Source organism: Condylostylus longicornis, unplaced genomic scaffold (genome assembly GCF_029603195.1).
Source record: "Condylostylus longicornis isolate FDR11 unplaced genomic scaffold, ASM2960319v2 ptg000135l, whole genome shotgun sequence".
NCBI lineage: Eukaryota > Metazoa > Arthropoda > Insecta > Diptera > Dolichopodidae > Condylostylus > Condylostylus longicornis.
Window position 1 is genome coordinate 12,883,382 of NW_026578103.1, and position 288,358 is coordinate 13,171,739.

The window sequence follows — 288,358 nt, forward strand, 5'->3', positions numbered from 1 at the left end:
AAATTACAAAACATTTAAAATTATAATAAACTTCAAACTACTTTAAAAAATATCCATAGCGCTCTTTATAAAATGGCAAAATTCGTTTTCTTCTTCTTCTTCAGTTTTGCAATCTTGTAAGTACTGGAGCATCCAAAACTTTAAATTTAAAAGGGATTCAAATGAAGTTTGAAGATTTCCTTTTTTTTAACAATAAAGAAGTCATATACTGTATGTATGTATATTCCTAAATAATGTAAGCAAAATAATTTTACAGCATTTCGTACCAGTTTCTGAAGCTATATAAAATATTATTATTTACTTTATACGTGGTACTTATGAACATATAGCTACTTTTGGCTTGAAGTCATATTACAAGAATTAATTTTTTTTTAATTTTGTGTTATGCAAATAATTTTATTAATTTAATCACATTTAAATTGAAATTATTTAATTATAATAAAAAAAAATGCATTAAAAGAAAGTTATTTAAGCGTTGATTACATTTTCTAAATAATTTACAATAAAAAATTTATTACTAAATTTATTTCTACCAATTTTTATAATTTTTTGATTTTAAGCGAGTTATTTAGAAAAAAAAATTAAAATGTTAAAAATAGTAAAATTACTTTAATACTATTTATAGTGCGATCATATATCTCCTTTTTTCAGTCACTATAATTTTTAATTTTTTTTTTGACAAGATTTTTTTGAGACTTTTTCGCGTCCGTGCATCTGTTTAGAAAAATTCTACGCACATTTTAAGAAGGGAATGACAAATTCCGGAAACGAATAGATTTTTACGAGAAACTTTATTCTGTAAAAGAAAAAAGTTTCAAGTAAAAATCACCAATCATTCACCCATCTGCCTTTCCTCTCTCCCCTTCCTCGTACAATTTTGGCTCTTAAAGCCCAAGAAATTCCATTTTTAAATTCCGCGAACGCAGAAAAGTAGCACTGGTTTCTTTTACGGCAAAACGATATAGTCAAACATTACAATGACAAAATGGTTGTTGAAATTAACCGTTATATGAAATGCGTTTTCTTTTAAATTTTTTGATACTGTTTCTTTCTTTATACGGTTTATTTGAGCTGCTCTTAGGCACTAATAAATTATTTATTTCATTAGAAGAACATTTTTTTCCATCTTCATCCACTCCCAACTTATCAACACCTAAAATTTTTAACACTTTACACGAATTTCAGTTGGTGAGTAAAATTGGAGATACGCAACCAGACAATTATTTTAAAAGCATTTTAAAATTTTTTGTCCAAAATATTTAATATAAGAGATTTGTGATTTTTTAAATAAAATATAATCTTCAAGCCCTGGTGGGATTTAGATTTATGTATTTGATGATGAATATATTTTTATCACTACAATCATCAAAAACATTAAACAAAATTAAACAATTATAGTGTGTATAAGAAAAATTCACTTCTAAACAACGTGCATACATATAAAAAAAATTCAATTTCTAATAATTATATTACGAGTATGCATTTTGCAAATGTTTAATCTAATTTTTAAAGTTTATTTTTGTTTTCTTATTTATTATATAAGCAATTAACATAAAAATTGCATCTCATCATATTTATTATGTATGTATGTATATAAAGTTTTTTTTCTCTTTATTTTTTTGTGTTTTTGTTTTGTATGTAAAACGTCAACTAATTATTAAATTTGTATATTTATATTTAAATTTTTTATAGTTAATTTTTATTATATAATTATGTATAAATGTAAATTTAATTTAAAACGTACAATTATATTATATTTAATCGTTAATTTTACATAAGAATAATTTTTTAATGTTTTTATCATATATAAAAAAAAATTGTTTTTATTTTTTCTCTTAATCCTTTTTATTTTATTTTTTTTTTTTTAATTAATTTAAATTTTATTTTTTTAATAGCTGATGTATATTATATATAATATATTTATACATACTCTAAATAGATATTTATATGTATAAGAAATATTAATTAATATACATATTAAATAATTATACAATGTATATAATGCGTAAATATAAATATTTTATAAATTTTTGTATCATATGATAAGCGTCTACAATGTTTTTGCTTTATCAAGGAGATCACTGATGAATTTCTGTAATAAAAACCAAAAAGAAAATTGTAATTTATTAAATACTTTATGTTAAAGTTATTAATTAAAATAAAATAAAAAAAAATTTATTTGATTTTAAGATTAAAAAAACAATTAAGATTACCGATATGTCTTGCTGTGGTTTTTTGCAGTCTGATAATAGCCTCTGTAAAACAAAGGAAAAATAAAATAAATTCATTAAAAATCTAGTAAAAATTAAATATAAATTTCAAGTAGTAGTTATATAAAGCTATAAAATTCCAATTTGAATAAAATTTATACGTTTCAAAATTCGATAATGTTTCAAAGACGAACTTGAAAACACAAATTTTTCTATTACAAAAAGTCAAACATTAGTTTGGAAAATTAGATATGGAATATCTGCCATATAAAAGCAGTACTATGCAAAATTATTGTTGTTTTGATCGATTGTAGTAACAATGAACCTATTTACATGTGCTTGTAGTAGATTATCACACTCTCTCTACAGATAAATTTTATTTTTATCGAAGAGAGGGTGTGAGAAGCATAAAAGGAAATTTGTGCATGCACAATTCAATAGAACGTTTTAGGCTAAATTGATGATTTTTTAAATATTATTTAATAGAACTCATATAGTTACAAGTTCAGTTCTAAGGACATAATCTCTATTTTTATAAGAAAGAATTTCAGTTTAGCGTGTGATGAATGGTTAGGAAATTTGTTTACAATTTTTTTTTTTCCAAAAGGAATTCAAAATTCTATGTTAACTACATACTTAAGTAATTTGTACAAAATAAAGCTATTTCGAGATTTTGATTTTATGAAATTTATAGCCTGATTTCATCTAAGTAAATTTTTTTTCAACAGTATTTGGGTTTATTTAGTGAAATATTATTGGTTTAAAGTTGCCACAAAATATCTTTTAAATTTCAAAGGCTTCATTTATTTCATTTTTTTTATCTTAAACTATTCATCTAATTAAAAAAAAGTTTTGACTATTTTGATTGTTTTTGACAACAAGGGACTATTAATTCGTCCGTTTTATTTTCGATCTATATAGCTGGACTCCTTAGATTGTTAGCATGCATGAAAAGTACTAATTATAAATTAGCTTTTGCAGATGATTTTACTCGGCAGGCCAGACAGTAAAAGAAATTGAAAATAGAGTTCAGAAAATGTTTAATCTAACAAGGGATTATAGCAAAGTATATGAGCTCTAAAGATTAATTTCAACAAGTGCGAAACAATTTTGTTTCGGAACACAACGGGTAAACAAGTAAATCTTAGTAAAAAGTAAATGTTGTTAATAGAAGCTAGATGTGTATTTAAGTTGCTTTAATTTATTTTAATTTTATATAAATAAAAAAAAGTTAAAAAACATAATTTATTTGTTAAATATTTCAGTGTATAGTCTAGTTTACCATCATTATTACCATTTTCCATTAATTTTTATTTAATTAATGTTAACACCGTCATTTTTGTCAGTTTTCATGTACTTACCTATAATGCATATATATACGTACACTATAGACCTATATGGCTATATGGATTACAAACCTATTAATCATTTCAATAATAAATTAACTTTAAACTTTTTAACGCCATATATTGTGGCAATTCATTCTTCTATACCAGTAATCAAATATTGGTGTACATAAAAGTATCTTGTGTATAAAATTAAGTTTAATTATTTCAATTCTCTACATGCATATGTATATGTACGTATATACAAATTGAACAATTCTACATTATTGTACATTGTGTACGAATTATGATGTGACGGTTTCTATTTCATTGGAAATTAATATTAATGTAAATTAATAATTACTTTATATACATTTATATAACAACCATATGATTGAAGGTATCAATAAATCAAATCACCATTAATATTGATATTAATCAATAAAATTTATCTATATATTATTAACCATAAAATTAAATTTTCAATTGAAAATTTTTGACATTCAAGATTAATATTTTAGAAAACACGTTGTCAAGAAAAGTGAAAGAAACAAAACAGTAAGTTCAATTTATGAAAAATTTCAATTAATAATAGCATTACAGATGTATGTATGCATGTACATAAAAGTATACGTTTTGTATAAGTAGGTATACTTAATTTTTATTTCATATTTCTTACATAATTATTGTTTAAAACAATTAACTGTCAATTTTTTCAATTACAGTTATTATAATTGTAAAAAATGAAAAAGAGTGTTACGAGTATATTATTAATTATTATTTAAGAAAGAAAAAAAATTTGGAAAAGACTTCACAATTTTAAATTCCAAATAAGGTTTCAAAATTAATGTTAAATAAAAATACGTTTTTTACGAAGTAAAAAATTAAAAATACGTTTTTTTTTATTAAATTACAAGAGTGATTCAAAAGCAATTGAATTTAACTCCCTCTATACACAATGCTAAAAGAAAAAAAACTCACAATTACAAGATAACAGTAAATTATACTTTTAATGATGGTTTAAGTTTAATTTTTTTTTTTATATTACGTGAACTAGGGGCGATCATAAGGAACGAAGTAAATATCAATTATTCGATATTAAGAGATTACAGATTGGAAAAATAACACGATAATTACAAAATGTAAAAATAATGTCACTGTTGAAATATGTGTGTGCGTTATTATAGTTTATTTAAAAAAAATATTTTATATTATAAATATCTTGTTTGTCTTTAGTTGTATAGTTGACATTAATTTGTTTAAATTAATAAGTTTAACATTAATTTTTGAAATTGACCTTCCTATACGATATAGCATTCATACTTTAAAGTGAGATTCGGGCTTTTGCAATGGAATGGTAAAAGCAAGTAATTCATATATTAAGAAACTTGTAGTGGTACAAAAAATCTTTGACATTTTTTGAAATTTCATATTCTTTAAATACTTGAGGTTCCCAATACATATATAATGAAAAGTCAAATGGAAAGCTAAGAGTTCGTTCTCCAAATGAGCCATTTTTTATTTTAATTTTTTTTTTGTTTTTAACTTTTTGAAATGGCGCCATTTTAGTTGGAAGAACTACTACTGATTACATAATATAGCGCTGCTCTCACAAAACATTTTCAAAATTAGAAGATTTGTGTATTTTCAAAAAAGGTACAGAAAAGTCGATTTAATGAGATAAGAGCACAAACAATGTTCTTTTTTAAGATTTGAAATAAAACTTATATTAAAAATCAATATTGCAGTAGTCTGTAAATTTAAAATATTTTATATTCATGTACAAGTGTGTATCTAGAAACTAAATTTATTTTATTTTGAAAATAAAATGCGAAATAAGTACACATACATGAAGAATACACGGATGTATATGCATAATTTTAATATGTTTGCTCATTAATATTTAAGTTTTATCGATTTTGGCAAAAATTCAAATGCATTTGAGATGATTTTATAGGATGTACAACAGTATAAGAGCACATATACATACATGTATGAAATTGAATTTTATAGTACATAAAGAAAATAATTTCTACCTTTTTTTTACATTATTAATTTTTATATTATGAAAAAAAAGGAATTGAATTGCCCTTAGTTGCGTGTAATGTTAAAAATTATTAGCCATAATATCCACTATAATACTGATTCAATCAAAAACGTGTAAAAATTTTGATTAAAAATTACTAATAATGGTTATGATGCTTTATATATCTAACTCAACATATAAAAATACTTTTTATTAAATATGTATGTACTTTTCTTAATAGTTTATCAGTTTTATGTTGAATCATATATATACAGGGTATTTCATTTAGAATAACAAACCTACAGCTAGTATAACTACATATATAAAATTATTATTTGCGGTTTATTTTGAAAATTTTATTTCGAACCGATCTAAATTACATATTATGTAATTTTGGTTTAGGTACTTTGGAAAACCTTTCTTATAGCAAAAAAAAATTTCTCCCTTAAAAATTGCATATTCTCCTCACAATAGCTTTTGTCCTAACTGACGTAAGAAAAGGTAAACACAGTCAGATTATTATTGTCGGAACATTTTGTATCTAAGAAATTAACTTATGCGGTTAATCATTTCCTAAGAAATTTTTGGTACTGGTTTGCTTCTATAAAATAAAAAAAAATTTGTATTGATTTATAATACAGAAAACTTCTTTTGTTAGATTTTTCCTTGCTCACAAAATATTAATAAAAATGATTTTAAATACTTTTAGCATTCACAGGTACGAGTATTAAAGTGATTTTCTCACCTTCATTGATGAAGATATTTTGAAAGTCATATCTAATTAATTCAAGATCATTTGAATTAGTCATATGCATTAATAAAAAGATCACTTAACTAGTGTTCTTGGGCATTTATAACATTTTTAAATTCATATGATATAAGAATGGCAATTGAGATTAAAAATTTTAATATTTGTGTACAAATTTTTATACATAATTTTGTTATATATAAGTATATATAATTACGGTCAATGTAGTTTTATTGAATTTAAATAAAAATTATAGTATGTTTGTATAATACTTACAATCAGATGAGATCGACGAATTTCATCTGTGTCCATGTCTAAAATTTCATCGATGTCTACATCTATAGCTTCACTCTGGGGATAACGATGATGAATTCAAGTTGAATACAAGATAAATATCATGTAAATAAAAAAGTAATAAAAATGTTCAAGTTATAAAAAACAAGTAAATGATTCATCGTCAGTAATTTTTGTGAATTAAGTAAAATATTTGCAATCAAATAAAGAAAATAAACACATATCTTTACATAAAATATACTAGAGTGTATACACAAAGCGAAAGTTCTTTTAAAAATTGAATGCCTATGGCAAGAAAATATTATTTTCAATCTCAATTATTGAATTCAATTAATAATATATAAAGGGATTATTTAAGCAAAACATTTTGCAAATTGACCAGTTGAGATGATCTCAGACTCTTATCTAGAGCACTTGCTTAAAATTCACACTTCTGATGAACTTTATTTTCTTTCGTGAAACAATTTTGCGGAACAAATCCAAAAAAAGCTCACCTAGGAGATTCTTTCTCCTATGAAGTAAGACTTTATAGTCTCCGGAATGAGTATTATTGCTTCCATTGTTTTGTTATGAAATTGTTGCTAAATGAAGAGCTTTTTTCTAAAAAAATTAAAATTTTAGTAATTTTGTTTACCATAGCCTGGCAATATGCAATTTTTGCTTACGTAATACCGCGTGTATAAGATTGAATTGAATATTTTATATACATACGTATGTATATATGTAAATATTGATTTTTATAGCAAATTTTTATTGATCGCTGAACCCGATAATTATCTCTTATACTTCTTTTTCTTAAAATATGACTATAAATTATGTATTTAATATTTAATGTTCTAAAATGTTTAAAGATAAATGCTTTATAATATTTATTATCTTTCAATTCAACAAACACATTATAATTAAGATGAATCATTAGATTCTTAAAAAACATACAAACACGTCATATATCTATAAATATTATTGATATGTATATACATATATAATTATATATAACTTATATAAAATATATTATGAAATTTTATTTTACTTACAGGTGGTTCAAACAGTTTTTGTATCTCATCATATAACCACATTTCTACAGCTAATCTTTTTCTTATTAAACTCATCTGATGCGAACCATATTTGGCTGTTAAAAATTTTTCTCTTCTTTCTTTAACCTCTGAACCTTTTTCACTAAAATTAACTCGCAAATTTGTACGATTCGGTGATCTTTCACAATCATTCATTGACTCTAAACCACACTGCATCTTTTTGGATTTCTTTTTTTGTTTTTTTTTTTTTAGTTATTATATGTAGTTGATAATTTATTGTGCGTTAGCTACTTCTGTAGCTCTTAATATTATACAAAGTTGTTCAACTTTGTATAATATTAAAAAATATATTTTGTATAAAAAAAACTATGATCAATTATTTATGAGATCTTTCAGTTTTGTAAGAAGCATATATAGAAGATACTCTCGAAATCATTAAAGAGGAAAAAAATTTATAAATTCTATGTGTATAGAGAATTGAGGAGATTATATTCAATTTAAGCTGCTTTTGATGTTAAGCCGAGTCCGAAATAATATTGTTGTTCTTTTATTTCCTTATGTTCTCTGTATGTACTTATGTTTTTATGCTTGAAGATTAAAAAGAGTATATTTCTTTTCGGACTTAAGTTGAATTTATAACTGCGTTGATGTTATGAACACGGAAAAATCTTTTATCATGCAAAAGTTCTAAACTTTGTTAAAAACCTGTGAAGAAAACAAATAAAATGAGAAGGTAATATTAATCTGAGTAAAAATAAAAATTCAAAATAAAGAAAATTAGCTATATAAAAAAGGGAGCATTGAAAAATTATTTAAAATACGTTTTGAAATTTGTCAAGATTACTTAAATTTAAGGTTGCCAAAGGGGCGAGATTGAAATAATTTGTTGTCTAGATGGGATTTTGCTAAACAAAAGTTTTTTAGTACTTTTCGGAAAATTTTCGTTTTTGTAAATACGAGTATATTACGTTGAATTTTTATGTGTTTATATGAGCCATACTTGTTCCAATAAGTCGATTTCGCTTATAGTTAATATTGAATTTTTCGTACAGAAAAATTTTCCATTTGTGCTAAGATTTATGTGTCTGGCTTAGTGTTATACTAAATATGGAAAATAGATAGATAAGCAGGTAGATTAACCGACTATAGCTTAATCGATTTATAGCTTGATCTTCTAATCCGGAACAAGTTGGAAATATCCTAAAATCTCAAATGTTTCCATTTAAGAATTTCTGTGAATTTCTATTAAGATCAATGCACAAGCCTAAACGAATGAGTTTGTAACTCCAAAATTTGTAACTAAAACAAGTTACGTGTATTTCATCGTTGTGCTTGTAAAAAAAATTTATTTTTCTAAATAAATTTGGTAACTTTGATTAAAAATGTAACTTAATTCCAAATTGAAAATGACAGTTTGTTTTTATGTTTTTATCATTAATTTTTTTATTTTTTTGCTTTAAAATTTTTCTTTTTGTCTTTGTTTTGTTAAACTTGTTCTCAACTGGATAAAAGTAATTTTTTAGTAACCTAAATCTTTAGGTGGTGAGTAATTTCTGAAGTGAATGTGTTAGAGTAACAAAAAAAAATAAGAGGAACACTTTAAATTTATCGCCTTGTTTAGTCACAGTATTCAAAAAATAAATTCAAAATAAGATTTACATATAATTTTATGATAGATTTTAATTACTGATTTTCATTTGTACATATTTAAAAAAAAAATTATTATTGTAATTTTATACATTTTTTTTGGTTATAAGTGCTTGAGTATAGTTTGGTTACATATAGAAGGACTCAAATTCTGAGAAATTTTAAATTTATTTAAGTACCTATACCTTAATGAGGATTCAATATTCCAGTGGCATAGGCATAATAATTCCATAGTTTATGATCATAAAGTGTGAAATTGGAAAAACAATAATTTATGATGGTAAAATGAAATTGTAAAAAAAATTATTGGTTTCTTTGGTTTGTTTTATTAATTTTTTTGTACTGACAGTGACTAATAACAGTAATTGTCTATTTACGATGACTAATTTCAAATGAAAAAATTTTGTTTTCAATAGAAAAGTAATGTCCCTTTTCATTATTTTATTGATGAGCAATTATGACTGACAGGAGAAGTTCACCACTACTTATTATGAAGTTTTCTGCCGCATATAATTAATCTTTTATAACATTTTGAATTTGAATTTTTGTCACAATTGAAGAAGTTGGAAGTAGTTTGCGAATTCTTAATGTATAAAATGGAATTATAGTTTCCAAACTGAAAGCTTTTTTGAATGAAAATTCTGTTATATGTTTATATATGTAAATGTATAAAATAATCTGTAAATAGTATAACAAAATTGATTTCTTACTTGACATGTCGAGTTATCATAAATTTAAGAAGTTAGAATACTTATGTGTACGAAAGTGCGGAACAAGTCTAATATCTTCCAGATACTCTTTTGTATAGGATGCGGTTAAGTTGAGGGTGTTTTTAACTTTGATTTATATTGTGTTGAAAATGACTATTAATAAAAATTTTCTTGTCATTTTCAACTTTCATAGAAAATTTTTCATAGATTATCAGCAATATTTCAAATAGATACCTACTTTTCATACAAGAGCGTACATAATTCTGATAAGTTGTTTTAACATATTTTCATATATATTTTTGACATGTTTATAAATAGTAATGAAATTTCGAGTATATACATATGCATATATTCAACGTTAAACCATAATGTTTGATTTTTATTATAACACATTTATTATACACACGAAATTTAGAGTAAATTTAATGTAAGACACTTAACTAAAATATGTACATTAATGTAGTTACTTGGAAAATTTTATAACTCTATCAAATTTCTATACTATTTTGAAGACTACTCAATTAACATGAACTATGTAGGCATTTATTTATTATATGAACTTTAATATTAAAGTCAATTTTAAACTGAAATTTGATATTAATTTCAACAACTTTAGACACTTTATTTGAGTATTTAACCCCCACATTGTAAATAACACCATCTCTGATTTAATATCATAAAGTATTACTTTAAGGTAACCTAATATTTGTGACAGTAATTATTATGATTGTATATTTGTATACGTGTTTTTATTTTTAAAGAATTACTTTTCGCGCGCCCTCACTATCTCAATTTTATTACTACTGAATCCATATGCATGCATAAATATTTTCGTATGTATGTTATTAATTGTATTTACATTTTAGGAGATTACTTCTTTATGTCAAAAGTGCATTGTACAAAACAGATATTGTAAAAAAAATATCAAATTACAGAAGGAAAAAATTAGCATTTTGTATACATTATTATATTTGTATATGGTAAAAGAAGACAAAAAAAAAGATTTCGGAAACTTAATCCTCTGTTGGGGACAGATGTTTCAACAGAAAACAAAAATTTTTTTTTATTTTTATATTCTCTCGATTTTATAATATTTTTGTGTTCTCTTTAATAAAAAAGCGAATAAAATATTGTTTGCTGCTTGAGTTCTGTTGATTCAATCAAAAATATTCTCATTCAATTAAATTGACAATACTTGTTGATTTAATGAACCAACAAGTAGTTAAGAACAAACAATTTTATTGATCTTTTTGTGTTTCGTGGATTTTGTTATGACACAGTAATGCAATAAATCTTCACGTTTGTTTAGTTATATAATTAGAGTTTAACAAAAAATTGAAGTTTAAAAGAGCTTATAGGGAAATTAAGTGTTTAACAGTAATTAGCAGTAGAAAACTATGTTTTTAGTTTATACAATTTCTTATCAGTGACAAATTGAAAATGAGTTAGAGTAGGAAAGAAGTTTTGGTTTAAATATTATATGATTTATGAGTAAACTCTTGTAAAACAAATAAATATCTGGTATCAACAGTAAATACTGCAACAGTTATGTCACATTGACGTGTTCAAGTACTAATTAGCGGATATATGCGCAGCTTCTAAATGGAACAATCTTTCTCGTTCACAATAGTAATTGCATAAATCATTTATTCATTTGTTTAAGCTACTTGCGTTTAGATTTGGCTATTCATGAATAATTTGCAGATATAAATCGAACGCAGGTAATGACATTTATATTTTTTACCAGTTTTTTAATTAAATTTTCATTTACAATACACAATTTTCAACAAATTTAAGACATTTGAATTAAAAATTTTATTTTTTGCTAAAATATTTAATAAAAATTATATTAAAATTAACAGCGTACTTATAAATTTGTACATAATTTAAGAATATCATTATTCAATTAATTTAAATTATTATTTGTAGTTATTCTTGTCATAAATTTTTATTCCATAAAATTAATTTTAACATTTATTTATTTCGGTACGTTCATATTTAATGATTGTTATAAAGGCAATGTACCACTGCACATCTTCTTTAAACCCTATATAAATATTTTATGATTACATTGATTCAAAAAAAAAAGAAAATTGAAAGTAGAATATCAATATTTCTTTTAAAAGAGTCTTCACAATCTTAAACATTTATTGTATGTGTATATAAATATATGCTATGTATATAGATATTATAATAAAAAGGTCATAAACTCATTCTGTAAAAAGACAATATAAAAATTATAAGAAAAATAAAATTAAAAACCAAATCAGACATAAATTGAAATCATCTTAATAATTTCATCGTCTTTCATATATTAATGTATATATGTATATATTACTAACATTTAAATGTATACAAGGCTGTGCATCTACTTTATCGTCTAAATTTTTTTTTGAATGTAAGTCTGAGTACGTTTGTAAGTACATAATTTCTAAAGATAATTTTATTTATATATTTTAACAATAGACTCTCTTGTCGACACTATTGCAGTGATGTTAAATGTACGTGGTCGGTGGTATGTAAATTAATTCTTAAAAATCAATTTCGATAAGAGAAAGATATTATTTACTTGCTTAACATTAACACATATATTTTGTTAACTACATAGAAGTGATGTTGTAAATGTAGGATTCTGCTAACAGTTTTTGAGTTGCAAAACTTTTTGGACTTACATTAAAAGCATAAATTATGATTCATGGCTTTTGTATGATGTTAAAATTTGATGTAAATGTTAAAAGTATTCGTGAAATCTTACTTGATTCGTGATCATACTTGAAATTATATTCTCAAGCATAATCCATGAACAATGTATGTAATGAAGGAAAAAGCAAGGATTGATATTTTAAACTTTACAACGACACTATATGAAAATTTTCTATTATCGTTTTAGGCCATTCTTCGGCAGTGGGAATTGCAAATAACATAGTTTCTTGAGTATATTCTGAAATCTTATTTAATACCGAATTAAATTTCTTTTGTTCAACATAAATCTCTTTATACCGAAAAAAATTGGTAAATTTATACACAGAATCAGCAAAATTTTATGAAATGGAAATTTTATTAGTTGCGAACACAAATAATTGAGTAATGATATTGGCGGGATAACAAATTTTTACTATATATAAAAATCAAATCTGAGGTATTTGCTATCACTACTTTACAACATTCAAAATTAATTTTCTCTTATATGTACGAGTATCTATGAACATCTGAACTTAACTAGAATTATTAGAGTAATTCTGGTATATGTATAATGTAAATATGATTGTTGTGGCTGTTGTCGGAAAATTATTATACTCTTGGCCTTTTTTTTGTTTTATTAAAAAAATAATCGTGTAAGAGAAGACAAAAAAGGTCAACATTTCATGATCCCACAATCACTACTTTTTTTTTTATTTTTGTTTTTCTTAGAGAATTTTTTTTTTCAACAAATTTTCCAGCAGATGAACAAAAAAATATGTTGAATTTATTGTAGTAACATTAATGTATATAAATTCAAGGTATGAGAGCGACCATATAAAAAAAGAAAAGAAAATTAAACCAATGAAATGAAAATTTTCAACCGTAGAAAATTTATCTTAGGACAAAGAACCTTCAAATCGCTTATGGGCATTTTAATTTTTCTTTTTTTATTTTGTTATTTTTTTGGTTCTTTTGTTAGGTTCTGCCAAAAGAACTCAATTGTGTGTTTTATTTTTTTTATGTTTTTCATCTTATTTTTACAAAGGAAAGGTAATAGACAAAAAAAAAAATCAAAAAAGAGAAGATGGGCTTAAAAAAAATTTCAAAAGTCTATAAAAATATAAAGATAATGAAAAGAGAAAACAATTCCGAGACGAAAAAAAAATATTTTATTTATTCTTATTTATTTTTTTTTGTCTAAAAAGTGAAAATCTAAAAAAAAAAGTTGTCAATTCAATATAGAAAGGAGGTGCTATGTGGTTTGCTATTTGGTTGCAATGTAGATATCTTTGTCGTTCTTAAAAATTTTGATGAAATTCCAATTTTCTTATGATTTTATACAAGTAAAATGCTTATTTGAAAAAATAATCTTCTTTAGTTCTTAGAGTTTCTGATGGAATAGTTTAATTTTCAAGTTATGTCTAATGTAAAATTTTACATACGAATTGAATAATATAAAATTAAAATTGTGTACGAACGTATTTCTAAATATTCATAATAGGTGTCGTTTTGTAGTACAATTGATTGTTTTGTTTTCGGAAATTATTAAATTGGCCTTGTAAATTTCATATCATTTAATGTCAAATAAATGTCATTCGTTAGGAATTTTATAAAGATTATATTGACTCAGCGCAAGTTATATTTTTTTATTTTTTTATTTCACAAAACAAGAAAAATATTTAGGTGTTAAGTATTTGAAAGTGTACCTAATTTATTCGAGTTTGTATTAAATTGCATTCGAAATCAAACAATATTATTTTTTATGCCTGTTAGTACACACATATATATATGTACATATTTATAATATTGATTGAATTTTTTAATAAAGATTTGTGAAATTTTCAGGTGTTTCAAAGGTGTCAGTTTAGAAGGGCTTTCAAATACATATGTAGAACTATGATAGCAGCCTTTTTAAAAACGCAAGTAGTGAAAGTAAGGTTTTTTTTCAATTTTAACATGACATCAAAATTTTAATTCTGCAACTGTAATAGATGAATTTGAGTGACGTTAGAGAAAAAATAACTTATGTAATTATTTTTTAAATAAATTCTTGAGTGAAGAATTTACTCCGACATTTCATATACGCAACCTGATTGAAGTATATTAGAAAGAACTACATTCTCAAAAGTTATAGATAAAGATTCGTACAATACTTTTTACTACTGTAAAACAAAGAATAAATTTTCACTGTTATTAATCAATGCGAAGCACATTAGCCTGGTTCAAATGTTCCAGATTTTTTTTTAACAATTGTAAAATAATATGTTCAGTATTCAATTTTTAAACTAACTATTAACGTTAAAAAAAATTTAATGAAAAGTCTTTAGTATTTAAAGAGCTTTTCTTAAGTATGAAATAGCACTAAGGCATGAAAACAAGAGTATAACGTAGTTCCACGAAAACAATACTATAATTACATTTAGCAACTTTATGAGCAGCACAGCGAAATATCTATAAAAATACCAGTTTTACAAAAAATATTGTTAAAATCACACAAAAACATAAAAATAGCCATTACTTTATGCTATCAGTTGAAAAATATCAGTAAATTTTTAGGCGTTCCTAAAAGTATATCTACATGCGGTTGTAAATATACTTGTATATATTAATCGTCAAGGATTTGTTATAACACAGAAAGGGTTTCATTTTGGTTTTTTTCCATTGTCTTAATTTGTTTTTATATTTTATTTATTTATTGTTTTTATTTTCTGGTTTGTAAAATGATTAGGATGACCACCGCTAAGAGTGATTCATTCCAGGTTATCATAATGTGATCTTTTCTTGTATGCGCTATTCTACATTACGTCTCATAATTTTTTGTGTATATAATCGCCTTTCCTTTTTGTCTCTGCATGTACTTATGTTAAACTATAACTTTTATAATTTAAATATTTAAGAACAAGTATACACTATTTGTTATTGTATAGTTTTTGTGTTTGGGAATAAAAGATAAAAAATGAAATTTTAATAAATAAAAAAAAAAATAAACTAATCGTGTATATTTCAAACTTTGATATTTTAATTTATGCTTCATTATTTTTGATATTTTAATTTGTATGCGTGTGTTCGTACGAGATGTGCTTATTTTGGAAAATATTTATTTGATTTTTTATTTATTTTTAAGCTAAAATTTATTGAATTATCAATTTGATAAAGGTTGGAGACTTTTTATTTATTTTAGTTTTATTATTATGAATTTGATTTGGTATGAGTGTAAATTGAGACACAGACTATATGTTATATTAAATTTATGCTTTTTTCAACATAAACATAAACACTGGATGCGAAACATAAACAGCATAGATGAAATGAAATTAATATTTTATTTGAAAATTTATGAAAACTGATTTCTCATGATGAAAAGTAAACAAAAATTTTTTTCAACAAATTAAGAAAAATATAATTTTTAGAATAAATTTATTAATTATGACTCGTATTACAACATATCTAGGCCGAATTTGCAGCCAAGGGAGATAAATGATAAAAAAAGGTTTTAGAAAATTACTATTAAAATTCAATTGGTTCGAAAGCTTTGGCTTGTAAAGAAGTAAATTTACTATAAACAATCTAAATTTTCAAGAAAACAATATTCTAAGTAGTATAATATTCTAAACTGTTATATTTTAAGACTTTTCCAAATTGTTGCAAAATACGGAAATTTTTCTAAAAAAAAAACAGGTCCCATATAAAGGTTATTTTAATGAGCATATTCAATTTTATGGCATTTATTTCTAATTTTTCTTGTTACTTGCGTATAAATTAATAAATGTACCCGTTTTTGTTTATATTTGTCGAATTTTCAAAGGCTTGTGGTTGAGAAAAAAAGCCAATAAAATAAAAGTATATGAGTTTAAATATATTTAATCAAAATTATCACATTAAAAATTTATTAAAAACAATGGAGTAGTAAAAGTTTTGGAGGAATTGAAAATACGACAAATTTTATTGCAAAGAAATATAAAGATATCATTTTGCATTTAACTATCAATTGTAATTAAAAACTGTTAAATTCTCATTCAGTGTGTTTAAAAAAATCTGTCATTCAAATATACATATGTTTACTGTATTTAAGAATGAAGTAAAAATTTTGCCTTATTATAGGGAAAAAAAAGCCAAAATACTTGAAGCGAAAAATTTTTATCTCATAGCCATTCGATTAATGTCATTCAAAAATTTAATTTTGATTCATCAATTTTGTGTCGATTTCATCTCAAAAATTTTAATTTTTTAAATTATTCTTTAACCTAAACACAAACAAGAAGCAAAGAGTATTAAAAATTTTTTCCTTCATAACCTTTGTTCATGAATTCACACAAAAAAAAGATAAGATGAACTTAAAATTTTTTCTCCATTCCAAAGCATTTTTCTTTTAATAATTTTGAATGGAATTTAATTTTTTTTTGTATAAAACAAACAAGCAACACCACTGTACATACATATAAATATTTTTGTGATTATGAAAAACCTTAAGGTAATTCACGTTCTTTTAATAATAATATTTTGCTTTTTTTTTCGAAAATTTTTAATAAAAATTTTTAAATCCCTAATCGCTTTTATCTTAATACAATAAAAATCTTTTGTCTTTAACATTGTGTAAAAAATTTAATCCTTCTTATATGGCTTGTTTGCTATTTTTTTTTTTTTTATAAAATTATGTCTTATATAAAATATACAAGCACACGTTACATAAGTAATTTATCATAAATCCTTAAGTGTAAATTTCGCACGTTTTTAATGTTAAAATAATATTTATCCAATTCATATTAAATTTATAAGGATACAAAAAAAAATTTTTTTTTCCTTTTAACACCGCATATAATATTTCCGTGAAATATTATAGCTATTATTTGTGTATGTGTGCAAATGAGAAAAGCTTAGCTAAGAGTAAGTAAATTATACCTTTGTGTACCATTATATTTTATAAATTATATTTATGTACTATAAATGTAATGTGTGCGTTTGTGTATGTAGAAAAAAAAATTAATAGAATTCTATGTAAGTTGCACTATAATATCGTTTTTTGTTTAATTTATAAAAAAAATAAATATGAATCATAATAACAATAAATTTGAGCTTGTACAAACTAGTGCTAACATTCAATTATACGTAAACCATGCAATATAATCTATAACTATGTACTCGCATTGTAGAACTATATAGAATTTTTTTATAGTTCTCATAAAATTCTTATAAACTATTTTTCGAATATTTTGGTTTTAGTGTGTAATTTATCTATGTATACATATTCTAGCTCCAAAAGTTTGTTTTTTTTGGATAAAATACTTGTGACCTATTTTAGGTTAATTAGCACCCCTAATAATAGAAAATATTTATAATAACAGAGGTATGAGTTCCATACAACAAGTTAATGAAATACTATCTACCTATCAACCTATTTTTCGGTTTAGTTAGATTATATAGACAGAAATATTTTACAAACTATGCATGAGCACAAAGCTTACGTATTAAATTTTTGATATGTTATACAATAACGCACAAAGAAAATCTATTAGAAAATTTATTAAAGCAGTAAAAGTATATTTCACTTAAATAACCAAGTATTTTTTATATTAAGTATTTAGTATGTGTGTCTTTTTACGAAACTGATAGCGGTTAAACTGAAGCTGAAATTTTATATATACAAAATGGATCTTTGCAGTAGAAACACTTCTCTTTTAGGCGTCTATAGAAGAAAATTTTTAACTCCTTTCCACCCCCTCTAATGTTAAAACTTCTCAAACTAACAAAGTCATAGAAAATTGCGTGTTATACAGGGTTACCCTGTATTTTACTTGACGAAGCAACTGTATGCCAAAAACAGCATGTTCCTTAATTAATTTTTCTCCAAATAATTTAGAATTAGTTGAATTAAATTTAGATAATTTAGGTGAATAAACTAGAAACTAAAGTAATTTTAAGCAAAACAAATATTTATTCCACTTTTTTTTTTTTTATGAATGAAAATATTGCGTGAGTTAAAAATATAGTTTTTATGCTTTTAAAAGAGTATTAAGTATTTTTCTAAAGAATATTATCGCTAAAACTATTCTAAAAACTATTTCATCACCATGAAAAAAATAAATACACACAATTTGCAATGTATACATAAGATATTTCATATTACATGTTCAGTACAAAATTTAAAGGATATACGAAAATAGTTAGAGGAACTGTTTTAGATATAGTATTCATTATTATTACAGCGGTTAGGTTTAATTAATGAAGGTTATGTAAATGTGAATTTTGAAGCAAAAGAAATATGTGGTATGAAATAAATAAATTAATTTCGTGGAAAATTGGGTGGTACCCATTATTACTGAATATTTATACATTTTAATTCGGTAACTTGAACGAATGAAACTATTTCTGTGATATAATATTTAAGGAAAAGACTATAAAATGTCTTTTACATGTTTGAACTTTTTTTGCTTTCGGGGAAGCTCATAGTTAAATATATCCGATCTCATGGTGTTGCTGCGAACGAAAACCTGTTGCTCTGCCAAGCTGTTGATCCTATCCTATTAATTCTCTGATAAGGTCTTATCTTACGAAACTCATAGAAGAGTAATGTCGTTACGAGAATACAATATCGTAAGATCATCATGAATTTGCCCCACCAGTCTAATATTATTCTGCATAGATATCAATATAGCAAACTGGGTATCCGTGATTATAGCGACTAGTTTTTATAGACATTACTAAATAATTTATTTTGCTAGAATAACATTTTTTTTCTCTCAAGGCCTAAATTTTAAATTTCAATTGACTTATTGTTTTTGGAACAGTAAATTTTAACAAATTTCCATTAGGAGAAAAGGTAACAGTAAATAGCTTGCTATTCTTTAACTGAATGTTAATGTTTATACTATTTTTTTTTTGTTTACCACCCAAAAGTATGCAGCAAAAATTCAAGGGAAATGTGCTAGTTTATAAACAAACTTGTTTATATTAAAAAATCTTGTGAATTTTTTGAAATTATTTATTATTTCAATTATTTCAATTTTTTGTTTTGAGTTAAAATTTTATTAATCAACCTTTACATACTTAAATAAAATACTAATTAAATTGCAATTTTCTATTTAAATTCGCACGAGTATAATTATGAACGTTTATTTCATTGGAAAATATTTAGCACATGTCTAAGTTTTGTACGTTGAAATAATAAGTAAAAGACATGTAAGTTGTAAAATGTAATCGATATTCTGAGAATTTTTTTTAAGAATTTTCATTTTAACTTTCATTACTACTAATATTTTTTCCTTTTACCATCATTTGTTTTTTTTTTTTTTTGCGAGTTACACATAATAATTTATGTTAACATGCACATAATATGAATGTATGTAAATATAAACCTCAAAATAAATTATAATATGAACAAATATATGGTATGTACAAATCTATAACGATGAAGACAGTAACATCGTGTCAGTAGTAGTCTATGTGTATATAAGAGAAAAACCAAAAAAAAAGTAAAAGTCTTATACTCTTATTGACTACTGCCTGTCTTAATGATAAATTCTCAGCATGTAAGTAAGCGAATGATAGAATATTAAATGAGTTTAAATACTAGAGTTAGTAATCATTGTTACTTGTATGTTGGTTAATGTTTTTGTTTTTTCATTGTTCATTTATTTTATTAGTTCTTTTTTTATGTTCTTCTGATGAACATTATTTTTATGTGTATTTCTTACATACAAATTTACATTTAAAGTTATGTAATTATAATGTTTTATAGGCCGTAAAAGTAACATAAATGATTTTTTTTTTCATATTATTTGTGAATTTTTTTTTAGGTAAATGTGCCACAAACAATGTAGCTATATATAATTTACATACATGTGGCGAATATACATTTATATAGTATATTTTTTGTATTACTATGCATAATATAATTGGAAATAAAAAAAATTAGTTCATGTATAGACAAATGTGTGATTTTATTTTTTTGGTTAATTTGCTTATTGAATGTACATATTGTATGTATATGGGTGTACAACTAGAGATAGGTATTATTTGTGTATATAATTGAAATATATTCCCTTCAATGTTACCTAACACATAAAGTACATTTTTTTTAAATTTAAAGAAATTCTAAGATTTGTTTTTATTCTTGCTTTATACATTTAATTCTTTATTTCTGTATTGCATTTCGACTAAAATTAAAGATTTTGAACTGAAATTTTTTAAATTCTAACAGTTGAATGAAACCCAAAATTTGATTTCGTTGACAGTTAAAAGCTAAAAGTCCTGTTAATTGAAATTTTAATCAAAAGGCGAACAAAATTTACAAAAAAAAGTGAAATCGAGTCGCAATCTGAAAGCGATATTAGTCAAAATTTTTAACTAATTATAAAAATTCTAGATTCAATTCACATAGAATAACACTATTAATTACTTAAAATAATTGAAATATTTTTATTTATTCCACTTATGTTAATAAACATTGCCATTATGGCATTATGTTGTACTTCAAACTGGTTGAATATTATGAGTCTATACCTTTTATTAGGCTTATAAAATTTAAAATAGGAACAAAAGCAATAATATTATATTTCATATATAGAAAATGCATAATTAATACTAATAATAAAATAATAACATAATATGCGTGTATGATTTTTAAAAAAATGCGTGTATACTTCAACATATGCATGTGTAACTATACAAATAAAATATTATTTGGTTAGAATTGCATTACGTAAAAAGATAACCACAAATTAACCGAACAGCCAAGTTGCATGTGAACTAATATTTTTATGATTACATTATAAATTTTAATATTTTGTTTAAAGTTTCAACATAGTTATGGAATTATATTAACATGCAGTTTTACTTATACAGATTGAGTAAGAAATAAATTACAGGAATGGAAAATACTCGTACAGCTTTCTTAGTTTTGTACTTAATTCGAGGTTCATTTGTATTCTTAAAATTAGATTTATTTGATTGCACATTTTACTACTGTAAGAATATTATTATAGTTATATATTTTAATATGGTGAATTAACTTCGTTATATGATGATATTTTCAATAATAATTTTTAAAACCTCTCATATAGAATTAAAATATCTCAACTTTTTAAATATATTTTCGTTAAATAAAATATAAAATTCCAAGAACATAAACACAAAATTTGTGACATTTTTAGCACACAATTTAACCTACATGCGATATATTAAGCTTTAATTCAAAACCAAATATATATATGTACTAGTTCTATATTCAGTCAAACAAAATATCTTCAATAAATTTCATTTCTTTCTTTTTACTCAATTTATTCTTCATTACCTTTTAAATATAAATCAGTAGCTATTTGTATCGGCCTCTTTAAAAGATCATCAAATTTATATAAGACTTATAAGACTACATAAAATAACTTATTATTATTTAAATTGTTTAAAAAATACACATTAATGATTGTGGGCATTTAATTCGATGATGACATTTTTATTTGAGAAAAAACTCAATAAATTATTAAGTTAAAAGCTTGTCAATTATCATTCAACTTTAATGAGAATATGGTAAGAAAAAATCTATTTGTATATTTATAGAAGATAAATTTGATAGGGGCTATTTAGTGGAATAATTTATTTATAATGTAGTGACTCATTTTTTATTTATATAAATATAAATATAGTATAATATCGGGTATGTGTTTGAGGATGTTTTTATTTGTGATCAACTCAAAATTTGGATAAAGAATTTACTATTAAATTATAAATAAAAATTACTTTTTCGAAATTTGGAGTATCCTGGTAAATTTAATTACTAATATTTTCCAAATTTTATGTTATTTAGGTCTGAATTTTTTAAATGGAAAATAATGTTCTAATAATGAAATTGTTTCGTTATTACTGCATAATATTGCATAGTTATAGGGGTAAGTGTAAAGTAGTAAATTTTAAAAGGTGTACAACAAAAAATTTAATTTGTCACCATCCACATATGTACAATAAGTTGTGAAAACTTACAACTTCACGACTTTGAACACCTATAGCTCGAAGATGAGGAAATATTAGAAAAAACTATAATCTATAAAACTTCAACCTTCTATTATAAGAAGATTTTGCACTCTTCTTCTGCAAAAGGATAGACAAACACAAAGAGCGAAACTAAAAAGCACCGTTTTTATAATGTGCTAAAAACAATTTGACTTATAAGACTGTCCAACATTTTTGTATAAACAGAAATAATTACTAAAATTTTTAAAATAATTTTATTAGATCGACAGCGAAACTAAGCCACTGGTGATTTTGTCAATTAATTTTTAATCTCTACAAAATGTTAGATCATAATCAAGTTCAGTAATATTTTATTACAAATTTTTTTTTGCAAATTTAATTGATGCATTAAAATTAAAAACTTAACAAATTTTATAATCTCTATCTAAATTTTATCTCAAGTATGTTCCAAGCTATCAATCACTTAAAGATAAGAGAATGATGAAAACAATCAACATTTGCACATACGCATACAAAAAGCAAAAACAAAATAAACCAGCAAATTATGTAAAAACATTTACTTTTGACAGGAAATTGTAACGGTTTCCTGTAGTGCTTTTTTTTTTGTATGCCAGTACACATAATAATTAAATCAGATTATTTAAGAAAATGATTGATCTAATGGGTTACAGAGAACAAATTTGAGTCCATTAAAATATAGGCAAAAAGTTCAAATATTTTTCTCTACTTTTTTTATATGATGATATTTCCATACCAACAAGTCTCTGATTTTAATATTAAATTTTTTTTCTACGAGTATTTTAAATTTGTTGTTTCACTTATAACTCGTTGTTAGCAGTCATGTAAATTGAATCTATAGCAAAAAAGCTAGCATCTGCTATGTGGAAATTTATTTACCTACAATTTTTTTCTGATTAAGTGCTTTGAGCGCAATATTTAAATATTTTTTGGGTAAGTAGAGAGATTAAAAATTTGTGCGAAAAAGTCAATTAATTGTGAATGCTTTGCGCAATTATTTTTCTTAAAATTGCTTTCAATGGTTCATGAACACAAATAAAGTTTTTTGATAATTTTTCTTAGTTTTGTACGTAGTCGTTTTTATTTCTACACAAAATTCATCACAAAAATGCGATGGACGTTAAAAGTGAAAAAATAGATCAATTAGAAATAAGATGAATTGTCTAAAAAATAGAAACATTGCGGCCAAAAATTGATTTTTCTTTATTAATTGACAAAATTTTTTGCTTCTGAAATGGAAATTCATAATTGGAGCAATTATTGTATTCGCTTCTAAAAACAAACTTTGGGCTTCTACGAATATGCTAAATCTAACTTCAATTGAAAGTGAGTGCAAATTTGCGTTGAATTGCGTTGGCAACATGTTGCTAACAATTCTTATTAAATTTATAATTGACAGATTTAAATCTTACATAATTTAAAAAAAAATAGAATGGAACCCTACAGTTTTCTTCTGTAATTTATTTTCAATTCCCACATACATTAATCACATTAAAATGATTTTCGCGTTGAGTCTACAACTAATTTGTATACAAACTTTAAATATGAATGTGTGTACATAATTTTGTTTGCTTAAACTAAATATTAAATAAAAATAAAAGCTCAAAAAGTAAATGGCAATTTATTTTTCTCTTATTTCATAAAATACTTTTAGAAAAAGTAATCATCCGTCAAAAATCTTAAGTCAGTTTCTATTTAGATCTTTTTGTTTATTTAGATGGTTTTTTTATTCCTAGCTCTGTTGTCTTCTTCGTAGTTATTTTTTTGTATTTTCTATCGCAAGTTTGCTTTTAGTTTTTTTTTTATTAAATTTGCATAATTTATTTACTCATATTGTTTTTTTTTTAAGAAAAAATATCTGTTTCATAAACGTCATTGATTTCAAGTGAAATCAATAATAGTTTTTCTTAGTGGAAATTTAAAATTCTGGGTTCTCGTTTATTTTATAAAGAAATTTTGTTATTTAGAACTGTTTGTTTCTTCATTTCAATTCCAATACCCCTAAATATGGAGTTCCTTTGTTCTATTATTTGGTTAACCATTTATGTTCGAAAAGTGTTCGATTAATTTTTTTTATTGTGTATAAATGATTTGTTTATTAGATTTTCTATTTTGCTGTTTTTTTTTGTTGTTTTTTTTTGGTAATTTGGGGCATGACGTGTCAAGGTTTATTATTTTTCTTTTAATGATAGAATAGTTGTACAGTTTTGATATTATACATACATACATTGATACGTACATAAATATTTAATATATAGGAAATAACAAAATAAGTTCGTTAAACTTTAATTGAATTTATAGGTTGACTGGGTTTTTGCTTTTTTTGTGTATAATTACATTCACAATGTATGTATGTATAAGAGAATGATGTGCATATCATTCATCGTTAAATTTATATGTAGATAATTTGGAACATCATGAAGCACTTCAATATTTAAAGCAACTAATTATTAAATTTAAAATGATCGTCTATGTATGTAGACGTCATGTAGTGCTATACATATGTATATGTATGTATGTATAAAAAATACAAATTTTAAAGTACAACTATTGTATTACTACTGTTGAAACATTTAGTTTAAAATTATGTAAAAATTTTCGAATTTGCTGTGCTTAATAAGTACACTAACAGAAGTGGTGGTAAATTCAAATTGGTATTTTGCTTGCATGCAGTTCGTATGATGGTGTTTTTCTTTAAAATTTTGTCAATTGATTATTTAATAGCTCTCCATGTTTGGGGTTATTAAAAATTTAATATATTTTTAAAATGTGTTGGATAACAAAAAGAACTAAAAAAAAAGAATCGCTCATTTTTATAAAAAAAAATTAAAAAGTATTTAGAATTCAAAAATGTATTCAAGTTCATAAAAAATTCATTAATCAATAATTGGAACTTATTTTCTTCGGCTACGAAAAATTTGATTAAATTTTCAGAAATTTTTTGAAATTTTAACAAGTTCGTGTGTGGTGGGATTATTTCAGTGAAAATTGGAGAAAAAGAGAATAAAAAGAGAAGAATGACAAGTCAAGTGAGATGAATCTGGCTTTTAAACAGATTTGAGGCACTAACAAACCCTTTATTTCGTTAAAAAAATTTGTTTTCCAGTTCGATCCACTCTCAAGTTCTTGCTTTTTGAAATTTGTAAAATTTGTATAAATCCAGAAAGCTATCTTCTAATTAATTACCTAATCTCTTACAAATTTCTATAAATCCAGAAAGCTATCGGTAAATGTCATGCCATAAAAAAATATAATTATTTACTTTGACTCACACAATTAACTCACGAATTCAAGCATCATGTTAACGGCTCCTTAAATTTTTTTTTGTCTCATTCTAAATGTATGCAATCTTTTGAAACATTCAGACAAAAATGAAAGTAATTTAAGTAATGTAAGAGACTGTTTTTAACAGGAGCATTTTCACTTGTTGAAGAGAAAACTACCACTTTACCAACCATTGGTTTGATCCATCTTTATTTAAATATTTTTTTGCGAGTGTAAAGGAAACAATAGATTTCTTTAATTAAATCTTTCAAAATTGCGTTAAGAAACGTTCGCGTACCATTAAAATAGGGTAGAAAACAATCTAAAATTATCATTTTCTTTCTTGCTACCACAAATTTAATTTCTTTTTAATACTTTTGCAAAAAATTTGAAAAAATGTTCTCATGTTTTTCCTAGAAACCAAAAATGATCAAAAACTTTAAAAGTTTACTTAATTGATTCTCATTTTAAATAAATAAAAAAAAAAATTAAAATATTCTTTTACCATATTAAAAACTTTACAAATCAATATAGTTAACCTAAAAATTATCAATTTTAAATATAATTTTTGTATTTAATCAGAAAGAACAAAAATAAAAATTAGGTTAACCATTTTTAAAACTTTTGATAAATTATAAAACAAAGGGATCAAAAAGAGTCAATCATAAATAATTTTTGTTTTAATTTTTTTCCCCTCATTTTGAATACCATATTAAGTATTAAGGTTTTAATAAAAAAAATAATATAAAATAAACGGCTATATAAGGAATGGTAATTCTCGTAGCATACTTGCCAATTCAACCATTACTGATTTATGATGAAAATGGGTTTAAGTTCTTTTCGAGTTGTTAGAATAAAGTATTTAGAAGACAAAAGAACCAATCAGCCAAAAAATTTTTGAAAAATTTTTTTAATTGGAATTTATGGTAAATTTGGTTAAATTATTGATAATTTTTATAATTCAAATTTATTGTTTTAATATAGAAACAAATGTACAAATCAGTTTTTCAGCAGTATTTCAATACAAAAAAAAAACAGAATTCATAAAAAATATTAGTTACTTAATGTGTAAAGAAAAGGTTTCAATTTTCAATTGTAAAAAATTTTATTAAAACTTGGAAAAGTTTTGAAATCCTATGTCATTGATTTTTTAAAAAATTCTTACATTCTAATATATTTTATAGATTTGGATTTAAAATAATAGTGCAACTCAATGAATAACATCTACACCAAATTAAATTTCACAATTCATATTGTTGAATAAAGAATCGTACAGCAGGTTTGGCGAATATCCCCGATAGCCCGAATTTTATATTTTCGAGAGCTACGACTAAAACTGTATTAAAAAGTTAACTTATCCAAAACTTCAGATTACAAATTATATCCGTATTAAGAGTAATACAAAATGCTTCCTATGAACCCTAATATCAGTTGCCAATATAGTCCCATTAGTGCAGTTTTTGATGAGCCATATCATCAAAAAATTTATTATAGTGTTGCGTTTACTCTTTTTAAATTTATTTTCAGTAATTAAGAAGACATTTTGAAATGGAAACATAATGATTTTTTACAATTTTTTTAACAAAACAAAAAATACTGAACAAAGAACTCGAGCGTATTTGGCAAGAACGACAAAAAATTCTTCAAAGAGCCAGCATGTGGCTCACGAGTTTGGTCACCATTATCGCAAATTAATCATCAATTCACATTTTGTAGTATTGTAAGTTTATTTAAGATACTCGTAATTTGAATTTTTCAATTTCACTATAATTTTGAAAATTGAATCAATTCCATTTCGATTAATTGATTTGAAACTTTATTTCAAATATAGTTCACCTAATATAGAAGAAAAACTTTAAAACCCTCTCCTGCAAAATTTTATTTCTTATGCTCATAATGTTTTAGTAACAGGATGTCAATACACGTTCTATTGGGTTGAACCTAGTGGAAGTCCAATTAATTTCTTTTAAATAAAATATTTTTAAATTTTTAAATGATCCATTACCCACATAAAATTATTTTTTATTATAATTCTTATACACATATACATATAGTGACCATAATTTCTATCCATCATGTTTGCAATAACAATTCTGGGTAGTAAACATTCATTATACATATAATATGCATATTTGTGTTTATATTTACATAAGTACTACGTACTTATACTTATCTCTTAAAGATTTTTAAAGTGGGAAGTGAAAATTCTCAAAAGAAAAACAAAAATAATCTTTTCATATATGACCTTTACACAATTAAAAATTTAAATTTAATATTATGTATAACTGCATTAACACTGGCATATAAGCAACATGTTTTTATATAAATTTTAAGAATACAATACCCCGGAAACTTTATAACTGTATAGGACAATAATTTCAGTTTGCATAACATTTAAAGAAAAAAAAACATATGCATATTTAGATAAAGTTATTCTCAAAGTCAAAGAGCAACAAAAAAAAGAAAATTTCTTAATTCTTGTAAAAAAAAACAAAAACAAAAAAATCATTATGCCATACTTTATATATGATAATTTTATTTTGCTTTTTTGCATATGCTACAGTACTCTTGCATTTGCATACATTTGATGTTCTCTGTTCTTATACATTTTAAATAATACTTGGTATCTTCGTATTTTAATACAGGGTTTGTCTTATCCAAGTATCCAATTATTATGAAGACTCTTATGACTAAGTATAACTTCATTTCTATTAATCAAGAAAAGAATGTTGAAATCAAGCCGTATCAAACCGTATGATATTTTTCAGGTTGTCAAAAGTTGCAAATGTTAAAGAAACTTGATGGATAAGTTGAAAATTTGCATAACACAAGAAAGAAACTATTAAATATTTTTTGAGGCATTGAACATAAAGCATTGATATTAGAAACATTTGTAGTACTTCCTTTATCCCAATAATATTTGAATTCTGGCAGGTAGAAGGGTGATTGAAATTAAAATTCAGTTAAAAGAGTTGTCAGCCGTGCTACAATTAGAGAAAATTATAATATTGCGTCACATAAATAAATTAACGTTTTTTTAAAAATTAAAAGTTAAAAATTCCATAAATTAATTTTGAAGTTGTATTTAATCATTCGCCTTTTCCACAAACACCCGAAATTATACTTAAAGTTTCAAAAAGTTTCGAAAACAGTTGAGACACTGAGTTTAACTGTTTGTAGCTCGAAATCTATTGAGCAATAAACATTTTCTTCATACAACAGTTTTACTTACTTATGAGGGCGTATATATAATGCAGACACGCTGTAAGTATTTATAAATATTGAATATAATAAGATTTTTGCAACATGAATTTTAAATCAGTCCTACTATATGTACAAGATAGATGAAGACGATGTAGTTTAAAAAATCATGAATTTTATGAAAACAAAATTTTGTATAAATAGCATGATAGAAGATGAGACAATGTTACAACTTGAATTGCTTAATAAGTGTTCAACACAATATTTTTATAAAAAATGTTTGTAATGAAAATATATAGACGAAATAAAATTATGTAAGTATGTATACATATATAAAAGCGGTAAATATGGGGAGTATACAATTGTATTTGTGTAGAAAATATTAAAGATTATTTTGCTATAAAAAATAAGAAAAATATTTGTATTAAATTTAATTTTATTGTAGATGCTATGCGTAGGTCCACTGAAAAGTTATGGAACAAATCTACGCGTACAAATTGATTTATCTTTGTCGATGCTATATAATATATACTCTGTTTATGTATTGGAAGTTCATCCGATAATTCAACATATCACCACTTAATTTTATTTAGTTTTGACTGGTTTTGATTTTATAAAAGTGTCAAATTTTTGTAAAAATTTAATTACTTATGTTTAACTTTTTGTTATATCTAGGTGTACTTTTTACAAATTTTCAATTTATATATAAATATTTCTGAATTACAAAATATTTCAGTGATAATTAATGATATTAAAGATGATAAAAATGCTGTTGTTAGATCAAATATGTTAATTATTATTAATAAACTAAAAAATGTTTTAATCAAAAGTTGAGAATTTTATATTTAAAAATTAGGAATTCTCACCTATTTATTTGAACTTATTTTATTTGAATTTGCTTAATTATTACGAAATTTCTATACGTGCGTGGTGATAGAAACTTCAATTATGCCAATAAAAAACTCCAGTACATTTAAAATTTATCTCCCCAGGTATATAGTTCTCAATTTTATTAAAAAATTATGACTGATAAGAACTTATATTGCCTCATAGCTATAAAGGGCGTTAACTTTTGAGAAATAGAAGACATTATTAATAAATATTTTATTTTACTAAACCAAAATTTTTTTACTTCATTATCTCACCTCTAATTTGCTAGTTCCATTCCTCAAAAATTATATAACAATTATTTCTTATTTTCTTTTTCTCAGAACCTATTAACTTTACTAAATTTCTTATTGCTAGAACTTGATGTAAATTTTTTTATTTAATAGCAAAATACCGTTTATTTTTTACATTTTATTTTCTTACAAAACTTTTTTTAGTCGATCTATACAGGTCGACTTAAATCTGCTTGTTTTGCTTTGCAGTTGATTAACATATCGTATTCAGATTTTATATATAATGTGCTATTATTGCAATCACCTAATAGCGTATATGAAGCTCAAATACGAGTATATCTGTTAAAAATAATTTAAATAACTTATTTTTGATTTCGCAAAAATTGTTATAATTATTTTTATTGTTAAATGTATACCAACAAAATATCATAATTAATTTCTATATTTAATTTGCCACAATATAACCATATTTATACTAATACACCATTAAAGTGTCTACTCGCATTACAAATTAATAAAGACGTTTATTAATTATTCAGTTTTAATATTTTACAATTAATAATTGAAATTAATTTTTGTCGTGATTGAAATATTAAATTATTTCAATGAGTAATTTTAAAATTGGTGGATAATTAGCCTAAATTAATAACTATGAATATTATTATTTTTTTAATTTGAATTTGCTGTGAATCAATTTATGTAACAATTGTGTAAAAATATTTTAAAACCGATAAAAATTGCATTTGTTTTTGACTAGAATGTTTAATTATAAAAGTTTTTTTCTATTAAATAAATATTTTATATTTTTAAATAATTTTTGCTTTAATTTAATATTGTATATCTACTTTTATGAAATTTAAATTTAATTTATAAAAATAATGATCGCCTTTCATGTAGAGAGTAGGTAACTTTGTGAATATGAAACTTTCCGTATTGAAATTCTCTTAAGTAGGATAGTAAAAATTAACCTACAAATTTGAATATTAAAGTTAATGTGACTTTTATGTCCTATATAAAAATAAATATGCGTATAATTGTTAATAAATTAAATAATACAATAATAAAACTTACAAAATTATAATTTGTTGCAGTTGAGATCTTAAACCTGAAATTAGAAAATAAAAATAATTATTTAAAATCTCAAAATTTTTCAAAAACTTCATGGAATAGAAACTTAATACTCATACTATGTATACGTGTAATTAGTAAAACTTAACTTTATTCAGTATAGCCGAAACTATTTTGAGTAAATATTTTGTGCTGTAAGTTGCACTCTTATTTTATAATTTATAAATGCTTTGAAAACTGTTTTCTGAAAAACAGCCCCAGAATTTAAAAACAAAAAATATTTTACTCAATTTCCAAATACTTAAACAGAACACAGTTGATTTTTTTTTCATTTAAAAATTCTTAAAATAATTTACCCTTCCTTATTTTCTTAAGTTTTTTATAATCTCGTTGACTATACAATTTATGTTAAAAACAATAATTTTTAAAACAACATCGACTCTTCATTGCTGTTGTGTATATTCTATGTGATTTTTCTATACCATTCAAGCATTTGGTTTTCTTTAACAAAAGATTATGTTGCAATTTATTATTATATAGTTTTTTCTAATTTTATTTTTTTCATTTTTTATTTGAATTTTGTTTAAATTGCAAAAAACTAAAAAAAACTTACAGTTAATAGTTATACTAAGGTTGTGATTAGAGCATCATCATTTTACCACAAAAATCAGAGAGAAAAAAAATTTTTTCCAAGATTTTAGTTTATTCAGCATTATCACGACAATAATTATCAACCATATTATGATCTTTGTCGTCATCATATCATAATATCATATACATAAACATACACACATCATGTGTTTTTGCATACATGAAAATTGTGTTTTACTATTATTATGTTCGAGTTCGTTAAGAATGAAGTATGAAATCAACAGTAAGGTAAAAACATTACCACTACTACTGTTTATGCAGCATGCCATCAATATATTAACGACAAAGAAATGAATGTATGTGCGACACTAACATAAATTAAGAGAAAAAATTATAGAGATTAAAATTTTTTTTTGTTTTCGAGAGCATGAGGAGCGGATTTTTTTTTTCAATAGAATTTTTCTTTCTTATTGTACGGATGAACATGAAATTGCTATAGAAAAATATCTAAAACAATGTCCGTATACTACTTTGTTATAGCTCAATTATTATACTCGATAGAAAATTTTTCATTCGTTAAACATTGTATTTTCAGGTTGTTAATAAAGGTGCTCATATATCAGTAAAATTTAAAAGGTTTGATAAATTGTTCAACTGCTGTTTACTTTGATATAGTTCACGATGATTTTTTTTTTTGTTTAGTAATTATGTATGCCTTAAGCTACTCTGGAAGAAAAGATATTTTTTTTTAAATTTTTGTTGCTGTTGTTGTGTTTTTGGTTAATTGTTATTAGGTTATAAAATTTCATGCAAATATTTCAAATACATATGTATATTTTAAACAATGAGATCAAAATGAAGTTATACAAGCTTGTCTAATGGGACTTCTTCTTTTGTTAATTGTTGTATTGTTGTTGTTATCATGGTTTTTGTTTTTGTTTTAAGTAATTATAACATTTTTGTTTTTTCCCGATATACATAACTTTTTTCAAAATTTTAATTCTATTGTGAATACCGTAAATTTTAAATATAATTTCGTTTATATTTATGTGGGATAAAATTGTTTTGATTAATTTTTCTTTTTTTGTTTTTTCTTATTATTTAAAGATAAATTATTAATGATTCTGTTGATGATGGCATAATTATTTTTGATTAAACATGCAATTTTAATTATAATGTGGATTGTGTACAATTTATAATATGAAGTACATAGAGTGAAGTTAAAGAAAATTTTTTTTTAAATAGGGGAGAATAGATAAAATTATTCCATTAATTTTATGTTGAAGATTAATTGAATTCTATACACATACATATACATATATAATTGTTTTCTTGTGAAGAATTTTATAAATATAGTCATATATTCAAACCATTATTTATAATTTCTACAGGTTGTTTATATTTTCTACAGGTGCTTTATAAAAACCTATAAATAATATGCTTAGTAAAAACTGAAAATATCGGGCAATCCTTATATTAATTCAAAGCAGGGCATGTGCAATCCTTACAATAATGTCGGAAGGATCAAAAATTATAGGAATTCAGATGTATATCGGAACCCATTTCATATGAAAAATTTTCTATTATGTCTTAAAATAGAAAGAGTTTAAAAGAAAATTTTAATGCAAAATAGATTTTAGTGCCTGTCAAATTATCAAAATTTTTTTTATTGGAAATTATTTATTATATAGGAATACCGAATTCAATGGTGCGTTATGAAAAAATTTTATTGGGCCACATAAAATCAGCCGAATCCGACAAATCTCTATTATGTGTGCTGTTTTGCATATAATTAACGGAATAATTAATAAGATTTATTTATAATGGTTGTCACGATTAATATTTACATAGTTTTCTTGACTTCTAGTACGGTTTCATATTTACAACTATTTCTTCTGCCTCAAAAATTTCTATAATTGTTAAGAAGTCAAGTAATTTACTAAAATTAAAATTAGAATTCAAAGTAGTAATTGTATCAGATGTAAATTATCCTGATTTCCAATAGCTGAGTTCTTTATAATTATACTTCCAAGTAAATTTTCTGGATATGACCAAAGAAAACTAAATTACAAAGCTAACTTTTCTTGTATTAATATTGTAATATTTCATACTCGTATTTTTGTACAACATACGAGCACATTATATTAAAAACTTGTTTTCAAGTCTCGTATACTTACATTGTGTTTTATGGTATCAAATTATTGTCAAGTAACACCTTTTTACCGGAGACTTAATTTATCATAAAATTAAAAGAAAATAAAAGATGAAAGATGCGTTTACATTATCACTTTTTTTATTTTATTTTTTTTTTTTTTATTTAATAAAAATAGTTGATTTAATTTCAAATCTTTTATGTTTATTTCAAGTTTGTTTTGAATGAAAATTGTATAATATGTTTATGTGAATGTAAACACTATACAGAATTTATGATAAATGACACATAATCATAGGAAAAGAATCATAGATCTTTTATTTTATGAATGCAATATACTTAGATTAAATGAAATAAAAAATAGAATTATGGGTTATGGGAAAAATTTCTATCATATTTTTATGAAAAATCTTTGAAATTGATTTATTATATTGTCTGAAAAACTGAACTAATAATATAAAAGTTTGGAATTAAATCATTTTTAATATTTTTATATGTTATGGAAGTATTTAAGAGGCTATGGTTTGTAACAACAATGTTGTATGATTAATTGATTCAAGCTATTTAATTGAGTTTAATAATTAAATAAATTATTTATTATAATTTTAATAAAATTATTGCTATTTCACTAACTTTTAATTGATAAGATCCAAATGAAAATTAAAGCAAATGCAGAATAGAATTGTTTAGTTAAAAATAAGAAGTTGCCCACTTTCTCAGTTCTAATTTCAAGAAGTGACATATTTGAATTTCACATAGCTCAACTTAAATTTTGTCAAAATTTGATTAATGTGGTGAAATTAATTTTTTAGTTAGATGAACAAATACTTATTTCAAAAATTAAATTCAAAATTGAAACTTGATTTTAAGCAGTGTTTTTTTTAAATTCACACAATTTTGAAATTTTTACAATTTTATCTATGTTTTTCAAAATTTTAATCAATTTCTTTTATTTAGAATCAGATATTATGGGTAAAAAGATAAAAATATTGTTTATTCGAGCTAAATTCAATGTTCAAATTTAATTTTTCCGAATTTTACCCTAAGAAAATATTTCAAATATCAGAGATGTAGCTTTTATTTTTTTTGTATGTTATATAGTAAATTCCTTATGAGAACAAAAATATCTAGTCTATGAGACTAATGGTGTCAATATTTTTTGCAAATTGATTGAATAGTATGATTGAATTCAATTAATTTCTATTGATCGAAAATTATTAAAGTCAAATTGTTAAAATTACATTAATGTAGATATTTATATAATGCTTATCAACTGTACATAATCCAATAAAACTATACTAGAAGTTTTATTTCAAAACAATTCCTCAGAAACCATACCAATTAATTTTTATTTAAGTACATATTTATTTCAAAAATTATTTTGATAATAATGATAGAATCACTAAAGAGTTTTTCAATTACTAGGATTTTTTTTGTGGCAACAATGTTGTACGGAATTTATAAAAATTTTAGTAAATTTGGGGTAAATTTATAATGAAGAAACATACAATTATACAAAACAAAATAGCTCCATTGTATGAAATATACGAAACAAAACCAATTTTAGAGCACAAATTGGTCGCATGGGCAAATTTAAAAGAGAGGGGCGGGATTTTGTCTAAAAAGTAGTTTTACTTTAGCTTTAATAGTTTTGAAGTTGTTACTCAGTCTTTTTATTAAACCCTATGAATATGACCTGATGTCCATCTCCTCTTTTCACCACCATGCACCGAAATAATTTGTTTCTTAAAAAAAGTCTAATCTCTCACCCCTCAAATAATATCAACTTCGAACCATCCTGTCTAATTGTGTCATTGCTTTATTATTAATATGTAGAATCAATAAATATTAATTGTCATTATTATTAATTGTATTTAACTTTCTAATTATTCAAAAGTTCTCGTAGCACAAATGTAATTCTTTGCTTTATTTAAATATACAATATGACCTTATAATGATCTCCTTAGCATGTAACCCTATGCCAGCTTTATTTTTAATCAAAAAAGTTATCTTTTAATACGAAAAAAAAATTTTTTTTTTTTTGGAAGATAAAAATAAGATATAAAAATTTAGTTCCTGTCACGCATTCCACGTTTCCTCTTTTCTAATCTAATTCAATTGAAAAATTATATTGGTAATTATTATAATCGACAAAAATTCAATTAAAAAAGTATTATCAAGCCAATTAGAATGGCTGACAAATTAATAAAATTTGATACAAGTGTTTGTAACAATATAGATATACATATAATAGCAGATGCAATAGATTTATTTCAAGTGTTGCGCTAATTTTAACAAAGAAATACGATAAAAAATTTATCATTAGCAAGACAGTAATTTTTATAGTTTTTAATTTATTTTTAAAAATATGTGAGTCAGCAAATGCTAGTATACTACAAAAAAAGCGTTTTCATTGTATAATGGAGATCATTCCCTTTGCTTTCTTGGAACCTATTGAACTTTTGACTCCAAGCTTGAAAAAAATTTCAAAGTTTTAAAAAATTTCTTACGAAATTACTTAGCTACAAAAAACTGAAAAAATGAAGGTAAAAATTTTATTTTGTTTAAAAATCAAATGCTTGGTATTCCGAAGGTACATAAAATACAGAATCAAACAGCATTTCTATTTTAATTCCTTTACTAAGCCTTTCTGAAACTGTTTGTTTGAAATTCCTATCTTTTTCAGCACCGAAGTTGTAATCAAAAAAATCTGGACAAGTAAAAATTTCGTGAAAATTTGTTAAAATTCCTGAAACTCGGAAACCCTTGAGATTTAGCACCCAGTCCTGAACAAAAGTGCAGTTAGTAATTTTAAGTACAGTTTTAGTGAACTGAAATAATAAATTGTAAACTGTATAATAAATTTGACATAGTTTGCTTGCTTTAAAATCGTATATTCCAAATTGAATCCGGCCACCTATATCAAAATCATAAAGTCTTTTTGGAAATTTTTTCAATGCCTTAGAATTATTAACAACAATCCTTTAATATAACGAGTTAAATGTAAAATAATATTGCCAAAAAAATAAAATAAATGGAAGTGAATAAAGCCACAGGTCATTAGTTTTCTGGTTATTTTTTTAAAGTACACCATAGATCAAAAGTACAATACCTTACATAATTAGGGTCGTATTTTTAATCAAATGAAAAACAATTAATATTTCGTCATTATTGCATTAAAAAATTTATTGAAATTTCAAATATAATTGAATTTGAATTGCAAAAAAAAAATTTATCGTAATACAAAATTAATTATTTGTAATAGTCTGTCGTCTACATACATAAATACACAGTCTAAAAAAGTAAAAGTTACATAATTAAAAAAAAGAAAACAATTCCAGTAAAAATAACTAATCAAATTTCTAAAGTTTTTAATTTGTTAACACGCCTAAGGGCAGATAACATTTTTGTAATTACAATTATTTTTTATGTTTTTGTTTTTTCTGTACCCATATACATTTATACATATGGACACAAATATGTATGTATATTCTCGTCCATACTATAATATTTCATTTATGTATGTGAGAGTGTAGAAAATTTATCGTTTATTCGATTATGCTTTGAAAAATAAATAAAATTCGATTAGATAATAGATTGTTGGACGATGGCAGATGTAAACACAATCAGTTTAAAACAACAATTGCAAACATTAACATTAATTCAATTAGAATTTAATATAGAATAAGGAAAGTCAAATATATATTAGCTTAAATTTTATATTTATTTACACTATCAATTTTTCCTCCATCGCATTTTACACAATTTGCCTTCATATTGCATATTTTTAGGGGAGCGAAGTACATTATATAATATTATGAAATTATATGGTTAATTAGTGCAGTTTTAATATAATATATTTACATTGCATTTTCTGATAAAATCATATTTGTAAAACAATGGAAAATGTTTTTACAAAAAATCAATAAAAATCTTAGTTTCAATTGCATCAGTTACCGAAAAATTAAATTTGACTAATTTTAATATCTTCTTCTGGAGTAACAGAGAGTACAGGAATTTTCGGACTCAAATATCTACATATTGTATGGTCAACGAAATAGGAATAATGTTAAAAATTTTAAAAGGTGGAATTTACGATAGCAATTAAATGCAATAGCCTTTTTTCAGCGATCTTCATTGGTGATGCATTCTTTATTTGACATGGACACTCCATGTATTTTTGGTACCAGCATTTACTGGTATTAATGTAAATTTTAGTTATCAGTCTTGCTATTTCGTTTTTAAAATCTAATTTTATTTTAATAAAATTAATTTTTAAATTTTATTTTCTAAATTTCCTAAAATTTTTAGGATTTTCAAAATTATTTTAGTTAAACAATGTTGTAAGGAACTAAAAATTAATTATATTTTTTTTTCGGATATAAAATTTTATTTTATTGAACATTGAATTTGTTTATATTGTCACTTTTTCATATATAATTCTTGAAATATTTTACAAATTTAGGCAGCGAATTGTAATTATTTCTAATTATTTCAAAGCTAAAATTCATTTTCAAAAATAATTCCTCATAATGTCATTTCACCATTTTGATCTCGTTAATCTTTTTTTTCCATTTAAAATTTAAACATTCAAAAAATTTATATTTCCAAATAATTCATCAACACTTTTGAAAAATAACCATGTATAAAAAATATAAATTATATTTCTATTATATATATATATGAGTTTTACGCCTAATTTTTTTTCTCAAACCATAATTTCTCATCACAATATGGAAACTACCTATATACATGGTGCAATAAATTATAATTATATGAATTTCGAAATTGGATTTGAATTCTCTAACAATCTGACTATTTTTTTTTTATTACAAGCGAACCATATTACATATATATAGATGAATGATTTATTATTATTCTTGGATAGTGGAAATGGTATATGTACGTATGTGTACGTGCATGCGAAATAATTTAAGTGATTTTTGAAATTTAAACAATAAATTTTAGGTTAAAAATTTCGAAAACTGTCGAGTATACATACACACAACAAAATTTTAAATTAAATAGTGAAAAAATTCAATAAAAGAAAAATATAACAACAAATTTTCATCAACTTCCGGATTAATTTAACTGACATGATTTTTTTTTTGTTGCTCTAATATTTGATATATTATATAGATAAAAAAATTCATTCACAATTGGAAATTTGTGTGTCTATTGTAATATAATACACCCAAAAAAATAATAGATTCCCACTGAATTTTACTTCGTGTTTGTGTATATATGCTAATTATATTATACTGTCCACTTATATATATATATGTAAGTATAGCAGAAAGTTTATACTATATACCCGATATTCACCTATAAGGTGGATTTCGTGGTAATTCAATTTATTTATTTTTTTTAATCCGCGAGCCGACGAGTCTATACTAATTTGTAGAATTTCTAATTTTTTACCATTTGGCTATCAAGAATGTTGCCGAAATTTTTTTATTCTAAATCGTGACATGGTCAATGTTGAAACTTCTGACCCGTATTTTTTCTTTTCAAAGCTTGTTGCATTGCAATTTCACTCTCTTGAAAGCTAAACCACAATATTGTTTCAACTGCCTTATATGAATTTAAACTTATAAATTTTGTGTTATTGCAAAAACAAAATAATTAATTCTTTATACAAATTTTTGTTATATTCATAGTAAAGGTTCAAACTTATAAATTTTCTCTACCTTTTTGCAATAATCAAAATTTTCCAAACAAATAATGAAAATACAATTGAAAATAAATTACAATTTTTATTTTTTAAGACAATTGAAAACATTTTTTTTTAAATAATTTTGGGGTGGATGCTCTTAATTACAGCACCACTGTTTAATTATTTTATTTATTTATATTTATAAGGGAATTTGTTTTAAGACTCAATTTACTTTCATTCAAATCAAATCTTGGTTTCAAACTATTATGAATATGTAAAAAAAATTATCTTAAAATTTTATGATTATTGTTTTATAACTGCGAATTACAAGATATGTTTCGTACTCCTCCATTGTGTGATTACGAAGAGCAAAACTTTTAAAATAATTTTTTCCAACTCTAAATAAACCTATTGTATGTCTATTACTCCGAGCTAGTTAATCAATCAAATTTTCGAAATTATTTTCAAATTTTTTTTCCAAGCATTGTTCATTTTTTTTTCATTGTCAGTTTTGCTAGGAAGAATAGGGTACTTATTATTATTATAAATCATAATATTATTTAACAATAAAAGAAAGTTATGCATTTTGAATATTTTCTTCAAAAAAATTTAACTTAACTCAATCATTTCCACCTTATCTCTTTGTGCACTCGTTTACTAAAGTTTTAAACTTTTAAAGTTAGAAGGCTGCGATTTTATGTAAATTAATAAATTTTCTTGAGGTTTTATCAATTTATGTGTCAGAGTTTGAAAACTCACAGAAAATTTCTAAATTGTTTTTTTTTTTAATATTTGAAGTTATTCCTCTTTTAACCATTGTGTTGGAGAATTCTTAAATTTTAACAGTTTGCAGATATCACTAAATTTAACATAATTTGCAAATTTTGTATAACCTTTTCTTTGAAATTCATCATTATGAGTTTCCTCCTAAACGTATGCAACAGTATATAGTAATATCGCAATTTTTTTGTTAGCTGAGCTTTGAACATCGCTCTTATTATTTAGACCGCAAATCATGAAATTTGATTAACTACATTTTACTATAATACTATAATTTTAATACCAGAATAATGAAATATTCTGGTAGTTGCAAGAGGCTTGCATGTGTTATAAGTAAAAATTATATACTCGTATATCTTTTGATTATGTTTCTCTATATTTACAATATACACAACATTTAAGATATAGTTTTGCTGTAACTAATGTAAATTTATCTAAAAAAATGTGTTTGTATAATTATTTTTGAAGCAAAATTATGATTTTTTTTATTAAAAATTGTGAAGAGCTTTTCCTGCACTGTAAAATTTTCCAAATTATTTTGTAAACCTTGGAATTATCAGTAAGGGTAGTAACCAGAAAATTAAATGTAAATGTAATTGAACGATGATGAGAAATAAAATAAAAATATAAAATAGATGCCTTCGTAGATTTCGTAGATTCTAAGGGAACCGAGTGGGACAGGAGCATAAATAGATGCCTTTGTTACTGTTGAATGGAAAATAAAACTTTTTGCAAATTGTGTGAAGGATTTAATTTCAAGTTTATAGTATAGATAGATTGTGAGTTTACTGGTGCCAAATAATTTTTAAAGAAATTTGTCCAGACGAAAATTCGAATGTTGGAAAATCTTTTTTTTTTGTATTAAATTTAATAAGTCAAATTAAAAATAATGATTCAAGTTGAATTATTTTCTACGTAATGTTGGGGTCAAATTGCTGATGAATCATTCTCGCATTTTCTATAATATACAGTGTTATGTAAATTATGGTAAAATAATAAAGGATAAAAGGCATGCGTTTTTGCCTTCAATATATGTAATTTAACATGCACGTTTCCTTAAAAATATAAATTTAAAAAACTAATTTTTTTCTACATAGCTACTTTTGCAATTCTTTTTTCTAATTATTTAAGCAAATTTATGTGTATACACACTTGTACGATATTAATAAATTTTAGATTCATGGCAATATTAAATAGAAAAGGATGAAAACAAAAATAATCCTTAAAGCAAATTCTACACGTGAACATTTTATAGAAATACAAATACAGTACATGCAAAATATGCAAAAACATTAAAGTATTTTCTTAAATATTAGGTAGAATTTAATTAAGGATAATAATGCACGGACATCTTGAAGAGAAGATACTATTGAATTATTTTCTTCAACAATTTAGCTAGCCTGTAGAAAAAATGACTCCTATAATTTAGAACGTACTTAGCTGCCTATTAATTTGTGATGTCATTACTGAAGTTTATGTATAAGCATTGAAAATGCGTTTTACGAAAGCGAATTATACTACTTTTAAATACGAAGACTTTACATACTTTGAAGTAAAAATTAACAAAAATACTACGCTTTTGACAAAAAGTTACATAAGTAGTAGTGTAAATTTTCAGTTTTGTATGAAAAAATATGTAAATTGCTTTAAAAAATTCAGATTTTTACCTTTGATACATTTCATAAAATGTTGAGGGTTTAAAATGCAGAGGTTTGAATGTATTTTTGGCTTATTATTTTTCTTCTTTTTGAAAACTACATATTTATATTGAATATTTTATAAGGCAAAAAAAAATAAACAGACAAAAAAAATCCTTTTAATAATAATTTTCTTGAATAAACAAATCCTGTACGAGTACTTATATATACACTTTCATATGCACATATACACAAAATATTATTGACTTTTTAATCACTTTATATGATTCATGACTTTAAATTCCTCGTATATTGTACTCGTATATTGTATTTTTGCAACCTTATAGGGAAGTGTAAATATTATATAAATTAGTATTTTACATGCAATACACTTGTACTTTTTATATAGGGAAAATTATTTTCAATGCTACTACAACAATAAATTTTACGGTTTTAGGCTCTATTTTTTTATTGAGTCTAACAATTCGAATTGAAAACTTTACATACATATATAAATTTTCATGTTTCGTATTTTATAAAAATATTTCATGTTTAGGAATATTTTATGTTTAAATTATATAGAAAATTTTTAAAACTAACCTAAATTATTAGCTTCTATTATTATTAATGTATTAAGAACAGATATATAGGTTAGGGGAGATCAAAATAATAAATTTAAATTATTTAATAGAAGTTTACTGTATATAGGAAGCAAGGATATTATGTATAAATTGTGTATGCGTGCAAAAAATATTTTCATTTTTTATTTTATTTGTTTTCGGAACCTTGAGACTTGAGTAATAATGTAACTGTTTTAAAATAAAACATGAAGAAAAAAATAAATCTGGAGGCTAAGGTAAAAATAATTTTTTTTTGTTTTGTATTTTTATTAATAAAAACGTAATTAAGTTTTACTAAATGAAAATATACACACAATTTGCATACAACTACATTTTCAAAGGTTTCATGAACGTTGTGAGCATTTCAAAGAAAAATAGGTTTTTTAACGTCATCAACGGAAAAGTTACACCATGTGTTATTTGGTTTGTAACTCCATTTTAATCGATTAGTTTGTTTGAGTGCTAATCGAATAATATTATCGATTAAAAAGAGAAATTTATTGAATCATGTCGAAATTTTGTGGGATTTTCTAGTACGTTTATGAAATACAATGACATAGTTAAAATACGATGAAAAATCGTTTAGGATTATGATGAAATATAATGAAGTAATAATTTAATAAATGTATGGACTTTTACCTTATGTTTAAGGGAAATTGAGCCATAATTCTTAGTCAATTATATGTCAAAATAAATTTTGTTGTTTGCATTTTCATAATAAAACTCAGCTAAAAAGAAATAATACCGCAATAATATTAAAATATTTCACTTTTTTAATCTCACTAAAGATGTCATTACTGAAGTTACAAAAAAATCTTTTAAACTTAAATTTGGATAAAAAAATAATTTACTTAATATAGATTATAGAATAATTGCCTTAATAAACTTAATAATAATGGATAATGGGAAGTAGAATATTAAGCAGCATTATTATCGTTTCTATAATACCACCCTTGTAATACTTACCACCGTTGTTTGTTATTTATTCAATAATTTTTAATATTAATTATAAATTTGGAAGTTTTATGAAACTAGTTAAAATTATAAAATAATATAAACTAAAAATAAGTACAAATTTGAAAAAAACACAAACTAACTTCATGATATCTAAAAATTATTTAAAAATTTCCAATTAAACTCTCATATTAAATACTAAAATTAGGGTAGCACAAATGTTATAAAATAAATATTAACCCCAATCTATTCTAAATAAATTTTGCATACACGCTATAAATCTTAAATACGTAACTATTGTTTTTTTAGCTCGTACACGTTTTTATATTAATAATAAATTTATTTTTATACGTAATAAAGAGAAAAGCTCAATATTGTGTTCCATTTTAGCCTTTTAGTGTGTTTATCGTTTTAACTTGTGTCAAAATTTTTTTCTATATTTACAAAGCATTCTATTATTATTCTAGTGATTGGAAAATATCCAAAAAATTTTTATCATATTTTAACTTCAAGCATATAGAAAATCGAGTAAATTTTTCTTGCGACATTTGGTATAAAAAAATTTTAATAAATCTATACAGAAGATATGTACAATATTTATCTTTATACATTTTAGTATTTTTGGAGACATTATCGTTGAACAACAAAAATGTATACGTTTAATATGTGCATATGTGTATGTTTAAGTAAGTAACTAACAGGATCTAATGTATAGGTATATGTAGAAAAACATTTTGGAGACATTTCAATTGGGTCATTAGAGTTCCCTTTTCAAAATATAATATCAAAATATAGTTGTGCACATAGAAATGAAGTTGAACGTACATTTATTTCTAAAAAAATACAATATGCAAATAAATTTAAAAAAAAATTTAAAGTTTATCAATATTTTTTAAAAACGATGCTATAATGGTGATGAGTGTGTTTTTCAAAAATTGTAGTTGTAAGTATAGGTTTTTCGAGCCTTGTCTAACCAACAATGGTTTAGTTGGTTAGATATGCGCGAAACGATTTTACAATCAGGCAGCAATTGCAAAACTAAGAGTTGCATCTCTACCAGAGCCATTACAAAAACCGTTCAAAACAGGAACCTTAAAATTTACAAAGTGCAAGAAGATTTAAGAGAAACTATTAATTTTTTAAACCAAATTTTTACTCTTTTCATTTCTTGTTAAATTATAGTTCTGTGAAGCCGAGGTTTTGCTAAGTTATAAAAATTTGGCAAATACAAAAAGATCATCCCACTATGCTAGTTTTATAGAAAACACTAAAAGCAAATTTCAGATTGTTGAATTTAAACATAATCTTATCCAATGACTAACTTAGATTAAAAACATTTAATCTTCGCAATATAAATTTACTTTGATATTTGCCTCCTATACACATTTAGAGAATTAACATCGTTAAGTAGAAAATTGAGAGATTTACTTTAATTGAAATTGCTCAACGGGAATGTTATTTCCCAAATCTTATGTATCTGTATGGACTGCAATTTTTTACTTTTCAATTCAGGAATCAGACATAATAAAATACCATAGTATAACACAATGCTATGTTACTCTTCAAAAATTTTGTCTTTGGAGTTTGTTAGTGATTAATCACAACATTGAAATATTTTCCAATTATTTTGTTTTGACACCGTTTAATTAAATAATGCTTTACTTCTGAATGCACTTTACGTGTTATAAATTAAAAAGCTAAAATTATTTTTATTACATTTTAATATCGTTATACTGATTACAGTTCTTTGTTTAAAAAATTTAACAAGGTCTTCTTTTATAGAATTTGGCATGTTAATTTTAATAAAAAGCAAAAAAGAATAAAAATTAATGACCGATGTTTATTTTTTCATGATTCTAAATTTTAAAGAAAATCACTAAGAGAATTGTATATTGAGTTCTTATAAAAATAAATGTCTACATTGTTTGTGGTTATAAGTGGAAATAATTAATTATATATGAAAATTGCAAATAATGAAAGTCATTTCGAGTTTCCATTCTATCATATTAACATGCACATTTCTATAAGTACATGTAAATATGTTAACAAATAAATTAGTATGATATAAGATTATATAAGTAACTAAGTAACTTTCGTGTTTACTCATAATAACCATATGTTTAAATAATGTAATGTGATGGTCTCCATTCTTGAATGATTTTTCCCTCTTATTCTTTAAATGTACAAAATATATATTTTCCTTTTACATTCCCGCTATTATGTAGAGCGAACAGCTAAATGCAAATCTAATGTCAATTTAACTTGAACATAAGAATTAAAATTTTATTGTGAACAAATGGAGTTGACGATAAATCTGCATTTTTTGATAAACGGTGAAATAAAGCAATCGTGTAATGGAGGGCATTATAATTTATGGCTCCGAATTTCAGGCATTCTGAAGTAGCAAATGCAAAAATTTGCCATAAATATTACATGCATATAGGCGGAAAATTAAGGCTTGTGGCGCTGCTTTCGTTCAAAAAATGCAAATCGATCGGAAATCTACAACATGCTCAATAGTTGAATTGACCGAACAACTCAAGCTGATTTTGGCGTTTTGGTAAATATAGGTACCCTTATTTATTCATCATAAATATAAAGTGGATGGATGCATAATTAATGGCAATGAGTCACAGAGGATCCTTATTAAAACTGGATTAGATTTAATCGGGAGAATTACGCATTTTTGTTACAATTATTTTTGTTTTTCAAAATATTTCACACTCTTTTTCACAATATGCTACTGAAAATTTTGTGCTTCCTTTCTAACTAATGTACATAGTCTTTAATTGCTTTGTTTTGTTTTTCTTTTTTAACAATTGAGTACACTTGGTTAATTCTTAACACCATTCACTCAATAAAAGTTATTTATAAATGTGTGGTTTGTTATTTGATACTTTTGTTTGCGGAAAATTGTTTTTATGTCACTATACTCTGCTTACATTACATACACTAATCACATGTTTTCTTGAGTAAATATGCAAAGTCTAACAATTTATATTTGATTTATATAATAAAAAAAAAACAATAGAAAAATAAAAAGAAAAATATTAAGAAAGGCTTGACCTATATTTTTTATGATATAATAAGTAATTATATTTAATTTTTGTTTACAACATTTTTAAGTCAATAATTTGTAGAATCGATATCAAGGATCAATTTCTTTAGTATGATGGGTATATTATGGGCTTGAAATTACAAGAAAAAAAATAATTTCTATTATTAAAAATTAGAAAAAATCAAAACTTTAATAAGTTCTTTTTATTAATTTTGAAAAATATTTTAACAGTAAAGGCAAAGTTTACAAAACTATTGAAAATTTTTTTAATAAAGAAAATTGTCAAGGAAATATTGAATTCAGAACTTGAAATATTTCCGAAAAAATTAGGTCTTACTTTCCTTCACAGTGTCACTATTATTTGTTATTGAAATTTACTTCAATTTAAAATGTGTTCCTTAAAATTTCAAGTGAAAATTTCAAGAGGGAGCTCTTGCTTATGAACCTATACAAAATTATTTACTGTTTTACAGTTCTTTTATTATAAATCTTTTTTTTGACTGAATGGATTTCTATAATAATAGTTTTTTCTTAAATAAAATTCGGAAAAATAAAAGCTGTCTACTGTAGGAAGGATGGTGCTTTATCTCTATTGATCATATCCGGTTTCGACAAGTAGCAAAATTCATGCCTTAAATCATATTTTTTTACGGCCAAAGGACCTGGGAATATAAATAACTAAAGCGGTTCCTATAACACTTGTTCCTGTTAGGGTGGAGGATTTCGTTGATTTATTGGTATAATGACGAGCCAATCTATTTTATGTGTATATTACGATCAACCTAACCCGATCTGGCATAGCATACCACATGCCTTGTGTCACACTCTTTTTGTAACAATAAATAATAATTTCTGGAAAATTATTGTTTTAATTGCCCTGGCAACTTTTCCACTTAATATTTTGGCTAAGATTGAAATGCAATGGTGAATATAATTAATAATTGTTCAAAATCCATATTCGATACGATTTTCAGATTTTTAATAAACATGATTTACTTTAGCAAAAGTTTTTTTTATAACATTTAAACGTAAAATACTATAAAATTTATGAAATAATCAAATTTCAAAGCTATGAAAATTAAAAATATATATTTTATAACATTAAATTATAAACTGTAGAGAATAAAGAGAAGAATGAATTACAGTAGAACAAAGAATGGCACAATTGAATTCAAGTTGTTTACAGCTCACTTTTTTTTCCAATATACGCAAATCATGTCATTTCGAAAGGCTGTAATTCTTTTCTTTATCAGTATTTTGGTTGACTTTTTACATTTAATTTTTTATATTAAATACGTTATTTATATTATGTGTTTTTATATGAATTATAAAATAAATTATAAATAGGACAATACATAACCTCATTTTATATAAATTTTGTATAATATAATTTTCGAATAAAATTGTGGAATGAAGGTTGTGTATAGATAATGAAGAAGAGTTTCATTTTCCGTTCATCAATTTCATTTTAATAAACAGAATTTTGTTATACAGGTGTAAATAGACAAATACTAGGTAAATGTAAATATATTGAGTTTCATAGAAAATTTGCAAAACAAAACAGAGGTATATCATATTATGAGGCTACATATCTGAAAAAATTTATAACATAATATCAGTGTTCTACATATAAGAATAATACATAATATAGTACAATAAAAAAAGGAGTAATGAATAGCAGAAAAATTAAAATTTAGGTCACGTTCTATAATCTACATATGCGTATATATACACGATATTTTTGTGTATATAAATAAATATGTATTGAAAATATTATAATATTTGGAGCGAATAAATTATTTTATTTTTAAATTGAAATATTAAAATTGCTCATAATTTTTATATAATTCCGCTTTTCATATACATTAATTGCGTCTGGAGGACTAAACTTTGTGTCATTATATCCCAAATGAAATTAAATTCTAGACTGAAAATACAATATAATTATATTTAAAATCATCAATTTAACTCAAAGTAGACTAACCCAAGTAGAGTAAAAAATTAATCCCATAGTTGAACATAATTTTGAGAGAAAATAGCCGATCAATTTCTAGTTTTCAACAGATTCAGAGCGCAGCCTGTATTATTATTACTCCAGCTGGATCTTAAACGGCTTAAAGATCCACAAAATTTTTTCACATAGTCATAAGTTTCACTAATTTCAACGACCACACTGCTTAACCTAAATTCAATACAATTTCCATTCAAACTTCAGAGATTTTTCTGTAGACATTTCTTCACATTTCCTTGACGTGTTAACAATGACACCTTAATGAAATGACTTCAAGAAAAAATTTTTCGCAATTTTACACATATTTAACACACAGACGTACTAAGCTTGTATATTATATGTGCGATAACAATCATGAAGTTGAGAACGAGAGAAGATTTGCAAATTGCCAAGTAATTTTCTCAAAGAAAATAAAAGATTTTTTGGTATTGTTCAAGTATGGCTCTATTCAGGATAATTTGTCAGAATATACTGATTTTAAATGTCAAAATAAGAGTTCCATTCTTTAGCAAACTAAAGTAGAAAGCACCCTTTATTTATACGTATACATATTTGATAATTACAAAAACAAATTTTGCATGTAGTGTTCACCAATTTTGTATTCATTGATTTTTTCCAAATAGCTTTTTCGTTAACCGCATAAATTTTTTTGTGATTTCAATTCAAAATAGCTATTGGTGGGTTTTTAATTTAAATATTAATAATCAAACCAAATATATCAAATATAAGTGAAAAATGAATTAAAAATCGAATTAAATTTCATTAATAAAAACGTGACACCTCTTCATATTTTCTTATCTGATAAACAATAAAAAAAAACAGCATTAAAAAACTATAATTTTATTACAATTTTTAAATTAGTTTAAAAAAAAAATTTATTTGTGTTTTAGATCAAATTTCTATTTTGGTTTAATAATTTTTTGAAATATCTATTACTATATACGGATGATTTATGTGACCATTTGTCTATTTCTACTCTTAAAATATCAATTTTCAATATTAATAGTCACCCAAAATTCATTTTATTTGTATAAGTATTTAAAAATTTATATTTTACGCTCTTATAATATTAAGCGCTCTTACAAACTTTTTCTAATTCAAATTAATTTTATTGAGGCACTTAAAAAGATTTAGAAAGGTTAAAGCACTACACAATTATCACTACAAACAACATGCGGAATGTGCGCGCAAGTATAAAATTTCAAGCTTTAAATTTTTTTTTTAAGATGGTTTTATAACTTAAAAATAAAAATTATAGTTTTAAGATTTTGACAAAGTTCAAATTGCTTTGACATACAAAATACAAAAAAAAATAAATGGTTTGTATAAAGATTAGTAAAGATTAGTCACTGTAAATGCCACTGCACGCCTATATGATTTTCTTTTATCTTCTTATAAATTTAAACTATTTTAATAGCCGCTAGGTATAATGGATTTGTTGCTTCAATTGTAATACTGTGAGAATAATTTATATAAGATATGAAAAGAGAGCAATATGTTTTCAATCGCTTCAGTTTTTCAACGACATCAAAAACAATGCTCTAAATGCTTTGATGTTAATCAAATGTCATATTAGGAATTGTCATACTTAATTGTTCAAAAGTCAAAGTTTAAATTTAAATAATTTGTTACTTCAAAGTAAAAAATTTACAAAAGGTTTTGATATCTTGCAATAATATTTATCCAAGATTTATCCTTTTTTCAATTGATTATTACTTTTAGAGTCATAAGACAGTTTCATAAGTTATTTTATTATCCAGGCGGGTGACTAGCCTGCCGTATTGAACGTGGGCTCATAATTAATTAGAAAATTCAGCTTTAATAATATTCATCTAATTAACTTAAATTTAATGAGAGCTATATTCATTGATATTGTGTTAAATGATTATATACACGATTGTCAGAATAATTATTATAAGAATGTATGGCTAAATAAATACATATATAATCAATTCTAAAGGAAGTTGATGCTTTAAAATTTTGTGTAATACATTTCTAAATTATTTAGTCTGAAAGTATATATCGCTTTTGCTAATTTATTATTCTACACTATACTCTTTTAACTGAAAATCTGTTCATTTAACATTTTAAACTTCTATAAATAACACAAACTTGAGATGATATGAATACCTTAAAATGTCAAGTCATTACAATTTTACATGTTATTTTAATGTTATGATCATTAAAACAAAATTATACATAAACAAAGATTTAAGGCATTATAAAATATTTATAATAGTTTTAATACTATTTAATAACAGTAAAGTTTTAGGCTACCTTTTTAAAAATTTACAAAACATATTAACCATCTACTGTCATTAATTACAAAATTTGAGTGTTGCGTGGATGATGATGATTATATCCCGTATTTAATAATTTAGAATTTAAAAAGAAAAGGAGAAATTAATTTTTTTAAATTTCATTTTTTTCCGCATAATACATAAAAAGATAAGTAAAGAAAAAACATCCACACTTCATAAAAATAAAATCTACAAGTACAGAGGGTGTAAGCTGCTTGCAACATAAATGTTGTACTTGAATCACGTTGACAATGTTGAAAATCAGGAGTTTTGGATATGGGAGTTTAATAGACAAAGCTTTAATTCTAGTATATTAATTCTAGTCATGTTTTAGCAAAATTGGCATGTAGTGAACGGAACGGGGAATTGGGGAAATTTGGACCATCTTCATAATTTCCGTTTTCAGCGACTATACTCTATTAGTCTTTTCTTTACACATATTCTTTTAATATGTTAACATAATTTTCATAGTATATGTAGCGTGAAATCATAGTTATATATACTGTAGTTCTGTATGCTGCAGGTTTCTCTGATTGAAAAATTTGTTCGCTATGAAAATTTCCAAATTATCCCTATATTTTTAAGCAATTACAGTGATTTTTAAGGCCAATTTAATCAATTTTATTTTTTTTCAAAGCTGACCAAAAAATGTTATCAAGAGAGCACAGCTTTGTCCCTTAATAAGATAATCAACCTTTTCTTTAGTTTTATTTAAGCCAAAATAAAACGCTATTTATAAACTTTCAATAAAGAGTGTATTTCAGAAAAAATAGATTTATTTAAGTCTGCACTTATAGAATATTAAAGTTTTCAATTAAGTAAAAAAAAATTTTTTTATTTTTCACTATAATCGGGCATTCCCTAGTATAACAAATCTAGAAAGCCTACACTAAAATAACTACTTTTCATAAAAGCTCAATATTTTACAAACGTCGATGTTGAATTTTTTTTTTAACTTGTCTTCGAAAAGCAAAAAGTTCGGGAGAAAAACCGGAAGTATGAAGTGTATAATAAGTTACCGTTAACTCTGTTATTAACATACATTTTACAAGAAACATATTTTAAAATTTTTTTATTCGAAAAAAACTTTGTCATGATATTTATATTTCTTACAAATTATCATCTGTTATTAAACCGATTTTTCATAACAAATCATTAACCCTTTTCAACCCAAAACAAAACAACAAAAATAATGATTTTAATCTATAAGATGTGTTCTTTGATGTTTCAAAGTTAAAGAGTTTTTTACGAGTATAGTTTTAAGTACTTAGTAATATTAACCGTTATTATTGTACATAATTTTTTAACCTTTATAATTATTATTGATATCTATCTGTACATGAGACCATTACAAGTGTACAATATAAATACATTATGAAAAATCATAACTACCATTACACTTTAACTCTTTAAGGTATATTTCAAAAAAAAAAAAAAAAGTTCAATGCTCAACGAACAAAGAATGTTAAAGAATTTTTTTTTCCTACTTTTGTGTGAAATGTAGAAGAAACGCAAATTGACTATGAAAAAAACATTTCTGAGTGAAGGAAAGCGAATACAAAATTCAGAATTACATGGTTCAATGTTCTAAGAGTTGTTTTTTTTTTTGTTTTTGTAATATTAGAAAAAAGAACTCAAAGATTTTTTTATTTTGTTTTAATGCCAAGTGCCAAACTTTTTTTTCCCATTAAATAGAAACAATTCACTTTAAAATTTTTATAATGGATAGGACAGGGATGTACTTTGGAAATAAAGATTTTAAATTAAGTATAAAATATTTATTAATTTACACATGTGCGGATGAAATGGTAATACAATTTTCTGACAATTTGCCAAAATTTAGAAGTTCAGTTCCATTCAAGAATACTATGAAATTTTGTATTTGAAAATTTTATATTGATAAAACAAGATGAAAAAATTGCTTTGCTGGAAAATTGCAATTTTTTATATATAACTATTATAAGAAACTAAATTTTATTACCAGTCTATTCTAAATGAATCCCGACATTAAAATCAACATTAGAAATATTAACTTATTATTTAAAAATATTTTTGCTAGCAAATATCGTTTTTTACAAATATCTGTAAAAGTCTTTTACGACGTGGACGTGTTGAAATGCTTGTATGAATATAGGTTTCTGCTCCAGCGGACATTTAACTAATTGACAATATCCCTCTGCAAGTAGGAAGAATAAGCATATCTATGTCAAGTTTGAAGTCTCTTACTTTTTTCCTTCCTAAATTAACGTTTTAGTAAATAAACAGGCAAACAGAAATAAAGACATAATTTATTAGATCGATTTTGAATTCGAGTTTAAGCAAAATTGTAATTAGATATCGCCTCTGAATTCTATTAAAAGTATTTTTTCATTATTGCAAATTCAAATAAATAATAATTATTTTTCAAACTCAACTATTGATGATTTTAAAGGGAATTAACAAGAAGAAAAATTTGAAATAAAAAAAAATTATAATTATTATTTCGATTCTTTGCCTCAATTGGTTTCGTTTCAATGTATAGAGATTCTCTTTTCTATTTTTAATTCTACTTTGTATTTTGATTGATTTTTAAGATGTTTTTAATTGAAAGCTCTACGATCTATAGAGAGTACAACAATTAAATTATTAAAATTGAATTAAAAAAATCAAAGTTTATACCTACTAGTCTTAAACATTTATAAAACATTATTTTTTTTCTTTTATTTCTTATTATATAAAGTTTAAAAGTAAAAACTTTCTATTACGCTCTGCTCTTACTAAGTAAAATTTTATTCTATTACCAGAGAATTATATAAATCAAGTAAATCAAATTAAATATCTTTGCTTATAATTTACAATATAGAAAAATAAAAAAATATAAATGATATAATTTTTATGAATATCTACTCAAAACCTTTACAGAATGTAAAAACAAATACATTCAAACATGCTTTTACGATTATATGTAATAATTTTTTAGAAAAAATTTTCAGCAGCAAGAAGGCAAAACTGAATAAATCTGTTTAGTACAAAATTTTGGCTTGAAAATATTTGAATTTTACGCATTTGAATCTATAATCTATCTGGAATCCGTTCAATTTAGAAAACTTCAAGTTTGTCGAATTAAAATGAAAACAAGACCATTTAAAAATTTGACCAAATTATTGTATTCGGTTATTATTTGGAAAATTTAACAAAAAACGCGAAAATCTGGTCAAGTTTAAAAAAGTGACAGTAAAGGCTGAAAGCATATACGCAAAATATCAAACTGTTAAACAAGATAAGTGAATTTTACGAACCGGTTTTATTTTTATCGGAATTTAAATTTTTCCATTAATAAATTCAAATCTTTGTTTTTGATTACTTGAAAATTTTAATATTCACAAAGGTATTTTTGTCTTATTGCCACAGATTCACGTACTAATTTATTTTTTCAAGTTTTTGTAACTTTTCGCAATTTTTAATACCAATCAATTTAAATTTCTTTCTATTGGTGATTATCGAAAATTCAATCAAATTCCAGTCAAATTTAAGAAAATATATTCAAATAATTAAGTGTGGATTCTTGTAGAGCATGCTATAATATATGAATTATAAAAATATTTTATAATTATTAAAGTTGCATAAACGTGATCTTATATGAGTATAAGCGTAGTATTAAAACTCAAAAATTTTAGATAATAATATTTTTATTCAAACGTAAATTACAAAACATCAAATTAAGAGGTCAACTTCTTATTTAAAAACTTCGCTTATGATTATTTTCTAACTAAATAACTTTGACATTTTATATAATTATTACACCGTATCAATCTCTAAACACCATTACTATGCAATATTATAGAATATTTAAGTCTTTTATTTTAAGAATTTTAATTCAGCTTGACAATTAAATCCAATTATTTACATACATATAAATGCATTGCTACGTATGCATGTCATAATTGTGACATGCAGATAATATTGATAAATTAAAGTGTATTTTGTATACAAACACAATTTTGCATTTTTATATTATGAGACCATAATTGAATCGCAATATTTAAGTTTATAACACTCGAAATACTTCTTGTATCATAGTTACATAAAAATAAAATTTTATTAAAAAATTTTTTATTAATAAACCAGTTGAATTTTAATCGGATATGAATTACTGTAAAATTATTTCATTATTGATAAGGTCGACGATCAAATTCTTAAGTGAATTAGAATAAATTAAAAAAAATATATATTTTGCTGTTTGAATGCTTTTCTGGTAAACTTCTTATTTTTGGTTTATTAAAATTTTCTTTTAAAAATTGAAATTATATTTTAATAGTTGAATTTTATCATTTATTTAAAATTCTCCAGTTTTTTCATTTTCCTGTTTTCCAAAACGGTATTGATAATTAAAATATTTTTTGTTTTTTGAAAAAATAGCGGTCAGTTTACACAATGCTAGGGAAATAACTATAGTGGACCTTTCAAAACGAAAGTTAGTATGCAACAAGGAAAATAAGAAAAGTTCCATATGAAAGTTTGGATTAAATTGCAAAAATTAATTTTGGATTTGCCAGCATTTTTGTTTTTTCAAATTAAAATGTTTTGACTTGTAGCCACAGATATATGTATGTATAACAGACATACATACTCATATTTCTTATGAGAGACATGAAAAGTTTTAACTAAAATATGTTATTAACGTTCAACAACCTTCTTGTTTTTTGAAAAGAATGCATCGAAAATTAATTTGCTTTTACGAATTATTAACTTTTTTATCCTATATTATGTTTCTATTTTATCCTATATTATAAACTATTTATTTTCTAAAATTAATCTAAAATTTAATGATAATAAAAAAGGTAAAATACAATCTGTGCTTAATAAGTATATTTACATAATACAAAACAAACTTACATAATAAAAATGTTAAGCAATTTGGGGTAAACTTTTCGATCGATCAATACTGAAATTTTTCTGAACAAAGTGAATTTATAATGAAATTGAAATGGAACCCAACCTAAAAACAAAACAAAAAAAAAACTTTTTTCTATGTTAAAAAGTTTTAGAAAACAAGAACAAAAAAAAGAGAATTAATTAAAATACAATTGGAATTCTAGATTTTTTTTCATTTCAGGGAATTTTACAACTCTCTAAACTTAAAATTTTTTTTTTTTTAATTAATTTATTTATTTTACAATTTTTAAAACAAAAGTTTATAAAGAGAATTTAAGCTTTAAAAATTTTGTTTTTTTTTCTATTTTTTGTTAAATTAAAGAACTTACTTTCTTTTCATCGTTAATTAATCGAAGGTTATAAGGTCGGAATGAAATTATGTAAGGCCCTCTATAAAAGCGTAGGGTAAACATTAAAAATTTTAAAACAACTTTACCATAAAAATTTTATAAATTTAATTATGGTTGAAAATCAAAATTTCAAACAAATTTAAAAGAGACATTACATTACTATAAAGGCAAGTATAGTAATCTACCATAGACTGAAAAATAATATAGAGATGAGAATATAAGTATTTCATGCATAAAGTAAAGGGTAATTTTTCTCTCTTTTCATTCATCAAAAAATTTTCCCAACATGAGCGGGTGAGTCATTTTTGTCTAGAAAAAAAATTGTAAGATACGGATACTCGTATTATTATTTAAAGGTTTTTTTTTTTTAATTTAAGGAAAAAATATTTTGCAAAATTGATATTGCAAAATTGCAATTTTGAATGCTTCAATTTTAAGTAACTTTTTCTGTAGATTTTTTCAACTCTTTATTATTGACATAAAGTGATTTCTTATATGTATACCTTTAAAGAAAATAATATAAAGATATAGAGTCGCTGAATCTCAGTTGGTAGTTATTGAAAAAATAAAGCCACCATAACGAAACCGCAAATCAAACTGAGCAGATTTGAATATGACAACTGTATGGAACCAAGAATGAAGTGTCAACAATGATAATACAATTACCACATCTGAAAAAGAAGCATATATATGTACATATATATAAAATTTATGTACATATATATAAAATTTAATTTTATATATATTTATGTATTTGTATGTCATTATACTCTGTTGGTTTCTTCCTCTCCTTACGGTTTTACTTTACAATAAAAGGTATTGTGATTCGAAGCAACTGCTATTCTTACAAGAACATAAAACGGTAAGTCGAAGTATCAAAAAAAAAAGAAAAAACCGTAAAACCAAGTAAAGAAATAAAGCAACCCTTTTTTGTTTTTCCATCAAAAGAAAAAAATAATAATATAAAAAAAAAACTTTTATAGTTATTTTGAAAATAAACAAAAATGTCACATTTTCCCGTTTTCATATCGTTCACATGAAATCCAAAAACAAAATATAAAAAACATTTTACCTTTTTTTTTTATTGTTTCATAACATTCTCAGTATGACTAGACTATTTTAGGTATAGATGAATAATTTTAGAAACTTTCTGACAACATTTTAAAGTTTTTTTCAAAGAATTTTAAGAAAAAAACAAATCCAAAGTGTGTCAGAAACATAAAAAGTTCCTTACAAAAAATATTTAAAAAACAAATTATGTACATACATACAAATATATATATACGTACATTTATTTTTTTTTGCTTGCGTTTTGTACGGGTTAAGTAATGCGGGTTTCAATTTAAAAGATTTATTATTGAATTAAAAAGGGAAAAATAGTCTTTATGTGAAAAGTTATTCTATAAAATGTATAAGAAAAAAAAACCAAGTAGGTATGTAAGTAGGCGTTTTAATGGTCAGTTTATGTGGGTAAAGTGGGTAATTATAAAATCTTAATCGGAGTAGTATAGACATTTTTTTCTCATTTCTTCACTTTTTTTTTTAAATATCATAACAAAACTATTAAAAGGAATTAAAAAAAAAAAATTATTTTTTTTTAATTAAAAAATTTTATTTCTTTTTTCCGTTTCGTTAATAGTGAAAAAAAAATAAACAAGAAAAATAAAAAATACGGTACAGGCTTAGTACGCGTAAATATAATTGGATTATACTATGAAGAAATAGGAAAATTGAATTGAATTTAATTAAAAACAATTGATAAATCAGCGAATTATTCCATTTGAATTGTACACTCTTATGTAGGTACCTACTTGTTATATCATTTTAAAAATGCAATTTTATATACAGTGAACATTTTTATTATCTGTTTTAAATAGACCAGTTGATTTTTAATCCGATGTAATGTTTGCTTTGTTTATTTAAACATTATTTTTTTAATGATCATTATTTTGACATTTTTAATGTACCTACAGAAGATTTCCAATTCCTACTTAATTGGTTGCTACATAAAGAGACATTAAGTTTGTAGATAACATTTTTTTTAATTATTTCATTATAAAATTAAATTGTATGCATTAAAATTTAAATTACTTGAAAAATATTATTAATATTAAAATTCTATAGAGAAAAAAAAATTAAAATGGAATTAATTTTAGCATTATGACAAATAAAAATAAAATAAATCGTCGTGCAATAGTGCATACTAGCTAACAAAATTCCCTTTTTCATTCATACGGAATCTGCGGAACTATTCTGCACTAAAAAAATATTGTTACCACTTTTACTAACTTCATAAAATGAAAAACGAACCTGGAATACCGGAAATTTACATCTATTTGTGATATAATCAAATAATTTTTAGTGTCAACTGAAAATTTGAAAAATTGCAAGTTATGCGTTTTACATACGATACGACGATATGACGAAAATATTGAGATATGACCATGAAAACTCTTATACATCTACAAATGAATGATTATAATCTCCTTGAAAACTATGCATGTGTCTATTTATTGATGTTATTTCAACAACAGTTTTTTTCAAGTGCAAGTTCAATATGGTTTTCGTGCTTTATATGGTGACTATGTTCACATTCATATTTGAGAAGTGTTTAAGGATAAATTTTTATTTCAGTGTCGGTTATGAATAATAGCGGTTGCAAAGAGTGGAACCATTACCTATATTCAAAGAATATTCATGAAATATACAATGTACAGTTTTGTGACCTACACATGGTACAATTGTGTGAACTGTACAAGGTACAATTTTGTGAACTGTACAATGTCTACTTAGTATATAAAAACTAGTTCTACCCCAGCATTTAAATTAACTTTAACTGAAATATAATGTCTGTCTTATGCGGTTTTGTTTGAACCTTTCGTATACATATTAAAACCTTAAGATTCTATTTTACATCCTTTTCGCTATAAACTGCTTTTATTTTTTGAGTTAATAAAAAAGAGGGTGTTAAATGAACTGTAAAAGTTTCAACACGTTGAATAGTGTCATATTGAAAATGCAAAATTGCATGATAATATGAAACCTACTAATATAAAATTTTTGCCTAATTTTTTTGCATAAACATTTATACTCACATACCTTCATTATTTATCCTGTCAAAATCTTTAAAATGAGTTCATTTTGTTGTTACTTAATCAATAAACATATAAATAAAATGTTATTATTGATTTATTAACTTGTTAAATTATTTTCTAAATTAAAACTAAATCACTCACTGAACGCGTTTTCGAATTCAACATAACAAAAATTACATGTTTGCGTGTTCTTTTTTTTCCAACTTTTGTATTATTATCTTTTTAAAATGTCATTTTTTTTCAATCTTTCTTATTAACTACAATAGGGGAGGTATTGTGCTTGCGCTAAATTTCACATATCGAATTTTTAATGAAATTGATTTTTTGCGTGATATAAAGGCCGGTGTTAATCTGTCGGTTTGTTTGCTCTCACAAATCCCAATTTCGGCAGAATCGTTTTTAATGAAAATTTGGTGTTGCAATATATTAAGGTGACGCATGCAATAGTTTGACGAGTACGATTCGTTCAAAATAAATTTATATCTAAATTTACATTGAAAAAGGGATGAATAGATCAACTGTCGAGATATATGCGGTTTCAGAAACCCTTGACCAGTTTCTGGCACCTTGACCAGGTTCACAAATTTTATACGACAGTATATAATTAACATAATGACATAAAGTTATTTAAAACGGAATGATTCATCAAGTTTTACTAAAATCAAAAATTCAATTCATGTGCCAAAAATTGAGCTTTCTTTAGTGGCTGTAGTTAAATTTTTGTCAACTAAAGAAATAAATAGAAACTAAAGAGTTATTAGAACAACTAGCAAATTTTTCGAGAATGTTAAAGCTCGAAAACCAGACTTTCATCGAAAACCGAACGTAAATTCTTATAATTTAGTCTTTGAACAATTTTTGTCAACAAAATTTTCAGAAATATCGGAGACCAAAAAGTAAACCTCTACTAATGACCAAACTTACATTTTTCTAGACATTTTAGCCAAAAGATTGCCAGCTTGCTTGTGTTGACCACATCAAATTTTTTTTTTTTGTTGCAGCTTAGTCAATTCATAACAATGTCTTGTATTATTTTCAATTTTTTTTTTCTAAAATTTTTTTTTTATATTATTCAATAGGTAATTGTGCAATTTCGAAAGTTTTTGCAATCCTCTTTATGCGTTGACATAATTACATTTTCTTAAACGTCAAATCATAAGAAACTTTTTTTGTAGTTTTTTTTTAATAATATTATTTAATTATTATAATTAAATGTTGCTTAACATCCTTTATGATTTTCAAATGCATAAATACGTACCTCTACATACATAAACTCATGGGTACAAAGTAAAAAGAAAAAAATTAATTTTTTTCTTACTTTCTTTGAAATTTCTTAATGGAAAATTTTTTCCGCTCCCAGTACAAAAATTCAATTTGATTTTTATTAAATGCAATTTTAAAATGCCAGTGTGTAAGTACGGCATGAGTATGCGAGTGTATTGCTTTTAAGTTTTAAATATGGAAATTAGTTATTACTTAATTTACAATAAATATTACCCATCCAAAACGTCAAAGTAAAAAAAAAAAAGTTATATAATTTTTGCGTGTTTTCATTCTTGGTGGTTCGGTGAAGAAAGGTATCAGTAGAAAAATGTAATTTATTTTAATATTTATAATTTGAGGTAAATAAGAAAACAAAGAACTCGAAATGCAATTAATTAAATTATATAGAAAAATAATTATAGTATTTTTTATACTTATATGTCTATTTAGAAATCTTAGCATACATGTATGCAAATATTTGTCATATAAAAATAAAATACTTTGACATAACCCTATACTTGATGTATAATTGTTGAAAAAGAAAGATTAAGAAGATTTTGCTAGCATTCTAATTTGTACCTATATCTCCTTCGTACCTATACTGCTATAAAGTTATAAAAGTAAAGTACAGACAACTCGCAAGCCCCACAACTGAAATTTTATACATAGGGCAGAAATTAACTCTAAACATCTCTTATGTTCATGTGCTACCCTTGAAAACTTGAAGAGGAGTTTTTTTCAGCGTCGGTTCCTTCTGTTTATTATTGACTTATAGTAAATGTTAATATGAAGCATCCTAACTTGTCTTTGAAAAATTCCTGCTGAATTTGAATGACGGATGAGAGCAAAAGTATTCAGTTATACTATATTCCGAAATTTCAATATTTATTAAATCGCGTTCCTCTATTTAATGAATTTTTGCCGCAGAAGGGTCAAATTTGAATATTATATAGTCCAATTTTTCATTATTTTGTTTAATAATTTGTTTATTTTGTCTATTATAATTTCGAATACTTTCTTTGTTAGGAGCTCAAAATATCAAGATTGTTTTGCGAGCTTACTTGCATTTGAAACATTCTTATTTATATAAAAATTACGTAAGTCTATAACTATATTTAAAATTCAAAATTAATTCAAAGTTTATTGAAACATAAAATTAAAATTTAAAACTTAAAATTAAATTTCGATCGATTGTGAACTTATTATTATTTCTAACTTTTCCTATACACAAAAAAAATAAGAAAAAATAAAAATTTTTCTCGTCATTGAAATCTTAATTATTTTAAACTTTAATCATGCAATCTTTCATTATTTTAGTATAATTTGATAATTTATATGTACTTATATAACAATTTCTATATTATTAAATTTATGATTTTTATATAAAAAAATAAACACAATTCAATTTTATAGTAGTTTGTTACTTCTTATAAAAATCTTTTCACTTTATTATCATTTAGAAAAAGCAAAAATTTTCACGATGAAAAACTTTCTGACACCGTTAAATTAAATTGCCTTTTAACCATAATATAGTTAATTTAATTTTCCGTAGTTATATACATAAATAAAACATTATAAAGCGCTATATACAAGTATATGTACATACTTATATTTACAATAATGAGTTCATTTTATAATTTCATAGAAATGGTATAATACGACTTTTTATATACTTATCTCTTTTCATAATAATAATGATAATAATATTATGTTAAGGTCTGATTCACTTATCGAGTTAATAAATGAAAAACTATATGTATATATATGTATATATATATATATATACATATATATAAGAATTTTTTAAGATTTTAAGTTTTACACCGCACTATTCCATTAAATGCATTGTAGTTGTAGTAAGTGAATTGAAAATTATATGAAATAAAAGCATTTTTGATTACTTCTTCCGATTTTGCACTCTAAATGAAATCGTCTGGGTCAAAATTTTGCTTCTTGTTGTTTTTTATTTAATTGTATGTATAAAACTATGTATTAATATAAGTGGATTAGAGACACAATTAAAAATAATATTTTGAAATTAATTCAAAAATATTGTAATACTCATTGGTGGTATACTATATGGGTTTAATAAAATATTTAATTTAAATGTTATTTTTAAATTTTGACTTGAAGAAGAATATATTAGCTATAACCTATATATTTCGATTCGGCAATTTATCAAATTCAAACCAGATTAAATTCTATGTTAATTACTGAGCTACTTTCAGATAACTTGTTATACAGCCAATAACATAAACTATTTGAAGATTCTATACGTCTTCTGTGCGAGACATCAGCAGAAGCAGTCCGAATTCCTCAAGAACCGACTAAGATGCCTAGCATTTACATAATTACTAAATCTGTAATTAAAAGAAGGTAGCATTGTAGGTGTGTCACGGTTTCTTCCTTTTCCTCGCCATGACAGTTTTTAGAAAATAGTTTGCGGAGCGGCCGATCCTCCTGGAATCAGGCAGTGTTCCTTTAGAATCCCAATTATCGATATCCTCCCGTCAAGCTTCCTTGTCACAGCTTCCTTGTGACTTTAGTTTCGTTTTTACACTTTACCAAAAGTTAGCAAAAAGATAATGATATTTTTTTTTTGATTTATATGCTTCAATGTTGCCCAGCATAAAATTTTCAACTATATTTATGTATTTTTGCTTACTCCCACATCATAGTAATTTTCTTTTAATCAAATCATAATCGAATCTTTTATAATTTTATGTCATCAGAATGACAATTTCAAAATAAAAAACATACACATTTTCTAAATGATAGTAAATGCAATTATTATTTTTTTTTCTTAACATATTTTATGCATTAGTAGCAATTTTATTACATTAATTTAGGTAAGTTTTTGTTGTATTGTGGGGGGAGCGGAACAAAATTCGGTCAACCAACTTATTTCATATTTTCTTCATATAGAATAAAAAAAGAGCCTTGTAAAATACTATCCATAAGATAGAATTGGAAATGTACATGTATGGGGCATGTTCTTATAAAGAATAATGTAAAAAGTAAATAAAAGAAGAAAATTGAGACGTGGGGAAAAACAAAGAAGTAAAACTTGCTTGTAATGTTGGTCTTTATTCTTTTATCATTATGCAGTTTTTGTTATTATTTATAAAGAAAAAATATGCGGCATGTAATTGGATTCATTGAAATAGTTGGTCAATTATCAATTAAAAAGTTTTATTTTTCTTCTTAATAAAATGTAAACAAAATAAGAAAAGCGAAAAAAAAGTTAATTGTTTTGTTATTTTTTCTAACTTTTATTGAAAATTTTATTAAGGTTACACGATACAAGTGTGTTTTGAGTAATATAGAATTTATGGTAAAAGAATTTTAAATGATTTTATAAAGTCTTGAATTAAAAATGATTGTGGATATTTGGTTTTTAAGTACTTATTATTTTACATGTATGTAGGTTCTTGCTCCATAAATTTAAATTTCCATATTAAAAGTTTGAAGCAAAAACATTTTGTACAATAACTCTTAGGCGAATATTTAAATAAAGTTCCATTTACTTTACTTTAAACGTATTCGAACTAATTTTTAAGATTTTTTAATTTTTAATAAAATGAAAATACAAGTTAATGTATTAGAAAATTGAAAGCCAAACGATATCATTATAAAAATTCAGTTTCGAGGTACGCACTTTACTATAATGATTTAAGTCGATCATATCTATGAAAATCGATAGCTTTCGAAATAGTTTTTCAATTAAAATTAAAGCCATTGCTATATTTTGACGTAAAAACGTTATTCGATAACATTTAAGAAACATAGAAATTATGACCGTGTATGTAGAAATTATGAAGTAAACATTACCACATCTTATTAGATTTAGTTTAAAAACTACTCGTATACTCGTATATGCAAAGGAATTATTACATAGTCCTTAAGTCAATCATAGGTGGTATACTAAATCATGTAAGTGTTGCGTTGTCACAAAAAAATTTCTCTATGTTGTCATTTAAATCAATTTTTCCTGGCTCTAATGGGATCTTATTATCTTATAATAAATTCCCTTAAAAGTAGATTTTTTAATAATTTTTTTATAATTCTAATAAAAAATGGAATTTTTTCATTCCACATTTCTGTCAATTTCGGTAGAGTCCAATAATTTACTTCATATTATATTTTTAATTTATATAATTATTTTAAAATAGAAAAAATGATTTTTAATTAAAAATCAAAAACTTACCAAAAGAACGAATTTTAAATGAGGTGATTTAAACGTCCAATTAAAGCTCAAAAATATGGTAATTACCTGTAAGAAATAAAAAAAAAATAATTAATTTCATTTATTAAATTTAATTTTTAGTATAGTAACATGTAAAAAGAAACCTTTGGTATAAATATAGAGGGAAAATATTTTCTTACAGAAATGCTAAGAATATTTTTTGTGCAAATCATAAGTTTTAAAGCTATAAAGCTAAACTTAATAATTATCTGTTCTTTTTTTATAATATAATTATAAATTACAATATAAATATAATTTTATAAATATTGCACTTTTTGAAACAGAATAAGATTTTCATAAAACTGATAAATTAAAATTATAGCCAAGAATTAAATTAATTCCAATTTTCAACACTTTTATTTCTTAATTTAGTGAAAATGAATGCTATACTATTAAGTAATTTTCCTTATATTTATTGTACTAATAAAATTTCAGTTTACAAACAAAAAATTTAATCGTTAATAGCTATTATCATTTAAGTTTTATAATCTAATTTAAGTATCGTTACCATTAATTTCAAATTGCAATTTTAACTATATAAAAACTAAAATAATAGCATTTTTAGTATTTCTTATTTAACATTAATTTTTTTATATCACAAAAAAAATACTGCTTGTTAATTAATATTTTCTGTTAGAGTTGGCAAAAAATCTCTTCACATGCATAGATAAATTGTTTTATTGCTTGAATTAACATTCTAAAATATTGTTATATATATAGCGATTATATATAAGCACAGGTTTCTAATGTATAACGACATCATTATTTAAGTTTAACTATACAAAATAAGTTAATAACATTTATTATTTTCTTATAATCCAAATATAAATAATATAAAATATAATTAAAAAAAAATTTGCGTGCTAGAATGATAGAATTTCAATGAAAGCATCATACTTAATACGATCAAGAATAAAATTTCTAATTAAATTTTGAATTTTTGCACGCTATTCCAAAGAAATAAAAAATATATATAAGAAGAAAGTATATTAAAAAATATTTTTTAAATTAGATTTCTATATAGGTAGCTGGCAGACTTGTTTAATTCTTTAAAACATTAATTTTAAGGAGTTTTTTAATTATTATCTTATTAAAATTCAAATTAGTAGTTTACTTAAAAAGAGAAATGAAAAACTTGAATAAAATTTATATTTTAATTTTTCTTTTTAAATATTTTCATACTACTCGTATATAAGTGCACACAATGAAAAATGGAAAGGAAATTGTTACAAATAAATAAAATTGCGGATTAAATATCAGGGATTTTTTATTTCATACTAAATAGTATTTCTAGTATATTAGAGTAAATTTTACTTTATTTTAATAGAATTTTCATAGTTTATTAGAATAAGAAGATAATGACAAACTGAATATCAAGGAAAATTGAGAACTACTAGTGATTTTATTCGAATGTAATTAAAAAGAATATGTTAATATCAAGAAAGTACCTATATTTCAAATGAAAATGAGGCATGCTTAAATTAAGAGTGAAATTTATTTCAATGGAGCTATACTCTTTTGCTGAGTAGAACACTTTCATAGCAATTTGTGTTGCTTTTATGCATTCAGATATTAAAATTTTTTCTTAATTTTGTAGTAATTTGAAATGAAAATTTTTTACAGTGTATATACATTTTTATAATAACCAATGTAAATAATACAACAACTTAAAAGTTTATAAAGAAATGCTCATATTTTGTAAAATTATTGGATTCAATACAAACTTATGTATATACAATAATAGTAATGTCCTTAACACTTGAATTGTTTTTATATTGAATACAATTTCAAATACTGCGACAACAGTAAAATGTTATTGTTCTTTAATTTAAAGTAGGTCTCTGTTTAAATTTTATGAAATTTTTATGTGGGAAAAATTTAACTCTTTCATAATTAATTTCAAAAGAAATTATTTAATTATTTATTTACTTTTTGTTTCCTTTTCTTCATTTTCTGAAATAAAAAGTTGGATTGGATTCTCTTTATACATCTTGCTGTTTAATTTTTTTTTCTTTTTTATTTACAGTTTAATAGCATTTTAAATATAACAAGTATTATGGTATAGCTCCGATCTCTTATATAAATTTTAACCACCCACTCACATTTTTTTTAATGGGCTCTTTAAATTTTTAATTTAATTTGTCAGAATTATGTGTTACGCTGGAAAAAAAAGAAACTTATTAATTTTTGTTTTTTTTTTACTTTTTATTTTTTTGTTTTGCTTCCTCAGTCCTCGGTTTAAATTTTATTTCTTTGTTATTAAATGTACTTAAAACCCGTATTGTTCCGATAATTTTGTGTGTATATAATCATAAGACTGGTATAGTAATCACATACAAAAATACTTTGCATTTTATCTCAAAAATGAAATTCTATCTAAAAAATTCATTTTAATTTTAGTTTCGTTTACTTATTTTGTCTGACTGTCTACTTAAATTCTATTTTATCAAAAATTGATTAATGACAAAGTTACATATGAAATAAGAATCGAAAATAAAAACTTTTCTAAGTGAAAAATATTTTTTTGTGGTTAGAGTAGCTTTACAAAATTTTTTGAGATTAGAGTAAATTAGAAGAGAAAATGTGCTCTGAAAGCAGCTTTTAAACAAAAAAATTCGTCATCATAAAAATTAAGCGCAGTCATCTAAAACAATAATGTTGACTATGCTTGATTAAAAGCTTTGACTTTTTAGACAGTGGAAAATAAATAATGACGTTATACTGTTGTGCCGTCAACGTAATAAAATTTGACAAGAAAACATAATTGACTCAGTGTCACTCAAGTTCAGAAAACTCATAAAAATATTTTCATTTATCTCTCGATTTGTTTAAAAAAAAAATTTCAATTAATTAACAAATGAGGCAACTATGCCAATTGATTTTATTTGAATGAAGGAAAAAAAAATTTCATAAATCTTTCTTAAAAAATTTCAATCTCTTTTTTAATCTTTCATTAGGTGTAGTGAACTTTTAATTGTCATCAAATTAAAATTAATTTAATATTTATTAAATCCACACATGCTATTTTAAAAAAATATACATATATAGTTGTTCCAATAAGTTTCAGTACCAATAGATTTCAATTTTAGATTTCTTCTCTAAAAGATGATAAAATTTTTGTTGAAACATAATGATTAATATAAAAATTTTAAAATACAAGACAATAATTTGGTATAAGTGTCGGAAAATATGGACCTATTCAATATGTGATAATGGAACTAAGCCCTTATTCTTTGAAGAAGTGATCGTTGGTGTGATGGTTATCTTTCACGTGGTAATAGTGATGTTAAAATCATCACGTGCACTATTATTCTAAGTATTTATCTAAATCAAACTTATCTTGCAAAATTTTTAAGAAATTGCTCTTTTGATTTTGAAAATTTAAAAAATCAAACTTCATCCAATATTGCACAATTATTTTTTATAATGACTTTTATCATAATATTCTTTATCATTTAGATTTTTATATCTTTAAATGTTTTTGACTTTTGGTGCAATTATTGAAAAGAAACTTCTTTGTTGTAGTTAATGTAGAAACGTCAGTATTGTATGCTAAATGTTTATTTTTAAAATAAAAAGCCAAAAATATTTCGCTTTGTTTATATAAACATAACCCGCATCATAATCAATAAACTTTCCTGACATCAAGACAACTGCAAAAGCAATCAATGCGAAAATGTGGAAACAGCTAGTACATATTTGAATTGACGTTTTAGAATAAAAATTTTCATTTCCCAACTGGCATTTTATGTCTTTCAAATAATATTTTGACAATTTCATTATACTCTCGATTGCTTTTATAGTTTAAGGATACTTTCTTATATAGTCTTCTCAATACGGAATTTTAAAAAATAAATTGTTAATTGAATATGCATATATGCATGTATATATTAAAAGTATGATTGACATAATAAATTTGAAAGAGAAATTAAATTGAAAAACTTTGTCTACCTTAATTAATTTTAGCAGAATATTTAGAAATTTGATTGTGATAATGGCATAATTGTAACTTATATGCTTCAATTAAAGTGTATTTCTGTAAATAATTTTAAAAATTACAGATTGTATTACAAACATAAACTAAATATAACAAATAGGTTTTCCTTTAATAGAAAAAAAGCATAGGGCTACACATCTTAGATGTTACAATTATTTACCTTAAATGTTCATACATAATTATGTTTCTAATTTATTTAGAAAGAATAATTAACACAACATAATATTTATTTATCGTTATAACCGCATCAGATTAATTAATGTTTTAATGAACAATTATTAATTAATTATATAGCTGTTCAATTCAAGCCACTATGATTAATTATAAAAATAATATATACATATAATATAATAAGAGAATAAAATACAATATGTATTTATTTTCATGACTAACAAGAACTGAAAACTATTGGTAGTAATTTTCAATCAATTTTAATTATAATTTTTAAATATTTTTCAAAAATTAATTTAAATTCTAAAATTATTACGTAATTAAAATAATCCTCAACTATTTTCAATGCGGTGGATATTTTATCAAGAGGTATTTGAAAATTAATTTTTTTTCAAATTAAAATCTAATTAAAAGTTTTTTTATGAAATCAAATAGAACTTTTTGAGTATTTAATACATACATAACGTCTATCTTATATTACATGTCTATCAGAGTTATGGTTTATATGGAAAAATATTTCAAAATTCAAAAAATCATTATAAAATTTCAATATAGGGTGTCTAAAATTAATTGAGCTTTTCTATTTTGAGCTAGTTTTTTAAAATTAAGCGTCAATTGATGGCTTTCCATTATAAACACTGCGATAAGTAAATATGAACAAGTATACGACTGAGCAACGTGTGTTTCTTGTGTAAAATTATTAATTTTGAAATCTCGGACAATTTCAAAATATGCTTTGTCAGTCATCACTAAATTCAAATAAAAAAAATAAAATCGTAATAAACATTTTAATGTACTAACCTCAAACTTACATACTTGACACGTCTAGATAAACGAAAATCATTTTGGTGGAGAACACAATACGCAAAATGACAGCAAATTAAAAAAATCAATATGAATTCAAACACCCTATAACATAGATTTAATATATCATATGGCCAATTAATGTATACGTACATATTATGTGTTTAATTATTTTTACATAGGTTGAGTGTTTTTTATAATCATAAAAATGTGGAGGTAATTATAAAATATATATATTGATTATTGACCAATAATTTAATATAAACAAACTTAAAATATAACAAGTAGAATCACACAAATTTTACTATAAATTTATTTAATTTTCCAAAAATATATGTATGTATGTATGATAGCTATGGAAGAATACAAAGATACTCCCAAATTAAAAAAAAATTATTCAAATATTAATAACACAAACAAAATAAATGTAAACAAAAACAGTATAACATATATACATATCTACACATAGATACTTCCATAATATTACGTCAACGTAATTCACAGTTAAATATATTTTTATTCATTAATTAACCTTCAATAACAGATGATCTATTATAGTATTCACAATTTTCATTTCTATTTGTAAATGATTACGTTCATTTTTGTTATATTCATAGTATTATATTTGAAAGTGTATTGACATAATAGTTCGTGCACCTATACTAAATTAAAAATCCCTTACACTGCTATCAAATTTGAACGCTCATATATGCGTATATTTTAAAATGCTAAATACATTGGCGAAATACAAAATCTTATAGAACGTATTTTAAAATATACGCGAAAACTAAGCAATTTGTTACGCTTCAAAAGAAATTGGTTTATAGAAAAATTTACGATACGGCTGGCTGAAGTTTAGCGTGTTATATTTTATTTTTCTGCTTTATATGTGGCAATATAATGGTGTGAAATAATTATGAAAATAAATTTATTATCCACACATTACTCTAACTGGATTTTTTTTATATAAAATTATAAATAAAATACTCACACATGATTTATGATAAATTTTCAATAACACTCTTTGTTATATACACATACTGAAGTTTTTTTAATAACCAGAACTTATAAAATAAAATAATACTATGGTCTTAAAAATATAATTTTAAAAGTACTCACATGCATAGATTTACATATATTACAGACATACAAAATTATTTTTTTTAAGTAACTGTGATTTTAAAAATTCTTTTCTAGAAATCGATTCGAACGCTGCTCAAGAAGTGGATTTTAATTTGTTATGAGGATATACGTTTCCCTATTGGTTTTGTTGTAAGTATTCCAATTTAAAATCTAATTAACATTGTTTTAAATTTCACATAGTTTACTTTGTTTACTCAAATAAAATAAAAGGAGTTCCAAATTTTTAAAGTAATCAGAAAAATTATGGAAAATAATTTCGTATAACGTAATATTTTATAAGACTGTTTTCTATATATGCCTGTTTTAAAGCCTAACCTATAATTATAAAATATTAAAAGTTGCCACATAATATTAAGACATTCAATGCTCAAATTTCATAAGTTATTGCATAATTAGTACATAATTGGCGTTTTATGTATCTAATAAATGTCAATTTTAATTTGTGACTTACGGTAAAAAATTAATAATGTCAAATCAAGTACTACAGTATTTGGTAAAGTATGAAATGCCACAATTATGAGAATTATTTTGATGAACTAAAATTAACATGATTGTTGCATATATCGGGTATTATGACCATTTCAGGAGCCCATAATTTTCATAATTTATAAAAATATTAAAAATGTGTATGAAGATTTTGCTTCCTAATGAACTCTAATTAATTAGAATTAAGCATACAATTTTGGAATATTACAAATAGGTTATTTCAAAAAAATTATTTTATTCTACGACAAATATTTAAGGCTATTCAGTTTGATTGCAATATGATGTCTTCGAATGTAGGTAATAATTAATAAATTATAAAGAATTGCAATCAAATTAGAAACTCATATAAATTTTATTAAATTTGAACACATAAATAGCTATGAACATTTCTAATTATATATTATAGACTATAGAGTCTTAAATCCTATTTTTAATATTTATCCTATTGTGAAAATAAATTTCATTCAAATTATTTGATGCCATTGTTTGTTAAAATAAAATTATAATTTTGATAGTCAATTATTTCAAAAGGATTTTACAATTTTGAGAAAATATTCCATTTATATTATATAATTGCATACTTATATATAGACAAACATGTATGTAAAATATTTAATATTAAAGCAATTACGTATATCTTTAACAAAAAAAAATCTCCAAAGAATTTATTCCTAATGTAAAATGAAAATTTTAAAAAATGATTTGTAATATTATTTTTATACATTTGAAATAAAGTGAACTTCCAAATGCAAGTCATACTATGTAGTTATATAAAATGCTTTATAACATACGATGTGAGCAGCTAAAGACTAAGGATAACAGTAACATTTATTAGTATGTATAAATACTACATGAAATATATATGTATGTACATATAGAAATAAATAAATATGGTATATGAACCTAAAATATACCTAAAATTTTAATTTAAAATCAATTGAAAAGTATACCTTGATTTCCTTATGCATTTTTATTCTACATAAATAAAGTCCATTGGCCTTTTTTTTACATATATGCATGCATATGTATATCTCTCATAAAATAATCATTGATTTTAGAGTATTAATTAGGAATACACACTTATATTGAAGATAAGGTAAAGTCCATGGTACTTTGCTTAAATAAACGTATTAAGATCAAAATAAGCGTCATTTCCGAAAATAAGTTGCACGATTAGCCCTATTGTCTGCATAAGTTGTCTGAATTTGAATAATTTGATAGCATTGTTCAAGTATGTATATGATTACTTGCAAGAATGTACAATTAGTTTTGGAACTTATACCGTTATACCGGCTAATATAGCAACTTATTTTAATTCAATTCTAAAGTAAAGAGAAAAATCATCAGAATCTCTTTTCCAAATTTTGAAATTAATTAATTTTGCTGCACTTTAAATTCGTAATAAAATATTTATTTTTTTAATCTATAAAATTTTTGAATATACATGTGTTATAAAAGCTTATATTTCTATGTGTGTGTATTTTCTATTTGAAATTTCATCTACCTACATAATATATAGAATATTCCGATTCAAATTTTATAATTTTTGCTTCTATTCATTGCAGTTCTAAAGTGATACTTCAGAAAAAATATTATATTTCCAGTTCTGTCCATGTGTTTTTCTATACATACATATACACATTTTGACGGTTCCTGTATCTTGTACTAAGTGTATATGATTTTTGTTTAATATCCAATTATTTACTGGACATGCTCTTATTGTATATAATGTACTTGCAGTTGTTGTTATAACAAAGTCCTTTTCTATCCTATTATATGAATTTCCTTTATATTATATAAAATAAAAACAAAAAGAATTAAAAAGTGATCATAAAATTTCCGTATTGACCTAAATAGCTATTTTTGATTTTACCCAGAATATACATAATATAATTATATAATATTATGTACAACACGTATGGATTCATCTTTCTTGATTTAAAGCCCATACATAATACGCTATATAACAAATACACACACATTGTACATGAACATTTGTTTGGAAATTTTTTTTTTTGTTTTATTACAAAACTTGTCTCGGATATTTATTTAATGGGATATAGGACTACGTTGCATGGTGATTTGTAAGCAAATTCGAATACAAATGGGTAGGTTGAAGCATTAAGGAACAAGTACGTAAAAGATAAAAAGAAGTAAAAATTCTAAACTATACTTACATTGAATGTAAAAGGAATAAGAACGGGAGGAAATAAAAATTTTGGCAACTAGTTTTGCATTTGCTTAATAAAAGAATGTGCATAGGAAGCCAAAATTCGAAGACTAAAAATTGGTTGAAGAGTGACATTAACCTCAAGTGTAAGAAGTACTTCTATTCTTATCTATAATTCTACAATAACCAACTGCGTTTTACAACGTGCATTGAAGATATTACAAGAGAAATAAGTAGAATAATTAGTTGAAGTATTTAATAATAATCAAATCGCAAAGTGTGAGTATGGGCAGAATTCAATCTTAAAACGTATTAGCGAAGAACAGATTACCTTCGTCAAACACTTCTATAACTGGATTACTACAAATGTATTACTACAAAGAAAGAAGAAAAAGATTATTGGCTGAAGCATAAATAAAATATTTTACTCATACAATCGATGGTTGTGGTTATGCATACGCGATAATTAAAGAAATATTACGCACCAATTTTCTGTGGTAGTTGCAGGCATGGTATAAAATTATGTAATTAAGAAATTTAACAAAAATATAATCGGAATTGTGAGCAAAAATTGAATTGTGTACAATAATTTAGACCCAAAGAACATCAAACGTAGATTGTACTATAAGTCACTGGTTATATTTTCTAAGCATATAATAAAAACCTAAAATGAAAGAACCAGTAAATGAGCTGCATAATGCCAAACCAAATAAGTTTTTCTAATATTATGCCCCAGGATTTGATGTTCTAACTTTATTTTTTAACACATTTTTTGTTTTTATTTTAATCAACCTTTTATTTTCGGAACATATGGTAGATAGAGAAAATGGTAAATTGAAATTTATTTATTCCCTTAATTTCTAACTTCTACACTTTAACATGTACAACACTTAACATGTATCTATTAGGGGTGATATAAGGAAAAATAAAAGGAATGAGGAGTTAAAAATTTCTGTAATTCAAGTTAAATTAGTGTATATGCCATGTGTCACACATGTATGTGATTGATGGGGAAGTGATGTGGATGTGGTGGAAGAAAATTCAAAGTTACATTTTTTTTTTTTTGGAAACAAACTTTGGATATTGGAATCAGTTTTTTTATTTTGGTTTTTTGTTTCATTTGATTTGATTTATTTTCTTTTTTTTTACATTTAGCTATTTGTGATTTTATTAAACTTTTTCATTTTATTTGTGTCCCTAGTTTTTTTTTCATGTAACTAAATTTCATTTAAGTTTTCAACAGAATAAATATTAAATAGGTATACAATTTTTGTCTTCTCTCTCTTTGTGGTAAATGACTTTTTCGTTTTCCCACAAAAAAAAAAAAAGTAAATTGAAATTTTGTATTTACATCGTTAGGATCCTAGAACGAGAGTTGAAAAAAATTAATTTTTGTTTATGTGCAATGTACAGAAATAAATCCGTTTTTTTTTTGTTAAAAAAAAAATTTAATATAGAAAAAATTTACTCCAATATTAATGAAAAAGTCTTTTTAAATGGCAAAAAATTTTTTAGCAAAAAAAAAAAATGTCCGAAAGAAAGAAAAAATAAATTCCAATTTAAGTTCGTACCCTCATAAAAAAATTTCAATTATGGTTCTTTTCTAAACTTTTGCGTCAAATAGTATTTGTTCTTTATTTATAGTTTTCTATAACATTATTACTTGCTTACTGATGCTAGCAACAGTACGCTTACTAATACTGCAAACCTTAGAATAGTAAAATTCTACTCTTTCAATTTCAATATTCTTAGCAGCTCAGGTCTGAAATTCGTGTCGGATTTTTGTTTTAAATTTTCCTGGAATTTTCTGACAATTTTCAACAATTCGTTTTAATGTTCATGGTATTTAAATATCTTATTCAGAATTTTTACTACGTGGACTTTTCATATACCACTTATACCTTTATGATATTATTGTAAATTAAATAAATTAGTTCATTTTCAAATTAAACTCTTATGTAATAAACCATTCTACCAAAACATTCCACCAACTCAATCAGTATACCATAAAAAATAAAAGGTCTAAATTTGATTTTAATTAACTTTTCATGTGTCAATAAAAAATTTACCGGCATAATAAAATTTGTGTTATATGAATGCTTTAATATTAATATTTTGTTATACAAATAATTTAATCAATTGTAGAAAATTATTCAAAATTTCAAAATAATATTATATTACTTATATTTCAGCACGATGTTTAATTGCATGCGTTTTCATCATTAAATAATTTTTTTTTTACATACGAAGCGAAATTTTATATTTTTATTTTAAATATTGTAAAAATTGTATTTTGCGTTGATGTAATAAGAGTAAATTCACATGTTTTATTAAAATTATTACATAAAATGTGCACTAATTATAACAGTATGTGACCTAGACAACTATAAGGTACTAAAATGAATATTATCGCATTATCAATAATAAAATATTAGTAATTATTATAAATATTAGTTAAGTAATTATTAGAAGCCGCAGAACATTAAAACTTAAATTCAATTTAATGAAATATTAAAAATAATGAAGATGGCAGTAAAAAAAGAGAAAGAGAAAAGAAAATTTAGTACAATATTAATGTACAACATGTGTTATAATATTAAAGTTGGCTAGCAAGATTTCAAGTAATACTACAGTTTTAAGTGTATGCGTCAGAGTGCTGCCATTTTACAAGTTCATTTCTCGATAAATGATCCCCAAAGTCAACTTTTTTTATAAATAAGTCGGAAACTGCGGCGGCACCCGTCTGTTAAAAAAATAGACCAAAAAATTAAATAACCATGCATCACACGACATTCGATGTCTTTTTTTTTAGAAATAAAATGATAGCAGTACCATCATCAGCCGAACACGCGCCATAAGAATCTTTTTTCTGAACATAATAGAGAATGCAGATTTCTTGTAACTGTGTTTGATGCTGTAAATGCATTGGAGAAAGTATATTTAGATTTATATTTAGAGGGCAATATATACATATTTTTTATTGCAGATGCTAAAAGCATTTGAGAGGAAAAAATTGTTTAATTCAACCTAAAATGCACCTGAGTAGTAATTACTAACCATTGGTTTTGCTCTATAGTGTTTTTACGTCTACATTCCGTGAAAGTAAGCATAGAAGTGCTGTTTAGGCTTGATTGACTTTGGGCTAAATTGAGAATTCTCGCTAGTTTCAGTTTTTTTGTTCTATTCCTTTCCTCTACAAGTCGAGAGGTGGCCTCAATATTAACATGCTACTTCAAAAGCGCTCTATAATCGTGGCACAGTTCCTTATTTCATTACAATGACGATTTATTTGAGAGTTAAGCAGCTGATACTTAAATTTCGTTGGCTGTTGTTTAGACTCGATAAAATGGAACTCATATTATTATACTGAAGTATTGGAAAATAATAAAGGCACCTGTTTATTAAGTTTATATATTTTCATACATTATCAGTTTACCAATTATACAATCATTATATTCTGCTGTTTAAATCTGCAATGCACTGAAATTAAATTTCATACTATGTGCCACGATAGTTCAGTTTATTGGGTATATATGAGTCTCATGTAGACATATATGAATAAATTTAAAACAAAAGACTATTTTTGCATTATCCACTTGAATTAATTTTAAAGAAATAATAAAAAAAAATTAAAAGTTAAACAAAAATGTGTGTACAAATAGACAAATAATAAAATTGTATACACGGAAAATAAATAATTACACAAGTTTATTTTTTAATTACATATGTACATAAGTATATATTCAGAATATATGAAGAAAGAGGTTAGTTATATTCATGTATTATACACGCCTATTCTAGGTTTTATATACAAACAAATAGATTCTTACGATTTTTGATTATTTATAAAGACGGTACTCTATATATGATAATTATAGTTATATGTAAAACGTTATGTTCAACAAATATATTATTAAATTTTAGTTAAAAAAACATTTTCAAATTTGTTCTAACTTATTATAATTTCATATTTAAATATTTATATAATTTGTCCTAGGATTCTCTTAAATTTTAAGTTTGCAAGTTGAAAACGAAATTTAATATTAGTTAACTTATATTTTTGTCCCCAAAATAATTTCAATAATATATTCGTATTTACAAAGTTTTGCACATTTATTACCCATAAATATTAAATTAATTTAAAATTTAAAGCAAATTGTTTTATACTTAAAGAATTAAAGCGCCTGTACATGCAGATAATACCGTGTTGCTAAGCCATTCTCCGTATTCAACACAATGACCATCATTACTTTGTATCAAATTTTACATGTCAAATTTTGAGCGAAAGGACAATGTTTCATATTAGGAAGCTCCTCTATTTGCGCATCTATTTGTATGAATGTGAACATTCGCTATAAGCCAATATTAAATTAAAAAAATATTAAATTTTGCAAAATAGGAAGGGACTGAACATTTGGGATTTTTATAACAACTTAAGGAATTTTTCTGTTATTATACTGGGTGATTTTACGTTTTGACAATTTTTCATTTTTTATAAAATTTAAACAAAATTAATTAACAACTTATTTAAAAAAATCAATCATATTTATATTTTTGAAGATATACATATATGTACCTAGGTACTAATTAAATAAATATTTAAAATTTAAAAAACTCGGTACAATGGCTATTTTCTTCATAATTTCGATCAATTATTTCGCTCAACTATAATTAAATTTCTAAATATTATTCAAATATATAAAATTAATTCGAGTACATGTTGATCACATCATAAATGTTTTAATAAGTAAAGCTTTTTTGCTCTATTAATAAATGTAGACCGAGAATATCACGTATTATTTTTAAAAATCATAATAATAGATCTCATAACTAAATATTGCAAAAATTTCAAAAAAAAAACACTTATATTACATCATTTCCTTATAAGTTTTAAGAAAAATATTGGACTAATTTGGAAATCTCATAAATATTTGCGGGGATTTTTTGGAAAAAAAAATTCACACCTAATTATCTTATCTATATTAAACAAATATTTATTTAAAATTCTTAATTTGAAACAAAATTAATTTGTGGCATTAATTAACTTTAAAAAACAAAAAATATTTAATTTCTTTTATAGTTGGAGCGGTAATTGAATTTCCCGGAAATTATTTTCTTAATAGCTAAATAAATATGTAAATTTTATTTAAATTTTTTTTTATTATAAATTAAAATTTAATTAAAAGATTTCTTTTGTATTTTTTGTATATTTATAGAAAATTTTTAATTTAAGCAATCAAGAGTTAAAGTATTAATACAAGAAACCTATTTTGCATACCTTCGAACAAAATAATGATAATATATTATATTTATTTATATGTACACCTATGTGCGAGTGAATACTATGTAAGAATGTATTCCGTTATTAATTATTGTTTGTTTGTGTTTCTATTTCAATTTTGAAGTATTTCGAATTAAGGAGAATTATTTCTTTATAATCATTTTAGATGACCAGGCCAGTGTAAATTCAGCCAAAGAGGGAGCATGTATTGTGACGATAGTATAATGCAGCAATGCAACAGTAGTACTATAATAATAGGTAGAATATACTAAAAATTTATAAAAACATTATAATAACAGTTTGTAGTACAGCTAAACAACTTTTGTAGAGATTTGTCTTGTATTTTTTGGCAGAAATTTGTTTTTTGATTAAATGATGAAAGCTAAATCTAAATTCAAGTTCTTTTTTTTATAAAAAGAGCGGTGACAAAAATTCATCAGTCAGTAACCAAATTGAATTTGAAGTTCAATTTCACTTAACTTAAAATCTTAATCCAAATATTCATAAAATTTAATTATAGCCAAATAATAGACATACAAAAATTTGGTGCTACCAAATAACCTCTTTTATTGTATGCAAATGTGGTCGACCGAGTTTGTGTACAAACATGATTTCATAATGTTTTGGCACAATTTTATACATAAAACATAGATGACATAAAAATTATATAATTCACGAGAAATGTGAAAAATTTATTTTTTGTTTTTGTTCAGGATTTCCGTACAACATAAAAATTCTGTAAAAAAAAGTTATTAAAAAATGATTTATTTGGGAGATTTATTTTACGTTTAAATTCCGAAAAACTTTTCATTAATAAAAATATAAGCAATTTAACTGTTTGAATCGAGTGCCAAAACTGAAAATTTTATGTGTATAAAATTTAGTAGTAGCAGGTACGAGCAGTATTTTGAGAGATTACTCCTACTACTTTTCCCTCAAATTCGACTTTATGCTTTTAATATTAAAAAACAATAATTTTTGAGTTTTAAGTACATTTTTTTATGTGTGTATAGAACTAAATATCTTGCTGAACAAGATCGAAAATTGAAACCGGGGATTTAGAGAAATTCCTCAAAGGGACCGAGCAAGTGGTTTAAAAAAACCACCTGTAATCGTACACTCAATCCCGACCTGGTGGTCGCGCAGTGCAATCAAGCTGGAAAATAAAATTCTTGATAATATGAAAATATTGTTTTATCGAAACTTTGTTTTTCGATAATTTATTTTTCTAACAGAAATCAACGTTCTTTAAAGTTTTTACTTAAAAAAAAGAAAACCTGAAAAGAAATTAAATGTCAATAAATTTTGCTGCTCTTTTACAAATTATCTGTCATTAAATATTAAATTCAAAATTTATTTGAATTAAAAGTTACTTCACTATAGATTTCGTTCTTGTTTTTTTTATTAAATAATAAGATTTTCATTTTAAGGTGAAAATTTTACTTATAATTTATTGTAAAACCTCTTCAACTTCTTAATAAATATTTAATATTATTATAACTAGAAACTAATGCCGGTTCTCTTTTTAAATGATCCAGTTTTGTACATTGTATCTGAACATTAAGTAATTTCAGGTAGAATCTATATTTGCATATATGTATGCATATGTACAAATATTATGTTTTATATTTTTGCTAAACATTAACACAATTGTAATTCTATCACTCTGTTAAAAATTACATAGGTGTTATAATACTCTCTCTCTGTGTTTAGTTTATATTGAGAAGAGGTATAATAGCCTCCGCATTTAAGTAAATAGGATGCATATAATATTCATATAAAAATGGATTCAAATTACAATTATACTTGACCATAAAAATTGAAAAACTGATCATTTTTACCCTGCACCTTTGTGAAGGGTATAGTAACTTTGGTATTGAGTTTGTAATCATTTGAAGAAGATTATTTTTGCTCAGCGTAAAATTCTGCCTTGATTTAAACATGTCCGTCGTTCCGGTTGTCCGATCATACGAAAACTCAATAATAATGAATAAAGCAAATAAGACCAAACTTTCACAAGTTGCTTCTTTTTCTAACTAATTCAGCCAACATGTTCGGGTAGCTGCCATACAATTCCAAAACCTAATTTTATATATCCGGAAAAATTATAAGGTTAGATTCATGAGACTTGGCAGTCACGTATTTAATTATAGGTCAGACTTATCCGTGACTATCTAAATATTTCAAAACCAAATCTTCATACTCAAATTCTTAGAGTGCAAGGTATAATTCAGTTTATTTAGACCGACTGAAACGTTTTTACTTGTTATATTATATTCTTTAGTTGGGAACTATAGAACGTAATTATTGAATTGCAGTGAACGATTTTATTCATACAGTCACACAAGAACATTTTAATATTTTTTTTACCACATTTAAAATAAATCACTTAAAAGAACGAGTAGCTATAACAAATATGGTAAGCATAAAATACGCACATATTACAATTTTTTTTTAATTTCTAATTTAATTTCTAAAGTAAACTTGTTCAAAACCCATAATCAATAGTAATATTATTTATAGTTCGTCTTATAAAATAATCCATTTAGATCAACAACAATGTCTTAACTTAAGTGCACCTTAAAAGAAAAGCTTTTTATTTTTGTTTTTGTTTTTATAATTCTTTCGTTTTCTTTTATATATAATAAGTATTTATATAAAAGAAAATTTAATTATATACAAACTTATGTATCTATATATAATATATGTACATATATTAAAATTATTTATTAAAATAGTTAATTAAATTTTACCATAGCTTTTAAAAAAATAATTAGCATAAGAACTTGTATAAATTTTGTATATAATGTGCATAATGTATGTATAAAATAAATAAGTATATCCTTACAATCTTAGGGATAAATTTAAAGACAAAAATTTTTAGGCTTAAAAAATTGAAATTATTTATTATGAGTATATTAAGTTAGAGACCAGAAATCTGTTGTTTCACTTCACACATTTTAATCAAAAGTGTTGATTTTGTGTGAAGTGAATTGAGAAACAAGTTTTGTGTCCCGTTAAAATTTCAACATAATATCCCACCCCCACGGGTATCTAAATTTGAACCTAAGAACTAAAGCTTGTTTTTCCTATTAGGAAACATTTACACATCAAATGAGATGGCTTTCTTAGTATTTCCATCAAACAAAATCCACAAACAATCCACAAATCCAACTTTTATCAAATTTTCATCAGATCAAACAAAATCCATATAATATATGAATAATGTATTATGTTTGCATGTCGCCTTACATTATTAAAACTTTAATTAAGCAAGATTGTAAACTATTTAACAAAATTGTAACATCAATATTTCAGGTATTTTGTATTCTATGTGTATGACATTTCATAAATCAATTATTATTGACAAACATAGTAGATGGTATGAAGAATTTAAATTAGCAGCTTCATGCTTACCCATACATATATATATATCTATTTGTATATACATGTTAATTGTAACAGTTATCAATTATAGTTATTATGTTACTTTTTATAATCTATATAAATATTCATACATATATATTAAGCATATAAGAATTAATATTATTAATATTGAATGTATAAATTAATTTAATAAATGTATACATAGATATATTTATATAATAAAGTTTGGTCGAGCTATTAGTTTGTAATTTAGCACTTTTTCCCTCCACAAGTGAGAATACTGCTTTTAAAACAATCTTTGTACCTACATTATTAAATATTTACATGTTACATCATTAAAATTATTTTCATTCATATATGAAACTGTTTCAGGGATTGCATACATTTAGGGTGAAAAATTTATGCAATCTTTGAAATAAAGCAAAAATTAATATAAAGTGGGATTAACATAATGCTCGATTTTAAGGCTTAATTGTGTGAGTTAAGAAAAATAATTATATTTTTAATGTTTTGTTATATTTTTCAGCATTTATAGAAATTTAAAAAAGATTGCAGTTTCAGAAATATAAGGCGTCAAAAAGTCAAATTTTACAAATTTCAAGAGGCAGCAACTTGAGAGGGGTGTGGAGATGGAAAAAAAATTTTTTTCTAACGAAATGAACTATTTTTTATTGTTTAAAATTGGCTAAAATTTCAGCCTCCCACATCCTGGGGTCTTGAAAAAAAACGCATTTTAGATAACAGTAAATTTTGACGGCCATTTTGTTTTTTTAAAGTTCAAGTATGATATGGCGCGGTAAAAGAAGCAAACTACTGCTTTTCTGCGTTTGCAAAATTTAAAAAATTCTTATTTCACTGCGTTAAATAGTTGAAAAATGGCATTTTTAGGGTTTTGTAGGTTGTAATGACTATTCGATTATAACGGATATAATTAAAAATTTCCTCTACGGAAATAAGTTTCCAGTAAAGATCTATGTACGAGTACATATGAAATTTCAGCTCTGTATCAAGGATGTAAAAGTTTTGTAAACATGTCCACGGACGGACGGACTGAGTAAAACTAATAAGCACTTTTTTTTTCAATTTTTTTTGGAAAAGTGCTAAAAAGTGGATATTATTATATAAAACGCATTGCGTATATATACAACAAAATCTTAACAGGTTAATGAATATGTATGTATGTACATCACTCATTAAAAATATGTCTATTCCGACTTATAAAACATGTTAAAAAAATTACAATAATAATAATTCTGATGATATAAGGATATTGGTAATCATACGTAGCACATTCAATGTGTGCATACTATCTATATACAACATGTGCATGTACATAAGATAATTTATATGCTCTTTAGAAATTTATTTCACTCTTTTTAGTTATTTATTATTACAATTTTTTTTTTTCCTTTATATTTATGATAGCCAACTTAATATAAAACAAATTGAAAAGAAAGTAAAAGAAACTATTAAAAGGTTATTATAGCGGGCACATAAAAATATATGTGTTTGTATACTCATACATTATGTATTAAATGTTTATATATGCATATAACGTCAAAGATGACATTAATAAACTGTTAGAAAAGTGATGATTTAGTCAAATAGGTGATGAAGTTTACATTCATTCTCTACATGTTTTAAATGCATTATTAATTAATTTATTATTCTATTTCATATTCAATAAATAAAAATTATTTATTTTAAATTGAAATTCTAAAAAAGAATTTTATATATTGAATTCAATATTGAATATATAGGAAATTTTAATTACTGTTTTATTAAGTAACAGTTTTAAGCATGAGACATGTTTGCTACCAAATGAGCCATTTGTTAATTTCAAATAACCAGCTTCTGTCTATGTAAAAGCAGAAAAAGGAAAAGGTTTTCTTTACTAGTGATGTGTGTTTGCATTGAAAGTCATAATCGTTTCCATTCTACAAAACCATTAAAATAGTTACTAAAAGACTGTTTTATACGATTTAAAATAGTTAGATTAGATTTCTTATTTAAAATTCCACTTTAATATTAACTCGAATTTTATCTGGTTTTAAGGTGTGAGAGTGGCCTAAAAATGTTGCCGGAATCTGCTTTTAATGCAGCTGCATCTATTTGTTAGGTATAAATGACGTGTTGAATTAATTTGGAGTATGTGTTCGCCCTTGATATTGTGTTGAAAATCATATTAAATGTCGAATGTTCAAATGTTAATTTAACATTCTTATATAATATTATATAATTCAACGAATACTAAATTTAGGTCATACATAATAATTATATTGGTTAAAAATTAGGTATTATAAAAGTTATTGGGTTGTTTCCCTCACAACATCATAATTATGCAATATTAATATCAAAAATTATCTTTTTTTGCAAGTATTATTTGAAATTACAAAACGATTAAGCATGGAAAAAGCAATTTATTTTTCGATTCTTAAAGTATTATAGAATTTAAATGATCAAGTTAAGTAAAACGTATCAGTAGAGTTATTCAACACAATATTATTTATTATCTTTTTTCTGACAAGGACATTCTCAGCTTGTTCTTAAATTGCTGTCGGCATCTCATAGATAAATGATATGAAAACATGTATCTAGATGTACACGAGTAAATACATAAATATAGTTATATTCATGTATTGAATAACATTATGGATAGAGTGTCTCATAAAAGCTTACAATAATAAAATTCGTATTTCATCAAACGTGTTTAAAAGTTTCGCATATTATATTAATTGTATACACAATAAGAAACAAGAAATCTCATAATATTCTTGTATTCGGTTTTAAAAGATCAAACAACTTATGATAAGCATCGCATATTATGTATATGCAAATATGCACGCGTATGTAGTTATGTATAGACTTAGAGGGTGTAGGAGATCCGATGCTATATTTACAAAGCAATACGATGAAAGAGATTCGGGAGGACAAGAAAAAATACTAAGGAACATTTTCCTTTTTTCTCTTTTTCCCCAGATGATAAGCTTTAAGAAGTTAAACTCAACTTTCTAAATCTCACGAAATTCTTTTCCTATATATATTTAGGTGCTGATTCTCTTTTTATTTATTTGTTCTAGTGCTTTAACAAACTTGTCGAATATATTAACATATTTTTCTTGGTATCCCATATGATACTAAAACATTGATAGGCTCTGATATCAAAATTTTGTTTAGGTTTAAGACTTTCAGAGGCCTTAAAGTCTCTCCACCGAACACAAGTAGCCTTTTGATAAATTTGCTTTTAAACAATAAAATTTTAAAGGTTAACGTCAAAAATTTGCTAAAACAGATCTCGCTCAGATCAAGTTGTTGATCTCGTTCAGATAATACCGGCGTGAGCATATTTATCGACTCTTAATTTTTTAAGGGCACAAAAAGGGCGAAAATTTTTTTTTTAGAGACTACAGTGTGAGTTATAGATTAATAGATAGTATAACAGTTCATGAAGAGTACATAGTCAAACCCACATCCATTAATTTTTATATATGTAGAAGAGGAAGAAGCAGACTACTATACTTTACTATGGACAACCTGTATGTATTTGTTGTTATTCTTGACTTCAATCAATATTTTACTGTTTTCATACAATATTTCATATTATATATTTATATATATACATTTAACCCAAAGGACCTTAAGGATATAAACCTATATGAAAATAAAAATCAGAAAGATGTAAAAAATGAGGCTAACATAAGCGAAAAAATTATTTACATCCATTTTTATTTACACAAAATATATATATTTGTGTGTACATAAATTAATGCCGTAAATTTATATAATACTGTATATAAATTTACGGTATGTGTACGTAATCGTTACATAAATTATTGTATACACTTATTATTTATGAAGTCTCATTGAAGCAATCCGTTGAATTATTAATAGGAGTTCAACATTTTTTTCCACTTTATCTCATTTTTATATTCCTGCATTTGTACTCTTAAACACAAGTATATACATATATTAGGTTGTATCAATTTTATTTTTATATTAAATACATACATGTATATAGATTTTTTTAAGAGCAGTTAAAGAAATTTTGCTTTTTCGTTTTCTCCTTCCTTTTTGAATTCGGAACAGAAGAACATTTTCATTCAGAAATGCGACGATTGAAATTAATATGAAAATCTTAAGAGTTATTATTTTTTTTTTTTTAAATTAACCTTGACATTTAACTGTGTATATGAACTAATTTCAATTCTATTTATAATTTTTATATTAAGGCTAAATTTTGCCAAAATTATTTGGAAAACATACATCAACATCTAAACAAATGTAAGCAAAAATTTACATCAATTTTCGAAAATTTCGAATTATACAAAACATTTTCACAAAATAAGCATTCAAGCACTGAGATAATAAGAGTGTTATTTCAAAAGGAATTCGAAAAGAGAGGAAAGTTAAAAGATCATAATTGGCCCTCATTTTCTTTTCTTTTCAATAAAATTTTTATTTCTTTTTCTCGTGTTGCTAGCGATTTGACTGTCATTAATTTATCGAAATTTAGCGATTTTCTTTGGAAATGGTAATATTTTTGTACAGTAGAATTATTTGAAATATTTTTATACACTTATATGTACTTCCTCTACCCACTATAAGTAATACAAGTATAATTTTCTACTCTCTTAAGTTTTTATTTAACTAATTAAGATTTTTTTAGAATTAAATCAGTCTTCATATGTATATAAGTATATATGTATATTGACCGAATAGATTCAGAATAAATTCAAGCATATTTGAAAATTTATATTAAAGGTTCTACTTATATTCCATTTGTACGGAAAAAAAGAAAATCTGAAATAACAAAACACACGTTTTTTATAAATTTTAATATTGAAAATGTTTATACAACAAAATTAAGTGTCTAAGTGATAAAATGGAAAATTTATAGAGGAAAATATCAATAGACGTTAATGAGTTTTAAAGACGGCAGCGGGATATTTAAAAACAAAAAACTGAAAAAAATCAAAAATTCAACAAAATAAAATTAATAAAAAAATAAAACTGAATAAAAATACGTTATTATAAAAATGTCGCATTTATTATATTATGGTTTCAATATTTTTAAGATATTTAGGCTCAAATAATTTGGTGTGTTCAAATTTTATTATAGGATAAAATTAAAATGTTCTTTGTTATAGGTTATACGCTGCCAAACATAGTTTTATTTGATTTGACTAAAATTGTCGTTCAACTCTCATGCAGACTATGGTCTACTGAAAATACCATGAAACATCATTCATGTATAATATTTTGTTTGATTTGAATTAAGTTTAATGAAATATCAGATTTATCAGATTTATATCAAATTTATCATGCATTTAAATGAAAAAACCTAAACAACGTTTCATTTGAATTTAATTTAAGTTTGTTTTGTAACGTCTACAGATTTCATTCGAAGTAAAATTTAACATTCATAAGTTCAATTTTTGGATTTATTCAATATTATTTCATCACACAATCTTTTCTAATTCAATAATTTCAAAACTCATTTTAGTCTTCTCAAGTAGAAATCAAAATTTTCCAGCTGTCTTTTGTTTTATTTTCAAAATTAAATATTTTTATTTTAAAGTGATTACAAACGTAAATTCATTTATTCTGAAATTAATAATGTTCTAAAATATTTTGCCATGTTCATATATGAAAATTAGTTTATTTTATGCATGTATATATTTTCTATATGATCAAAAAGAAACTGCCTGCAATGAGCTAAAAATCTCATTAAGAAGTAAAAGACTATTTCGATGTCAAATTTCTTTTATTTAACACAGAATTTTATGGTTATTTTTTTTCTTGTTTTTTATGACAAACCGCCCGGTTCATTTTCTTTTTATATTTCGATATTTGCTCTTAGTTTTTTTAAGATTCTTTTTAGTGACTTTCGGTTTTTGATATCATAAAATTAAACTAAAAAAAAAAAGAAAAACGTTGTGACAAAAATTCACAAATAAAAATAAAGGAAAAATTATTTGAATTTATCTATTTTGGATTTAAAAATACTTAAAGATGTATAAAAGTTAGTTGGATATTTCAGAGACCCGTATTCTTATTATAAAAATAAAAATATACAACAAAAAGTAAGAGGTTTCTTATGAAATTATACCTAAAATAAATATTTTATAACAGAGGAAAGTAAAAACTAGAAAAAAATGATAATAAAAATAAACTTTAATGATTGTGCCATAACCTCATAAAAATCATTTCTTGCGTTCCTGTAAAATGTCGCCCTCTTAATATACTTGAGTGTAACATCTATGTGAACCATATCGTTAATAAAATTTTTTGGTTAGTCTTTTTGAATGTCTATATGCGGTTGTAACAATTTGCTAAATATAAAAATATGATTTTATAAGACTATTACATAAATTTTCTACTTTATTTTTGAATTCTTGCATACCTTCCTATGAATGCGGTAAAGAAAAATATTATTTGTGAAATATATGAAATATTCGTAGTTTAGAGACCGATAAGGGTTTTTAATAATAATTTTTACATTTTTGAACATAAATATCAAATGTTTTTTTGAAAAACTAAAACGACAAATAAATAAACTATACAGTTATGTTCAAAAGATATGGAGAAAAAAGTCAAATTTAAATTTAATGGCAGGTAAATTTGTAGCAGGCAAAAGTTATTGAAGCAATGTTTCTTGGTGTGCCTTGCACGTTTGATATTATCAGTGCTAAAACTCAGTTAATAACAAATCTTAGCAAAACTTTAAAAGACGTAATAATAAACTAAAATATCAAAGAATTTACAAGTGAATCTATAAATATAACGTTTGGACCTGCCCCCTCTACCTCATTTGCCCGCTTAAATATTTTAATGTATTTCCTCGCAGTTTCGTTTTCAGTTTTCTCTATTATTGTATAAAATGTCATAGACATTTGTCATAGACATTTGTCATAGACATATAGACAATCATAATACAGAAAATGAATTTTATTCGAAATTTAACAAAACTTTGCTCATATTCTTAACCGAGACTTATAAAGTGTACTTCGACATTTTCTAATATAATTATGTAGGTAGACCATATACAAATTGTTTTTTGAGACTTTCGAAAATTTTCCTGTACTAATTAAGATCTCAGTCTAAACCTTAAAAATATACTTGTAAATACACTCATTTATTTATTCCAAAAAAAAAATAAAGAAAACATTTTACCAAAATATTTGTTTTGGTTTTCATATTAATTTTAAAAAATGTTTACAAATTAATTTTTAATTTTCTTTTAATATTCAATTTTTTCTAAATATAAATTTCAAACTAATCAATTTTTAATCAATACACATTAATTTTTCTGTATAAATAATTACAAAATTTTATTTTTTGAATTTGTAAACAAATTGAAATTAAAAATTAATATAGCTATTATTTATTTTTTTTTTAAGATTTTAAGAAATTCATTCGTAATTTCCTATAAACTGAATTCATTCATTAATTTTTTAACAGAATATTTTTTTGGAAAATTTAAGAATAAAAATATTCTTCTGTATACAATTAAAATTTGGAACAATTCAATTTAGGTATATAGGGAAGAATAAACTTGTAAACCATGACTGATTTTGTGGGTAGTTCTTAAAATTAAAGTGTGTTTAAGTTTACTTATACATATTATTGTTTATATTAGTCAAAAAAAAATTTAATACTTATACAAATTTTTCATGACTAATAGTTATAGATAAAATGTTAGCACAGACAAAACATATTCAAACAAACATTTACATATATATATTGTATATAAAATGTCAAACTACTATAAATTACAGAACAATTTCTTTTTTAACCCATTTCAAATTAAGTAAAAAAATTTTTCCAATACGAAGAACTGTCTGTTAGTCTCTCTGTCTGTAATTTAGTCCTCTCATTCACAAGACTTCTTAAAGTCTTACCGTTCCAATTTACCGCTCAAATTAGGCGTTATAAATATAAAAATCTTACACGGCAAGTCGTGATTTTAAGTAGTAATCTCAAATTTTCTACATAGCTCTTAAAGATCTATTTTTATTTTCTTTGAACAAGTTGCCTTTCTACCTTCCACTAAACCCGAGGTATTTTTCGAAACATGAATTTTGTCTATTTATTTAGCACTTCATAAAAATTAAAATAAACAAGAATGTAACAGTTATTAATTATAATTTTTGATCTAAATATGTATATGCTTGAGGAATTTTTTTTTAAATTTTTTCTCTGAAATTTCTCCTAAAAATATGCAACATAGTATTGTAATAATAAAAGTGTTATGGGACTTTCGATAATTAGTAATAAAATAAAGTCGATAAATTCAAAACAAAAAACTTGGCAGAAATGCATATTCGAAAATTATAGTTTTACTTAAGTTCTAAAGAAATTTTTATTTATCATAATATTTTCAACAAAAATATTATAAATTAGAAGAAGAGCATAATAGAAAAATATTGCATATAAAAAAGTTACTAGAGTACTTTACAAATTTGCAAAAATAAAATATTTTCTTTTTAATAAAAATATTAAAAAGTTTCTGCAAATTTATAAGTACGTGTGAGAACTTTTGACTTTAATTTTCAGTGGTTGTCAGAAATATCGAAAATCGCTTTTATAATAGTTATGTTGGGTACATTAAAGTTCTAAACCTAATATACGTATGTCAAATGGCAACGTGCTATTTTACAAACCAAGATTTTGATAGATCATACCATTTTTATTTGAACATTTTTTGAAGTTTTTTGAATTATCACGCAAATAAACATATCATACATTTATTTATTATTTACTGAATTCATACATACATACATAAAGAAACATAATTTACAAAATCATATTATACTTTGTAGTCAATAAAGTAAATGATAACAAAATTTATTTTTGGAAAGTACAAAATTTTAGCTTCTAAAATAAAGATAAAAAACTAAAATTTGTAAGTAAACATACAAATGAATTATGTTTTTTCTTTTACATACTCGTATATATATACTTACAATAAACTTATAAAGTAGATAACAAATATTACATTTTGTATTTTACGGTCTATGAGCTAAAAAAAAAAATAATTAAATTTTTGTAAAAATTACTTATATTTTGTTATCAACTCTCGAACAGAATTTTTAAAGAATATTTGTAGATATGTACTCGTATGTAGTATATACGTATTTACATTAGCTCTATTATCAATTGTAATATGTATAACAAAATATGAGAAAAAGGCAATATTAATTTATCAATTTAAATTTGTTTTGTAATACAATTGAAATCAAAACCTCCATTTAAAAAATTTAAACCTATGTATTTATGATTAATGAATCACTAAAATTTTCAAATAATTTTTATTCAAAGGAATAACAAGATTGTATAAGAAATTGTATTAAGAAATTAGCTAAAAGTTCATTTAAAACTTTGTTTTTGTCATTTGGCACAAAAAGGAAACATTGTTAATCTCATTTTCCAAAGAATTTTCTTAAGAACATACATCACATATGTTTTGTTAAACACCTTAATTTATGAAACAAATAAGCTAATAAACTATGATTTATATTATACTACTGTATAGAATCAACCCTAATCTGAATGTTAATTTTGTTATTTTATTAAAAGAACTTTACAAAATTTATTTATTTTTTAAAATCAAATTTTCTTAAGAATTTAAAATACTTACTTATAAAAGAACTTTGTTTCTAACGTTCTTTAATATTACTATTATTTAAAGCATGTATTATAATTTTATCGGAAGCTGGTTAGTTTATTCTAAAGAAAATGATAAATTCAAAGAAACAACTCGCCTCCTCTTCTATATTGAGTGTTTTAAATGGAAAATAAAAGAAGATTTCTCATAATAAATTTCAGAATAAAAAGAATCAAAAAGTAGAAAATGAACACAAAAAAAAAACCAAAAAATAGTTATAATAAAAAACAGTAGACTGGTCTAACAAGTTTTTTATGTTTATATAATTATATATATATGTACATTCATACATACATATATAAATTAATATTATTTTATTCTTTTTTAAATCAATTCAAAGAGATTAGTAAATTCCTTACAGACATTTTATATATGTACATAGAAGTACGGAATGTTTATTAACTTAAATTTTAGCATATTTACAACGTTTTGAACATAATCAAATTCTATAGAACTTCTTCGTATAAATGTAGAAGATTTAAAAATGAATTAATATAAATTTAACATATAATTATTATTTTTCTACATTTTGCTTTTTAATATAACAGAAAAATTAGAATTGATATGAAAATAAACGTATAGCCAGTAAGATATATGTAAGTAAAAAGAAATGATGGAATGAAAAGTAGACATGCTTACTAGTAGTCTACTTTTCATTTCGTATTTAGGCACTTGTATACATACTTTTCAATTAAAATAATACTAAGAAATATTCGGGTAACAGGCAGGCACAAAAAATATTGCTCTTTAGTTTAATACTTTACTAAGTATATAAATGAAAAATACAAAAAGCAGTAAAATTATTAGCAAAATATTACAGAAATTACAAAAATTCTTGTTGTTGAATTACGATATTGACATTTTGTATGATATTTTCAAAATTATAAATAAATTTTACTTTCAGCAAGACACGCTTGGAATATAGGAAATTGAAGACAGTTGTATTTATTGCGTAACAATTTCAGTGTTGTCCACACAAAATTTATGCCGGTTGTCACATTCCGCCTAAATTTAGAGACGAGAAATGATGCCTTTTCAGATGGATATTCTAAAAATTTAATCTACATGCATAATATGTTTTGAAAAAAAAAATTTCCCGCAATTATAGATTTAAATTTGACTCACACGTCCAAAATGAAAATAAATCTGGCGTTTATGTAAATTTATTCGGTTCGTTTTATGACCAAATAAAATATTAAAAAATAATTCCAAAAAATTATTCAACGAATTTTTAAATCTTATAGCATCATCGCATACGAGTATCATTTCAAAGCATACATATAATATTTTTGCATGAAAAAAAAATTTCATTTTACGGTTTATATTTTTTAAATTTATTTAAATTAAAAACATTAAATTAAATTTCATTCACCTTAATGAACAAATATGACTGACTGAATTGAATATTAAATTTAACAGCAGTTTCAGTTAATAGCAAAGTTAAAATTTAAATATACATAAAAGCAAGCTAAATTGTTATACTATTTAGTATGTGTAGTATATATCACATATTATAGATTTATTGTTCAACAATTTCTCACACCAGATTTTAGCAAATTGTCAATCATTTTGCAAACATCATGGTAAAAACAAATATTAGATTTTTATTTACTTTTTAAATTTTATAATTTGATTTTATACGGGAATTTTTGAAAAAATAAACGAAAACTTTAGTACACACTAATTACATACACACATAAGGCAAAGAATGGAAAAACTACATATAATTTGTGCATATAAAGTATAATTTTTTTTTTTGTTAACTACTTGTTTAGGAAACTTTTTTTTTCAAAAATTGATTTAATTTTTATGAAGCTTTTGATATCCTCTCATGATAAGTTGATACGATATAGTATTTAGTGATTCTAAAATTTTAACTGTGATGCTACATTCACATCTAACAGTTTAATTTTAAAACACAATTATACATCACATGTACACTATGTAAGTAGGAAACTATATTATTGAAAATCTATTATGACATACATTTGAATGAGTACAAATAGCTATGCTATATAGCATTAATACGCAAAATGATGATATAAAAGCATTTTTGTATGTTATCAAAATTTCGAGTTTACAATCACCTCTGTTCCAGTATATGTCAAATTTTAGCAAATTTACCTGTCAAGACGACACAAGAATGACTTGACTTCAACACTTGTTTTTCAATTAAAATAAACTATTGAGTCGATGTAAATTTAAGTATACATATTCCAATTTTGTTTTTGCATTTTAAAAGAATTGTGCAATAATGGATATATTTTTTAGTTGCTAGTGACACGCAGGCTAAGAAAAATTGGCATAAAAAATCAATAAAACATAAAAAATTAATTTATTTTTAGCTCATTCTATTTTTGTTTTAATCTCTTAATTTGGTACATTTTAAGTATATGAACATGAAATATTAACAACTTTACAAATTCTATTCATTTATAAAGGTGGTTTCTTAATTACACAATGCACATTACATATACATATACACAATACCAATCTGTGTACATATTATACACTTTTGAAAATGCGGATAAATTATGCATGAATATTGTATTCATTATTTTTATGTATTCATATTAATATGTCAAGTGCAAATTCTAATTATTTTCATATATACATAGATGGCAGTGTTATAATTAAAACTGTTTGTTATTTCCTATATAGCGATAGCTATGAGTGTTTTTTTTTTAATTTTCATTTCTCTCAAAACAAATACAAAATTGTAATCCAATATATTATTATTTTCCTTAAAATAAACGTCCATAAAACTATTTATATTTTTGGAAAATTCAAAATAGAATTTTTTCATTTGGTATTTTATTTTTTAAAAATAGTTTCGTAATACAAAGAATTGTTGTAAAGAGTATAGAGAAAAAAGTAAAATTAAATAAAAGAAATACTTAATATGAATCGCGCTAGCAAAAATACTATAAATAACATTGTTAAATTGTTAGTGAATTAAAAAATATTAATAATTTTGGGATTATTTTGACACATAATAGAAAAGTCGTAATATTGCCATAATTACTCTTCTATATAACAACACGAATAGTACCTCCGGCATACGATACTTTCTTCATAACATTATTAAGAGATTATTCAACATTCTCTTAAATTTCTAATCAGTTCATTTTTTTTATATTGAAATATTGGCAATATTAAAACAGTTTGTATTTTTATTTTAAATCTGAAAATTTCATTTAAATATAAATGATATTTGGTGATAATAAAGCCAAATTCAATAAAATGTATACCTTGGAACGTAAAAAATTAAATATCTATATGTATGTATGTAAGTACGATTATGTCTACTTCTAGCGTACACACAATCTACTTATTTGTCTCCGAAATTTTCTTTCATCAATTTATTTTTTTACAGATCAAACTATATTTACATATAGTATAAATTTGTATATATGTGTGACTAAACATCAAATGAGTTAAAGAATCTATACTAAAATTTTAAGCAATTTAGCATTAACTCACGACAATATGGACTGGCTGTGATAATGGCTATATGGTTATCGACATATTTTTTCGTTTTACTAAATCTTTGACATCTCAAATTTCATATTACATAAAAATACTAATATATTCATATAAATATATACATATTTCATCACATTTGACATAGTATAAGTGTGTATTCAATTAATTTAAGTGATGGAATTAATCCAATTTTAATGTAATCAAAAAAAAAAGTTTGTACCTTTTAATTACATTCATAATGTATGTATTTAAATCTTAAAGCAAATTTTTACATGTCTGATTACATTACAAGAATAGGTAATTATATCATATGATGGGATCCTACGACGAAACCATATTAACTCAAAAGCAATTGATTTCAAGAAAAATTTCAGCGTGAAACAAAATTGCAATTTTTATGTCATTGGAACAAAATTGTAATCAATTTCTTTAATTTAATGAGTAAATTTTTAAAACCTTCTTCAACTTATTTTATATAGTAAATTAATGCAGTTTTTATAATATAGTCTTGAAATCTGAGAATTAGTATTTTTTTGATTTAATACAGTTTTGTCACAAAATTATTTGACATACTTATATCTAAATGAAAATTTAACATCAAATTTACCTTATAATTGTTATACTGCTTTTGTTTTTATCTTTGACTTGTTAAAATGTATATATATATATATATATATATATATGTAATTAACGATGTTTCATTTAAAGTATAATTAATCTTCTTAAAAGCAAAAACATTAATTGAAAAAACGTACATACATATATGATAATCCTTAAATATTCCACTTTTTGAGGTTTAACATTTATATAAACTTATTTAGTATTTAGTAAGGAAAATTTTAAATGTATAAACACATATACACATATAATTTATATAAATATGTATAGTAAAATAAAATTTTTACTTGTGTATACAAAAATGAAATTCTAACAAAAATTTTAGATTTTCTTTAAGTTAAATTTTTTATTTTAAATATCAAAAACGAAAATCAGAAAACAAAAGCGACAAGAAAATCTTTAACTATGAATAAATTTTCATTCTTTATTTTCACTGTTATATTTTTTGTTGTTGTTGTTGTTGTATTTGTATTATTTTTTTTTATTCTGTAAAAAACAAATTTGGGAAAATAAAATTTTCACTTTTCACACGTTTAACGGTATTTTGTTAAAAATATGAATAATCACAATATAAACTAACAATAATAATAAAAACAAAATGAAAAAAAAAGTACCGTAAAATGATGAGTTGACGTTTTGTTTTGAATTTAGTCAAAAAGAAAAAAATATGAGAGAAATAGGAGAACGTAAGAAAATAATTTGTAATTTTTGTTTTTGTTGTTTTACTTTGTTTTTTTTTTTGCTATTATTTTCTTTTACTTATTTTTGTTTTTTGACATTTAATATCCCTTTAAATTATCATTAAAATATGCACACATAGTCAGCGTTCCCACTTGGATACAATTGTATCCATTTGGATACATTTTTGCTTTAAATTTGTGCTTGGATACAAAGATACTCAAATCTGCTAAAATGGCGAAATTGGCTACATTTTAAAATTTTGCTGAAATATGGACACATTTTTTTTCAAACACTAAATAAATATTACAAAACAGTTAAAATGCTGCTAATATTAAATGGTGAAGTTGCTTTATCTTCCATAAATGTTATTTGCTGGCTCTTCCAGAACGTACAAGAAATATTTTAGTGTAAGCTAGGTGTAATAGAAAATGCATTGGATGTACATGTTTTTTAAAATTTGTCCGTTTTCATGGTGAATCATCCTTACCGCATAGTTTAACAACTGAAGAACTTATACATATGTATTTTCTGACTTTATTTAAAATGTAGTGGAACTTGCATGTGATTTCTTAAAGAATTTACTATAAGTAACAAAACTCATATTGTGGAATACAGCAAATTATTAATTATGGGTTAATTTGTACAAAATACGACGACTTATTATAATAATGCTATTTTAAGAGGTTGGATACATTTTGGATACACTTTTTTCTCGAAATTGGATACATTTTGTTTTTACCGAGTGGGAACACTGCACATAGTTTTGTTTTTTTTTAAGATTTAATTGTATGTACCTTACACCGTTTGAAGTATGGAAATTTAGTCCTGAGAAGAAAACTAGTATGTAGGCAAGAAAAAATAACACACTAAATTAAAAGATTGTTTTCCTTGATATTTAAACTTTAGAGCAATTTAATTTTTAAACGAAATTCTTAAAACTTGTAATTGTAATCTTTATATATTCGTTAATATATACATGAATAAGAATTGAACATTAAACTGCGTATGTACTTCTAATATTATCAAATAGAGAGACAGAGAGAAAAACAATAAAGTTAAAAATAAAATAAGATTAAGTAAAACGGAAAAGGATGAAAAAAAAAACGCGTGGGTAAAAATTTCGAGACAAAAATTTTTTTCTTAATTTTTTTTTTTTATGTTAGAGAAATATTAAAATATTTTAATAATAAGTAAGTGAGAAAATTTAATTGCAAACGTCACCGTATAGATGACGCCTTTTTTTTCTTAATTCTTTTTTTCTATTCATATTGTTGTATTATTTTATTTATAAACAAATATACGCATACACACTTTTATAAAAGAATAAAACAACATTAAAAATATGCTATGAAAAATTGCCCTTTCAATCTTTAGAATATTTAAGCTATTCAAGTTTTTAAAAATTTTCCAAAATAGAAAATAAGAATTGGCATCAAATGCTAAAACTTGAGTACCTACGTATGTATACATATGCACAATGAAATTGAATTTTAAATATCTCATTGTTAAAATAAAATTCTATGTTTAAATGTAAATTTAAAATTCTCGTTTCGACCTCTATTTTATGTACCTATAAATTTATAATTAACAAGTAAACATTATTAACAAACAACAATATATTTATCTATATGAATTTTGAATCTATGACAATTATAATTAATATTTAACATAAAATTTAATTTAGTCGAAATTTTTGATGATAAAGTGTCTAATTTAAATTGTGATTTAAAAAATAAATAAAGCAAGGAAACATGAGCTTTTTAAATTAAAATAATTTCATATAAGAATTATGTTACTGAAATGTGCTATTTTAAACAAGTATATTAGAGAATATAAATATTGGACCCATATGAGCATGTTTTGTCGAATGAACATGTTTTAAAGTACTAAGAAAGCTACTTAAATTCAGTAAAAACCTTTCACAAAAATTTTTTATTATGGCATATTTTACGCTGCCCTTAATCCAAATTAAACTACAAGGTATGCAAGATAAGTTCTTTTTTAATTTAAAATAAATTTTGATATTAAATGTAAATAAGAAAAAAAAATATTTATTTTTTTTTTAAATTATTTTCTTATTTCTCTCTTCTCTTCGAAAATTATTATTTTACTTAATTAAAGCTTAAAAATCGCTAAAGATTTACGGTACTTAAGTGTACATTTAGAATAAATTGAAAAACAATGAAAAATAAGTTTACTTAATTAGAGATAATTAAAAAATGAATTTAAAATTAAAAAAAAAAAACAAAAAATTTAAAAGAAAAATTTCCACTTTTAAAATATTTACTTTTCTTTAAGTACTCTACTCTTTTGTTTTTTTAAATTCGCTAATAAGAAAATTACATTACAATTTATTAATGCAAAAAAAAATATTTCTTGAAATTCATTAATTATTCACACTGGATTAAGATAAATTTTTATATTTTTTTCCAAAAATAACACTTTGTTTAATTTTTTATATTTTTTGTGTTATACAAAATTTTTAATTTACAATAGATAACTATAAAATAACCAATTATTATGATATAATAATAACGGCACCAACACAAAAACGGTATGCTTGAGCATAAAATAATTATATTTTTTTTTTTTTAAACTACAGAGCACGTACATCCAATCTAACGAAGTGGCAGTTCTAGACTGGTTTCCTTTATATTTTTCTTATTTTAGTTTATGTTTCTTTTGATGTTAATATTTTACATTTTTGTCTTGCCTGACTTGCGACTTCAGTTCAGTTCAGTGTTATTCCACTTTAAGTTTCATCATCAAAATTTATTTTTGTCTTTTTTTTTGTTTTTCGCTTTTCCATATTCCAAATTCCAAAATAAAAATTGAGAGAGAAAGACAAAGAGATTATTGAACTTTTACAGAGAATTCATTTTGTAGTATAGAAAATTTTTTCATATGAATATTTTAATGAAAAAGAATGAGAAGAAAGAGAGTGAATAAGAATTTTTCTCACACTGGAAAAATTTTAATATTTTTTTTTATTCTTTTGTGTTTATTTTTTTTTGTTTTCATCATGCTTTTTGCTTTTCCAATTTAATTCATACAATAGTTTTTAAAGAGAAAAAGATTTCAATATTTATAGAAATTTCTAGCTTGCGCGGTGGGGTGGAATATAAACAAGGTATTATTCTATATTTTGTACCCCGAAAACAATATTAAAATATTTTTAGAAAAATATTTTGTATAACATAAATTTTATTTTAAAAGATACTGTATATCATTTTAGTCAAATTAAATTATGATGTTTTGAATAAACTAGTTTCAATTTTCAGATTAAGGTTTGAAAAAGAAGTTGTATGACTCTTAACACTTTTTTCCAAATATAAGAACTAAGTAAAGAACAGTGGTTAACTTTTGACAAGCCGTTAATTAAACAATTGTAACTTAAAAAGCAGTAATTGTATTTGCTTTAATTCTAAATACTGGAAATAAATAACTAGTTATTTTGCATTTTAATTTTATATATCAAATGTTAAAAACTATAAAAATTTGAAGTTTTATATTACTATGGGCTTTTACTCAATAACAGTTGCGATTATCCTATATATTGTTTATTGAGCAATAGCATACTTTTAGGCGAACATTTTCATTTCAAGCACTTTTCTAAAAAATTTTTGAAAAAAAGTGCTTATGTGTTTCTCTGTGTCCACCCACCCGTCCGTCTGTCCTTCCGTCCGTCCGTGAACATGTTTAGAAAACTTTGCCCAAATTACTGCCTTTCGAAATTTGTATAATTTAAATTTTCGGCAAGTTATATTTCTGAAACTGCAAGCTTTTACAAAGTTATATAAATGCAGAAATCTGACGGTATATACGTTGCCATTAAAAAATATAATTATTTTTCTTAACTCACGTAATTAACCCTTAAATTCGAACATTATGATATCGCCACTTTTCTAAATATTTTTGTTTTATTTCAAATATTGCATACATAGCTAATCCTAATTTATTAATTCATAATTTTAGTATATGAATGAAAGTAATATTAATAAAAACAAACTACTACTGTTTTTCAAAGCAAGGAAGGAAAAAGTTCTACATTACAAACCATTGGGTTGACCTAACTTTGTTTTGATTTAGTTGCTTCATTAAAATTATGATATTTCACAAGGTAAATAAGTTTAAAAAAATTTTTAAAAAGTAATACGAGTAATCAATTTAAAGCGCTTATTGGTAATAAATATTCAAGTTATAAGTTCATCTTTAAATTTCTTATATTTTGTAATCATTATAGTGTGACATATATTGGGTTTAAATACTATTTCCATCACCTTTTAAATTACTTAATTTTCTTGTATTTTTTTAATCGTATTAATTTCTTTTCGTGAAATTGTATTTAACCCTAACTAGTTACTAAAGAAATAATCACAATATACTACAATTAATTTAATTCATATCGTCATTCGTTCTTAACACCACTCTAGATCAAATAATATGCTACATTTTTTTATAATACCTATATGGTAATAATATTTAAATGATTTGTCATGTGAACAAAAAATAAAATAATTTAAAATACTTTAATTTATAACAATAAGACGAATTATTTTATAATTATTATTTTGTAAATACCCTAGCATCACAGTTCCTTGATATTTGATTTTATGCTTACATATTTATTTTGTGTCATAATATAATATATAATTATTGAAAAAAAATAACTTCTCTTTCTTATAACTATATATTCGAACCAGATTAACCAGGAAATAAAACATTGATGTATAATAAAATAGAATTATGAGAATTTTCGTAGACGTTTGTAATATTCAATATGCATTGTATTGCATTTATATATACTAGAACGTAATGCAGAAATTCTCTTCCATTAAGTTCATTAATGTCATACAATATTTTATTATTATTCTCTTCATCTCTCACAAAAATTTTATTCTCACCAATTTTCCATTCCATTCCTGATTCTTATATATATGTACATATATTTACATAATATCTAGCCGTATAACACTTAATATGCATTATTTATAATTTATAATTACTACAATTCACAAGATACTGCAATTTATAACACTCTTTTTCTCTTTAATATATTTTTAAAATCTCAAAACATGAAATTTATGTATATATATGTAGATTATATTTATTCCATTAAAATCGATTATACTTAAGGTAAATAAAATACATTGTATTGCATATATGACATCATTATTATATTGTGTATGTATTCATATTATGTATTCAAGAATGAAGTTAATGAAAAAATTGAGAGAAAATTATGCAAAAATGACCCTAGTTTTTACGTGAACTTTTATACATACTTTTCTGAATATGCATATTATGTACACAATATAACATAATGGTATAGGAATTAAAATAAAAAATAAGGAATTAATATAATAAATCTAAAAAATCCTCTATAATTAAAAAATGCTTTAATTCTAAATAATTCTCAATTATGAATTATTTCAATTACATACGTATATAAAGCAACATACTGTTCTTCGCACACAACTTGTTCACAATTCATATAATAGCCATGTTTAAATGGTGCGTTTCATGATAAAATTATATAATATAACAGTCTGCACGTATGTATATAAATTAAATGCTACCAACATGCAAACACATGTATTTATATTTTATTTTTATTACTTCTTAAATAATTTTATAACTGGCTAGACAGGATTGATTATTACAGTTTCGGGGTAGAGATACACTGTGCGCGTGTGTATGCAAAAAACTTGTAGATCAAATTATGTAATAAAATTTTTTTGATATTTTTTAAATTTCATATTTTTTGTTCTTAGTATTTTAAATAAATTTTATATTTGTATATTCCTAAAAAATATTCTTACACGAATATACGAGCTGTATATTTGTAATTTATATATTTTTTTTAATATATCGTATATTTTTTTATATACATACACGCACTTGCTTTCATTAACAAAACCTATAGGGTATTTTTAAAGTTAATATTTTCTCTATATTAAAATTAATGTAATCATAGTTTATTAAATAATATGTAATTCACGCACTATGAGTCCAAGCCTGTTTACACTAAAATTTACTTAACGTTCATATATCATAATCAAACAATCAATGTCACTCAAACAACTGATGTCAAAAAGTAAAAGAGAAGACTGTAGAAAGACTTTTCATAAATGGCCTCCGATTTTACTCCACATAGTGTGCATTTCCTCTGAATTTTAATTATACATATTCATGATTTATTGAATATTTCGATATTGAATAATTATCATAGAATTCATTATTGCTTGTTCGGTGCACATAATTGATTGTCTCTATACAAAATTTCTAGTGAAATTTATTGAAATTAAAGAATAAAATGAGTGTAATTGAAAGTATTTGCCTAAAAATATGCAATTTTTGATTGAAAGCAGAATAATATTTACATATTCGGCCATTTAATTGCACTGTAATAAAATTGTTAAAATTGTATACAATACGAGTATCATTTTAATTAAAATTTACAAGTTAAACTTTTTATTCTCCCCAAATTTTAACAACTGGACAAGGATTATTTTTTTCCCCAAATTTAATCGAATAAATAAATTTATTGAATTATCTTGTATAGATCCTTTATAAATCCCACCATATAATGATCAACAAAATTTCCAATTTATTTAAATTTACTTGTTAGCAATAGCCATTTTCTTCTTAAAAATTTTAATTTTTCAATCTTTTTGACATTACATAAACATTATTTGCGAATGACCTCGTGTCAAATTTAATTAATGAAATCATCTTAAATGCGATAACACTAATAATGATGACATTACAATATTTTCTTAATAATGTTACAAGTTCAATAAAACTTTGCAACAAAAGAAAAAAATTTATTATAATTTTGATAATCTCCCAAAAAAAAAAAACACACACACAAAAAATAAAATTTGCAATAAATAAAAAATAAAATTATAAAATTACGATGCTACATAATACACACACACATATTCAAGAAATATTTATATACGTTCAACAACAACCGTTACATAAATAATTCCCGATTATATGCAATTAAAGTTTAAAAGCACATGTAAAACACTCGAAAAGAAACACAAAAAGCACTTAAAATTCTTAAAGAGTGAAAAAAAGAAATCTTTTACTTGGTTCTTAAAAGTTCACTAGCTCATTTATATTATATTGCATTGCGTGTAAATTTCACAGTAAAAATAAGAAAATATTTGAAAACAAAAAAAAGTATAAAAACTAATAAAAATAACAAGAGTAAAAAACAAGGAAAAAGACTTTTTATATTTAATTTATAAAAAAGCCCAAGAAACGTTCAGTTGAAATTTTTATTTCCGTTTATATAAGCACTCTAAACATATCAACTCTCTGAACAAACAATATGGCAATGCGAATGAAAAAAAAAAATAAAATAAAACGCATAACATAAAAAATTGGTAATAAAGAAAAGTGCTGCCTAATCATATAGTTAAAACGGTTGAGCAAAGCGACTCAGCAAAATAGATTTTGATATAGAATGGTGTAAGAGTGAAACAATTTCAAGGTTATCCACAGTTTTACCATTACTAAAAGTTGTTTTTCTTGTCGTATAGATTATAAACCCTTATAGAAAAATATGTTTGTGTTTAATACTAAAAATTGAGTTGAGTTTAGAAGCAATCGCAGAAGTGTATTAAATCAAAATTAATTTATTTTAATTATAAAATTCGATAAATTGATAATTTATGTTTATTGAAAAACGGAAAAGTTATTCAGTTTTTCTAAAATCCCTTAAATTAGTAACTGTTGATCAGATATTGAACTGCACCATTATTTGTTCATGGCATTGTTTGTCGATAGATTAATTTTTTCTATCACTTTGTTTATACTCTATAACTCACAGAGTAGGAGGAATTTTCAAAATCTTGAAAACTCTGTTAAAGGGAAACGTTCCTTTTGGCAAACAATTTATTTTACCTGAACATTTATTATTTTATGACAAGTTTGCAATATTTCTTGTCATTTTCTGAAATAACTCTAGAAATCTTAAAGAAAAATGCGAAATATTCGATTATTCACGCCTTTATCCTTTAAATTTGGTTCTTTTAGCCAATATTTTAAATATCTCATCGAATTTCAAATATTTTTCCACTCTTCGTATATAAATTCGATATTTTCATTTAAAAATTAACTATTTTTCACATTAAATTGTTCACAATTTGTCGAAACTAGTTATTTTTAAATTAATTTAATCAAAATTGAGTAATTTTATTAAACCACTTTTTCTCAGCATGTAAATATTGGTACAGCGATCGAAAGGTTAAAATGTTCTTAATCTAAAATCTTAATCTTCTTTTCGACGTTATTAGAACACACGACCAAATTTTAGTAAGTTTTAATTAAGCAAAACTGAAATGTAAGTGTTTGACATAAATTCTTGACTCTTCATATTTATTCAACTATAAAAACTTTGAGGCTGAAAATTTACTTTAATTTTTCTTTCTAATTCAAAAAATGCATTGGGTGAACATAATTTTTTTAGTACTAAGCACACATTTTGGTAGATGAAGTACTAATTTTTTTTTTAATTTAAAACGTGGCAAAAACATAAGAACAACAAAAATAAAAATAATTTAGTAGTCATAGTGTACCTTTTCTTTATTTTTAAACATTTTAAACATTTCCGTAAACTCATATTGTAATTTTAGACTATATAGGTTTTATTTTGATATGGTTTTGTTCATGTTTATATAAAGATAGTGTATATAAATAAATTTACCTTTTTTTTTAACATTGTGAGTGAATTACTTGGGCCATAAAAAAAGCACATCATGTGACTTGAAATTTCGATTGTACTCGTAATGGTTCACTTGTTTAAAAGAAGAAAAATAATTTTAGATTCACAATTTTGCGTTTTTTGTTTTCATTTGAATTTTTAATAAATAAAATGTATATGTGTACAGAAATGTGTTAATATTTGTGTTGTACGGCGACACTACTGGGTATATTAGCAACATTTTATAGGGCAAACATAAATTGCTTGACTTTTTAGCTTGCTTGACTTTTCCCTTTTACTGAGTTTACAAAATTGCTGACATCATTTGAAAATTATTGTATCATTTTGATCAAAATCACCATTTCAAGAAGAAAATATCTTTCAAATATTAGAGTCTGTCATCTAAAAATGTTATGCCCCCTTTCTGACAACTAGGATATTACAAAACTTAAAAATTGAAAAACCAGTTGAAAGATATCAATATCTTACATACATGTGCGATTATACGGCTGTGCACTTGCATGTTAAATTGCAAAATTATTATAAAAGAAATTGCAAATTCAAAATACACTAAAATTTTTAGCTCTTTTCAAAAACAAAAATTTGAAAAAAAAACAAACAGTTTCACTCTATCCATCCGTCCGTCCGTCTGCCTGTTTACAAAACTTCTACACCCTTTAAGATTGAAAGCTGAAATTTTATAGATAAATAGATCTTTAATAAAAATTTATTTCTGATTTTATTGTACCGAAACCCCAAACACATTTTTAATTCCATAAACACAGAGAGGTGGCCACATACTTAATCTACAGTAACCCCTAGATATTTTATTAGAAGAAAATTTTTTCCACCTCCATCGCCTTCCAAGTTATCGCCTCGCACAATTCGAAAAATATCAATTTAGGGTGACTTATATTTCCGGAGGTACAAATCTTTCCAAATTCCTATAACAGTGAAAATGTAACAGTAAATGTCATCCCATCAAAAAGTATAATTACTTATCACATACTCAACCGTCGAGATCGACCATTTTGTTAACGCTTTTTTTTCCATTTTTTTCATTCTAAATGTATGGAATAAATCAAAATATTTGAACATATTGCGATTGAAATCAATTTTTTCACTTCTGCTTTACTTCTGAAAAGTGCTTCTCAGTAAACCATTGGTTTGTTCCAACTTTGTTTTTTTAAAAATACCTCTTTTATGCCAGACTCTACCAAACACATAAATTTACATGCAAGCATACTCCAAACTATGCAAAATAAAAGATTTTCTTTGTATTCAATTTTAGCTACGTTTCTACAAACTTCTCATATACCAAATGATATACATGTATAACAATTTTTATTTCTAAACATCTATATATATATATATACAAACGTAGTTGCAAAATAAATAAACGTTCATGTGAATTCAAACTTATTATGGGTAATGGTTAGGCTTTTATGACTTTTCATGACTGAATTTTTCATGGAATAAAAATAAAAAAGTTTTCTTTCTATTCTTTTATATTATTTGTTGTTGTTGTTGCTGTTGTTATTGCCTCTCTTTTATTACTGAGTTTCCCATTCATAATATTTTGTACACAACAAACATCTACTTACTGATTGCAACAGTATACACAGGCTAACAGAACAGTACAGCTTCAAAAATAATTTGTAGTGACTCATATTCTTTTTTGTTTTCCAAGCTAGCTAGACAGTTAAACTTAATTTAGAAAAAAAAGAAAACCAACAACAAAAATAAATTTTTTTTTTTTAATTTTTATGTTATTTTTCTCTTATATTAAAAATAAAGATGTTTTTTTTCAGTGAAGTTTTTTCTTGGTTTTTGTTTTCGTGAAATTTTTAGACAATGTGACAACCGCAATGTAAAATTTATACTTAATTCAAGATCAGTGCAAACTTTTTTGTACAATCGAAAATTTGAAAAATATTGAAAAATATTATTGCGTTCCCAACATGAGATTCATATTACAATCTAAAATCATTGTATTAGTATACACCTAATTTCATTTCTGATTAGACGCTGATAAAATTAATTTTACGACCACCTTACTCGGATATCTTACCCTATTCCATACTTTAACAGCCTTACACATTATTCCACACACTCTTTTAACGTTAACTTAAAATAGAGAGAGGGAGTGAGAAATAAAAAACTTAAAAGCAAAAAGAGTGTGAAGTTAAACGTAAACCTTTTAACACGTTGAACAGTATAAACATTAAATATTTACTTAAATCTATATAGGAGGTGCATAAATATTAATTTCAAAGGGATTTAATTTATTAGATTGTTATATTATAAAAAAAACCGAAATCCTAAAATATTAGCCTATCGGGAAATTCACGCTCTTTTAGTTATTTATTTTCTACATTTTGTTTTTGTTTTGAATGGGAATAAAAAATGTTAAACAAAGGAATTGCAAATGTATAGGTAAAGTACCGGAGCATAAAATTACTTGACATTTTGACTATATACATAACCTATACAATGAATTTATATGGTATGAAAATATTAAAAATTAAATAAAAAAAAATCTAAAAAGATTTGATCCTTTTTAGCACTTTTCCAAAAAATTTTTTGAAAAAAGTGCTTATTAGTTTCACTCTGTCCGTCCGTCCGTCCGTCCGTCCGTCCGTCCGTCCGTCCGTCCGTCCGTCCGTCCGTCCGTCCGTCCGTCCGTCCGTCCGTGGACACTTTTTTTGTTTACAAAACTTCTACACCTTTTAAGATAGAAAGCTGAAATTTCATATGTACATAGATCTTCACTAGAAACTTATTTCCGTAGAACAAAATTTTTACCTATCTCCCCCCCTCTAGAAGTTATACCCCTCCAAAACCCTAAAAATGGCCTTTTTTAAATATTTGTTGCAATGAAACCATAAGCATTTTTGAAATTTTGCAAACGCAGAAAGGCAGTGGCTTGCTTCCCCTAGCGCGGTATACTATAGTTAAACTTTAGAAGAACAAAATGGCCGTTCAAATTTACCGTTATCTAAAGTCCTTTTTTTCCAAATTTTTGATGTCATTTTTCTTCTAGACCCCAGCCTGTAGAAGCTTGAAATTTTAGGAGCTTTTAGACATTAACAAATAGTTTATTTCGTTAGAAGAAAATTTTTTTCCATCTCCACCCCCTCTCAAGTTATCACCTCTTGAAATTCGTAAAATTTGAATTTTTGACACCTTATATTTCCGAAACCGCAAGCTTTTCCAAATTTTTATAAACGCAAAAAGCTAACGGTAAATTCCATGAAATTAAAAAATATAATTATTTTTCTTAACTCGCACAATTAACCCTTAAAATCGAGCATTATGTTAACTCCTTTTTATATTAATTTTTGCTTTATTTCAAACACTGCATATATGCGTCATCCTAAATATATGCAATTCTAGAAATAGTTTTGTATATGAATGAAAATAATTTTAATAGTTTGATAGGTATACATAGACTGCATTTAAAAGCAGAATTTTCACTTGTTGAAGGGAAAAGTGCTACAATGCAAACCATTGGTTTGACCCAACTTTATTCTTTTGTATCGTTTATATACTAGACTATATAAATTGTCCATTAATCCAATTTACGATATAATATGAGCAATGAAATGAATACTCCTGTAGGTACTACAATAACGTTTTGATAAAGAACTCTTTCTTTATATGACATTCAAATGGAATTGAATAAAATGTACTTATATGTACGGGTATATTGAACTGCACGTAACTGATTTAAACACATCCTATAATATTATGTAGAATAGCTTTTTGCATTGTGAATAATAATTTCCTTTTCCTTTTATCTTAAGAGGATATTGTGAATTTGTAAATGCGTTTTTGAATTAAAATATACGTAATTTTTAAGGAAAGGTGCTCTTTTTTCACATTTTTATTCCTTGGAAAGATATATGAAAGTTTTGTGACATTACATTATAGGAGTCACGCCTCAGTTTCATATATCATTGAGGTTAAATAGGCAGGCGACAAGTCATGATAAAAATTTATGGTGATTGTTGTTTATTTTTGTGAGTTCAATATCGAGTATTTTGGATATATGAGAATTACATTTTAATTAATATTTTATTTTGTCTTACCTATAATATTTTATTTTGTCTTACCTATATATATTAAGCTATATAATTGTTAAATATATTTTTTATACTGACCTATGGAATAGTGAGCCTTTCGAACAGTTTTTGTTCGAAAAAATTGGATTTATGTGACATAACCGGTTCTGAAAAGGAAGTTTGGAAACATTTTAAATTTCTAGGGAAATTTCTCTAAATACGCAATGATTTTTTATTAAAAGGGTAAATAAGGCTCTTTGTTAGCAATGTATTAACTTTTAAACAAAATTTGTGCATGATTAAACAAATGAATATTCTTGCTAACATAATAAATTTTATTTTATGCACCTCACAAGCTAAATATTGAGCGAAATTAATATCTAGGCGATTAATATAATTGTAAATAGGATAAATGTTCAAGTGTGGTACTCAACCCTGTTTATGTCCCAAGATCTGCAAATTCCTATTCAAGCCGAAATATCATTATAAATTTAAATCGTATCTTATGATAGAAAAACTTAAACTAATTTTCCATTTCTAAAAAATTGAATAAGCAAAAAATTATTTTTCGTAATGAAATGAGAAATTGCTATATATATATATACGCGTTACAATTGTACTTGAAATTGTAATTTTCAATTTTCTTTAACTCCTTTATAGAATTAATGCAATTTAATTTCAAAAGAATAAAATTTAAAAAGTTTCGTGTATATTTTAGAAAATATCAAAAGGAATTTAAGGAGTTTTTATATTCGGTTCAAGGATATTTTAAACAATCGAGGTTATGATTTTTTTTTTTCACTTTTTATATGCATTTTTCATGAGTGTCAAATTGAAGTTCATTTCTTTATAAAATTGTTTAATATATACACTGTATTTATAATTTTGTAACAAAGTTGCTCAAAATAATTGTTTGATGTTGAGAGGAAATTTTTAAATATGTACATTCATTGTTTAACACTTTTGATATGGGAAATTTTTTTATAAACGTTAGAATGGAAAAAAAATGCATTTCAATGATTCATTCACCATGCACGCTGATTTAAATGTATATTACATAACAGTATGTAATATTGTGAGCAAGAATTTTCATCTTAAACGGTTAACAATATCAAGTGGATATTTGCATAATATTGGAATTCTTAATATTAGTGCTGCTCGGAGTGAACGATATTTCTTGCCTCCCAGATATTTCTCTCTTATAACTTTATATATATATGTATATTTTAATATCAACTCCGATGGTAGAAGATTAAAATTAAAAATTTTATTTATAATGTCATCAATATATTATCAAGCCCAATATTAAGCAATACAAGTTCCATGTTTTCTTTGAATATTGTAACAACTAACTTTAATAATTCTTTAAGAAATTCTCTTAATATTTTATCATGTCCTTTTTACAATTATTTTTTAAGTATAGTTTAAAATTATTGTTTATAAAATATAAAAATTAATTAATAATCTTTCACGAACGTTATTCAGAAAATTTAATTAATCATTTTTTAATTTAAAGAAATTTATCCGAAAAACCAAGAGAAACAAAACTTAGATAAAAAGTTTACATTTTCAAATAGCACATTTTCCTCAAATATTAGAGAATATTGAAAAGAATTATCTATAAATTTTAAAATTAATAATTTTTTATCGTAATATTTTGCTCCTCAATTGCATATATTTAGGAGAATAAAAAAAGTACCTACCACACTACTCAAAATAAACTAGTCGTTTTTTAGTTACTTTTACATCAATTACTTGATATTAAGTTTTGATGGGCAGAAATTTACCGTTAATTTCTTGCTCTTATAAAAAAATCTACAATATAAAAATAACAGTTTCAGAGAAGTGAAATTTAAATTTTGTTATTTTTAACACTGTGTAACTTGAAAGAAAAAAAAGCTAAGAACATACTTCTTGTTCCAATCAAGTGTTCTACATTTTTAATACCTATAAATATTATTAAAATCTTAGCTTTCTAAGGATCGCCATCTTTTTACTTTTACGAAATTTAAAAAAAAAATTTTTTATTTTCATTCAATAAATTTCCAAAAAATTCCATTCTTAAAATTTTAATAGACTTTTAAATACATTTCTCACATAGTCAAATAGAAAGCTGATATTAAATTGCACCTTTTCTATATCTCAAAGATTATAACAGAACTTTTCTAAATAGACATATAGCCGGACAAAAGAACATTATTATTAAAGTTAATAAGACACAAACTTTGAAAATTTTCTCAATATTACGAGTACATACTGGAATGTGCTAAAAAAAGACGAATAATCAAAATGCTAACAAAAATCAGTGAAATAATGATTCGTTCCTTAAAGGATATAGAATTTCTACGGGTTGGCGTATTTACAAGTACGTATAGAAAATAATCTTATGCATGACTTGCTTTCCCCTTTTTATTTTTTTGTATTTCACTTGAAAGAACTTTTAGGTCAATAATTTATTTTAAACATTTTGAATCCCCAATATGCAAATAATTTCTGTATCCCAATGCAACCAATGAATTAACCTGTTACAATATTTTTTAATTGCCTTTTTTTTCAAATGATTTTTAATGAAATTTCATTTAAATTTTCATAATTAATTAGGTTTGATAATATTTTTTTATCAAATCGGCTTTTAAATATTAACATCCATCAATACATTAAATAAATTTCGTTCGAATGCCTATATATGTATGTATGTACATATATTAAAAAAATTTATTTACACAAATTTTTTTATTTAATTTTCCCTTGGTGCACATTATGACATAAAATGTTGTACAGAATTAATAAAAACATTTTTTAAACACAATTGAATACATGCAACCTATTCAATAAATTTAATAAAATAATTTTACAAGGAGGCAATAAATTTCCAAGAATTTGAAAAATTGTTTATAGTTATTAAAAATTATAGTGATGATATTAGATCTTGTAAAAAGGTATGCATGGGTTTACAAGCAAGAAATACCTAAGTCGAAATTTATTTCAACTTTTTATTGATTCTAAAATTTTTTATCAGAAAAATCTATCCAAAAAGATGCGAGATCAATAATGTACCTCAGTTTGTTCAACAGTTATAAATTGTGGAGCGAATTATTTAGTAATTTATAAAAACGTACAATTACTTTAAAAACACGTCATTTTGATTTACTAAATTTTTTCCATAATATAGTAAATTTACTATATTATACTATATTACTCGTATAATATAAACATAATGTACCACAACTCAAGTAATTTTTGGATATTTATTTCAATATGCTTTAAAACAATTTGACATTGTTTCATTATAATTAAAATCATAAATCCTCGTTAAATTAATCCTATATAGTAAATTATAGGAGTAAAGGACTCTAATAGTTTGCGTGTTTTCCAAACAGATTTGACAGAATTATAACAACAATCTCATTAAATTAGCACATGATACAATGTATTTTTCTTTTTGTAAACATTTACAATTCAACACTCAAAATTTAAAACACTTATAAAAAAAAATTTTCAAAATATTCGCAATAATATTAAAGTTTCTCCCATAATTTTATTAAAAAAACAAAAACAAAGCAGCTGGGTATCATAATATTAATTATAATGCTCACCCCGATATTATTTGGTTTGGAGCATAACTAAAGTAATCCCGTTATTTGTAATCTACGCAACAGACAGCTGATATTTTAGGATTATAACCATTTTATTTTTAAGTTTTGTATTTATTTTATATAATCACTCTCTCAGACATAGACTATTATAACATATAGATAATTTTCTAAATATTAGAAATGACACTTTGTGTACATATTAAAGATGACACTTTTTTCCACATTATACGTCTCTTTTAAGTAAATTAATGAAAGCATATTAAAAAAAATTATAATAATTATTATATATACTTACAGTTATAGAAGTGGGGTGTATATTTAACTTACATATTATCATTATCATACATATATGTAGATATGTATGGAATTTTTTTATTTTGTTAAAAATAAATTAAAACAAGTTGAAAATGTCATGCAACATTAAAATTCTTCTGAGGATGAATGTACTATTATTTATACATATAAAATTATATACGTATGTACATAGTTAAATAAAAAAAAATAAAAGAAGATTTTCTCTATCGAATTAAAAAGGTAAACGTTCTATTCTAATAATTATCATAAATTATGGTTAATATATACATTGTAATTTTAAATGAATGATTTAAATTCCAACACAATTTATTTAATTTATGTAAGAATTTTAAATAAATATACCATAATATAATACATGTGTATACATATATCGGGTTAGAAAAATAGAAAATTATATCCAAACACCAAAGTACTATGTATTTAAGTTAAGAAATATTTAAGATTTTTAAAATTTTTCTAATTTCCATTGCGAACAAATAAAATTGATATATGCTTGCGCTGCAATAACGTTTGAAATTAATTACTAATAAAATCACTATTAAATCTTAAGTGATTGCAAGGATTATTTTTCGAAGGAAATCAAAACTTACTCTGAAACGAAGAAAAATAGAAAAAAAATAATTTTAGTAAAGTGAAGTAGATATTTATTGATACAATCTGTATAAGAGAAATGAAGTGCAAGAGCAATTTGAAGAAAATCTCATTTAAGATTTGAAAAATTGAGATGATAGCCCATTACGCTCACATTGATTCTTGTATATCGTTTTGGCCTTTAAATTTAATTGATTTAAATGATATTTTGAAAATATTATTTTTTGTGAGAAAAACTAAATATAAAAATCTATTAAATTGAAAAACAAAAAAATAAAAAGTTGGGTCAAACCAATGGTTTGTATTGTAGCACTTTTCCCTTTAACAAGTGAAAATTCTGCTTTTAAATACAGTCTATGTATACCTACCACACTATTAAAATTATTTTCATTCATATACAAAACTATTTCTAGGATTGCATATATTTAGGATGAGGATTAATTTAAAGAGGGGTTAACACAATGCTCGATTTTGAGGGTTAATTGTGTGAGTTGAGTAAAATAATTATATTTTTTAATTTCATGGAATTTACCGTTAGCTTTTTGCGTTTATAAAAATTTGAAAAAGCTTGCGGTTTCGAAAATATAAGGTGTCAAAAATTCAAATTTTACGAATTTCAAGAGGCGATAACTTGAGTGGGGGTGAGATGGAAAAAACTTTTCTTCTAACGAAATGAACTAATTGTTAATGTCTAAAAGTTTCTAAAATTTTAAAGTTCTACAGTATGGAGTCTAGAAGAAAAACGACATTAAAAATTTGGAAAAAAAGGACTTTAGATAACGGTTAATTTGAACGGCCATTTTGTTTTTCCAAATTTTAACTATAGTTAGGGGAAGCAAGCCATTGCCTCTCTTTGTTTGCAAAATTTCAAAAATGCTTATGGTTTCACTGCACTAAATAGTTAAAAAATGGCATTTTTAGGGTTTTTGGGGGGGTATAATTTCTAGAGGGGGGGGGGGAGATAGGTAAAAATTTTGTTCTACGGAAATAAGTTTCTAGTAATGATCTATGTACATATAAAATTTCAGTTTTCTATCTTCAAGGGTGTGGAAGTTTTGTAAACAGACACACGGGCAGACGGACGGACGGACGGGCAGACGGCTGGACGGACAGAGTGAAACTAATAAGCACTTTTTTTCAAAAAATTTTTTGGAAAAGTGCTAAAAATGAAGTAACACTGGTATTTGGTTATCATTTTATTTAGAAAGAGGCGCCAGATGCTACGACAGAAGTGAAGCGAGTGTGGAGCCATTATTTTAGTTCAGCTTTTTGACATTTGCTTATGATATTTTATGTTAAAAAAAAATAAGTTGTCAACATTCTGCACGTTAGCTAGATTCACAAATTATTTAAGATTAGGAGTTTTTGCAAAATTACAAATTTAGAATGTAAGAGGGCCAAAGAATAAGTCAAAATTTCGTTGTCAGAATTATATTTTTAAGCGTACGTATATACAATATTTTCTTTTAAGGAATATAAGTACTTTAATGGTTAAAATGTACTAGCATTAAGTACTATGATAGTAAAATTTTTGTTATAACAAAAAATTTTATTCAAATTTTACTAGGTCTATTCTGTTTCAAAGATTATAATAAAAAGGAATATCAAATTAATAAAAATAATTTATTTTATGTAGTATAAGCATTAAGAAGATGATCTTTTGTCAACAAATTGTTTTTTTTTTTTTTTTTTGTTTAATATTATTTAAATTTTAAGGATATTATTAGCAAGCCAATTTCGTTATCCAGGATAAACAAAAATATCGTAAAAAATATTCCATAAAGTCTTTAAAATACAAAATTCTTTTATAACTATGTATAAAAACTTACATATACATACACATATAGTATATAATCTTGTATATGTATTTTATGTTGTAAAGATACAAATCTAATAAAGGCAAAGCCATACACTTTGTAACTTAAAGTATTTTAATAAAATTTCACTTTATATAATCTTCTTCAGTATTTAACGGTACTTTTTCATTTCCATCGTCCATATACATTTTTTGTTTTTATTTTGCTAACAAAATATGTTAAAGTTTCATGATATTTGTATATATACGAATATAAAATTGGCACACACATGTAAACGCTATGTGTAAAAGTGAAAAAAAATTTCTAAAGGATCTTTATTATAGCACTCATTTTTGCATCGTTTTCCCTTTCCAATTCTATTCATCTACACTATAACTGTATACATAGTCTTCCTTGATTTTTATTTTGTGCATCATTTTTACTTTAATGTTACTTTGATAACATATTCAGTCATATGGAATAAAATAAAGATTTAAAATAATAACGAGAGTTGAACTATTGCAAAAAAAAATATATTAAATAGATAGAATGAGAAAAGAAAAAAATGAAAATTCGTTATGGAAATTTTTGTATTAGATTTTTTTTATTTTTATATTTTTTTTATATAGACTCATTTTATACAATATACAACATTTTACTCTTATAAAATGCACTTGATTACAAATAACCATGTAAATATTCTTGTGCTTTGAAATAAATTTCAAATTCACAAGTATAAAATTTTATATAAGAAAAATGATTGAATAAATCAGTAAAAAAATATATATATATTTTATACCATTTGTGTATTTCACTTGAGACATTACATTCAAAAAACAAAAAGACTTAAACTATATTAAAAGAAATTGAAATATTTTATTGCAAAATTGAACCAATTTCCTCTGAATAAAAATGTATTTTAAAACATAGTTTTCTGGTTTTGAATGTTGGTAAGACAGTATTCAATAATACAATAGAATCCGATATTATTAAAAGTCTATATAGGAATTAGACTGCGATCAAACTAAAAATTTTGTAAAGTAGCATATTTTACCACGGACGCTCTACCAACTGAGCAGTATGAAGAAATCGCAGACGAAATGTTCTTATTCATTGTTGTTTCTTTGCTTCTTGAGCTTGATATGGAAGAAGATAAAAATTTTCCCTCTTTAATGAAATAAACAATTTTTTGATTTGATCTTTTAAAATTTTAGTCTTGTGCAACTTAATTATGTTAAAATGTAAAAAAAAAAATGATTTGAGACAACGTCTAATTTTGAAAGCTATTTTGTCTTGAAAATGTTATATAATATGATAGTAAATGAAGTAAATCACAGGTTTTATATAGATTTCCGAAATTTCTTTGTCGGCATAAAAATAAAAGGTAATATGCAAGACATCGAAGAATTATAACTCTTAAGGAGAGGGTGGTAGACCAAAATTTTCCGCTAAATAGTTATAAAGTGTCTAAAAAATTTTGTAAACACACGTTCAATTAAACGAACATGAAAAATGTTAGAGAAACCAACAAAGCAGACTTTTTTTAATTTTGTAAAAATTTGAGTTATTTTAAGTTTTTCTTACTTTTCCCTTGTTGCGATTGAATAGGCTGAGTGAATTTTTTTTATTACACTTCTTTTGATAAGTTTTGGCAAGGATAATATCCTTTTGCACTCGAAGTACTCCTCACAGCACTGCCAAACTTTGGCGTTGTACTGAAAATGTGCCTCTCAGGCACCACCAACAATATACTGCACTAAATTTCAAACTGTTTGAATTCACAGTTAAACTTTAGTTGCAAAGTGGTTTTATGTGTCAGTATTTTGTTGATTTAACCGATAAAAAAAACAAATTTATAATTCACCATGGCTAAAAATGTGATGGAAGAAGTGTTGCATCAAGACAGCAGTGATGATGAATTTACTATGTACGAATTTGAAAGTGATTTAGAAAATGGTGGTTTTATGCGATTAAGCGATGATTCTGATGAAAAAAACAAAAGTATTGCAATACAGTGATTCTTGTGACAGTGAAGAACACGTATCGCAAAGCGCGAATAATGTTATCTATAGTGAAACTCTTCCATTCAGTAATTGGCAAAAAATCGTTAAACGAGACATTATTCTTGAACGTTTTGATTTTGCAACTGCCAACAAAACACCAGGTTCTCAGATAAATAACTTGAGTGAACCCATTGAATTCTTTAGCTTATTTTTTACGAGTGAATTGATAGGTAACGTTTTTAATTTTATGTAGTTTTTACCTTCAAATAACTGATGTATTACATAGTGAGATAAAGCCCAAAAGTACAAACTGCTACAGCGAAATAAAGTTCGGGAGTAAAAGAATAATATATTTTATAATTGTAGTAGAACGATATATAAATTATTAATAAAATTGACTTTTAAAAAAAAAACTACCTACTGGTAAAAGAAAAGCTGCACTTAAAATAAAACTAATGTCAAAATTACATACACCACACATATAAGAATCTCGCAAAATCAACTGTGAATTTAAATATACACAATTTTTTAACATGTATAGGAGGTTCAGCTTCAATGTGCTTTCCAATACAAATGCATGACAGCACGATAAGAAATAAATTAAATTTTTTTCTTTTATTTTCTTTTTTTTTTTCTGAAAAAAAAATTCAATTACCTATGTCTGTCTAACGTTAATAAATTTAGATTCAATTGAATCTATTGTTCAAAAACAAAAAAAAAATGAAAAATTTCATCACTAAAATTTACAAAATTATTATTGCGTTTAAAAAAAAAAAAATTAAATTTCATCTTCCATTTTCACTTTAGTCGTTTTTTTTAATCCGCCCTAAAGCGATAAAACTGCCATTATGTCAATGATAAATAAGAAAATTAGATAAAAAGCTTGGAAAAATTTATTAACAACATGGGAAAGCAAAAAAAAATAAGAAATCAAGTTTACCTATAATACAAACACCTTGTTATCAATAAAGTCGACTGTAAACAGTCTTTAATTGAAAATTTTGTTAAATTGAAAAAGAAAAACGCCTTTCTGTTACATAATTCGCATCGTAAAATTCATTATCCACTGGAGATTTTCATAGTTCTGTCTGCAATAATTTAAAAATTTTCGTTATTAAGACCAAAAATGAGTTAGAATAAGAATTAAGAAGCATTTGACTGCGATAAAATGTTCAAGTACACTAAGAATTAATAAAAATTTTGAATGAATGTGGCAATTCTCAAAAACTGGAAATTTATCCAAGTCCGTCACAATAATTAAAAACTTACAATTTCCTTTCTTTTCTAATAAATTTGCGAATTTTATTAATTATTATTCAAATATCTTTTAATATTTTTATAATTTAAACCAAAAATCATAATTGAAAGAATGACGGTGGACATTTTAACAGTAACCTTTATAATTATTGTATAACAAGTATGAATGAATATTATTTAAATTTTTCACTATCATTATAAAAAATTTTCCATAAATTCCCATATAAAAATGTCGAAATTGTTGATTTCTTCATTAGTTGCTTTCATGTTTAAAAATGAAAATAATTTTTTTTTTCGAATATTTTTCTTGAAAATTTTCCAATACAAAGTTTTTTTGAAATTGTATGCATGTACATGAGATCACAAATAATAATTTAATTTACTTTAACAGTTGTTACGACATAGGAAAATTTTTCATTATACAACTATCATAACAATAATTACTCTAAGTGTAATGTTAAGCATTGTGAATTTGTGATGACATACAAAAATTTCCGTATAACACTAAAACACCTTGTTCATGTGTCATTATTTTGTTTTATTAGAATTTTTCGTAGTCTGATTGATTAATAATATGTAGAAATTTTTCCTCTTTGAATTTATTAACCAAAGTAAAGTAAATAAATTAATTTAAAATCAAATTTACATGTTGCCAGTAGATTTTTAAACGAACGTTGTTTTCTGGACACTTGTATATGATTAGTGAATATTTGTTGTTTTAAAATATAAAATGGTTCATTTCCGAATAAATTGCAATCACTTGTTTGTGATTTGAAAATTGTTTTATCAAATAACTCTTCTAATAATCTCATTCACGCATCCAAGCGGTATTCAGAAGTAAAATCTCAATTTGTAATGGAATTTGAATGTCAAAAATTTCTTTTCATAAATTTGTAATTAATAATAATACATTTATAGTTCGAAAGTATTGGCAAAGTTATTATTGAACGGAAAATTATTGTTCAGAAATAATGAGGAGAAACAATAGACTGATATTTTGTAAAAACAAAAACATATTTTAAAAATATTTCTAGTGTTTAATAGATTGCTGTGTTATGTCATGTTTTTTTGTTTGTCGAAACCTGTAATGGAAACCGCCACTTTTCTCATTGGCTACTATTTGATTGCATTGGCCATTAATGAATATCTAGCATGTGAGTTTTAATTTTTAAATCTATGTATATAGATTAATTTGCAAAATTAGTAATAACTTCGAATATAGTAGTCGACCACTAATTTATTTTTTATTCTAATTTTTTTTGGTAATACAAATATAACCGAACGTTGTCAGAAAACAGATAGAAGCTATCGTGTTATTAAATATTTTAAGCCAGAATTTTCAATTGAAATTTTTAATATTATTGATAACATTAAAGTTTTATGCACCGACATTTTAATTCCATTACGTTGAGTGACATTAGGCGCTGGATAATTACTTTATTGTTTTAATTAGTTGATAATTTTTTGGACATTACTTGAAAGGATTGGATGGTAATCCAATTTTTTGTTTTGATATACATCTATATATGTACTTATACTATAATTTATAAATACACACCTAATATTTGTATATTTATGAAAAACACGTCTAATATACATATAATTTCGAATTTCTTTCTCAATCTTAATAATTAGATTAATTCTATTTTAATTGAAAATTCCATAATTTTGTTTTTGCTGAGTACATATTTCTATTATGTTCCCAATGGCTATTTATTCAGAGCGAAACCAAAGAAATTTTTTCGAATACCATCCTCTTTAATTATTACCATAATATTGTAATATCGTAAATAAAGCAGAATTTTGATTTCAATTTAAAAAACAGATAAGATTCAATTTTCTTTTCAAAAAAAATTTTCCATTTTTCCAAATTACGTTTAATTAAAATACAAGTATTCCTTTAATTTTTGGTAATGAGATATAAAAGTACCTTTGAAATTAATGTAAAAATTTGGCAGACAAAGACAAAATGAAATAAAATTAAACTAAAAAAACAATTTTTATCTATTTAATTAGCATATCAATAAACCGGAATTGTTAAACAATATGTTCGGGGTAGAAGATTGTCGAAAAACTTTTATTGATAATTGAAACCATCCTATTAGTGATTTATTCGTAATGTTTCGCAAAGATAAGAAAACCTAAAAGGGAAAATAAAGATTATCAGTAAAAATTAGCATAAATTATAAGGTAATGGCATACTACAAAGAGGTTTTATAACAAAAACAAAAATTGTGGCTAACATAATAAAGATTAGATAAAAGAAAATTTTACTTTTTCCCACATATTAATTAATCAAGATAATTATATGCAATGAGTAAATTACATCAGGCATTACTCGTACAAGTTGTTTTATATTCACTACATAAAGTTGAAAACTGTTATACTATTAAAAATGTTTATATTAATGTTAAATTTCGAATTTTATGAGCTCCCCACAAAATTGAAGTTGGGTGATAAAACCAAACTACTTAAATTTAAGTTCAATCTTAGATTTTTTTTATTTATAGCATTAGTCTATACTAAAATATTTAATTTTAATTAATTATATTTTTTTTCAATTAAAAACTGCTAAATTTAAACAACCTAGCTATTTAAATTATTTATGTAAATGTAATTACGAGTATTACTAAAGAATAATATAGTTCGTCCTGTTCAAAAAAAAAATTATATTTTAATTTATTGTGTAAACTTCTTAATACTTATCCTGAAACGAAGGTTAGGAAAATTTAAGAAAAATTTCTCATTCAATTGTCAAAAATAAAATTTAATAAAATTTTAAAATTGTATGTAAAAGAATTTTGATTGTATAACTAAACAAACTCATATATTATAATGTAATAAATAGAAGAAAAATTATAAATGAATTAGAAATTAATGAAAAAGAAATGATTTTGGAAAATAAAAAATGTCTTACAAGATAGAAAAAATATATTTCCCCTAAAAATATGCAATATATATTTAAAAACTAAATTATTAAAAATCGATAACCAGCTAGATAGTTATTTCAATTTTTGTAGAACTTGAAAGTGAAATTAAGATTTTATGCTTATTTACTTTAATAAAGCAATGAATTTACAAATCACTTTTATTTCAGGATGCTTCATATATCCTAAAATAAATTTGAAATCACTTAAATTTTGAATGGAAACCTAAAATCAGTGAGAATATGACAATTAGATATTTTACAATAAGTTTTCTTTAATGACGTCTCATTCCCCTTAATCTCTACAATTTTTTACGGTGTAAACCATGTCTGAATACGAAACAAAAAAAAAATGTTCACACTTCTTTCAAGGTACATTATTGGCACTTCAAACTATGTACTCCAAGAATAATTGGGAGTATTTTTTAAATAGAACATAATTTTAACCAGAAATATTGTTGAATTTTTGTGAAACATATTAATTTCGTATTTATATATATTACGTAAATATAATATGATGCCATCTATTTGACTAAATGTAGGTAATTGATTTTTTCAAGTACTTTCTCATATAAGGACGTTAAACGGGTAAAGACATATAACAGATGTATAATATGTATATGGGAGTGGTGTACGTTCTGAGCATTATATGATTGGTGTACTTTATAGAAATATTTTTATATATCTTAGAAGGAACGCAGTGTTTACAACGGATATATAGTTTCGTTATTAAGACAGCTCAATTATAAGCTGGGTACAATTATTGACACTCTTAAGCAGTATTTCTCATAAAAATTCTACATGCAGAATTATAAAAATTTGAGCATCGGTAAAATACGAGTATAAATTGAATATTTCTCTTTCATAATCATATACCAATATTTATCAAATGTAAAATAAAAATATTAAAAATTAAATTTGTATTTGCATGAATACGAAAAAGTACAATATTATTGACAAACTGGTACAACTATTGACATGGCTTAATGGTACAATTATTGACATCCTAATATTGAGATGAAGAAGGTATTGAGATGGTATTGATGTACAAGTATTGACTTTATTTTATGAGAAAATGAGTCAATAATTACGCTAGCTGTTAAATTTTTATGTATTGCAATATAAACTGCTGTAAAATATTTAGTGCATATTTTTGGGCAACATTTTCTATATTTTAATTTCAATATAAATTTTGAAATACTATTTATAAGTATAACACCGAATTCATTTACCATTTATGTTATAATTTTTATTTTTTGGAAATTTATGACAATCACACATGTAATACAAAATGTGAAGAATAAGAGTAAGTTATTAAATGCATATACATGCACAGACATATTCATAAATTTTAAAATAAATAAAAGAAAAATACACAACACAACAAATGTATTTATATGTATGCGTACATACAATATAATGTATGTATAGAGAATTCACAATCCTTTTCTCATTTTTTTTAAAATTTTCTACCACACATTTGAACTTGGCCCTTGTTAATTTTTTTTTTTAAAAACAAAAAAAAAAATATTTTCTTTTATTTTCAAAAAAGAAAAAACCCAACACAAATAGCACCTTTGATTTTTGATATCATGTACACAAATTATTCAACTTATAACCAACATTTTTTTTATAGTATTTTTTTATACTGTATGCAAACCAAAGAAAATTATCATATCACGTATAAATGTACACAATAATGAGGGTGTATAAAATTCCCTCATTCACCATATTATAACCATATAATTTACATAATATTATTTACATTCGTATATATATATACATTGAAACACATACACATATTACGAGTATGTAAACATTACTAAAAATTATTTACATTTTATTTTCTTTTACGCTTACACACATAAATATATTTATATTACACGTAAATAAATATATTGAATTTGTATATGTATATTATATAAGGTGTAGTGTTGGGATATTAGCATACTTATGCTAGAAATTTGACGTAAATAGTCTTAATTTCAAAAATTTTGTCAATTACATTTTTGGCATCATAACACTTCCGAATATAATAAAATTTTCATTCGAAAGCGTCACATTTATAAACGAACTATTTACAATTGTTCCGAGACTTGGTCTACCATTGTCAGCAAAAAAACAAAGCTATATTTTAATAATTATGGGGTTTGATTCACTGCACTCTTATAAGTTGTCAATTTATTTTTGACTTTGTACAGCTTCAAAAAATAGAAAACCATGTGCGTCTTACACTGGTTTAATTTATTTATATGTACATAGGTATTATATAAAATAAAAATTGTCATAAAACATTGGCATAAAATGGCATTTTATTTTGCGTAGTTTAGCATCATTTACTTGATTAAATATCTTATCCCAACACTGATTTGGATCCCCTACACACATACATATATCTTGAATTATTTAAAAAAAGGTAAAAAAATTTTACAGAAAATTTTATTTAACATTTTTTCGCATAATGCCATATATATTGCACATAATATAGATATATATGCATAGATATGTTAAAGTAACTGTTTGTACGTATAGAGAAATAAATATATGTGATATACATGCATGTATGTATGTAAATATATGCATATTCCTGAATGTTATATGCTCTAATACAAAGAAATATCACGCTCCAGACATTGAATTTGCAAAAAACAAGCAGAAAAACAAACTTTAAAGAAAATTATAAAAAAAAATGTAGTATAAAAAATACAAATAATAAAAAATATATTATAAAAATTATATATATGTAGTATATATATGCACACACATACGTAAACATATAATATAAATATTAGTTTATAAAATATAAACGTAAGAATATGCAGAAATTTATAAAATTTACAACAAATTATGGACTTAGAAGGGAATGAAAGGGAGAGGAAGGATTTGAAATAAAAAAAAAACACTCATAACGGGATTAATATTTTCTAAAAATAAAAATAAAAATTCACATTTTCAATATTAAAAATATTATAAGTGGAGAATCAAAACTGAATAAGTTAAAATAGTGATTTTTTTGGGAATTATTGAAATTCTTTAAAAAATTTTATTTTAAATTAATCTTACATATTAATATTATATTTTTAGTTGTATTTACATAATGACAAGATTATTAAATTGATAAATTACATGAAAAATATTAAATGAAAAAATTATATTTTATAATCGTTTACTTCCGAAATATAGAGGGTTGGAATAAATCATAATAATAGTATATATTCAACAACACTTTAAATGTTCTAGATCGAGAGAAATATAATGACTAGCATCCGACTGTTTTTTCTAAAACATTAAAGATAAGTAAAAGACAGAGAAACTAATGAAAAACTGATACCGAAAATATTCAAGAAATATTTAGATCTCCAAAAAATCTAGCCCTAAAAACTACTTTACAAATAGATGATTTTAAGGCCTTCTTCTTATTAGATCTCGTTGATTAAAAAATATACATAGAAACTTTTAAAATTCTAACAATATTTTCATTTTTTCAATTTGTTTCAAATAATCGAACGACAACAAATTCAAATTTAAAAACAAAATTTTCGTAAATTCAAATATTTTCAAGAGTCTTTACGTAACTGTACAGCAGTGTAAAATTAAATCATAAATAATGCTCATTTACATTAATGCAATGCAAAATTTAAATTGCAAAGCAAAATATTACAGTCGATTACAATGTTAACTGGTTTAAATGAATGTTTATAGTGTTTATAGTGGACAAAATATCAAGATGAATTAAAAATGTATATACAGTACGAGCAAATATTTAAATTGTCCAGTAAGACTTATGTCGAGTATATTATGATGTGGTTAAAAGAAAAATCGATGAATATCTTTTAAACATCGGAGTTCCCATACTTGTCTTACTTGTTAACTTGTACTTAACTTTAGATCATTAAACGTTTATAATACCACTTTATTTCTCAAATTCATTCCTATAATAAACTCAAGACGAGATATAATCATAGAGAAAGAGTTTATATTCAGAAAAGAAGGTCTAGAAGAAAAAGTAAATGTATAAAGCTTTCAACACTTATGAAATACCTATATTCTATATATAATGTATTATAATATTTAGGCACAAAAAATAAATAGGGTTCAACTTACCAAATAATTTTAAAATGTATTCAAATAGAAAATGTTTAAATTTTCTTTTTTGTTTCAATTTAATATAGGGCTCATATATCGTTACTGTATATGTGTATGCAATATGATAAAATTATTATTATTATTCACAAACATATGTATATGTAGCCATATGTATGCAATCCCTTTTTCTATTTCTTTAAATTTATAATGATATTTCCTTCCTTTTTAATAAATTTATTTTTCTTTTGTTTTATAAATTCCTTTATAAAATTATCACAATGTATTATATATATGCACTATATTTTGTATAATGTGTGTGTATTTATATAATATACTAGAATATACCGTTTTAAGAATATCGAGTAACGAAATTGTTCAAATGAAAAATTGTAATTATTATTGAGTTTCAATTGAATTTAAATTAATTATTATGATAGTTTAATTAAAATTTAAATATTTTTTTAAATAAATTAAATTATTTATTTATTTTAATTAGTTCTACTGTTAATTAAAACCCCTTGATTGAATTCTGTAATTTATAAGCATGTATGTATGTATGCAAAATTTTTTTCTTTGTTCTAAAAATCAATTCTTTTATATTTGGTTTCTATATTAAAAATTTCGGTTGTTATCGCAAAAAAATTAAGAAAATAAAATGAAAATTTATCCGCGCTTCTATATATGCAGACGCTCTTATAAAATTCAACTCTCGGCTTCTTCGTTATCCTGACAGAACTAACAAACAATATATGAGATTATAACATGGATGATGGTAATATTTTCATCTTATTTGTCCTTTTTTTCTATTTTTTTTTCCTATTTTATTATTTTTGCAATTTTTTTTTGCTCCCTCAATTTTTTTTTTTAAATTTCTTTTTATTTTTGTTTTTTTTTTATCTATTTACAAATTATATATATATATATTATACATGTATGTGTGGTAGGTATTGTATATAGGTATTATTGATAGGAATGTGTATATAAAGGATAACCGCACGTGACAGTGGTATACACTTTAATTATATACACACGTATATATTTATAGTATATTATGTAGCGTATATTTATTGTGGAAATAAAGGTAAAATAAAATAGATAAATATTTTATTTATATATACATTATATTATATATCAAGGGTATACAAAATATGCATATATATAAATAAATGTGTGTATATATGTACAATAATATTACGTATTTCTGCTCATATTTATGCATAAAATTTCTGTAGCATTTTAATATAGAAAGATTGGAAAAACTGTTTATGTTTTTATAAACACACCTACATACATTATATATGTACATATATGTATGTATATATATATATGTAGGTAATACAATAAAAAAAAAATGTATAGTTTTGATTTGGGTTTTTGATATTTCGTTTAAATTCGATATGGTGGTGGAAATGGTAGCGATGGTGTTGGTAGTGGTGGTATTAGTGATGTTAGTGTTGTTGGAGATGCAATAAATTTTTTATTTTTTCTAATAAAAAAATAAAAATAAGCATAATAACATAAGAAAATAATGTACAGTAGAATCTCTATTTAACAATCATGCCATTCGAAAAAATTCTCGCATAAGTTTTGCTCTAAACAAACAAAAACAATAACTATATTTTACTGCCAAGCACATAATGAGAGTTGAAAGGGGAACTTCTTTAACTTTATGGAAGAATTCATTGTATATATAGAGATGTATTTATGTAAATTACTCGAAAATTATAAGTCTGAAGTTGATCATCATATTGCATTATCCTTCTTTCTATTAATTGAAGAAAGCTGTGAATAACAAATTGCTTTAGCTTCAAGTTTTTTTAATTTAACGTTCACCAGAAAACGTCTGAGTCCTCTTCCCACTCCACGCTCCCGCGAACGGTTATTTTCCTAACAAAAACACTGGAAAACTACCCCCTCCCGCTTATATTAAGATTTCTACAATTTTCTTTTTACTTTTGTAAATAATTTGAATAAAAATAAAATAAAAACAAGTCTCAGTTTTTTTTTAAACTTTGTAAATTTCGTTGTACATTTAAAATGAGAAAAAATTATGCTCTTCAGAAAAGAGAAGAAAAAAAATAATAAAAATTTTGTATAATTTTTTTTTCTATTTTTCTGTTTTGTTTCTTTCTAAATTTTCTTTTTGTTTTTTTTTATTATCTTCAATCTTTTGTTTAATTTGTATTTTTTTTTTCTTTTTGTTTTTGAATAGGCCTCAATTTTCTCGTGGGAGACCATATACATTGAAATTTTTTTTTTAATTTTTTATGTCTCCCCCTTTCTCCTATAATAAAAAATTTATTTTTTTTGCAAAGATTTCATTATATTAATTTTTTTGGTTTAATATCATCTTATAAGCGAGATATTACAGTATATACCGTTTAAAATATGTATTTAAATATTTGGGTGTTCGAAACTGTTCAACATGTTGAAAGCTTTGTATATATATACATATTTATATTTCATTTCTCCTTCCCTTTGCTCTATGAAATATTTTTTTTTTCTCTATTTGAGTTTATACGAGAAAGATTATATGAAATGAAGTGTAAAATTTTTAGCATGTAGAGCAGTGTAAAAATTGAATTGGATGTATTTTATGTAATACATAATAATCTCACACACATATAAGCCGAGAGTGTTTCCACATGGGCATAATGATGCTATCTCGTTATCCTTTTTTTTTTTTTACTAACATATGATAATTGAAATAAAACGTGCAAATTATTCTTTTTTTCTAATGTAGTCTTTTTGTCTTTTTTTTGTACCATACAGAATTTTTGACGCATGATCAGAATAGAATATGAAATTTGAATAAAATTGGAAAAAATTTAAAAATGAAAAATTATGAGGAGAATGTTGTTTGCGAAAATAGTGGAAATTTTCTAATTATAATTTTCTTTTATGTATATATATTACTAAATATATACAAAATTTCTTTTGTACATGTTTAAGATAAACACACAAATATTTTAAAAAATTTTGATTTTATATACATAAATATAAAGTATGTATGGCTGCATATATGAACATGCATATACATTTATATACACTTTTAAAAAAATATTAAAGTTTTAGAATATTTTCATTATATTTTCTATTAAAGTAAACACTCAAAAAAATATCTAAAATTTTCATTAACAAATTCTACTTATAGTTTTAAAGAAAAACCGCTTAAGTTTAAAAAACATGTTTCGAGTATAGGATATAAATTTATCCAATGTTAGAATGGTACAAAGAAGAACTATATGAAAAACTAAATTTTAAATTTTAAAATTTTGAAATTCACTCCAGCGAATGTTTGTACACCGTTAGAAGGAAAATTTCATGAACTTCGAAATGAGTGTACAAAGTTGGCTTTGTCTGTCATATTTCTCGAATTTTCAATGAAAATATAAGAATGACGTAAAACTGTTTGTAACGTGAGAATTGTTTATTTATATTCTAATAGAGGCATTTTATTACCATACTTGGGGAGGCTTTTATACTTAAATAAATACAGCTTTAAATCTTAAAAGAGAATAAAAAATTTTTTTTATAAATTATATTTTAAATTGCAATATTCAAAAATAATTCAATTTTATTTTATACACATATTTTTTCTCTTTGATTTCATTTTTGAAATTAAAGAAAATTATTCTCTTTAACTTTTTTGCTTCTGTGATATGGTGGTAGAAGGGCTGTTTTTGTCTATATTACAAAGTACCGCCAATTCTATATTAATCTTAAATTTTCCCAATAATGAACTTGTTCTTCTGTTAAAAACGTAAAAGTTGTTTATATGTATAGCTTTAAAAACGCATCCCTTTGTTTATAATTTGCATTTTATACATACATACACTTATGTGTATGTGTAAAATCAATGGTTAAAACAAATAAACCATGTGTAAAATCATGTTTAAAACAAATAACATATAACATATACATATATATATATAGCATTAAAATTATTATAATTATGTAAATACGAGCATGTGTATGTACAATGGGAAAATTAGAAAAAAATTTTTTGCAGCAGCGCATTCAAAATAATTCTCTTTTTTTTCTCTTCTTCCAAATCTCAACTGTCAAAAACAGGCCGTTATGTTAGAGATTTAGGGAGAAAATAATAGTTTCTGTAAAAATTCTGTAATAAAATATACGCTCTCCATTTCAACAATAAAAACAAACATATACGAAAATCTTGTTGTTAGTATGTTCGAATAACATTTGTTTTTCTTTCTCTTTCAATAATATTGTGACAGAAGTTTTCTGACAGAATTGTACAAGATTGGAAAAAAAATTAATTTTCAAATCAATTTTATCAATATTTTTTCTTCTTATACTTTTTTTTTTCTTTGTAAACGTAACCATTTTATATCGAAAAGTTATCGAAAACAAAAGTAATAAAAAATTTTTGTTTTTTCATAATATTGAAATTTAAATGAATTTGGTTGTTTGTCCTTTTTGTTTTTTCTTTGGAAAAATATATAATATTGAATTGACAAAAATTACATATATTTAGGCGTTAATATAAAAATTTTATATAAAAATTAAAAATCTAGTAGTCGTAGTAAAATATTCGAAATGTTATTCAAAAATTACATTATTACAATATTGTATTTATTAAATCGTAATTTTATAAATGGCCAACAAAATGATGAGTCACATAGTGTTTATAAAAGAATGGATTTAGAATCATGTTTAGGTAAATTTTTTAATATATATTTAATTATATAACTTAAAATAATATTAAAATATGATAAAATAAGGAAAAAGGAACCCAAAAAAGAAGAAAAGGAAAATATTTTATTGATTTTTCTCTTTTTTGACTTCTCTTAATCAAAATATGAACGAAATTTTTTGTGATTATTAAAAAATATTTTTTTATAGCACAATTTGATATTCATGGAAATATGATTATTAGAACTGAAGAATCATTAGCAATTGGTGGAAAATATTTACAAGGAATGCCACTTGAAACTGTTGAAGAATGTCGCCGATTATGTTGTGAAACAGAATTTTGTGATGTTTTCGTTTTCGAAGAGAAAGTAAAAATCATTTATTTTTGAATTTAAATCTTTTAAATGTTCTAGTTTTTCAAATACAAAATGCTTATCATAAATGTGAAAAGTATGCATGAATGTATATAGATTTGGGTCTGTATAACATTGAAAATTAGATTTTCCAGAAAAGTGTATATTGAAAATTACTTATACATATGTACATATTTCATACAGGTGGTTGATGAAGTTTCTTGAGTACTTAAATTAGAATTTTTTATAAAATAAAATAAAATAAATTAAATACAATTAATATGTACGTATATAGACAAAAATTCTATATAATAATTTTGTGTTTTGCATGTTTTTTCATAGGCTGAAGAATACTGTTATTTATTTGAATGTGGTCGTCCAGAAAATTTTCGCTGCAAGGTAAATTTAATAATTTCAAACAAATAAATTTATTTTCCATATTAACATGCATATAAAATAAAATATAATTTTTTGTTTTCGTTTTAATTTTAATAAAATATGATTAGTTTACAAAACATGGTAATTTCACTAGTGCTGTTCTAACACCTATTACATATATGACACCTCCTACAACAACGACAACAACAACAACAACACAATCACCACCTCTTCCACCACCACCACCACCGCCACAAATTATTGTTTCAAAATTGAATATATCGATGCCACCATCAAAACAAGAAATGGAATTAAAAAATCTTAAACAAAAATTAGATATACAAACGAAAAAAAATGCTGATAGACTAGCACCAGTGCCATCAACTGTAACTCTTTCTACAACAGTTAAAAGTAAAAAATAATTTTTATTACATAATTTTTTTTTGTTTTTTTTATACATAAAGTCAATATTAAATACATACTTCTTTTAATTAGCATCAACAATTCCAACTCAAACAACATGTGGACGTTTCCAATTTCAATGTCATTCTGGTGAATGTATAGGAATTTATAATGCATGCAATGGTATACCACAATGTCAAGATGGTAGTGATGAAGGACCTGAAGTATTTAATTTAAAAAAAAAAAAAAACAAAAGTTGACAGAATTTTGTTTTTAAATTTTACTTATATATATTTTTAGTGTTCTGACCCAGCAAATAACAACATGAACAATAATATAAAACCGAATTCATATATTAGAATGTTATCAAACAATCCAATTGATATAAATGATCCTACTCTAAATAAATCACCTACCCAATCAAATGGAATTCAACAATTACCATCAGAAAGTTATCAACAACAAAGACAATCGCAACAACAGCAAATTATACAAGGATCACAAATTTTGAATAGAGATGATACAATATCTGGACCAAATATAATGTGGCCTAGTCGAAAAATTCCATCAGAACAACAAATAAATATGAGTAAGTAAAAATTGTGAACAAGATTTGATTATAATCTTATGGTTGTGTTTGTCAACCAAATTATATAAATTCTATATTTAACTTAATGTTTTTCTGTTTCTAAATTAAATTATTTGTGTAATATACGCATAGGTATTAATATTAATAGAATGATGCTAATTGAATATAATAAAAAATATATCAAGAAAGTATAATTTACTTTAAAAATTCTTACTTATTAAATTGTTAATATTTTTAGAAAGATGACTTTAAACTTGTATTAAATAAAAAAAGTCTAATTAGCATATAACAATATTATTTTAAGAATTTTATAATGGTAGAGTCTTTGTAGTATTTTCACAGTTGTCTAGATACGTTATTAAAATTATGTATTACATTCTAAAAGCTAATGAAAAAAAAAATATGGTTAAAATATTAAATAGAAATTTATAGGATTCTAGATTTGTATAACCGGGGTAAGGCAGTGCAACGTGACCGCGGAGATTTTTTTTAAGAAAGGATTACAAATAATGAAATTTGAAAAATACCATAATACAATAATTCAATTCCATAATTTACTCAATCAAGTTAAAAAAAAAATTAGCTCCTAACAAGGGAAATGGCGTTCTTTATATTATATTGTATTTAATAACTGAATTGATGATGCTTATCTAAGAATATAGAAAAAAATATTATTTATGTCCAAACTGAATTTATCGCTTTGTTCCGGTTTGTAGCGAGCCAATACAAAAATGGCGAACTTTTCTCATGTTAAATTTGAATTTGAATTTTTTTTTATTATTTTTAAATACTCCCCTCAAACTTTGTTGGTACTCTCTCTCATTGACAATCTGATTTACAACTAATATCATAAATGCAACTAAAAATTTTATAATCTGTGAACTAATCAACAGTTCTTAGGCAAATTACTTCGGATTAAAATAATTCCACTTGAATGTTAAATATAGAACAAAGTAGTTAATCAAGCTAATTTCAATATATTTACTATTTATATATTAAAATTTCCGTTTTAAACAATAAAAATGGAGTAATTTTGTTATAAATTAAAAAAATTGTTTAAAAACTTTATTTACATATTTTTTATTTACGTTTGTGTATGTGTATGTATAAATTTTCAAATAACATACATTTTGTAATCAAAGATAGATTCCTCAACCGAAAACAATTTACAAAGAAGCATATTTGTTTTACAGTTTCAAAATCATAATTTTTCTTACAATCTCTGAACAAGATGTTAAAATTGATTATAATTTCATAAAATTGAAAATTATTTTTGCTTTTATAAACACCATCAAAATATATTTGATTATTATCAAAATATGCATAAAAGCGAGAAATTTTGAAAAGTACCTACTATATGTAAATAAAAATACTAGAAAATTTTTACCAAATAAATACGCTAAAGAAAATTTGAACTTTAAGGTTAAAAAGTTACAGCTTAAATAAAATTATGTTACAATCATAAATAATGTAGTTTATGTACCTATAAATTAAATAACTAAATTATCTTTATTATTTTAACATTTTACCAACTTATACCGTTTACTTATCAAAAATGAAACCATCAAAATTCAACTTCTTACAATAAAAATGACACAATCGGGTCACAATGAACTTCCTAGTATTCCTTTTTTCTTTGATTTTCTATTCAGATGGTAAATAGCCGTGTAAATTTTTACTTGTATTTTAAGATTAAATTTTTCTCATAAAAGATAATAGTTAAAGAGTTTTTATTATTTTGACTGACTTATTTTCAAAATGTTTACTTGTGCAACTATAGGAATCAAAAAATAATATCAAACTCAGTTTTCTTATTTTTAAAAATGTAAGTGTACGTATGCCATTTTTTTATAAAAAAAAACTTTTGTCATTCAAGTATTTTGTCCAATTTTGAGAGAGTAAAATACGATATAAGAAATTTTACTGAAGAACTCTGCGGTTTTACTGAAGAACTCTACAATATAAGAAATTTTAAATTAAAAAAGAACACACAAATTATTTTCATATTTTATTATGATATTTACATATACTTACATTCACATTTATATTACTATACCATTGAAATGCTAAAATTTGAATTTTACACACTTTTCTTTGCCTTCTTTATGCAAATACATTCATAAAATTTGACACACTCTGAAAAATATTATTTGTATTTCTTCTAGTAATGATTAAGATCTTTGAAACCAAAAATAAAGTTAAAGTTGAAGATTTATTTCAAATTACTGCTATATTATACCTACTTACATACATATTTAAAGAATAATTACAATACACGTCTAATTTAAGCTTTCAAATTAATTTATACCACCGAAATGTGAAAAAATCACATACAGATTTTAATTGTTGAATAATTAAACAGTTTTATAACTGTAACGTGGAAGTTGGTGGTTTATTGGGTAAGTATTATAAAGTAAAACGTAAGATTTTATATTCCCAAAAGAAAAAAAATAAAATTAAAATTTATTTTAAATGGTAATAAAAAAAATGTTAAAAGATACTTTAGCAATAAATTTCTAGTATTTCAAAAGATTTAAGTCTAATATTTTAACTTTAGTAAAACAATTTAATTACTTCAATTAATCGTTTTTAAGTGGGAAAATTTTTTAATTACATTGCTAATAATAAATTTTCTTTATTCTTTTTAGAAACAAATAGTGAAATCTTTAGGCATAAAGCTGGATTACAAATACCATCAAATAATATTGCATCATTTCCAAATCAAAACCCTAATTCTCCTTCTATAATTTATAATGGAATACCAAATCAAAGAGGAATTTATGTTCCACAAGAAATTCAAAATGCATATAGAAATGGAATTATTCAACCACAAGGTAATGAAATAATATAAAACATGAAAAACTGATTTGATTTTTTAGGGATATTTTAAAAAAAGCTTGTAAAAGTTATTGTGATTCAACATTTCTTTTTTTTTTAAGATCATATAATTCTACCAAACATGAATTGGCCTCAACAAGAACCTTTACAACCTTTACCAGTACCAGAAAATCCTTATAATTCAGTTAATTTGAATATTCAACAGCAACAATTACAACAACAGCAACCAAAACTTCAATCACCTACACTTGTTAAAATTACTCAAGAGACAATTGATCCATCAGTTTCCGTTCAAATAACACCTGGAAATATACCATCACCTCCAGCTAGTGATAATAATTCAAATATACAAGACGGCAATATAAACTCTATTAAAAGTCAAAATGATGACAAATCAATAAAAAATAAAGAAGAGACAAAGAAAAATTCTGAAGAGTATGCAGATTATACGGAAAATTCCACGGAACCTCCTAAAAAGGTAATAACTATAAATTTTTTTAAAAATTTCTCTTGTGTATCTACTTTTCAAAACAAATTAATTTTTAAAAAATTATGCTATTCACTGTTTTTCTAAAGAAACATAAACATAAAAAAGGTGAAAAAGATTCTGAAAAACAATTAAATAAATCTGAAAAAGAACATTCTGATATTCATCAAATTGCCGAAGTAAAAGTACCATATCATGCTGGTTATAAAATGGAAATGGAATTTGTAGATCATGATGGATATTCAGAAAGGCCAGGTGGAGCAGTTTTGTCTTTAACCTTAGGTAATTTTGCATTAATTTTTTTTTTTAGTTTTTTAAAATTAATATTTTATTTCATTCAAATCAAAGGAGTTTTAGTTACCGCAGCCTTAGCTGTATTAATTGGATGTCGATTACGAACTGTTGGCCGAAGAGTTAGAAGATTAGGAAAAGCACCATACGGAACTGAAGCTGATTATTTAGTAAATGGAATGTATCTATAATATAACGACAGAAGAATTATAATAAAAATTAATTGTTAAGAGATAAAATTTTGTTTTTCATAGCATATTAGTGCTAAGAAAAAATAAATTTTATTGGTACTCACTTAGTAATAGCATAAGATGAGAATATAAAATGGAGAAGAATTTTTATACAGTGGTAGTTCTGAGTTATATATTGTACATTATTGGTATAATATACTGACGCGTAGAGAATTGACAATTGGTTAAGTTTTTGTTTAGAATTCGTCAATAATGTAGATTGCCTTAACGAGTTTCGAAAAGCTTTTGCTTCTTCATTTTTTTTCTATAAGTTTCTTTTAACATTTTTCCATTAAATTATTAGTATTCTTAATGTGCAGAGTAAAAATAAGGCAATCAATGATAAATCGAGAAATACTGATATCTCACCCGCTGAAAGACCAAAACTATTGCCAAATTATGCTAATTTGAAATTCATTTTTACAAGACTTTATTACTTTTCTTTCTAAATACCAATTTTTCTAAATAAAAATATTCAAAAGTTTTAAATGTTTTTATTAGAATAATATTTGTATCTCATTGCATTACGAGTATGTATATGCATAAAAAGTAGAAAGAAACTATTTTTTGTAACATTTATGTGCATATAAAATGGATTTCTATTATGAAATGGATTCGCATTATTATTTTGTGATATCTTTTTACTTAAAAAATTGATTAAGATTTAACAAAAAACGAACTTGTGTCAAAATAGGGTGAAAAGAGGAGTAAACTAAGTATTTTGAAAATAAAGAACAATTCTTTAGGTTATTACAGCTCTATTGAACATAATAATTTATTTTATTGGTACTCACTACAATATGCTGAGAGTCTCATTTGCATTTGTATTCCCTTATTAAAATTCCATTTTCAATCAAAATAACAGCAGGTATCTTTGACTTTTTAAGAGTTCGTGTGGTACTTAATTATTAAATTTACTGCAAATTAAGTACTAGAATGGAAAATACCCAAACATCAGTGTATGATGCACATGCAGCATCTATACTATTGACATTATTTTATAAAATTTATTCATAATTTTTCTCATGAAACAAATTTTCACAGCAAACAACAAAGAAAAACAAAGAATTTTTTTTTTTTTGTTTTTTTTTTTTTTCATTATCCTTTTTTTTTCTCTTTGTTTTTATATTTTATCAATGACTTTCCTTAAACAAGCTAAAGTACACATTTTAGTAAATTAATTATATATTTTTTTTTGTTTTAATTATATTATTAATATTTTTTGTATGTATATTTTAATTTAATTAAACATAAAACTAACTAAAAACACTAAAATTATATGAAAAAGAAATTAAAAAATACATACACGGAACTGTACATATGCATAAATCTTATTTAAAAAAAATTTTTTTTTATTTTCTTTTTTTTTTTTTTATAATTTTATTTTTTTTTTTTTGTTTCTTTGATAAATTATATACTATTAATTTCTAATACAAATAGTAAATATAAAATTTAATTTAATTCGAATTCAATTCTCAAAATTATTTTTATATAAATGATCGCAAAAGTTCGAATTGTTTTTTTTTATTTTATAGTATTTTTTTTATATTGTTATACTGAAAACTAATTACATAGATTGTGGGGTACAAATCCACTTGAATAATGAATTAAGAACAGAAATAAAAATAAATGAGTAGAAATAATATTATCAGAATCAGACTTGCATCAAGCTACCATTTCCAAAGTTCCTAAATGTATACATATGTATATATATATACATAAAAATTTTTGTTTTAATTTATATATAAAAACAAAAATACAGAAAAATTTCAATTCAAGAGCATTATTAAATTTACGTCAATTTTTACAAATTCATTTGAATACAATAAATTCAAAGTTGGTAGCTAGATGTTGGAACTCAAATGATTTTGCTCATTCTTGAACTCAGTTTAATTAAAGTGAATCTAATTTTATTTGATTTGAATTTTACAAGAAAAAAAAAAACAAAAACGTAAATATCAAACAAAAATCACAAAGTTAAAAATCTAAAATTTTTTTTTTTTGTTATTTCTTTTCTAAAGTATTAAGTTCTTTAGAAATTGTTATGTTTAGTCTATTTCTTAAAATTAAATTTCATATTAACGTGTGATGATTTTTTTATTTCCCAAAATTTATTTTTTTTTTGTGTTATTGGTTACAAAGTCGCTTTTTTTCATTCAGTTTAATATGTTTTGTATGAATAATTTTTCTTGAATTCTTTTTTTTATCAGTTTTTGTTTTTTTCTTTTTTTAAATTTTTAGGTATTTTAATGAAATATTTTTTTTTTATTTATTTATAATTATAGGATAATTGTAGTGCTTGATTTTTTATAATCAAAATATTTATGCAATCACGTTGCATACCTAAAAAATAAAAAATAAATTAAAAATTTGATATTAATTATTTGTGTTAAAATATGAATTTAGTTTATTACCTTTTTGTCCAAAGTCTAGCGATTCGATCATGCTCTTCCCGGTTTTGTAAATATTGCGTGGCAATGCTACCAACAAGTGGATCAGCTAATAATAATAATGCAAATTTAAAAGGTTAAATTGAGCAAATAATAAAAATGCTCTAAATAAATTTTTAATGATATACTTACCGGGATTGCAATCAGTCAAGAGGGAGCAAATCGAAAGGAGAACCTTTGATATAGTTAATGCTGGAGACCAATTATCTTTGAGAATATCCAAGCAGATTACACCTTGACTATTAATATTGCAATGATAAATTCTAGTTCTAAATGTAACCTATAAATAAAAAACAAATTGTTTGTTACCAGGATTCATAGAAGTTTTAGAAAAACTATCTACCTAACCCAGGGAATAAAAAAAATTGATTGAAAAGCATATACGTACTTAGTTATATAAGCGAAAGTATTCGTATATTGATTTTGGAAAAAAGTATAAATATTATCCTTTTTTATATGTATCTAAATAAAATGTAATATAGATACATAATAGTAACATAAATATGTATGTATATAGAAACATTTATTATTGTACGAAGAAATCAATAAGAACATTTAAAAGCATATTTTGGTTCATAATAAAATTTCAATCGGTGCGTATGCCCATACAATAACTAAAAAAAACTGATGGCCATTTAAAAAATTTTAACATTCTTTTGAATTAAATTTTAGACATAGGTACACAGAAAATTTTGCGAATTGTAAAATTTTATTGTTAAAATCATAATTGATGTGTAAAAACAATTTACTTTAACACCCACATAAGAAAAAAAAGTTAAAAAAATTCAAACACCTAGGCACTTTCAATTTCAGAATTGGCCTTAAATTTATGCTTTGCTGTTTTTTTCTTTTCAAATTAAATCTAAATTTTTACTTGAACTAACTAAATTCTAATATATTGGATTGCAATTCAGAGATGGTTCTGTGCGTTTAAATCTATATAATTAAAAAACACTATTAACTATATTACACTTAATTTCATGAAGTGTTTAAAAGGAATACGCGTCCATGTATTTATAATCACTTAGATGACAAATATGTATCCAAATGCTCTCATACTGTATAAAATAATGAGCTATCATAAAATTTTAACATAATGCAAAACTTATATTGTATAAAGTAAGTGCATTAAATAAATATTTTTACACAACTTATCAAGAAAATTAGAACGTGCATAGGTAGATACAATAAATTATAAAAATTTTTAACATTACATAAAAAAAACTTCTCTTACCTTTGGGGGCTTAAAAGGATATTCTGGTGAAAAATGAATATCTAAGAAAAATACACCTCCCTCATAAACAGATCCTGGTGGACCTAAAATTGTTGAGACCCACTCATATAAATTATCACCTTTTGGTCCTGCACTGCAATTTGGAGGTGGATCTAATGTAATTTCGGCAAGTTCTTTCTGTATACGTTTTGCTGATGTACCCAATGCTTTTGAAATTTTTGGATTTGGTTTTGAATCTTTTCCCCCTTCAGGTTTATTTGCGTCATTTGCTGAAGCAGAGTTCGTTGATCCACTTCCGCTACGTCCTCTGCCGGCGCCACCACTACTTGAACCCGCACTTGAAGACATTTCGTCTCTAAATTTTAACCCTAAAAATATTACACAATTCACTTTATCAATTCACTTTTTCACAAGAAGCATTAAATACCTACATAATATATATAAATTACATACAAAAAGACACAAAAAAAGAAAGCAACAAAAAAAAAGAAAAAAAGAAAAAGTTCTATCTTATTCATTTCAAATTGAATGAAAAGTAAGAAAAAAATTTTTTAAAGAATTTTTGGTACTTATTATCTACCATTTACCTATCTACCTACTTTGAAAACGATTCCTTTGTTCTAAACTTTTAAATTTATTGAGAATTTTTTAATAAAAGCTAATTATTATAATTAGATTACTCAATTGATCAAAACTCCTAAAAATCCTAAATACAAGCACGAAAGTTAAAATTTTTATTATAATTCTTAAATTTTGAATTCAAAAAAGAGCAGCATCAATCTTTAAAAAGCGGCCATTTTGAGGTCTGACATTTTTTTCACTATAAAAGAAAATCAATTCTATCAAGGATAAAATATATTTTAGCACATTTAAGTATTTTAAATAAATTATTTAATATTTAAAATATTTATTATTTAACATTGGAAATTCTAATTGAATGGCAATGTTATGGATTCAATTGTATTAATTGCAAAAACCGAGGCCATTGGTCAATAAAAAATTTATTTTCAATGTAAAATTTTTGATGAGTACACTTTTTATTTCTTCAATTTGTGAAGTTTCCTAATACAAAATATTCAAAATATAAACACTAATTTAATCTACAAACCTTTATAATATCTTTTAAAATATTTTCTAAATATTAAAAATTAATTTTTTTCGTATATAAAAAGAACAAATTTTTATTAGAAGACGATGACCGCTTCGATTTCGATTCCACCAAACCAAACTAATAACTTTGAGAGAAATGTCGAAAAAACCGGACAGATTACGCTACTAGCATTTCAAAACAAAAACTATTTTATTTTTGATTTTGAAGTAATGTGTAATGGGTTATTGTGGAACATAAATTGATGTGGTATCAATACAAGTGTCAAATTCTTATGACTTAAATTTTTCCAGTTTAAGTCAAAAGCGTATCGATTATCATTGTTTTGAAAGGGAGTAAAGCATATTGGAAATGTAGGCAAATCAAACTCTTTTTAAAATAGTAATGGTAAAAGGTAAGGGAAATTAAAAACAATTCCTAATTCACCTTGACGCAGGTTTGCATAGATACCGTAGCAGTATCCATATTTTGTGCATATTTTTTTATTTTTATTTTTTATCTCTGCTCATTAGATAAAAGTACTCGTATGTTTAGAAATTACAATGACACTTGATATACGGATTTTACGAATTATAACTGTTATATCCATAGGAATCCCTCGACAAGACCGAATTCTGCTCACAGCACACCAAGTATGAAAGTTTTTTTTCTTGCAAGATACTTTTTGCGACAATTTTTTTAATTAAATAACATCTAATAAAACGAGTTTTGATCAAATTACACTACAATTGCCATATCAGAAAATAGAGCACTTTTTCAAAATATATAAATATATAAACATTATGTCAGCTTTATTTAAATGGATAGGTACTCACGTACTCAGCACATACATGCACACAGGCATACTTCATAAATATGTAGAAAATTCGAATGAAAGAAAAAAGTATTTGATTTGACAAAAACTTATATAAATTTAAACTATGCAGATATTTATGTATATTAATTTTTAATTTTTTCAAAAGCTTTTTTTATCTTGAATATTCTAACCGAATTATCTGCACCACCAGAAACAACATATTTTTTATTAGACCAATCTGTCGCCATAACCTTGTCGCCATGACCAATTAAATCGTACAATGGAGCTTTGGGACTGCAAAGAATTTTTTTTTTTGAAAAAATATTCTTATATTATCAATATACGGGTTTTCTTTTATACCTTCTTAAATCCCACAATTTTACTTGGTTATCATAAGATCCGGATACAAATAAATGTTCATAATCCATCGACCAATTAACTGTTGGAATCCATTGTGTATGACCAAAATAAGTATTCTTTACAACAGATCCCTCTAAAAACAATGTCGATTATTAAATTTTTCTTTTAAATCTTGATTTCTTACGATTTGTGCGAGAATCATACAAGCGCAAGTTTTTATCTGCTGAAGAGGTAATAATAAGCCCATTGAGTTTTGAATAGCTAATATCAAAAAACGATTTATTTCCAGTAATTTCACTTTTTATGCCCTCTAAACTTAGATCCCAAAATTTTATTGTATGGTCCCATGACGCCGTAATGATCGTGTCAGAATCCATCCATTGTACAGCAGATATATTTTCACGGTGACCTTGTAAAGTAGCAAGTGGAGTCTAAAATAAATTTTTATCGATAAAGATGCTACACACAGAAGTTAAATTTCGTAATTAAAAATAAAAAATAAATTAAAAAAATGATTTTCTGAATTATAATACCTACCCTTGTTGCACCAGTTTCAGATTTGGAACGTTTTCTATCATCTACATCACTAATATCTAAAAATAAAGTATTGTATATAAAATGATCTGAATATATGTATGTGAAAACCTACCAGCCGACCAAATTTTAAGCATAGTATCCCAACTACCGGTAGCAAATTTAGTTTTATCAGCGTTCACATCAACACAATCTATGCCTCTTTCGTGACCTTTACACGTGTAAACACAGTCAACAGAATTTTGTGCAATATTCCATTCCCAAAGCATTGCATTTTGATCTTGAGAACAACTACAATGAACAAGGAAACAAGAAAATAGAAAATTTCATGAATTATATTTCTAATGTTTAATAAAACCTGGTTAACTTAAAAATAAGTATTATAACTAACCTTACAAAAATACCGGTCTCATCATTTAAACTAACCCAAGCAACAGCTTTAATAGGATTTGTGTGACCTGGTATTGTTAAAATATGGTCACCTTTTATAGACCATAAATTTATTGTATTATCGTAACATCCAGTAAGAACCCATTTATCTTGAGTTTTAACTGCTGATACCCAATCATCATGCAGCAAACAATCTTGCGGCTCGGGCGCTGGAAATCTTTCAACATATTCAATATTTATAATATCCTCAAAAGAAATGCCTCGTTCTTTTAAATGATCTCCTAAGTTACTTCTACGACAAGAAATCATTTTTATTAATACATACTTTTATTTTAAAAATAAAATTTTTACTTTAAATATTCATCAAAAACCAAAAAATCGAATTCAACATCCTTATGATCAGTATCAGTTTCCTTTAATATTGTGTTCACCAAATCATTTAATTCTGTTGTCGAGATATTGGCTCCAATAGAATAAGGAGCATCAGGAACAGCATACCTACAAACATGCAAAACAAGATTAAAAGCTCCAATAAATTAACAATTTAAGTTTAAATATTTACTGAGTTTGCTTGGTTTTTAAATGAATTTGAAGTTGTCCTTCACCACTTTCAATTTCCATATTTATGCTTAAGACTTTTAATTTTTAATATATTATGTATAATTAATGTTTCGTAGATTCTGTATATACAATATGAAATGTGTTTTTTAAAGTTTAACTTTGAACATGGAATGGAATTTGTTTAACAAATGTCACATGTGTTTTCTTCTGTCACTTCATATGTATAATTATATTAATATAACACAAATGTCAAACTGAACAACAAAATACTGGCAGATATTTTGAACGAAAAGTCTCTATTTATATTACGTATGTAGCAATTTTTGTTTGTTTACCTAAAAGAACGTACCTTTTCCCCATACAGAAGATTTCAAATACAAATATTAGTGAGAATATATCTATAAATTTAATTTTATTTGAAAAATAAAAATTATATAAAGAACGTTGACTGAAAAAAATATGAATAAAACAGAACATGAAGTAAAACGCTTAATATTTTAAATAAATGAAACAAAACATTAATATTTATAACAATATTTATAATACTATTATCATTAACAAATCATTCTCATTTTTGTGACAATGAAAATCAAATCTAATGGTGTAAGAATTTTCTAATTTATAATAAAAGCATACTTGATTAGTATACTTGTATGCATTTTCGCCACTCCCCATTTTACGCTTTACTATAAATGACTGAAAACATATTCTAAAGAATATTACTGTAAAATTACTGATTGCTTACGATCTAGATTTAATGGTCATCAATAATAACTTAGTTGTAATTCAAAAAATAGTTATAATTTGTGAAAGAAAGTATTTTTTGACTATTTTAAATATATGAAAAGTATTTGTAATTCTCACCACATGGTGTCGCTTTTCTTATATTTAGCGTTGAATTGAATTTCATGAAAATGACAATCAAAAGAAAACAAAAAACAAAAACTTTGGCATATTTTGATTTTTTTTCACCTGTGAAATCTATTATCAAAATTGCGATGAGAGATGAGAAGTAGTCTAGCATTTTTTCGAGGTCGTTTGTTTATTTATTTAACTCAAAATAAAAATATTTTGATTATATTTGGGCATCCTTCTATATTTCTTCAATTTAAATTTTACTACAATCGATGTGTGTTTGCAAAAAAATGTGAAAAAATAATGTAACAAAAATAATTTAAAATGCTCAATTTTTTAAAGAAATCTGGTATATTTATTTGCAGAAACAAAAATGAAATTGAATATTAAGACATATTTTTCAGGCCGTTCATTTGTTAACGATGAAAAATTTGTGCCGGAAAAAACTAAAGGAAATTCGATGTCATCGTGGCAATTAACAGATAATACACCTTTAGATGAATATTTAGAAAATCATGAAATCAATGGTAAGCTTATTTTAATGCGATATTAAATTAATAACTTTCTCACTTTAGTTTTTATTTTTTGTTTTTTTTTTTCTTCATATTTCATATGACAATACCAATAGATTTTAAGAAATTACGTAGTTTCGGTTAGATTTTTACTGTATTCTACATTCTATTTGGCTATTCCATGAATGTGTTTATTCCTAATTAGATTCAATAAATGACAAATGTGTTTATTTATGATTTTTCATTTGGATATGTATGTATACCTACCCATATTTAACAAACAACAAGCGGGGGAGAAAGATTGGCATTCTTAATTTCTTTGTAAATTTTATTTCATAAAATCTCATAAAGCTTTAAGTAATTGCCCACTTAAATTTACAGAATGCTGTGTGTTATTGTAATATAAAAACTTGTTTTAGTTTTTAAGCTTATGCATGAATCTATTTTCGGGAAAAAAAATTAAAAGTTTGAGTATAACGAATTATTTTAACTCTTCATTTTTAATTGCGCATATTTCTCATTTAAGTTTTAACAATAATAAGTAATGTACCCACATATATTTAAGATTAATAATAAGATATTTTTATTTAGGTACGAATTAAAAATTCATTATTGAATTTATTAGAACTGAATTCCATTATAATTTTATAAATCCTGATATTCAACTTAAAAAAATTCATTTGCATATACATATTTTGTTAATTTCTTGTTAATAGGTTTAGCATTTTTGATCGCCAACTATACATAATTCTGGTTAACCTAGTTCTAAGGTTTTTGACCCAAATAAAAATTATTATCCAAGAAAGAGCTTAAAAATAAAGAAAATGTCTTGGATTCTAAATAGGCTATTGACCTTTTCTCATTTTGAGCGCGTAGTTATCGCTTTAAAAATTTGAATTTTAATAAGAAAAAATTAAATATTTTTACCAAACATTCCTGTTCTTAATGTAGTGAAAATTTTATATAATAATCAAACTTATAGTGGATCCATCAAATATTTTTCCCTCAATTCATAACATTTGTATTTTTATGTATGTATGTACATACTACTTGAAAACCGATTTACAAGTTTTTGCCGATGATTCGCATTAAAACAAGGTGAAAGAAATAGTTCGAATTGATAAAATTTCTAATAACAATATATGCAATTACTAATTACAAACAAAAGAAATATTTTAAATATGTACGTATATATGAAGCAATGATTTAAAAGGATAATCTTCTATGTATTTAATTAATTTTAATTTTTTTAATTTACTTGTAGAAGCTGTACAACCACGTTCCCGATTATCAATGAATCTCTATGATATTTTAGCAGATCGAACATGTTTAAGTTATTTTATCCAATTTTTGGAAACTAAAAGTGCTCTCTCTTTGATTAAATTTTATTTGGACTCGGAAAGTTTTAAGACAGTAGCCGAAAAAGAAATTGCTTCTATTGAAAATAATAATAATTATTATTATTACAATTATTCTAATGCAATCAGAAGACATCATTCAAAAAGTATTTCATCCGATAATTTTGATAAGATCTCATTAAATAGTAGTAATTTCGATGTAACCGATTCAGTTTCACTCGGTTCTCAATTAACGAATGTAACAATGAATTGCGACCAATTGATAAGTAATAGTAGCATGAGCTTAGATGAAAAACTTGAAGAACAAATGAGTGATAAAGAAATTACAGAAATTAATCAAATAAATGAATCTAATGAACAAATTAACACAAATGTAAACTTGCATAAGAATTGCAATTTAAATAGTCTAAAAACCGTACCTGAACTAAAAACGTTATGCGATTTATCGTTACGAAAACCGTTAACAGATGACGAAAAGTCCTTGCTAGTGCTTGCTGAAAACAATAAAATTTATCATAAAAGAATAAGTAAGAGTATAAGTGCCAACAATTTTAGTGAGCAACTATCTTCTAATGTAAATTGCGAAAACTTTAAACCTAACGTTTCAAGTAGAGAAATGGCTATTCGACAAAAAAATGTTTACACATCGATTGCATCAGATGCGATTCGAATATATCGTAAATATTTAACAAGCAATTCGCCATATTTTATTGATATCCCTGCAACAATATTATCAACAATATCATTACAAATATGTGCGCAAAATAAAAGTTCTGCCGATTATGAAAATAGCGAAAAAAACCATGACAATAACAATAAAACTTCTGAGACGGATGATAACTCTGAGGAAGATATAAACTCAATATCGTGCAAATGTTTTTCCGAAGCTCAAAAATATATTCTAGAACGACTGGAAGCAGATTATTTAAGCGAGTTTTTAGAAAGTTCCTTTTACTGCAAATATATTGTTGATATATTGTCCAATGTTCGATCTTTAACTATTTCGGATATCCTACATAGTGAATCAGCTTTGTTTTATTTTATGGAATTTTTAGAACAGAAGCAAAACCATCGCGGCCTTTTAGAATTTTGGGTAGCTGCTATCAATTTTCGCAAACACTATTTAAATTTGTCTATGAATGCTGATGAGGATATTTATTCTGATACTGAAAGTTCAGAAGATTTGCTACAAAGTGATGCGATGATATTATATGATAAGTACTTTTCGTTACAAGCTAATAATCCATTACCTATTTCAAGTAGAATAAGAAGTCAAATTGAAGAAAAAATTTGTTCTAGTGAAATAGATGAAATTTGCAAATGTTTTGATGTTGCAATTAAAGTAGTAGAATTATTTTTTGAAAGAGTTTATTTTCAAGAGTTTTTATCTTCTCAATTATTTGTTAATTATTTTAACGATTTAAAATCAAAGATTCCCGATTATAATTCGTCAGACATCAAAACGAACTCGAATAGAATTAAAAGTGGCTTCAAAATGATAAGACATCGAAAAACTCTTTCGGATTGTACTGCTGAGAGCACAAAAGAAGTGAAGAAACGTTTTCTATCGCAGCAAAATAGTTTATCGGGGCAAGGAATGGAAAATTCAAAATTTAAAACAAGTAGATCGGCAGACATGAAAATTGATTCAAGACATTTAAATGATCCGGATTTATTGTGGAAGAGAAATTCAAGGTAATATTTTAAATTTACTAACCATTTAAAACCAAATGCTATAATATTTGTTTTGTGTGATATTTTTAGAAATGGATTAATATTTGGTCGTGTAAATTCTTTAGGTCGGTATGAGCGGGATTTTGAAGTTAATTTTAACAATGAAGAAAAATGGACTTTAGCAAGCGGTAGTCATAAACTAAAAAATGCTATGCGAAAATTTGTCAATTTACCTGAAGATAAAGTTCAAGAAGAAATTGCATGGCAAATTGCGGAAATGATTGTTAAAGATATAACAAATGTTACTTTAGGAAATAGTGATAGTAATGATATTTAAAAATATGTATATCTTAAAGTTAGAGAACTTTAAATTAGCTTCGAAATGAAATTGAAATTCCATAAGTTTTAAAAATGTGCGCACAGAAAATATTACTTTGTTACAATATTACAAATATTGAATATAGTTGAGTTGCAGTGTGATTAGCAATCAAAATTTGCGATAATTAAATGAGTAAAAAAAATTTAAATCTGAGAAATATTTTATATTTAAAGACTCATAGTTGAAATAAAAAAAAATAAGTATTCAAAGATTAAGTAAGATAGCACAAATTAGAAAAACAAAACATAAAAATTAAAAGTAAAATTTACATTTAATTTATATATCTATGTATGTATGTATGTTCAAATGAGCAGCTAAATTTTATTTTTTTCTCACAAATTAATTTTTATTTTCTAAGAAAAATCCTAATAAATTTTATGCAGTGATTGGGTAATTTTTATGAAAAAAATTTGCAATACATTTAAAAAACAAAAATTTCTTTATTTTAATATTTAATATTTTTTAATGATGTGACTGATTGACATTCTCTCATCTACAGTATTACGATATAACCGCAATTAATTTATAGATCGTTTTGTCTATAATGTCATTAAGTAAATTTAATTAAAAATACTCTTGCGTGTCTCTCAAAATTTTGTTATCTTTAAAAAAGTATCTTGTTTTTTATGTTAAATGATGTTTTTTACATGAATGTTATTTTGGTACTTATAGATATTTTTTTATTCTTTTGTTTGAAATTTAGATAGGTAATCATGTATTTTTACTATATTTTACGGGTTAAAGCACAAGTTTTCCTATTTTATTTTTTTCTTTTAAAATATGTAATTACGAGTCCTCGTAATTACGAGTACCAGTAATTACAAAGTTGCTCAGATTGCTCTATATTAAATTTTGTACAATTTACATTTGTTTGAGGAACTTGATCGCACATTTATACTAGGAAGAATGAAAAAAAAAATTTGTTATATATGCATAATTAAAATTTCATGCTTACATAATATGTAATTATGTATATTTGTAGACCTATTCTATATTTTTTCGAAAAATTATTTTTAAATTTATATTGTTAATAATATTTTATGTACTTGTCTTTACTTAAAATGAAAATTGAACTTTATCCTATAATGGGACATATTTTATTCATGACATTTAAAAATTGAAATAAATGCTCTTTAATTTTTCTTTTTTAATTTTAGAAATATTTTTGTATAAATAATAAAAAATTGTCAAAAAGTTTGAAATTTTAAAATAGTAGTCTTTTTTTATTTTAATGCTACTTCAATATTTGCAGGCTATAGATTATAAATGGGAGTCAACGGATTACAAAATTAATTTTTAGTGGTTGTCGAAGTCAATTCTTAAAAATGCAGACGTCGAAATTTACAATCTAATCAAGTACCTAAACGATTTAATAATACTTTGCTTGCTTTACTTTGAAACGTTTTTTATGTACATATGTAAAATAATTAAGTACCTAAGCAAAGTAACCATAGCCCCAGTTAAAACTTTATTTGAATTTACTCCCAAATAATTCTCCTTTTAATTCTCCTAATCATATTTCTCTTTCAGAACTAACCATGAATGAATTCCAAGCTGATACATATAATGTATATGTACAATGTATTTCTTCACCTACATGTTAAATTGTATTTTACATATTTAATATATGTATATTTTTAGTTTACTAATCAAAATACTGCTAGTAGTACGGAAATCTAATGTGGAGAAAGGTGAAGGAAATCTAATGCGTGGAACCACATTGGGCTGGTGAAGCGATTTAAAGATAAATTTTGGTATGGGCAGAAAAATTGAAATAGAAACGATGGAAGGATCCATTTATTCGTGAACAAATTGCTAAATGAGCATGAAACGATGTAATGGCAATGGATGCTGTCAAGGAAACTCCACTTATTCTGACGATTTGGGTAAATTCGCCTAACATTTAAGAAATACTCCAACGCATTCATTGGTTTTCTATTAATTGAATACTTGGAAATCAAATAAATTGTTTTGTATATTTGTAGACCATATAACGACAGCGGACTTGTAGCCGCATGATCACGTCTTCAATAGTCCCACCACCAACTCCAGTGCCAACAAAAGTGCCATCGTCAGTGCCATTCTCTGTGCTACTATCAGTACCATTGTCAGCACATTCTTTATTTCCTCGGCGAAATTGCTCGCGTACTGCGTTAGAATCGCTAGAAGCGAAAGAATTAGAAAATTTGAGGAATATATTGTGATAGAGACCGATATATGTAAGTAGACATTATTATAATATTATTTTAAAGAAGCTTTTATTTTAGTGTAATTTATATTTTACAACTATCTGGAAAAAATCAATTACAATTAGAAATTTCTATTTTGAAATTAATTGCCAATAACAAGTAATGATTTTCGAAAAATTTGTTTGCTTACGCTCCACCTTTTTCTGCAGAGTCTCTAAGAGTTAAAAAAGAGTCGTAATCCAATCCACCATTCTTCAATGAAATTTTAAACAGTCTTTAGAAAATAGTATTTGGAATTTCTTCTAAAATTAGTTGCCTATAGTTCCAAAAACTTGGAGATTGGACCTAATTACTATACAAGTTGCCACGCAGATATTTTGGAAACTGTTTTATATCCCTTTTTGACATTATCTGAAGGGTGCATTGATAATACAGCCTTAACACTGATGCGTGTGTTGCAACATGTATTACAAAGCGCGGCACATGTATGTAAGTGGTAAAACGCTTGAGGTACAAGAGAGAACGTCCAGTTTCTTTTCTTCCGACATACCTGAATCATACAACAAATCTTATACGAGAACTTCCAGAGTATCGAAAGGATTTTTTCAATGTGAATGAAAAATCACTAATTTATCTAATTAAATTGATCGATAAATGACCCAGAAAACAATATTTTATGCGTAATTTTTCTTTTCTATCAGAAAAAATAACCAAATATGTATGTGAGTGCTATTGTATGTACTTACATATGAATGTATATCTCTTCATTCCCTTTATATAATGAAACCTATTAGGAATTCTCATAACTAAGTGCCTTCTTTTGTAATTCAATCAGATCGGCATAGTTCCAAAAAAAAAAATTTTGTGATTCCAATAATTATTGCAGACACCTTAAATTATTTAAACAGGCACATATCCATTTAATTTTAATTAATAATATTTACATATGAATTTCCTTCTTGCTTATTAAACATATTTACACGACAATTTTTTATTTTGCGAATTATAATGGTGATAGCTTGACTAACAGTGCAATGCGAGTAATTATATTATAATGTACGTTATATATATGTATATAGGTATGTAAGTATATTGTTTGTGCATACATGCCAAGGTAAAATGAAAAAGAAGCAAAATTTAAAGTTGCAAAGATAGTTTTACTTATTATTTGCTAATATTTATTTAATTTGAACAGTAAATTTCAATAAAAATTAATAATCAGGGCCGCGTACTCAATGCAATCCTTAGTTGGAGCACGTTATTTTTGTGTTATCTTTTTATTTTTAATTTTTTTTTTTGGCTTCTTTCTTCCACCGTGTTAGTGATGGATTTGTTACAAAATGCATTATGGATAGACGATTTAAATGTTTTCTTGTAAATAACACCATGTAAAATATTTTTTTTTGAAAATTAAAATTCGATGCAGAAGTTTGAATATAAAAAGGCAGTTTGCTTACTAATAAATCATATTCAATTGAAAGAGCTCTTCAAGCAACATTTAAATTACTTTTTTTTAATATTCATTATTTAAAATAATTTTTTTTTTAAAAATGTTCAAATATGTAAGCTATAATAAAAGGATATTTCTTAACGAAAGGATTAATTTAAGTTTACCTGTATTAAATTTTATATTTATAGTGTGCTTTTCTATTGGCTGCCATTTTAAGTGTATCAGCTAAACCGGCTGTTTTGGGTGTTGCTCCAGTTGTTGGACCAGCTGTCGCTCCTGCTCCATTAGTGGCTCCGGTAGTAGCTGCAGCAAGTAGTCAACTTGTAGCTCGTAGTTTTCATGCACCGGTAGTAGCAGCTGCTGCACCAGCACCACTTGTTGCTCCAGTACCAACAGCATACGCCGGATCGTATGCTCATCCATATGCAAGATATGTTGCGGGAGTACCATTTGCTGCACCGTTTACAGCAGGAGTAGCAGCACCTTTTGCTCGATTTGCTGCTCCAGCAGCTTATGCTGCTGCACCTGCTGCCGTTGCTCCAGCAGCTTATGCTACTGCACCTGCTGCCATTGCTCCATTTTCTTATCCTTATACAGCTAATCCTTATGTTGCAGCATCAGCTCCATTGAGATATGCAGCTTCTTCACCATATTTCTTCTAAAACTGTGATAACATTCTATTTGTAAATTTACAAAAAAAGAAAATTTTTGGCACTAATGGGACTGTGCAATTTTTGTGTAATAAATTCTTTTAATATAAATTGTTTATTTTAAAATAAAATTTTTAAAAAACTAAAATCTCTGTTCTATTATAATTATTTCTATAAATAATGTTAACTTAGGTGTTAAAAATTTATTTTAGACTCAATTAATTGAAAATAGTAATGTTTAATTAGAATATTTAGTACTCGGATAAATCTAATATTTCATTAAAATTTTTTTATGAGTTTCGTAAAAATTTTATTTGAAAATTTGAAATTTAACTAAAAACAATCCTAAGGCTGGTTAATGCAATGTTTCTTAAAAATATTTGAAAATTTTAATTGAATTTACTTTCGGTTCATTACTAGTATCAAATACATTGTTTCTATATAGAGTGTCCGTAAACTAACAGCACTCTCGCAGGAATTTGCCTTTTGGGCTTCTTCTCTATCTGTTAGGTACCAAAGTTTGAATTTCTAAAAACCGGGTTAATTTTTACGTTTTTATTCACATGGAATTCCTCTTGTATCAGCGATTTTGAAGATTTTTTTAGTTTCTTATAAATTTCAAAATATTTAAAAGCAAAATTAATATTTTTAAAAAAATTTCCAATAAATTTTCCTTTAATCCTCATTTACTAATAATTACAACTCAGTAACTTAATAATTTTCTAAAGAACTGGAGAGCTTTGTATTCTGGCCTTCATTTTGATATGGTACATAATATTGCAAAAAACGCAAAGAAATAATATGTATGTCTATCAGGCGAGAACCTGAGGTCGAAACATTAAAAAATTAACTGAACACTACTTTAAAACAAAATTTTTTAATCATCAAATTGAAAGACATTTGCATTATTTTCATTTCATTACCAAATATTTTCAAAATTTTTTAGAAATATCGTGGCTACACGAGAAATTTAAGATTAAGCTTTTTCAAATACGGAAATAAGCTTTCTTTGCAACAAATTAAGTATAATCCAAGATTTTTTAACCCTCCTGTATATTTTTTTATTAGATTACTTTGTTGTACCTTTTACCTTTTAATAAAATTGAGAAAACACGGTGTATATAATTACATTTGGACCTCAAAGATATCCTATCTTCCTAATTTAATTACATAAATTTCATAAGATACAGCTACATATACAATATTTCTTTACATATTGAGAAATGAAACGGAGGCACGTACTACATAAGTTTACAAAAACTTACTGTTGACAACGGGTAATTTAACTTAGAGAAATTTTTTTAACCTCTAAAAGTTGTACAAAGCGATTTTTAACAATTCAAATTATTTAAATGAATTACATTATTTTCATACATTAAATAATTACATACTATTCATTCAATTAATTTAAAATATTTGTCGTAAACGAATTAAAATTATAAAATAAAAGCGTTGAATTTTTGTAGTTTTACCACGAATAAAAATTTTATTAAAATTTCTCTTAATAATACAAATTTTGACAGATCAAAACGATTCAAACATTTGGTTTGGTCCTGTAATGTTTGATGGTATGAAACATTGATGTAAAATCAACTCAACATTTCAAGTATTATCTGAGTATCCGAATAATTGAAAATATTCTATGATTAAAAGCATGCAATATTATTTTTCGGTTCGAATTTGACATAGAATACCGACCCTTTTAATATGCTCTAACGATCGTTCCAACTATGAGTTTCTTTAAAATTCTGAGTAAACATTAACAATAATTTTTAATAATTTATTATTAATATAATAGAAATTATTGAAAAATTGTAATAACAACAACAAATTCGTTATTCCGCATCCCTACTAAAAATAAACAAGATAATGATCTATGTAAAATGCATCATTTCCCATGACCATGTTTACCATAGTGAGAGTTACTAAAAAGACCTAAAAATATATATTTTCCAAAAATAGTCTTATTATGGTTCAATATTTTATATATGGTAGGTCTAATAACGGATATGGAAAGTACATAACAAGAAAACTTACATAACTTAGACAAAATACAAAATGCTGTGATCTTGATCTTTTCTTTCATGAGATTATGGCAATCTAAACTTTTATTATTTAATTAATAAAATACTGATTTATCAATATGTATACAAAATACTTTACATTTTATTTTGAAATTTTATAAAAAATTTTGAGAAAAATTCCCTCAATAAAATAAAACAAAAAAAATGTATAAATTCTATGCTGTTTTGGTTTAAATCTAAAAATACACATATACATAACAACTTGTTTGTATTTTTCAAAAAATATTTAATTTTATCGAATTATATTTATTTGAATTAAAATGATATCACAGTTCAAAATACATATGATGCGGCATTTACATATGGGCTTGAATATGCAAATTGAGTACCTATTGCTGGTGCTACAGCGTAACGGGCAACAGGAGCTGGTGCAGCAACAACTGGAGCTGGAGCGGCAACAACTGGAGCGGGAGCGGCAACAACAGGAGCTGAAGCAGCAACAATTGGAGCTGAAGCAACAATACGAGCAGGAGCAGCCGCAGCAGCTACATATGGAGCGGCAGCAGCAACATATGGGGCTGCAACATAACGGGCTGCAACATATGGTGCAGCAACACCATGAAAACTACGATGTACAACTTGGCTACTAGTAGCTAAAATTTGTGGTTTTGCAAAGGTTGATGCAATTACAGCAATAACAACAATACACTAAATAATTTTAATAATATAATATTATAATTTCCGAAATAAATTTATACATTAGATATAATTATAAAAATTAATTAACTGTATATGTTTGTATGTACAATATATAGAAGAACTTACGTATTTGAACATTTTTATAAATTTTTTGTAAATATCTAAGAATATTGAAAATGTTTACTTAATCAAGTATTTGAACTGAATATGACTTACTTAAAATATGTAAGCCTATTTATATTAATATTTTAACCAATAGTGGAAAAATAAATTGAATATGTATAACATAATATTTTTAACTTACATACAACATAACCTTTTTTTTTCATTTATTTTATTATACATAATTCTTACAGTTTATGATTCTCTTCATTTGTATGTTAACTATTTAGTTTATTTTGTATATATACATACAACTATAATAATATATGGATTAAAATATATTTACTTAAAATAATTCATAGTATTTAGTATTTTAATTATTTTTACACATCCAATGTCCACAATATAACCATCGATATTTGGAACACGTATTTCAGAGATATTATGCAAAAGATTATTGTTCAAAAATGAAAATAATAAAAAAAAATGCCATCTATGAATTATATAGAAAAATATTTTTAGTACGTTCGTGTAAAAATAAAGTCTCATTGGACAATAATGTACTCTGGTTTATTTTTCCCCTCAATTATGAATTTCTAAGAATTTCTAAAATTTCCGCGATATTCTAAAAATAAAATGCCCTTTACAACCTTTTTTTTTCAGTTTTTGGTTAATAAAAGTTCACAGTCTTTACAATAAATCATAATAGGGCGTATAAGACGTGTTTTAATTAATAATCATAATATTTTACATTAAAAATAACAAAACAAAAATTTTTAACTAACAAGTAATTTTGTTATATAAAATTTACGCAGAATATATTTAATACATACGTACATACTTATACGAATTTTTGAAGGCGATACAAAGTGTTGAATGTAAATATAAATGACAAAATTTTTATGACATGCAAATAAATGTTATACACTTGTATAGTTAGAAAAAACCTTAGAGAAAACCCCAATTATACAATGCAGAAATTTGAATTTTATTAAGTATGCATTCAACATAAGTTTAAATCTTTTTCTAATTTTTTGTTTATATGTTTAATATATATATATATGTACATACTTTTATTTTGATAACATTAATTGAAGCATAATGTCGTATAAAGTGCAGGTATATGACCGAAAGCAAATTAAATTTTAGACCACGTATGACTTTTAAAAATGTTATACTATAGAAAAGTGTATTGACCTCTTATAATGAAAAAAAAAAAATTAATAATACTTTGTGACTTGTGACTCATATTAAAGATTTCAATTATTGTTATACGTAATAATTTCATCGGCACCTGAAACAATTGATTTTATTCTCATTTTCTTTTTCTCTGCTTACAAAAATTTCAAAAATTAATACCTACTAATTTTTTCTATGCATTTCCGTACAGAAAATTTGTTAATATATTTGCAGTTTTATAGCTTATATGGCAATTATATTTTATCAGAGCCAATAACTTTCCAATTTCTTGAAGTTGGCTATATATATTAGTTTTTAAAAAATTTGAAAATTTAAAAAATCTTGTTGACTTGTATAATAGTTACCCAAATCAACTGTTTTGATTTGGATAGTTGAATTGGTCCCAATACAAAAGCAGCCGTTCTTAATCGTAATGAAACAATTTCTGAAAATTTTGTTGGGTTATGGTTCATCGTTTTTGAGTTATCATGCGGACGGACGAGCGGACAGACAAATAGACCGTTACACTAAGATGTAAGTTATAAAAAAACGATAGTTTGAAAACATTTAAATTATTATCTGTTTATAATAGAAAAAACACCTTTATTAAATAAAAACAACTCCAGGTTGTATTAATAATTCAGTATATTAGTGTAATAGTCACAATACCTTATATATGTTCTTATGATTGTGTGTTTCAAATAGAAGAATAAAGCAACGTGAAGAAAGCAATATGAAGAACAATTCATCGGCAATTTCTTCATACCTCTGTAGCTCATTTGGTGGAGCGTCCGGCTACAAGGCAGTAGGTCATTGGTTCGAGTTCAGTCCGAGAAGAAAAATTTTCTGCCATTGATTCGTTCCTTTGATTACATCATCCATCTGTTCTACAGTTGTATGAAAAAATTTCCATTGAGTTAATATTATTAGTGTAAAAGGCACAATTATTAGAAAATAACTACATGTTGTATTAGAAATTCACTATAAAACACCTTCCTACAGAGGATCTTTTTCGCTGAATTAATAAGGTGAATTAAGGAAATACAAATTTGATGTATGGAATTCTATATAGCTATTTTGAGATCGTGTGTTCAAAAATGTTTTTGTTTTCAATGCCTCAATTTATTTTAGACATCAACTGATTTTTTTTTTATATTACAAAGCCTGAAAACAGCCCAAAATTGGAAAGAGTTGTTTAATATAGGTTTATGTATATTTTTAATTTCTAGTTTAATTTTATTTTAAATTAAATTTACAATATTGTTATACTTTTGAAATATTTTTTTTTATTAAGATTTGTTATACATCTTGATAATATTTTTAATCAAATAAATTTTCAAAAATTGGCCTGTTACATTTCATACATATATAATATAACATATGTGTAATATATATATACATATATATATATATATATATGTATATATATATATGTTAAATTCCATAATATCTAGATAAGAAAATTAGGCTACTAAACTGATTTATATTTTTAATTGTGCAAATATATGCAAGCATAAATTTTATTTAAAATGTCTGCAGTATATACGAAAACACAAGTGCCAAAAGTATAAAAATCTTCATTTTCGTTTTATGCATTTTACTAATCTAATCACGAATCATTTCGTTCACAATAATATTTAATTAAATATTCAATACATGATACGGCATACTTATACAAACAGAAAAAAACAATAACCTTGAAATATTTTCTAAATTTTTTTATTATATTTAATGATTTTTCCCAATTTTTAAAATTTTCTTAAAATGTTAAAAGAGGCCTAAGATCGGCAAATCATAAGCGAAATCAAATCATTCATTTAAATTGAATCATTCTGAATACAAATGTTATACATATATTTAGAATATTTTCTATCGGAAGCGAAATATTTTATTTTGTCCACAATTACAATGAATAATTGCAATAGTATTGAATAGTACTGAATTAACAAAGTGTAACCGGGTATCGTCACCTTTGAAAAAATTTTTACTTTTCTAGGGTAAGTATAGGTGTATTTATCCTAAAAAAAATTCGATTCCTACAAGATGTTCACTTGTCTTAAACAATTCAAATTTCCCATAAATTTCCAGACTTCTAATAAAAATAAATGTGGGTCAAACCAATGGATTATAATGAGCACTTTTCCCTTCAATAAATGAAAATAATAATGCGTGACATTTACCGTAAACTTTCTACATTTTTAAAAAATTTAGAAAAGCTTGCGCAGTTTCGGAAATTTAAGGTACCAAAAATTCAAATTTAACAAATTTCGAGAGGCAATAACTTGAGATAGGGAGTAGTGGTGGAAAAAAATTTTCTTCCAACAAAGTTCACTTATTGATTTATTATCTAAGAGCTATTACAATTTCAAAATCCTACAACCTAACGTTTAGAATAAAAACGATATCAATAATTTGGATAAAACGGATTTCACATAACGGTTAATTTTAACAGCCCTTTTGTTTTTGTAAAGTATGCTGCGGTAGAAGAAGACAAACCTCTAAGCAATAGCTTTGAATAGGGCGGAAATTGTAAAAAAATATTGTTCTAGCAAAATAAAACATTTATTTATTTTATTATGTTTTTATAGTGTTAGTTTTAATTATTGTTGACTGCTAGCTAGCTTATATGTATTTTACTGAAGAAGAAGGAAACTGTTATATCATTCTATATTTGCTGAATTTAAGAAGCCTATAAAAAATTAATCAAAATCAAAGTTATATAATTACTTTCTTTCAAAAGACTTTCAACATATTTTTTTTTATAATAAAGTAAACAAACTTACATAGGGTCTAAGTGAGAAATGGGTCTAAGTATCTTATTTTCAACAGTTGCTATTTAAAAGCAAGGAAAAAAGAAATTCTGCTAAAAAAAGCTTTAAATACCACTATAAATTTTTTAACAAATATTTTTATAAAAAATTTAGTAATTTAAAAAAAACAATAGATGGCGCTTTATTAAGCTTGAGTGTCATTCAGCTTAAAACAAAGTTGTGTATTCAATAATGTATAGGCAAAATATCAGTTTTCAATTTTTGTTAGATTTTCTTTGTTGAACCAAAGACATTATAGTTTACATAATGAGGAATAATTTTGAAGCTTTTATCAACACCACCAATGTGTACATAATAATAGATTGGCTAGAGTTTTTATTTTAATTATTAGATTTTATAAAACGCCGTAAAATTTTAATTATTTTAAATTAAGTTTTCTTTTCTCAGTAATTTATACTTACAGTTCAATGTTTCCCTAACTAACGCTTTAGGATGTTATTAATCATTCTCGTAAACAAAATGATAAAAATAAATTGTGGATCACCTCTCATATTATCACCTCTTGAAGAAGCTCTTACTCTTCTTAGTAATAAATATCCACACAAATCTGCTTTTAAATGTAAGCGTTAAATGGTAGTAAACGCAGGGTATGCAATTAATAAAATTTCTAATGACATTTACAAGCGGTTACATAATATTGCTTGCATACTTCAAGGATAACAAAATTATTTTAATTTAAGCTTTTGAGTATTTTAATATGAGACACTAGCAAAAATATAATCTTGTTATATGTATTTGGTTTTTGATATTATAAACCAAAAAAAGTTATGTAAAATTTTGAAATTACGCACACATATATGTACGCATGTGAGTCAAATTGTTGCTCTTTTTTAGTTAAAGATTTCTTTAAAATTTATTTAAAAAAAATACATAAAATTACAGATTATTAGTGCGTAAAAAGTTATGAATTTGAATTATGTGAATATTTACAAAAGTATATATTATAAATTTAATAAATTTTTTATACAAAATTATTAACCTTTTGCGAAAGGAAAATATTCATTAGTTTCCAAATAAAAAGTTCCATTATTTTTATTATTTTTTAAAGATGGTTCACCACCCATTCTAAATTTTTTACAATCATCATTAATACATTCACACTCTACTTTATATATTAATTTTTGTATTTTCTCACATTCTGTACCATAGAAACCAATATTAGAATTTATCGATTCAGCTAAATATAAAACAGAAGCAATATGATCACATGTAATCATATTAAGTACTTTTTGACAGTGCGGTTGTATTTTTCCGTAATTAGGATAAAAATCAGAGTTACCAATTTTTTCACGTATTCCAGCACCTATTATTCTAGCACTAGTATGAATTACTTCAATATATTGGGCATCATTTAATTTTATGAAATCATTATTATCTAATAAAAATCTAGCTGGATCTAAAGCATAAATTGTATCAATTTTATTTGGTAATAAATTTCTACCAGTTAAACCAGCAATATGTGCACCTAAACTAAAACCAATAATATAAAAATTTGAAAATTTAATATTAAATTTTTCATTTAAAAATTTAATTAGCATAGAAACTTTTTGTCCAATTTCTTTTAAATATGTTGTTACTAAAAAATAATGAATATTAATTGCTTGTTTCCAATTTACAACAATTACATTTATATTTCCTTTTTTAAGATAAGCATCCCGTAAAATTTTTATTGGATAATAATTATGACTACCATGCCAACCGTGAATGATAATTCTAAAAAAAAAATTAAAATAAATTAGAAGTATATATATATATATATATATAATTAAATTAAGGTGAATTTAATTCACATAGAATCGTCATTAATGTAAGAAAACATAATTTAAAAATGGTCATGCTACTTCTTTGGCAAACGGTTACGTAGGCAAGCACTTAAAATAGTAAAAGCATTTAAATTAAAAATATATCATATATATGGAGGGCTGAGAAGACAATCAATGCATAAGGCATTTTTCAATCAAGAATGAGTTGTTGTATGCAAATTAATGAAAATCTTGAGTTCGTAGATCTAATATAGTTGTAGTCTTTTTTTTTTCTCAAAAAGTCATTTGCCACTATGCTAAATATTGCTGATCTACAATGATAAATTCTTAGCCCTCTTCAAATACTTATATGAATGCATTTTTAACGTCATTCTGTTATATTTTACGCCTGCTAAAGGTACACGGTACATACTTGTATTTAAGTACACGTATATTATAGTTGTTTTTAATACACACTGTGAAGTAGATATACATATATACAAAATTACTGTCTTTAAAAAATTAAAATGGTGAAACAGAATGATAATTGATTTTTTATTGTCGCAAAAATCTTAATTTAATGTAAATTATAAAAAAATTCTATACATTCCATATAATTTAAACGGAATTATAAGTTATAATTTGTACAAAACTGTGCGATAAACTTCCTAAATATATAAGAAAAATGTTTGCATCATTATGAATATGAATATTAATAAATAGAAAAAAATTATGATATACATATAAATTTCAATATACCTAATAGGAAGATTTGCTTCAAATTCCTTCAAGGATTCCATATTTCCTATAAAAATTTTTGATCCATTTTCATTAAGTTTATTGTAATAATAGAATTCTACATCATCTGTTGCAGAAGCTGTACAATTTGTATATGGAAATTATTTATTACTTAATTATTAATGATCCGTAAAATGAATTTTTTTATTTCAATTAATTTTAATTGATTTGTTGAGCAAAATTATAAATTTTACTAAAAATTCTATATACATTTTTTATATTTATTTACCATTTTTACCAGTAAGACTAAATATTAAAACTATTAATGCTAAACTAAATAACATATTTTTGTTTTATACTGAAAAATTTAATTTCGTAAAAGTTGAAAAGAGCAACTTTTGTAACTAATAAAAATTTTTTATTTTAACCAGCCACATATTATTTTTTATGATATTTGGTAATTGAAATTTATTTTGATTGCGTGATACTATTTATTAGAATAATTAATATATTATACAATATGATTTTTTTTTTCAATTAAAACACATATTGTCACCTGTAATAATTACAACTGAAATATAATTTGGATGAGTTTTACATGAGATATAAATATAAAAAATTAATGATAATTATTTTTAAATTTTCAAATATCGCATGCAAATCAAAATGATTTGTAGAGTTAGGAAATTCAATTATTTCAGTATATTTACTACTATGATTTATATGGGATTCTTAAGAAATAGTAAATAATACTACATATATATATATATACTTTATAGAGTTGAAATGGGATTGCGACAATCATTGCGACAAAATTTTGTTTGCTTTCTAAACCTAAATTAAATTTACGAATGTAAACTGTTTTATTTTAAAAATTTTATTTAATTCTATAAATTACAATATTTTAAATAAAATTGATTATAAATAAAATGTAAAATTTAAAACAATGTAAAACATGTTATGTAAATATATTTAATATGTAACATTTAATATGTTAAAGTGAATTAATTAAAAAATAAGTATATACATTATTTGCATTATCATTATTTAAAAATATCTGTATATAATCAGCTGCAACCAATTAGAAAACTGTTCCTATTAATATCAATTTTTATTACTTATGTATTCTATATGTTGTAAACTGATTACCAATTGTGTTGTATTGTTAAATGATCAACTGTAGCGAATTAGAAGACAGATTCAAAAAAATCAAGCTGTAAAAAAAATTTATTTTTATAATTTTTTACCTGTGTTATTCAATTTATTGATATAATTTCTTGCATGTTTTTATGTGTATATGTATGTACACTTATAAAGTACTTTTCTGATGACACCACTTCTCATCACGTCGAGTTCTCGTTTGATATGCTTTTCTCTGTGATAGGGAAGCGTAATTAAATTAATTTATTACGTTATGAGATTATGAATTTATTTTGCCTATATCAGGGATTGATTAACTTTTGGGATATTGCAGGTTTCAGTAATTGGATCTTTGTTTTACTGGTCGATTTTAATTTTTGATAATTGATAAGAGAATATTGAACAATTTAAATTAAAATTTCAAAAATAAGCTTCATTTGAAGCTTATCTTTATTTATTATATATTTAGAAACCCAATTTCATGAAGAAATCTGACTTTTACTACCGGTTAAATTTACATTTTTGCGAATATACAGAGAAATAGTAAACTAGAGATTCGGGTGGCATAAAGTAAATCACCACTAATAGTAAAATTTACATTTTCCAAAGTACGTTAACTAAAACCTTGCTAGCGTTCATAAAATTAGAAAGAAAGGGCATTAGACATTACAACATGCGATCGATTAGGTACTCATCACATCATATTCTTTTATAAACATATACATAAAATTTTTATATTTAAACAATAAACTTTTTTTCTATTTTTTGCTTTTCAAAAGTACAAATTTATTTTCGAAAAATAATTTATATTTTAAAAATTTTTAATTTATTTGTTTGTACACATATTATATATTTGAAACTATGAATGTAAGAATCACATACTATTAATTACAACAATTAGAAATTCAAAAAAATATAATTAGATTAAATCTTTATAATAACAATTACCAACCTACATATGGAAAAAAAAAAGAAAATAAACTCAACAAAAATTAAAAAATTCTTAATTTTCTTAGCAACAATAAAAGAACCAAATACCTGAATTCATAATATAATACAATAGCTAACAAATTATATGATCCGATTACATACATACAAATCTTATAAATTTATTTTTCAGATATATGTACATAAATTATAATAGTTTTACTTTTATGTACAATTTGTTTGATCAGTGATTGTTAGAGGTTTTAAAGATAAACCTTTTTCTTGTATTACTGATTTAGCTTTTTCAATAGTTTCTGGTGACGGTTGTTGTTCTCTTGTTAAAATCCAAACGACTTCTACAACAAAAAAAAATTAAAAGTTTTTTTATATATATATGTATATATTATATTACAATGTATTATAAGCTTTATAAGTTTATATTATGGAAAATATAAATTTAATTTTACCTGTATGAAAATATAACAAATCATAACAAGAAAAAACAACAGAAAAATTTTCATAATCTGTATCCAATACCCAATAATTTGAAGAAGTCAATGTATCCACTACAATATAGCACAAAGTTTAAAAATTATATTAATTTTATATTATAATAATTGTAATTAAAATAATTACATACATATTATTTTTATTTCTGTATTATCTATTTAAAATAAATAGAAAAAAAAAAAACTTAAAATTGGGAAATAATTAAATTTTATTCAAATGCTTTTGAATTAAATTAAAAATTCAACTTAATTAGAAGTGATTAATATTTGGTAAATTTAAATATAATATACATTTGAATTAAGAATAATATGCTTATAAAATATAACTTAATATTTTATGATTTTTCGAATTATGAAATTAATAACTAAAACATATTATTTACATATAATACTCACATACTTATAATATGTAATACTCACGCGGTATATAATCAAAATTTACAAGTAATTTTCCTGGTGCTACTTCTTTGGCTGTTCCTCTAATGGAAGATTTCGAACCAAACCTGAATAAAAGAAACTGTTTATGACATCTTATCATAATAATGAGAAATTCATGAAATTATTTACGTTATTAACATAAATAACTTTTTTCATATTATATATATATGTACATATAATTCTAAATACAAATTTGTATTATAACTATATTCAGTACCCAAATTAAAACTGTTTATTTAATTAAAATAAAAAATTAATTTTTTTTTGTCTTTGTTTTTATGCTCAGTTTCGTTTTATTATTTTGTATATGTATAATGTTCTATTAAAGATAAAGTAAATAAAATAAAATTCTAATATAAGTTTATTTTGCTTTTTAAAATTTAAAAAAACCATTAGTTAAATTAGAAAACAGAAAGTTAAAAAATAAAGTTCTGCAGTCTTAAAATATTGCAAAGGAGTATTAAAGTTTATTATAATTTGTACTACAAAACAAAAGGTTTTGTAATTGGTAAAAACTATTACATGGTTGTTGTAAAGAGTCTGGTAATGTCGACATAATAATATTTTTCATAATGTTTTATAAAGGAAATTGCTATTCAAAATAATATACAACAAAAATGCAGACAAGCCGTTTTATTGTTCTTGTGCTAAGTGGAGAAATTTATAGGCGCCACTTCCATTTTTATAAATTAATAGAATGTATAACAAATCTAAAAGAACATACAAATGATTTTAAAGTAAAAATTATTTACAATTACAGTAAACAATAGTTATTTTGTTTACCTAATTAAAAAACATAGTTATTATCTAGATTTAAATGAATATTAAATATTTTAAACTAACATGTCTAATAAAAAAAGCTTAATGCTCTTTTACTTTAGAGTTCTTAATTGCATCTGTGAATATTTGAATGTATGTGTGTATACATGTATAATATCCACTATTTACTCATTGCTATTAAAATTATATACAAAAATACGCAGTAAGTATGTACATTGTATATATGTACATTGTATGTATATTTATATATCTAGGAAAATCATTAGCAGCTATTACAATGCAAATATTTTTCTTGTACACGTATACATATGCACATACTGCATGCGTCATTACGTCAATGAAATTCAATTAGAATAAAATAATATTTATTAAGTTCTTGTATTTAAGAGCCTAATATTTATAAAGAAAAACGTGATAAATCTGATATGGCCAGTATAATATCAACTGGATTTTGTATTTACTAGATAATTTTCAAAAAAAATTTCAATATTTTTTACATATATTCTTAATTTAGCAAAACGATTGCATAATTTTAAAAATGACTATGAACAATTTATTTTTAATTTCAAGACAATTAACCAATTTCTACTTATGACAGCTCCGACAATGTTTATATAGTTTTTATATAAACATTTATATTTAATATATACTAAAATATGTTGAGTTTTTCATTCTGAAATTCCGTTTTTAACTTAAAGTATTTTATTTAGCTTTCTTCAATAAGTAAGCTAAATCTTAAATTTTCAGATTCTGTTAATTATTTTGTGAGTTGAAATATAAAAACTTTAAAGACGTCCGTAGATTTTTGCTATTAAAATAACTAAAAATGTAAAATTGGCCAATATTATGTAAAGTTGTTAACACCTGATTAACCCGAGGTCACGTGTAGTGTATGAAAAGTATCAGTATGGTATAATTTTGTATTACCACAATAAATCTTGTATGTAATGCGGTCAATAAAAACTGGTCAAGCACAAATATTTACACATTAAATTATAATTGTTCAAAAGTTTTTTCAAAAGAAGGCGTAATAAAATTTTTAACTTGAATTGATTTAGCGAATATTAGTTAATCGAATTTTTGTTTCCAACATGAAATTTTAATAATATGTACATCATATTCTTTTTATTATGTATAATATGATGTAATGTCCATGGCATTACTGATAAATTTTTTATGTCAAAAATAAATAACTTACAACATCCCATATTGTGTATTTACTACGGATATCTTGCCGTTACCCAAATTCCCGTATTCGGCTGTTATGCATTTTCCACCAGCTTCAAAAATGAACGGATATTTTGCGTATTCATACCACTTACCAAGATACTTTAAATCAAAAATTAAATATACAAATTACATATCATTAATTGTTATATTGTATAAAACTGGTTCAATTTAATTCAATTATTACAAAGTAAAAATATTATATGAAACCTTATCAGGCTGAAAATCCGATTTTGTGGTAATATTTTCAGGACAATTTCCAATATATGGCACTTGAGATTTCACAAGAATAATATTAAATGCGAAAAAAATGCATATTATGTGCGCTCTAAATATATAAACACATTAATTGCAAAGAATTTTTTAAATTAAAATAGATTCAAAATTTTATGTAAATCGGAAACTTACAGAAACATTTTAATAATTTCTTAACGGAATCACAACACTTGTTTAAACACTTACATCAACAAAAGTAAAATAAATTATGAACAATTTTTTATAGATTTTACGAGAAAAAAAAAACCCAATTGTTAACTATTTTTTCTTTTATTTTTTTTTGTTAATTTCATTTACAATACTCTTGTACGTGTGAAATATTAAATATTATAATTAATTTACTAGAACTGCAACTGGAAGTGCAAGCATATGCAATATTTTAAGAAAAATATTAGTAGCTCTGTAACATATGTTTATATTATTGTATCATACACAATTTTGATTAAAATTCAGGCTTCTAAGCCCTTTATTTTACTAAGGCAATCAGTCAATACTTATATAACACGAAAATATTTTATAATAATTATACTTTATTATATTTCATATCTATGCTTTTTGTTTGAAAATATCTTAAATTTAGCTTATACAAAAATGTAATTTTTAAATTTTTTTTGTGTATATATATGTATAAAAAGTTATATTTTGCACATATGTATGTAGATTAATTAAAAAAATACACAATATGTATTACAAAAGTGTACACTATAAACTATTGTCAACAGTTTATAACATTAAATCTAATTTTTCCATTAACGCATATATATTTAAAATTTTTAACAACTATCAACCCTTTTTTGTTATAAAACAAAAGTTTTGAGATTAACATTAAAATAACAGATCTAAAATTGTTAATAGTTTTCTTCTATAAAAAGAAGTTTTAAAGCTTCGATAACTTTCTTATCATCGCCAGTAAATTCATATGCCGGATTCATAGCTAATTTTTCTAATATTTTTTCAAAACGTTCCCTTAATTGTAGCAATACATTTACCGTTCTTTTATTTGAAGGAAAACGGAGTGTGTTATTTCGCACATAAATGAAAATTTCCATACCATCAGATTTAATGGTAACATTATCAGAAAATATAATAATTGCTATTGGTGATATCATAGACGACTCTCGCAGATATACATAATTACCAGATTTATGCTTATTGTAATATACAAAGAATTTGGAATTAAATTCACTTTGTTTACGATTTACAGATGTAACATGAAATTTTACGTTGTTTCCATCTTCTGGTGTTTGTAAAACATGTTCAATCCTTTTTTCATAAGAATTCTTCATATTTCTAAAGGCTATTGACCTCAAAAAGGCAATATTTGGATATAAACCAGCTGTTATTACAGCTCTTACAATATTCAAATCCGCAGATGATTGATTTATTTCTGAATGATTAGGAAAAGGATACTTAATAAAACCTGTAGATGCCAAAAGTTCACATAATTGAATTTTCATTTTTTCAATTTGCATAACTATAGATTCGGAGACAAAATTTTCATAACAAAATTTATCTGTTTCTTTTTTTTTAAGCGCACTTCGGAATTCTTTAACAACATTAGAATAAGTGATATGATCACTTCGTGAATGTTCAGCAAACTCTAATTTCGTATCATCAAATTCTTTTCTCTTTTTTATATTTTGAGAAAATGGTTCTTTTAAGCTAATTGTAGCAGCTACAGTAGTAATTGGATCAACACAACCAAATATAGTTGACAATAAAAGCATTTTTCCAACTTGGGAATCTATAGGTAACTGCATAAGGTGTAAGCCAAGAGGAGTCATTACTTCGTCTTTATCTAATGCATTAATTTGTTTAAGAAAATTTATACCGTCATCTATTGTTTCATTGCGAGGCGACGATATTAAGCTATTCAAGAATGCTTTAACATCATGAATTTTTAAACTTTTCAACCACATTATCACTGATTCCATTCTAGTTCTTTGAATTGTAGGAACAGGATACTCCTCAAAATTTTCTTCGCGAATTTTAGTATATAAATTGAAGCATATACCTGGTTGACATCTTCCAGCTCGCCCTTGTCGTTGAGTTGCATTTGCTTTTGTGATCCAATATTCTTCTAAAGTTTCAATTTTATTCTTAATATCATAATATTTTACTTTGGCTTTTCCAGCATTTATCACATATACTATGTCATCTAGAAAAATTAAGCAAGGAATAATTAAGCAAGGAATTGGATATATAAACAGAAGATTAAAAATTTAAATTTAGTTACCAATAGTGATTGATGTTTCAGCAATATTTGTAGCTAGTATAATCTTCCTTTTACCTTCAGGAGGCCGATCAAAAATTCCTACAAAATTTGAAAAATTGAGCGTTATAGAACATTTTTTTAATTTTTAAATATAATAAAAAGAAAAAGTGCATACTTAATTGTAGCCATCTCTTATATCTTACCTTTTTGCTTATCGGTAGGCATTGACGAGTGAAGGGTATATATAATATAATGTTCATTTTTATTTGTAAATTCCAACATTTCATGCAAATTAGAAATTTTTTCAAATGATGGTAAAAATATTAATATTGCGCCGTCTGGCATTGTTTTGTCTACATGAACTATTAACCGTTCTATTAAGTCTAGATTGATTTCTTCAGTGAACGGATTCTCCAATGTTTTTAAAACTGTATATGGATATTTACCTTCAATTGATTCTGTGTATCTTTTTATCATTTGTTTAAATTCTTTATTTCTTGTTAATTCTGCTCTTCCTTCTGGAGTATTATAAAAATTGGAATGCTTTCTCGATTCATAAGTCCCAGCATCCGGAAAATCAAAAAAGTTTAAGTCTCTTAGTATTTCTTCCAAGTAAAAATTTTTGACGGGATGCAGTGTGCCTTCAATATTTATTATTTTAAAATTTGAAAAATTCTTTGAATATTCTTCAAAACCGAAGGTTGCACTCATTACTAAAACTTTTATTTGCTTGTTGTACTTAATAATGAGTTGTATCAATCCAATTAAAAGATCTGATTCAGTGTCACGTTCATGTATTTCGTCTAATATTACGTGGCTTACTGTTGCTAATATTGGATCTGAAATCATCATTCGTAGCAAAACACCGGAAGTGCAATACAAGATCGAATCAGCGGGTCTGGGAAGAACACTTTCTAAGCGAATTTGATAACCAACGGATTCACCTAAATTCTCGCCTCTTTCGTAAGCAACCCGTTCAGCGATTGAAATTGCTGATATTCGTCGTGGCTGTGTACATATGATGCGACAATATGACCCTCGATTCATATGATGATCTAATATAAATTGAGGAATCTGTGTAGTCTTACCAGATCCTGTTTCACCATTGATTAATACAAAAGTATTATTTTCTACGGCATCCAAAATCTTATCAGTGTATTTAAATACTGGAAGTTTTAACATATTTTTGATTTGAATGTCATTTAAAATTGATTTATAATTGGAATTCCGAAATGTGCCTTGAGGAAAATCAGAATCAAGCATGGGAGCTCGAATTTTTAACATATCTTCAAAAGTCGATTTAAGAACTTCATTATAAAATTTTTCGAATGCATTATTGTGTAGAAGTTTTGTGTCTGTTTCAGATACAACTAAAAGTCGTTCTATATTGTCCAATAAATATTCTGATAAAATAACATTTGGTATTGGATTATAAGAACCAAGAATTTTTTGATTGTAAGGCAAACTTCTCATAAACTCCAGAAAAACTTTGTCCATATCTTTTTCATCTATAGTTATTTCTGACATTAATTCGACTACGCTACCAAATGTTGACAAGTCGATATCCTCCATATCTGAACCCAATATTACTCTCCTTATAAACCTATTTAATAAATATTGAATTTTTATTCAAACTAATATTAAATAATGTAAACTTGTATAAACTTGTAAAAATCTTATAAATTTTGTAAATTCCCCTATTAATCGTACCGTGTGTTTACAACTAGAGTTGAAGAACTATCAATGGCATTATCGATATTATCGATAGTTTTCAAATATCGAGTATATCGAAGTTTTTAAAGTCAATATGTTACTATCGTTAATTAAATTTTTAGAATCTTAAGAAATTATTAATTTTTTAAATGGACAATTTGACAGGCACATATAATACTGCATTAAATTTTATGGTTTCCATAATAATATTTATGTAATGTTATATACATAAGGTCATATCTGTTTTCCGTTTTAGTTAAAAAAATTTTTTTTTTTTATTCCCATTTAACCCATTCATTATGTATATTCCGTATTTCGTAAAGCCGTCATTGAGTAGTTTTCCTTTTTAATCTTTTTCAAAATAAACAAACAAAAACAAAATAATGGTCATGCCAAAATTCAAGATTTAAATTTTTCGCTCTATGTAATTTAAGTATTAAATTTGAACTTAAATGTTAATGTAATTCGATTTTCGATCTAGTACTGGTTATCTATTACGATATTGCACTTAAAAGTTTGGAATTCAAAAAAAGATTAGAAAAGGATTTAGTTTGAGTATTTCAGAGTAAATGTTCATGGCATTCATACCATAAGCTTTACATATTACAAAACTGTCGATACATATATCTCGATAGTCTTGCGATGATATATCCAATATATCAATGGTTTAATATATCAATAATTCTACAGCACTAATTTCAAAAGCCGGTGAATGACGTTTACTTTACTTGCATTGCATATATTCTTCATTCAATAGCCGATCTCAATCATTTCCATGTGATTGTAAATTTTATTTTGAAACAATAAAGGAAAATTTATTGTTATAAATTTGGCGAACCGTTTTCCGCTGAATTGCAGTACAGTTGAATTTTTTAGCCGTTTCCGACTAGCACTTCATCCCACCGTTTCGCACTTATACTTTCCGAATATACATAAGTAGTGCAATATTTTACACACTATTTATGTAAATTTTTTCCATACCATTATAAACAAAATTTAATGAGTAAAAAATTATTACTTGATGTATATGTAAATGTAAATTTATGCATAAAAAATTAAAATTTACATTTATCACTCTATGTGAAATTAATTGTGAAAGCGTACTTTACTTAATAAAAAAGTACTTTGAGTATTATTCAGTGGGGTTTATTCTGAACTTCGAATCACTAAGTGACATTTATCGTAAAAAGTTCAAGCTTTATTATAGACACGAATCATTTGTACGAATTGTATGAATATTGAACTTTTTACGATAATTATCACTTAACTTGGAGATTCGATACTCAGAACAAACTCCAACTATATGATTCTTATGAAAGTCTGATGTATAAAGGATTTTCATCATCAGATTTCCCGTAAAAGTTTTAAAAACTATATGGCGCGCAAACTATTTTTTTTTTTAATTTTCGCAGTAATCAACTGGCTTCTGGTTTTTACTTTTTAAAGGCGTAATGTTTTTGAATTCGATGTGTAAATACTTGTCAGAATTATTTTAGATTAAAAAGTGGTAAGTTTGATTTGCGCTTAAGCTGGATTCATGTGTTCGCCGTTTTTGAGATGAGCTATTTGTAGTAGAAATATTTTTTCTCACTTTCATTTTATTGTTCATTGGTTCGTCTAAAGAAAGCTGATCGTTTTTTTTTTATTATGATTCATTTATTATTTTTTTGGCAAGAATTATATGTAAATGTAATAGTTCAGTATAGGTTAATTTAGGTTAACGCTTTAAAAAACCTCCGCACTAAAGTTGAAGTTGATTTAATAAAAATAAAGAGAATGTCAAAAATTCAAATTTTCATACAAAATACATCAGCTCGTCAGAGTCAGTGAATCACGCCTTAAGACCTTAAACATATGTATGCTATTTTCATATGTTTTTTTTTGTAAAAAAAATTAACCTAAAATGAATAATTACTTTGAACAATCTGAATACATATTATTTCCAATTCTTACTTTGTAATGTCTTTTATTATAAATTTTTAAGCTTTCAAAAGACTCAAATTAATTTTTTGGGACTGTTTACGACAAAATCTAAGATTTAATCCCATTTCTGGTTAAAGTCGTATATATGATAATGTAAACATGTTTTGACATCAGACTTTGTCTAATACAGCTGATATGCATATTCATACGTATACATACATATACAGCAGTATAAATATTTTTGTTAAGTGCAATAATAAAAATTACTCTATTGTTATTCCTGATTTATAAAATAAAGAAGTATATTTCAAAAAATTTTTTTAATATTAAAAAAAAATTCAATTAATTACAAAAAATATGTACATATGTATATTCCCTACGTATTTAAGTACATTCAAATGTAATTTTATAATAATTGCGCTACAATATTATTGAACAAAGTTGTAAACTTTCAAAAGTCAGGTACACTACTCCATCTGTGGATTAGAAGATGAAATTTTAGTTTAATTGTATTATGTTTTTCTGTCATCAGTTATTAATTAAAGTTCACGGTTTATACATAGTGTCAAAATGTGGTTAAGTTTATCTATTTTACTCTACTTTATAATTTATTAAAGATTAAATAATAATTAAATAATAAATTTAAATGAAAATAACGAAAACAAGTTTGTATACACATGTACATACATTTAGACTTATTTTAATCATCAGTTTAACCAACAATATCAATTTGCAATAAGGCTGCTTTATAACGGCGTTACATTGAAGAATTTTTATGGGAAATGGTTTATTCCACAGGTGCCAGGTACGATATTACTTCAATGATTTATTAGAATTCAAAATTTTCTATTTTCTAATAAGATGCTTTACCATAACCAGTTCTTGTTTGTAAATGTGTTTTTAAATTATTAAGCACCGATTCCTTTTCAATTTTAGACAGATTTTTTAAGAGCGCATCATCTACTCAAATGAATTAGGTGTATTATTTTAGCCTCAATAACATAATAAATTTTTCTTTTTAAATATTAAATACAGCAAAAAATTTCTTAATAATTAAATATTGAAAATTTCAAAAAATCGTTTTATGCGTTTGAAATGAAATTTTATATTTTTTGCTAAAATTTTCAATTTTTCAATATACAAGTTAGGTTACAATGTACATAATTGGGTATTAGTATCTATGCATCTATGTACATAAGATTACTTACGGTTTTTAACGATAAGGATTAAAGTTCTTTTTTTTAAATAACACAAAATTTTTTTGACACAGAGCAATTAAAATTTGCTCTTAATATTGTATTGTAAATAATAAATTTATTTTGAAATTTAAGATTTTTTTTGAAAGAAACAATTACAAGAAGAAGTAGAACGATTACAGTACAACGATTCACTCAACTTTCATATAAATAAAAAAATAATTATTATAAAGTGTAGGTATGCCCTCCTTACGTTATATTGTTAATATTTTTAGTTAAGCATGTAGCACTTTCGAGTGAATCAAAAACTATGTTGTAAATGGGCGCTTAATAAAGCAACTGAAATATAAATTTAATTTTAATATTACTACTCCGTTCAGGTTAATTACTTTGAAATATATTTGCCAAAGCTTAATTTTGAATGTAAGTTTAAAGTCACCCCGAGAATTTCATATGGTGCACCTATTTCAAACAATTGTCTTCGCAAACTGTTTTTTGAATAAAATTTATTGTCTCATCCATAGTTTGAAATTTTTTTATAAAATTGATTTAAAAATTTAAGTTCTTACAACGTCGGAGGGGCTGATGTCCAAAACAGCATGATACTAATAAGAAATGAAATGTAATTTTAATTTTTTGATTTTGAAATTTACCCCACGTAATTCGGAATCAACTGTGTTCGAATCAACTCAAATTTTTTTTTTGTTTAAATTTAAAACTTTGAATTTAATTTATTGAAATATCATCTATTGCCTTAACATGTTTATTCTTAAAACTATGAAAGTTTTTTATCTTCATTTATGTTTGAATATTTGCGTCTATAAATTTAAATTTTCTCTTTTGAATAATGTGGATATGTATGTATATTTTGTATTATATAAATGTACATATGTACATATAAATATAGAAGATTGAAATCGACACAATATTAATTTTAAATTACTTACAAGTTGTTAAAAAAATTTAACAAAGCCAAAATACCCTTATTCTAAGGACATTTCCTTTTCAATATATTATTAACAGAACAGATGAATAAAATATATAAGTTTGATATAGAATATAAAACAGATGTTTAAAATAAATATCTCCCAGAATAGAATGTTATACAGGAATGGCACAACTATTTACATTTATGTACAAACATATAAATGATAGGAGTATGTTTGTATGTGGGAGTATAGTGTGTACATTTTATTATGTAAATGTAGATAGAATGGTGTAGGTAAAAACATAAAAGGACATAACTTTCATGTTTATTTATATTTTTGTTTTTCTTGTGAAATTGTTCTTTTTCTTTCGTAACATTTTATATTTTATATGTGTAAAAAGTTTTTTAAAAAAAAAAAATTTTTTTTCCTTACATTCACTCGTTTTATTTTAATTTTTCTTTTTTGATGAATTTTCACTTTTTCTTTTTTATGTGAGTTTTTGTTGCAAATAAAAATTTTGAAATTTTCATAAATGGCATAAAAATTTTTTAATGTCCTGCTGTGGTTAAAGATATGTATAGTACATATGTAAAGATATATGCTCCAAAAACAGAAAAAAGATGAAAAACAAAAATAAATTATTCTTATGGGATGTTTTAGTTGATTATATTTAATGTAATATGCTTACTATTAGATATTTTAAGTTCTTATATGTTCTGAAAAATGCTGGTCTAAGCTCTAGTAGGCAGATTTTTTGAATATTTGTCTGCAATATTTCAATCATATCAACCGATTCGTCCATAATTTGAAAATTTATTTTTTGAGAGCAATGAATTTGAAATAAAGCTGATCTTGATTCCAAGAGAAGTGCTTCAAGAAATGCAAATTTTGGTGTTAAATAAAAATGTTGACGGTATGAGATTTATGATTTGAAATTATTGGAATGTCTGTTAAAATAACGGGTTCATGTTATTTAGCAGTTGTAATGATAAAGTTAAATTTGAATATTTTTTTCTTTGTTAAATATTTTAATTAATGAAATTGAATTTTGAAATCATATTTTTTGAATATTCTTTTTAGATTATGTGATAAATTATATGAATGTGTGTATAATAGATTACGTATAATGTTAATAAATAAAATTATGAGCAGACGAAAAAAGATTGTTCAGATAGTCAAAATGTTGAGATTTTAAAACAAGAGAAAGATTTGATCATGTTCGTTTTAATATTTTTTGCGACCGTATATATCGCAATAAATTCCTTAATACTCGAATACTGAATATATACAACGTACATAAATATTTAATACATGTTAGTAACGCTATAAAATCTGACAGGACGTTAAACAATTTCGCTTCAAACAATAATTCAGAAATACTATGAGTATTTTGAAATCCAATAAATTTTGAGATATTTTGTAAAGTAACAAGGGCAAGGGTTTTTTTTTGAACTTGGTTGATTAACATTTCTCATTATCAAACCGATTTGAAATTAATGAAACATCTAGATAGATTAAAGAATAGATCTGATCTAGAATAGGTTAAAGATTACATCATCGTTTTGGAGATTTAATTCCCATAGCGTGTTTTGTTTTCAATTAAATTTTTTTTATATTCAAGACTACTATTCAATTATATACGTTTATATAAATGTACTCATAAAGCATTTCGACCATGTACTCTCAAAAGCTCTTACATTCTTTCGAAATGAATTTTCAAATTAAAAATATGTTATAAGGGAAATAGTATGAGATAATTTTTGCTGCTTTCGGAATAAGTAACAAGAATAACAGATTTGTAAAATGTTACATTTCATTGAAAAATGAAATAGATTTCTTGCAAAAGATTAAACAATATTTTATTTTTTGTATTATCTTATATAATATATCAGTACAATATTACCGTAATCGTAAGAATATTACCGTAAATCGTAAGGCCTTGGGTTTTAGCACAGTCTGAGAGCACTGGAAGCCCCCCTGAGTTTGACAGCGTGGCTGGCCGGGAGGTTAGCGATATGTAATTCCGCCGGAGAAAATGGAGTTACGAATACGTTTGTATTCAAGGCATACGCTTGAATGTGATAGAAAAAAGAAGAAATCAAAATGATTTTATTAATCTATTTATTTTGTTTTTCTTTTGAGTCACCATTTGTATTTTCTCGAACCGCATATTATAAAAGTCATTTCCTTCGAGACTTATTGAACTTAAGAAGGCAATAAATATTTTAAATAATAATCTGAATTGTTTATTTTTTCTGTCCTTTACCACTTTAAAATCTTTAAAATATGGCTTTTATCTCTCTTGATGTACTTATTTGTATATTTGTATATTAAATGTCCTTTTTGTATAATTTTATGTTTTTTCTTAAAATTTATTATTATTATTTTTAGGATATTCAAATTATTGTTTTATGTACATACATATAAATGTTTATATATATATATATATATATATATATATATATATATGTGTGTTCTTATGTAAGGTTTTTACAAATTTTCCTACTTATATAGTCCTCATAACAAGGATGAAAAATTTACATGCACATGTTATGTTCATATATGTATACATGTAGGTGTATAAGTATTCTTTTCTTTTATAAATTTTCTAAATTTTGTTCTCAAGAATACTAAAAAAAACATATTGTTTGTATAAATAGTTGTTAATAATTAGCTACATAAATATATACATATGTATGTATAGGAAAAGTATCCTTAGTGTAATAAAATTTGGATTAAGAAAAATAAAGTTTTCAACATATCAAATAAATGCAAAACTTTCTCTTAATTATATACAATCAATATTGAATTCTAAATTATATGAGACCGAAAGGAAAAATGCAAACATATTATTTACAAAATAATAATTGCAGAAAATTAAATTAGCGGAAAATTTTTTCTCATGGGCCTCTTTTAATTTATATAAATAAAGGGACATAAATTAAATCGTAAAAATTTATAGAATAAAGAAAATAAAATTGATCAAGTTCCGTTTAATCATTCTTATATAGGATATATGAATATAGTGTTTAAGTTAAATTTCTCACATCAGTATAAAAAGTATAGACGTAATCGTGATTTAGTAATTGCTGATATTTAGGCCGAGTAAAAACCCGTGACATCCCAATTTTTCTTTTTTTTTCTATTTTCTTCTTTATACGCGGCAGCACCAAGGGGAGCTATATTACCTTATTCGATTTCTCCTTTCATACAGTAGAATGGATGAGGTTAAGGAATATAATGTAAGGATAAGTGTAGAATAAGTAAAAACCGTGTAAATATAGGTCGCTATTTTTTTTACAAAGGCTAGAAATAAAAATACTTTATAAATAATAAAGTTTGACTCTCCTGTTACAAATGGATTTAGAAATTAATGATATTATAATTAATTATTTAGAATACTTTAAATGTATTCAAGAAGGAATGTATAAAATATTTTCAACTTAATATCCACATTAATCCGAAAAGAAAACAAAGACTTAATCGCAATAAAATTAAATCTGTTTCTTCACAAAAAGGACGAAAAAAAAAAAAGTTTTCTATAATTCCATGACATTTTTAAAAGATTATATTTAGGATTTAATTAGTTATAATTATAAAGTATATAGAATCTTTAATTTCAGGCAATTAATAAATAATGCCCTTATGGCTTTAATACGATAAAATCGTATATCGTTAATTAATTAAAATATGTTAATTTTAAATAATTGAAAAAAAAAATTATTATTTAAAATTGACCGAACAAATTTAGTAAAAGAGCTATTTTAAAATAATTTGATTTAGCTTATTCTGTAATTCGAGCTGCTCTCAAAAAATGGCTCGAAAAGTTTTTCTACCTTCTTCTGCTGTTGTCTTTAAAGGCAACAATTTAATTTTAGGCAACTAATTTTCTTATTCAGGCCTCATAAGTAGTGTTAAATGTTTTTTATAACAGAAATTATTATGTGTTTTAAGTGTTAATAAAATATTGTTTAAAAAGACAATGTTTTTAATTACTTTACATATAGGGGAACGTTCTATACAGTGTTCATGAATCAAGCATTTCTCATTAATTTTGATTGGTCTGACGGAAATTTGATAAAAAAATGGATGTGAAGAAAACGTCCGTGGATTTTTTTCGAAGAAAAATATAGAAGGCCATCAAATTTTTCTTAAACAAAATTTATGAACAATTTTTTAATGTGTAAACGCTGACTTACTTTACAAACCATTTTTTGATTCAAGCGTATCCTAATTCTACAAACATTGTTTGGTTGCATGAGTAAATACCCATGTGTGAAACTAAAAATGAGGAAAAATATTGAAGATCCGAAAATATTGTCACACATCTTTTCAATTACAACGAAATTTATAAAATATTTGAACTTGAATGTTTTATTAAAAAAATATTTTAAAATATACGCAAACGTGTTGATGTGCATATTTTGTATATTTGAATGTGTTATGAAAATAATATTCGTGACAATTTTATAAATTTTTTGACATTTTCACCATTAGTTTTTAGTAACCGTATTGTATATAATAAAGGGGGAGGTTATGTCATGGTACCAAATTTCATATCTAAGGAAGCATATATACCCTACTTTTAGGGAGATATCTGCCTGTTTGTCTGTCTGTCAATTTGTCTGTGCAGATCAAATATATCAAGGACAGAACCGATTTTCAAAAAAATTTATAACTGAGTTTACTTTGAGATTATAACTGAATGAAATAGTTTGGTTAACTTTTGGGATATGCCAGATCCATGGAAATGGGTCCTTAGTGCCGGAAGTTTGTTATAACTATATTTAAGGAAATAATTATTGACTATATTTAAGACAATAATCAGCGTACTTCCCTGAAATTATATATACATATGTATATAGGCTGCGTCTGAAAATACAACAACTCATCCAACTTTTTGAGGAAATCAGGTATCATCAAGTGGACTTTTACTGCAGGCCGAGTTTATTTTTTTACTCATATAGAGAGAACCGATTTACTTAAACTTAATTTACATTACATTTCTGGAATATCAGGGGCCGGAAACAAAACTTTCACTAAAGACCGATTTAACATATTTAACAATATCTCTGGAACTAATTGATGGGATTTATTAAAATTTAATATTTGAGTTCTGGTAGTTAACAACTGGGAAACTTTGCAGGAAAATAAAAATCTGAACACGGAAAATAAAGCTCTAAAAATTTAATGGAAATTTCATAATTTATGCAACATTTTAACAATGCGGTCGGTTATGTGCCGGCCACATTAGATTTTTTCTGTACTAAATTGTGTTAAGAAAAATGCTTTGTATTGTTGCCGGATTGAAAAAATTTTAAATATTTGTATTCTTGTTTGCCTTAATAAGTAATAATAATGATGAATATCCTTGATTTTCATGTTGTATACATGCACGTAAAAGGCTACGATTTGTATTCAATATGAACGTGGAATAATTTGTAACATACACGAACAACATTTCGTCAATTGATTCTCACTTTATTGAATGTACAAAAAATAAATTTTATGTTCGAATTCATTCAGTTTATATTATGTAACTTTTAAAGCAAATCAAATCTTTAGAAAATTTAAAATCTAAAACATCTAAAGTATAGCAAAAACTTCAAAAGCTTGGCATGCAAGGAAACAAGATCAACTTACGCTTTATAAATTAATTTAATAGTTTTAAGTTATTTTTAAAATTCATATTATTTGGTTTTAAAATCAAATTAATTTTAATAATAACTACTATTTGAAGTTTACTATATAAAATCTTTAACTTAATTTAATTAAGAGTTCATCCTAAATATATGCAATAATTTTTGAATATCGAAAATTGAATTAATGAAGTTTAATTCTTAAATTATGGCAATATAACAAAACAAATAAATTAAAATTAAAATAAATTGTAACTATTTTAATTAACATTAAGCAGAGCGTTAATCTACAAGAGTAGGTTTATGTGTGGATTAATCTAAACTCGTGTTAAATTGGTGAAAGCCAAATTAAAATTTCGATATTGAATATAATAGCAATTTTTTATGATATTAAAGTATGGTGATTTAATATATCTGTTATACTTGCATATGTACATTATATTTGTTAAAAAGAAACAAATGTTATCTGGAATGGCAATAAATCACTTTTAATGTCTTTTTTTTTATTACAAAATATTAAAGTGTAATATAACGCATCCCCGTTCATATACGTATACATGTGTGTAAAAAAAGTTCTATAACGTTGCAATGATTTGAAAATTTTTGCAAATCATCATTGTTTTTTAATAAATCGAAATCATTGTATATTATTTGTTTCTGAATAGTGAGTGATTGAATGTCAATGTTTCTTTACTTTCTGATGTTTGACATTTGTTGAAAAAATTTTTATTGCCATATAATATATTTGTTATGTATGTCACAGTATGTATGTATATATGTATACGGTACATACATTTATATTTATACATATATGTAAAATATTGTGAGTATTTTTTGGAGGCAAATATTTTGCTGACATAAATTCATTTCTTCTGGTTAGGTGGGTGACGTCGCCACGAAATGTAATACAAACTTAATAAGAAAATTATAATACTAACAAAAATGTCAAACAAAATTTTTTAAAAGTGAGTGATTTAAATATTATAATAGATTCTTTTGATTTAGATTACTAAAGGTTAAATATAATGTGTTAAGAATTACCTGCACGAGGAAGTGTTAAGTGAAGTATTCATTATTATTTAATTTTTTTAGACTTTCGACTTAATTTGACGAATGTTTTCTAAATTCCCTTCAAAATAATAATGTTTTTTAATAGTGTGTTCTTTAAACCGTATTAAATACGTATACAATTAAAAATTTTTCAATTTTAAGTGTTTAAAGGATTTTTTCAATGAGGCTGTTTGTCAAAACTAGTACTCTTAAACAAAGCTCCATATTTATATTTCAACCTAACCCAAAGATGAGCCCAAAGAGTTTTGTTTTTGAATTTACTGGAAATATTGTTATATCACAAATGAAAAGATTTTGTTTAATTCTATTCCAGGTTTGCCCAATCACTTTTGTGTAAATCGAAGTTTAGTGAAGTCGGTTGGTGAAAACGATACTGAAAAAGTTGATATTTAAAACTCGATTCTATCATTTTCAGAAATACTAATGCTATAATGAAAAAAGACTGACCTAAAGCGATATGTCAACTTCTTGATATTCAATAATCAATTTAAATGACGTATTCGGTTGTCATAGTAAGTGCTGTCCTTTATTACCATAATACATTGTAATTTTTTGTATTTACGTGTAGATCATCCATGATAGCTTCACAGAACAATAACAGGTTTGATGTTGCTGCAAATATCTGTATATTGTATAATATGTTATATAAATAAGTTGAAATTGTTCTTAAAATATTCTTTTGTTCTGGTTTTAAACAAAGCCGATCTATATTTATCTGCTGTAGACGTCTAGGAAGTAAGTTGCATAGTGTAATGCTGTTTGTTGTTTGATGTTTGGTTTGGTTTTTAAATATAAAATTTTTGAATTTTCGAAAAAATTTAATGAATACTTAGGTCAGTCTTTTAAAATTTAATTAGCTACCGTATTATATTAGAATCATAATTCAATAAAGTCATAAACAAATTAGTTTTTACTCTATCAAAAATAAATCTAAATTACTTTCTTCGATCTCAAGAAAATCTTCTAATCATAGCATTAATTATTTTCATAAATATTTTTACTCAAACGAAATATTAAACTTATTTCATTTGTTTTCGTATTTGACTTATATAATTATATAGTTTGTTCAAATTTCTTGAAATACATTCACCTTGAATTTCTTAATCTAAAAAGTGAATAATTAGTTAAGGGCATTCATGTATTTAGGTTTTTTAATATGTGCTTATAATTTTCATTTTTTCTGTCCCTGGACTCTTTCGTTTTCTTTTCCATCTGTTTGTCTGTTCGTTTGATCATATTTGTGTAACATCGTTTATTCTCGTTTGTTTATCTGTTCGTTTGCCCTTTTTTCTGTCTCCTCCTCTGTCTATCCGTACGTTGGTCTGTTATATTACAGTTTACGAATTTTTTAACCTTTTTAGATCAGAAACATGTTAATTTTCGGCCACTAATTTATGCTTTGTAGAATTTCTACAGAAGTTAAGGAGCATAACAGTAGCCATCTTCATGCATTCTTAATTTTCAGTAAATTCACTATAGTAACAAAATTAAATTTTTGCATAAGTACAAATTTTTTTTAAAAATTCTTTCCTTTAAAAATGGTCCTATAATTATGCAATGATAACAATAGTTCTTGTTATTATTCTTAACAATAGATAAAACATTATAGAACATTGGTCTCAAATTTTAATCTTTTAGTTTAAATTTTAAATACAAGTTCCAGAATTAAATAACTGTCAAAGAAAAATGTGCTATTTTAGAAAACTTCGATTTGTATGATTGCATTTTTTCCATTTTACATACGACAAAAGTTTATTTTGCAAATTCTTGAAAGAGAATGAAATGACTTTTTTTTATGAAAATATAAAAATGTGTACTTGAACATATCGAAATGTGTAGTATAAAAATATGTACATACATACATACATACATACAGAACTATGTTTGTTTCTTTAATAAAATTTATAAATTTTCCGTTTTATAGAAATCTATTTAATTCGTTAGAGATATTATTTTTAGATATTTCACTATACAAACATACATTTTAATAAGGCGATGGTTATAAATGTGTAAAAATATGAAGAGAAACGATCAAAATAAGGCGAACAAATGAATAAGGAAGAAAAGAGAAGGAAAAAAACACACAAACAGAATAGAAATATTTTTATTTTACGGTCTTTAAAGATATAAGAGGGTAATTTACGACATTCGCTACTCTACAACAACTACTGCTATGATGGCTTTTGGTTTTTCTAAAGCTTCAATATTTTTTTATTATATTTCCATTCCCTCACGTATGTTGTGTTTTTTTCTGTTTATATTCGTTTTTTTCATCTCAATTCTTTAGTCTGTTCATCTTAGAATGAAGGAAGAAGAAAATCATACTGAAATATGTTTGTAAAAATGTTAAAATAAGAACGGATGCACATATATAGAGTAGCGACTTAGAAAATGAAGAGAATTAAAACGACAAAAAAAAGTTACCATATCATTGAAAATTTTGATTTTAAGCATAAAATTTTTTGCGCCTCTCTTTCGTGACCTGGTATTAGGGTAAAATCTTTTATATACAGGGTGTATCTGAAAGGTATACAACAACATATACCAATTGTTAGGGGATAGAAAATGGGTAACATATTTGTTCCGGACTGGGTGCTAAATATCAAAGGTTTTCGATTTCCAGAGATTTTAACGAATTTTTACGAAATTTTTACTTGTTCCGAAAAAGATTAGAACTTCAAACAAGCAGTTTCTGAAAGGCCTTGTAAAGGGCTTAAAATAGACTCATGTTGATTCTGTATTTTATGTATCTTCGGAATACCAAGCATTCGAACTTTAGGAAAAATCAAATCTTTCCCTTGTTTTATTTTTTCAGTTTTTTGTAACTAGAATAATTTCGTAAGAAATTTATTAATTAGGATTTTTTTCAGCTGCTTAAATTTTAATTTAATTCCTCAAACATTGTAAGCCCAAAATTAAAATCAAACCAGATGTTGATAAAACTAAAATTAAAATCAATCTAATATTCCTTTATCCAAAACTTTTTACAAATTTTTCAAAACAAACACCAACTTTCCCTTTGAACTTCACTAAATTCTTAAAAAAATTATGTTTTTCTTATTTCAAATCTATTTCTATTTAATTGCATATTTCAAATTAATTGCTTTACTGGAATTCCTCCTTAGTTGTATCAACCGCATGTCAATTTAGTTTTTGTAGAATTATGTTTGAAATTTATTAATCCCGTTAAATTATTTTCTAATTATTTATTAGCTTCATAATGTTGATACCATATCATTTAAAAACTCCATTTTGTGTAAAAAAATGAAATTTTCTTATTAAAAAAAATTTCTATTAAAATAAATGTCAAAATTTATATGGCATGCCTTTAAAAATTCGTTCCAGCTTTATAATTTTAATAATTTCAGATGCTAAATGGTTTTCAGATTTCGAAAATATTTTTTTCAAATTTTTAAATTGCACCCAATGTGACAAAAATGCATTTAAAAAATTCAAACCATATAGGTACCATTTCTTATAAAAATTGGCAAAAATTAAAAACCTATCAATTTTCTTTACCAAGAAAAGTTTCGAAAAAAAATTTTTGATTACTAGATTTTTTTTTTGTTTTTCCTAATAAACAAAATTCTAGTTTTTCTTTTCAAAAATTTAAAATTTTTTAAATTCAATTTTTGTTTTTTTATTTAAAAAGTTTGTATAAAATTTCGTTTCAATTTTGTTATTATTTGTTACATTTAAATAAAAACATTAAAATTCTGATTTTTTATCAAAATAACGGTTCTTAAAAATATCAACTATTTTTCTCGAGTGACTCTCGTCATCCTGGTTAAAAAAAATTTCTCACGAAATTATTCTAGTTAGAAAAAAGTGAAAAAATAAAACTAGGGAAAACTTTGATTTTGCAAGTTCGAATGCTTGAGATTCTGAAGGTACATACAATACAAAATCAAGCAGCATTCCTATTTTGAATCCTGTACTAAGCCTTTCTGAAACTGTTTGCTTGAAATTCCTGTCTTTTTCAACATCGAAGTTATAATCAAAAAAACTTCGATAAGTAAAAATTTCATGAAAATTCGTTAAAGTCCCTAGAGCGCGGAAACCTTTAAGATTTGGCACCAAGTCCGGAACAAAAGTTTTACCATTTTCGATCCTCTAAACAATGAAATATGTTGTAGTATACTTTTCAGAATCACCCTGTATATTATATAAATTCCAAGATCAATAAATATTTTCTTTATAAAAATAATTTGAGATAAGTTCTCCCTAGAATTTTTATCGAATTTTATTGCAAAAATTTTGGAGTCGAAAAGAAATGTAAATTTTAAAATTGATTAAGACAAGGCTAAAGAGCAAAGCTTCCAAATGTTTATGAAAATAAGTTTACAATGATATTTTTTTTTCATGAAACTCTTTTCTTTACAAGCTCTGATTCAAAACGGGTTCAACACAAACTTGTTAAAGAAGTTTGAAATTCTCAATAAATTTTTTCTCAAATAGCTATTTTTGACATTAACTATAGAAACAGCAACGTAGAAAATTTTTATGGTTTTGAAATTTATCATAAAAGTTTTGATTTATCAAAGAAAATTATAATGCTCATGGGTTAATGGTCACTTCATTTAATATATACACGTCGTATAGGCTTAATTCCAAACCATATTTGATATAAAATTGAGCAGAACATGAAGTTTTTTTTTCATATTCATTCTATAGATTTTGTCGGTATTTCTTTTGTTGTTCAATTTTCATTCTTGTTAAAAACCACAAATAAATGAGATTCCACAATCCTTTCAAGCTCATAAATTTCTATTCGTAACCGTAATGTAAATATTTTTTTTTTTTCATAGAATATAAGAAGGAAAAGCTCATTGAGAATGAAAATGACACACTAAAAAAATGTGCAAATAAAAATTGCAAAAGCTATGGAAAGAATCATAGGGAATGAAGGCAAAAAAAAAAAAAAAGAAAATTTCAAAATTAAAATAAAAAAAAAATCCTTTTTCTCTTTATTCCTAAGTTCCTTCGAATTATAACATGACGTGGTATTACTGAAAGTATATTGTGCTCTTAGAAAAATCCAAAACAGAAAAAGAAATTCTTAAATCAGCTAGGATATGTTACCGTTTTAAAGTGTACTTTTAAAAAATTTATTATTGAAAAAAATTCTCCTTTTTTTTTTCTCAAAATAAAAATGGAATAAAATTTTATTAAATGGGTAGAATTTAAATAAATAGAAAATAATAATAAGATTTTTTATTTTATAATAAAAATTCTTTTATATTTGAAAACACTTAAGGCTCACATCGAATAGACGAAGCTGAGTAAAATTTAAATAATGTTTTATACATGATTAAAAATTGTCAAGGAATTCTAGCGGAAATAAGGTTATGGTCATGTTTGTAGGTCTAAGTTAAAAGTGTTCCAGCTCTCAGGTCGTTTTTGTTTGTTATACTTCAAAAAGCAGCCCGTTATAGTGCGAAAATTTCATGACAGAATTACTTTGTTTTTGTTCCATTGCATTATAGCTTTAAAGGTGTAAAATTCAAAGTTTGTAAGGATTGTGCAAGCATGAACTCAAATTTAATTTAGAATTTAACCTAATGTTGATGGGTAAAATTGGCATAGAAAAAATATAAATTTACGTCTTCGTTTGTAGAGTTCTGAAATTTAGATTTAAGTATACGTCTATGATCAGTCGAGATTTTGGATTTGTCCGTCTATCCGTAATTATAATAAAAATTTTTATGAATTTTTAATAAACTGAGTAAGTGAAACTAAAATACAATTTGAGTTTAAAATTGCAAGATTATTAAGTATTAAGTCACTAGACTTTTTATGTAAATGTTTATCAAAACTTTTAAAATTTATTCTAATACAGCTTCTTCCGAAACGCTTCCACTGAACGCTAATGCTTCAATAAATCTTAAAAATTACTAATATTAAAGTTATAAAAGTATTTAAAGATTTTAAATTTTTCATATGACAGTTTTTCTATTATTTTATAGCCTTAGGTATTCATTCCAAAATATCTTAACGTTATATATATATACTAAGTAAAGTGTCACGTTTACACGAATTAAATCCCAGGAAAAAGAAAAAATTCAAAAGAAAAATTATAAAATAAAAGGAATAATAATAAAGTTCAAGAAGGATTTCATAACGTGATGTTATTATTTTTGTGTGTTTTGTTTTTTTTTTTTTATTTTTTATAACGATATTGAAAAATTTCGAATATTATTATTAGCCCTATTCATTGTTGCAAATAATGAAAAAAGATGAAGTTAACATTGGACAGATTCTGCAGCACGATCGTGTGAATAAAAAATTTTTGAAAATATTAACAGAAGAACTTATAAAATTTTTAACAGTATTCCTTTTTCCAGAATTGTCATACGAGATGGAAACGAAAAATGAGATAGAGAAATAAAAATTAATTAAAACGAGAAAAAAAATAGAGTTGACCTTGTCAACTCTGTGATACCCGTACGAATTTGTTATCCTATGTGCGAATAACTAATGTACCATAACTAACTATGGGGCAGACTATGACTTTAAGTTGCCGTATTACCATATTAATTTATGCAAAATTTCAGTACTATGTGTTATTCAAAATACTGGTTGTACCAAACTACTACTGATGTTGTATGGCAGCTACCAGAAAGAGCCAAGAAATTTTAGAGAATTTTATCAAGCACATCGGCCCTACTAATATACTCACTTGTGTGAAATCTCAATATCACAGCTTTTATAGTTTCTGAGATATAGCCAAATAACTTTTGAAGTTGTATGGCAGGTACCAGAAGGAGCCAAGTAATTTCCGATCATGTCCAATTTAAATAGGGTTCTGGCACTTACTACAATAAATCATTTGTGAAAATTTGGTGAACTTAGCTCAATTAGTTTTTGAGTTATCGTTGGGACGGACGGACGGACGGACGGACGGACAGACAAAGCTAAATCAACTCAGAATTTGACGCTGATCAAAAACATACACTTGAGTCTATATCTAACACCGTTTTTTCTTAGCGTTACAAACGGTAAGGCAAATTTAGTATACCCTTCGAACATACGTTCGTACGGGTATAATGAGACATTCTTTTTTTTACGCAATACTCACTCTTTTCCATAAATCAAGTGATTTAATCTTCTTTTCGTCTTCTCCAGAGAAATTTTCATTTTTAATACTGTTCACTAACATTTATCACTTAAGAAATTCGTTTGACTATAATAGGGCAACAGAATAAAATAGATGGTAATCTATTCTATTTCATTAATTCTTTATGTTAACACGAGCTATTTAATATTAACGAAATCTAAAAATTAATTTAATAAAAATATTTTTTGTTTTAATTACAATTTAAATTTTTCTTTATTTCAAATAAAATCAAAGTTAGAAATAATCGCAATCTAGTTTTCAATTTAAAGTTAATGAATCAACTTTTATGCTACCATAAACTCTAATTGCTTTAACAGTTTCTAATGGATAAACCCATTTTAATTTTGGTAATAATTTACCATTAAAAAATTGTTTATATTGTGTTCTATCAACTATTATTTGAATTTTAAAATCTTCTTCTCTTTCAAGTGGCCCAATCCAATTATAATCCAAATTAACTAATCCACCATTATACCATACGAAAAATGATCTAGTAAAATGAATTCCATTACCACGATATTGAATTTTTTGATGTAAAACCGATATACATTCTTTTGTATCGAAATCCCAATCACAATGTTCATTTTCAAATGCAATAAGTCCACTAAAAATATATTATTAATTTTATATTTTTTGTATAAAAAAAATTATGTAGAAAAAATTAATTCTTACGTTGCTTCAATATCTAGAACTTTTCCTGTAATAGTAATAACATCACCCGGTTGTAATTGATTTTTAATTACTAATTTCCCAGTAATATTTAATGCATTTGACTACATTATATAATAAAAATTGAATAAAAATAATATGGAATTTTAGAATAAAAATACAAGCCTTACATTCGGGATATAAATTGCAATTAAAATTCCCAAAATTAAAATTTTATTAAAATTTCTCATATTTTAACGATTTGAAAACTGTTCCGATTTCGATCACAATAGAATTGAATATGAATGAATTTTAAGATTTTTAAAAATATATAAAATGTTTCGTTTTTGATTTTTTCATAAATCACAGTAATTAATTTTTAGAAAATCTTAACATTATCTACAATTTATCAATGATTACATTCTATTAATATATTAGATTAATGGTATTATTTTAATAATCATAATTAAAGACTACGATGAATTTATTTTTTCATTGGAAACAGTTAGAAAAAGCGTGCTTACAAAATGTTCATAACACTAAGGGTTCTAAACTCTAAATTCAGAAATAGTGTCGCTAAATTCTTTTTTGTTTGTATTTGTAGCTTTTAAACGTTGTGATAAAATAGTGAACAAATTTTGTCATTGCAAATGAATTTAAAAATATTTAACAAGCGCAAAACACGAATGAGTATCCAAATATGAGTGAACAAATACACTTTCCTATCTTTTACCAAAAAAATGCTAAAATACAAAAGTTATGTATAGGAGGTCTTTTTTTATTTTGTAGTCTTACAAGTGCACTTGTTAGGATATTTTAGAAGGTTGATGAATGATTCTTTCAACAATAAGATGTTCCATACATTAGTTCGGGCGTACTTAATTTCCAAAGAAAATTTCAAATCACTGAATAAACTTCTAAGTGGGAGAAACAAAATAACAGTATCTCCCATAAGAATTCAATATTATAAAGCAGTCTACACGCACTGTGTAATCGTAAAAAAATCAATTGAAAATGTTATTTAATATATTCTTAAGGGCCTTTGAAAATTAATTTTTTTCAATAAACCTGCACCTTATTGAAGAATTTGTGTTGCCTTACATTTGAAATACACTAAAAATTGCACTTTCGATCGTATATTTGAATGGAATGATGAATGAATTTTGAAATTATTAACAACAAAGCAAATAGCATTTTATGTTTTTTTTTTATAAAATCACAGCAAATCATTTCTGTTATCGATAACAGCTTATCAATGATTAGATTTTTTTTTAAAAATATTTTTAAATAAAAATATTGTTCTTATTTAAATGCTTAAAATATTTTTGTTTTGAGAATTTAATTAGCCTCATTAAGCTTCATATCATGATTTTTAATAGATCCAATTTTAATAGATTCAATTTTACATTAATAACAATATGAACGTGTATTGTAGAATTATGTGTAAACATGGTAATGAAAAATAGTTTAATTGTTCTTATACCAAATAAGACTTTTAATTGTTATTCAGATATTCCAAAAAATTGTTGTGCATAAAGCTTCTTTCCGCAGTTTAATATATCTTTTATTGGTGAAAGTGCCAATTGAAGTTATTTATTTTCAAAATTTGTATAATTTTGTACGCTTATCATGAGGTATGTTGATGAGTTTGAAGGTATCTAACACTTCCAAAACTCGAAAAACACTTAAAATGCATCAAAATACTCTTAGCGTTATAACTATTACTTATAGTGTACTATATTCCTAGTTATATTATCGATTACGTATAAAGAACCAACCTTGTGGCAGAGCAGAGCAATTGTTAACTGAGCAGTTGCTAATTTACAAATAGCAACTTTATTCAAAGGCAATATTTGTATGATTGTATAATATTAGTTGTTCTAATAAAAGTATATTTGTTCATAAATTATTAAAAGCCAGTAAATTGGAAGCGTTTTCCAAGAGATTCAGTAAAGTAATTTGAACTTTATAAGAATACTTATTCTTCTTATAAAACAAAAATATATTAAAAGTAAGTTGAATATTATTTGCGAAATTTTTCTTTCATTTCTCTTTTTTTGTTGCACAATTATACACAAAATTTGGTACCAAATAGATTTTCACTTTCAGTACAATTCTAGTCTATTTTGTCAATAACTCTATGTTTCCACTTGAGGCATGGAAATATTGAAAAATTTCAAATATCATTTCAAGAGATTGCTCTAAAAATGTTTTTCATTTAGAATACTTTTTAATTTCTTATAAAAATAAATTAAAATTTTGATTTAAATTTTATATAATATTGCTTAATGCAATTCTTCTGATCGTGGCAATAGTTTTAAACTTTCATGCAAGAATAATTTCAAAATTATCTTTTGAATAACTTTAAGTGTGCTATCTATAATACATACAATCAATAGTATTATGTGTGTCGGTGGAATTTTATTTATTGCAACTAATATTTTTAAAATTTCAATAAGTTTATGAGAGTTCAATAAGTGTAGTAATAGTAATATTTTGAAAAATATTGTATTAGATATAACAAGAGAAATATTATTAGAAACTTACTATAATAATTAAGTAAATTCAGTGTTCTATAAAATTTTAAGGAATATATTGTAATTAATTTGCTAGGAATTGGTGTATATCAGGAATATTATTATAAAATTTTAGTTGTTGTATTTTACTATATGCACATATAAATTAATTATATTATTAAACAAAGAGGTTCAAAACTGCAATAATAATAGTTGATCATAACTTTCAATAAACTTTATTATTATTTCTTTATTTTTAAAATAACAATTTGAAATTAATTGAAAATAAAACTACTTCTATAACCACTTAAAATAATATAAGATTAGGAAATATAATATTTAAGAACATAGGTATTTGTATATTATTATATTTCTTGTTTAAGACTTTTGAATTGTTCATACGTGGGGGAGAAATTTTTTCATATAGAAAATTTGTTAATAATAAAAAGTTTTTAAAATGGTATAAAATATTTTAACCCATGATTCTAATTTCGGTATCGATTCTGAATTTAATAGAAAATTGCTTTTTTTTTTATTCAAATTGCTATTTTGTTATATATTTTGTTCACTCTTACCCTATTTGTATTGATACACAGTGAAAATTTAAATAAAATGAACGTGTTTCGGTGTTTTTCTTTTTATTCTTTTAAATTAGAATGGAAACTATAAATCTTTATTTAGCTTATCACTAATTTTATAATTATTAAAACAATTAAATGGATATTAAAATGTAGCGCTCATTATTATAACTAAAATGTTATAGTAAATCAAATTAGATCTCATAGCATTATTATACGAATGCCGATATACTTATGCTAAATTCAACATATAAAAGAAATATGCTTTTCTTCTTTCTCATTAATTAGTGCAACAGTGTAGGGTGACCACCATATATATACCAAAGAGATGGATTTTCATGTATTTGTGATAAATTTTGGTAAATTCAGAAGTTTAAAATCATGTACCATAACACCATTGCCTACTTACAATTGCCTACTTACAACTGGAATAGTTGCAAAAAATTTATTTTGGTTAAAGAAATCAACCACCATTTGCTTTTAATTTGTAATATAGTGATAAAACAGTAAATTTTATTGAACATACTAGAATATTATTTAAGAATTAAATTTCGCCTGAATATATGCAATTTTTTTTGTAGTTTTGAAACAACAAAATTTCATTGCCTTTTATTTGGTTTATGAATAAATTTTATATGACATAAAAATTTTCAAATCTTTATTTAATAGTTACATGCCTACAAAATAAAAGTTGCTAAGTATTTTTTTTATTATTTTGTTTTGCTTTTGAAATTTAAATTGAATAAATTTTTGTACATTAAAGTTTATCATTTCTACATGAAAATATAACAGTCATAATACTAAAACCAAGCTATTGAATGTTAAATTATGTATAATAAATGGGTCTTAGGAATTTTTATACATAAGTGTGTATGTGCAATGTTAGCTTTAAGAAATTTTCAATATTATTTCTTACGCATTTTTCTTTTTTCAAATCTTATTTTTACATTTTAAAACGTTCGTACATATAAGTTGAGTATGCAGGGGAGTGGAAGTTTAAGAATTGTCGCGGGTTTTAAAAATTGAAATTTCATTTGAAAATTTTGAATATTTTTCTTTTTCACTCCTTTATTTTTCTCTTTTTGTTCACATTACCACTTTTACTCAGGTGAAATTTTCATAAATTTAAATTTTGTTTTTTATATGAAAAATGTTCGCTTAAAGATTTTAAAATTATTCTTTAAAAAATATTAAAAGATTTTTCAGAACTTGAGTAAATAACAATTTAAAAATGAAAATTCTGTTTAAAATTTAATTTTGTGCTACATTAGAATTCGACGAAGTCTTACTCCCATAATTCGAGTACATTAGATTCCAACTAAGTTCAAATTTTACAATTCCGAGTATGATAACAAAATAATTTTTTTAATTTATTTAATAAATTTAATAAAAATTTTTGTATTATAAAAAGGTCCTGTTTTTATTTTAGAAAACCTCTAGTGGTAAAATTAAAGAATCTTTTTTAACGAAATCTGATTTAAATATTTTATGAATTAAAATTTTTGTGGTATTTAAAATTCACAAGAATATTTAATAAGAGAAAATATTAAGAGAAATAACAAGAAAAATTTTTAAAATTTTCTTTTTCGTTTGTTTATTTTTAATATATTGCATATCCCATAGTATAGACAACATAATGGAGACAAAATATACCAAAAATAAACAAATGAACAAAAAAGTAACATCCTTTTTAATATTTCCTTTTCTTGTATAAGATAACAACAGTAATATAGTAGAGGAATACTGTTGTTGCCGGTATTTTCTTAAACGAATGAATAATTTTATGATAGAAGAAAACTCTTTTAGACACAAAAGGCAGGCAATCTCTAGAGAAAATAAAAAACACCAAATTTTTGGAGTGTGTGAGAGGAAATATACAAAAGTATTTCCATATATAAATTATAATTTTCATCTTGTATTGTCTTTTTTAATTAGAATTTTTTTAAAACAAAAGGACTCAGATATTTTTCAAATTAAATTTAGTAATTCCTTAACTCTCTTATGTTGAATAGGAAAGGATTTCTTTTTTTATACTCGTACGAACGTATGTGCGAAGGGTATACTAAATTTGCCTTACCCTTTGTAACGCTAAGAAATAATGATATGATCTGAGATATAGACTCAAGTATATGTTTTTGGTGGAGTTCTGGGTCGATTAAGTTTTGTCTGTCCGTCCGTCCGTCCCAACGATAACTCAAAAACTAATTAAGATAAGTTCACAAATTATTTATTATAATAAATTCCAGAACACGATTTAAATTCGATATGATCAACTGGTTCGGATAGCTGCCATAACACTTCAAAATTTAATTGGATATATTTCAGAACTTGTAAACTTATTTGGTGGTTACATCTTAAAAACTGATCAACCTACAGTATTGAAATTTTGCAAAATAAAATATGGTAAAATCCTAAAGTTATATTCATTAAAAGTTGTTGAGATCTCATGAGCACTTATGATAGAATTCTGCCATACAACTCCAAAAGTTATTTGACATTTTTTTAGAAATTATTGCAGCTATAATATAGAAATTTCGGGAAAACAAGTGTATTATTGGGGCTGTTATGTGTTATAAAAATTTGAAATTTCTTACAACTTCAATAGCAGTTTGGCTATTCCTAGAAAATAGTGAAATCACAATACTGAAATTTTTCATAAATTAATATGGTAATACGGTAACTTAAAGTCATAGTCTGTCCCATGTGCGAGTAAATATGCCATAGCCTCATAGGATAACAAATTCGTACGAGTATCACAGAGTCGCCGTGATCAACTCTATTTTTTCTCGTTAATTTTATTTTTTTCTTGTATTCACGTATTTATATTGTTACTCGATAACAATTGTGAATAAAATTTGTTGTGAAAAGTTAAAAATGTTTACGCGTTCATTAAGTAGAAATCAGCGATGCTTTATAAAATGCTAACACTTTATTGAATGTACATCAGTACATATGTACCTATTTTATAAGTAATGTGTATGTATGAAACATTTAAAAAAGGAAATAATTATAATGGATTAATAACAGTATCAAAATTACCCTTTTTTTGTTCTACAAAATAATTTTTTGTATAATAGTTACGATAATGTCAAAGCCAATAATAATTATGGCCGATATACGTGTAAAATTGTAAATAGCGTATAATCAATAGGGATATCTACAAATATTATATAACTTTATACGCACATATAATACTATATTGTATATAAATTACTTTATTTACCGCATAGAATAATTAATATTCATTTTTGACATTTTATAAAAAATAATAATGAAAAAAAAATATCCAATATACAGTAATTTTTGTTCTAGTATACATTTATGTGATTTGTAACATATACCATGTACATTCACCAATATAACATGTACATCTACCAATTTTTATGATTTAGACGAAATAAAACTGGGTGTTTAATTAAATTTGAGAGTTGAAGGGTTTAATTAGTATTCCTATTGAATTTGGTTCCAAAAAAATACCGTTTTATCTGTTTTAAGTATACCGAATAAATATGTTGAGAAATCTGGTGATTATGGTACAGATTAGTGATCTTGCTAAGTACTGAGCAATTAAGTAATTAGTTGTTACTTGAAAGGAATTCAATATTTAGCATTATAAACGAACAACTTCTCGATTTCGTATTGGGGCAGTTATGGAAGCTGAAATTCTTACACATATATAGGCGCATTAAAAATATTAAAAATTATTGAATAATTAATTAATTTTTATACAAACTCTACTTCCAAAAATACTGGGAAAATAAATGAAAGCATAAAGATGAAGTCGTTTAGATATGTGATTAAATAATTTAATATTGCTACTCATATTTGAACGATTTTAAATTTTTCATATATAATCTTTAAGTTCAAATAAAATGAGTTTACAAAGTTGCGTGATATTAAATTTTCTTTATTATTATAAATAAAATTTGGGAAAAATTTTATAATCATTCAAAGTTTTATGAGATTTTTGAAAGCTAACCCAATTACAGTATTAAATTTATGTACGTGCTTAGTACACCCTCTTATATAATTATTTTGTGAGTGTATAATGAGTGAGAAAATAAAATAAGAAAATAATGCAGAACAAATTTCTGTGGTATTAAGGAATAACTGTCTAAATTGAAAAAAGTTTGAGAAAATTTTGAAGAATTGAGGTTTAGATCAATTTTCAATAAGTTTAGATGGAAAATAATAATTTGGCTAGAAAATTGAAGGTAAAATTAAAATTCAATCAAAAGAAACCGCTGAACAAATTTTTTACACTTTTTTCTATAATAACACAAATAAATAACCAAATTTTAAATTAACGAACCTTGTTGCATTTTAGTGTTTAACAACACAATAGAACTACTAAATTTGATTCCGGCAGTATTTGCTAGTAACCATTTTTATAAAATCATTTAAACAGCTAGACAATAAACATTTTATTAAATTTGTATTTACGAATACAACAGAACTTTTTCAGCAATTAGAAAAAAATAAATTTTCTGAATCAACAATGTCCTTTATTTTTCAGCAAATATACCAATAATCATAACCACAAAAAATAAAGAACCAAAATCACTTTTTATTTGTACTTTTAATCCATTTCTCTTATCGCACAATCCATTAAAAATTTCACCTAGTTAGCACACTTATACTATACGTATTTATATACAAATTAATGTATAAATATAATTATATGAACGTGTTTATATAAAATATACAACAAAACATAATTCTTAATTAGAAAAGGAACAGGAACAGGAGAATAAATTATTTTATTTTTCTAAATTTTCATATGTACCTTCACAAATATACTTACATACGTACGTATAATATTAATTTTTGGACATGTCTCGAACATAATTCTTTTATAGAACATAATATTAAAAATATAGGCAAATTAATACTATAAAAAATACACATTATATACACTGGGCTTCATTACATTAAAGGCAGGACAATTTTGTATTAAAAATAGTTTTAAAGCGAATTGACTGTTGCCTTATTAAATAATTTTCAAAAAAATAATTCTTATGGGCTTTGTGTGAATTTTTTGGCATTCAAAGTCAACACTTTGGTTCTTTTTAAAATGGCAGTGTACTAAAAGCTGAGTGATAGTAGTCGGTTGTAAAGCCAGGAAAATATTTTTATAATGCAAGTTAAGAATGCACTTTACGTATACCTTATTGTCTAGCAATTGAGAAGAGTGCCATCTGGAAAAAACAATTGGGTAAGTTTCATGTACACAAACATATGACAAAGTGTTTAAGATATAGACTTTCTCTGAAGAAAAAACACGAGAGATGTGAGCATAATAGAATGCAGAGTATAAATTGCTTAAATTTTTATTTTTACTAAATTCCTTGTTTTCTTCACAATTAGATTGTACTTTCTTAGTGAATCTTTCGGTCTTTATTTTGGTGATGCTTAGTGTGTATGTATATACATATGTACGTTACCCTCTCATAACTTGAATGCAAACAAGAAAAAAAAAACAAAATTTATTTTAATATTTTGAACTAAGAAAAGCAATTTTAAAGAGTCCTTTAAGCTTAGGGTTAATTTTTTTAGCTGAATCATGATATTTACATTTTTTTTGTTACCCACACAAACATTTGTTTGTATTAAAGTAATGATTGGGGTCGCTCCGAGTCGATTACTTTACATACGCAAATATACACTGTATAAGATACACATATAGATTACAGAAAAATTGGAGTTCGTGGTATATGGTTTGTATTAAAAGTGAGTTAAAATTTGAACGAGTTGGAAAAACTTAATTTATATTATTTTCAGTATAATATTATGCTAGATTTTAGGAGTAACTGCTATTTTAATACTTCAATGTAGTTATACATAAAATTTATGTACGGATCTTATTTTTAGGATGACAGGGATAAGTAAAAATAATTTAGAAGAACCTTTGTCGTTCAATAAAATTTAAATTATTATATTTATATAAAATATAAATAATAAAATTTGGGTCTAAAAAGAACGTTAAATGTTAAATGACTTAATGATATTTTTACATATTCTGAATTCTCTGATCATTACGAAAAATGAGATGGTGAAGTGAACAGCAAATAAAAGGCAAAGCTTTCCATTTAAAATCAAAGACACGAGAAATTTAGAATATAGCAAACGCGTCCGAGCAATTCGATTTGTACATTTTGTCGTTGTAGCCCATAGTGGTAATAAGTAGATTTCTATTTGGAAAATATTTCAAAGTTTCTATACAATGCACCTTCGTGAAGGGTATATTCACTTTGGTATGGTGTTTGTAACCACTTGAAGGAGTTGTCTCCGGTATGGACATATATATATATATTCTTGGTCAGCGTAAAATTCTGCGTTGATTTAGCCATGTCCGATTGCACAATAACTCAAAAACGAATAACGAAATCGGCATCAAACTTTCACAAGTTGTTTCTTTTGAGCAAACGGCGGCTGCTATTGTAATTGGACCAATTCGGACGGCGGGTTCAAGTAGTTGCTCTACAACTCCAAAAGCTAATTTTAGATATTTGGAAAAATAATAGAGCTATATTAATGAAACTTGGCAGTCGTGTGCCGAATTATAGGTCACACGTATCCCTGAAGTTTTGGTGGAATGATTGACAGGCTGGGGGGCTGCCATACAATTCCAACAGCTAATTTTAATTATTCGGAAAAATAATAAAACTAGATTCATGAAACTTGGCAGTTGTGTGTCCAATTATAAGTCAGACATATTCAGTTTTTATAGAGTAGTTTGCCTTGGTACTCGTAAGTAACAATGAGAGCTAATTCTAGTAAACTGTTCTTAAAAATTTTCTTGATCTCAAAAAAGAATACGTATATCTATTAAATAGCTCCCAAAAATCTTAAAAATTTTCTCTTAAATTCTTCAATGTCCATGCAAAATTATGTTATTCAATAAGAAAAGAATAAAGGTAGATTCAAGGAAATCTAATGAGAATACCCAGAAATTTTTTTACCTAGGTATATGGTAAATCAAATAGAATATTGTGATGAAGATTTCGGACAACATACATTTAGATTCTGGTTATTAATCATAATTTTTTTCTTTGTAATAATTGATCATTTTTTATTTTGTACGTAGCTATTTATTTGAAGTTTGAATTTATGATTTAAATTTTGATATAATATACAAACATACATATATATAGTCTTATTTATTTTTGTAAGGGTTTACTAAGGATATGCAAGAATTATAATTTGATTTTTTGATTTATCTATTTTCAAAAAAGCTCATTGAATTTTTTCAGTCAATTGAAATTCAAATAAATGTTTATTTCCGTTGATGTGTTGATTAAGGACTAAAAGATTACAATATATAGGGAATTAATTCATCAAAGTCAAAAGGCCATGAATTGTTAAAAAGATAAGATATTCGTGTTTGTGTTATCGCTAATTTCCTATTCATTTGTATAAGTTTATATTTTTTACGTTTTATATTTTCTTTTACAACTTCAACCTGATACTGAAACTGATGATATTTGAGAAACTCATACAATTCTACAAACAATTATATAACTATTTAAGCAGTCAATAAAATTAAAGTCTTAGGCTATAAGGTATTAGATAGTGATTGAAATATATATCTATACATATTATGTACTTATTTGTATGGAAATGTTGGAATCGCCTCGAGTCGATTCACATTACTTCTACGGAATATTTACAACATTTATTTTAAGTTCAAAACACATAATTTTTAAACATTCAAGAGAATATCGTCTGGTCACTGATCATAACACGTCGAACTATATACCAACTTATAGAAAAAAGAAATTGAGGAAATTAATGAACATGTATATATCGCTAGGTGACTTTACATCATCTTTATGTAGAAAATGAATAACAAATCCTGGTAAACTAATTGGTTATTTTTTACTCTGGATTCCAATATTTCCGCACACTACATAATGAATTTTATAATGGAATAATTAATATATAAACTGTTTAACGTAATTTGAAAACTATTTTAGGAAATGAATCGTCGCCATCATTTCTTTATACATCTAAATGTGTTAGGTCCCTCGTTCGAGTCCAGTTTTGTTTCCAGTTCGAGGTATTAATTTTTTTTATATATGTTTTTCCCTGGCTCATCCCTTTTATTACGTCATCATATCTGTTTTGCAGTTTTATTAACAAATTCATTATAAATTCCTTATAACTTACTGCTATTGTTTAAGCTGAATTTAGCAGTATCACAGAGATTATACTGAATCAAATTTAAAAACAACGTTATACTAACAACATATAATTTAAAAACAGTGTTCCATTCATAACCTTCACGCAACTACTCTGTGTATGCAGTAGTTTTTAAAAAAAATATTTGAATTAGTATACCTACATTTTCAAAAATTGAGCAGAAAAGCTAGGGAATTTAATCGCGTTTAAACTAAAATTGAAAAATTTCTATTTAATTTTACTGCTTTGGCATTATTCAAATTCCAAATATTTTTACAAACTTTTGTAGTTTTTTGAAACAAAACAAAAATTATTCTTTATATTTTTTGCTTTGCTTTATATACATGCACACATACATGTATTAATTAATTTTGACAGTCTGAAAACTTTTTTCCACTATAATTATATTAATTTGTTTTTCTATTAAGATTAAGAAATGCGAGTAATATTTTTATTAGTAGAGAGGGGGCAGAGTAAATAATTTTTGCTAAATATTTCATAAGAGTCAAAAGTTTTTCTTTACACATACACATACAATAGTTTTATTACAGTTTCTTATTTGTATAAACACTTAAGTTGTTGTCATTCCAATTTGTAGTTTTGTGTATGTGTGTATGTTACGCTAAGTCAAATATTATGTATTGAATATAGTTTATGTATACGTTTGTATATACATATATATTTATTTTAAATTACAAGAGGGTATGGAAAATTGAATTAAAAGAAAAAAAAAATGGAAATTCTATAGAGATTCCAGTTTTTTTGCATATATACTCATACGAACTATTTAGAATTAAGAAGATCTTTTAGTGTACATTGTACATTTAAATGAAATGCTTAACAGGACATTTGTACACTTTCTGAAATTAATAAGATTATGAAGTAATTGAGAAGATAATTTCAAATTATGTGTACTTTATATAATTGGGTATATTATGTGAAATATAGAAAGAACTTTGCATTGAATGTAAAACTCTATTTTAAGATTTATAAAAGAGAATATTTGATATTTTGCGTAGTAGAGTTTAAACTTTTTTATACTACAGGGGATTTCTTTTTCAACAAATTGTTATTAATTTATTTTAAAAATTTTCTATGTGAATTTTTGATTTTTAGTATTTTTTCGGTGAATTTTTCGTTATACACAAGTTATTTAATTCCCTTGATTAATTTGGTTGCTTTTACTTTATAATTCAGTTGAAAAACACAAATTGCAATATTTATTAAAATAAATATTTTATATGTTATATAATATCTAACGTTTCGAGATTGAAACTTATAAATTATCCAAAAAGGCGTAAATAGCACGAAATCATTTCTTTTTCTTCAAAACTTCAAAAATGTTTTCATATTCTTGTTGTTACATCCTAAATTGCTAAAAATTTTTGAACTCCACGTCTCAAAAACAGGCTCAGCTCCAACTAAACTAAAAATGTTTGAATTCCTGCAGGAATGGTATTCAAAAAACAAAGGGATTACACATAATAAATTTGAAAGGGGCAATTCCAAGAAAATTTTAATATTTTTGTTTTGAAAGTGTGAAAATTTAAAATTATATTTAAAAACCATGTAAAATATCCCCCTTACATAAATTAAATATATTAAATATAAATTACACATACTCGTAAGTATTCCTTATAAATTTATTTTGTTTTGTATTTCAGATCATAGGAACTCTCGACGAGAAAGTTACGAGTACTTGTTCTAAACCTGTACTTGGTATACCAAGTGGACAATCAAGGTATTTATTTATTTTAGATTTTTTCAATTTTATTTTAGAGATTTTTGTTTTTGAATAAAATTTCATAAAATTTAATTATTTAGCGTGACTAACTACAAAATTAAACCCTTTCCCATTATATTAAAAATTAAATTGAAAAGATATTAAAAATTTAAAGATTTTCTTATAAAAAAAATAATATTGATGCTATTAAATAATATTGTTAGTTTTATTCCCATTTTAGTGATTGATTTGTAAAAAAAAGAAAACAAAAATCCCATCAATTATTTAAAAAGAAATCCTAGAAAAAAAATATTTTTATGTATTCATTAATTAAATTAAATTTTACAAATCAATTTTTAACACCACAATTTCATTATAGGACAAAACCATTTTGTTTTTATATAAACTACTTATTTATTTATAAAATAAATTATAAACATTTACACCATACATACATGCATGTGTTTATAAGATTATGTTGAAAATTCAATATCCTATCGCCCACAAAAATCAAAAAGTTTTTTTAATCCCAAATAAAAGAACGAAAAACAAACAAAATTTATTTTTGTTTTGTTGTGAACCTAAAATAAATTTCGTAAATTATTAAAGTGATATACGGTTGACCTCAGAAAATTTTAAACCTTTCATTTGTTATAATATCCGGTTTATATAATAAAAATATCCTGCGTGTATTTTATTATACGTATAATTTATTTAATTTGTGAAAATTTAGAGATCAAAAGCAAAAAAAAAATTTAATACTTTTATTGGAGTAAAAAATATTTTTAAATCCAATTTTATAATGCGTTTTTATTATGGAAATAATAAAATTATATTAGCAAATGAAAATTCGATAATTTGAAAGGGCTTTTAGATTCGATATATGATTTAATAAAGAGCATTTCTATTACAAAAATTTTTTATGAAATATTTTATAAGTACAGGGTCATGTAATTGGTTCCGAAATTATGTTTATAATATTTTTTGAAATTTAAGAATCGCAAATCGTTCAAGTCGCAAGCAATAAATTTCTCAATGTTGTGAAATAATTATTTGTAATATAAGTTTAATCTAACATCACGTAACGGAACTTATGGTGTCTGATAATAAAATTAGCCTAATCGCGAATGTTCCTTTTGTACTCACTTTTTCATAACTCAATTTTTCAATTGGATTTTTGCATTTTTTTCTCAAATCGACTGAATATCTCACTTTCAAAAACAAAGTGAAATTTAGTCATTTTACATGTATTCGAAAAATACATTGTATACAAATATATGATTGTTTTCATTTTCTTCTCACTTGTTGAGTAAAATAGCGAGATAGACGATCAGGTCCATAATATGGTCCTTTAAACATTTTTATTTGAATTCCTCTACTTGAATTCCTCTCCTATAATTTTTCTACTTGAATGTACTCAAACATATTTTCTATGGAATCATATTAAGAATTGCTGTCCTCTAGTCCACATACCAAAATTTTGGGATAAAGGAAATTATTAATTGAGTAAAAATAAATTGAGTAAATTTGTGTAGATTTCTTGTTCAATAATGATAAAAACTACTTTTTTAAAAAACGTGCCATAGTTTCGAATTTTCCGCTAAAGAAGTTGTCTCATAAGTTGTTTTGGGAATCATATAAGAATCGTATATGATATGAACATACATATATTTACTTTGTTAGTAAAGAATGTGAAAAACAATTATGGAAAAATTTAATCCAATTATTCGAAATATTTCAATCATGCGGTTCTCGTTAAAGTAATTGAAATTATAGTACACTGAGAAAAAAACAAACAAAAGCTTGGGTATACTTGTGTTATTGAAACTTATTAGTTATAAAATTGAATACAATCAAATATTTGCTATTATAGATTTCAATTTATAAATTAATTTGTAAAAATTGAATTTTAAATTTTACATTTTTGTAGAACAATTGCAATTCTTTTGATAATATTAAATTCTTTATAAATTTTAATTAAAATAATAATTTAATATTCCTTTTATAAATTTAATGAAAAAGATGATGAAAATTTTAATAATGGAAAAAGATTAATAATAAATTTTTCGCATATACAACGTAGATCAAATATTTTCACAACTTTATACATTTTAAGTAACCCCATGTGTACATGTTCAACTATTTAATTCAAGATATTAATAATGTTCAATAGAACAATATTTTGATAATAAAAAGAAAAAAACAAGAAATAATGAAATTTGTGACCCATTTAAGTTGATTTTTAATATGAAATTTGTGTTGATATTCGCTGCTAAATTCAAAAACCTTTTAGATTTGTGTTTTTATAACCCTTTTTTTCACTAAATTTGCTCCCCAAGGGGTACAGAAATAAATAAAATTTAACTTTCTTCAAAAAAGAAAAATATTATATATGAGCATATCTAAATGAAATCATCATTTATATACTGAAATTTATAATAATGTGGTTAGGATTGTGTCATAAATTCGTTTTATCGTTAATAATATATTCATAACGTCATTAATATTTTAATAATAACAAATTAATTACTGTCTTTGAATAAAAGATTCTTAATTTTGGTCCAAGGTCTCCTACTTTTTTTTATGAATTTTCTTACTGTTAATTTAACTTATAAATATTTTGGAATACTGAAGATTTATATGAGAAATATAGCTCCTAATATTGTTAAATTAGATCTAAAAGATCGACTTTTAACAATCGAATTATTTCATTTGGGTCACAATTCACACGTATAGAGACTATTATGATCAAATCTGATCTATGATTTCCCTCTTCATATGCCCATTTGGTAAGCATTCAAGCTGTTCAAAATTATTTCAGAATTTGGTTTTGAAAACCAGAAATGATACCATTAAAATATTCCTTACTGCTGGTATTGGAAACAAAATTTATAGAAAAAAGTAGTTAATTAAAAATTATTGTTTTTCATATTATAAATTACCAAGTTCCGCCTTATTTTTTTTATATACCATTAACTCGAATGAAATATTTTTAGCCGTAAAATATTGGAACAATATATCGAAGAAATATATATTAAATTTAATAATGTTATGTAAGTAGCAAAGCTGTGGGATGAAGCAAGGATTGTATAGATTTATTTATTTATTTTTGTTTCGAGTAACATTACTATGCTTACACATGACTACAAAAGCTGTACACATATATGGAAAAAAATCCATTAAAAAATGTCACTGCGTATTTTATGATATAGAAAATAAATAGAAGAAGAAAAGAATAAATAGTATTACAAGGACAAAGCGTGCATTCACAAGTAGTTTTTTTTTTTAATAGAGAAAATTTTATTTTATAATATTAGAAAAAAAATAAATGCTTTTAATATAACGGAAATCTTACCTAAGTAAATGTATGTATGCACCTATGTATATATATACGAATATATATGAACTTTAAACTGAAAGTCAAAATAAAGAAAACCGTTAAGAGGATCTAATGTAGCAAAGTAATTTTTAAAAAGGATCAAAATTAATGGGTTTTTTTTTAATTTTTATTTGGAGAAAAGAAAAATGACGAAAAGTTCTTGAAACAGATTTTCTTATTTTATTTCAAAGACGAAAAATTAAATCTGTATATAAAAAATAGTTTACTTTTATTTTTTTCATTTATTTTAATTTTGTTAGTCCTTTAAAAACGCATGCAAAGCAAAATTGCATGCAATTTATTTGAATATTAAAGGAATTTTAAGAGAGTTGTATTATTAATTGAAAAACCTTTACTTATAATAATTAAGAATAGCCTTTTCAGTTCCATTAAATTTACATTACGTCCTGTCTCCATTGATTTTAGAATTTTCCTAACTCATTACTATTTAATTTACTGAAATTTGTCTATATTATTTCGTATGCCAAATACAGTTTTTTCAGTCTAAATCGAAATTAATTTTTTGAAGTTCTGAGTACGAGTGGCGCCCAGAATTTAATCTCTATGAATCAATTTCGTTATTCTTAATATAAAATTCTTAATTTATGCTTGTAGTAATTTTTTTTTTGCGTATTCATTTTTCAATTTTAAAAGGACACAATTTTTAATTGCTCTTACTGATTTATTAAGAAAAGTTTATTGTTCCTTCTATTATTCTTACAGTATTTGAAATCGCATACCTGTTTTTGTGTGATTTATAAAAAATTTATTATACATATATGTAATATGTATATTTACATATATACATGAAATAATGAGTAATAAATTACTGTTATGTTGAACAATTTAAAAAGAAAAATTTAATGAATTTTGATTCATTGATTAAGAAATTGTTGAAATAAGGAGAAGTAGTAAAACTAATAAAAGTATAAGATGTAGAGTTGCCAAATATGCTGATTTTGTGTTAACATGTCCTATACAATAAATATAATTGGAAAATATATAGAGTTTGGTGCAACTCATTTTAGAAATGCTCCCATTTATTAACAAAATTTGTTTTTTTTTAAGCTTTACTTTCATATTTTTAGTTGAGTTCTGTAGAATATGTTTTGAATTTTAAAGCTCAGCTTATACAAAAATATACTATGCAAATTCGAACTCGGATAATTATAAAACTAAAACATAAGAAAAATTGTTGCAGTTAGGCTGTCTCTGTAATTGTAGTTAATTTTTATACCGAAATATGCTTCGCCATTTCAAAAGAGCTTTTATGGTTATGCGGGATGCTGTTATCCGGTTGAAAGCATTTACTTTTGAAAGTACTTTAGAAAATGTGACAGCATAAAATTTTTTACATTATGGATACGTTTTTTTGCATTTATTCGGGGTAAATTGTCACAAATCAATTCAGCAATTAATTGATTATTTATTTACCGTATTTCGCCTTTGGTAAGTTACGCCTGAAAAATAATTTTTATTTACACATACAAGCACCTAATATATATAGCGTTTTGTTTTTAATGTACAAGTATCTGAAAATTTATAAAGCATTTTAATGTCATTATAATAAAAATAATTTTAATAATTTTAATACAAAATGTTTACATTTAATAGTCGATACAGAGTAATTTTAAGAAATGTTTCCGAAATATGAGAGTTCTTATTTAGAACAAATCCGCAGCTGATCTATATAAATATCATACATATCTGAGTTCAAATATTTCTAAGTTAAACAAGAATCAAGAAGGAATTATTATTGTATACCAAATAAACATTTAAGAATAATTCAATTATGTAAAAAAATTCTGATAGATTAAAAATTTCAAAACTCTGGTATTTAAATCCAATCAAAGCTCTGGTATTTAAAACCAAATTTAATCCAATTTAATAATTAAAATTATCGAAAATTCACTTCAATAATTTTCACAATTGTAATTTTAAAATTTTTTATGTAAACTTGCTTTACTTAGTTAAGCATATTGTATAATTATAACGCTGGCAACGAAAGCGTATGCTCAAGTAACATTATGGTGTAGAAAGTACAACAACGTCGTTAACACCCATTCCCTTAAATAGTATAATTAAAAAATAATACACTTTTACATTTTATAATTCTTCTATTCATTATAATAGAAGTTTTAATTTCTAAAACAAAATAACTGTAGAAACCAAATCCTTTAAAAATTTTTTATAATCGAATTTTAAGATCTAATTCTTTTAAGGGTTATTAAGTATATAAGGGCCATTTTATTATTATTATATAATTTGTACATATTAAAATTTATTAAAATTTTCAAAAATTTCTTCTTAATATATTTGTGCCTAGCAGCAATTTACTAATTTTCTCAACTTTTTAATATTTAATTTCATGGAAGTTTTCTTCTTCTTATTCCTTTGAAAATAGTAAAATACACATTTATAATTTTGTAAACATATATAGGCATAAGTTTCTTGCGAATTGCTTAAATATTGTAAGAAAAAACAAGAAAAAATGAAATAAAAAAAAAATTATATTCTACTTTCTATAAACAATTTTTAATATCCTTTTTAATTTTTTATTTTATTCTTTTCTTTATTTTTCTGTTTAACAGTTCTTATTTAGTTAAAGTAAAGTGCTTCTTGTTCATATTCGATTGTGCGTTTAATTACATTTTCATGGAATTATTATTATTTTTTTTAATTATTACACCTGAAGAGCTTTAATTATTATAATTTTTTTTTTTCATTTTATCGGGTATGTACCTATATAATTTTTTAATGATGTTTAATTTTCAGAAAAAAAAGGGTGAGCAACGTCAATTCAAAAGGAATGTTATAAACTTTTACATACATATACATATGATATAGTTGTTAATATATTTACACATTATCATTAATTTAGTTTTAATGGAAATATAAAAAAATAGTTGGGGTAAGAAAATAAAATAGGTTAATAATTTTTTTTTATAGAGAAAGTTAATGGAAATTTAATTGAAAGTTAAATGTCATATGAACTGTAAATGAAATATTAAGAAAATCATAAACTAAATAATTAATGCTCTTTTCTTTACCATTTTAAAAATTAAATAGATCATTATAAATTTCAAATTTCTCTTCCATTTCGATGACTTAGCTCTTCATACTAACCATTCGAACATGATTATGAGTGAAAGAATTAATTTTGTTCAATTAAATATTGCTTTACGTTCCACTCCTCTAACATTTCTTTTTAGGAGTGCATAACTCTTTGTCGGATGAAACATCAGAGTGGTAAAATTAGACTTATTTTCACGCTTTGGACAATTCGTCAAGATTTAAAAGTTATAAGTAAATACTTTTTTGAATGGTTTCGTATTTGATGGCATTGTTGAATTTTTGCAAAATCACGTTTTAACACTTAAATTTCATTGTACAATTAGAATTTATTTTGATGTATTCAATGAATGACAAAGATTTGTTGCAGATTTATTTTCTAATTCTTAATTTGTAGTATTGCTGTTAGATATAATCTATAATTGGAACTAATTGATAGCTCTGATCAAATTCCAGCTAGGTTCAGTTATAGGATAACAATAACAAGGATATGGAAGGTTCATACGGTAAATTATTTATACATGTATTTATGTTTGTTAAGCCTATATGATTTTAAACAAGCCACAATATCGAAGAAACATCCGCTGTTTCAATTAGGAATATATTTACGGTCATGTATAACCGTAATCGTAGGTGCTTTTTCTTCTTAAAAAGTTTTTTAGAAACTAGTTTCCATTACAGCATATAAGTTAAATGATAGTTCAGTTTATTTAGTGATCCGTCATGGGCCAACTAAAATTTTTGATTCATTTCTAATACAACTGCAGATTTCCTATGTCTGCTCTGAGAATTAGTTCAGATTACTATCATTAATTGATTAAGATAACTGCACCAGAAGTTTTAATTGTGTTCTTGTATATTTGTAGTCCATTCGTTTAAAGGTAAAAAAGAGCAATTTTCCGCGTCGAAATTTTGAAATTCATATAGAATACATATATAAATGGAACTGCCCAAAATGAAGCGAAATTATCACCGGGAATTTAACCAGCAGTATTAAAAAGACCTACAATTCTATAGGTGGTGGTTTTTGACATAATCTTTTTTCACGTGTTTGTGACATTATGTGCAAAACACTGAACAGTTGAGTTTGCCGTTCCGCTGTTGTTTTGCGTGAACAACGGAACACTTCTGCTTTTGCAGTTGTCAGTTTTGGTTCGGACTTAGCACTAAACGAGTCCTCACATTATACCCGGGGGGTAAAACACAAAAAGGTTGAGTACCTTAAACTTCAGTCCCGATAGATTTGATTAGAAATATTCTACGTTGTACTTATATTTTAAAAAAGAAAATGTATTTATTTAGGAAACGTAGGAAATGTAGGAAATATTTCAAAACTTCACGATAATAAAATTTATTATTCAAAATTTTTTGTAAAATATAAAAATCTTCGATATAATTAAAAAAAAATAATTTACAAAATTTAATATTTTTTCATCAGTTTTTCATTTGAATATAAAATAATTTGCACCCAGGGGTTTCCGACTTTAACTTTTAAAATTTCACATAAATTATATTATTTTTTTTTTGTTCCTTATATAGTTTTTCTGGCAAAAAATTCGGTGTCACTTATTAAGAGCAGCCGTCCAAATTCAAAAAAAAAAAATTTTTAATTCTTTGCTTTAAAAGTTACAAAGTCTCTGAAGTAAAACCTACACTTCATAATTTTTTTTTTGTTTTAATTTTATGATTTTATGAAAATAAAAAAAAAAATTGTTGAAAAAATGGTCAGTCACGTAATTGTTTCTTCACTGTTTTTCATCACTGTTTCATTTTTTCCCTTTCAACATTTAAAAGGATTAAATGAGAGCCAAAAGCTCAAAGTATACACAGAAAGAGAGAGAGAGAGGGACAAAATTAATTTATTCATTTCATAATAACACCAAAACAACAAAAAAAATTTTTAAATTTCTTTATTTTTTGTATTTTTGGAAATTCATTACTGGCAATAAAGTTACACTTTGTTTTTTAAATTAGGTGAAAAAAAAGTTCTTCTTGGAGGAACAAACCAAAAAACAAAAACAAAACAACGCCAGGTTGTAAAATTTTTATTTTTATGTTTACAACATACATACTTACAATTTACATACAATTTTTGTTTTTATGGCAGCAGGAGCACACATATACACATACAAAATATTTTGCTGTTATTTATTCATAATCACTTCTCACCATGAAAATAAACTTTTTCAATTCATGAAAATTTTTTTTGTTTTTTTTTTGAAAAATAAACGAAACAAAAAATTTTTTTTTGGCCCTCCTCCGCTCATACAAAAAAAAAACAACAAAAAATTTTATGTAACCTTCAGCGTACTTCCGGTAAATTTTTTTTTTATTTTTTCCTGAGTTCCAAAAATAATAAAAAAAGTTAAAAAAAGAAAATTTAACGAAATCTTCAAGGAATTTTATGTTTTTTTTTTTTGTTTCGTACATTTTTAGTTATTATGAAAGTTTTTTGGTCTCTTGAAAAAGTTCTAAAGTTAAAAAAAATATATTTTTTTTTTTGTGCTCTTGCTTTTGTTTTTTATAAAATTTAAAACTTTACACAAGATAATTACTTGAAATTTTTTATTTTAGTGTTCGCTGAATATTTGGTCTTAAAAACAAAAAACATTGAAAACATTTTAAATGAAGATTTTACAAAGCAATTGTGAAAATTCATAAATAAGTTACGCAAAATTGTTGGTAGTTTTGCTCAAGATCAGTCTCAAGACTTACCAATTAAGTGACAAAATGGTATGTATACACTTTACATGAACAAAATTTTAATAGATATAGTGTGGTAAATTTAGTGTCATAAATTAAGTATACAATGAATAATGCACACATTGAACAATACACAATATTACAAGTGACGACCCTAGACCTAGAGCAGCAGCATATTTCTTTAAAGCAAATCTAATGCTAGTTAAAACATTTTGATTTATAGTACATTGATTTCATTTTCTATCACATCTTCTTTCATTTCATTTTCTATCACATCTACTGACGAGGAGTACGCGAGATCGCACGATTTTAAAAATGCCATAAAAATGTATGATGTTTTTTAAGTTTCTGTGATAACATAACGACTATAATAAATCTATACCAAAAAAATAAAAAAAAAACTGAAAATTTTTATTTATATTGCATTATACTGTGGGATCAAACATCAACATTAATTCGACAAAATTTGATGTCAGTAGTTAAAACTTAAGTACAGTAAATACAAAATCGGAATAAGCTTTTTGTGTTTGGTTGTCGAATTATGTGGGGTTGGTTGCAGTTAATCAAGTTGTAATCCTTGCAATTCCATATAAAGTTTTGTGCTGCTTTTATTCACCTACTTTTGTGTGGAGTCATAGTTACTTGTACGGTACTTTACTAGGCTTTACTTAAAGAGATCCGGCAATGATTAATAGATGGTTGTTACTATGATTTATAAAAGAAGTAAGTTTATGATGATAGTGCTGTATAACATTAGTTTTAATTCTGAGCACTTGGATACTGAAATTAATAAAATATTAAATTCAAATATGATTCTCACTTTGAAAATGTTGTTAATGTAATTCAGATCTAATATTTTACATAGAGTAATATTAAAGTTTTCATAGAACGCTTATAGAGTAAATTTCTGCTAAAAACAAAAAGAAAAATAATAATATAATTTCTTTGTTCTTAAACTGTGTATACGTAAAAACAAAAAAAAAAAAAGAACAAAATTTAACTGATATCTTGAACTTTTATGAAAAAAAAATTTTTGTTCCCCTTATTCAAAATTTATGGTAATATGATAAGAAATTTTTGGAATATTAAACTAAGAATGATCCAATAAACCTATAACAGTATAGCAGCAATATTATTTAAATAAAATGCTTCTAGTTTTTCATTCCTATTAAAATGCAAAATAGTTAAATAACTTTCAAAATCAAAAGAGCTAGTCAAAAAATTTTCTTTTACAAAATTCAAAAATAGTTCGATAAAATTTAATATTAAATAAAATTAAAAGTTGTTGAAAAATATTTAAGTTTTTTAATAATTTATTATCGAAAATAAACTCAGGTTAATTAAGTTTTTATTTCACTTAAATAATTTATATAAGTGTTGTCAAGAAAAGACAAACAAAGTGGAACTAAATTGCAAACTTTTTGTATGTATACAAAGGCAACAATCTTTCTTCTATTTAAATTATTATTCTTTCATTTACTTTATTTTGTTGCATATAATTAGGAGTAAATGGATATTTTAAAGAAAGTTCAGTTTAGCAAAAGAATTATTTTTCTTATAATGGTACATTGTAGACTCCTGAATGGTTAACAATGACACATATATGCTTTTAGGTGTAATATTTTAGTTGAGAGATTCCCAAACGTTTTTCTCTCGTAGATCCCTTGTCATATTTTTAAATTTTTGATAGACCCCCTGCTACTTTTTTTGATAGAATTTTTAGCGGCAGGAAAGTACACCTATATGTTGTGAGAAAGTTAAATAAAAAACTTATTTAATTAAATTTTTTATTAAATTTATTAAATTTACTTAATTTAGTTATTAAATTTAAATAAGAGTAAAGTAATTCTTTGTCTCATTCATTCTCCATGAATGAGGCAAAAAAAATCTGATGTAAATTTGGCTTTTAGTAGAGTTTCGTTTTCTGCACTCAAATTGCCTGAAATGCTTGGCAGCTAGTTTCGGTAACAAGCAGAACTCAAATATCAAATTTCAAGAAATTCCATCAATCCGTTCTGTAGATATGTAAAATTTTAAAAATTTGCCCTCAGATCAGTTTCCGGCCTCTGATCTTTCCAAAAAATTTATATATTCATTGTTTTACTACGAAGAATTTAAATATTAAATTTCAAGGAATGGCAAAAATCTAGAATTGGCTTACAAAAAGACCATTTCCCAAGCCTGATATATCCCAAAAGTTGATCAATTAGTGCTATATTCAAAATAAATTTACATATAAAATTTCATCAAAATCGGTTCAGATCTCCGAACTTGAGATACGCACACAGACCGACAGACTGACAGCTTGTTAAAAATAGTTTTTTTTACACTTCCCTACCATGATGAAGAGCGTTACACTTCCCTCCATGATGAAGAACATAAAAGTTCACTTCCCTACCATGAGTCTTGGGGGTCTATACAGACCACGTTGGTAATCATTGTTTTAGTTGAAAGTACATAAAAGAAATGATTTAATTATATTTTTCGTATATTTTAAAATTTTTGAATAAAGTTTTCCAAAACTTTAAATTAAAAAAAAAAAAATAAATAAAACAAACAAAAATATATTTTCAACTTAATCATACCAAGAAATTTTAAATTAAGAATAAAAAAAACAGAAAAAAAAGGGCAGTCTTTAAAATTAATGTGAATTTTTTCCTTTAAATTTTCTATTGAAAAAAGGTCATTTAGCAAAATTTATTGATGACAAATCCATACACTTACAATCTAATTCTACATTATTTTAAATGTGTGTTCTTTATTCCAAAAACAAACATATTTTGATTTTAATGTTTTTTCTTTTTAAAATGTTCTATACACATTCACCTATCATTTACCAATAATATGAGGAAAATTCTGTTGTTTATTACTAAAATAATAAACCAATTGTGTCACATATCCTTTTTTTCTCTGTTTTATCAATTCATTTTTATTGTGTTTTTATTTCTTCAAAAATTTTTTTACATATACGAGTATAATGTACAAACAAACATAATAATATTATGTATAATATAGTTTTCTTCTCTATTGGATAATATAATGCAAAAGTACATTAGTTAATCTTAACTTTATTACAAAAAAAATTTAAAGGATATCCTTGGGGAAAAAAGAAATAAAGAGGAAATTGCTGAGGAATAAGAGGCTGAGAGGCAGAGAAAAATGAAAGAGAGTGATAGAGATGGAAAGAAAAACCATTGATAGGAAAAAGTATTGAAGTAGAAAAATAATTTTTTTTCTGATAATATTCGTTTTGTTTCTGAGCACATTTCTGGTAAAATTAGAGAAAAAAAAAATGTGTTTATTAAATTTGCCCAGTCAGTTTGTTGGTATTTTTGCATTTGTTTATTTTGCAATTTGACAACATTTACAACAATAGGAAGCTGAAATTTTGTAAGAAGAAATTTTTTTCCTTTTTTCCTTCCTCCTTGTTATAAAATAGGTATTTATCCAACAAAAAATTACACAATTTGGTTCATAATTTTGCAGAATTAAATTCCACTTTCAACTTCATTTACTAAATTTTTAAATTCCATAAATGCTTTCAATTTTAAAGAGGAATAAAAAAATTTTAATTAAACTATATGAAAACACTGAAATTATAAAATTATAGACCTCTAAATTTGAATAATTTGAAGAAATCAATATTAAAACAGCAATTTTTAAAATTATCCAAAAATTTCAATTATTAATTGTAACCTATTCCAAATTTCCATAAAAACAAAGATCTAACGATAATTTGTTTTGATTCCAAATGTATGCAATAATTGTGATTCATTTTGCTGTGCATGTAAGAAAAGTGTGCTTCTTTACTAACCATTGGTTAAATTCGATTTATTTTTATATTTTGAAAGGACTAAATTAATATGTGTATGTACCGTACATTTTTTTTCGAAAAGAAAAAAATTCGGTAACAAGGATATTAAAAAAGAAAATTCAGATTTTATGAAAATTGATTGAATTTTTGAATATAAAGAAAAAAAAAAAACAAAAGAAATAGTTGAATAATTCTAGGATAATTGTCCTTTGAAATATATGAGGAGAAAAAGATAAGTTTAGTTTCAAGATTTTTTATGGCAATTTTATGAAATATTCGATTACATTTTTTTTTGAAGCTGTATAGATTTTAATTAAATTTTGTTAAATTTTATGAAATCTATGTTATTTTAAAATTTTTTTAAATAAATCTTCATTGTGAATGAATCAATTCAAATTGTGAATTTATCCATAAATAGAATATCAATTTTTTAATATATGTTGCATAAAATATAACAAATTGCAATTAATAATCACGTAAGTAGCACCTTGCCAGCCAATATCATCCAAATTATGTGTGAAGGTTTTGGAGGTCCTTTCCTATTACAATTTTGTTTAAAATTTCATTATACATAAATGAATTATCAATTCAATCTTTTTTGTGTTAATATTTTACAATTTGATATTCATGACGAGTCACACGAGTAGAAAATTGGATGCTTATAACACGGTTGTGATTTCTGTTTTTTTTTTGCAATTACCAGTTTTCTTTTATATTCTCTTTTTTTATTTTTGACTTATTACGCCTGCCACTTTTACTTTACTTCTTTTTCGTGATTTTTACATTTTATGCATGTGTTCATATTTTGTATGTTTTGGAGTTCTATTTTAAATTTCAAATATTTTGTATTATTTAACACGTGCTTGACATAATACAAAAGTGTATATATATATATATATGTATAAGTATATATATAAAATATGTTTGAAATTTTAATTTTTATATATGATTTGTTTTCGTTGCTTTTTAGATCAAAAATAATAATTACTTGATTTATTTGAATTCTATAAGAACAAGGTTATTATTCTCTTAGAATATGAAAAAAAAATTCTGTTGAAATTAATGAAATAAAATTAATGTGAGCAAAGAAATAAAATATGTAGATAAAAGAGGAAGAACCTCTAAAAAAATTCAACTTCAAACAATTAAAATGAAATGATCTGTTTCTTTGAATTGAATTTATTATTGAAGTTCTTGAAATTGGGAACTGCCGTCTTAAATACTGAAAATATCATTAAATGAACGGGAAGTAATAAGTGAACTCGGACCAAAGCAATCGTATGCTAACCGGTTTTCTAAATTATTCTCATTGATATAGCTGAAAACAAATTTATTAATTAACAGAATTATATTTATTATAATAGTAATTGCATAAATTTAGGATTAAGAAAAAAATTTAAAATAATTCGTGTTAAAATATTTTACAAATTCGACGACTAATTATTATATAAGTTAAAATAAATTATTTTATTCCCAGATAGCAAGACATTTGCCGTTAGCTCTTCGTTTCAATTAGAAATTTTCAGAGAAATGGTCGAAAGTAAATTGAAATTCAAAGAGGTGGAAAAAAGTTTTGTTGCATTTAAATAATCTATTTGTTATTTCCTACAATTTGTTAAAATTCTGACTATCAGCACTAGATGAAGTAGATGAATATTTAAAGACATTAAATAGTTGAAGACATTTACTTTAAAGGGTGTAAAGTAAAGAAATTTTTTTTTCAATTTTGTTTAAAATATAATAAAAGCAATTCATTTCTATAATCGCCTTTTACAGATAACCAGCATTATTTAATAATTCCAGAAATTTTAAAGATAAAATAAATTATCTTTAAAATTAAACATGAACAACTAAAAATAGAAAATATGTAATGAGAAAACTTTTAAACCATATTGCATACATACATGTATGCATATAAAAATTCTAAAAATATATTTTTTTCCCTTTATTTTCCATACCTAATTTATATTCCTTATTTCTTAGAATTCATATAATGCATTCGCATTTATATCGTTTTGTGGAAGAACAAAACTATACTCTTTGGAAGAGCTGGTAAACTCATACATGGTAAAGGGCCATAATAATAATGCAAGTGTTACAATTATAGAATATTAGAAAAAAACCATAAAATTTCAAGAATTTTTCAATATTTTTATGACATAAAAAATTTAATGGTTTTTTATTCGGTCCGTGAGTAATTTGATTGAACAATTCTGCTTTATATAATTTGAATGGAGTGGGATTTTTGTATTATTAAGTGAATTTTTTTCGTTTCGTGGAGAACTGATTCATTTTAAAATTAAAATAAGAGAGGGACTGGTAATTTTATGTTATAATCGTCCTTTTTCTTTTTTTTCAATTTAGAGGCTACTAAATCCAAATGCTTTTTTTTGTTATTGGAATCACAACATACACCCATATTACATAATAAAACTAAAATTTTTCCTGGTTTAAGGCATTTTACAGAATTTTTTTTTACTTTTTTGAAATATTTTCAACTATTGCTGCTGCATATTTCAAGCCCACATGCCCACATTGAAATTTAAAGTTAATTTAGATATCCTGCAACAGATATGGTTTTTATACTCGTAATATAGTATTTTTAAATAGTTTTACAAAAAATATAAGAATATACCAATTTTTGAATATACCCTATTCACTTATTTGCATATTTCACAATTGTATTAATATGACAAAGGAAAATATGAGAATATAAGGGAAATATCATGAAAATTTGAATTGTATGGAAAGAATATTAAAGTCCTTACTCTATATATATGAGTATATTTTCGAAATTAAAATTTATTATGTGAGTGTCCAGGAATTTAAATTTACTAAATTACTAATTACATTTCCATTGAACACTTATATAATTGTCACATATATAGAGATCCATAAAGAAGGATTTTTATTCCGGAAAAGTAAGAGTGGCAGGCTCTCAGTTATAGTGTAATACTAGATTAATGTACAACAAATTGATGAGATCATGCACGTCGGCACACACCTTAAACATTTATTATTTAACACTGTTATAACCTAGTGATTTAATAAAATAAATTAATTGTTAGTCAAGAATACATGCGAATAATATACTCCAAATTCGATTTTTACGAGAAGTATACGTCCGCTCTTAAACCTGGCGTGCATTAGAAATAGAACGATTATATAATATTTAAGTTATTAATTTTGATACAGTACAAATGAATTTTAAGTGTATTTTGTGTGGTTTATTTTGGTTTTAAGCTCACCAAGAAAAAATAAAATTATAAGTAAAACTTAGGCAGCTCTACAAGCTAGTTTTTTCACTTAAATATTATTATTGTATAAATATTCTGTTTTATAAAAAATTGTGACTATAAAAAATTGAACGGCAGAATAACGGATTAAAAATTAGTTTTTGTCGTTTACTTTTTTCAAAATTTTTTGTATGTTTAATAATGTATGCGGGATTAACCTCTCCCCGTTTGGCCTACAGTATATAGCTATGATTTAACTCGTGCAATTGTGGTGAAGGTTAAAGCTCAAATTTAAATTAAATTTAAACCTTCCTCTTATAATAATAAAACAATTTGGTATTTAAAATTTTCTATATTGGCTCACAATTAGGTACCCAACACCAAAATATAATTTTACAAAATGGAATTGACAAGCACAAATACATGTATAACTTTTGTGATTCCTTCTTGCATATATAAATAACCTAGATTAAATAAAAAAACAAAGGATTTAACTTCATGAAATTATTAATTAAGATCTTCCGGTTTTCATCGTAAATATAAAAAGGAGGGGAAGAAAAAAAATAAACAAAGTAAAAATAAAGGACCCTCAACAATTATTCAATATAATTTTTATGCTACAAATTTACAACATAATTAAAATTTAATTACACTTATTCTTTTCTCACTGCATACTATTTTTTCTCGCTTTTATTTCTTTACTTTTCCTTTAATTTTATTATAGGTTTAAATTTTAACCTTTTGCAATCTCAATGAGCAATAATGTTTATCAATTAATATTAAAACTGTTGGGACTAAAAATATTGTATGGTTTTCATAAGACGCATGATATTTTTCAAAACAGACTCCATACCATTAGAAGATTACCATAACGACTACATCGAAATTAAAACGTGAAGCTTTATTGAGTACTATGGAATCTAAAGGGTTAAAAATTTATGTCCTTTTTGTATATACAAATTCAAGTGGAAATGAAATAATTTTCTTATTCTTTGAGATATTGAAAAATTTTTTATTCATAATTTATACTTTTGCTTTTATTAATTATATTGATTGATAATTTTATTGATATTTCCTTAAATGGTGAGAATTTAATAATGATAGAATGAACTTGTTGTTGGCATTAGTGATTGCTTTTAATTTTAATTGATAATAATTATTATTTATGATGAAAATAAAATTTATTTTACAATAATTGCATTAAAGGGCAACGACAAAAAAAAAATATTCCCAATTGTTTTTTTTTTTTAATGGACAATTAATTTTTCATATTTTTTGCAATAATTTTTCATTTAAATGAAAATTTATTTGTTAAAAATTATAGTAAAAGGATCTCTTTCGATGGGATTCCACCTTGCCGTGGTGAAGGAGCTTAAGTAGGGTCAATGATCTTGAGAGCGATGTCGGCGGGTACTACAATTCTGTGGTATCTGGAAGGTGCAACCATGCCGATAAGGTCGAAAGTGAGACCAGAAAAACCAAGAGAATCTCACGGGCTTGAAGTAACGGCGCAAGCCAATCTTCAGCAAGTCCCACGGGCATGAAGTAACAGCGTAAGCTAATCTTCAACAAGTCCCACCCCCCCCCCCCAATCCAATGGTGTTATACGACCCGTGCCTAGTGGACTAGTTGGTAGCCGGGGGGTATACTGGCTACCGCGAACGGAGTCTCTCTGATACCGGGTCGCCTCAGAGAGTAACGATGACCTTATCCTGGTAAGTCGGCTCTGGCAGGATGGACTGTTTTTCCGGACACACTCGTGGGATCAAAATGGAAGATTCGACTAAAAAAATTTTAAAAAAACAAGAGCCAATTGGCACCTCGTCAGAAGACGAGATACTAGCTTCCAGTCAGGAAGCAGGTGTATCGATTGGTGGTGATGAAACCAGTAAGGTAGCAAAACCACCAAAACAATCTACACAAAAAGCTAAAGGAACCAGCCATAGTTCCAAAAGCAGAAAATCAAAAGGACCCGCCTTCGTACTCAAGAAGAGATATTCGAAGGCCATCTTCATTTTAGGCAAGATTGCCCAAAATGAAGCAGAAGGTAAAACTTCTGAAAAAGACGCGGAGGACAAAGTCAAATACCAGAAGGTAATTGACGAGTACAATGCGTATAAGAGCACGAAGCCTCAGGAGACCACAAAAAGAGTAAGGTCTCAAGATGAAGAAAGAAATGCTCAAGAGAGCAAAAGGTCGAAGGTCGTCAAGCCAGGGACAACCAGACCTTCAACATCAAGTGGTAATCATGCACAGGGAAGAACAATGAGCGAGGTGGTCCGTGATCATCTCCAGTTTGGGGTGGTGGACAGAAGGTCTACCAACCTGAAGTTGTCCTCCGAATTATGGTGCAAGGTCGAAGCAAAATTATCGGAGATGGTAGTTGAACATCTCCTAACGACCGATGGCAACGAAGTCCTGAGCTTCGATTCATCTGAGGTAGTCAGGGGCTACAGGGTGATCAAATGCGAGGACCGGCTTTCCGGGGATTTTCTTAGTTCGTGTGTTGCTAAGATTAGCGATACATGGGATGGGTCCAAGATTGAGCTCATCCCAGCTAAGGAAATTCCTAGGAGACCCCGGGCTCGTATTTGGATCCCTAAGATGAATATTGCGGGGGACAAGTTGCTAAAGGTCCTAAAGATTGCCAATCCTGAGGTGCCGATGGATGATTGGCAAATTATCAAGAAGGAGGAACCTCAGAAAAACAGTGAGTCCTTCCTACTTCTCATTAATGAGGAGAGTCTACAGCCGTTGGACAGGAGGGACAACAGACTGCGGTTTGGCATACGGCATGCCAAGCTCAAAATATTTCGAAATGCGGACCCAGAAGGGGACGCCATAGAAGAAGCGAGCCAGCTCCTTGAACAGATGGAGGTGGCTGATAAGAGCAAGAGCGATGAGGGTAATCCAGGTTAATCTCAAGCATTCGAGATTAGCCTCGGATAACCTATTGATCTTCCTAGAAGAGGAAGACATCGACATCGCTCTAATTCAGGAGCCTTGGGTGAACGGTAACAGGATAAAGGGACTGGGCACCCAGAAATACAACCTATTCTACAGGATTGTAGATCCAGCTGAAGGTAAGATCAGAACTTGTGTCTTAACTAAAAAACATATAAAAGCCTTTCTTTGCTCTAATTTCAGTACCGCAGACATGACGGTGGTGAGGATTGAAGGAAACGGCGGGAACCTATTAATGAGCTCAGTCTACATGGCTCATGATAGGCCTGCTCCACCTCCGGAAGTTCAAAACCTAGCAGAGGTTGGCGCAGCCGAAGGAGCAAGTCTGCTTATGGGTTGCGACGCCAATGCCAGACATACCCTCTGGGGCAGCACAGAGATCAACGAACGAGGTGAGTCTTTATTTAATTTTGTCTTAGATAGTAATCTAGAGATAGCAAATAGAGGCAACACCCCTACCTTCACTTTTCCTAGCACAGACAGGTTTGCTGGCTGGGAAGATGTGATAGATATAACACTAAAAACTAACAACTGTATAATCGAGGACTGGAGGGTATCTAGCAAAAGGTCGTATTCTGACCATGCCTGGATAGTCTTCACGGTGGGATTCGAAGTTGGGAATCCCAAACCTTTTAGGAACCCTAAAAGAACAGATTGGGTTAAATTCAGAGCCATCGTGCGGGCCAAGCTCATGGTCATGCCCGATATTAACAACTATATTAAGGAAGTCGAAGAACTTGATGCGCAAATCAGTAGATTTGAGAAAGTCATGGGCGTGGCTTTCAGAGCATCCTGTCCTTTGAAATATTCAAAAAAAAAGTATCCCCCGTGGTGGAACGAAGATTTGAGTAATCTCCGGAAGATTACCAGGGATGTCTTCAATATCTGCTACAAGAATGGGTTCTGGCAACCTTATAAGGAGTGCCTGAGAGAGTATAAAAGGGCTATCCGTTCCGCAAAAAGCCAAGGTTGGAGGGATTTTTGCGGAACTGTAGAATGTACCAGAGATTCTGCCAGATTGAGCAGAGTGCTTTCCAAAGACCATACCGGTCCTTCTTTTCTGAAGGATGAGGGTGGGACATGGACAAAAACATCTATGGAAACTCTCAATTTACTAGTGGACACGCATTTCCCGGGTAATACCGGGTCGGCTCGGGAGGCTATCCAGTTGGATTCCCTTCCGGGGCAGCCTGTGTCGAGTGAAATGGTTGAAGCTATTATAACGGTGGAGAAGGTTAGCTGGGCGATAGACAACTTCTCTCCATACAAAACGGCGGGGATAGATGAGATATTTCCAGCTATGTTACAGAAGACGAAGGAACTAATAGTTCCGTGGCTTCTAAAAGTTTTTAGAAGTTGTCTTATCCTTGGATACGTGCCCAAGTCGTGGAGACGTGTAAAAGTTGTTTTCATTCCCAAACCGGGAAGAAGGGGCCATGAGGGCGCCAAAGATTTTCGACCAATTAGTTTGACTTCCTTCGTTCTAAAAGCGCTGGAGCGCGTTCTGGAGCTAGGGCTCAGGAACAGAATGAAGGAACAGGAACAGATTGTTCGATAGTGAGGACTATCGAACAATCTATCCATTATAAGCAATACACGTTGGCGGCCTTTCTAGACGTGGAAGGGGCTTTCAACAATATTAGTTCGTGGGCCATAGAAAATTCTCTGACTCAGTTGGGGTTGGAAGATGCTTTGGTACGCTGGATATTATCCATGCTGCGGACCAGGATCCTGTATTCGGATCTTGGTGATAGTAGTGTCGCAAGGTACATTAGTAGGGGAACGCCCCAAGGTGGGGTGATTTCGCCACTTTTGTGGCTTGTTGTTATGAACGAGGTTCTACTGCAACTTGAAGAAAGGCGAGTGAAGGCAGTGGCATACGCTGACGACCTAGTAATCCTGGTTTCCGGCTTTGACCTTCCAACAATCAGTGGGGTTTTGGAAGGATCTCTAAATGTGGTGAGCTCTTGGGCTAAAAGATGTGGCCTTGGAGTGAACCCAGCCAAGACGGAACTTGTACTTTTTACGACTAAGACAAAAATCCCGAGCTTTGGACTGCCCCGATTGGGTGGTTTGCGGCTCAGTTTGAGTCCGGCAGTTAAGTATTTGGGAGTCATACTCGACTCTAAACTTAACTGGAAGCTTAACGTGCAAGAGAGGGTGAACAGGGCCTGTACGGCACTTTACACCTGCAAAAAGATGGTCGGCAGGAGGTGGGGGCTGAAACCTAGAATGGTTTTATGGTTATACACGGCCATTGTACGACCTATATTAACTTACGGTTCACTCGTGTGGTGGCCGGCGTTGGGGAAAGCTTATAACTGTACCAAGATCGGTAGGGTACAGAGGGCTGCATGCATAAGCATTACGGGGGCATTGAGATCGACGCCCACGGACGCTATGGATGTACTCCTCCATTTGCTTCCACCAGACATCCATATTAAGAATCTGGCCGCGGCAAGCGCCGTTAGACTCAGAGAAGCTGAGTGCTGGCACGAAAGGCCGTATGGCCACGGCAATGTCCTTCAGTCACTACCGGACGGAGTGGTTGCGGATGCTACAGACTATTGCATCCCTAGACTTGAGCTTGACAAGAAGTTTCGGGTTGAGCTTCCGTCTCGCGGGCAGTGGAAAAGAAATCTTCCACTGCAAGGCTTTGATGTTGCTCTCTTCACTGACGGTTCCAAGGATAGGAATGGGGTCGGTGCTGGAGTATTTTCGGAGACTCAGAACATATCGGAGTCATATCGCCTTCACAACGGATCGAGCGTGTTCCAGGCGGAAGTATTCGCCATATGGAAGGCATGCGAGATCCTGGGAAGGGATTTGGTTGTGGCCCGGGAGGTCGCAATTGTGACGGATAGTCAGGCTGCGATTCTGGCTCTAAATTCGCCAAAGATATTCTCAAAGTTGGTAGGGCTTTGCTACGATGAGCTGACGAGATTGTGCAGTCATCATAGTATCACCTTACTCTGGGTTCCGGGACATAGGAACATACCAGGAAACGAGCGGGCTGACGAGCTGGCCAGATGTGGGTCGGCATTGGACGGCTCCAGGGCCGAGCGAGTTCTTGTCCCTATAAACACCATCAAAACTGATATATACCGCTTCCAAGTGGCATGTGCGGACCGCAGGTGGAGGGGCCTGAGCACATGTGCAACGGCTAGGAAGACGTGGCCGAAATACGACCATAAGAAATCAATGAGCATCCTGGTCGATGCCTCGACCGGACATAGCTAAGTTAGTGGCTGTGTACACGGGGCATTGGCCTGTGGGGGATCATGCAGCTAGGCTGGGAATTCCCTTTAATACGTCATGCCGCAGTTGTCGGGAGATAGACAAAAAAGAGACGCTTTTTCACTATCTCTGCGAGTGTCCGGCTCTTCAAAGGGCCAGGTTGTTGTCATTTGGGGAAACGGACATAATGGAACTGGGGAACATTTCTAATAAAAGTATCGGGGACGTAAATAAGTTCCTTAAAAGAACGGGGTGGCTCTGATCGCTGGCCCTGGACCAACGTACTTTGACAACCGGGTTTCACGAGGCGGTGGTAGCAAAACGGCACGTCGGTGCTAATTGGGGTGTTGGCCAGTCGGGTCGCACCGGCCACTCTAACCAACCAACCAACCATAGTAAAAGGATGAAAAATTTTTTTATTTGAAAAAATTTTATGAGGGTATAAAAATGGTTATTTGTTTTTGTGTAGGTAATTGTGTTTTGAAAAAAATTTATAGGTATGGTACATTTATAGAGGGTTTTTTTAATGCCCGAATACTTGCCCTACATATAGGGAATGTATGTTTGTTACAAAAATTGTAAATAGGGGGCATATTAATGCAAGACTATACTGTATATGTGGCGTATTTATATTTTATTAAGAAAAAAATTTTAAAATTCGGATTTAAATAGCAGAGATGACGTGAGACAAACGTTTCAGTTAACATTTTATATACGTAATTTGTGTAAGAATATGCTGGAGTGTGAAAATTGCAGCTCGGCTTAGGTAAATCTGAGATAATTATATATTTATTAATATATAATTTAAATTAAAACATTAATTTAACACCAGCCTGTATACATTAGTGATGTAATTTTTATTACATTATCAAATATTAATGAACAAATTAAATTTATTTGTTTTTTTTTATAAATTTTTTTAACAAAAAGATTTTAATAATTAATTTTGATTGCATAAATCTCATTAAATTTGAACTCAATAAATTTCAAAAGCAATATAAAATTGGGTCAAATCAAAGGTTTGTAATGTAGCACTTTTTCCTTCAACACGTGAAAGTTTTGCTTTCACAAATATACATAGTCTAGCTATGTATTACATCATTAAAATAATCTTTATTTAAATTCGAAAAAAAATCAAATATTGCATACATTTAGGGTGAGGCAAAAAAAAATTAAAGAGATGTTAACATAATGCTGGAATTTAAGGGGTAATTGCCTGAGTTAAGAAAAATAATTATGCTTTTTAATGGCATGGCTTTTACAGTTATCTTTCTGCATATAAGGTGCCAAAAATTCAAATTTTTCAAATTTTGATGGGCAATAACTTGAGACGGTGCGAAGATGCAAAAAGATTTTCTTCTAACGAAATAAACTATTTATTAATGCCTAAAAGCTGCTAAGAATTCAGTTTCGTACAACCTGCATTCTGGCAGAAAAACAATATTAAAAATTTGGAAAAAACGGAAATTAGATAACGGTAAATTTTAGTGGCCATTTTGTTCTTTTTTATTCAAAAACTCGTATGATATGCCACAGTAGAAGAAGTTCTGCGTTTGCATTACTTAAAATATGCTTATGGGTTCACTAAAATTAATTCTTAAAGAATAAAATTTTTAGGAATTTGGAAGACTCTATTTAGAGGGGGGAGATAAGTAAAAATTTTCTTCTTCGGAAATAAGTTTCTAGAAAAGATCTATGCACATACCAAATTTCAGTTTTCTTTCTTCAAGGGTACCAAGGTTGTGTTACCATGTTTCCGGACAGGGAGACGAAGTGAAACTAATTCAAATTTTTTTTTAGAAAAGTGCTTAAAGAAACCAATTTTAATTTTTGTATTTTCTCAAGTACTGAAGTATTTGATTATTTTAATAAAAATGTTAATTTAAACTGAATTTCTCTTAGCTTTTTCTTTTAATTAATATTCACCAATGCTTAATGCCCAAATAGATCAAAAAATTTTGAATACTCAATTGAAATAAGAACTATATAAAAACTACTTACATTTAAAGATATTTACAGGACAATAAGAATTGGGAGAGTACCACCCTGAAATATCTCGAACTGAGGTGTCGGTGATTAACGTCAGTGGCACAGTTATGTTTTAAAATTTTCAAATATAAACGGGAAATAAAATCCAATGAATTTTCACTAAATTTTTAAGTTATTATGTAATGTATTATTAAAACTGTTATTTTGTTTCTTTAATTCAATGATGCTCCAATATTGCAGCATTTGATTTCATTACACGTGTATTTTACTTGTTATAAAACTTTACTGCAAAAAAAATCTTACCGTTACAAAGTAGAGATTTTTTCGTTTTAATCTTACATGTTCGCATATTTAACATGTTTTTTTTATACCCTGCACTTCGTGAAGGGTATATTAACTTTGGTATGGAGTTTGTAACTACTTGAAGGAGTCATCTGCGGTATGGACATATATATATATTCTTGCTCAGCGTAAAATTCTGCGTCGATTTAGACATGTCCGTCTGTCCGTCCGTCCGTCCGTCCGTCCGTCCGTCCGTCCGTCCGTCCGTCCGTCCGTCCGATCGCACGATAACTCAAAAACGAATAATGCAATCGACACCAAACTTTCACAAGTTTTTTCTTTTGTGCCAAGGACGAGCCCTATTGTTATTGGACTAATTCGGACAACGGGTTCGGGTAGCTGCCATACAACTCAAAGAGTTTATTTTAAATATTTCAAAAACTAATAAAGCTATAAATATAAAATTTTGTATACATGTGTCCAATTATATTCTACATATGCTCTAAAAATTATAATGGGATAGCTGCACCGGTTCGGGTGGCTGCCATACAACTCCAACAGCAAATTTTTTATATTCGGCAAAATAATAAAATCAGATTCATGAAACTTGGCAGTCATTTGTCCAATTATAGGTCAAATATACTTCTGAAGTTTTAGAGGAATTGCTTTACAGGTTCGGGTACCTGCCATACAACTCCAGAAGCTAATTTTAAATATTTGGGAAAATAATAAAGTCAGATTCATGAAACTTGGCAGTTGGATGTCAGATTTATAAAGTCAGATTCATGAAACTTGGCAGTCGGATGTCCAATTATAGGTCAGACATATCCGTGAAGTTTCTATAGAATGACTTCACAGGTTCGAGTAATTGCTACACAATAACGAAAGGTGCAGGGTATAATTCAATCGGTTTATACCGACTGAAACGTTTTTACTTGTTTTACAATTCTATTGTTCAAACATAGAATGAAAGACGTTTTTATACACACGTTTTCAATTTTCAATTTTGAATTGAAAATATTTGCATTGTCACGAAAAAAAAAATTTTTTTTCCATTTTCGTTTTCATATTGTACTTTGAAAAGTTGTACTTGTTTTCATAACTTTCGTTATAACTATTACAACTTTTGTGTAAATTTGTTACTTCATTTTCTTCTTCATCTTCTATACCTAATAAAAAATATGGTCTGAACTTGAAATAGTTTTCCACTGTACCTTTACGTAAAACTTTAATTAATTTTTATGATTAACTGTGTATAATGTTGATGATGAAATGTATAGAGACTCGTACCTAAAAAAAATGCTATAATATCAACTATATGAAATTCATCAAAAAATCTTTTTACAAGTATAACAAAATTTACATTTTACGTACTCATTTGCAAATAGAGGCAAAAAAAAAAACTAAATTTAAAAAACATAGAAATAAAAAGTTGGCAAAAAAAGGTGAGTTTCAGAGACATGAAAAAAAATTTTTTTACTTAGATTGCATGAAAAAATTATAGTTTTTTAGTAGAGCCTCAAATATTCCCAAATTTTTTTGATAGTAAATGTTTGTATCAATCTACCCGACTTTTAAAAAATTTAAAATCTGCACTATTTGCAAATACTCTTTTTATGAGTTGTTTTGTTTTTCAAGGGTAATTTTAATTTCAAATTTTAATTTGTACTAAAAAATTAAATGATCCATGCAATATTTCGACCATTATCGAAAATATTGTTGAAAGCAACAAATATAATACTTTCTGTGCTATTTATACTTCAATAATAATTTTATCTTGAAACTACAGCAAACTAAACAAAAATCAAGAACTTACAAGCATTTAGTCGTGCAGATGGTGCTAATAAAATATTTTTGATAAAAATGAATGCCAAATTGTCTCGTATTTGCATAATACAGAAAGTAAAGCATGCTAAAATTCCAAAATTTTTTTTATGAGACATCACAGGCATGTTGAAAACTAAACACTCCAAGCAATATCATGGCAAATATTTATAATTTACTGTGCTGTTATTGAGGTGGTATGTGAAAAATTAAAAAATTTTTTTGAAAATAGTGAAAAGCTTTTTGAGTTTTTAACAGCACAAAAGCTGAGAACACCGAATTGGCAGCGGAAGTGATTTTAAGTTTAGGGAGATGGACACTCGGAAACGGATGGATCCAGCACAATTACTGAAATAACTGCAACTCATCCCACATATTTATTTAGAAAAAAATGAGTGCCACAAAATTTTGACTAACATTTGAAATAAGTGAATCTGCTTTTTATACAATTATTAGGAAGAAAATAGATGCGACAAACAAAGAATGGAAAAATTTTTAAATTACTTTAATAAATTAAAGTGAAATTTATCTACATTGTTATTTTTGATGCTATTTTGTGTACTTGTTAATGATTTGAGAAATGATGAAAAATAATTATGAGAGATTTTAAAAGTTTCGCACCTGCAAAAAGCAAAACAACAAAAAGGAAATAGAAAACACAAAAACACCTGAAATAATTTATTAAATAATTTATTACATAAGCCATTGTCACTGTTGTTGTAATGTTATTTAATAATTAATAGGCTCAAAATAAATTCGAATAAAGAAAGAAAAGGGGATGAAAGAGTTTTCAGTTTTTCTTTGTATAATGAAAACAAAAAAATTACTAATTAATTTCCTAGTCGTTATTCATGAAGATCTTAGATAGAAAATTTTTAAAGGTATTTTTTGATTATGTGCCAAAACCGCAATCATTAAATAATTTAAGTTAATTAAAACAGCTTATACATATATAACGTATAATTAATTATAAATTATTAAGAAACTTAATCAAAATAAATTATTTTCATTATACGAGTATTTCATAAAATACTTCGAGAATGATAAGGAATTTATCTTTTGTTGAAAATTACAATGTTCAAATAAATTATAGATAATTTTATTTTTGATGTATCATATAGGTTAATTTCACAAAGACTGTAGTTATAGAAGTAATTAATAATTCAATAATTACTATCACCACGGGATGAAATTAAGATATTTATGAAAATTTTGAATTTAAAATATTGAAAGTTTCCTTAATTAGAACTTTTTAAATAGGAAATTTGATTTATTTGTCTACTTTTACGGGTTCAGTTATCGTGTTTGAAAATTTGGATTTAAAATGAGAACCACAGCTCTATTACGTTATTCTGATGCTAGATTGGCTTTTTATGTGAATGATTGAAAGTGTAATTTCAAATATAATTTATTTATAGGAATAAAAAAAATGATATCGGTCTTAAAACGACAAAAATAACTAAATTTGTTAATAGAAAAATTAAAATTAATATATGAAAGCCGCGAATTGTTGAAGAAAATAATATTATCCTTGAATTTATGTAATGCACACTGCCGTTTTAGTAAAATTGAAAAAATAATGACAAAAGTCACATAAGCAGTCACACTAATTATGTTAATTACACATAAATATATACAACATTATTTTTATAGGGAAATTTCAGTCACCAACAGCATCTTGTGCAATAATGAAATTCTATTAAAAATAATTTAGGAAATTTTCGAGTTTTCCCGTAAAAGTAAACAGTATTACTAGTGTTATATAATAATCAAATATATATAAAATTCACAGTAAAGAGTTCATGAAAATTGAGAGTGGTTTCTGAGGAATAAATTTAGATTTAGATTTAGATTTTTCATTTATTTCTCCAAAAAATATTTCAAAATAATACAATAATTAAATATAAGTATATACAGAGATATAGATATATGTTATCTTTACAGCTGAAATATTCTATATTATTTTAATTTTTTTTTTATGAATTTACAATAATATGTTACAGTAAGGAAAAACGGAGTATTCAAAAAACCTTCTTCAAAAAATTTTATTTAAAAACTTAAATTCTATAATTATGCTAGAGTTAGTACCTGTTTCTTAAATTATATTAATAAGCCTTAAAAATAATTAGTGAATTAAATCCCTAATTAGTAGATTATCAGAAAAAACAATATTTTTAACGAACGAGCTATAAATATTTTCGATTTGCCTATCAATTTTATTTATACCTGCTTTAATGTGCAAAACTCTTGTTGGGTAATAGTATGGTAAATTAAGCATCAACTTCAATATTTTATTTTGCTTAACCTGCAATTTATTTTTGTGTGTTGTTGCACAGTCCCCCCAGATCGGCGCAGCATATAGAAGTATGGGTTGAAATATCACTTTCATCATCAAAATTTTGTTAAAATGCGACAGTTCAGAATTTCGGTAAATGAATGGGTATAACATTCTAATATATCTATTAACTTTGTCAATCGTTTTAGACACATGCAAACCAAATGTTAATTTTTTATCGAAAACTACTCCTAGGTATCTAACATTATCCGTCCAGGCTATAGGTCGAGAGTCGATTATTAAAGATCTCCCTGGTAAAAAACAAGACTTCCTCTTTCTTGTAATAAATATGGAATTTGTCTTCTCAACGTTTATGCGAATTTTCCATCTATAGAAATATTTGTGAATATTATCGAGTGAATTCTGAAGGTTAATTAAAATGTAGAATATAGACATCTGTGTCATCAGCAAAGATGGACACATGAGAATAAGGAGTAATTGGAATGTCTGAAGTATATATATTGTATAGTATCGGCCCCAGCACCGACCCCTGCGGCACGCCAGCCACAACATCGTTACTACATGAGAAAACATCACCTACAAAAACTTTAAAACTCCAACTCTCTAAGAAACTTCTAATGATTTTTGTCAAATACATTGGAAAATTGAAATCCACCAGCTTGTGTAGAAGTGCCGCGTGCCACACAGTGTCGAAAGCTGCACTGATATCCAAGGTTACCAATCCAACAGATTTCCGTTCGTCTAATTTTAACTTAATATATTTTTTAACCCTCATGAGTGCATGTAATGTACTATGGCCCCCCCTAAAGCCAAATTGTTCATTGGGTAAAATGTTATTATCACAAATAACAGTTTCTAACCTAAATTTAATAATCTTCTCGAAAATTTTTGAGAAATTGCTAAGTAAGCTTATTGGTCGATAAGTGGCGATATCGTCAGTAGATTTATTTGGCTTCGCAATACCTATAATTTTGGCTTCTTTCCATGCTGCCGGGAAGTAACCTAAACGGAGACATGAATTTAATATCTCAGTGAATCTTATCTTTGCAGCCCCTGGTAATTTTTTTATAAATAAATTAGAAATTCCATCAATTCCCGGAGATTTTTTTATTTTAAATTGAGATACAATATCGTTAACTGTGTCATTCTGAGGAATAAATATAATTATGGATTCCTCACGTTTTCGCAATACTTAAATATGATTTTTATTAAATTATAAAATTTTCCGTATAACAGAATTACTAAAAATGCCTGAGAATTCATCAAAATAGATTAAAATTATTTATAAAGAAATTTTCTTCAAATCTATTAATTAATATACATACATAAAGATATTATTCATGTACAGGTATTATTTGAAATTTAGATTTATAAAGATCTCAAAATCTACCTACTTATATTTTATATTACATTCTTTCATTATTCTCAATTAAAATAGATATAAACATGTGTAAGTTACAATAATTAAGAAGAATATAAAATTAAAATATTCGTGAAATCAATTGTTAATTTAATATATATTTACTCTGTTTTAATATACGAGTATCACCCAAAGTAAATTTAATAAATGACAGATTCTATAGCAAATATTTGGGAATCTATTATTCAGGAACAAATAAAAATTAAACATTAGGTCTATTAAGAAAATAAAATATATTATTTTTTCTCTTTCAATTTAATTTAACCCATTTCAAAAAGCCGATTTCGATTGTAATTAATTATTTTTAAATAAGAAAATTTTTAATGTCAGGGGAGTGGAACAAATTCTTTTCTTTCGTCTTCCTTTATTTTTTTATTTACTTAAATGAAACAGGGTTCAAAATATCTTTAATATACGGTGTTATAATAATCGATAATTTTTTTTTCTGTAGACTGGGAAACTATAGTTATGCTAAAAGAATGTTTTTATGAAATAATTAACAAATTAACAGGAAAAAATTTTATTTCGAAAAATTTTTTAAACTTTTTAAAGTTTTTATATAGAAAGTTACAATTTACGTACACGACATTACGTAAATCCATGCATTATTGTCCACCTATTGTTAGTTTTTCAACTTTTACTTTAATTAATTCTTGTTAATGATGGATTTTGTAATGGTCATTAAACTTTATCTCGCCGGCCGCTTTCAACAACCATCTTCTATATAATGCCTTCCATTTCTTAATTTAGATTGGTAAATTTTCCGAAGGATCCTGTTCAAAGATTCTTCCAAAATTTCTAGGCCAATTGAAAAAAATTCTGCAGATATTTCATAAATCATTTTTAAAGAGATCATGTATTGCATAATTTTAAAAACACCGGACGAAATAGATTGTTTATTGCTATGTACGGCGGCTGATTTTTCAAAACAGTAGGTCATTTAAAAATATAGTTAAAATTCGATATAAAATATTATGAATATTTTAAAAAATTAACAATATGAATTCCATTAAAAAACCTTAATTACATTCTTTAACATTAACATTTTCTGAAATATCGTTTTCGCGACATGTCATATATTTGAACTCTAAGAAGCCCTTAAAGTTTGTAGGCTTCAAAAGCTACCGTGAAAGAAGAAATTGCTTAATCCCACAAAATAATTCCAATTTCGCAGCAGATCCCTTTTGAGTTAATCAAACTAATTTCTGTTAGTCGGCGATACATCAATTCACAAATACTAATTTTTAATTTTGTCGATTTGATGCTGACTTTGGAAAGCGTTTGCGTAAAACAAAATAATCAGAATTTTAAATTTTGCTCACTTTTTGTTGAAAATTTACATTAGCTCAATGAGAGGTAAATTTAGCATGCATTCACATTATCCAAAATTGTTAAAATAACTGTACATAATACGAGTATAATATGAAAAATAATAATCAACACTAACTTTTCATATACAACTGTTTAATGTCGAATTTGCGTTAAAAAGAATGTTTTTTGCATTTTTCTCTAGAAAATAATCAAAAAAAGAATGGATGAAAACGTTTTCAACAGATTATTGAAAAAAAAAGTTTTTTTTTTTTTTTTAATTCTAAAAATTTACAAAATAAACAAAAATTACCAGAAAGAAAAAATTTTCAATTTTGCAACAAAATCTCAGAATCGTGCATCATAAAGAACGTGTAAACAATCGCAATAAATGCAAATAATGAAAAAGTTGGATTTGTATGGAGTTTATAAAATTTATAAATTAATTTTTCACAAAAAAGTAAAAGAATTTTTAATAACAAAGTTTTTCAGACATTTTGAAATTTAAATAAAAAAAAAAACAGCAGTCAAAAACAGAATGGAATTTTTTTTTTTTTGAATTGCAATTTTAGAATTAAATTTTCGGCCATCACTTTTTATTTTTTGAAAACTTTATCAGCTGATTTTAATATTTTTTTTTACTTTTACAGTTAGACTTTTAAATTTATAATCTCTCAGAGTTTTTGAAATATTTTCATTTTTTTTCACGTTTCCATTTTATTTTTTTTTTGTTGACTTTAATATAAGAAAGGATTTTTATAGAAAATGGTTTGAAAAACTTTTCTTACTACAATGAATATGTGAAGAAAAAGTGAAAATGAAAAGTTTTTTATATAAAATTTTTAAAATTTTCTATTCGATTAATTCAATAAAAAGATTTTCCGGAAAATTGAACAAATTTTATTGAAAATTTTTTTTCTAAATAAATTCTTTGAATAGCTACTGCTTTTTTTCTTGTGTAAAAATAAATAAAGATTCAAACATTTTTGAAAGATTTTACATTCTTAACATAAAATCAGCTATATACATCATAGCGCACCCCTATGATTGCATTGTAATCATATTTTGGATTAAAAAACATTGTGATACTAAAAATTTAACAAGGATTTTTTATTTTTTTGTTAGTGTTATATGTATAGGTAATAAAAATAATAATTATTATTAATAACATATTATGTTGACCAACTAAGAGTCTGAGCTTTTCAATAATTATATATGGAATTCCATAAAAGAAAGTCGAAATTGGATGGGAAAAAAGTAAGATTTTAAATATTTTCCTTACATAAATGTTGAAATACTATGAGATTGTCTTGAAATAATTTAAAAATTATTGCATAACTTTAGATGAGACGAGTCTTCGACCGAAAACAAATGAGACCCTTTAATTAGTTAATAGGCTTGTATGGCGAATCGGGCAGATCTATTTTTGAATTCGTCAAAAAAGTTGAGATTAAAAATATTATAAGATAAGTTAATTCATTAAAATGCTGTCATTACAGTACGATTTATTCACCACTTAAAATTTCGCAAAAAAAACTTAAAATTTCGAAAAAAAAAAGCTTAAAATTTCCTAAAAATCTCTGTAGTTTCGAAATCGTTCCTGTTTGACACTAGATTCTGAAGAAAAATTTTACTATGTAGTGAGCAATTTCAACAAAAATTTATATAGGGGGTAATTTCATTTCGAGTTATTTTCTAATTGAATTTATTTGCATTCGAAATTCAGAATAACTTCAAGTATGCCGATTCTAAAATAAATTTATAAATAAAAGTGAACGGGAATTGAATTTGAAATTAAAGACTTAAATTTTATATTAGGCAAGAGAAAAAATTTTTGAAATTTTCCTTGTATCTCAATTGCTTTTTATTTTTGTTTTACACACATACATACTTCTTACATATTTAATATTCTGACATAAGAGCGGTATATTTTTTATATATTGGAAAATGATGGAAGAAATTTTTTCGTTTTCTCTTTTTTTTTTGTTCTATGATAAATGAAAAAATATTTTGGTTGTAAAAGAATTTTAAAACAGGAAACTGACAATATTTTTGTTTAAATAAAAAAAAAAAACTTTTGCAATTTTTCAAATTTTAAATGGAAAAAATTCCCATATCATAAAAAAATTTACCTTTAAGGATCATAATTGTATCCTGAATGAAATCTTATACATATTGCGTTTCATTTATTTTTGTTATGTTTTTTTCTTTCTTGATTTTGTACTCCCTAGCCATGAATAAATTTCATTTTGAATCCTTCAGAGAGTAATCCTTTCTTTAAATATAAATGTTATTGTACATGCAATGCTTATATTTTCTTTCAATTTATATTTTTTTTTATTCGTTCATGTAATATATTGAATAAAAAACCCTATGAACTTTACGAACTATTTAAATATTGAAATATTATTAAAAGAAAAAATAAATGACAGGATATAAAGATATTGGCCATATATTTGTTATATTATTTTTATATTAAAACGAAAAAAGGAATGTAAAAAAAAAACATACCCTATTCAATAATAAAAAGGACATTTAATATGAAGGATCAGTGTGTATACGTGATATTTTTAAATTTATGAAATTTTAACTAGATCATTTTTTTATTATACAAATTTTAATATTGTATATGCTTTATGTATTATTTTTAGCAATACAATGTACTTTAAATAAATGAACTATAAAAGTATGTATGTGAGTTTTAAAATAAAATCGGAGGTCAACGACTTTTTCTGGCTCCTCTGTCGATTTTGTTTACAAATAATTTCCTTTTAAAAATTTTTAATTTGAAATTTCACATAAAATCATTTTAATAAGGTAAACATAGTTTTTAAGATGAGTCTCATTGCAATGAAACTTATTCGAGATCAAATTTGCAAAAATGTTCTTCTTTAATAAAATAAATACTTCCGTAACTTGCAGATGGACTTTTTTAAAAAGTAAATTCTTTTCTATGTTTCATTAATATTATTGACGTATTTGTATTTGGTAATATTTGTAAAAGGGATAAGGCAAGGTTAAATTTACACAGCTGTTGTATAATACGATTAAACTTGATAGGCCCGTTGTAACTCCGCCGGTTCCACTAAATGTTTCACTCTCATGTAAGAACCAGCCCCAGCTTTTCAGAAACCGATTAAAATTTCTGGAATTCGCGTTTACTTGATCTAAAGCGAAAAAGGAGATGGGCCACTGTCACCTTCTCCTTTTCGCCACGACAGTTCCTTCACAAAATAAGCTGTTTCTAGGTATGTGCTTCAATAGAATAATTTTCCGTCATCCAAACTCCTATCCAAATCGCTATGAGATGGAGAACATTAGATTACAATTTTCTTATATTCCTAGCCCACTTATTGCAATTAAATTTCACTATCAATTATCAGTTTTGGATTTTTAATTTCAAATTTCGATTTATTTCATATTCAATTCCCTTAACATTAAATTTTAATGAAAAACACTTGAATTTTTTTTTTTACAAAAAGTTTATAATTTATTTAAATTTTTTATATTATTTTAGTTTGTTTTTTTATTTCTCCTCATTTTTTAATTATTTTTATTTTATTTTATTTATTTTTTTTGCTTTTTTTTTGGTTCCTCTTACAAAGTAAATAATATTAAATATTATTTAAATATTAAAATTTTATAATTATTTAACGAAAAAGGAAAACATAATCATATATATTCACTATTTTTTTTTTCTTTTTTTTTCTATTCATTTGATTTAATTTAGTTTTGTAACGAAATATAAATTTTTTTTTAAAGATCTTTCTTTCTTTTTTATTATAATAATATTATGGGTTGCAAATTTTGCTTATTTTGTTAATTTTTTGTTTTTTTTTAGTACAACATTTTTTACACATATATAAATATTAATTACTTATAATTATTTATATAATATAATTGATTAACTTTTAATACATAGGGAACAAAACAATAATTTTTAAGATCTATAATTTACAAAAATATTTTAAAAATCGTAAAAACAAAAAAGAGAAATTAAATAATAAGAATATTAGGAGGAAAAATATTAGCTTGAAAAATTTTTCTCAGTGTATTTTATTTTATGAAACAACTGAATTTTTATTATAAGACTTTAAAAAAACTTGAATGGGCTTGGAAATTTAAAAATCAGTAAAATAATTCAATAATATTAAATTTACGAATGAATAGAAATGTTTTTGTAGTAGGTACTCGTATAATGATTTAATGAGTTGACAATACACTCAGAAAAAAAAACAAGTTTTCTTTTTGTGTAATTTAACAAATTTTGTTTAAAAAAAGAATCAAAATTTTCATTACAAATCGAAATCAATACAATTTATAAAATAATTATATACTTTTTTACAATTGCTATACTAAATACATAATATTATATACACTATCTATATTATATATATACATATACATATATAAATATATAATTATATATATATATATATAAAACAGTCATTTTATAAACTTAATTAATTTCTTTTTTAATACATAGTTATTTGTAATCATTTTGTAAAATTTCACATTATTTAATAAGTACAAATACTTTAAAGGAATTAAATAATTTAAATACATAATGTAATTTAAAGTAAATAGAAAAAAAATTCCATACCAAACATATTTTTATATTTAAAAATATATAAAAAATGTGTGACACAATCAAATGAAATGAAAATATTGCAAATATCAAAATTTAGAGGGCGGCTATGGCATCATGATTTTGTGTATGAAAAAAATTTTAAATTGTATTATATATGCAAATATTTTAATATGCACAATAATATATATATATATATATATATATATAATATATATATATGTATATATATATATATATATATATATATATACTATATTGTATATATTATATTGTATATATTATATAATATTATTGTTGGTATATATCAATAAAATTTCATATGTACGAGTATGTAGAAAAATTTGGCGGCTGAAGATATATAAATACACGTATGTGTGTAATTTAAATTTTTCTTTTATATAATTTATAAAAAATTAGTATTTTTCTCTTAACAAATGATTAAGTATACAAAGTAATAACAAATGTTTTAATATGAATTGATGATTTTAGTTGAATAAAAAAACAATGATATTTTTAAATAATTGAGTTTGTGTCGTCACTTGTCACTATATTTTTATATGAATTAGTTATTTGGTATGGTATACAAGGCAATAATTTTTTATAATAATTTTTTTTATATAATATGCATAAGTTTCAATATTTAATTCAAATTGAAGATAATTTAAATATTTAACATTTCAAATTAAAATTTTAGGAATGTTTGGAAAAAGTTTGACATATCTGCAATGTGTAATATCACAGTGAACATAAATCAATACATAATTTATATACATTTACGTTTCAAATTTCCATAAAAGCAGTATTGTGACAGTAATATTGAGGTTTATATAAAAAAAGAACAAAGTCGTCCTTTCAAACTTTCTGAAAATAATAAAAACATTTGTAAATTGCAAAATATTCATCAAAAGATAAAATTATAAATCGATAACAATTCGAATAAATTTTAAAAATCTCATTTCAACTCTGTCCAGTTAAAAGAATATTCTCTACTCCGTTTTATATATCCCTTTCGTTCAGATTTAAGGCCCGTACTTCTAAGCTAATAAACATCCGAGATAGAATCTTTAAAATTTATATAAGTAAATTAATTCAACTCTCTTTGATAGAATAGCATTTTTTTTCAACTACGGCCGAAATGTTAAATTTCGGAAATTGGTAGTATCATTTTAAAAATTTACAAGTAATACTTTCAAGAAATATCAAATTACATCTTTTTTAAGATACTAATTTTGATTACATGAAAATTACTGCCATGATATGTAAAATCACACATATCTGGACTTGAAGAATTATGAAGTTACCGTTTCCATTAAAAATACTGACACACAACGTCTAAGATCTGCACAAGGACGGAAATGTAATGAATTTTTAATTAATATAAATACTGGTAGGTTTTGAGCAGTAGATTAAATCTAAATTTGATTTAAACTGTCCATTCGACTATAATTTAATTGTAAATGCATTTTAAAATTAACTTTATGTTTTTAAAATTCGACACAATACAGTCGAATTATTCTCTTTTAATAACTGGGATTTTATATGAAGCTCTTTTAAAATTAAATTGAAAATACGTTCGTACGGGTATAAAAATTAGAAACAAAAAATTATTTTTGAATTTTTTGGTACTTGTTTGTCAAGAATATTTTTTTACCCTTTTATACAAGTTTGATTTTGATAAATCATAAAATAATTGATAATCTCACAAACAGTTAGATTCGACTTAAGATTCGATAACAAATTGAGAGTTAGATTCGACCTGCGATACCGAATAATAGAGAAATTTCTATACGTAAAATAAGTAGGGTCATATTTTATATTCTCCTCTTATTGAACTGTATAATACGGTCTATAAGTAGGGTCATATTTTATATTCTCCTCTTATTGAACTGTATACGCATTATGTATGGTGTGAACTGTGAACATCTACTTCGATATTTTAGATTTTCAATATTTTTCAAACTTTTTCCTGTTTTTTTTTCGTTGAGATTTTTTAGGAAGTTTATATAAAATTATAATTTATTCATAACAAAAATTTTATGTAGGTACCTAAATATTTCGAACAAATTTTTTTTTGTTTTGCATTAATTACTCGTAGTACTCGTATAGTAGTTTTGTCTCTTTTAATTTGATTTTTTGTTTTCTTCTTCATTTTCTAAAAAATTACATAATTTTTACAATATATTATTGACACATACATATGCGTGTGTGTATGTATGCGCTCATATATTTAAATATTTAACAAAATAATTAAAAAATATAACGGTAATTTTTCATTCTACTTTTAATTTCTTTGTTTAATTATGCTGCTGCAGAGTTGATAATCGCGTACATCATAATTATTACAATAATTTTTTTTTTTAAATTTTCTATATTTAATTTTAATTTTTAATATTTTTTTTTTATTCTATTCAATTATAAGTATGTATAATATATGTATATATATATACTTATATTTATATTATAATTAAACACTTAAGTCAAATGTAGTTTTTTTTTTGTTTTTGTTATTTTAGTGTTCATTTTAATTTCCTTATCATTTATTTTTTTTTTTAATTATAATCACATTTTAAATAAAAATTTAATCTTAATTCCTTAGTACATATTTAATTTTTTGTTTTGTATTTTTTTCTGTTTTATTCAATTAATTTATTTATTATGTATGTATGTATGAATAGCGAAAAACAAGATATTTTTAATTAATTTTTAATAATCGATGGAAATTTATTATAATTTTTTTTCTTTACTTTCATATAATTTCCAAATTACGATAATAATGATGTTAATGATGATTTTCTATAATAATTATTTTGTAATGTTTTTAGTGTAATATTTAGTGTTAATGGAATTTACAATATTTTAATTGAATTTTTTATTAATTTTGACATTTTGATATTTGATGCCGGCATTAAATTATATTTCATACTTTTATTGTTGTTACTCTTGCTTTTGTTGTTATTATCGTTCCGTTTGCTGTTATTGTTTTAGTTAATGGAATTATATTTATTTTATTATTATTATTATTTGTTGATTTTATTAAATTAACATTAGAATTATTATAGTCTATATACTCTCACGAAAATTTTGTTATAAATTCCCAATGTTGTGTACTTACTGATGTATCACAACGTTCAGCTATAATACCACGTGTTGTTACATTTATTGTATCCAAACATATATTCATTTTGGAATGTTGAAGGAAACCACCTTCACGGAATTTCCAGACTTGATTCTCTGAATCATCACAGATTTTCATAACAACTTGTGAGCCACGTGAAAATTTTAATAATGTTAAACAAACATTATGATGTTGTATTTGACCTTTTGTTGTTATACCCCATTCTTGATTACCACCATTATTATGACATTGATAAATACCTAAACATTTATATTTGTAATTGTGAATGTATTTAAGGAAAAAGAAAACAAAAATTAATTATTATTTCTACTTTAATCTTTACATTATTAATTTTCTAAATATAATTTAATAATTTCTTAAAGTTATAATAAGTATGATTTATTACTATATTATTATTCTGCTTTAATTAATTAATCGAGGTGCACCAGTTATAAAACAAAAATATAAAAGATTTCACAAGTTCTTATATCATTAATGAAACTGAATGGAACCATAGTTTAGAATTTTAAGAAAGAGTCAAAGATTTTGTATTTTTATTTGGGGTCTGTTTTTTTATAAGGTGCGTGTGTGATTGCAAAGTTCGTTTTAGTATTTAAAAGAATATTTAATATCATAAATAACAGGATTAAGGGGATATCAATTAAATTAATTTGAATGGTCAAAAAACGTAGATAATTCAAACTAGCGTTGAATTATTAAAATATTTATCTAATAATTTTCGTCTTACTTGATTTAATTTCGTTTGAACAGTTTTTTAATTCTCAAATTGTAAAGGGTTACAATCAAAGATTTCTCGGGTTCCGTCTATTTGTAATATTATCCAATAATTGGTTACATCTGGAACATTTGTGATATGGAATACCTACTATATACCTACTACTATTAATTGCAAAATGTTCACAATAGGAAGAGTTAAAATTTATATAGAAAAAGTTTTCCCGAGAAAATGTGATAAATACTTGGAACTTTAATTTCGCCATTATTTTCGAATTTAATAATAATGCTTGCTTTAGCAGTATTTCATTAAATTAAAATTTTATAGAAAATTATCAACCTAATTATTTTAACAATATTTTAAAATTCATGTCCGATCCCAGTCATATTTTGTAATTATATACTTTAATGAATAAGATGGTATTAGTTAATTTATTCAGGATTAGAGTGTCACTATCAAACAAAAAAAAATTATTTCTAGAATGCAAAGCAAAAATAAAAAAAAAATCATTAATTTTAAAAAACTTGAAATATTGTTTTTCTTTTTTAGAATTGACAACCATTGTAAAATTTTTCTATGTAAAAATCTATACACGCACTTATAAGTAAAGTAAAACAAATCCCTATAATCTTCACTCAAAAATGATTATTTTCGATAATAATATAATTGTGATGGTGAATTAAGCTTTGAAAATGTCAAAAAAATTCACCACTTAATGAAAATAAAATTTTGTTCAAGAGAAACTTCTCTGTCTATTTATTTCTTTTTTGGTTTTAAATTTGTGAAAATAATTTTTGTTTTATAATACAAAAAAAAAATAAAACAGAAAAAAAAGTAAAAATTCTCTTCCACTGTACTTGAACTAACCATGATTATACTTCTATATTATAAGTACATCGTTTTTATAAAACATCAAAATTTCATCAAATTCAGTAAAAAAAGAGAAAAGATAATATTTCCTCCCCACCCCTTATAATACTTACCCACAGTTTCATCGACATCATTTCCTAAAGTATCCAGACAAAAATGTCCTTGACGTAATTGTCCAACAGGATATGCTTCTGGTACTTTAAGTTCTGGATAAACATTCTCGAGATACCATTTAAATGGTTTACAATGAAGTTTTTCTCTTAATGCTAAACGATCATCAATACTGTGTGGCAAAAAAGAACACAAAAAAAAATGAAAATGAAGGAAAAAAACATTAGAAATGAAAATTAAATAAAAATTACAAGCAAAATGTCATGTTTTAATTCTATGGAATTTGGCAAAGAATTTTAAAATGAGATTTGGCAAGGATAATCAGTTTTTTTTTTGTATGAATATATTTTATACTCTTTTTGTATGTGTATTACCACTAAATCTATATTTATTCTGATTTAGAACAACTCATATAATGTACAAAAATCTTTAAAAAATAAAGTTTATGTTTGCATAAATAAAATGTTAAATGCATATTGTATGCAAGGACATTATTATAAAAAAGAAAAATTATGTTCTATTTTTTGGTTATTGTAACAAGGATATCATAATTTTTATATGCTTTAATGCAACATATTTTTTTTTTTTTGTTTTGGTAAACACAAAAAAAATTATACTCACTTCCCAAATGGAATATTTTTGGCTACTTTAACTGAATCATAATAATACTGTTTATAATCATCCATCCATACTTCAGCTGCACGTCTTGTATTTCTAATAAATACTGTACCACTACCACCAGGGAATGTATATGGATGTTTTTTTCTAAATACATGACCAACACGACTACATGGTATTATTTCTAAACTGCCACCACATTGCCATACACGAAATGATATTTCTAAATTTTCACCACCCCATATATCCATTTTTGTATCATATTTACCCAATTTTTCAAAATATGCTTTATCAATTGTAAATAAACCACCGGCTATCATTGGTGTACGTATAGCACGTTTTGGATCATCTGCTTGTATAATACGTTCATTTTGTGGTAAATAATCCCATTTAAATACTAAATTCCAACCGAAACCACCACGTAAATCAGATGATGCAGCAACATATTGAAAATTATCCATTGATATAACATCAATAACTGGTGATACAACACGTGTTGGATCTTCAGCAACACGTTCTAATAATGGTTCTAACCAATGTTCATTACATTCAACATGACTGTCTAAAAATGTTAATACTTTAGCTGTTGCTGCATCAGCACCACGTACCCGAGATCTTACTAAACCTTCACGTTTATCATTACGTATTATACGAACTTTATGAATTTTAGCTAATTCCAAACCATCTTCAGCTACAAACAAGATTTTAATTAAACAAGAATCAATAAAAGGATAATTATTAATTATAATAATTTAAAAATACTTACGATGAAAACTAAAATCATCAACTAAAATGATTTCTTTAACAAGATGCTCTGGACTCCTATTTAAAACACTATAAAATATAAAATTTAAAATAGAATTAATTACATTTTGTATGCATTAATTTTTTATATTAATTGTGGTGTTGGTATTTTACCTAACTATCGTCCTTAATAAAGTTGATCTGGCCTCATTATGAAATGTAATAATAACGCTCGTTTCAGGTAAATCTGTACGCCATTTTGTTCTTTTACATCTGAAATTTAAAAATATCGTTTGCATTAATAATTATTATTATTTTAAGTTTAATCATAATTTAATTGTTTATTAAAAAAAAATATATTTCTGAATTTTTCTGAACAAAGCATGCAATTATTTCGCCCGAGAGAGGTGAAAATTATTTTACACTATTTTAAATTGAAGTTTTAGTTAGCCTTAATAAAATTATATTACAAATATAATATGGTTTAAAAAAAAACTTTTATTAAGTAATGCAAAGGTCCTTAATTCCATTTTAATTTAGTTAATAATAAAAATTCGCATGAATCTGCTGGAAAAGTTTTATATTAACTTAATTATAGAGATTTAAAATTAATATTCAATGCAGTGTTTATCGCGCGACTTTACTGGTATGTGCGTATTTGTAAAAATTTTGGATAACGTATTCATAAATGAGTACACATAAATTTAAAAGTGTTACCATACTGTATAACCTAACTTTTGTATTACTTCCTGGTATTTCAAGTCATGTACAGTTACGTGATTATAAAATTCAAATGATAATTACAAAAATTAATGATTGTGGGTATGTTTGTACGTGATTTGTGTTAAAAATACTTTAAAGGTTCATTCATTTCAAAGCACAGGTATTGTGACGTATGCATTTTTTGAAATAATCTTATTATTAGCAAGAAAAGAAAGAAAATTCAACGAGATCTACATCCAATTTGCCGGACCAAAATATAAGAAATTAACATTAATATACATAATGCCTTTAAAATAATTTAGGTGAAATACATAAGTATTTTTTCGTTTAAGTAAGTTTTCGTTTTACATGATTAATATGATAACATGGTTACTTTATTTTATTAAATTCTATTAAATATGATATAAGGTTAAGTACATAGAGAAGAGAAAATTTAAAATTTACAAATTTTGTTTTTTACCTCATTTTACAGGAAACAAGCATAATATTAGCACCTGCTATTTATTTCATTATTAAATTATTCTACAATTCTGATATAAAATCTGGCTATTTTTCTATCTATATTCTATAGCAAACTGTCGTATACAAATTAGTAATGTGTATAGTGTGTGTAAATATTTTAATCGGCAGAATTGTGATGTGGGTTATATATATATGGGTATATGATCAAAATTTACCTTGAAGCTATTATTTAACAATGTTGTAATATTTTCCATTGTTATAATTATATTAAAGGTTCGTTGTTACTTTTACTTCTTAGGCGATTTCATTTTATATACAGAGTAATTGAATGAGTTTATAATTATGTTAAAAGTCCTAAGCTACTAAATTTTTATTATAATAGCATTAAAGGTTAAGAAGCTAAATGTGTACAATAACAAAAAAAAAACAAAAACAAAGGAAAAAAAATTACATATTTTTTGTAAGTGTAAATAAAGCAATATGGTTTAATTTTCAGTTTACAGTTTAAGTGTGAAGAGAAAAGCGAAAAAATTGGCTTCAGAGCCATAGAATACCTGGTATAAAATAGTGTGAAGTACTTCAATTTTCGAGTTTTCGCTTACAGATTTTTCAGAGGCTATAATTAAGAGACATATTATGTAATGTAAAGATTGGATTGGATTGAGCATGTAAAGAAAACTCAAGAGGGCCTCACTCAATACTACCAAGAGAGGCCTAGAAATTTTGTTGGGATTTGCACGCATCTGCATTACTAAAGCTGCGAGAATGTGTCCGACTGCGGGTATGGAGTACTGCCGGGCATTAGCGATGCGGGTGGATGGAACATCTGCATTTTCCCAGGGTCAACATGATTAGAAGTTATAACTTTGAATCTTAAAGCTAGAAGCAAACAGGAAGATTAGAGAGCTGGGCTCTTGATCTACTTAATGAGATCATATTCGTACACCAGTGTAGTCCTCGACTTTCCTTGCTTCATTGACTCTGGACTGCTGTCGGAATATATGTATATGGCAAAAAAAAGAGATGTTTTGTGCCAATGGAAACGTATAGCAAAATAATAGGAAAGAGTAAGAACCAGATGGGAATGTCGCGGGTCTTCTATAACGGGACATCGTTCTATCAGAGGTATTTTGAAGAGGTTGGGGCTGGAAGTCGGGAGAATTTGCCTGTTTTGTAGAGAAGTTCAGTAGACTTCAGTGCATCTCCCCAATTTTTTCAAAAATTCATTATAAATTTTAAACATTATTTATACTCAAAACAAATTTTTTTGACTTAGTATATTTTTCTACAAAAGAACTACAAAAATACTAAAGCGCGTTTGCTTATACCTTTAGGTTTACAGTTATACGATAGTAAACGTAAAAATGAGAAAAACGTATAAAAGATAATAAAAAAAAAAAATAGTTCAAGGGCGTAACAAAAGCACGCAATAAAATTAAAACATTGTACAGGAATAAACGATTGAATGAAAAAAAAACCAAGCAATTTTATATTTTTTAACAATTAATGTTCGCGCTATGCCTATATAAAAATTTGCAAAGAAATTAAAATTTACTATATAATAGAGTCTACTAGAATAATATAAACATACGCATAAGGTAAAATAATTAACCCTTTCATGTTCACAGGTAATATTTTTTCGCTTTTAAGCAGTACTACGAAATAATTTGCAGAGAACCTCAAAAAATATCTGAGAAACAGTTGGATTTTGCATTTTGGAGTTGGATTGAACAGATGGGTTACCTGAGAAACCCTTCTGTTATTTTTTAGCAATTTTCTGAGTTATTTTTTAGCAAATAACATTTAATTTTGAAATTTTATTCAAAATTGTCTACACTTAAAAAAATTGAAAAGGTATATATTTCTCAGACATTCTGAAATTCAACAGTTGTTAAAACTAAATCGAACAAAAGGAAAATAATTATATTTCACACCAAAACTGAAAGTTAAGAGAAATTAGCATTAATTGTTACCAAAAATTATAGGGGTATTAAAAGGGTTAAATATTATTATACTCATAAATAGAAACATACTTAGAAATTTATATTACTTATTAAATTGCACGTATTTAGATTAAAAATTTAGGTGTGTGTTCAATAAAATCAAATATACAAAAGAATATAGAAAAGTTAACGAACTCATAATAATGTATTTTAATTATGAATATTGTTATATGAATTTAAATATGATGGCGACAAATTATGTTAAAAACAAGTAAAAACGTTTCAGTCGGTATAAACCGATTGAATTATACCCTGCACCTTTCATTTTTGTATAGCAACGACTAAAACCTGTGAAACCATTTTATAGAAACTTCACGGATATGTCTGATCTATAACTGAACACACAACTGCCAAGTTTCATGAATCTAACTTTATTACTTTTCCAAATATTTAAAATAAGTTTTTGGACTTGTATGGGAGCCACTCTACCCTGTCAAGCAATTACACCAAAACTTCAGAAATATCTTTGACCTATAATTGGACACACAACTGCCAAGTTTCATGAATCTAACTTTATTACTTTTCCAAATATTTAAAATAAGCTTTTGGACTTGTATGGGAGCCACTCGAACCTGTCAAGCAATTCCACCGAAACTTCAGAAATATCTTTGACCTATAATTGGACACACAACTGTCAAGTTTCATGAATCTGTCTTTATTATTTTTCCAAATATTTAAAATAAGCTTTTGGAGTTGTATGGCAGGTACCCGAACCTGTCAACCAATTCCACTAAAACTTCGCAGGTATATCTGATCTATAATCGGACACACAACTGCCAAGTTTCATGAATCTAACTTTTTCATTTTTTGAAATATTTAAAGTAAGCTTTTGGACTTGTATGGGAGCTACTCGAACCTGTCAAGCAATTCCACCAAAACTTCAGAAATATCTTTGACCTATAATTGGACACACGACTGCCAAGTTTCATGAATATGACTTTATTATTTTGCCGAATATAAAAAATTTACTTTTGGAGTTGTATGGCAGCCACCCGAACCGGTGCAGCTATCTCATTAAAATTTTTAGAGCATATGTAGAATATAATTGGACACATATATGCAAAATTTTATATTTGTACCTTTATTAGTTTTTGAAATAATTAAAATAAACTCTTTGAGTTGTATGGCAGCTACCCGAACCTGTCAAGCAATTTCACTAAAACTTCGCAAATATATCTGATCTATAATTGGACACACAACTGCTAAGTTTCATCAATCTAACTTTTTTTTTTCAAATATTTAAAATAAGCTTTTGGACTTGTATGGGAGCTACTCGAATCTACCAAGCAATTCCACCAAAACTTCAGAAATATCTTTGACCTATAATTGGACACACGACTGCCAAGTTTCATGAATCTGACTTGATTATTCTTCCAAATATTTAAAATTAGCTTCTGGAGTTGTATGGCAAGTACCCGAACCTGTAGAGCAATTCCACTAAAACTTCAGAAATATATCTGACCTATAATTGGACACATGACTGCCAAGTTTCATGAATCTGACTTTATTATTTTGCCGAATATAAAAAATTTGCTTTTGGAGTTGTATGGCAGCCACCCGAACCGGTACAGCTATCCCATTATAATTTCTAGAGCATGTGTAGAATATATTTGGACACATGTATACAAAATTTTATATTTATAGCTTTTTTAATTTTTGAAATATTTAAAATAAACTCTTTGAGTTGTATGGCAACTACCCGAACCCGTTGTCCGAATTAGTCCAATAACAATAGGGCTCGTCCTTGGCACAAAAGAAGCAACTTGTGAAAGTTTGGTGTCGATTGCATTATTCGTTTTTGAGTTATCGTGCGATCGGACGGACGGACGGACGGACGGACGGACGGACATGTCTAAATCGACGCAGAATTTTACGCTGAGCAAGAATATATATATATGTCCATACCGCAGATGGCTCCTTCAAGTAGTTACAAACTCCATACCAAAGTTAATATACCCTTCACGAAGTGCAGGGTATAAAAATAAAGGTTATGAATATTTGTACATAAACTCATTACATATCATTATAATAATGAAAATCTTGATTATGTAGAAAACTAGATTTCGTATAAAATTAAAAAGGATATTAAAACGTATAATATGACATGTAAATTTTAATTAGAAAGCACATAATGTATGTATATAGATCCATTAAATAGATTTTATTTAAATATTAAATATACAATGTATATGCATTCTATCAGAATATACATACATTATGTATATAATGAGTGTATATAGAAAAGAAAACCAAATACAATACTCGTATTATATTTTCTGCGAGAAATATTTTCATAATTAATTTAAGCGTGTTAAATGGTTCAAGTATTCGTTCTAATTATCACAATTACTTGCTATAGAGCGAATAGTTTTGATTTATTGTATTAAATAAAATTAATTACTTTAAATTTTTTTGAAAATTTTATGGAAAAATTAAATTGTATTTAAAATTAATTTCTTAATTCTTCATAAATGCAATTTTTAATTCTAATAGACTTGTGATTTCTATAATATGTTTGAAACATGATAAAATGAAATAGATGTTACTAGATTATGAATTATTTATTTTCTAATAAATTTAATTTTTGGATTTAGATGAACTGGCTTTAACGCTTGTTGAGAACGCCTGTTTTGTATAAAGGCTATAGATACATTGCAGATTTATTTTTTTTTTATCTTACTTCGTTCCTGGGAGGAGCATAGGGCTGGTGCATGGTAGTAACCATGAACTAGTTTTTTACGTCACTGAGTTCACTAGGTAGGTGACGATTTTTGAAAATCGTAACATTTCAAATAAGATTTCTATAATTTCTTATAGGTACTGCATTCACTGATTTATCTAGGTGTAATGACTTTTTTTTTCAAATCTGGTTTTAAAATTTTTGCATATGCATATCCTTGCAAACAAATTTCCTACTACATATTTTGATTAAATTATTGTATTGTAAACCTTGCGTGGCATAAAACTTAATTGGTGTTTGCAAAAATCGAATTTAATTTTTTAATAACCTGAAAGTATTAGTATACATTGAATTTAAAACTCAAACTATGTAAATTTTTAACACACGAGTATGAAAATTTTTGATGTTGTGCGGCAGTATTTATTCAAAACTGGCTGCACATTGACTATGCAATTGATTTTCGATTTTTCTAATAAATTTTATTCATTTTACTTTGAACATTTGAAACTATTGTTTAAAATATCCACAATGTATTTCCCAAACGTTAATAAATAATCATTCATATTATTTAATACAACATTTCGCTAATTTCTGACACAAATTTCTCTATCATGCGATAAAAAAAATGTTGATATAAAATTTTAATATAAAGTAGGTAGTTAATTAAAAAAAGCTTTATTAACATCTCTCAGAAACATTAAGTGATAACAAAAAACAAAAATAATAAGAAAATTTAAATATGTATATGCCGGACGGAGCCTAGCAAAATTAGAGAGACAAAAAAAAGAGAAGCAAAATAAAATATATACATACATTGTTATAACAATTATTGGAATGGAATAAATATTTATATTTTTCATCACGCCTCATTTTCTTGGATTTCATCCATTCTTCGTTGACTCTTTTGAGTTCATTTTTCTTCCGTTAATAAGAATTTTTAGTAATTGATTTGTTATTACATTATTATATTTTTACATACATATAATGTAGTTTTGGTCACGTTTCTTATTCAACTACATGATATAAATTATAATTAGTACCGTGGTTATACATGTATACGCTTATACGTAATAATATGTACATTTATTTTACGTTTGTATATAAATTTAAATAGTGTGTTGAATTTTTTTATTTGTAAATAAAACTCTGATATATTGAGTTGACTTGGTCAAATGGTCGTCTATAATATTTGAGGAATTTTAATAAGTGTAACAAATACAAATTTCAAGAGATTTTACAAAGAAATTTAAAATATTTTGAGGTGTGTGTTCGCAAATACGATTTCGAATCTGCAAACCATACGAGGCACTAGAGCAACAAAAAAAAGCCCAACAACATTTCTAAAATCAAAATTTATAAGTCTCATGCCAATATTATCGATAGAATAATACCCAAAATACGCAATAATGTCCGAAAAGTAGCCCGTCTATAATTTCAACCTTTTTGAAACATAATGGCTTTGTAATTCAATTTAGGTTTATTTCAACTTATCTTAACATATAGCTTTATTTTAATTTTCATCTTTAATGTACTAACACAGAAAATCTAAAGTGAAATAGCTAATATATTTACAACTAAATATTATGTATGTATTTATATTCATAGCTATTTGGTTATTACCAACAAATCTGTAAATTAGCTATCCATCAACAAACATTAGGGCACGTGAGTGATTTCTCTCCGTTTTTGTTTTAATTTTTTTTTTCTTTTTGAACGGAATTCTTTATTCTTTTGATCTCTTTATTAAACCTGAACCATTTTAAATTGTAAATAATTTAATTCCGCTTGATTTAATTAGAAAAATACATTGAAATTTTTTTATGAAACCTTTCAAATTAGTGTAATCAAAATAAAAACGGAAATTGTTATGTGAGGGAATGCGTTTATTTAGTTTCTTTTGTTTTATTTCATTTTACAAAATTAACTTAAATTGTAATGAAATGAACTAAATGAGTATGGGCGCCGCTGCCGTTACTAATGATATAGAGAAAACCTATTTGTCTCAATTGAATTTAAAGCGTTTTTTTTTTCATTTACATAAAATTTTTCTATTTTGCGTTTTTTTATTTATTTTTTATATTTATATTCAATGTTTTGGATTCGGCTCAACTATTTAAATTGCTCAATTGAATTAAATTAACAATTTTATTTAATTTTTTTTATGCCGCAAATATAAAATTGAATATGCATTTGATTTAATGGATATTATTGGTATACAGATGCCTACATGTACGTACTTATGTAGTTGTTATATTGTGTGTTTTAAATCTAGAAAATTTAAATAAATTACCATTTAAACTAATTTTATGTTGGATGTGTTTACATATTATGCGATATGTGTAAATATAACGTATTGTATGTATGTATGTATAAAAAAGATATTGTTTTGACAGATTTTCTGTGCAAATCAATAATAGCAAAAATAAATAAATATGATAAATGATGTTATTCACAGTAGGACACATGCCAGATTTAAAAAATTGGTATAAAAAATTATGATGAGCTTATTGAATTTTTGAACTATAGAAAAATACTGAGGTATCATGTGAATATGTATTTATATTTTTTAATATTTAAATAAAGTAGATAAAGCTAAAAATTATTATAATAAACTAGCTTCAACTAGATAATAGTTACGGCAGTAGCACATTTCCGTAGATTTGTCTTAAAAAGATTTATTTATAATTTTGTTTAAATGATATAATTTGAAAATGCGTTAACATAATGATAGAATTGACTTAGGGCTTAACATGGTCAGTTTAAGTAAACAGCTAGATCCGCTTATAAGAGCTCACATAATTACATTTTTTATTTGCCTGGTACTTGGTTTGTCTTATAAACAAGTTTAGTTCTAAGGTTAAATTTTGCTTCTTAGCAATTTTCTACACATCTACGCAGCTCGGCATAAATTTGAAATTTTGAACAGACGGTTTTGTTTAAGCTTAGTGAAATATAATTAATGACAACTGTAAGTCAGAATTGAGTTTTAAATGAAATTAAAAAACTTTTGTTCTAAAAATTTGTTTTTTTGTTCATAAGACTTTAATACAAAGAAAAAGAGATAAATGCGGCAAATTAATTTCATGTTTTGCTAATAAAAACTTTTTAGTCAGCATTTAGCCTCTTCCTTTTAAGCTTTTCCATATGAAAAAAACTCTATCAGACAACTCCTAACTTTATGCATCATGAAAAGTGCAAGAGTTTTTTCGATACACGAAATTTTTCGTGCGGAATCCAATTGGAAATCTTAAAAATTTTGTCTATTGGGTATTAAGTCAAATGAATGACTTATGGAAAACATATTGTTAACTTTGAGAATCTGGAAAATGGGATCTATCTCTGGAAATGGGAAGGAAGATATGTTTACAGAAAATCAAGAACCGGCAGACTGAAAGAGTGATAAATCACATTACTCTTCAAAATATGCTTATTATAAAAGTCAAATTATTTATATTGCTTTTGAAAATTTTTAAACATTTATAATTCAATTGCTGACATCATGTGAGTATCTTTGTTTTTTTTTTTCAATTCTGTTTTTTGTTTTCATTAATTTACAAAAGGCACGCTATATGGATAATATTTAAATGTATGTATGTAAATATGTAGATTTATGCTGGTAATAAATATTATTTAAATGATGCCATTGTACTTTATTTGATACATTTTTATAAATTTATTAAATTACATATTGTTCGTTTGAGAGTTTCAAGATGAATGAGATTCAAATGCTTAATTTATAGGTTAAAGCATTTGCTTGAGAATGAAAATACCATAGTCATATATAGTTTATAAGTTTTACTCAATTTTTTCCAGCTTTTGTTATGCTACTGTTATATACGAGTATTTATCTAAAAATCTCAAACGCTCTGATAGAATATTTTTGCAGCATATTTGCAAAATCAACATTATGCAGCTAACATACAACAACACCAACGATTCCTCAGATTACTTTTAAAACTAGAATTTTAGAAATTTAAAAATATTATCAGATCGATTAATAGCCACTTTATTTAATAACAATCACATATATTTCAAAGGAATTCGACTTCAAGTTGTTAAATAAAATTTTAATTTTAATGCAGTCGGATTTTAAATCTTAATTAATAATCTCTTAAATTTAAATTATATTAGAAAATTAAATTGTTTTTTATTAATTTTACAAATTGGCACAGCATGTTAATACTGAAAAGAAAACTTATGAATAAATATGTTCCCAAAGGGAATAGTTAAAAATCTTGAAATTGTGAAATTAAAAAATTTTTAGAAAGTTAAGATATGAGACAATTATTAAAATTATGAGAGAAGAATTGCTATGTAATGCTTTATAAACTCTTTCTTTTACAAAGAAATATGATAAAATAATTATTTTAAATTTACTGTATGGTTTTATGTTTACACAATATGTTCTAGTTTCTTATACATGAATTATGAGCAATACAATAATGTTTAAAACTATGAGGCAAAATATTTGTAATAATTTTTATGAAATAGAATAAATTTTATTTATTAACAAAATTTGTAATGTGTCCAAAAATATATGTAAAACAAGATGTTAATGTTAATATTGTTCATTGATTTCATTTGATTGGACTTGGAGATTGTTTAATGTTATTTATACCACAAACTTTTATCAAACTTCATTAACATCGAACAAAATTAAAGTAGAATTTATGGTAAGAACATCAAATTTAAAATAAACTTATAAATACATAATATATGTAACTCTGCTGAGTACAACGTAATGAATTCATCTATAATAAGAGTATTAGTCGCGAATATTCATACACTATACCATAATCAGTTATTAAATTTGGGTTATAATTATGAGCATAATTATGCTCTTCTATACAAAACAGTAAAAATACTCTAAATAAAAACTTATTATTGTATGATTCAATTTTATTTGAAGGGCTTAAATTGATGTACAGAACCCTCTTGTGAGAAATAAAAAGATATCGTAAAAATTATCATAAAGATTTAAAATTTAAAGATCATAAAAAAATGAGATTAACGGGAGAAAACTGGAAATTCAAAATTTTTATTGTTATACTATGGTTAAAATGTTTTAATTTTATATGTATACTTAATAAAGATGGTTTATATTTTATTTACTTTTGTTTGTATTGTACGAGTATAACAATAACCATTTGCTTGATATAAATATACAAAAATTCTTTTAAAATGAAGTAAGCTTAATCTGATGTGGTCAGCACATAACCGACCGTAATGCATATTGCCTAGTTTAGTGAAACTGTTACAGAAGTTTATGAAAATTCATTTTCAACATATTTCCTTTCAATTTTAAGGAAGTTAACAAGCTTATTGCTAAAATTTATCTAGAAAAGTGTAAATTTTGGCCGTTAGTAGTGTTTCGCTTTCGCTACACGAATTTCCTGAAAAATTCACCAGTTAGTTTCGGTAACAACCATAACTCAAATATCAAATTTGAAAAAAATCCAGCAATCTGTTTCGTAGATCGGTTTCTGAGCCTTGATCTTTCCAAAAAATTTACGGATTAATTGTGTTAATATCACGAATTCAAATATTAAATTTTCAAGAAAATTGGTTGATTATTTCTCTTTAAAAGCACAAAAATGTAAAATTGGCCTACCAAAAAGTCCAGTTCGGGGGGTCTAATGATCCTAAAAGTTTACCAATCCGAGCCATATTCAAAATAAACTCACACATAAAATTTTATCAAAATCGATTCAGCTCAAATTGAAATATACGCGACAAGTGCACAGATCGACAAACCGACAGACCGACAAGCCGACAGACTAACAGACCGACAGACCAACAGACTGACATCTCTCTAAAAGTAATTTATTTTCGCTTCCCTTCGCAAAATTTGGTGCCATCACATGACCTATCTGATTGTATACAATGAGGTCTGTAAAAACATTCAAAAATTTTACATGTGGTGGGTTGAATGCTTTTGTTTTGATGTTTTTTTTTTTTGCTCTAAAAATTTAGTCAATGGATTTCCTTTGTAATATCAAGCACTCAAAGTGATTTTAAAACCTTTTTAACTGAATTATACTTATAATGCATCAAATTACTTATAAATTGTTAAAAACTCGAACTGGAGGCGTTTAATTACAAATTAAACGTCATAGTATTAATGTAGTATCTATACAATGTTATAATTTTTAATAAAATGCATAAATATTTTTTATAAATTTTAAAAATAGAATAGTAAATTTATTAAGTAAAGTAGAATATTAATTATGCTAGTGCAAAAATAAATGCTCCCCTTTGCATATTATGTGTAATTACACATTTTATGAAAATTATATTTTTTTTTCGCTCTCATCTCTTTGCATATTTTTACTTTTTTAATTCGTTACACTGTTAGAAATTTAAGTATAATACGAGTAATATCTTTTAAGCTTATGTACATACTCGTATAAAAAATTTTTTTATATCATATAAGTTCCAGCTTATTAAAAGAATTATTTTAAATTTTCTTTTCAGTTGAAAATTTTGAATAAATCTCGTATTTAAACGATAAATGATTTTATTTACACATTTAATAAATAATGAGAGGGATTTAATGATTGGCTGATAAAATCAAATTCTTAGTCATTATAGAAATGAGACGCCTGAACCATAACATCTCTAACTTAAATCTGCTGGAAAGGTAAGTTTTTAGAACACTTTTTATACAAACATATAAAAATATAAATAAATTTACATATTAAAGTCATGGCAGTTAAGATTATAACAAAGACAAAAAATGATAATGTTGCACAACAAAATATTGGCCAACGTTCAATACAACGTGTGAAACTAGTATGTTTTTAAAAATCTTAATGCGGATTTTTTAAAAATTTAATAGAACTTTAGCTAATTTAGTTACTTATAATTAAGCAATAACTCTTAAACAACTTATTAGATCATTACGACTTATATTTATTTATTTCTATGAATAGTAAAATTTGTTCTTATTTTATACTTTAATTTTTAACCGTGTATATTTTGCTTTTCATAAAAATATTTAATTTTTTGTTTTTTTAAATGTTGCTTTGCCAATTAAATATTATGTTGTTTGCATTTTTCAAAACATTAAATTCTTAATATAGAATGAACTATTTTTGGAAATGGCACATGTGTTGAATTTAGTAAAATATTTGCGTACAAAATACGACTCTTCATGATACGTAATTTTTTGTTTATAAATGAAACCGCATATTATGTGCTATATCCAATCACATAAACTCTTATATATATATATATCGCTTATATTTTGCCAACAATTTTGAGCATAAACAAAAGAAAGCATCCGTTCAATTTATTCGAGTGGTTGATTGTCTGACAGTGAGCAATGTTATTTCCCAACACAGTCTATAAATTTTTTCTAGAAATTTGCTTACAAAAAGAATTTTTAATTTTTTCAATGTTCAAATGTATTAAAAATGAAAATTTCAAGAAATTTGTGTGTTATTTTTGAAAGAAATTTGCACAGAAAAAGAATATTTGTGATGTAAATTTGATGGAATCAAAGTAATTTTTACGATAAATCTGTTGTAATATTTCTGTGATAATTTGAAATCTATCGGTAATATTTTAATAATATTGCTTTGATAATTTAAAAGTAGAACCCATAAATATGCAATTTTTTTCTTTTATACAGCGTTCTTATTTTTAGAAAAAATTTATAGTCATTTTATTTAGATTATAAGATTATAAGTCAATTTATTAAGATTAATTTAAAGATAGATCATAAAATTGAACATCATTTCCGAAATTGAAAATCCCTTATCTAAATTTAACTTCATAAAATTCTGTAAGTGCTAGTCGTAAATCAATATTTTACTTTTATGTTCTTGAATACTAAAACATATTTTAATTTTTTCTAATACCAATTTATTATTAAATCTTCATTTTTAATGCATTGATATTCTTCTATGAATAATGAAATTCTATTGGATTATGAATTGTTCTTTGACTATATGAAAATTCTTTTAAACTAACTCGTGCTTCATAAAAATGTTATGATTTAAATAGCGAATGGAAACAACACCATCTTAATTTTCAATGTTGATTTTTCCATTATATATTTTATATTATAAGATGCACTAAATTTCTCTATATATTTTTTCTATGAAAAACAACTATAATATCATTTATTTTAATAGTAAGTAATTAAGAATAATCATATATTATATGCTTAAAATATCCTCCGAAGATTTATGCATTTACGTGCTAAAAATGATATGCCATAAATATAAAACTAAAAAAAGATTATGATATAGAAAATTTTTTTATATAGAACAAATATAGAAGAAAAAAAAAAACTGTAGAATTCAAAGATGATTTTATCATAAAATTTTAAGGATTTCTACGATATATATATACGATAATGTGTATGAATATTATTATGTATTAGTGTGTGCTTATATACAAATATTCTCTATATTTGTTAAAAATATTGTTTTTTTTTTTTTAAATTATGAAAAATCTATCAGAAAAACCATTTATGAATTTTCAGTATTCATAATTATATTATAATGTGTTTGTATGTATATATTTAAGTGAATTTCTATATCAAATAGCATATAAATCTGACAAAGAACTTAAATTTAATAATAATCATATACCTATAATACTCAAGTTATATTTAAAATATGCATGACTTTAATATGACATGACGTAGAAAATTTTCCTGTATATACATACATAGCTCAAAAGATTAATAATAAAATGAAATTTTAAATTTATTGCACATGACGAAACTCTATAAAAAGGAAAAATATACTATATATGAATATTAAATATATTAAATATAAAATGAAACTTATGTAAAATGAAGTCGATTAAAATTTATGACAAAACCAATTGTATGAGAATATGAAAGAATTTTTTGAAAATTACTTATTAAGAAATAATTTTTTTTGAATTAAAATTTTCCAAATTAAATATTTTGCATAATGAATCAAGAAATTATAATTACAGTTTTTATTGTAGTAGAATCATAAAATGGACCATTAATCATGAATTTTGAGAAAATTTATAAAGAAATTAGAAAAAATAGAGTTGATCATGTCAACATTTTAATGATCTGGCGCAGTTGTATGAAAGCTGGTTAAACTGTAAAATCAAGTCCGTACGTAATATGATTCCGGTATTTACTACATCATAAACTCTTTGTGAAAATTTGATATAGGTCTTAGCTTTATCGACTTTTAAGTAATCACTAGGACGGACCAACATGACAGCTATAACATAGAATATATAATTAGATATAAATTCTGAGTAAGAATTTATATTGTGTGTATATTAAAGAATCTTATATCTTAGAATTACAAACGGAGTGTAACGCTAAGATATTAGTGTAATTTTCAGTAGTTTCTAAGATATGATCAAAGAACTATTGACAGTTATTTGACAGTTACCATAAGGAATTAACGACTTCTTATAGATTTTGCTTGTGTGATAACAATTTCTATGTTATAGCTTCAATAATTTCTGAGATAATGCCAAATAACTTTTAAAGTTGCATGACAGCTATAATAGGCGCCCATGATATCTCAACAGGTTTTACCCCAAATGGTGGTCATATTACCATATTTGTTTACACAAAATTTTAGTATTGTACCCTAAAAATTATACCCTAGTTTCCAAAAAATATATCCAAATAACTATTGAAGTTGTATGGAAGCTACCACAAGGGGTGAAATAATTTAAGCGACATAGTCAAATAAATTTTAAAGTTGTATTGCAATTAGGTGAAGCACTGCTTCGATAGCATTCAATTTAAATAGTTTGCCGGCATTTATTATTATAAATAATTTTTAAAAATTTAGTGAACTTCACTCAAATAATTTTTAAGTTATCGTTGGAGCGGATGATTCGGCGTTTGATCATAAAAATATACAATTTTGTCTGTATCTCAGACCGCTGTTTCTTAGCCTTACAGACAGTAGAGAATATTTATAATACCCTTCATTTGTAATTGTATAATTAATTGAGAATGCAGTTGTGTAATTTGAGTATTATTTAAGATGTAATATCAAAAATTAGAAGTCATGCAGACGATTTAACAATTTACAATTTAGTAGTCATGTAATAAATCAATATTAATATTTCTACAAAAAAAACGTTAAAAAGAAGGTATGATAATGATTATTTAAAAACAAAACGCCAAGTTTAGAATTCTCCTAGATGTATGCAATATTGGTAAAATAGGTTAAGAGTATTTTTTATTTCCAAAATTACATACTTATTTATTAGCAATATTTTTTCATAATTAAACTAGATTAAATTTCTTTGAAGGCTGTTTTATTTTATCTAACTTTTAAAGGCATACATGCATACTTACACAAGTATACATAATATTTACTGAGGTGCTTTCTAAGCTCTTATACATCATGGTTAATATTTATCAATTTTGACATTTCAATAAATTGCAATGTGGGTATTATTTTAAGTGTCGTTCAGTTATAATAAAAAAATAATTAAAACATTACCATAATTAAAATAAAGAGGAAACTCAATACATTAATATTAAAAAATCACTTTTACATACATTATTAATAATTTTTTTATGTTTAGGAGTGTTTTCATTTAAAATAGTCTTGATTGTTATTCATTAAGGTGATGCGTGTATATGAAGTATGAACACAATTATAATGTCAATCAAATATTTTCTATAATAGTATAAGAATAAAAGGTCTCCACATAGTATTCATTTATATACTTATATACAATAATCACAAATGCTCTAAAATATAATAAAAGCGTTATGACATAAATAATTTGTTTATTTTATTTGTTATGACATTAAGAAGACTCTAAGCTGTCAAAACATTTTATATATACAATAATAATAAAACATACAGCTACGTACATACATATTTTTGAAGTATTCAAAGATTTTAATAAAAGCATGATGATGATGATAATAATGTTAATGATAATGATGATAATGATTTTGTTGATATACGAATGATATGTTTTTCAATATAAAAATGTTGGTAACTTATACATTTTCTTACATATATGTACATTAAGGCAAGCATAATTGTAACATTATCCTATATTAGCTTTTATTAAATGGCTCATAAAATTTTGGTTTCTATATATCTAAATATAATCATACTTGCTTGTATAAAAGAACATACAAGTATGATTATGCAATATACATATATAATTAGAAAGTTGGCAAAGTACTAACCTAAAAACAAAATTATATTTCTAAGCAAAATTTTGTGTAGAAACAAGCTATTAACAAAAAATGCTGAAAACGGAACAAGAAAACCTTCATAAGTAAGTTTGAAAGAGTTAATGTACGATCATGCATTGTATGACAATACATCTTGAAATATAATGTTGCAAGATGCTTTAAGATTATTCGACAAACTTTTTTTTTCTTTAGCAACGCAATTATATTCTAAATTCTGCTAAATATTAATATCTTGGGTAATCGAATAATTCAAGCAAAATCGAAATTTGCTTAAAATCAATCAATGCATTTATTGTAATTTAATTCCTATTGAATGTTCTAAGCGTGAAATATCTCAGACAATAATTTCACAGATTTTATTTTACAAATTATGGAAATTAGTAAAATTTCTTTGAAATTAATTAGATTTGCTTACCAATTCAAAATTAGGCTAGCAAAACACACATAATTTTTATAACTAACTCTACAATTTTCATTAAAATTTTTCAAACACTTATATAATTTCCAATCCCATTTTTTAGCTAGGTTTACTTATATTTGTTAAATTATAATTTTAGATACATAATATTATGCACTTGTTTTAGAATAAAGTGTATACTACTCTTCTCGTTCTCAATTTACTGGTGTGTGAAAAGTCATATTTACATTTCAAACTAACTAGAACATATTTATATACATACCTATAGATACAAGCATACATTATAAACAATTCATAAATGCATTTAATACATTAAATAATAAATAATATGGACTGTAAGTATTTATTATATTCAAGAACATTATATATGTAACAAAGATTGCCTCAAGCAGCAAAATAATATGAACGAATGAATGAATAAAAATAAAAATAGAAATAATGAATGAGCAAATGAACGATGATTAATGTGCTAGAAGAAAAAATCTTAAGTTATACTGTTATCATTACAATTATTTTGTATCTACATACATATATGATCATAAATGTTACCATACTATAACTGTGCCACTGTTACTGTTATATGAATATTTATGAAAAGAAAAATGCTATACACAGAAAAAAAATATAATGTTGTTATACGATAATAAAAAATTTCTTTTCGTAAAATAAAGTAATACACATATACATTTATACAAACAGTAAGTGTAAATACAAATTATAAACAATAAATAAAAATTCATACAAGCGTACAATCATACACACATCTATACTTGATGGGGAAAAATTTCACAGGAAAACAGATTTATTATAAAAAGAGAGTGATAAAAGAATTGTTATGCAAGCAAAGTATTGAATTGAAAAGAGAAAAGAGAAAAAAAAATTATTTTTTCCGCTTTTCATTTTTATTTAAACCAGTTTTCTTCAATGATGAAAATCAAAAAAAGAAAAGAAATAAAAAAGAAAAATTACGACCTTGACAATCATTCAAAAAATGATTTTTACTGTGATGATGAATGTTTGTCTCTCTATTGTATGTAAGTAGATATTTGTGATTCGAAATGGAAATTTCTTTTTCATTTGTTTTAACTATTGTAGAATTTCTTCCTTTTGAATTCTTCTGTTAGAGAGAATAAAAAATTTTCTGAAATAACTTGTTTTCGATATTGCTTTTTTGTTTTGCTCTCTTATTGCTTTGTATTCAGAACAAATATAACACTGTGAACTAGTCTGGGGCCACAAAAGTTAGGAGTAGTTTTGTAAATAGAAATTGAACTCTTTTTTTTGGATGAAGTTGTAGAACTCGGTTATTTAGGAGTAAAAAAACAACATATACATTTTTATACTGATAATTTTCCGTATAAAAATGTCATCTATCGAAATGTCATCTAAATATACGTAGCAAATTTTTTAACTGTATAGCAGTTTGTTATAACGTACACCTCGTTTGTTACATGTATGTATGTATGTATACGTACATTTAGAGTGTTATATACTATTGAATGAAACTAAAAAATTATGTAACAAAATATTTGTAAAAATTCGAATTTAAACTAAACATGTGTATGTTTCTAGGATAAGTTTATTATACCCTTAGAAGGCATGTCATATAATTGATGAAGGTACTTATAAAAAATTTTCAATTCTAAATGCCCATGCTATACGTGAATCAAATTCTTAAGTATGAATATATGGTCAAATAAAATGAATAATGATAGAAAAATGAAAAGTCGTGATAATTTTTTTCTGATTTCGTTTTTTATAGGTAAGTATGTACTTATAAGTAGGTTATATGTATACATATAAATATATTAATAAATCTTATGTACACTTAAATAGTCATTGAAGATGATAATGATGATGTTAGTAATATAACGGTTCATAAAATCATTGCGTGAAGTGATTTTACAATATTATGTTTTTCTCCTTCTAACAGTTTTCTTCAACCAACGGATTGCCATATCTTAGAGAATTTTTTTTTTTTATTTATGTATAATATTTTATTTACGGTTCAGGGGATTCGTTTTGAAATTTTATGTGAAATAATTTTTCTTCATGTGAAATGAGAAGTTGAACATAAGTAAAATGTAGTTAAATTTTTTTAAATTTAAAAATTTAGGTTATAATATTTTAAATTTGATGGAATTTATTAAATATTTAATAAGATTTAAATTGCATAAAAGAAGAAATGTATAAATTGTTTTGGGATTAAAAATTCACTCAATTTTGCATTGCTTTATTATTCTTAATTAGAAAACGTTTTTGATTAAAGAAAAATTTTGATTAAAAAAAATTGCGTGCCGTGGTCTTGATCGTAACAAGTTCGAAGGTTTATAACAAATGACCACAGTATTGAAATTATTAATTTACAAAATGGAGTGAATTTTTTAAAATTTTCATTCAGTTACGTATTGTAATTTATTAACGTAAGCTTAAAATTCTCGGAAAATCGTAAATATCGTAAATTTTCTCCTTTCTAATTTACTAGCACTTACACATAATTACCATTTTGCAAGCAAGTAGTCAAAAGTGAATTCTTGAAATAATTAAAAATATGAGAAAAGTAAACGTGATTTAATTGTTAAGCAATAAAATGAAAACAAATTAAAAATTTCCTATTGTGAACCAAAAATTTCAATATTAATAAATTAAAATCGAATCTATCAAATATTTTTTTTCCACAAGATTAACTTTAATGGAAAATTTTTTTCTAATCAAAAATTAATACAATAAATTAATGTGTAAATAATTTTTCAATTAATCGTTCGTCTGTTTCCTGAGAAAATTAAAAAGCGACAGCAGCGATGAAATGTCAAAAATAAAAAAAACAAAAACATAAAATGGAAATGGAAATGTAAGATTTTTGTCGTATTTATTTGCTTGTTTTTTTACTGCTCAAAACAAAAACTCACGCTTTCTACACACATTTCGTGTTTTTATTTTCATTTTCTTACTTTCTTCTATTTTTTTGATTAAAAATTTTGAAAGAAAAACTTTTGATGACAATAAATAGAAAAGTCACCATTAGCATTGTAATTGCCATGATTCTATATAGCCTACATTTTTTTTCCATTTTAATTTCTCATTATTCTCTCTTAAAGTTTTTTTGTTTTCTGTGTTTGTTTTGATATTTAAGAAAGCAAACAATATTAAAGAGGAAAAAAAATAGAGATTAAAACTTTCATTACGTTGCTTTCCCGATAATGAATTTTTTTCTAAATTGACAAGTTGTTTGAAAATTATCAAAAATTGAAAAAAAAGTAAGTAAAGTAAATTTTTACGTTGAACTTTGGATAATTTCTCGAGCAATTTATTGGAAATGCTAATCATAGCACACTTTATTAACAAGGTGTAAAAATTAATTTTAAAATATATTAGAACTACATTTTACAAGTAGATACTTGTCATAATATTTTCTTCGGCTAATTCTTCCGCCTAAAAACAACTATTCCTTGTAACTTGTGTCAAAATTTTATTGCTAATATTACAAGTTTTTTTAGTTGTTCATTTTTAAGGAAAAAATTTCAATAAAATTTTGATATTTTGCACTTTTAACGTTTTCCTAGATAGAACCTAGCAAATTTATATTATTTTTTCTAACCTTAATTTCTATCATTAGAAGCAAATATTTAGTTTCGCCGTATTCCATTATGAATTTCAAATGATACATATTCTCAGATTCTGAACCAGTGAGGCAATGAAAAATAAAATAAAGCAAAATATAACGGGAGAAATTTAAGATGAAGACAATGATATAGAATAGTTAACACAAATGCGAAAATGTTCAGGATTTCATGGAAATCAATTATGAAAATTATCTAGACAGATTCAGGACAATTTAATCATTATACGGTCTCAAAGAGTCTGCGAGGGGATGAAAAAAGAAAATTAATAAAAAACAAAGAAATAATGTGTTTTTTTTTGTGTCTCTAAAATTAATAATAAATTGTTGAAAAGAATTGAAACGCTTTAAAGCTTCTTCAATCCTTGGCAATTATGAAAAATTTTAAATCATAAAATAAAAAATTTATTATGTATGTAATATGTATGTATGTATATGAATTCGCTTAAAGGAATTGGTTATAAGGCTCAGCTGGTATACATAAATTAAAGAAAATGGAAGATAAAAATAAAAATAAAATAATAGAATGGTTTGCTTTAAGGCAACACTTTTATTCACTGAATGCGATGTAAATAAAGTGGACTGAGGATGAAATTTAAAAAAAAAAATTTTTAAGTAAAATTTTGAAATTTAAAAAAATAACACAAAATTTTGTATCATGGTGTGGTAAAACTTAATTTTTCAAAAAGCTACTTAATTTATACCTCCGTTCAACGGTTGTATACAACCTTTTGTATAAAAAATATAATATTCTGTAGATTACATGCAGTATCGATCTCATAATATGCAAAATAAAATTTTACGGTGCATAGGTTTACTAAATACATACTGCTATATAAAAGTAACCTCATATTTAAATTACTCGCTGTTTGTTATAATATATGTACGTATATAGTACTTTGTTTCATTACAAATTATGGAATAAAACCAGGATCTACTGCAAATATATGAGAACTATAGAAAAAATGTGTGAAAAGCAAGTTCTTTGAATAATATCTAAAATATTTTAGGATTGTACAGCAGCTTGCCAAATTTGTCAAGAGATTCCATCTTCTAGAATATATTTGATCTACAATTGGACACATGGCTGTCAAATTTTATGCTGTTAGCTTTTTTATTTTTTCAAATATTTAAAATTATGATTCGAGCTTTATCATGCGATTGTATACCAGGACTTGTTGTTCGAATTTGTCAAATTACAATAACAGGTGTCCTTGATCGATTTTTGAGTGATCGTGCGATCAGAAGGACGAATGGATAGATATGTGTAAATCAACCCAAAATTTTACGATTTATGTTTAAGTAAGAACATATGTATTCATACGCTATACTACAGATGACATTTTCAAGTGGTTAAAAACACCCTATAAAAATTTGAATAACTTTCACTAAGGCGTAAATAAAGTATAAAAGTGAATTTCTTATAACAATTTAAAAATTTAAATTGAAAGTTTTTACTTACTCTGGATGTCTTGTATCTGGAATTTCTCTATTACTTGGTAATGAATCACTTGCTTTCTGATTAAAACGATTTCTTACATATGGATCTTCACCAAAACGTAATGCACCACCCTTAATATAACCGGCTTCATCAAAATAATCCCATGTTGTTGCTGATATTAAATTACTAATACCATTTGTAAGTCCACTTAAACCAAGACCACCAATACGTCGTGATGATGATTGAATAATAATGTTATTACCATCAATTTGTACACCTGCATCGTCATTATTATTATTATAGTGTCCTTGTTGATGATGTTGTTGTTGTAGTAGTTGTTGTTGTTGTTGTTGTTGCAATCCACCGTCATTCGATAAAAATTGAAATTGTAACTGTTGCCGTTGCTGTTGATATTGTTGTTGATATTTTAATTTAATATTATTTTGTTCTGATGTTGATGATCCAATTATTGATGATGAATCATCAGAATACTGTTGTGGTGCTGTAGCTACTTCACGTAAACGAAGTGCACGATTTTCTAACTGAAAATTTTATTAAAAGAAAGAGAAAGAAAAATATATTTTATTAACCCATATATGAATAGTATGAATGTATATATTTTTATGTATTGTATATAATATATTATTAAGAATTCAAAGTGTATGTGGATATGAATTTGAGAGTTATACAATCAAATAAGTAACAAGAATTACAAGAACTCAAGTACATAATTGAAATTAAAAACTAATTGAAAATAAAAGAAGAAAATTGATTTTTTGTGAAAATTGAAATATTGTGGTAACATGATAACATAATACTTGTACTTATAAAAATAATAACAATAAAATATTTTCTCTTAAATTGAACAATATTATATTTTATATAATACTGTGCAGCTTGTATATATTCTGTTCATACATACATATTATGTTTTTGTAGTATATATAAATGATTTATTTAAATTGCTGCAGGATATCATTACTACACAACATGTAAGAGCAAGAGTTTAACTATTATTGCCAAAGAGAAAATTAATTTATAAAATATAGATTTGATCAGTTTACTTTCTACAGGAAAACCATTAAATATTTTGTTTTAAGGATAATAGATAGTTTACATACATACACATGTAACATATAATAATATAATGTATAAATAATATAATGGTATAATTGAAATTACGGGGAAAAAATTACTTAAGGTCCATTTACAATACTGTAAGATTGCCCGAAACAAGACTCGCCATCGTTTGAATCATTCGTTCAAACATTGCAATTTAATATTGCAAGTTTGAAATTATCTGTAACATAATACTCACTAAGAAATTTCATACCAATTTGAATATATGGAAAAAGAAATTATCACTTTCATCTGGAAAAACTTTTGAACTCCTAAGTGAAAATTGCAATATATTTTCCATACTACATTTAAAACTTTCCATGAAATTCCGTTGAACCGGAAATTTCTATCAAGTTTCGCTCCTCGGAAAATATTTAATTTGAGCAACTTTTCTCGTTCCTCAGAGATTGTCATAAATATTGTGAACGATCCTTAAGTTGAATATTCCGGTTTTTAATTGTAAAATTTCACCTAAAAAATAAATTTTAAATATAAATTTTGGTCTAAAATCCTCAATGCTCAATGTGAAAATTTCTACACAATTTTGATGAAAAAATTCATCCTAAGTTCTTCAATAGAGGATCCCAGATTTTTTAACAAAGATTTGTTTATTTTCATTTCCAATTAAATTATTTTATGAATTTCGATAAAAGTTAAATTATTAAAAATATTTTGAATATAAATAAAATTTTTTAAATTATTTTCCACAAAAATTTTATTATGATTAATGCATAACATTAAATTTTTTTTGTATTTGCAATAATATATTCAATATCAGATTATTAAACATATCATTTAACATTTTATTGTGAATATAGGCCCCTAATATAACATTTAATTCACCTTGTAACAAAAATTCCAGATCATTTCTATTCTATATGCACCGAATGGAGACTGTACTATAACACTAATTAATTGTTATATTTATTTCCAAGGAAATTTTCTTATACCATTAAAAATATTAGCATTACAACAATATTTTATAAAATCGATATTAGAGTGAAGTTGTTTTGTTCGTAATCCTAGTTATCATTTCAAATTTTTCCTAATTAAATATCAAGTGTCTGATAAAGAGTAATTAGATATTTTGGAATACTTTGTGAATTTAATTAGAAGTAGTAAAACTCATTTTCAGTTTAGGGTGAGTAGAACACTGAATAATTTAATATTTCTTCTTCAATATGTGAACAGTTGAATTTATAGTCTGACAGAACAATTGTGAAAATTCACAAATTATATGAAATTCATAAATTTAATATAGGCGCAAATTTATAATTTACAAATGTTCTAAAAACTAAAAAGAATCATTCATTCATAATTATAAAGCCAATTAAAAATTTTTATGCTTAATTAGTTACATTTTATAAATTTCTAAATATAGGTATTAATTTACAATCTATCAGTGCTCAATTGTATTAAAAGTTTTATTTTTTACAATTGCGAATATTTATTCTTGCAGATTTTTTTTTTAAAGTTGAAAAATTTCAAATTTTTGTATTGAATTCAATAAATTGAAATCTCATTATAAATGTATAGAAGAAAGAATTTACTTTCTTTCAAAAAATTTCCGCATTATTGATTGTTAAATTTAATTTTAAAATCTAAAGCCGAATCAATTAAGAGATGGAATAAAAAAATTACCTAAAATTTATGTTTAAATTTCTAATTGAGTCTAATTTTCTAATTGAGTGAAATTTACTATTTTAAATTTCCACCAAATCAAATTTCCTTTGAATTTTATGATGATTTTACATTAAAGGAAGGTATGAAAATTAGAAATATTGAAACACTGTCTTATGCATCGATCAATATTTCAATATTTTAAACGAAGCACATGCTAAGCACATTTTCTTTTTTATATATACAAATTTTGTTTACAAAATGTCCTCATACTTTTGTATTTTTCTAATATGTCACTGTACTATATGTATGATAAGCAATGATATGAAAATTTTTTAATAAATTTCTTATTTTTCAATTTTGAATATTTTTGTTTAGAACTCTGGTTAGTCCATGTCCACATGAGAACTCATGTATTTATGTAATTATACCTATGTATAAAAGTAATGTATGTAAAACATTCTGCATTGAAATATTTTGTAACCCACATATGATCAATAAATTGACGATATTAAATTAAAAAGAGAGAAAAACAAAAATCGAATTTTATGCAAATATTTGATTCACTTGTTTGTTTTCGATTGAACACTATATTTTAATTTTTTCTAAAATGAATTCTAGAAAAAGTAAATTGTTAGTTAAAATCCTTTTTTTTTCTAAGAAAAACAAAAGTCCATGTGCAATATTATTGTTTACAACTACATACATTTATTTTAATAGGATTTGTGGCACACAAGTATGCATATACTATAAAGGATTAGGGTTATTATACTTTTGAATTAAATAAAAATTTTGAAACTTTTTTCTTCAGAATTAATTTAATAAAACAGATTGAGGCTATTGATATTTTTAACACGTTGAGATAAATCAAATCGCTAAAGAGCTTCTGTACAAAGAATTCTGGCAATTTGTATACAAAAATCAAAAATTTTTGTAGTATAAGTAATTGAAATATTAAGTACACATGTCACAATTTTAAATTTAGTTTTTACTTGGTAAAAATTAAACATTCTTGTTAAAATATGACGACAAAATACAAAATGGTCCGTTAAAATTAATCTTAATCTGAAATAATTTTTTTTTTTCAAATTTTTAATATGTTCCTTTTTCTAGACGGCTACTTGTAAGAATCTGAAACTTTTCGACACTAATGAATAGTTTATTTCGTTAGAAGAAATTTTTCTCCAGGTCCACGGCCTTCAAAATTATTGCCTCTCAAAATTCTTAAAATTAAAATTTTCGGTAACTTATATTTTCGAAACTGCAAGCTTTTTCAAATTTCCAAAAAGCAAAAAGAGAGCGATTAATTTCCAGGCCATTAAAAAGTATAACTTTTTTTCTTATCTCACTCACTTAACCAATCAAACTATTATATTAACGTTTCCTTAAACATTTTTCTTTCGATAATCCCAAAAGTATGCAATATATTGATATTTCTTCGTATATAAATAAAAGTAATTTTATAGTTTTTAAAAGCAGTTTATCACATGTTCAAGGAAAAATTGATTCTTTACAAACCATTGGTTTGGTTCAATTTTATTCCCAATGAAATTGTATGGTGTGCAAATGAACGAGGTTAGTGAACAAAATTAAGTTTCCACAATAAATATACTAGGACAATAATATTAACTTATTCAGAATATTAATGAACATGAATTAATGAAAGCTCTTCTATAAAAAATAATGAAAGTAATTGTGTAATTTTTTTTAACTGATTACTTTACCCGCCAATGTCAAAAAGTCATAGAGTATGAGACTGAATTATTTGGATGCAACATAAAACAAGGTATCCTTTTACACAATATTATCAAAAATATTCTGTTTCTTCAACGCGGAACAATTCATATTCTTCAAGACGGAATACCTTCATAGAAAAAATTTAATAATTTTCTATTTAAAAAAAAAATTTAAAAAGTTATATTTTATTTTTTTTTTTTCTCAATTTTCATACCTCCATAGAATCTGATTGTTCTCCCATGTTTCATGATTCATATTAAAACCACCACCGCATTGTATAGTACGTAAAATAATGTAGAAAGGAAAATGTTACAAAATATTTCGGATTAAGTTTTTCAATTTATTTTTTCTTATTTCTTCTATTTTTACAATATTTTGTGTTCATCATTTTAAACTTGCAAAAATAAAGTAAAATATCTATAAACACACACATATATACATAAAATGTAGAAAGTAAATTGAGTAATTTAATGCTGAAAGGAAATATTTAATAATAAAAATATGAAAATTCTTTCGTGAAATATTAACATGACGTGTATGTATGTAAGTACATACACCTGTTCAGGACATATATGGCATAATTCAACATATAAATTTATTCGTTTAAAGTAAAATGAAAATCAAATGATTCTTAGGAATCATAAGGTGCTTCAAAACTCCAAAATATTTAATTGTGTTATAGTTTTAAATAGAAAACGCAATATTAACTCTGAACAATATTAACAAATTTAAATAAACCTATTCCGATTACTTAAAATAGAGTGTTAGGTACACAAGATCTTTTGTGGGCTTGATTCGAAATCAGAGAATATTAGTTAAGTTGCTGGTTGAAACACCTTTAAAAATTTAAATAAGCTCCTTAATATAAATTTAATTTTTGGAATCCAAATTTTTGTTGTTGGTTTTGTTCGTAAACAGAAATCTTATAGTTGAAATAACAAAAGCTGTTTAAATGTGATCCCTGGTGAAAACTTAACTGTCTGCTGCCTGATTTCACCAAAAAGAATCCATATTGACCAACTGTGACAAAGCTAGCATGTTTTAACAATATTTCATTTGTCATAGGAAACGTATGCATAATTATAAACTAAAATTTAAATATTGAATAAGTTTTATGTTTTAAACGTTCATACAATATGTGAGTGGTTGTATGACGCTATTATCATTATTAAATTTTTTTTTAAAACATATAAAAATACAAAAACAGGTGCCAACAATAACATTATATTTTTTTTTTCAATTTTAAATTATTGCTTCTACCAATCCTAAATCCTGTCACTTCTATTTTGTTCAATCGTCCGAATGTCATGTTATGTAATTTATGTAAGGTGGCTGATGAAAAGCTCAGACATTTGAGTGTTAATATTCGAAGTAGGAATACAGTAAAGTTTTTATATGATTGTTTTTAAGGCTAGAAAGGATAAAACCCCATAAAATAATTCAAGTTAATCATTTTTAATTTAATTTTTTAAATAAGATGTAAGCAACTTTTTAGTAGACAAGAGCCTTTGTAGATGAAAATTATTTTTTCTTGTTGAATTGAATGTAGGTTTAATTATTTCGAAATGCTATTAGTAGAAGAATTTAAAAACTTAAGTTAGAATCTTATTCCCATATAAATAATTATGAGAACAATAGATAATTGTACTTTTAAATATGCGAGCTTGCATTTCTTAAACAGCATTTATATGTAAAAAAAAACAAATTAACTTATTTTCTATTACATAATTGCTTTACATGTCATTTTTTATAATACGAGTAATAGATTTTTGCAATCAATGCGCTCTTACGCATACGATCACATTGTTCTATTTTCAAATGGGTTAAGTACTGCTTTCCATCGTATCTGAAATTCTATTTGTTGTAATATATTTTTCCATTTTATATTTACTTAAAAAGCATTTCAATTTTTAATGAAATTTTTTAAGTATTCTTTTTTTTCTATAACAAAATTGGGAAAAAAACTGCTTATTAGCTTAATTCTTTTTGCCCGTTCGTCAGTCCATGCGTTATAAAATTTTATTGTATTTAAACTACAAAAAATTTCCAAATTCCTTAAACACAGAAAAATAACAACTTTCTTTTCCTGTCGCGAAACATGGTGTTTAAATATTACTATGACACAATGGTTGTTTAAATTAATCGTTTTCTTAAGCCCGGTTTTCTCAAATTTTAGATATCGTTTTTCTCTTATAAGAGGTAAATTGCAGAAGTCTGAACTTTAGCAATTTTTAGACATTAATAAATAATTTAATTATTGATTCCCTCCAAATTATTGCTTTTCCGAATTACCAAAATCTAAAATTAGGGCGGCTTATATTTTCGAACCTTCTTAAAATTCCCATAAAAGCGAGACGATAGCGATAAAATAATGCAATTAACAGTTAAATTCTACTGTTATTTTACCGGTTTTTAGATCTTTTTTTCGAAAAATGCAAAAATTAAAATATAAAAGCTATTCACTTGTTGAAGGGAAAAGAGCTATTTTACAAATAATTGCTTTGCTAAAGCTTTTTTTTAATTTAATCTTTTACCTTGTTCCAGTAATCGATTTTTTTTATACCAAATAAATTAATTTTTTTCTGTGTGCTATATTTTACATATTACAAAGTAAAATATGTACCACTTACATCCATATTGCAAAAAATGCTTTTAGAAATTCTGTTTTCAGTTCTAATACTTGTGTCATAATAATAAAAATTCTTCAATAATAAACAATTGACTAAATACTTGAATTTAGACTAAATAAATGAAAGCATTACTGAATTTTATTAATACGTCCGGATGGGTGATTTACACATTGATACGTCCGGATGGATAATAAGTCCGGATGGCTAAGGGCTAACAAAACTTTTGGTAGAAGTTAGAATAGATGCTTATTCTCTAGTTAAAGGAAGGGCTTATTCTCAGGGCTTATTTTTATCTCAAAAACTTGTTGCGCATTACTTACATTTTTAGTTTCCATTTCAAAAAAATTTCTAATTTGAATGCCGATAATAAAGAATTTTTTACTTTTATTTTTTTTTTTTTTTTTTGATTTGCATTAGAAAATTCTTGAAATTATTTCTGTATTTTTCCTCAAGAAAAGTTGCTGCTTGAGAAAAAATTGAAAAATCTTTTTTTCTCCTTTGAATTTGTTTTGTAATTTCATTAAGAGAATCAATCAAGCGGATAAAACCAACATATTTTTCATTGAAAATGTTTCAAAAATTTTTGATTATGGTTTGGTTTCTTCTTTTCCTTCAATTTCGTAAATTCTTAATTGCTAGAAGAAAAGAAATTTTTTTTTTTAAAATCTTGCCAAGAAATTATTATGATTTTATTAATTTTTTTGGTTTGTTGCGCAAGCCTCATTTCATACAACAAGAACAATTTCAAATATTAATCCTGCATCATTTACGTAATTAGTTATTCAAAATAATACTAATTAAGGTACAAATATGCAAGTTTAAAGTGAAATTGTGTAAAAGGAAATTAAGAGCCTTGAAACTGAGGATTTTCAAGGATGACAGATGAAACTGAAAATAATTAAATTTTCCTTTAAAAATTATAGGTAAAATGTAGGTTTACAAAAAACAATTTTTACAAATTTCCAATGAACTTCCTTAAAAAACAATATTTAATTTGCTGTAGGTAATTAACAAAAACCTTATTATTAGAATTAATATACTAAAAATTACTGGAAGCAAAAATATAAGTACGGAGGTAAATTATAATTCTGTACTGTACAAGTATTTGTGCAAAGAGGGTTTACGTCATTTTGTTGAGTTTTAACTAGAGTTTTATAAATTTTCCCATCAGTGATAATTTCCAAATATCAGGGAAATGACATAGTGAATAAAATAAAATTTTTAATGAAGTCCAATACATTTTAAAATTATTGAAATTTAATATAATATTGTTATAGATATGTAATTGGGAATTAGATATTGCATAGCTAAGCTATAGTCAGCAACAACAATAAGCTATAACAGCAATGTAAATAGGTTTGTATGAGTCAACCAAATATTCTTTAAAATAATATCATTGAAAAAAATAATATTACTAATAACACTAGATTAGATTTGAACACAGTATTGTTAAATATATAATTTTACATTATTTAAAATTAAATAGACAATTTAGTTGTAGTCAACATAGAACAGTGAGATATGAAAGAATACGCAACTGCGTCGAGACTACTATTATTCCATAATTGTGGGCATCGGGCTATATGCAATAACTTTAGATGGGAATAAGGCAACAACATGCATGGGCCACAATCGATATAAAGAGGCTGAATTACTTATTGGATATTGAATTGGATGCCAGAAATAAAAATATACACAATGTCTTTTTATTTTAAAAAAAAAATTATATTATTATAACTGAAGCGTTGGCTAGTTCAAGCCAGTAATCACCAAACCTAATTATCTAACAGAATAACAGATTCTATATTTTATATCTATCCTTGTTGTGATACTTTTAGAAATTATGTATATTATTATACTAATTAGTATATGAAAATTTTAATGTCGTTTTCAATGAAATGGAATTAAGAATTTATTTATATATCATTTGTTTTTGTTTAAATCCGTATTGTTTTTAATAGTAAAATTTAAACTAAAGTAGAAAATGCTTTCCTATATAACTAAACAGTACATTAATATTTACGTAGCTTGGCAATGTTTCAAAATCAAAATCACCAAATTATCAAAACTAAATCATCAATAACATGCATAATATTTGACAGCATTTTGACAATTAAAGGCTAATATAAACCATATTTATTTCGCTTTGTTGTTTTTTACCCGAAAATGAAATTATGTAGTAAGGAAACCTATTTTAACCACAATTGAAAATTCTATGAGTTTTTACTATTTTACAAAAAAATAAAAAAAACTGACACACAGGTAATTTCTGACAGCATTTTTTTGACAATCGAGACACTCAACTATGTGTACATATGTGGGGTATTACGACATGTGCAATGTGCACACGACACCATACAAATTTTGTATGTACATAAAAAAATTAAATCAAAATTTCATTATTTTTTTTTTTTTAAGTTTTCTTGTGAATCTTGTTTTTGCATACCAATAATCCTGAATTGTTTTTAAAATGAAAAATATGATTTGATTGTAAAAATAATGTTTTTTAGATAAATTGCATAATGCAAATTAGATTTTTTTTGTTGTTCGTATTAAAAAAACAACATGACATAAAATGTACACACATACGTTTATATATTATTTTCAAGTATTTTTTAATTCTATGCCTACCTATATACATACATTAATATATGTACAGTACAATATTTTCATTTAAATACAATAAATTTGAGAATTTGAAACTAGGTCAAAATTATTTTACAAATTTAATATGGAATTTGTCTTATACTAGTATAATTTAAATTATATAAGTAATTAGAACTAAAAATTTAATTAAAAGAAGATTTGAAAAATTGGAACCATTATCGATTAGTAAAACCTTTACTACCTTACGTGACCAACAAGTATGTATACAGGATGTTATATTACAAGTATGTGTACAGGATGTATGTACAGTAGCGAGTACGGGTTACTCAATTTCACATGATTCCGAAGTTATAAACATTTTTTTACATGCAGGAAAAATTTGGCAGTATATATAATATGCACTCGTTTTATGGCTGGAAATTGGATGACACATCCCTGAAATTATTTACCCATTTATGCGAAACATCCTGCATAAATGTTATAGTATATATAATAATTATTATAACCCAAAACAGCCGAAAAATTTGATGGTCTAAGATTAAGTTATATACATATTTAATATTTGAATTCAGCGTCGAATTCGAAGTTGATTTTTGAGTGAACTCAGGTTCTCTTTGCCATATTATTCTCAACATTTAAATAAGAAGAAGAAATGACTATAATATGACTATAATATAAATGACTTTGTGGTGTAACAGCATAATTAGTAATAATAAACTTTTAATTTTACAAAAATATAAGGCAATGGTTCGAGTACTCGACATGCATTTTTTAATTGATTTTACCATGTAACCAGGCTATCATATAAGTATGTGTTGCATGCAAATGAAACAATGAGGAATTGTTACACGTGGAAAATTCGTATTTTTCCTTAAAATTAAAATTTAAATTATTTTACCTTTGAATCTTATAGTTTAAAATTAAAAATGGTACCTATACAAAAATCGAAATTCTTTCAGATTTTGCAAAATTATTTCTTGTCACATTTTTTTCTTTAATCTTCAAATATGGCAGCATAAGTACCCACCACTCTGATGAAATTTTCGAATATAAAAGAAAAAATTTTTAAAAATTTTCCGATCCTCTGGTTTTTTTTTTATTTTCAGAAAAATTTTTTCATGTTTAAATTAAATCACTTTAAATTTTGTCATATAGAAACCATACACATGTGTACAGTTTCTTCTTTATGTGAACATTATATGAATTCCAATTTTTATATAGAAATATATGAGTGCCTATCATCATCATGAATAATTAATGCTTCTTTATAATCAAAAAGATGTGAAGGCCGTTCGCTATTCACGACTTTTTTTTTATTAAAAACAAGAACAATATTCTTAAATCTTAACTCATTTTATGTTATGTATTAAAAAATGAAAAAATTTAATCACATATCTATACGCAATAATAATAATAAATACATAATAAGGATATGAAACAAGGATAAAAACACCTGTTGTCTTAATACTCATAAATTTAATTACATATTTTATATCGCGTAATTTCAATAATAAATATGTATGAGCAAAAAAAAATGAAGAATTACCATTTTTGTTAAATAGCATAATAAATTTTTTTTTATTAGCATTCTATGCGAATATACAAGAGAGTTAAGCTTATGCTTTTAGCTGTCATTTGTATATGGGAAAAAGAATTCTAATTTTCCTATATTTTAAGTGTTAATTGCATCATTAAAATATTTATTATACATTCAAAAACGTGCATATGTGCACGTTCTACCGTTGTATTTAAAAAGAGAAATTGTTTGACGAAATTAGACTTTCTTACCGCATCTAAAAAAAATTATATTTTATGTAAGATAAATTAAGGGTAGAATATAATTTTTAATGATTAATATTTGTAAATTGATAGGCTTGACTTTTTTTAAAAATTTTAAAGGCACTTCGTTTTGAGAACTGAAATTTCGTGTCCGTTTCCAGGATAAACTCAATTGAAAAATTTTTATTCTGTAAAAGTTCATTTACATAATAATTTCTCTGAAATTTCTTCAGTTTTTATTGATTTCTGGTCATATTTTCAATAAATGTATTAAAAAGAAGTTTTGTAAGCTGTTGCAATTTACTTGCTTTTAAATTAAGTTGAATTTTTTTAACACAAATTTAGAGTTTGACGATCTCCCAAAAATATCAGTTTTTTACAACTTGTTGCATCGGAAACACAAATATTTTTCAAATACTACAATCGTTTCAAAGTAGTTATTTGCTTTTTCCACTATTCTCCAAGGTGGAAAAACGACAGACAGACAACGGTCATTAAAGTACACCCTTATCGTAAATTTGTTTTTTAATGTGTTCATTTATTAGGAGAGTTTAAAATTTTGAACATTTTGATCAGACTCTAACAAATTATTCGTTCACTTTATCAATGTTATTTGATTTCATTCTTCACATATACTAAGTGTATGATTAGATTCTACTTGTTTCCGTTAATGCTTAATTTTTTTTTGCGTATTTCAGTGATAACATATTGTTAAACTTTACCTTTAATGTATATAAATTTCTTTTAAATTAATTGCATTATTAAATTCTTTAAATTTGATGTCTTCATCGCGCACTCAGTTTACAAATTTTTCAATAATTAATTTGAATACCGATAGCGTGAATTGAAAAAAGGACCAAATACAAAAAACTCTATATTTATATGTATATATATTTAGGTGTTTATCATTAAATAAAAAAAAAAAATATTATCCTTAAAAAACAAAAGCAAATTATAAAAATGTTTGTTCTTAAAAGCCTCTATATCCCATAGATCCAACACATTTACAAAAAATTCAAAAATAAAATGTAAAGTTCATAATGAATAGCGAAAATAAGAATTGTGGCTGAAAATTTACTGCTAATTCAAATTAATTTTTGATCATTAATTTGATCAAATAAAGAATTCATCAAGGATTACGATATAAAACATTTCATTTTCTTATCCGCAATGGAAATATTCTAACAATAGAAAATCATAATAATGAGAATAAAAGTAGAGAGAAAGCCTCAAAGTCCTAGATTAATTCAAATGAAATGATGTGGAAATTGATTTTCTAAAGGTTAAAATAATAGATGATTAATTTATAAAAAACAAAAATGAATAAAAAGGATATAGAGAAAAACTGTTTATTACAATTTTTGTTCAATATTAAGCAAATGATAAGAAAATAAGGATATTTTTTGTTTATTTTGTTTTTTATTAAACGGAGACATTAAAACATTTCTTTTCTTCTTCTTAGTTAGTAAAAAAAAAAATCGCTTCTTTTAAAAGGACATTAATCTTATTAAGATAATTAGGAAGAAATTTGTTCCATTCGCTCTTTTTTTTGTTATACCTTATTTTGAAATTAAGTTCATCAATTCCTACAATGTATGGCATAGAGAAAAAAAAACAGAAATTCCATCGAAATTCCTTTATTCAATGGCCTAAATTTGTCAGAATAAAATTTAGTTCTTCTTTGTATAATAATTTGTTGGTAAAATATTTTTTTCGAAATTAGGTACTGAGATTAATGCTTTTTGACTGTAAGATTTGTGAAAATAGAAAATTTTTACAACAAGGATTTAAAATTTAATTAATATTGTAAGTAAACTAACGGTATTACAAAATTGTATAAGAGAAAATTTTTCTTCATGTTATTCGTATGTGGTTTAGGATGCGGTCCAGTATTTTATCAAATTACAGAAAATTGTAAAGAAAATTTGTAAGTCATCAACAATTTTACCGTATTGTAAGAATTGTGCAAATTACTGATATTTTACAACGACATACAATCAGTTTTCGAGCTTACGCTGACCTTTTGTTTATGCAATGCTATAAATTTATATTTCGTATTTTCGTTTTACTCATAGTCATTTTGTAATGAAAATTTTCTTATAGAAATTACTGTAATCTAGATCAAAACAATTTTTATTAAAAATTTACAGAAGATTTTTAAAAATGTTGTGAAAAACTTAATTTTTTGCAAAAAATTAAAAAAATTTTCAAGGAAATTTAAAAATTTAGGAATATGAAAACTCAAAAAACTTAAAATTTAATTTCGATTTCTTAATTAAGCATATTATTTAATTTATTAACAATATTCTTCGAACTCATAAACTATTTATTACATCTAAGTAATTAAGTCAAGGATAATTCCAAGTGTTGCAACACTTTTCAATAATTAATTTCAATTAAAAAAAAAATATTAATTAAATTGCTTTGAAAAAAAAATAAATAAATCCTTATAAATTTCAATTAAACTAATGACAAATATTAAAAATTATTAAATGCTTAATATTAAGCTAATTGAGTTGTTTAATGCTAATTAAAATTTCATAATATACCTTATTAATTAAATATCTTAGTAACTATTGTACTGGTGGGGTCTACACTGTATAAATATTGCAAAATATTTTGTAATACCAAACAATATTTATCAAATTTTGAATGTTTCTGGAGATCTCACTAAATTACATTAAATTGTAAATCAAAATTTTTCATTAACGTTTTATTAATTATATATAAAAGAATTAAATTTGATCTTGGTACCTGATTAGAAGCAGCAAATTCCATATGAGCAATATTATTTGTTTGATCTCTTGAATTTTTAAAGTCAAATTTAAGTTATTTTAGGTATGTTAATTTAAAGCTTGCTGGTGTCTTAAAATTTGAAAGAAATGTGTAAAGAATATTTTCATAATTTTGTGCAATATTTTCGTCGAACAAGAACCGCTACTTTGTGGTCGATTATTCACTGCCCACATCAGATTTTTTTATTCATTCACAATAGGTTTCTTATTTCATTAACAAGTAGTTTAATAAAGTTGGGTCAAACCAATGGTTTGTATTGTAGCACTTTTCCCTTCAACAAGTGAAAATTCTCCTTTTAAATACAGTCTATGTATACCTATCAAACTATTAAAATTATTTTCATTCATATACAAAACTATTTCTAGAATTGCATATATTTAGGATGACGCATATAGGCAGTGTTTGAAATAAAGCAAAAATTAATATAAAAAGGGGTTAACATAATGCTCGATTTTAAGGGTTAATTGTGTGAGTTAAGAGAAAAAATTATATTTTTTAATTTCATGGAATTTACCGTTAGCTTTTCGCGTTTATAAAAATTTGGAAAAGCTTGCGGTTTCGGAAATAAAAGGTATCAAAAATTCAAATTTTACAAATTTCAAGAGGTGATAACTTGAGAGGGGCTGGAGATGGAAAAAAATTTTCTTCTGACGAAATGAACTATTTATTAAGGTCTAAAAGCTCCTAAAATTTCAAGCTTCTACAGGCTGGGGTCTAGAAGAAAACTGACATCAAAAATTTGCAAAAAAAAGGACTTTAGATAACGGTAAATTTGAACGGCCATTTTGTTTTTCTAAAGTTTAACTATAGCATATCGCGCTAGGGGAAGCAAGCAACTGCCTTTCTGCGTTTGCAAAATTTCAAAAATGCTTATGGTTTCATTGCAACAAATATTTAAAAAAGGCCATTTTTAGGGTTTTGGAGGGGTATAACTTCTAGAGGGGGGGAGATAGGTAAAAATTTTGTTCTACGTAAATAAGTTTCTAGTAAAGATCTATGTACGTATGAAATTTCAGCTTTCTATCTTAAAGGGTGTAGAAGTTTTGTAAACAAAAAAAGTGTCCACGGACGGACGGACGGACGGACGGACGGACGGACGGACGGACGGACAGAGTGAAACTAATAAGCACTTTTTTCAAAAAATTTTTTGGAAAAGTGCTAAAAAGTACCGATATAGTGCTTTAGTTTAGAGTTATACCCGACGCTTAAACGAGTGAGAAATCTCTTTATATAAATGGAAATAAATCACATTCTGGAGTTTCTCATATCCAGACTCCACTGTGTGAACTACAATGAATTATAGCAATATCTAGTATTTAATTTTTTTAATTTAAATGACTCTGTAAATATGCATAATGTAGAATGCAAGGGAGTTTCAATTTTTTTATTTATTTATCACTTCAATTTGAATTTTAAATATAGCAAGTAAATATTTATAGTGCGGTGCGGTTCTTATAAATTGCAAAAAAAAAATATTTTTCGAATTTTAATTTTTTTGTGAATAAAAACTAATTTTAGGGAATGTATTTATTTTTTCATATAAAAATTTATGTGAAATTATAGGATTTAGTTTAATAAATCAAATAAAATATAAAATAGATGAAAAAAATAAGAAATAATAAAAACTATTTTCACGTTGTTATTTTGGATTGATTATGAATCAAAAATTTTCTCTTTTTAATTGTAATTTAAAAAAGCAACTAAATTTTAAAACTTGTTCTTTATATTTTAACCATAGCACTTTTATGTATACAGGGTGTTTCGCATAAGGTGGCAAATAATTTCAGGGATGAATCATTGATTAATTTCCAGTGAAAAATTGTATAAAGAAAAATGTGTTATGGGTTATCTTTTAGATCTCATTATAGCACATCGAGAAACCAAAAAAACTAATAACATAAATTTTCGAGAACTTTAAAGTTTAAAAAAAAAAAAAACAAAATTTCTAAGTTGAATGAGCTCTATCTGGAAAACTATTGCTCAAATTAAATTGATTGTAGGACCGAAAATAAAGTGCAATCAATTGAATGAGTAACCATCACACGATCGTTACTCTGTCGCATGGTTTCGAAGTTATAGGAATTTTTTTATGTACAGAAAAAATATTTACCTATTTTTTTCAACAGAATGTGACTCAAAAACGAGTATATGTGCCCCTCCATTCACAACCCAAAATTTTTTACGTGACATTGATCAAATAATCATTTCTAAAATTATTTACCTCCTTATTCGGAACACCCTTCATATGTAAGTTAATTTTTACCATGCTATTACGTACGAATCAGTGTTTATTATTCAAATTATTTATTTCGGTATTTTCTAAAAGAATTTGCAAAAATAAAAGTAGTAAAATTTACGTATGAATAATTTTTTATTAAATAATCAACATTTCGCTCAAAAAATTATCGTTGGTAATAAAAACAAAATGATTTTTTCAATTACTGAAAATTTTATTCATTTTTCATAATTATCTCTATGGAAAACCTTCAGTTTGTACACAAGTTATACAAAATAAATTAAATATTGAAATTGAGGATAAAGTTGCATTTAAAAATTTTATGTGTATATGAGTAATTGTCATACTTATATTTCCAAAATAGCGAAAACTCTTGACATTCAATGTACATACATAGAAGCGTGTTAATATTTCAGTGGCTTCAAGCACAAACGACTTAAGTCTGTTTTAGTGATTTCGAGATAAATGCATTTTAAACTTTAAAATTAATTTTGAAAAAATTTATGAAGTTTTTTGAACCAATTTTTTTTTTGATCGAAAGATAAGTAAAAAATGAAGCGATTAACTCATAATCTGAAGTAAAACAACTAATAGTTTTCTCATAATTATGAAAAAAGTGAGATAGGCGGTTATACAAAATTTATAAAAAGCACTTTGCAAAGCATAACTCGACTTAGGCGATTTGTGAAAAATTACTTTTGTATTTTCGTCAAACTTAAGTCGATTTAAGCTGTTGTTGCAAAACTGAAGATATGGTTTTAGGTGACTTAAGTTATACTAAAAAGGGAAGAAATATATATATTATTTTTACGTTATTTGATTTTTCACTCTTTTTTCAAATCATTGTCATAAAAAACATTAATTGAGGTAAAAAATGAATAAACTTCAAGTAAAAATTATTTCTATAAGTTTAAAAATAATTTTTTCATTAAATTTAAGAAAGGTGACAGTATCTTTTATTCTCTCTCGGATTCTCCAACTAAATATGGATGAGTATCTGCTAAATCTCCAGTCTTAATCGTTTTGTAAAATTTATAAACCAACATATTAGAAAATTGCATCAAGTACTCTAAGTTTTTCTTTTTTGGGACTAATTTTCTCTTCTTCTTCAATTTGGAGCATGTCTTGAAAATCTAACTAGTTAACACCTCGTCTTAAAATATAAAAAATCTTTGTATAAACTGTTCTTGTAAAATATTTTTGGAAGTCAATTTTTTGAAATCTGTGGTGCGACTCTTTCCACTTAAGAGAATTTCAAAAAGTAACTCAATTATAAAAAGGCTTCATTGTGCAACGGATCTGACAAAGTTGTTACATTATTGTAAAAATGAGCACATAAAGTAATCTCTAAAATGAGTTTATGAGTTTGGTGTTTGTTATTTTATTTAACATATGTACTATATAGTCCATATGACTTTCTTACTTGTCCATAATGATACTAAATGCGAATTAACTAAAATTTTTAAATCGAAAACAAAATCAAATCGAGTGTGAGTCAATAAAACTACTGTAGTGAAAAGTCAAATTTGATAGTGAACTCGAACTCGTATAGAAAATAATAATTCGATACTTGTGAAAATTAAATCTTGGAGACGTATTATTAATTACGTATAGAAAATGGTTTGTTCGTCAGTTTTTCTCTAAGTTCTGCCGTAAAAAGTATATAGATCTCCGTAAAAAGTTGTGGCAAAGTAAATTGGTTCGGAATTTGCTCTGCTATCGTAGAGTATATAAGTATTTTATTTTCAAAAATTAAAAAATATTGTAAGTTTGCACGGCATTTTTATTTTAGCTGTCAGCATTTACTTTTCAATTAAGACTCCATACAAATTGACAACGAGTAAGTTTCGAGCGTTCATATACTTGAGAGCATTCAGGAAGCCCGGTCGCGAAAGATTAAGCGAATTTTTCTAACCGTTCGGCAAATTGTAAAAGGATTTTTCTTAAAAAAATAAAAGTAGAAAGCCTTTCATATTTTTTCATCTCTACAGATATGTTCACATGCCCAATAGGACTTGAAAACTTGCTTTTAAATGTTGTCAATTTTAAATTCACGATCATTAATACAGTCACCACGACCAAAGTCAATTGCGGTTTTGAAAACTGTATTTACTTCGGTTTTCAAAGTAGACCTGTTGATGCTTGTTTATTTACAATAGGACCAGTTTCGCTAATTTCCATATTTTAAAACACTTTGAATCCGTTATGTTAGTTTCTAATATATTGCAATACCTCTAATATCCGCCACAATTATTTCAGCTCTCCTAGCAAGTTCCAAGTTTTTTAACGTACATTTATTAAGCGTGAATAAAGTTTATATTGGATAATTTTTGCATTATTTAACAATTTCCAACATCAGCACATTTAAAAACAATAATAAAAAACTGTCTTTGTAAAAAATACTTTCTTCGAAATAACAAAAATATCATAAATATTTGAAAATCGAAGAAATTTGATCTCACGGAAATGAGTAACAAAAAGAATAACAAAATATTGTTGTTCCCAGATGTACCAATTTTATTTATTGAAAACCCTTGCAAATTATAATAATTTGCATTTCCTAACAAAATGTGTTTTACTAGTGTATAATAAAAGTATTGCTTTGTAATACAATAATTAAAATAAAAACTCTTGTTAAACACAAAAATTTGATCTTCCTAATAACATGTGTTTTACAAGGTCGTAATAAAACAACTCTTTGTTTAATAATACAATTAGACCACAAAGGCAAAACAATCTACCATCAGGTAGCTAGCCACGTGTCATTTTAACATGGGAACTCTGTCAATTGAAAAAAACATTTGCCGCAGGTAAATCACGAAATGACCTACAAGATTATTTGTTAAATAAAAGAATTCAAAACTTAAACGTGGTATATTTGGGTAATTAGAGCATTAATAATGCAGGTAACTTCTGCAGATGTTTTATATTTTGGGTTAAAAAATACAACTATCTTACTTGTCGCTGAATGTAAGATTTAATTTTAACTATAGTGAACATGTTTTAAACCATGGACATGAAGTACCTACACTATATATCACATAAAATAATATGTTAAGCGTTATAAAGTATTTTTTATTATAAAAAACTAAAAAATATTCTATACTGATCATGTATTATTTCGAACACTAAACGCTTAACTTTGGTTTTTGGTTCTTATTTGCAAGCGTTATAAAAACCTAACTCAACATAAGAAGCCTTTTGGAATATAATTGCATTTGCAATAATAGCCTAACTCGAGATGAGTTTAAAAAACCACCAATTTTTATTTTACACAAATCGCTTATGTCGAGTTAGTATTTAAAAAAATTCAAAATTAATTTTGCAACAAAAGCCTAACTCGAGATAAGCGGTTATAAAAATTCATACATGAAAAAAAAAATGTCACAAATTTTGATTTGCAACAATAGCCTATCTCGAAATAAGTGGTTTGTCAAAAACATAAAAAAGATGTTTTCTGCTACCATTTCGAGTTAGGTCATGTGTGAATTCGACAATAACTCCGGCTACAACAGTCGTAGAACCACCAAATTTTGTGAGCATATGAAACTCAAAACGGAGAATTCGCTGGTAAACATATCTCATTTTTGTCTTAACTCGAGTTAGGCGGTTTGTGTTTGAGGCCACTGATTTGTATATAGGGATTGCACTGACATTTTATTTTAAATTGTTCTATATTTGGATTTAAAAATTCAATAAGATTATAATTAATGCATGAGTTGAAGGTAAAAGTTAATAAAGCATAAAATATGCAAACTGTTGAAAATTATATTGAAAAAAACATTAAAAGATTTGTAAAATTTAATTTTGAATTTTAGTGAATTCCTTAATTGTTAAGGAATACATGACAATCATAGTGTTCCTATGATTCGAAGTTTTAAATGAAGCATTTAGTGTGACACACAAAATTATTTCAATAGTTTTGTGAAGAATATTGTAAGTTTGTTGGTTTAGTAGAGCCAAACTAACTGACATATATCAGTTCCCTAAAACTCACAAAAAAATTCTTATTAGTTTTGCTTTATAG

General features: G+C 25.0%; 12 protein-coding genes across 15 annotated transcripts; 4 read left to right on the forward strand and 8 right to left on the reverse strand.

Moving 5' to 3' along the window:
• Positions 1–1,772: 1,772 nt before the first annotated feature.
• Positions 1,773–126,902, reverse strand: LOC129615081 (protein phosphatase 1 regulatory subunit 14B). 3 transcript variants are annotated; one of them, XM_055530145.1, is made up of 7 exons: positions 126,198–126,902; positions 64,900–64,965; positions 31,315–31,348; positions 7,638–8,342; positions 6,586–6,660; positions 2,214–2,255; positions 1,773–2,092 (listed from the first exon to the last, which is right to left on the reverse strand). In XM_055530145.1, the coding sequence occupies exons 4-7, from the start codon at positions 7,851–7,853 to the stop codon at positions 2,051–2,053; spliced, it is 375 nt and encodes a 124-aa protein (XP_055386120.1). In that variant the 5' UTR covers positions 7,854–8,342; positions 31,315–31,348; positions 64,900–64,965; positions 126,198–126,902; the 3' UTR covers positions 1,773–2,050. The 3 variants fall into 3 exon arrangements, with proteins under 3 accessions (XP_055386120.1, XP_055386121.1, XP_055386122.1); XM_055530146.1 differs by lacking the exon at positions 126,198–126,902 and adding an exon at positions 96,138–96,172; XM_055530147.1 differs by lacking the exons at positions 64,900–64,965; positions 126,198–126,902 and adding an exon at positions 96,138–96,259.
• Positions 126,903–130,611: 3,709 nt separating this feature from the next.
• LOC129615271 (putative uncharacterized protein DDB_G0282129) lies at positions 130,612–136,556 on the forward strand. The gene is made up of 10 exons (XM_055530393.1): positions 130,612–130,863; positions 131,049–131,206; positions 131,534–131,590; positions 131,698–131,980; positions 132,065–132,195; positions 132,272–132,560; positions 135,209–135,394; positions 135,500–135,876; positions 135,975–136,167; positions 136,234–136,556. The coding sequence occupies exons 1-10, from the start codon at positions 130,743–130,745 to the stop codon at positions 136,365–136,367; spliced, it is 1,929 nt and encodes a 642-aa protein (XP_055386368.1). The 5' UTR covers positions 130,612–130,742; the 3' UTR covers positions 136,368–136,556.
• A 1,168-nt stretch (positions 136,557–137,724) lies between these two features.
• Positions 137,725–141,371, reverse strand: LOC129615272 (ubiquitin-conjugating enzyme E2-24 kDa). Its single transcript, XM_055530394.1, has 5 exons — positions 141,199–141,371; positions 140,091–140,458; positions 138,989–139,136; positions 138,821–138,905; positions 137,725–138,749 (listed from the first exon to the last, which is right to left on the reverse strand). Exons 2-5 carry the CDS (start codon positions 140,436–140,438, stop codon positions 138,737–138,739), a joined length of 594 nt encoding a protein of 197 aa, XP_055386369.1. The 5' UTR covers positions 140,439–140,458; positions 141,199–141,371; the 3' UTR covers positions 137,725–138,736.
• Positions 141,372–142,003: 632 nt separating this feature from the next.
• LOC129615374 (ribosome biogenesis protein WDR12 homolog) lies at positions 142,004–143,905 on the reverse strand. The gene is made up of 8 exons (XM_055530539.1): positions 143,841–143,905; positions 143,630–143,776; positions 143,280–143,570; positions 143,004–143,179; positions 142,892–142,947; positions 142,539–142,785; positions 142,355–142,487; positions 142,004–142,288 (listed from the first exon to the last, which is right to left on the reverse strand). Exons 1-8 carry the CDS (start codon positions 143,897–143,899, stop codon positions 142,138–142,140), a joined length of 1,260 nt encoding a protein of 419 aa, XP_055386514.1. The 5' UTR covers positions 143,900–143,905; the 3' UTR covers positions 142,004–142,137.
• Positions 143,906–144,826: 921 nt separating this feature from the next.
• Positions 144,827–149,701, forward strand: LOC129615094 (A-kinase anchor protein 10, mitochondrial). 2 transcript variants are annotated; one of them, XM_055530160.1, is made up of 4 exons: positions 144,827–144,999; positions 145,060–145,221; positions 146,471–148,259; positions 148,329–149,701. In XM_055530160.1, exons 2-4 carry the CDS (start codon positions 145,068–145,070, stop codon positions 148,573–148,575), a joined length of 2,190 nt encoding a protein of 729 aa, XP_055386135.1. In that variant the 5' UTR covers positions 144,827–144,999; positions 145,060–145,067; the 3' UTR covers positions 148,576–149,701. The 2 variants fall into 2 exon arrangements, with proteins under 2 accessions (XP_055386135.1, XP_055386136.1); XM_055530161.1 differs by having other exon boundaries at positions 144,827–145,043; positions 145,099–145,221; positions 148,329–149,700.
• A 2,655-nt stretch (positions 149,702–152,356) lies between these two features.
• On the forward strand, positions 152,357–152,918 carry LOC129615193 (cuticle protein 16.5-like). The gene is made up of 2 exons (XM_055530291.1): positions 152,357–152,368; positions 152,445–152,918. Exons 1-2 carry the CDS (start codon positions 152,357–152,359, stop codon positions 152,916–152,918), a joined length of 486 nt encoding a protein of 161 aa, XP_055386266.1.
• Positions 152,919–155,263: 2,345 nt separating this feature from the next.
• LOC129615194 (cuticle protein 16.5-like) lies at positions 155,264–155,804 on the reverse strand. The gene is made up of 2 exons (XM_055530292.1): positions 155,756–155,804; positions 155,264–155,638 (listed from the first exon to the last, which is right to left on the reverse strand). Exons 1-2 carry the CDS (start codon positions 155,765–155,767, stop codon positions 155,264–155,266), a joined length of 387 nt encoding a protein of 128 aa, XP_055386267.1. The 5' UTR covers positions 155,768–155,804.
• Positions 155,805–159,570: 3,766 nt separating this feature from the next.
• Positions 159,571–162,573, reverse strand: LOC129615195 (phospholipase A1-like). The gene is made up of 5 exons (XM_055530293.1): positions 162,511–162,573; positions 162,243–162,360; positions 161,326–161,454; positions 160,820–161,211; positions 159,571–159,599 (listed from the first exon to the last, which is right to left on the reverse strand). Exons 1-5 carry the CDS (start codon positions 162,563–162,565, stop codon positions 159,571–159,573), a joined length of 723 nt encoding a protein of 240 aa, XP_055386268.1. The 5' UTR covers positions 162,566–162,573.
• A 1,557-nt stretch (positions 162,574–164,130) lies between these two features.
• LOC129615042 (apolipoprotein D-like) lies at positions 164,131–167,743 on the reverse strand. Its single transcript, XM_055530092.1, has 6 exons — positions 167,651–167,743; positions 167,453–167,570; positions 167,214–167,344; positions 165,218–165,300; positions 164,756–164,854; positions 164,131–164,644 (listed from the first exon to the last, which is right to left on the reverse strand). Exons 1-6 carry the CDS (start codon positions 167,656–167,658, stop codon positions 164,514–164,516), a joined length of 570 nt encoding a protein of 189 aa, XP_055386067.1. The 5' UTR covers positions 167,659–167,743; the 3' UTR covers positions 164,131–164,513.
• Positions 167,744–167,823: 80 nt separating this feature from the next.
• Positions 167,824–171,443, reverse strand: LOC129615041 (ATP-dependent DNA/RNA helicase DHX36-like). Its single transcript, XM_055530091.1, has 3 exons — positions 169,937–171,443; positions 169,755–169,832; positions 167,824–169,676 (listed from the first exon to the last, which is right to left on the reverse strand). Exons 1-3 carry the CDS (start codon positions 171,303–171,305, stop codon positions 168,367–168,369), a joined length of 2,757 nt encoding a protein of 918 aa, XP_055386066.1. The 5' UTR covers positions 171,306–171,443; the 3' UTR covers positions 167,824–168,366.
• A 49,498-nt stretch (positions 171,444–220,941) lies between these two features.
• LOC129615196 (uncharacterized) lies at positions 220,942–222,090 on the forward strand. Its single transcript, XM_055530295.1, has one exon. The coding sequence runs from the start codon at positions 220,942–220,944 to the stop codon at positions 222,088–222,090; it is 1,149 nt and encodes a 382-aa protein (XP_055386270.1).
• Positions 222,091–239,428: 17,338 nt separating this feature from the next.
• On the reverse strand, positions 239,429–272,524 carry LOC129615197 (polypeptide N-acetylgalactosaminyltransferase 2). The gene is made up of 7 exons (XM_055530296.1): positions 272,498–272,524; positions 267,829–268,358; positions 245,451–245,549; positions 245,299–245,366; positions 244,536–245,223; positions 243,917–244,086; positions 239,429–242,457 (listed from the first exon to the last, which is right to left on the reverse strand). Exons 1-7 carry the CDS (start codon positions 272,522–272,524, stop codon positions 242,153–242,155), a joined length of 1,887 nt encoding a protein of 628 aa, XP_055386271.1. The 3' UTR covers positions 239,429–242,152.
• Positions 272,525–288,358: the final 15,834 nt, after the last annotated feature.

Coding starts and splice junctions, on each gene's coding strand:
- LOC129615271 (XM_055530393.1), top strand. CDS start 130,743: ATGTTATTCAAAAATTACATTATTACAATATTGTATTTATTAAATCGT. Junction 131,981..132,064: donor TCTTTCTACAACAGTTAAAA/GTAAAAAATAAT, acceptor TCTTTTAATTAG/CATCAACAATTCCAACTCAA. Junction 135,395..135,499: donor TGGAATTATTCAACCACAAG/GTAATGAAATAA, acceptor TTTTTTTTTAAG/ATCATATAATTCTACCAAAC.
- LOC129615195 (XM_055530293.1), bottom strand. CDS start 162,565: ATGTTATTTAGTTTAGCATTAATAGTTTTAATATTTAGTCTTACTGGT. Junction 161,212..161,325: donor CAAGCAATTAATATTCATTA/TTTTTTAGTAAC, acceptor TATTGGTTTTAG/TTTAGGTGCACATATTGCTG. Junction 159,600..160,819: donor TGAATGTATTAATGATGATT/GTAAAAAATTTA, acceptor AATTTTTTATAG/GCTTCTTAAATTCAGCAAAT.
- LOC129615374 (XM_055530539.1), bottom strand. CDS start 143,899: ATGGAAATTGAAAGTGGTGAAGGACAACTTCAAATTCATTTAAAAACC. Junction 142,488..142,538: donor GTATGATTCTCGCACAAATC/GTAAGAAATCAA, acceptor CATTGTTTTTAG/AGGGATCTGTTGTAAAGAAT. Junction 142,289..142,354: donor AAATTGTGGGATTTAAGAAG/GTATAAAAGAAA, acceptor AATTCTTTGCAG/TCCCAAAGCTCCATTGTACG.
- LOC129615041 (XM_055530091.1), bottom strand. CDS start 171,305: ATGGAGGATATCGACTTGTCAACATTTGGTAGCGTAGTCGAATTAATG. Junction 169,833..169,936: donor GCCTACCGATAAGCAAAAAG/GTAAGATATAAG, acceptor CAAATTTTGTAG/GAATTTTTGATCGGCCTCCT. Junction 169,677..169,754: donor TGAAACATCAATCACTATTG/GTAACTAAATTT, acceptor TAATTTTTCTAG/ATGACATAGTATATGTGATA.
- LOC129615197 (XM_055530296.1), bottom strand. CDS start 272,524: ATGGGAGAACAATCAGATTCTATGGAG. Junction 245,224..245,298: donor TGATGATTTTAGTTTTCATC/GTAAGTATTTTT, acceptor TCTTGTTTGTAG/CTGAAGATGGTTTGGAATTA. Junction 244,087..244,535: donor AAAAATATTCCATTTGGGAA/GTGAGTATAATT, acceptor TTTGCCACACAG/TATTGATGATCGTTTAGCAT.
- LOC129615272 (XM_055530394.1), bottom strand. CDS start 140,438: ATGTCTTCAAGTGCGGGTTCAAGTAGTGGTGGCGCCGGCAGAGGACGT. Junction 139,137..140,090: donor ATCCTTTTAAGCCCCCAAAG/GTAAGAGAAGTT, acceptor TTTTATTTATAG/GTTACATTTAGAACTAGAAT. Junction 138,906..138,988: donor CTTGACTGATTGCAATCCCG/GTAAGTATATCA, acceptor TATTATTATTAG/CTGATCCACTTGTTGGTAGC.
- LOC129615094 (XM_055530160.1), top strand. CDS start 145,068: ATGAAATTGAATATTAAGACATATTTTTCAGGCCGTTCATTTGTTAAC. Junction 145,222..146,470: donor AGAAAATCATGAAATCAATG/GTAAGCTTATTT, acceptor ATTTACTTGTAG/AAGCTGTACAACCACGTTCC. Junction 148,260..148,328: donor TTGTGGAAGAGAAATTCAAG/GTAATATTTTAA, acceptor TGATATTTTTAG/AAATGGATTAATATTTGGTC.
- LOC129615081 (XM_055530145.1), bottom strand. CDS start 7,853: ATGCAGTGTGGTTTAGAGTCAATGAATGATTGTGAAAGATCACCGAAT. Junction 2,256..6,585: donor TTCGTCGATCTCATCTGATT/GTAAGTATTATA, acceptor TTTGTTTTACAG/AGGCTATTATCAGACTGCAA. Junction 2,093..2,213: donor AACCACAGCAAGACATATCG/GTAATCTTAATT, acceptor TTTTTATTACAG/AAATTCATCAGTGATCTCCT.
- LOC129615042 (XM_055530092.1), bottom strand. Junction 165,301..167,213: donor AATACACAATATGGGATGTT/GTAAGTTATTTA, acceptor TCTTTTATTCAG/GTTTGGTTCGAAATCTTCCA. Junction 164,645..164,755: donor TTTGTTATATTTTCATACAG/GTAAAATTAAAT, acceptor TTTTTGTTGTAG/AAGTCGTTTGGATTTTAACA.
- LOC129615196 (XM_055530295.1), top strand. CDS start 220,942: ATGGAAGATTCGACTAAAAAAATTTTAAAAAAACAAGAGCCAATTGGC.